At 41.3% G+C, this 225,157-nt stretch overlaps 2 protein-coding genes, 1 long non-coding RNA gene, 1 other non-coding gene and 1 pseudogene across 5 annotated transcripts; 2 read left to right on the forward strand and 3 right to left on the reverse strand.

Moving 5' to 3' along the window:
* Positions 1 to 15,744: 15,744 nt before the first annotated feature.
* LOC118974206 (uncharacterized) lies at positions 15,745 to 17,859 on the forward strand. The gene is made up of 3 exons (XR_005063804.1): positions 15,745 to 16,059; positions 16,800 to 16,942; positions 17,673 to 17,859. It is a non-coding gene; the product is annotated as an uncharacterized LOC118974206 (long non-coding RNA).
* A 6,288-nt stretch (positions 17,860 to 24,147) lies between these two features.
* DTL (denticleless E3 ubiquitin protein ligase adapter) lies at positions 24,148 to 100,613 on the reverse strand. Of its 2 annotated transcripts, XM_037027603.1 has the most exons (16): positions 100,440 to 100,613; positions 94,304 to 94,429; positions 93,271 to 93,369; positions 92,037 to 92,098; positions 91,831 to 91,951; positions 86,616 to 86,681; positions 85,300 to 85,412; positions 82,320 to 82,393; positions 80,842 to 80,945; positions 80,191 to 80,295; positions 74,265 to 74,377; positions 61,076 to 61,165; positions 58,583 to 58,715; positions 51,599 to 52,431; positions 49,373 to 49,483; positions 24,148 to 25,972 (listed from the first exon to the last, which is right to left on the reverse strand). In XM_037027603.1, exons 1-15 carry the CDS (start codon positions 100,489 to 100,491, stop codon positions 49,385 to 49,387), a joined length of 2,190 nt encoding a protein of 729 aa, XP_036883498.1. In that variant the 5' UTR covers positions 100,492 to 100,613; the 3' UTR covers positions 24,148 to 25,972; positions 49,373 to 49,384. The 2 variants fall into 2 exon arrangements, with proteins under 2 accessions (XP_036883498.1, XP_036883497.1); XM_037027602.1 differs by lacking the exon at positions 24,148 to 25,972 and having other exon boundaries at positions 47,608 to 49,483.
* On the reverse strand, positions 39,531 to 39,636 carry LOC118974297 (uncharacterized; annotated as a pseudogene).
* A 194-nt stretch (positions 100,614 to 100,807) lies between the features above and the next one.
* On the forward strand, positions 100,808 to 164,225 carry INTS7 (integrator complex subunit 7). The gene is made up of 20 exons (XM_037027587.1): positions 100,808 to 101,036; positions 111,658 to 111,787; positions 112,608 to 112,754; positions 114,965 to 115,102; positions 118,258 to 118,304; positions 120,533 to 120,732; positions 121,202 to 121,324; positions 134,573 to 134,690; positions 138,735 to 138,869; positions 140,634 to 140,731; positions 143,361 to 143,600; positions 145,157 to 145,294; positions 146,151 to 146,357; positions 148,935 to 149,129; positions 149,676 to 149,779; positions 151,282 to 151,350; positions 153,317 to 153,449; positions 158,148 to 158,246; positions 159,505 to 159,690; positions 162,778 to 164,225. Exons 1-20 carry the CDS (start codon positions 100,943 to 100,945, stop codon positions 163,066 to 163,068), a joined length of 2,892 nt encoding a protein of 963 aa, XP_036883482.1. The 5' UTR covers positions 100,808 to 100,942; the 3' UTR covers positions 163,069 to 164,225.
* A 7,057-nt stretch (positions 164,226 to 171,282) lies between these two features.
* LOC118974296 (small nucleolar RNA SNORA68) lies at positions 171,283 to 171,414 on the reverse strand. The gene has a single exon (XR_005063861.1). It is a non-coding gene; the product is annotated as a small nucleolar RNA SNORA68 (small nucleolar RNA).
* Positions 171,415 to 225,157: the final 53,743 nt, after the last annotated feature.

The following is a 225,157-nucleotide window of genomic DNA, read 5'->3' on the forward strand; positions in this document are numbered from 1 at the left end:
GAGCATTTTGGCCCAAATGCTGGATTTGAGTCAATGACCAGATGCACTCTTCTGTATGATGACTTAACTTTAAGGGCCCCTGCTACTGAATATCATGCCTCCCTCAGAGCCACCCTAGTCCATCAGACAACTGAAATCTACCCCGGAACAAGGTTCAGACTGTCTCTCACAGGCTGCACCGTTCAACTTCTACGTAAATCAATGGGTGTAAATGGATACGTGGAGAGAAGGGAGTGGCCTAACTGCTCTTACCAAAGGCATCTGAACACCATCTCCTGCTCAGACAACATACCTGGCTTTGTTAAAATACTTGGATTTTATTCTGCCGGCAAAGAGGATCAAATATAGTTTTTATGGAGTATATTAGTATACTAATAGCACTATGTCAATTAATGATTAATATTCATAATATACAAAAAGCTCTCAGAAACTGATTAGAAACCACAAACCCAGTAGAAATGGGTAAATGATATAACTATGCAATTCATAACAGAGAAAATCAAAATGTCCAACAAATATATTTAAAAGGTGCTAATGAAAAAAATAATACAACATGGCTTCTGGTCAAGATAGCAATGTAGACAGACATGGCTCTCCTTTCTGCCCAACGACATCAAAATTACAACTAAAATACAGAACAGCCATCACTCAGGAGCGTTAGAAATCAAACTGAATGGAGGTCTGACAACTACAGAATTAAAGAGACTCCATCCATCCAGACTGGTAGGGGGGACAAGGACATGGAAAGGGCTGGCCGCACACCCACGTGGATAAAAATCCGGGGGGGATATCTCAGAGTGAGGATTCCCAGACCCACACGAGGCCCCCCAGCCCAGGGTTCCAGTGCCAGGAAGATAAGTCCCCACAACTTCTGGCTGTGGAAACTAATGTGGATTGTGTTGGGGGAGGAGGCTGCTGGAGCTCTAAGCAGTTCCTCTTGGGGAATCCACACATGGACTCACCTATTCACACTTGCTCCCTCTGAGCTCCAGCACAGAGGTGGAAGTTTGAAGGGCACAAGTGGCATACTGGGAGAGGCTGAAGTGTGTGGTATCCAGAGGTGGAAGTTTGAAGGGCACAAGTGGCATACTGGGAGAGGCTGAAGTGTGTGGTATCAGGGCAAGCAGAGGCCATGGTCCCTTTGTTGAGTCCTCCCCAACCTGGATAACACTGTGTGACCCACCTTGGAGATCCATAGAGGCTCTACCCCATGCAACTTACAGGCCCACCAAAGCCGCTTTTCCATAAGAATCTTGGGTCTTGGCTTCTAAATCCTATCAAACAAGCAACAGCTGGCTTCACTGAGCCCTAGCAGCAGCCAGATTTACGTCAGAGCTTGGCTTCACCTGGAAATCTCCAATCCCAGCACAAGAAGCAGCCATCTCAGGTTGCTTTACAGATCAGGCAGGGTGCCTCAGGCAAAACACAGGTGGGGGCTGACCTTGGCCTGCACCACCCAGGAAACTCAAGGGCCAACACACCCAGTGGGCAGCTACAGACCATGTGGAGCACCACCACGCTGCCCCTGCACAGCTGATCCTCCACAGAGGGCAGAGGTTGGTGGTCAGTGGTCACAGCCAGTCCTTGCAGCCAATCCACAGCTAACTTACCTGGGTAAATCCCTCCCATTGATCTGCCAACAGCAACCAAAGACTCAACTACAAAAGGAAGGTGCACTCAGCCCACACAAAGGGCACACTTGAGTCCCCAGCTTGGGTGACAGGGGACGCTGTGCCACTGGACTCTACAGGACACCTACTACATTAGGTTACACTACCAAGATGCTGGAGTCAAAGCAGCTCTACCTAATACATAGAATCAAACACAGGGAGGCTGCCAAAATGAGTAGACAAAGAAACATAGCCAATGAAAGAACAGATCCAAACTCCAGAAAAAGAGCTAAATGAAATGGAGATAAGCAATGTTTCAGATGTGGAGTTCAAAACACGGTTTATAAACATGCTCAAGGAACTTAGTGAGGACCTCAGCAGCATAAGAAAGACCCAGTCAGAAACAAAGGATTCACTGATTGAAATAAAGTACAATTTACAGGGAAACAACAGTGGAGTGGATGAAGCCAAGAATCAAATCAATGATTTGGAACATAAGGAACCAAAAAACAACTACACAGAACAACAAGAAGAAAAAAGAATTTAAAAAATGAGGATAGTATAAACAGGCTCTGGGACATTTTAAGAGGTCCAACATTCACCTCATAAGGGTGTCAGAAGGAAAAGAGAAAGAACAAGAAATTGGAAATCTATCTGAAAAAACAGTGAAAGAAAACTCCCCTAATTTGGTGAAGGAAATAGACATGCAAGTCCAGGAAGAACAGAGAGTCCCAAACAAAATGGATACAAAGAGGCCCACTCCAAGACACATCATTATCAAAAGGCCAAAGGTTAAAGATAAAGAGAGTCTTGTCTGGTGTGGCTCAGTGGATTGAATGCTAGCCTGCAAACCAAAGTGTCACCGGTTTGATTCCCAGTCAGGGCACATACCTGGGTTGCAGTCCAGATCCCCAGTAAGGCACATGAGAGGTAACCACACACTGATGTTTCTTTCCCTTTCTCCCTCTCTCTCTAGAAATAAATAAAATCTTCTTAAAAAAAAGATAGACTCTTAAAAGCAAGAGAAAAGAAGTTACCAGAAGGTTGCCTGATGGTAGGGAGGAAGGGGAGAATGGGTGGTGAGGGGATTAAGAAGCACAAATAGGTAGTTACAGAACAGCCATGGGGATGCAAAGTACAGTAGAGGAAATGGAGCAACCAAAGAACTTGTATGCATGACCCATGGACATGAACAATGGTGGGATGATTGCCCGAAGGATAGGGGGCGCTGGGTGGAGGAGGGCGAGGGGGAAATTATATTTTTTGATTATGCTATTAAAGTTGTCCAACTTTAATAGCATAATCAAAAAATATAATTTAAAAAAGAAAAAATAATACATAATGGGGTATCACTTTACACCCTTCAGATTGGTAAAAAAATAAGATGAAAGATAGCACCTACTATTGGTGGAAATAAAGAGGAAAGAGATGCTTGTACATTACTAGCTAAAGTGTGCACATTTTGCAATCTGGCAAAGACTGTACAATTTTAATACATATGCCCTTCAACCCAGGAGTCCCACTACTAGGAATTTAGCCTGGAGATAAAGGCACCACACAAAAGCTGATTTAAGAGTCTGTGTTCTGGAGGCCAGACTTCCTGGGGCTGAATCTAGACTATGCCTCTGGCTTGAAAGGCAACTGTGGGTGAGTGAGTCCCTCACTGGGTCATGGTGAGCCTGGCACACACAAACACTCAGTAAAATGTCAGCTATTAAATGCCAGACTTAGATACATACCCATGGAAACCCAAAAATGAGCAGCGAAATGAAAAAGTTCCTACCTAAAAATATTCTGTAATAGACACATACTACTTTTATAATTAGAGAGGCATGCAGAATGATATTTAACACAAAAATAAGCTTTGCTGTTAAAGGAATGATGAAGAAAAGGCAAAGGGCTCATGAGGGAACAGACATTTGCCTGTTCACGGCCTTTAGGGAGAAAACCTGAAAGGGGTTAAGGGTGATAATGGAGGCACAGTGTTTTTGATGGGAGAAGGGAAGGCATCCGGAATGTAGCCGAGGAATTAGCCTTGGACGGGACATGTGCCCCTGTGTTTGGGGAGGAAAGAGGTTGTGGGTAGGTACAAATGCAATAATCTGATGGTGTGGAGACCGGAGGTAGGGGCACATGGTGATTCTCCCTCTAATTTACAGAAATCCCTCTCAGCGGGCAAGGCAGGTCAGGTTTGTTCATTCACTTACTCAGATAATAACTCATCCAGTTTCCAGATGGTGTGTCGGTTCCCCATGGCTTCTGGGTGCAGAAATTTGCCAAAGCTCCGTCTCTGTCGTTTCTCTTTGATACCTGTGCTATCTGATCATGAGTCATTTCAGGACAGGGGCTTGCCTTGAAGTCTGACTTCCTGATGATTTTTGATTGGGGGCCAGTATTATGTTCAGTCTGTGTGTGAGTATACATGTGCTTCCTTTACTTCTGTTATTAGGGATTTAATTTACTGGAGGGGAAGCACCTGTAATCCCTGTTTGGAAAAAATGTCTATTTAATGACAATTCTCCCGGATATGACCCACTTGACAATAAAAGTTCCAATGGGATCAGGCCTCACTATAGAGCAGTTCATGTGTGGATACAATCAGACATTTGGCTAGCTGCTTGGAAATAACTGGGTTCTCCCGAGAGCTTCATCCCCACCATACCTATCCTCTGACTGTGTGAAGATCTGCAGTGTTCCCAACCCCTCCATTTTTAAAAACAACTCAGCACACCCCTCGGCATATTTTTCTTCTAAACGCATCCCACCCAAAACGCATGGCATACCCTCTGGCGTTCTTAGCATCCGAGATCCCTGATTTTCCTGTCATATACTCTTGATAGATCATCAGCCTCGGATCAAGCCAGTCATCTCTTCTGCTTCTATGTCAAGGCTATTGAGCCCTTCATCAGGGTCGAAGATTTTGTTCCAACGTGGCCATCATGGGTGAGAGGGCTAAAGAACAAGGATTTAGCCCCGATGTCACTGGTGGGACTGCAGGACCATGGACTGGCCCCAGTGTAGCCAGGAGATTGGTTACATGTATACGTAACCATTGGTTATATGTATAGGGGGTAGATATATAATTGAGTAAATATGTAATGCAATGCAGATAATGAAAGCCACTTTTTCTCACTGTTAGCAAAGGGAGTTACAGATATAGGAAGGGGAAAGCTAAAATAAACACTGTGATGTTAGATTAGAATTAGAGGTATTGGTAAAAACTCATGGCTTTCAATACATAGACATGGAAATAGATACAGATGTGCAGGTGTGTATACATGTATACAAGGGTGGGCAAAGTAGGCTTACAGTTGTTTGTATGGAAAACAATACAAGAATGAACTATCTCCCCTACACACAACTGTAAACCTACTTTTGCCAACCCCTGTACACACACACACACACACACACACACACACACATATCCTCTGTGCACACACACACACACCTGCATATCCTGGCTCTGTCCACTGAGAGCACAGGGGTCTAGAAGCAACAAATGACGCCCCAGTAGCAAGGAGCACACTCATTACCCAGATTCTGGTTTATGAATATCACCTTCCACTGAAAGGAACCAGGGCTCCTTGGAGAAATGATGTCAGAGCAAGGGCAGGGAAGTGTAGAGATGAGCTTGGAGCCTGCTACCAAAACTAACAAAGTGCTCCAAAAGTGATGGANTCCCCTACACACAACTGTAAACCTACTTTTGCCAACCCCTGTACACACACACACACACACACACACACACATCCTCTGTGCACACACACACACACCTGCATATCCTGGCTCTGTCCACTGAGAGCACAGGGGTCTAGAAGCAACAAATGACGCCCCAGTAGCAAGGAGCACATTCATTACCCAGATTCTGGTTTATGAATATCACCTTCCATTGAAAGGAACCAGGGCTCCTTGAGAAATGATGTCAGAGCAAGGGCAGGGAAGTGTAGAGATGAGCTTGGAACCTGCTACCAAAACTAACAAAGTGCTCCAAAAGTGATGGAGACGTACCAAAAAAGGACATAGGAGATAACTTGAAGGGATTCCTACCGGCCAAATGTGGGACCATTTGAAGGTCAAAAGAATAATAGGAATAGCCCTGGCTGGGTGGCTCAGTGGGTTGGAGCATTGACTCCCACACCAAGAGGTTGCAGGTTTGATTCCCAGTCCAGATACATACATAGCTTTCAGGTTCAATCCCCAGTTGGGGCACAAACAAAGGTAGCTGATGAATGTTTCTCTCTCACACTGATACTTTTCTCTCTCTCTAAAAAGCAAAAAACATATCCTTGAGTGAGGGTTATTTTTAAAAAGTAGTAATAGATTATATAGAAGTCATTGAATAAACTCAAAATCCATGAGCCCATACAATTGATTTCAACTAAAAATTAACAATTTGGGGGGTTTATAACACTATGTAGAAATAATTAAATATGTCACAACAATAGCACAAAAGCCAGAAAGGGGGTAAATATATTCCTGTATGTCTCTTAACTGATACCTAAGTGATATAATCTTATAATATTATTTCAAGCTATGCCTGTGATGAATTATGGATTCATAGAATAATTTCTAGAGCAACCACTAAACTCATTTTTTAAAAAATAAATAGCTAAAATGCTAAGAGAGAAAAGAAAAGAAACACTAAACATTTTTTCTTCTTTATACAAAATAAAGCAGGAAAGGAGGTAAAAAGAAACAGAGAACAGAGGGAATCAACTGAGAATAAATAGCAAGACTTACATCCGCAGTATGAATAATTACACTAAATATAAATGGTTTAAACATTACGGTTAGAAGGCAGGCTAGATAAATGGGATGATCCAGGAAGACCTCACTGAGATGATGACAACTGAGCAAATCCTTGAAAGAGAGGGACAAAGACTTGCAGATAATGAGGGTTGGAGTGAGGGAGGAGCATGTGGAAGCCAGAACCTGTTTAGAGAAAACTGATTAGCAGACACTGCTCAGACGTGAGGCTGCCTGGATTCTCAATGACCGAAATATCCAAAAACAATCAGAATTCTGCAGGAATAGCCTGAAAACATGACTAGTTCAGATTCGCCACTATGCCTTTTCTGAGCTTATTTGCTCTGTATATTCCACCACAAGCCCCATTTGGATGGCCAGTAAAGCCTTCAAAGTTCACGGTGATAATGGTCACAGAGTCATGGAATTGGGGATTGGAAGACAACTTAGAAGTCATTCTGCTCCGTCACACCCATGGCAAGGCGGGTTGAAGTCACATCCAGTGGAAAGGATTTCACACCTCCCAGATCCAACTCTTAGCTGATGGAAGGCTACATCTATTAGAAAGTTCATTCTTCTGTGGGGCACAAACCTGCTTCGTCGCGGTCGAATTTTTCCGGCATCTATGCAACCCAGTGAATGAGACAGAGAGTGCAAGAGTTTCAACTTGACCATAAGCGTCTTGGCTTTCATCACCTTCACAGGGCCTGACAAATGGTTAGGTTTCAAAACTTAAACCCTTGGCCTTCACTAAACCTTCCTAATACCTTCTGTCAAGAGGCTTCCTGGATGTTTGAAGGGAAAGTAAACCAAATGGACGTTTGTTTCCCATCCGTGAAAGCAAAGTGCTTGCTGAGGCCAGCTGGTCTAATTTTGTCTGTGAGTGGTGGGGGGCTGCCAAGAATAAGCAGAGGTGTTTGTATGTGGGAGAGACCAGAGATGGGCTGGTGGAGATGGTCACTGATGCCGGAGAAGGAAGGCCCACGAACAGGGTTCGGAACCTGGGAGCCTTGTCCCGAGCATCCTAGCCCTACTGCCAAGCTCAGACGTTTCACTCTCCTTCTCACTTGCACCCTCAGGTCTGTGGGCTCAGGACTGAGGAGGGATCCCTTCCTCTCCTAACCGGAAGTAGATATCAAGCCTTTGGTTGGGCCACGTCTTGCAGTAGCCTTGTCTTACTGCATAATGCTCTGACTGCTAGTACCCTGCATCCAAAGCGTCCCCTCTCCTGCCCCTCACTAATGGGCCTGGGCACTACTTTAGCTGGATGTGAAAAAGGCTGAGGTGGGAGGACGTAAGCGTCTGAGGTAGCACAGAACATCAAAGGAGTCAAGTTCATCCAAGGATTTGGAGACTGACCCAGGGTCAAAGAAGGAGTGTAGTCCGGAGAAACACCATCTCCGTGGGCCCCGAAGTGCAGGATTTCAATCATGAATTTGGGACTAGGTAGCACTGGGGTTAAGTGGAAGCAGTTTGAGAACAAGCCAATGCAGGGTCCTGGGTTATTTTGACCATTTGCGCATTCTTTAAGGGCCCCTCTGTATTCAATGCATACACATGAATGAGTGTGAATTCAGGATGACTTTCTTTTGTAACAGAGATTTTTAAAAATAGAGGTTAAAATGCAGATTTCTGGACTCTGCTCTTAGAAAATCTACCTCAGTCAGTCTGAGGAAGGCCCAGAGAGGGGTCCTTTGCAAACTTCCCCAGACGACCCTCATGTCTTTGGGATGACTTGGTTACCCCCCTGTCCTGTCTCAGCAGTTCTCGGGCAGCTGTGGAGAGAGAGTGACTGAGCTTACGTTAAAGAGTGCTTGGCATGGTGCCTGGTACTCATGATCACTCAATAAAGTCAATGTTTACTCTTATTATCTCTGATTAAAATGGTGTGATGTGCCTGGATTGTATGACTCACTGGCCCGTGCAATCATATACCTTGAAGACAGTAGAATTAGGTCAGCCTCCTACCACCACTAATCCCTGGGCTCTCTCCTTCTCCAGGAAACTTCCTGTCTGGCCCTACCGGGTTCTCACTTCGTGCCAGTCTGACTTTCCTGAGTTTGCTTTCTGTTCTTTTGGCAAGATCCGGGGCAGGTGTAATCTTCTTTGTTTAGAAATGATCTTGACCAGTTAATTGAGCCTCCTGCGCAGAGTTTTGGTGGTTTGTTTGCATTCCTTTGTGGTTGTTTATGATTGTGGTACAACTTCTTGGAACGAAAATGTAGTTTCTTTGGAGACTGGGGCATTCTGTAGACACAGTGTGAAATTCCTGGGACTGGAAGGGTCCCCAGATGTAACCCAATATGCTCTCCCAGCTCTAGAACTACCCGGAGTGGACAGGATTCTCTGTTATAACTAGAACTAGGGTAAATGCAGGCTTCATTAATTTGTTCACTTATTCAGCTAATGTTTATGAGCACTTCTAACATGCTAGATACCATACTAATAGTGGGAACAAAAAGAGGGCCCACCATTCCAGCCCAGATCCTCTTTGTCCCCTCTCTAGGCCTTCGATCACAACAAAGGTGATTAGTTAGATTCAAGGTATCCGTGGTGTGTCCTTCCATGAAACTCATTAAAAGTAAAAGGCGGATCCATTTGCCCTGATAAGTAGAATGCCCGGCTGATGTATCCAAAATCAGGATACTTCTGAGAGTGGAAAGGGATTCCATGGATAAATAATTATACAGGATAAAAGGTATAAACTAGAAATGTCCCAGGCAAATGGGGACATATGACTATTCCAGCGATTTTTCAACCGGTATGCTGTGAGAGGCACACTGATGTGCCCCAAGAATTTTTAAAACATGCAATACCTGACTGTTTAGTTAGGGGCACTGACCTCTCTTTCCCTTAGACTGTCAAATAGAAAAGTGACAACAGCTAACACAACAATAGTCATCCAGTGTGAATGAATCAAAGTTATACCTATTTTTTGTTAGATTGGCAAAAATATATTTTTTGGTGTGCTGCAGAATTTTAGTAATTAGTTTATGTACGCCATGAGATGAAAAAGATTAAAAATTGCTAGACTAGCCCTGGCTGCTGCAGCTCAGTGGACTGAGTACTGGCCTGCAAAGCAAGGGGTCACTGGTTTGATTCCCAGTCAGGACACATGACTAGGTTGAGGGTCGGGGCACATGACTGGGTTGCGGGCCAGGTCCCCAGTGGGGGTTGATGTTTCTCTCCCTGTCTTTCTCTTTTCCCCCTCTAAAAATAAATAAATAAAATCTTTAAAAAAATTGCTAGATTATACTACTGATAAAAAATGGTCTTTAAGGAAGATTTTGAGGTGAAAAGCAAGATGCATAATTCCATTTTTGTGTGTTCCTTAAAGAAAATATACATCTTGTGGTTACATATGCATAAATTATTTTTATAAGACTATACAGGGAGCTGGTTAGTTATATCTGGGGAGGAGAACAACTTTACATTAGTAGTTATATTTGTTTCAAACTCCACAGTAAGAACTTAAATTACCTTTTATAATAGAAACACAGAGTTGACCAGTTACATGTGTTACTTTCATAATAAAAATGCAAATTTAAATAAAACCACAGGAAGCCAAAGACATTCTAATTAGGAGTTTGCTCCCAGTCTTCCTCTGGTTCTTTTTAAAAAAAAATATTTTATTTATTTATTTTTAGAGAGAGAGGAAGGGAAGGAGAAAGAGTGGGAGAGAAACATCAATGAGTGGTTGCCTCTCATGTGTCCCCCACCTGGGACCTGGCCTGCAACCCAGGCATGTGCCCTGACCGGGAACCAAACCGGCGACCCCTTGCTTCACAGGTCTGTGCTCAATTCACTGAGCTACACCAGCCAGGTCTTCCTCTGGTTCTTAGGCCAGCTCCTTCACCAGTCTCTTCCCTCTGAGTAACAGACTCCTGTTCTCACACACTGAGTCTGAATCTCAACAGTCGCTATAGGAGGTGACAGGAAAACAAAATACAGTAAATAAATAAACACATCAATATCACACAGGATAAAAATCCCTCTAGGTTTCCAACAGAGACAACTCTAAAAGTAGAGACTCAATTTTCCACAGAAGGGCCTCTTTAAAGCTGCAAACTCTCTACTCAGATTGGAGGGAACAGGTGCCCCTTTGCAGGAGATATTTTCCCACTATAGTCCAAAACCTACTGCAAGAGAGTAAATTGTTCCTTCCACTCCCTGTTCCTTCTGCACTGAAAAAGGAGCACATTTTAAAGCGTTCCTCCTCTAGATGGTAAGTTCCTTCCAAGAAGGGAAGGGTTGAATTTTAGCTCACTCGTCCACCCACTTCCTGAGAAAAGGTCACGTCCTCAGTCCTTATTGTGGAGAGCAAGGGGGAAAGACTGTTCTTTGGCTTGGTGGTTTGGTCAAACGGCCCTAGAGGGGTCAAATGTGTCTGATTGACTTCCGTGGGTTTTGTACCCCTGGAAATTCTTTCTCCCTCAGGGAAATTCTTTTCTCTCTCAGGGAAATTCTCTCTCCACCAGTTCAAAAGATTGAGAGGATGGAGGTAGTTCTTTAACCTGAACAACTTTTTCATAAAAAGAAACGCTCTGGAACTCTCATGTTCCCACCCTTCCCCTGCCTCTCAGGTGGCACTTCCGGAGCTCTCCTGGCCTTGAAGAGCCTTCCTTCGAGTGAGGGGGCAGGGGGTGGGGGCACTAGGAAGTGGCTAAACCAGGGCTTGACAAAGTCCGTTTGCCTCACAAGCCTGAGGGAATCCCGCTCCTTCTCCTTGTAGGAATCCCGCACCTCCTTCATGCAGGACTCTTCTCGGTTCTCAACACCCCTGCGCCTCTCTCCCTCCAGACTGTTCTCTGGTCACAGCCCACCCTTCCCGCCCCTATTCCCCTTCTTTTTAGGTGCGGGGGAGGAAAAAAGCATTCCTCTGCTCTTCAAGGTTCTCTTAGCTGGTCCAGTTAAATTGACATGAGACTGATTAACAAGAGAAAATAACCAAATTCGATTCCATACCTATGTGCATATGGGAACCCCACATATATGAGAGTCAGAGACCCTACATATAGGAAAGGTTGGAGGACAGAGTTCAAATGAGGAATGTATGGAATTCTGAGCTAAGGGTGGGGTAAGGTGCCTTGGGGCTTCAGAGGGGAAGAAAGTCATTGTTGGGAGATAAGAAAAGCAGATGTCCATAATTACTAGTTTGCCTTGCCACATAGATAGGTCGAAAAGTTATATCTGAACATCTCTGATTATGAGCAAGGCCCTTAATTTAAATCCCTTTACACAGTTAAAGGGGAGGAGAGGGTGCAACTAAGCCCACAGGGTCTCAGTTGCCTTAGCTTAAAAATAATTTACATTCCCTAGATGAGGGACATCTAGGGGTAACTCATTCTGAACCCCTACACAGGGTACCCTTCTAGTCCTGTCTATCTCATAAAGATTTTCCTGAGCACTGATGTTATGCTAAAAAGATACTAGATTTTAAAACTTCTTTAAAAATAATATGCAGCCCTAGCAGGGTGGATCAATTGGTTGGAGGGTCGTCCTGTACATCAAAAGTTCACAGGTTCCATTCCTGGTCAGGGTGCTTATGAAGGTTACCTATCAATGTTTCTCTCTTACATCAATGTCTCTCTCTCTCTATCAGGAATAAACATCCTCAGGTGAGGAATAAAATATAAATTAAAATAAAAAATAAAAACAATGTGCAAAAGACTTTATTTTCATTGATAATACAATCACTGACTTCATCTGTGGGGCACATTCAAGCTTCAGGCTTAGCCCAGTGGCAGCCTGTGGTGGACACGCTGGATTCTCCAGGCTTCTTCTCCAAACTATGACCTAGAACAGGGGTGGGTACTGCTGGCCTGGAGGGCCAAGGAGCTCTCCAGCTGAGGGTGCAGGCTAAGCCAGTCAGAACCAGCCTGATGGCAGGAGATCAGGAAGGGAGAAAGCAGGCTGCAGTTGGTACATTAAATAACAAGCTCTTTTGTCTCAAATACAAAGGATTCTCAAGATGGAAGCACAGGTAGATACACATTCCCTCTTTGCAAAACCAAAAGGAGGACAACAAATTAAAAAAAACCAAACAGAACTGCCAGAATATCAAACTGTATGGAAGTCTGACAACTAAGGAGTTAAAGAAGAAACATTCATTCAGACCAATAGGTGGGGTGGAGAAGGGCAGCTGGGGGGAGAGGATGCACAGCAAGGTGTCAGCTGGAGAACCAGGTGGGGGAGGCAGCAGCTGGTGGACTGGGTGTCCCACATTCACACGCAGATAAAGCGGGAGGAACAACTGGGGAGCAAGACAGACTGCATAACCCAAGGTTCCAGCACAGGGAAATAAAGCCTCAAAACTTCTGGCTGTAAAAACATGTGGGGGTTGTAGCAGTTGGAGAAACTCCCAGCTCCACAAGAGAGTTCGTTGGAGAGACCCACAGTGTCCTAGAATATACACAAAACCACCCACCCAGGAATCAGCACCAGAAGGGCCCAATTTGATTGTGGGAGGTGGAGGAAAGGACTGAAAGTAGGCCCAGAGCTGAGTAAATGGAATTGTTCCCTCTCTGACCCCTCCCCCACATATAGCACCACAGTCCAGCAACATGGGTTGCCCTACCTTGCTGAATACCTAAGGCTCCACCCCTTACTATGTAACAAGCTGCCGAGACAAAAAATATGGCTCAAATGAAAGAACAGAATCAAAGCTCCAAAAATAGAACTAAGCAATAAATAAAGAGATAGTCAACCTATCACATGCAGAGTTCAAAACACTAGTTATCAGGATGCTCACAGAAATGATTGATTATGGTCACAAAATAGAGGAAGAAGTGAAGGCTATGCAAAGTGAAATAAAGAAAAATATACAGGGAATCAACAGTGAACAAGAGGAAACTGGGACTCAAATTGATTTGGAGCAGAAGGAAAAAATAAATGTTCAACAAGAAAAGAATGAAGAAACAAGAATTCAAAAAAAAAATGAAGAGAGGCTTAGGAACCTCCAGGACAACTTTAAATGTTCCAATATCCAAATCATAGGGGTGCCAGAAGGACAAGAGGAAGAGCAAGAAATTGAAAACTTATTTGAAAAAATAATGAAAGAGAACTTCCCTAATCTGGCAAAGGAAATAGAATTCCAGGAAGTCCAGGAAGCTCAGAGGGTCCCAAAGAAATTGGACCCAAGGAAGCACACACCAAGGCACATCATAATTACATCACTCAAGATGAAAGATAAGGAGAGAATCTTAAAAGCAGCAGGAGGAAAAAGAGACAGTTACCTACAAAGGAGTTCCCATAAAACTTTTAGCTGGTTTCTCAAAAGAAACCTTGCAGGCAAGAAGGGGCTGGAAAGATGCATTCAAAGTCATGAAAGACAAGGACCTACATCCAAGATTGCTCTATCCAGCAAAGCTTTCATTTAGAATGGAAGGGAAGATAAAGTGCTTCTCAGATAAGGTCAAGTTAAAGGAGTTCATCATCGCCAAGCCCGTATTATATGAAATGTTAAGGGGAAATATCTAAGAAAAACAAGATGATCAAAAACATAAACAGTAAAATAACAAACTCACAGCTATCAACGACTGAACCTAAAAAAGACAAAACCAAAAACAAACTCAGCAACAAACTAGAACAGGAACAGAATCACAGAAATGGAGATCACAGGGAGGGTTATCAGTGGGGAGGGGGTGGGGAAGAGAGGAAATTGGGGAAAATGTACAGGGAATAAGAAGCATAAATGGTAAGTACAAAATAGACACGGGGAGGTTAAAAATAGTATGGGAAATGTATGTATGACCCATGGACATGAACTAAGGCAGGGAGGGATGCTGGTGGGAGGGGAGTGCGGGGCAGAGGGGAATAAAGGGGAGAACAAAAATGGGACAACTGTAATAGGGTAATCAATAAAATATATTTTTTAAAAACTACAAAGGATTCTAAGAGGAAATCAGTTCTTCCTGCTGGTTACTTGATGCCACCAAAACAACTTTTGGTCAGTCTCTCTGAGTAAGGCAGCATACAGTTGGTGTTGGGACAGAACCTGCATGTTCATTCAACCAGCTCCTCTGACCAGGGCATTCCGGCCTTCACTGTCTAGACCCATGGGCCCCCATTTCCAGTTATGTTAGTAGAAAGAGAATCTGAGCTTGAGCCAAACAATCATAAGATGTTAAGAGGTAGAAGTAACCAAGGGGAAATCCAACACGTTCTGATAAGGTACATGAGGCCAGAGAGATTTCAGAAGTGGCTCCCGAATGCCAATCCTGGTATGGCAATCTTCTGAAAAATGAAGAAAATCAGGACAAAGTAGTGAGTTTGAAAACTAAATTTATTTAAAAGATGTGCCCTTTATTATGATATTGTGGTCTTTCCTCATTTTTAATGTTAAAATTCCTTTTCTTTTATAAAAAATGATGCTGACAGCAGATGCCAGGTGATTTTTAATGCTCTTGAAAACAAAATGGCTGTACTTGAAATGCCTGCGTTTCCCGGAGAGACCCCAGGAAAGTTAGGTTACTCACCAGTGGCCCCATACATCAGGTCGGGGCAGGGCTGAATTTGAGTTTCTATCAGTCAGTGTCTTCTCTATGTCTTCTAAGTCATAGAGACATCTGTGTATGACTCGGGGTAAATGATTTTACATCCCAAGCTTCAGACTTTGCATTTGTAAAATGAAGGGTAATAGAATCTGTCTTGTGTCACAAAGTAACCATTCGCCTAAAATGAGATATAGTGGAAGAGAGAACTTTGAGAAGTGAAATTTTTACACTGAACAGGGTTTTCAGGCGACCCTTATATGTCAGTTATGTGATTCCTGAGGCTCCAGATTTGTGAATGCTTTTACGTCTGTATTAGCTTCCTAGCGCTGCAGGAACAAAGTACCGCAAACCAGTGGCTTAAAACAACAGAAGTTTATTCTTTCCCAGATCTGGAGGCTGGAAGTCTGAGATTGAGGTGTTGGGAGGGCCACGCGCCCTGCGAAGCCTCTAGGAGAGGATCTGTCCTTGCCTCTGCCAGCGGCTGGTAGTCCCAGCCGACCTTGGCTTCTGACAGCAGAACTCCTATCCCTGCTTCTGTCTTCCAGTTATCTCTGTCTCCTCACGTGGCCTTCTCTTTATAATGAACCCAGGGGCCCACCCTGCTCCAGTATTACACCATCTTAACATGATATCATCTCCAAAGACCCTATTTCCAGACAAAGTCACATTTGGAAGTACTGAGGATTAGACTTAAATGTATCTTGTTTGAGGGGAACACAATTCAACCCCTAACAAAGTCCATCTAGGTAAATGTGAAGTTGCATTTTAAGTAGCATCAGCTGCCCAAGGAAAGCAAATGCCACTCTTCCCACCCTTCCAAGAAGAAACGCTGAAGGAGAAACAAGGAAGTAGGGGGAGTGCTCTGGAGGAAAATTGAAGCAGCTGGTTAATCAACAAACGGATCCTTGACTCCGGAGGAAAGGAGCACACAGAGCAGGTGACCAAAGCTTGAGAGCACATTCCGGCTGCAGCCCACTCCTCGGAGAGCTCTTAGCTGAGGTGCGGCTCCCCCAGAGCAGGCTGCGTTGTCTGGGAAGGGTCAAGACACCAAGGCTTCCTCGGTCTCCGGGCTTGGGCCTGAAGCAGTAGTTTATTCACGGAGGGTCTGAGCTGGGTTCCACTCGGCCCAAAGCGGGCACACCAGTGGCAGGAGCACTGCTGTGCAGCCTGGCCTTTCGCAGCCCTGGGGCCAGTGGAATCAACACCAGGTGCTCCTCTTTCCTAGCTACAGGCCGCCACTGCTTTCCCAGAGGCCTCTTCTGTCTTTTATCCTGATTCAAGGTCAAAACTAATTTATTTTACATTAAATAAATTTAGTTTTCAAACTCACTACTTTGTCCTTCTTTCTCCTAAGGACTGGACCGAAGAAGGACACTGTCACAGCAGCAATTCCGCTCAGGTTTGGGAAGAATACATGAAGTTAATGGACTCTGAAACATGTTACTTAAGAAACACAGGGCTATAATATGACTTGTGCTGACCCTTGACATTTTTGCCTTTGTGGGCCCTTTCCTCCATAAAAATATAATTTAAATTGTATTTCATGTAATTGGTATGAAGATGAGTATAATCCAGGCCGGATTCATCAGTATATATCCATTACTGCCTAGGGCCTGATGTTATTGCTTATCAACAAAAATCCTTCTTTGCTTGGAGTCCCAGAAAACATTCTTCTGGTTTTTAACAAAGTTAAAATTGAAATATTTTTGTTGGTCCCTAAAATATCACTGGCCCCCAGTACTGTGCCTGCTGTGCCTGCGGAGAAGTCGGCTACGCTGTGTTTAGTCATGTGGGTGCGGGGTGTGTGTGTGTTAGAGCTCGGAGATTTAAAATGAACGCAGCCTGGTCATTCTCCTGGACTGATTCAGGGGAATGACCAAGCTGATCTTGGAGACCCATAGAAGCTGCAGAAATAAGGTTTAAGGTAACAACCCCTTTCCCTTTATAGTGCGATGCTCCCTTTCCTCCCATGGACCCAGACATATCTGCATGCAAAGTGCAGCCACCTCGTCAATGGCTTCCTGATGCCCAGCTTCAGTATCTGGGCAGCTTGCCCCACCTCGGGACAAAAATGAGGAGGAGCATATACAGGTAGGGTAGTGAGAGGGGAGAAGGCCAGAAGGAATTATCCGGACCACTGATCCAAACAGGGGCCCAGGGCCTGATATTATTGTCAACAAAAATCCTTTGCCAGTGGTCCCCCAAAACATTTTCCTGTGGCACCAGAACTACTCATGGTTTTGAGGACAAAATATTTCATCTAACCTAGCTAGCACTCACCTACCTTCTCCTCCAACAAGAAAAGTTGTGCCAATATTACTGAGTCTGGGGAAGTTGAGTCATTAGACTCACTTGGGGTTAGCAAACTTCTTCTGCCAAGAGCCATGCAGTACATGTTTTAGTCTGGCCAGTCTGTGTTGCAGCTTTTCAGGTCTGCTGTTACCGCACAAAAGCAGGATAATAGGAAAACAAATGGGCACAGCTGTGGTACAATGAAACGATATTCACAAAACAGACAGAGGGCGGGGTTTGGTCTACAAGCTGTTGTTTGCTGAACCCCAAACTAGCCTATCTTTCACTTGCTGACCACATCCTGTTTCTTCTCATGTGACATGCACTGTGTTAAGGACATTATTGGACCTTGTTTTCCTCTGTATCCTCCATGAGGGCCTAACATAGTGCTAAGCTGGGCATACTCTGTTTTCTCATGAACTTACCACTTGCATTTGGGGGGGTCTTGAAATCAGCGGGAGGAGGACTTTAATGAAATTCACTCAAATCCACCCATTTGTATTTGGTGCTCAGTCACCTTTCCTTTCAGGACTCTGCTTTCCTCTCGAGCGACCTTCAGCTCTTGCCAGCACGACCCATCCTACAGAGCTCGGCTGGCTGTTAACCATGGCTATGTCAACTACTCCCCAGTCAACAAATATTTACTGAGCACCTACCAATACACTTAGACAATGCTGGTAAATGTAAAACTTCCAAAAAATAAAGATGCAGTCTCTGAGTGTTTATAAACTGTGGTAAACACTTGAGCCCCTGCCCCCAAATTAAAATCTCTAACGACCATACCTCCCACTACTCTGACCCCTGTGAGGTCCTTTCCCATACTGACCCTGGGGTTGGTTGCGTGACTTCCTTAGCCACCGAGACATTAACAAACGTGAAACAAGTGGATAAGCGCTTGCACACTGGGGCTCTCATTCTTGAAATGCCCCGTTTTGGGACCCAGCTGCCATGCTGCGAGGATAACCTGCTGGAGAGGAGGTCCTGTGGAGATGCTCTGGTGAGCTGGGCACCGCATGGAGTGAGGGGCCAGCAGTTCTCATCTCCTCAGCTGAGCTATCAGACACATGAATGAAGCCCTCTCGGATCCTCCCATCACAGCTGAGCCTACGGATAACCACAGCTGCACGAGATGCCTCAAGCCAACCAGCTGAAGACCTACCCAATGGATTCTAGTCCATGGAGAGTTGTGAGTAAATAGGGTCATTTTAAGTCATTCAGGTCTGGAGTGGTTTGTAACGCAACAATAGATCATTGATAGACACATTAATTAGGAAGAGTGTGTGCGTGCACACACACACACACACACAAGAAATCACCCAAGACCATACTTGCAGGATCAAAGACCCTTACTAGCCATACAAAGCACAAAGATGATGGCGGGCCCGGCTGGGGCGATACCAACAAGGAAGTGCACTGGGCTTGAGGGACAGATAGGACTTGAGTATATACGGGGAAGAGTGACCTAAGGAAGGAAACAGCCAGAGCAGAGGCTCATCTCCATCTGGACTATATGCTTCTAAAATGAGATTCTGAAGGCGAAACGCTTCCCTGAGGACTGACTCTAGTAAGGGACTTCCAGGGAAGTGACGCGAGGAAACCCTTCGGCGTTCGGCTGCAGCGCCCTCTCACTTCCCAGAGCGTAAATGCATTTGCCAACCTGCTCCACTTCCTATAGAGCCGGCCCTGCTAAAAATAATGACCACTTTAGAAAACTAAGGCTAAATCCTGAGACCCTACTTAATAAGGGGTTCTCCCTTAGATGGAATGGCTGGGAATAGCTAGGTCTATACTTTCTATTTTATAAAATGGCCAAATTATTCTCTCTGGTCCATCTTGCTTACAAACAGGTCTGGTTTTGTTGTTTACCTGTGCACTGCCTGATCTCTGAAGCTAACTGTTTTTCTACCATCTGACTTTTTGGCTCCTTCATGGCAACAGCATCGACTGAGATCCGGAGCTGGACAATCACCACACGATCCTGTAGCTCGCTGTTCACTTCTCTGCGATTCCCACTACAGCACAAGGTCCTTGGGAGGCAGAGCCTTCCTCTGCTCTATGCTGTCTGCCCAGTGCTCACATATGGCCCGACACAGGTAAGTATTCAGTGAATGTGTATCAAGTTAATGAGAAATCCAGAAAAATGAACGCCACAAAATGAGGCAAATTAGTAAAAGGCGTACTAGGCAACTGTTCCAGCTTCTGTGCTAACCACTTTATGAATCTTTTGTTCTTTTTATGCTTAGCAAGTTTTATTTACGTTTAGAGAAGTTAATTACCCGCAGAGCTGGAATCCAATTAGGTCCTTCTGTTCCCAAGTTCATACTCACTCTCCAGCTCTCTTGGATAGTGAACACCTGGCCTCCGACAATGGGCCTCCTTTGAGAATCTTTGCTTGGACCTCAGGAAAGAACTTACCCCTGAGCCTCCTGGGAAGGATTGAGTGTCTAGAAGAGGCCCTTAGTCTTTGCAGACTTTTCCATGTACACTGAGGGAGAACTTGGCACCCAGCCCATGATGGGAATAAGGAGTCCCTCCCAGGCCACTCTTTTCTTCTTCAGGACCAAGTCACTATTCTCTGGAAGGTCTGACAGGCAGGAGAGGGAGCCAGACCTGCCTCGTCATAGGGTGGGGTATTGCCGTTTGACCTGATTTCTCCAAAGTTTTGTGATTAAGATGAAGAGTTAGAGGTGGGGCAGGAACTTGGCATTGAGGCTGAGGTACATGAGGGAAATGGGCTCTTGAAGGGCAGGGTGGGGCGGGGTGACTCAGGGGGGCAGGACCCAGTGTGGGGCAGCCTTGGCAGGCAGGGGCAGATCTGAGAAGACTAACTGCATACCAGTGCCTGAAACTTTGCAGGTACAATTTGGCAGCTGCAGTGTGGTCAAGTAACCTGTGGCTTTGTATCTGATAGCCTAGGCTCAGATCTTAGCATGGCTACTTACTGTCTCCACGACTCTGGCAAAATCATTTGATTTTTCAGGGCTTGTTTCCCTTTTACGGCGTGGAACTGCAGAGCTAGGCTGGCGTGGCAAAGGAGAGCATGCTGATCGGTTCCTCTCCGTCTCCCTGTCCTGCAGGCACTCGGTACCAGCTGATATTAGCCAGAGCCTTTCAGGTGAGCTGTGTCAGGCAGGAGGGGCCCATTATGGCTTTCAAGCTAGATTTATCATCTTGTATTTATTATACTCATTTTTCTTCAGATTTAAAGAGAATTAAAATGATTTTTTTTTTTTTGGTGGGCCTCTAAAAGTATCAAGGCCCTGGAGTTGTGCCCAACAAAACTGGCTCTGGGGTCAGGCCATGAGCTCTTCCCGCGGGCTCTGGTCTCTTCCTTCCGTCTGAACCTGAGTCCCGTTGCAGTCAAGATGGTTGTTTAGCAGTGAACTTACAACCCAAGAGGCATTTTCCCCCTAAGGTGTTTATCGGGTCAGTGAGGGTGTGCACTATTCATGATTATCGGTGTTTCCGTGGAGGTCTCAGTGCATCTGCATTTTAGGATGTTGCTGTGTGAGGCAGGTAGTGTGAAAGCTGAAACTACACACTTTATTGGTTCATCCAACAAATATTTGAGTACCATATGCCAAGTCCTGAGACAGGAATGGGACATAATAGTTAGATAACAAAAAAGACAGAGTCCCTGTCCCCTCAGGTAGCTTACCTTCTGGTGGAGGGAACTAGACAAGAAACCAAAAAATTAAGCCAGCTGGTAAGTGCTAAGCAAAGTGAGGTGGGAATGGAGTTTACTATTTCATATAACATGGTCCGGAAACATGTCTTTGAGAAGGTGAGATTGGAGCAGAGCCCCAAAGGAAGGGAGAGAGGGAACCATGTGGCTGTCTGGGGGAAGAGTATTTTAGGCAGGAGGGGAGCATCGTTGGGGTGCCTGAGGAACCACATGGAGGCCAAAGGCAGGAGCAGGAACCTGGAGAGGTAGAGTGGCAGGGGATGAGGTCAGATGGGTGGCACAGAGCTAGATCATGTAGGGCTTTGTTGTGAAGATTTTAACTTGTAGTGTGAGTGTGATGAGAAGCCACTAGAAGAATTTGTTAAGAGGAGTGACATGATCTAACTCAGCTCTAAGATCACTTGGCTGCTTGCATGGAATAGAAGGGAGGCAAGAAGCAGGGAGAGCCCAGTTAGGAAGCTAATGAGATGACAGTGTGTTCCAGGGGAGAGTTTATAGGGATTTGGACCACAGGGTTAGCAGCGGTGTTGCTGAGAAGCGGTCAAATTGTGGATATGGAGGTAGCGCCAACAAGATTACTGGTACATTAGATGCCCAGGTAAACAGAGAGAGAGGAGTTACAGAAAACGCCAGGTTTTGGACTAGACAACTGGAAGCATGGAACTGGCACTTACTGAATCGGGGAAAGGGAACAGGTTTAGTGAGGACTCCAGTAGGTTTTATTTTATTTTATTTTTTTGAGAGAGAGGGAAGAGGAAGGAGTGAGAGAAACATCCATTGGCTGCCTCCTGCATACACCTTAAAAGGGGTCCAAGCCTGCAACCCAGGCATGTGCCCTGACCAGCAATCAAACCACAGACCTTTTGCTTTGCGGGATGATCCCTGATCTACCGAGCCACACTGGTCAGGGCCAAGAGTTTGTTTTTGAACCAGTTAATTCTGAGACACTTCTTAGAGATGTTCCAAATCAGAGCACTGGCCAGGGCTTTGCAGCCGGGCATTGGCTACACTGACTGCCACCAGTGAAGGGTGCAGAAGTGAGCCAAGGGAGCCCCTCAGCCGATGGCATCGCCCAGAAGAGATACGGTTTTGAGGCATCAACAGGCAGTACTCCTGGAAGTTGAGGGAAAGTGTGTCTTAGACCGGAAGGGGAGACCTGGATGGCACATCATACTATCCACTAAGTACCACCTCTTGTGCCATTCAAATCCACTCCCTCTGGGAACAGCTTCTCCGGGATTCTGGTTGGTCTGTTTGCTTGAGAAACTTACAAAAGGTTAGTGGAATGAACGAGCCACCTCTACTTCTGTCCCCACTACTGAAGCTAGTCTTGAGGCCACAACCAATACTCATAACCTCCCTCCTATTTTACCCATCTCAGGGTCCCCTCATCCTTGGCTGGCACCTCCGCTGTTCCAAATGGCTTACCTGCTTGTATGACCCAGATCTTCTTCATCTCTAAGGGATCTGAGCAATGGGTCACCATGCCCTTCTCAGATCAAGATTGCTGCATTTCTTCATTTACTTTTAATTGGAAGGGGGAGTACCAGGAGATGCCCCAGTGGATCACACGAGCACCAATAGTCCTCTGCTGTCCCCACAGGGTAACACAAGCTGTCACATCATGATGATCAGGGTCAGTCACCTTGACCAGTGTGGTGATCCTTTCCTTGTCTGTCTCTTGGCATTAGGACCAGGCAGCAGCCACGGCTTTAAGCTTACTGAAAATCCTGCTCTACCTCATCCTGGTAGAAGCTTTCTCTCTTTGGGAGCCAGAGTTTCTAGGCCTACGAAGCCTAAAGTTGTACAAATTGAAAGCAAAACTCTCTCAAGGATACCACTGGAGTGATGGTGAGTGGGTCCACTTCTTTATTCCTGGACCTGTGTATTCTGCTTATTGGAGACACAGTACCACGTAATGGTTGCTGATTAGGAGGAGATCACATCCTAGAGAGTAATACTCAAACTTTGCAGGATATCAACTCCATGTTGGTGCTTCAACAGCATCTTTCAGCGGCCACTTCACCGCTCTATCATGTAGTAGATTCTGGGATTGAGACAGGACTAGGGGATACCACGGTCACGTGAACACTCCACACCTCCTTTGCTGAAAAGTGAGGCCCAGGGTCCAAGGCAAGGTCACACTCGACCCCATGTCAGTGGATCTAATGCTCTGTAAGCCTCTCAATCGTGGTGTTGGACAAGGCTCTGAGAGCAGGAAAGGTAAATCCAAATCTGGATTATCCAGCAGGAGTATGTTTTAAAATAAAATCTTTATTTAATAATTGTAAATGTATGTACAGTTGTAAGATTAAGAGAGATCTTATGTGCATTATATTTTTTAAATTTTCTTCACCTGAGAACATTTTTTCATTGTTTTTGGAGAGAGAAGATAAAAGAGAGGGAGAGAGGAAGGGAGAGAAACATCAATGGGTTGCCTCTAGCACGTGTCTGGACCAGAGATCATATGTGCCAGGACTGGGGATGGAACCTGCAACCTTTTGGTTACAGGACGACACTCCAAACAAGCCATACCAGCCAGGGGCCCAAGTACTCTTTTACACAGAGCAACAGTGCAATGTCAGTCAGGGTATGTACATGGGCACAATTCGGACCACCCCAATGTTACTTTGTAGTCATTTGTGTGAGTATCCACCACCAGTCAAGACAGCATCGTTCTCTCCCCATGGACCTGTGTTGGCTTTTTATGGCCACACTCGCCTCTCCCTGCCTTTCCCATTCCTAACCCACGACAACCATGGATCTGTTCTCCATTCTAGAAGTTTTCCATTTCAAGTATGTTTCATAAATGGAACCGTGCAGCACATAACCTTTGGAATTGGCTTTTTTCACTCAGTATAATTCCATGAAGATTCATCCAAGTTGTGGTCATCAATAGTTCATCCTTGTTATTGCTGAGTATTCCATGCTATGAACGTACCAGTTTGTTAAACTATTCAACAACAAAGTATATCAGCTTCCAGTTTTTTGGCGGTAGTGAATAAAGCTTCTATAAACATCTGGGCACAAGTTTCTGTGTGAACATAAGTCTTAATTTCTCTGGGACAAATGCCTGTGAGTACAACTGCTGGGTCATATGGTAATTTTATCTTCAGTTTTGTAAAAAAAACTGCCAAACTCTTTTCCAGTGCAGCTGTATCAATTTACATTCCCATCAGCAATGTGTGAGTAATCCAGTTTTCTACATCTTCCTCAGCATTGGATGTTCTCACTATCATTCATGGTAAGTATGTAGTGATATCTCATTATGGCTTTAGTGTGTATTTCTCTAAGGAGTAATGACATTAAACACCTTTCCATGTACTTATTTGCCACCTGTATATCTTCTTCAGTGAAATGTCTGCTTATATCTTTTACCCGTCTTCTAATTGGATTTTTTCCTATTGAGTATTAAGAGTTCTTTATATATTTTAGATACTAGTCCTTTGTCGGATATGTACCTTTCAAGCATTTTCTCCCAATTATAGTTTGCCTTTTTATCCTCTTCACAAGGTCTTCCACAGAATGAGTTTTTCACTTTGGTAAGATCCAATTTATCAATTTTTCCTTATACCGTTCATGCTTTTGATGTGAGTCAAAGAACTCTGCCTATCCCTAGATTCCAAACATTTTCTCTGGTTTTGATTCCTAAAAGTTGTACAGCTTTATATTTCACATGGAAGTCCATTCTCCATTTTGAATTAATAAAATGTTTTTTAATCCTAGTCAAGACAAACCATTTCCTCTTCCAAGGTTGAAGAGGCCCAGGGTAATCAACTCGCCACAAGGAGCCGGCTTGTGTTCTGAAGAGTGGTGGGTACTACACGGGGCTGAGCAGAGCGTCTGTCCCTGCCAGGCTGGTTGTCTGTGGCAGCAGTAGCTGGACTAGAACTCTGTGACTGGGAGTTTGTACTAAAGTGGCCAATGACAGAAGCTATCTGACATCAACTGGCTGACTCACTCTGTCTACTTGGGTGTTTAGTGGCAGCTGCTTTCTGGTGGTCATTGATGTGTGGTAGAAAAGATCTTCACACCCATTTCTGTAAGTCTAGTCGCGTGCCTCTCTCCTGGGCCTCCTGTCCCTTATCTTCTAATCTTTCTCCTTCCCAGACCCTTGGCCAATTCACCGCAACCTGTGAGTCCTTCTATATTCCTTACCTTAGGTTACTTCTCTTGGCTCACATGAGAACGATAGATGCATGAAAGCTCTGTCTACTGTGAAGATTTCGCCTTGCCTGTTTTTTCCAGCCACCCCTGGATGGGCTATAATGCAGCACCAGTCCATTTGTGGCTTTACCCACCCATGAACCACTCCTGGCTTTGTCCTCCTCTATTAGTTGATCATAAGGCCTCTGTGGCTACTACAACTGTGAGCTGAGAGAGAGGCAGTGTAGAGGACATGAGTGCCTGGAAGCTACAGAGCCTTTGCAACTTAGCCTCAAAGTCAACACACAGCACTACTGTATTTAGTTGGTAGAAGCAGTCACAAGCTTTCCTACATTAAAAGAAGAGAATGAGACTCTACCCCTGATGTGGGAATGGCAAGGTCACATTGCCGAAGAGTATGTGGGAGCTACTGAGTCATCTTTGGAAAATACAAGCTGCCACAAGGTTTCTCTAGTCTGGCTGGTGGAAACTTGAATGATTCCCAGCCCTGCATGAGCTCTAGGAATTTTTCAGCTTACAGCTCCCCAGTAACTTCTCCTTCCTCAGCAGTTGTTCTTTGGCTTGACCTTGTGAGATGTCACCCTATACACACAGACCAGCCAAAGACTGAACTCCTTATACGAAGCTCTTCCTCCATGTAGCTCCCTCCCTTTTGGCATTTACCTGGTGAATTCTAGCCAACTCAGCTTCCCCAAACTGTAATCTCTGTTTCTTCAACTCAGCAAGACCACTGGGCTCCGCCAGGGATTTTCCTAAACAATCTGTAAAACTGCAATGGTGCCATTCTGGGGGCTGAGCTATCTGAAAATCGCTTCTAAAACTGAGGACTCACCTCATTTGCTTCCCTTCCCTTAGGGATCACAGTCCTGTACTGCTTCTCGTCCAACGTCTGGAAATAGTTGTTTAATATCTTCGATCCAGTTTTTCCATTGTTTATGGTGAGATTAAGTCCTGTTTTTCATGGGTGGAAGCATAACCTGAATATATTTTGAAGATAAAGCCAACAGGATTTGGTTATGAGTTGGGGGTAGGTTGTGAGTAAAAAAGAGATGTTGAGGATGACTTCGAGTTTTTGTCCTGGAACTAGAAGGACGGCCCTATCTGTGGTTAGGTCAGAATTGGGGGCAGGGGTAGGAGAAAGATAAAATTGGGGGGTTAGTTTTAAAAATGTTAGACTTGAGATACCTGTTAGACCTCTGAGCAAGGATATCAACTTTTCAGTTAAATATACAAATCAGGTGTTCAAGCTGGAGGTCAGGCTAGAAATATACAATTGGGAATGGTTCCTGTACAGATGGTAATTGATGCCAGGAGTCTGAATGAGAACACTAAGGAAGCTTTCGATAGAAAAGAGAAGCCCAAGCACTGAGCCCCGGGGCACTCCAACAGTAAATATTCGGGGAGATGCAGAGGGACCCTTGAGCTCTTAGTGCCGACTCTCCCTTTCTCCCATCTCCACAATTCTTTCACTCCCATGGTTGTGCCCCATCCTGTCCGCTCAATCAGCCTGCTCCTGCCCCTTTTCTGGCACGGACTTCTGCTGACCTGTTTTGTCCTGTGGCCATCCCAGTCCAGCCCCGACAGATCAGTTCCAGGACTGCTCTCGGGCCTTGGAAACTGTTCTAGCCAATCCATGTCCGCAGAGTCCTGTGGAGTCATTTGAGATCCATCTGGCACCCTCAGGACTTCTGCCCAAGTACAGGGTGGGAATAAGGCCATGGCCCATGACTTTCAGAGCAAGCAGTGCCTGGGCCACAGCCCTCTGTCATCTGTGGTGGTACCTCCCATTCTGGGTACTCACTCTGAACAGGAAAATAGCAGATGTATCATTCTAGAACAAGCCAGTTTCTTTTCCCTAAGATTCAGTCCTACACAGTACTGCTGGGTGGGCAACCTTGGTAGTGTCTTCTATGATACTGACCTCAAAACACTAAGTGTATATTTCCCTAATATGCCCAATTTCCCCATAGCAATTTACTAGTGACTGGATAGTAGTAATTAATATTAGCATCATACATCTAGTCACATGTGAAAAAATTATATAAGGATGTTTAACATAGTACTATTTATAAAAGTAAAAATATTAGAAATAACATGACCAACAATAGGAGATTGAGTAAATAAGTTATGGTACATCCATAATATGCACTTATTAAAATAATTTTGCAGATATGTGAAGTTGTTTATAATACATTTTAGCAAGGCAGGACAATGGGCAGTGTTTAAAGCACTTTAGAATGAACAAACAGACTCAAAGAGAATTCTATATCTTAAATTCTAACAACTAATGGCTAGTTGGAGAAGGATGAGCCTGCAAAGGAGACTGAGGAAGAATGGTCAGAGATATAGAAGTTACACAGGAAGCATGCTGAGTCACAGAAAGGGGAGATTTTTTTTTTTTTTTTTAAGAAAGAGGAGCCCTGGCTGGTGTAGCTCAGTGGACTGAGCATGGGCTTGCAAACCAGAGGATCGTGGTTCGATTCCCGGTCAGGGCACATGCCTGGGTTTCAGGCCACTTCCCAGCAGGGGACACATGAGAGGCAACCATACACTGATATTTCTCTCCCTCTCTCTTTCCCTTCCCCTCTAAAGATAAATGAATAAAATCTTTAAAAAAAAAGAAAAGAAAGAGGAAATGGCCATTTAACCATCCAACATGCAAACGCTGAAGAGGCAAGATGAAAACTGGGGTATGACCATTGTGCTCACCATGGGTATTACTGATGACCACGGCAAGAGCTGTAGAGCAGTAACAGCGAGAGATGACTGGAATACGGTGAAGGATAAATGGGAGGTGAGAAACTTAGACTGTGTAGGCAAAGAGAGATAGAGGATGTATGTTCAGGGATTTTTTTTTGAGAGTGATATGAATTTATTTAAATAACTGTAAGATGGATGCAGTAGAGAGGGAAAGACTGGATATGTGAAAAGATTGGCTGAATTACAGATAAGGTTCATGAAAAGGCTGGGGCAGGACGGGATATAAAACACTAGTGATAGAATTGTTCTTGGTGAGTTACTAAGAAAGAAAACTCTTCATTTGTGACAGAAAGCAAGAAGAACAGATGACAAGTGGATAAAGAAGGTGTGGTACATACATACAATGGAATATTACTTGGCTGCAAAAAAGAACAAAATCTTAACCTTTGCCACAGTACGGATGGACCTGTAGGGTATTATTCTAAAGGAAATAAATCAGTCAGAGAAGACAAATACCATATAATTTCACTTATATGTGGAAGACAGCCACATGTGTGAAATCTAAAGAGCAAAACAAACAAAACTGATACAAACTCATAGATATGGAGAACAAACCATATGGTTGCCAGACGGAAGGAGAATGGGGGACTGGGTGAAAAAGGTGAAGGTACTAAGAAGTTCAAATTGGTAGTTATGAAATAGTCCTGGGAATGTACAGTACAGTATATGGAATATGGTTATAATATTGAAATAACTACATATGGTGCCAGGTGGGTATTGGGAATATTGAGGGGATCACTTTATAAAATATATTAATGTCTAACCACTATACTGTATACCTGGAACTAATATAATATTGACTGTAAACTGTAATTGAAAGATAAAACTTATTAAGGAGAAAAAAGGGTAAAGGTGTGAGTAAGTTTAAACATCTGGCAACATAAAGGAAGAACTCAAAGATGAGGGCTTGGGTGGACAGTGAGGGGTAGGTGGGGGCATGAGAGGCCTCAGGAGAGCAGGAAGGCTGGAAACGGGTGTGCATGGGTAGGGGTGTGTGCTCACCAGAGAAAGGTAAACTCTTCGACCACCCCTTGGTTCCACGTGGGGCTGGTGATCCTGAATTAGAGTGGGAGCAATGCGCCTGATGCTGAGACTTCCTTTAGTAACATGTGGTTGTTTGGGCGCAGGAAATATGCAGATAGATATGTTCATCTGGAGTTGGAGTTTAGCCACACAAGAGAGAAAAATTTTCCCCACTTGCAGGGCTGGGTGGGTGCGGATGAGCCAGCTGCCTGGCTCTTCTGTGAAAGCACAGCTAGAGGGAAATAGGAAGAGGGTGGTTCCTCTGTCCCCACTAAATGAGTTTCCCTCTAGTTCACCTTCCAAACTGCCTGTCCCTGGGAGAGCTGGCCCTCTGCTAGCCTGACAGATTCCCCATGGAGAGCTCAGCCCCCCATAGGCTATTTGCTGTTTCTGCAGGCTGGTCAGGAACAATCCCTTTCAGTCTTCAGCAAAGTCCTTTTATATGTTCTGCTTCTTGATCCACACTGTGCTTGTGAGTGCACAGGAGGGACAGGGCCTGAACATGGGGAGGAAGGTCACTTTGAATGTCTAGTGAGGACAAAACAGCCTTCTCTAATGCTCCAACTCACTCCACACTCCCAGGCCAAGACTGCTTAAAAGAAGCAATGGGGTTTCACTTTCCATAGGCTCTTGGCTTCTGTACAAAGCAAAAAAGAATGGAGACACATAGAGTGTTCAGCTTTGGGTTTTTTACCCAAGGAGGAGAAACAGAGCTGCCAAGTAATCATTTGTGCATGTGTGACATTCCTAACCGGGCCACTGGGCTAGAGTTGGCTTTGGAAAGGGAGGGGCTGCTGGAGGAGGATGGAAGGAGTGATGGAATCAGGTTCCAGCTCAGGCATAGGTCTCAGCCGTGGCTTCTACCAGAGAACAGGAGAGAGAGTGAACACAGGGGCGAGGAACTGACGGCTCTGCTGATGTGTGAACAATGTACCCCATCAAGCTGGCCTGGGGAACGAGCCACCCCTCACTCCCACCCTAATACGTACACTCCAACTAGAGAAAGGCCAACCCCCTTTTCCTGTGTGCATTCGCTCCCTCTGGGAAGAAAGAAACTAAACCTCTAACTTATAGCACATAACAAAATTAACTCAAAATGAATTAGAGACTTAACATGACATCTGAAACCATAAAACTCCTTGAAGGAAACATTGGGGTGGTAAGTTGGATTTGACACCAAAAGCAAAGGCAAAAATAAATAGATGGGACTATATGAACTAAAAAGCTTCTGCACAGCAAAGAAAATCATCAAAAAAAATAAAAATCAACCTATGGAATGGAAGAAAATACTTGCAAATCATACTATCTCATGAGGGATTAACATCCCAAATATTTATAAAGAACTCATGCAACTCAATAGTTAAAAAAACCCCAAGTAATTGAATTTAAAAATGGCAGAGAAACTGAACATTTCTCTAAAGAAGACATGACCAACAGGTACCTGAGAAGGTGCTCAACACCACTAATCATCAAGGAAATGCAAATCAAAACCATGATGATGTATCAGCCTATACCTGTTACTGGCAGAAATGCTAGCATCAAAAAGATAAGCGAGAACAAGTGTTGGTGAGGGTGCACAGAAAAGAGGCCCTTGTATACTGTTGGTAGGAATGTGAATTATACAGCCCCTATGGAAAACAATATGAGATTCCCTCCAAACTTAAAAATACAACTACCATATGATTCAGCAATCTCATTTATGGGCGTGTATCTAAAAGCAATGAAAACAGCTGCCCTGGCTGGTGTAGCTCAGTGGATTGAGCGTGGGCCTGCAAACCAAAGGATTGTGGTTCAATTCCCAGTCAGGGCACATGCCTGGGTTGCAGGCCAGTTCCCAGCAGGGGACTCATGAGAGGCAGCCATACATTGATATTTCTCCCCTTCTCTCCTTCCCTTCCCCTCTAAAACAAACAAACAAACAAATACAATTAAAAAAATAAAAATAAAAGCAATGAAAACAGGACGTCAAAGAGGTATCAGCATTCCCATGTTCACTGAAGCATTATTCACAAGAGCTAAGATGTGGAAACCACCAAAGTGTCCATCAGATGATGAATGGATAAAGAAGATGTGGTACGTATAGAATGGAATATTATTCAACCATGACAAAGAAGAAAATTCTGCCTTTTGCAACAACATGAATGAATCTTGGGGGCATTAAGCTAAGTGAAATAAGCTAGACAGGGGAAGACAAATACTGAATGGTATTACTTATATGTGGAATCTAAAACAAACCGGAAATAGGTCAAACTCATAGAAACAGAGTAGAAAAGTGGTTTCTAAGGACTAATAGGAAGAGATTGGCAAAAAGGTACCAAGTTTCAGCTGTATGATGAATAAGATCTGAGGATCTAATGTAAATTATGGTGATTATAGTTGATAATACTATATTGTGTAGTTGAAATCTGCGAAGAGAGAGGTTCTCACACACACACACACACACACACACACACACACAAGACAAATATGTGAGGTGATAGATGTATTAATTAACTAGATGGGGGAATCCTCACAAAATGTCTATGTATATCAAATCACCAAGATGTGCCATGCCCTGGGTGGTGTGGCTCAGTGAATTGAGCGCTAGCCTGCGAATCAAAAGGTTGCAGGTTTGATTCCTGGAAAGGCACTGGATTGCAGGCAAAGTGCCCAGCTGGACACATGTGAGGCAACCAACCACATACCAATGTTCCTCTCCCTCCATTTCTCCCTCCCTTCTGCTTCTCTCTCTTAAAAAGAAATAGAATCTTAAAAAAAATCACCATGACTTCCAGCCAATATGGAGGCGTAGGTGGAAACACTGTACCTCCTCGAACAACCAAGTTTATGAACAACATATCTTTAAAAACCAGAATGCAACCAAAACAGAGAGAAAATTAAACTGTACTAAAGTCTGACAACAACGAACCATTCATCCACACTGGTACGAGGGGTGGAGCCAGCAGGACGCGCAGGAAAAAGCAGTCACCAGACGCAGGTGCGCAGGCAGCCATTGGCAGATCCCAGGCGCAGAGTGGCAATGGGCAGACCCAGTGAGGGCGCAAGGCAGCTGGCTGACTGTGGTCACACATTCACACGCAGATAAACCAGGTGAAAAAACAAACAGTGAGACACACTGCACAATGCAGGGTGGGAAATAAAGCCTAAAAGCACCGATTGGAAAAACTTTCAGCAGTTGAAGTGCCGGGAGAGGCTCCCAGGCTCACAGAGAGTCTGTTGCAAAGATCCACAGGATCCTGGAGGGTGCACAGGCCCACACACCTGGGAACCAGCACCAGAAGGGCCCAATTTGCTGGTGGGAAGCAGCAGAGGGGACCAAAATCTGAGAGCAGAAGAAAACGCCATTGCCCCTCTCTGACCCCACCCCCACATACAGCATCATAACCCAGCTACATGGGTTGACCCACCCTGGTGAACGCCTAAGGCTCTGCACCTCATACGTAACAAGCACAAACAGACCAAAACATTACGGCTCAAGAAGAAGAACAGCTGAAGGCCCCAGAGCCAATACTTCTAAGCAACCATGAGATAGCCAACCTATCAGATGCACAGTTCAAAGCACTGGTGATCAGGATGCTCACAGAACTGGTTATTTTAGTCACAAATTAGAGGAACAAATGAAGGCTTCACTAAGTGAAACGAAGCAAAATGCACAGGGAAACAACAGAGATGGAAAGGAAACTGGGATTCAAATTAATGGAGTGGACCAGAAGGAAGAATGAAATGACCAAATAGAAAACAATGAAGAAACAAGAATTCAAAAAATGAGGAGAGGCTTAGGAACCTCCAGGACATCTTTAAACGTTCCATCATACGAATTATAGGGGTACCAGAGGGGAAAAGGAAGAGCAACAAGTGAAACACTTATCTGAACAAATAATAAAGAAGAACTTCCCCAATCTGGCAAAGGAAATAGACTTCCAGGAAGTCCAGGAAGCTCAGAGAGTCCCTAAGAAGGTGGACCCAAGGAAGAACACACCAAAGCACATCATAATTACACTTGCCAAGATGAAAATGAAGGAGAGAATCCTAGAAGCAGCAAGAGATAAGGGGACAGTCACCTACAAAGGAGTTCCCATCAAACTGTCAGCGGATTTCTCAAGAGAAACCTTACAGGCAAGAAGGGGCAGGAAAGAAGTATTCCAAGTCATGAAAGGCAAGGACATATATCCAAGATGACTGTATCCAGCAAAGTTGTCATTTAGAATGGAACGGTAGATAAAGTACTTCCTAGATGAGGTCAAGTTAAAGCAGTTCATCATCACCAAGCCCTAATAATGAAATGTTAAAGGGACTTATCTAAGAAAGAGAAGATAAAAAATATGAATAGTGAAAGGACAGCAAACTCACAGTTATTAATAACCACATCTAAAACAAAAGCCAACTAAGTGGACAGCTAGATCAGAAGTAGAACCATAGAAATGGAGATCACATGGAGGGTTAGCAACAGGGGAGTGGGAGGAGGAGGGGAGGGAGAAGGTACAGAGACTAAGTAGCATAGACGGTAGGTAGAAAATAGACAGGGGGAGGACAAGAAAAGTATGGGAAATGTAGAAGCTAAAGAACTTGTGACACATGAACATAAACTAAAGGGGGGGAATGGGGGGAGGGGATGTGCAGGGTGGAGGGGAATGAAGGGGGGAATGGGACAACTGTAATGGCATAATCAATAAAACATATTAAAAAATCACCATGATGTAAACTTTAAATACCTTACATTTTATCTTATTATACCTCAATAAAGTTAAAATTAAAGAAAAAGTATAAATTAAATTATAACATGCTCCTGAGAAGACATTCCTTTTTTTATCCACAAGAAAAAAGTTAAATTAGAAACCAATAACAAGTTATGACCTAAACAAATAAAAAAGATTAGTGAGATTATCCATGTAAGGTACTTAGCATAGTGCTCCATAATAATCCCTTTCCTACCCCAACCCCAAAGTTGTTCAGCTGAGGGGATGTGATTCCAGATTAGGGAGGGCTCAAGACAGCTGGCCAGAACAGATATGACCCTGGCTTCATGCAAGGTCACCCAATTGAAATTTAAGTCTGTGTGTACACAGGACCTGCGGTGGCAGGAGTACAAGGACAGACCATTGTCTGGGAAGAGACTGTTGTCTCGGGCAAAAGCTAATGCCTGCCTGTTCTCCCAAAAAAGGCTCTAGGTGCACATGAAGTCAAGTCAGGATGAGAGAAGGTCTGCATGTAAATGAAAGAATGTCAGGTGGGGATCGGCCCATGACCTTGGCGTATTGGGATGATGTTCTAACCAACTGGGCTACCCTACAGGGCCAAAACTGGCTCAATTTCACTTATTTGGCAAGAGCAAATAAGTGAAAAGAGCAAGAACAAAGAGCACCTGCCCTTTGTTGATTTCCATGGATTCGACTGCACAGTGACTTTTTTTTGACTTTGTTACCAAATTCAAGGGGAAGATGGCTTAATGTAAGCCTCCTAAACATGACCAAAATATTAAGCTTCCAAGCTAGAAAAAAAAAAAAGAAAGAATGTCAGGGAGTGAAGGAGGACGAGGAGGAGCAAGATGGTGGGGTACACAGGGCTGTTTGCTCCAGGTACATAAAAGAGCTAGTTCTGCCAGCATTTAGTATGGGATTATATCTCCCTTGTTGAGTTTAGTTGTTTAGGCCTCACATTAATCACGCTCTTAGTTTTTGTTCCAGAGTCACTGCCCACTAAGACAGTATGGAATTGATGTGGCCTAGATGTCACAGCACCTACAAACTGTCCCCCTCGACTCGATTCATGACATAACAAAACCTTGAAGCCATGGCCCATGGAGTCCTGAAGTGTGGACAGCATCAAATTTGCATCCGTGTATGGTGAGAAAAATAGTGTCATAAAAGGGGGTCCTAGCACCAAACTGTGCATGTGTGTTTGTTCTTGTTAATAGGTTAAGGAAGGTTTGAGTCTTATTGTAAACAGTTCTCAGTACAGTGTCTGGCACATAGTGGACATTAGACATGGTTTTTAAAAAAAGATTTTACTGTTTATGCCATTACAATTGTCCCAATTTTTCCCCTTTGCCTCCCTCCACCAATCCCTCCCATTCCCTCAGGGAATCCCCACATGGTTGTCCATGTCCATGCGTCATGCATATATGTTCTTTGGCCAACCTCTTCATCTTCCAACCAGTTCCCACCTTTCCCCTCCCCTCTTAGAGCGGTCAATCTGTTCCCTGTTTCTATGTCTCTGATTCTACTTTGCATATGTTTAGTTTGTTCATTAGACTCCACATATAAGTGAGATGACATGGTATTTGTCTTTCACCACCTGGCTTATATCATAATACTCTCCAGGTCCATCCATGCTGTCTGAAAGGTAAGAGTCCCTTCTTCTTCTTCTTCTTTTTTTACTGCTGCATAGTATTCCATTGTGTAAATGTACCACAGCCTTTTTACCCACTCATCTACTGATGGGCACTCACGGTGTTTCCAGATCTTGGCTACTGTAAATAATGCTGCTACGAACATAAGGGTGCATATATTCTTTTCAAATGATGTTCCAAAATTCTAGACACTGTTTTTGGTAACTTAATAAATGAATAGATGTATGATAGACACTAAGTAAATGTTGGCTGCCTATACTTTTTAAAAATGGGGAGACTAGAACCGTGTGCTTTCCTCTACATATAAAGTCATATTCCTGATACACCATTAAAAGACCATTCACTTGGTATTTGTGTGGTGTGACTTGGGCTCTAGTCCAGGCCCTGCCACTAATTGGCCATGTGACCCCAAGTATAAGGCTGGTTTTCTGTCTCCCTGATACCCCCTTTTAATCTATAAAAAGAGGAGGATGAATGGAATACATGCTAGCCTTCCTTCCAGGTCTGAACTTTTGAGATTATTCTCAGATAAAAGCCCCTATGAGCAAAGCCAATTCAACCACAGAAGGACCAAATCCAGGAGCCTTGTTCCATCAGCACTGCGCTGGAGCCAAACTGCCCTGCAGGAGCTTGAGTCAACATCCCCAAACACAGATCTGCGTAGCCCCCAATGTCTGTAATGGGCTTCATAAGGTCTACAAACTTGCATCCTCGTCCCACCCTCTTATAAGCAACATTTTGTGTGTATTTTGTGAATTTTTCTGAGGTATGTGTCCTAGATTTCAAAGATTCTAAGTAATGTTGATAACACCCAAATGGTTAAGAAATCCTTGAAGCTCTTTAGAGAGCAAGTGAGTAAGTCCTGGTTATGACCATGGAAATCTAACAGAATTCAGAACAAAGGTCTGAGCATCCCTGTGCAAGTTCTAACTACATTTGAGTCTGAGACCCTCGTGACAGAACAATGACAGAGAAAAACATCAGAGGCCCAACAGCAGGACAGTGATCTCTGAGCAGGATAGAATCCTACCCAGGTGGGGTTCCAACAGAGGTATGTGGAAGGAACGTTCCCCAGTGTCATGAAAATCTCCACCTGATGTAGTGATATTCAAGACTGCCACAAGGAGATGAGTGGCAGGGATGGAAAAGGGGGTAGCCCTTCATTTGATTCATAGCCAGGGTCACAGGTAAACAGGTGGAAGCTGGGCCAGCAGAAGGACACGGAGACTCCACGGGGCTTTCATGAACTGCTATGCTGTGGTGTTCTTATGACAATTCAGTGCAAACCACTCAACCCGGTTGGGTCCCAACTCCTTTATTTCATAGGGTATTTAAGGTAAGAAGAGAGAACTGGAATTCCTAAGAGATTATCCCAGGAAATTAACAGGTTTTATTTTTTACAAAAAGGGGGAGGTATATAAGAAGTTGAGGGATTCACCCAAAGTCCAGATTTCGACGGATCCAAGGATTATCAAACGTTTAAGGTCACCAGACCTATTGCTGAAGATCCACAAGTGTCCCTAGGACAGAGTCTTCAGACCTATCTGCTCAGCAGCAACTAACTCAAAGGCTTGTTCCAAAGGCTCTCAGCGCCAGGTAGGTCTAATTGCCGGTGCTCTGGGTGCATGGGGTCACAGGTTTGAGCTTATGTACATGCAACTGCTCCCATGTCAGACTGAACCCTAGCCCAGCCAGAGGTTACACGTGTGCATCGCTGGGGATCCGCAGTGGACTGGCTGGGAGAGTGCAGAGAGATGCCCACCTTCGGAAAGCAGCTTGAAGTACACCCCAGCTCAAACTGTACAATGCAGCGACACCTCAGGTTTGGAGCAGAATGCACCTATCCTGCATAGCAGGGTCATTCTGCAGTAATTTTAAAAGAGAGAGCGTTCACTCCGAAGAGGCTTTGAGGCAAAGGCACTAGCCTAGTGCATTGGCCAATTGGACCGACTGGTGATTCTTCCTCAGGAAATGAGTACTCAGAATTCCGTCTTCGGGGAAACTGCAGGGCTCTTTCTCATGGGGCCTGCCTCTGGGCGCCTCCACCAGAGCTTGCAGGACTAGTCAGCTAGGCTCCCGGTGAGAGTGAGTAGCTGAGTGTCAGGCTCACAGAACCAGAGGGCTGGGCCTTTGACGACAGCTCCCAAAATAAGGTGCCAAGCCCTACTTCTCACTTTCCCCTTGCACCCTGCAAGATGCTGGCACTGCCTTTGGAGCCATTACTCAGCAGCCTGAATGCACAGAAATAGGCTGAGCGCACCGACCCGGGAGGCCACTGCTCTTCTTCTGTCGGGCACGGTCCTGGGGTGGTGAGCCAGGGCAGGGCTGTGCGGGGACATGACCTGGCCTCCCACTCACACTTCCTGTCAGGCAGTAGCCTCATATACAGGACAGGCTTTTCCTCTGTTCCTAGGCCTTTGAAGATGTCTCCTGCCCCCTGGGCCATACAGCGCCAGCTAACCGGTGAACACACTTCTCTACCTTCACCTTTTCACCACATTCTTCTCACCTTATCCTAAATGAAAGCCTTGCCTGCCCTCTTATCCAGCCCTCTCCAGATAGGCAGCCTTTCCCCCTCCCCTGGCTCTCAGGAACAGGCTGGCATTCTCCAGGCCCGGCTCCTCCATCCCTCCTGGGCACAGTGTTTTACCTTATTGCCCCACCCCTCTTTTAGATTCACTGATCTCCAGCACACTCTTACCCTCCTCAGGTTAACACCTGCCTTCCAGCTTTCCTGGTCACTTAATCCCTACTGCCTGTTTTTGATTATTCTTGTTACCCTGGCCCCACCATCAGTTTGAAAAACGATACATGTCCCAAAATTCTGCCCAACCTGTTGCTCACTGTGAACAAAATTTTGGACAGGGCATCAGAACAGTGTGTGTCCTCTAAAATTCTTTAAACTCTGAACACAACTGACTTCTTCCTTACCTGCTCACCCTTCCCAGAATCTCTTCCTTCTTCCGTACGGAGCCTGGACCCCTTGGCCTCCAGTTTCCAGGTGCTCACGACCTTGTTCTTCCCTGGGTCCTTCCTTGCTGACTTCTCATCTTGGGTAAGCCCTAAGTCAGCTTTCTTTGCTTTTGCTCCTGGATTGCTGAGCTATGCTGTCAATTTATAAGCGTTCTCTGGTGTTTGAGCCATTCCACTAAGATCATGCATGTCTGATTTTCTCCATACTTGCTCTTCAAGGTAGGAATTCTGGCATCCCAGGACAATTATGAAAGTTAAAACTTAGTACATGCCTGGCACTTTACACATACTAACTCACTAAATCCTCCAATGACAATGAGGAAATTGGAGCTTAGAGAGATTAAGTAAATTGCATCAGGTCACAGAATTATTAGTAAGTGGCAGAGTCGAGATTAGGAAACCTGGGTGAGACATTGTATTATGTCTCATCATCAGATGATCTCACACTGTAGAAAGTTTGACTTTCATCAGAGATTCTGCTCATTTGTCAAATGCAACTGACAATATTTATTCTTCATCTTGCTTGACTTTATTCAATTTTACTCCCTCAGTTTCTGTCCTGGACTGTCCTTTCTAAAATGGCTTCTTCTCAGTCCCTTCTGCAAACTCTTCTTTCCCAAACCACCCCCGAAATGCTGGCTTTTCTCCATCCTAGTGCCTCTCAAAGTGTGATCTGAGCAGCAGTATCAGCCTGGCCTGGGAACTTGTTAGAAATGCAGATTTCCAAGCCCTGCCTCAGACCTGCTGAATCAAAAACTGGTGGGGAGAACCGCTGTGCTACCCCCTACCCCTGGCCCGTCTCTTCTAAAGTCCACTTTAATTTTTTTTCCTTTCACACTGAAAACTACTAAAGTTCTCCCCACTCCAGAGTGGTTGGTCTCCAGAGCTCCAATCCTATACATCAACTACTAACAGGGCATCTCCCCTGGCTACCCATTAAATGTCTGCCAGGAAAAGAATTTCCTCCCAGGCCCTATCATTTCTGTGACTCCCTTCCCCAAATGGTAACACCATCTACCCAGGTGCCAGTGCCAGGATCTTGGGATTCACTGACTCCTCCCACATTTACCCACCTAAAGAACCCCTCATTTGTCATCGGAATAAGTCTTAAATTGGCAATATCCTCTCATCTGTGCTGCCACAGCTTTGCTCCACGCCCTTACAGCTTGAATTATGGCAATTACCTTCTAACTGGGTCAAGTGCCTGAAGTCTGGTTTCTTTCCAGACTGCTTTTCTCTCCACACTGCTTCCAGAATCATCTTTCTACAACAAAAATCTAACTGTGCTTGTCCTCTGCTCAGTCACTCGTTCAGTGGTTGTCCAGTGCTTTTGAGATAAAGTTCAAACTCAGCATGGTGGTACTGCAGGCACCTTTATGCCCTGACCCCTGCTTGCCTCTACAGCCTCACCTCCTGTTGGTTTTTTTTTACACTGTACAACACCCCTCAGTGCTCACAGCCCACAGATAAGGAGGCTGGGCAATGGTTCGAGGCTGCAATTTACTCTGGCATGGGTACACTGTGAGAGCCTCCTGCTGTTCTTGACATGTTCTCTTTGCTCTAGCTGTAGAGGGGAGACTGGAGTCAGACAGACAGAGTTCCTCAGATGGGCCACTCTTTCTTACACCCTCAAACCAATGCTTGTACTATTTTGCCCTTCCTTTACTTACCCATCTGCACAATCTCTTCTAGGGCTCAGCCGAGTCAGCTTCTCTATGAAACCTCCCCCAGATGCCCAGGCTGTTCAGTGTGTTCCCGTGGCCCCCGCACCACATCTTCATCAGAGCCCTTAAGACACTGTGCCCTGTCCTCAGAGCAGCATGAGAACGGGCCAGTATGTTACCTCTGTTTAGTGAAATCCTGACACACAGTCGGTGTTCTGCAAATAGCTGCTTAACAAGAAAAAACTACTTTTCTCTTTTCTTGAAAGGGGTCTACATTTACTGCTTATTTCCTAACTAACCCTATTTCTTCATTCCCAGTCATATTTCACCCCTACCGTGCTACTGAAATAGCCCTTAAGAACAATGCTGAGCTAAGTGCTCAAGCAACTGGCCTCACTCAAAGTCTCATCTTCATCAACTTTGCAAGAGTGAATCACCTGCTTCTCAAAAATATTATCTTCCCTGGGCTCCTAAGCTGACACTTTCTGAATTCTCTTCACTTCCTGCTCTGCACTTTCACTGGTTCCCCTTCTTCTTCACGTTTCTTGCAACTGCTACGCCAGGTACCTGGCAAGCACAGTGGTGGGTGGTGGCAGTGGGATACCTGCAGTGATGTGCTGAGAAGCTGGCTCTCTGAAGGAAAAAAGGCCTCTAATTTGTAACTTTAGTCTGCTGTATGGTGTAGATACTCTCACCACAAATGATTTCAGGCTAACATTTTAACAACCAGCTCACAAAATTCCTGAACATTTAATAATAGGCTCTCATGAGAACGAGGCAGCTTCAGCACAGCACTGCGTGTGCATAAGTGCAAAAGACCAGTTTGACATCTAGCAGGGTACAATCTGGAGGGAATACAGAAATAATTCTAAGACCAATATGGTAAACATTACAAGGGGAAACTGAAAAAAAAAAAAAAAACAAGAAAAAAACACCTGGAATTATCTTCTGGAGGGTGGGGCACTTGTAGTCCAGGCTCGCCCTGCTATAGGTGAGTGTTCTAGGAACCCATCTGCATCAGTGTACCAGCTGGTGGTGTTGTTAGCGGCTGCATTTGCCCATTTCATGAAGGGTGATTTACAAGTGCACCTGCCCACACTGCACTGAGTGTTCAGCAGTTTTTGACCAAAAATGGCATGACCCTTCTATTCACCCAATCTCACCAAGCGAGTTGTTTTTGTTTCTCCAAATGAAAAAAGTCCTCAAAGGGATATGTTTTGAAAATGTTGAAGAGGAGAAACAAAAAACGGCAGAAGCACTAAAAGGCATCAAAATCAAAGAGCTCAAAAACTGTTTTGAGTAGTGGAAAAAATGTCTTCATCAAATGGAGAGTCCTTTGAAGGTAACTGAAGTTTAAACATGTAAGAATTAATACAGAATTTTTAACAAATAAACTTCGTTTGGGGGGAGGGCCTTCTTCATACTGTAGTGTTTAAACAAGACCCCAGGGATTGACTGGAAGAAGGCTTCATTAGGAAAAATTGGCGAGCACTTCCTATATAAAGGGAGGGGAGTTTGAACTGGACCTTAAAAGTGGACTTTTAAAGGAAGGCACAGGGGTAAGAACTACACCTTGAACAAAGACAGGATAGTACAGTATTTAGGGAAATGGCTTAAGAGATCAGCAGAACTGGGATGCAAAGAATGTGGGATATCAGATTGGATTCTACCCTTAACTAGTTTTGTGACCCTGGTTAAATTGGTTAACTTCCCCACACCAATTTCTTACTTCATATTTCTTTAAAATAAGACTTTAATGACTGACCTTGGGAAGAGAAGTAAATTACAAGAATAGGGAAGAAGGAGAAAGGAGACTATGTAGTGGAACTTTTAGGAGGCTAAATGCTATAGGGCCCTCCATTAGTCCTTCCTGCTACCTGCAAGCTTCTGGCTCAGTCCCAACCCCTTGTTTAAGCCATCACATGGTTAGCTGAAGTCTCAGGTCTGCTCTTTCAAAGTGAATATACTGAATCCTAACGGTTTATGCAAGGCAATTTAGTCCATCCTGCTTTAAGAACCAGAGGATTCCCCCTTTTTCTTAGAAAGTATCAAGAAGATCCCACAAACTCCCCTAAGAAACTTATTCCCTTTGAGTAAGTTATATGATCCAGTCTACCTAGGACCCCCTCATCCCTACTTCTGTGTATCTTCTCCAGAGAACAATCTAATCTTCATTTCTTTAAAGCACCGGCAATCATGAGACAAATACAGAAAAGTACATAAAACATGAATGCAAGACCTTATAGAGCAGGTGCCCATATCATCACAACCTGACAAGACAGAACTCCGCCACAATCTAGTCAGTTCTCCACGTGTTACTTCCCAAGCACCGTCCTCCAGAGAGAAGCACGGTCTTGATTTATTGTAACAATCATCTTTGCTTTGCCTCTCACTACCCTTGGGTGAGAGGCAAAGTGGAGTATCCCTTCATATTAGTTCAGCATTGTCTGGTTTTTGTTAACACTCGATATGAACAAAACCATACTGCATGTGTTCCTTTGTTTCTTGCTTCTTTTGCTCAACATTCGAACATTTCACAGTCACGTGTAGCTAGTTCATTCTTTTCCATTTCACGGTTTTAGAGTGCTCTGAATGTGCCTGTTTACCCAGCTACTGAGAATGCACACTTGAGTTGTGTCCAGCCCTGGGCTGGTATGAACAAGGCTGTGGAGATCCTTGCATTGTGTGCACAGTGCAGGTGAGCCGCCCCAAGGTGCCAGGTGGAACTGTTGGGTTGTATGGTGCATGTGTCTTCATCTTCATTCTCTCCTTTCTCCACTTTTTTTTCTAAAGAATTTTAGCTTCTGTGCCTTTGTCCCTGTTTTTCCAACTTGCGATTGTTTGGCAACTTTCTTGTATTCCTGTAACACGTTTCAGTACAGATTCTAGGTCTGTGTATCACCTTCCTTCTGTAGTTAAGAGTGTTCCTCTCCCAAGGAGTAACATTTTTTTGTTATTAGTCAAGTAGGTAACACACTTAGAACATTTTGAGAGTTCTTTCAAATGCATACAAAATGGAAAGCTTATATTTCATTAGTACAGGGCCAGGGACAGGCTTATTTCGGCCAGGCATTGCATTATGGGAATTACTATTGTGGACTTTTGAGTCAGACCAAATTCACAAGCTATTTGTTGGCTATGTGTCCTTAATTTCTCTTGTGCTTTAGTTTCCTTATTATCAAAATGTGAGTAAAAGTTATACCACTTACAAGATTATTGTGTGTATTACACGTACAATCTCTAAGTTTGATCAAAGGAGGTTTATAAACTTGGTCTTCAGGCAGGAAAGACAGGCATTCAAAAGCCTTCAGGCTGTGTAGTGAGGATGCATTCTGAGTCTGCACTGAGGGTTTGTAGTGAGCCTAACCACTGTTCACTCTTCTTTGTGGGGTGGCTAGCCAGGGTAGGCATGTGACGTGCTGCCTGTGGCCACAGAACACCAAAGTGAAAATTGCCCCATTTGGGAATCAAAACCACAGCCCTACCTTCATTCAACTGGCCAAAATGACACAAGAAAGGAGCAAGTGAATGGGATTAGAAGTGCTGTAAATAAGAAGGCAAGAGAACCCCACAGGCTAACTTACATTAACAAGCTGCCCTACATGGCATCCGGTCTTTGTACAATTTACTGTAAAGGAGAGTTGGCTGGAAGAGAAACCATTCCTAAACACCAGAGAACCGCATTCTAATTTCCCTTATCCTGCAGGCATTCTGTGTATAATTCTAGACTTTGTCGCTTACATTTCTTGGGCTTAGGAGGTAGTTTTCCAAAGCCAGATACTTAATTACATGTGTAACACTTCAGGGCCAACACCTCATTACCTAATTAGGGAGTTAAGAAGCTCCCTAATTATTATAACCACCTTCTTCCTACCCCCACCCTAAAATTATTAATGTTCACTTTGACTTGTTTTTGGACTCAGATCTTACTTCCATGTAAAGCTCTCTAAATCCAACAAGGCTTTTGAGGAAGCAACGTTTCCAACTTGACATAACTGTTGGGCTGAATGCTGACCCATTACAGAGGCCATGAATGATAGCTAGTGAATTTTATTTTTTCAGTTCCTGTACCACTATTATTTCAGTTATACTTAATGATTACTGAATGATGGGTTATGACAATATTTGCTAACTTCATGTCAATAGAGCAAGGCCAGATGGTTTACTTATAGTTTGTTTCAGTAACACGTATTACCCAGTAATGCATGACCAGAGGAAAGGGCTCATTATTTATATAATTACTTTTAGACTGTGGCTTTTAAAAGGCTGCTAATAATAAAAAATCAGCCCTTACCATATTCGTTTGTTATTTGTTATTCATATCAATTTGTGAATTGATAACTTCGGCACAAGCCCACGAAGGAGATCTGGCACGGGGGGACTGAGGTGTGGGTGCCCGCTCCTAATAAGAGAACGCCACATTCTGAAAGTTCCCGTAAACTGGACAGTGGCAGCGTAATTTGGTGCTCAGATGCCAAATGAAACCCCAGTGCTGGGGTTGTCTGCCAAAATGTCATACACTTTCATGGCTTATATTTTGGGACTGACGTGACAATGGCAACAAGTATTACTGGCATCAAAAAGGAGCCCAGGGAAGAATCTCTTTACGTGAGAATAAAGAATCGAGTGTTTATATAATACTCTTCAACCAAACGTTTGACTCTTATATCCTACAAAATCAGAGCTACTAATTAAGCACCTTTTGGACTTTATTTGTCTAGAGATTAGCCAGGGAACACGAAAGCCTAGCAAGTGACCAAGTATTGGCTCTAAAGGGCTGCCAGCTGCAGCTTCCTTCCTAAAGGTGAACACATCTTAGGGTAGCAGAGCTGGAGGCTGTAGTTAGGAAGTAGGAGGATGGGCTTTGTGAGAGCCAAAACTTTGGCTTGCTTAAGAGGCCAGGGTATAGCCCTGGCTGGTGTGGCTCTGTTGGGTGGAGTGCTACCCTGTGCACCAAAAGATTAGGGGTTTGATTACTGGTCAGGGCACTTAAAAAAAAAAAAAAGTCCAGGATACAGATTTGCAAATTATAGCCTCTCTAAACGGTGGCTGGGGCCATATATGAAATAACTTCTACAATTTTCATGTGTACCTGGTGGGAAAGAGTCACGAATTTCAAATACCCGAGGAACTGGAGATTTTCCCCCAAAGGCCTACTTCTCCTTTTGAAAAGTGCTAGGACTCAGAGGCCCAAGTAACATTGCTTTGAGGATCATAGCTTTAGCCGAAAGGGGACAGAAATGAGTTAGGAAAACTGGAAAGTTACTTAAAACCATTATGTCCATTTATCAAATAACCCCTGCCTTCCCTACCTTATGAGAATAATTCTGACAGTAACTGTTTATAAATGTTGGCTATTGTATACTGTCCAGGCACTGTCCTTGGAGTGATACATGTAATGATACCCAATCCCATGTTACAGACAAGAGAACCAGTTCACAGAGGTTAAGGAACTTGCTCAAGGCATATAGTAAGGGCCTGGATTCAAAGCTGGGCAGCTTGGCTTTACAGATAATATATATTTTAACTAACTATTATTTATAATGTTATAAAGAATATAACAAAAACATGCATGAGAAAAGATTTTACTTGGAAAGTTAAAGGTGCTCTAAGCAGCAGTTGAATGAAGTTCTGGAGGAAGAGCCTGATCTAGACAGCACATCTACATAATGGCTGTTCACAACTTCCCCCAAAAGACTTGAAAATCCAATCCTTGCCCATTTCTCTCCAAGTGCTGACTGTAGCCTGTCAAAGTGCCCTAGATAAAGTGAAGCCTTTGACAAGTGAAAAGGGAGGAACTCTGCAGGCCAGGTGCCTCACACAGGGCTTGGCACCCAGGTGATGAATACATGGTGTTGGTCAAATCGAACACCTTCTAATCAAAGGCATTCTGAAATGTGATACTCATATTTCACAAAATGGCTCAAATATAAATTATTTAGAATGTCAAAACAGGAAGGGGCATGAGGCAAGTTATGGAAATGAAAGAGAAATGAGGTATAAGTGAAATATTAAACCTGTAAAATTCAAATGAAAAACCTGGTTATCTGTCCTTGAAATCCTGGGCTTAGCAGGGAAATGGGAGGGATGAGCTTTTGAGATGGACAAGCCTATTCTTTAACAGTAAAATACCTCTCATTGTGTTGCACATATTTGCCACAGCATACTGTTCCGAACCAGCTGCTTAATGTACTTAGATGTTTTTTTAAAGGCTGACTTTACCTTACATTATTCTTTAACAACCCCTACACTTTTTAGCAGAAATAAAGTAAGATTTTCTACCACTTTAGAACACAAAATGGGTCCCTTACAACAAGTTGGGCATATTATTACTGGCATTAGATCTAATGAAACATTAGACTCACCTTATGTTCAACAAAGTGTTGTTTGGCTTGCCTGTAATTTCCAACCAATATGCAAGGACCTAATGAATAGTGCAGGTTTTTCCATAATTCCCCAGAATTTAAGGAGTAATGGGGTTAATCCATCATCTGGCATGATGCAAATCTAGCCAGGCAAAGAACCTTCTATGAAGACCCATGTGAGAAGCAGTGGGATATGACGAGCAAGAGCTCAGCTGGGCCTCCATGTAGCCCCTTTATAAAAATTTGAAGCAGTTTGAAACTGTCTGTGTTTAATTGCCATAAAGAGGACAATAACTCATTTTTTTAGGACAGTCATCCCTCCGTATTTGAGTGTCACTGGTTCCAGGACCTGCCCCCTCCCGCCCAGACACAGCTAAAACCTGTGGATGTTCAAGTCCCTTACATAAAATGTAGTAGTACTTGCATATAACCAATTTACCTTCTCCTGTATACTTTAAATCATCTCTAAATTACCTATAATAACTAATACAATGGAATGCTGTGGAATACTTGTTTTACTGTCTTATTTAGTGAATAATGATGAGAAAAAAGTCTGTGTGTGTTGAGTATAGATGCAACAATAGTCAGCTTAACTACACAGCACATGCCTACAACATAACACTCTTGACCAGAGACTGGGTGAACCAAGAGGTGAGAACCCATGGACACAGAGGGCCGGCTGTATGACACTCTCAGTCTCTTTTCACACATCTGTAAAATGTTGCCCATACTACCTACTTGTGGAACTGACTCTATAAGACTACTTGGTATCGACTTTAAGAGCACTGTGAAAAGATGTCCACACCATCTTGGGATTAGGAAAATAGAAAAAACAGACCTAAAAGCAGCAGTGCGTTTGCTATGATAGGCTCCCAAAAAGCAAATGCTGAACTGATCGATGTGTGACCTACAACGTGAGATCATGGCTATAAGCTAATGTCATCTCTCTCTCTCTCTCTCTCTCTTAGTGAAGTTTTAAGTTATTAGGGCTGAGGGTGGTGAGCTAAACCCATCCTCTGCCAGTCTGACAGGGTTAGCTACACATGGTTTTGATTATTATCAGTTAAATGTGCAGCCAAGATTAAAAGAAACATTTTAAAGGATTAATTAGTGAACCCTTGAAAAATTAAATTAAGGGCCTGTGTTGAAACAGCCAAAAGGAAACTAACACAGCATCGCAGCAACAGGGCTTGGAGTGCACTCAAATGGAAACGCTTGGGCTGGAAATACTCGTTTAGAAAAAGACCTACATCACTCCACCCTCCTTCATCAAGTAATCCAAGCCATCTGAAGTGCTCAGGGTCTAACCAAGAGAGATGTATTTTATTAAAGCCTCTTTCAGCTTGAACTAGATCATATCCTTGGGAATAAATAAGTGTTATTCAATGAACAGTAAAAGACATTCTTGATTACTACTACAGTTTTTTTGTGTAGATTGCTTCTAGGTTACGGCAAAAAGCTCAAAAAAGCACAGCAGATAAGGGAAAAGGCTTTATTATTGAGGATCAGCTCAGAGTCTGACACTGACACATAACAGGGATAATTATCTCATTACATTTGACCTTTGGCACCCATTTGAAGTACTAGTTTCCAAGAGAGACATGTTATACTCAGCAGATTCTCAGCAACTTTTGACAGCCACTTTTACCCCAATTTCACCCAGTAGAGGTGTCAGAAGATGTGCAGGAATACAAAGAACAAAATCATCTACTTTAGGGATCTTTTTCTTTTTCAAGGATTATTTTCCCTAGTGGCTTTCAAATCAAGAGAAAGATAGATAGCCAGGATTATCAGCCAGGATTCATCATAAATAACACCGTCCCCCAGTCTAACACTCTAAATTCAAAAAGCAAATATATGTAGAGTTCCTAAATATTCAGCTAACACTGGTGTGCTTTGTTTTGGAACAGTAATTTTATGGCTTTCTTTTATTTTTCTCCTTGGGTAAAACCAGGAGAACCCTGCTTAACTGACCTTGGCAGCTCTGGTTGTTACAAACTTAACTTATAAGAATCAAAGGAATTAAAGAGTTATCATTAAGAACAGATTCGAAAAGTATCACAAAAATATGAAGTCTACACAGTCCTCAAATTATATATAGATAAAATGCATCAAATTTCATGATTGCAAGGGCATTCCCTCCCAAGGACATAGCACATAGAAAGTATATGAAGCTATGAGGTTATTACAATGGGGGAAAATATAAGACAACAGTTCATCTCAAGATGATTGATATGTAACTGTTGATTAAGGGAAGGGATGTTCAAAATATTTTGCACATTATAACTTAGAGTTAGTCTATATATTCTATATTAAAAATGCATAAAAAATCCCAAGATTTTTTGACTCAGTGCTGTACTAGAAGGCAATTGCTTTTTATGTATATAAAGAGAATCCAAAAAAGCAAGTTAAAGCCAAGATTTATTTTCGAGGTTCTGGATTTTCAGCTCAGAACAATCTTCTTTTATAAAACATTAATAAGATATCAATAATTTTTCTTAAAATCTGATGACTGTTTTTTTAAAGTTAGAGCACCCAGAGAACTGAGGACTGAATTCAAACCCAAGTTTCAGTGTATGATTACTGAGTTTATAAACTTCTCCTCTTGTATATGGCAAAAATCACAACCTCTTATAGAGCGTGATGTTGAGCTGGTAACATAGCAGATTGCTTAGCAAGAATATGGGGAACTTAAATCTCACGTGGGAGATACATTTGGGGAAAAAAGACAAATAAGGGTTCTAGTGTTGTTCTACTTTTTCCAAAGAGTTGACTGTCTTTAAAATAAAAATGATTTTAACTAAAGGGATTATTATTGTTAAATCACACACTAAATCAACATAAATGTACTTATCTGAACATTACATTTTTACACATACTAAAAAAAAACCAAAAGAAGTAGAGTGAAAAGGTTATATATTTTAAATGCAAGTATATTTGCGGAGGCAGTACAGACCCAGGGGTCTTCAGCAGCGGGCCTTCACAGACAGACCTGCTCCGGCCAGCAGGCACTTTACACTGTGCACAGAAAGTCTCAGAGTAACAAGAGACAAGTTTTGTTTTTTGCCTCTCTATGCTGGTATATCATTATAGCAAAGAATATGAATAATTAAAAAAGTGAAGACTACTTATTGAAAATGTTTGAAAGGATTGTCTCTAAAAATAAAAAATGGTGGCTTTCTTATAGAGCCACTCTGTTGTATTTTTATATTGTTTTAATGGGCCAAAGTTCGGTTAACTTACTCAGATTAAGATCTATAATTCTGTTGACTGTTCAGGACTACAGTAGTCATCTTGAGACTTTCTGTGGAAGTATGTACAAATTTTCCTCATGGAGCTGGGAGTAATAGTGACCTAGAAGAAGAAAGTTTAGATTTCAGATATTTTCTAACATAAAAGTCCACCTGTTACCCTAGCAAGTTACAACTAACAGATATTTTATGTTAGGATGCCTAGACATTTGATTATTAGTCAGCCAGCTTCCAGTCTCAAATACTTTTATGACAATGTTACTTTTGGTTGATTTTTACCAAATAGAGTAAAAATAAGGCAGGGACTTTCACATGAACAGAAATATTTACCAGTTACACCTCCTAGTAGGAACCAAAGAGGTTACAAAAAACTACTATCCTCTCTGAAATGAGTAAATTACCCTCAGATTTAAAACGACAGGTATTCAAATGGCAGCTAACTACCCTCTTCTGAAGAAGTCTGCCTTATCACCGTGTACATCACTAAACTTAACAACACTTTAGCTTCAAAGACGGAAAAAATAAACCAGTGTTAAAAAAGAAGCGAGCCCAAAATGGAGTCACAGGTGCTAAGCCCCACCTCAGCAAACCAAGACAAGTAATATATAACCCATTTGCAGTGTCAGCCTCTCCCAGGAATGTGACCTTTAACCCGCCTGGAATTTCCTGATGAATACCAGCAAGGTAATCTGCTTGACAGACCCCCTGCCTTTCCCTAAAGAAAGGGGACCTTGTCTGAAATAATTCATTCTTTCAATTTTCCTTTCCCTTCCTCCTTTCTGTCCTTGAAAGCCTTTCACTTTGCTCTGGCCATGTATTTTAGTTGGTTAGAGCATTGTTCTGATATGTCAAGATTGAGGGTTCAATACCCAGCCAGGGCATACACAAGATTCAACCAATGAATGCATAAATAAGTGGAACAACGAATAGATGTTTCTGTCTCTCGAGTCAATAAAAACAATACAAAAAGCAGTTGATTCTGTATAGCCCTTCAGGACTCCTTTCTATTTGTTAGATAGGATGCTGTTTGATTCATGAATTGTTGAATTTTGTTGTTTTAACACTGCAAGTATCTTGAACCAGCATACTTTCTTTTAAAATGTTCTGTAGCAAGGTCTTAGCTAAAGTTTGTATTTGAAGTAATCTTAAATATTTCTAATTTACTACTAAAATTATGGGGTAGGCTTCATGATAGTAGGAGGGTGACAGAACTGGCCTAAGGTTATCTAGCTTCTACCTTTTAAAAGGGCAGATGTTGCTGGTCATGATCTCTGGATTGCATTTTAGTCATTCTACCACTTTCTCCGTAACACAGGCACGAGCTATGGACTACACAGAAATTTCCTTAAACGCCTCCCCTCAACTGACAAACTGATTAACAGAAATCTCATTCCCTTTGGCTGCTGCCCATGGCTCACCTAATGCTCTCGGCTACTTCTGCCTCCATCATTATAATGAGTCATTTGATTTTTAAGGTTTCTAAATCTATTTCTGTCAGCAGTTTCTGCTTTTTGAAATAATCTAACTTTAAATAGTATATCAACCGAAAAATAAGAGCCCTAAAAAGACAAGTAAAACTAAGCTGATGTTTAAAAAAGTATAGATACAGGTGAGTAGCTAAAACATTGGTGTGAGCAAGGAAACTATAAGAGCTAAGGGATAATCATTAAAATCTAGGAGTCTACACTTAAATTGCTGTGCAGGTTTAAGTTTTGCTTTACTTTAAATAATCATAAACTAATTACAAACTGGTAATCTATTTATGGATGTTGGCAATTTGTATGTAAAAAGGGAAGAAGTCTATAAAACGTGTTGCCAAGGGTTTGAGGCTGGGGAAAATAAGCAAAAGTGGGCAGGGAAGGAAATAATGTCAAACAGAGGGGAGGAAGGTAGTTCTGAACTGATATCCTGGAGGATAAGGAGGCTTTGATGAATCAGACAGCAGGGCTGAGGGGTATGGACCTTAACAGGAGTGACTTAATGGGAGTAAATAGGGTTGCCAGATAAAAATACAGCACACACCTGGTTACATTTGAATTTCAAACAAATAACTTTTTAGTATAAGAAGTTATGCAATATCTGTCCTGTATTTTTACATGCTAAGTCTGGCAACCCTAAAACAAACAGATTTACTTAAAAGCATCCGGACTTCTGAGAAGGGATCTGTACCTGCCCTGTTCAAGTTAGAAAATGCATCTTACCACCACCGTTGACTTACTGGGCCTGGAGAAGTCTTCCCGCTCTGTCTCCTGGAATTGGGCGCCTGAGACGATGGACTTCGTGGTGATGAATTCTCAGCCTTCCGTTTGGCTGCCATGGCCAATAACCAGTTTTTGTTCTCTGGGGAGCTATTCTCTTTGCCTACCAATTCAGATCCTTCTCCACACGATCCCAAAGGAAGAGATAGCGTTCCGCAGCCCTCTGAAGCATAAGGACTGGCAGGAGAAGGAGGCTCTGAGACACTCATACTGGCTCCTTCAATCTTGCTTGATTTGGTAGGACCTAGAGAGTCCTTACCAAGGTCTTCCTGGTTGCCAGTAAGGCAGCAGAGATCCAAATGAAGCTTTTCAACTGGGTCATCAAGCTCAGTAACACAGCTGCAACTCTTCACACACTTTTGTTTCACATTCTCCAGACAACTTGAGTCTAGCCTCCTCTTCACTCTATTTCTAGATTCTGAGCAAGACACTGCTTGGGATGATTTCAGGCTCACAGGAATGAGGGCTTTTCTTGGAGACGTGATCTTGGTCTCACAAGCAGGTGGAGTGATGGGTGGTGATGAAGAAGGTGTTTGGGTCATCCAGTTTCTAATGGACATCTTGAAAGATGAGGGTGGCTTGGGAGAGACAGAGGAGATGGAGCCCCTTCTGCTAACGGGAGACCGGGCCTTGGCAGGAGGGGTTTTAATGGAGAACGTGGGAGTATTTGAAGGAAGAGGGAGGTCTCCAGCACAGCTTGGAGCACAGGCTGCTGAGGAGGGGGAAGAACTAGATGGACTGATCTTCACTCTGGGGGCTTTGGCAGGAGTACTCTGGCCACTCGTCACTGTTCCTACAAAAGAAAAGAGGGTCACAAAAGTCAGAAGTGAAAGCCACAGAAAATCCTGCACTCTGCATCAAGGAAAACTATAGCTAACTTAATCACCCAGGGGTTGATTTCCCAGAGAATCGATCAGGTAAGTCATTTGATTCTTACCATATCCTCCTTCGCCTTTTCTTCCCCTCTCCTAACTGTCAGCCTCCCAGCTGTCCCACTGCAAAACTTACACTTGTAAAAATCTATAAAATTCAGGGGAGAAAAGATTGAAAGCATCTAGGTGAACCAATGTTAGTGGTTTTCCTATACTTGGGCATGTAATCTGTGTGACTTGAACACAACCCTTTAGCTCCTCTGCCTCAGTTTCCTTATTTGTAAAATATAGTTTTAATCTCCACAAGTATTCCATCAAATTCTTAATGTTATTAGGCCCCACGTGGTTTTCCACTGTAATTTACACATGGCTACTATTCTCCACGAGCCAAAGAACATTTCAGAAATGCAATGAAGCTTGCTCTCGGTAAAGCAAATTAAACAGTGAGTAGAACTTTTCTCTCTGTGTCCTGCCCCTTGTTTATATGCAATGGCAAGCCCTTCAGGCAAATTCTTATGAACTTTATGCTTCTTCCCCCTCAGGCCCCACCAGACAACACTGTATTTTCTTGCTTTCCTTCTGAAAGTTCTAGGTTTCTGAGTAGTGTTTCTGTCTTCAAATAACAAGGAAGACATCTATTTATTTCTTAGCCATAAAGTCTTTGAATTATAGCTCTGATATTTTAATTCAGTTTAATGATTACTTGCATTTACACACAACTGAATTTAGAATGGCCTGACATAAAAATACAATCTTTTAGTTAGAAGATTTACTAAGTTCAGTCATTTAGTTACCCTGCACATTTTACCCTGTGCTTTTCACTACTCAAGCAGCCTTGCCTTGAGGTAAGAGAAATTCTACCAATTGAATTAATTGCCTAAACTTTTCTCATAAACCATGTTTAGAAATGGCCAAAATGATACCGTTCCTTCAATAAAGATCAAGACTAGGAAACCCCATTTTGTTATAATGTACTATGGAAGGGGAGCTAGAGCCAGGGGCCTGTCCATGGAGCATCTGGCGATAAATCTGACATTCATGTTCCAGAGATTGACTATCATCATTATTTCAAACGGAAAGAAACTTTTCATTTGCTACACTCCTCAGTGCAAGTCAACAGTCTTGTGGGACTGCACAGCCCTCTAGTCATTCGTGCCATTAAAGTGGGCTGCTTAGGGCAGAAAGTCCTAAAAAGTATGAATCTTACAACATGCATTTGAAGGCAGGACTAGGGGAGGGGAGAAGAAGAAGCTGAGGAAAGCACAAAGCAGGTATGTCAGTCTCTGTTACTTCAGTGGCAGACACCTGAAGTGTTTACCAAAGGTCAGTAGGAAGTCTGATGTGGTGGAAAGTTGGGGCATTTCTTTTCCTTCAGGATGTTATAATGGAGAAATAGAGCACAGGGGTCAAAGAGCAGATTTTGTTAACTTTGAAGGTTAACAGAACTTTAAATTCTGGGTCAAATTTAAACCCTTTCTTTTTAAAAATTTTAACAGCAATTAGATTACAAAAGTAATACAAGTTCATGTTAAAAATTCAAGTACAGAGGGGAATAAAGCAAAGAGCAAAAAGTACTTTTCAACCCTCTTTTACTCATCTGTGCATTCCACAATTTGCTATGTGCTTATTACCACACACAAAGGTGTATGTATATACCTTAAAAAACACAAGGGGGGGGACCACAAGGGATCATTAAACACATGTTCTGCAATTTGCTTTTTTCTTTGAACAGTGTATCTTTTTATATCTTTTCATGAAAGTATGCTGAGATGCCTTATGCTTTTAACAGCTGATAGCATGTCACCATATTGACCCATAGATTCAAATATGACATGCCACACAGCGCTTCACCTACTTAAGTGCATCAATCCCTGTTAACCTGAAGCACTGCATGAGATCTGATGACACAGTACAGACTGCGTTACTGCTCTAAAGGTATCTGAAAAGTTAGTGCCTTCGAGAAATCACACAGAAAGCTTACAAATAATCACTCAATGTATAGCTTCTTTTTACATAAGGTTTGCCACCTGGCCTCACTCTCCCTTTCAATCTATGCTGCTTTAGGATCCTGTTACAGGAGACGACTCACTGCTTCCCGAACAAGCTGTGCATGTCACATCGCTGTCTTTATTCACATGGTTTTCATTTCAAGTCTGCCTCTTCTCTGCCAGGCAAAAATTTTCCTCATGTTTCCAGGCTCTGATGACAACTAACAAACCTTTTTCTCCTCTCTCATAGAGCTCTTCTCTCCATAGGAAAAGGGTTTGCAGGGCTGTTGTTTATACAGCTGGGAGTAATGTTTAGAATGGATTGTAGCTGTTTTTTTGTTTTTCTAAAAATTTGCCTCCTGGACTGAACTGCAAGCACCTGAAGGGCAGGTGATGATGAGTTAGTCATTTTTAGGTCTAGTGCCTAAAATGTACCTAGTCAGGAATTATTGAACCATGTTTGTTCAATTTTATTACCACCGAGAGGGATGAGGGTGAGGTTCCAGGCATCAACAAAAAAAACTTCTGTAAACATTCTGCTGACTTTCGAGACTGCAGCAAGCACTTAAGACAGAACAGGTTAGGTTTCCTTCTCTTCAAGATAAGGATTATCATCTTTGTCACTCAATAACGCCTAGACCAGCGGTTCTTGATACTGGCTGCACACATCAGACTTGGTTGGAGCTTTATAAAAATACAGGTAGTTGGCTTCAATCCCAGACCCAGCAAGCAATTTATGTGACACACAAACTTTTAAACAGCTCCACAAGTGATTCCAATACACAGCCAGGGTTAAAAACCACTGGCCTTGTCAGATCTCTGGCTGAAACGGTGAAAGAATAGTAAGCCACAGAGCAGGTACTGGCTGGGAAAAGTAGGGCAGAGGGAAAGGGGGCTGTGTCTTGGGATTTAAAGCCTTCCAGCCGATGTGCTAAAAGAGCCAGAAGCGAAGATATGCAGTCCAGGACAGTCAGGAGAGTTGGGGTGGCCATTAGAAGACGGGGAAAACAGAGGAACATAATTTTCAAAATGGCAGTGTGATTAGCAGCAGCCAATCTGTGGCTGGATGGTGGCTTTCAGGACTGAATGGTCGGCGTGCTAGCCTCTGGCACTCACGTCAGGTTGTCACTCCGGAGTGCTATTCAGAGTACCTCCAGCACCACTCAGAAATGGAGAAATCCAGGTGCAACCCCTGGTTTGGTCTTAATTTGAACCTAGCTTTGCCGTGTTGGGTTCTAAAGGAGGCAGTACTGTAGAGTGCTCCCAAACACACACTCCGGAATCAGACTGCAAGGGTTCAACTCTGGTTCTAATTCAACTTCACAGCTGTGTACTCTTATGGAAGTCCAACTTCCTTGAGCTTCAGTATGTTATTTGGGGAATTAACTGAGATTATCCAAGTAGGTCCTTAAAACAATTATGTAGTACTCAATAATGGCTTTAAGTTGTTGTTATTATTATGGTACAAATTTGGTCAATATATGGAACTTTTTTTGGGACTTGGATGCCAAAATTAAGAATAATTAATGACATATTAAAAATAAAGTTAAAAGCAACACACTTTTCATCAAAAATCTTAAAATTGTTATAGCTGTTGACACAGAAAACCCACCTCTAGAAATCTATTTTAATGGAGAGGAGTAACTTAAATTCATAAAACAATTTTCACAGAATATTGGAAGCAAATTGTCCAACTATACAAGAACAGCCAGGTAAATAATGCACCACTAACTCAGTGAACTATTTTACGTTTTGTAAAAAGATACCATAGAAGGTGCTTAGAATATCATGTTCAGTGAAAAAATCCCCAAGTAATTAAAATGTATATACAATCTAACTATGACTCTGTTAAGAATATAAAAGAGAAAATCTGAAAAAACACTCAAAATGTTAAAATTCTCCATGAGTAGAAATATTGATGGCTTTTCCCCTCATATGATTCTTCTCTTTTATGTTATGATTAGGGAAAGAAAAGTACATATAAAGACAAGGCAGCAGACAGACATCCACGTTCATGGATCAGAAGACTTAACATTGGTAACACAACAAAACACTACCAAAACTGGGCTGCAGATTCAATGTAATCCCTATCAAAATCCCAGAGAGATTTTTTGCAAAAATTGAAAAAACTGGTCATAAAATTTATATAGAAATAAGAGAGACCCAAAATAGTCAAAGCAATCTTAAAAATAAAAAAAAGAGAGAAAGAAAGATAATTGGAGACTCAGACTTTCCAATTTCAAAACTTACCACAAAGCTACAGTAATCAAAACAACGCGATACCAGCACAAGGACAGACACATACAACAGATCAATGGAACAGAATTGGGAGTCTGGAAATAACATTACATAAACCCTTACATTTACAGTCATTTGATTTTCACAAGGAAGCCAAAACAATTCAATAGGTTAAAGAACAGACTCTTGAAAAAATGATAGCGAGAAAAACCTGGATATCCAGAATGGAAAGGAATAATCTGGATCCTTGTCTCACATTGTACACAAAAATAAACACAAAATGGATACAGCCTTAAAATACAACAACTCTTAGCTAGAAGCAAAACATAGGAGTAAATCTATGTGAACTTGGGTTAGGCAATGGTTTCTTAGACACACCACCAAAACCACAAAAGACAAAATAAAAAAGAGATAAACTGTACCTCATGAAAAATAGAAAATTTTGTGTCAAAGGACAACAAGAAAATGAAAGACAACCTACAGAATAAGAAAATACATTTGCAGGTCACTATATGACAAGGGACTTATCTCTAGAATAGATAAAGAATGTTTACAACTTAACAATAAAAAGACAAATAACCCAGTTAAAATTATGGGCAAAGAATCTGCACAGGTATTTCTTGAAGGAAAATACACAAATGACCAATAAGCACATGAAAAGATGCTCATCATCATTAGCCATCAGGGAAAAATCCAAACCAAAACTACAATGAGATAGCACTTGACGTGCACAAGGATGGTTGAAATAAAAAAGACAAACAATAACAAATGTTAGTAAGGATAAGGAAATATTGGAACCCTCATTTTGGGTGTTAAACATACTCTAGATTTAGACTGTGTTGATGACTGCCCAGCTCTGAATATATTAAAGATCACTGAACTGTATACTTTAAATAGGTGTATCTATGGTACACGCATACAGGGTGGGGCAAAAGCATGTTTACAGTTGTTCATATGAAATAAAATACAATAATTAATAAATAATACAAAAATAAGCTCTGTGTTTTGTATACTTACAACTGTAGGCTACTTTTGTCCACCCTGTATTGCCAGGCCTGCTTCAGGGTCTTTGCATTTGCTCTTTTGTCTGCCAAAACATCCACGTGGGTCACTACTTTCTTTACCCAGACATCATCTTTTCATTGAGGCATCCCTGGGCACCTCGTTTATAAATTTTTTTAATAGCACACTTTGCCAAGCACCCCCCTTCCCCTTTTCCTAAGCACTCATGTTATCTGGCATAGTACATATTTGCTTTAATATATGTCTTTGTTTACTGTTTCTCATGCTAACATATAGCCTTCATTTACATCTTTCGAATTGATTCTTTTATTCACTGTTGAATCCCCAGCAACTTAGAGCAGTGCCTAGCACATAGTAGGCATTCAATAAATATTTTACAAACAAAACCACCAGTGTATTGAAGTATCTTGTATAGATGACAAACACAGTAGAATTCAGAAAATTTTTACTGAAAAGAAAAAATGCCAAGAAGATATTTTTCTTTAAAACTGTACCAACATAGTCCTGGCTGTTGTGGTTCAGCGGATTGAGCGCTGGCCTGTGAGCTGAAAGGTCACCGGTTTGATTCCCAGTCAGGACACATGCCTGAGTTGTGGGCCAGGTCTCTGGTTAGGGCGTGTGAGAGGCAGCCAACTGATGTTTCTCTCTCACATCGCTGTTTCCTTCCCTCTTTTTCTCCCTCCCTTCCTCCCTCTCCCTGAAAATAAGAAAATCTTAAAAAAATATATACCAACACAACATCAGATCTTAGCTTATCACTCTGTACAGCAGAACTAAACCATGAAAAACATAAAAAATGTAGAAGAATGTACGGGATCCTTACCTAGGTCAGCTCTTGCCTCTTTTTTCTTCTGAGAGGCCCAACCCACTACGGAGAGCCTATCTGTTGACTTCTCCTCCAAACCTCTATTCAAGCGCCAGATTTTCAGTGTATTGTCATCAGAGCAGGTAGCAATCTAATGAGAACCAGAAAGGGAGATAAGTTTTAATCAAAGATTTGTGACAAAGTAAAAAGAACATGTGTCTTAAGGGCTCATGACTGGAAAATTATTTTGCTTGATATAATAGGATATAGAAAACGGCATCTGAAAGATCATATATTTCTATCCCTTGTTTTTAGGAATCACTGCAAATTTCCAAAGAAGTGAATTCTCTAGTTTCTTTTTTATATATATCCTGCTGGTATCTCTTTTGTTACCAGTCATCTCTTATTAACCTAAAGCTCTACTATAAACCATGTTCATTTCATTTTACTCTCAATAAGTTGGGCAAGTCATTATCTTTATCATCTTCTATGTAACTATGAAATATTTAATTAAGAAACCCTTTTTGCTTTCTCTTTCTCTTAGATGATCAATCCGTGTATGCCATGGACATTCAATTTCTAAAACTTTCTTCCGAATTCTGCATGTTCTGGCTTATTGCTGAAGTAACGGGATCAGTTCCAAGATCAGACTCAGTCCATGACTCTAGGAGGCTGTGACAAGCAGAATGAAACCAATCCTGAGACTTTTTTCCCCCCAGATAGGTAAAGGAGCAATATGGTAAAACAAGTTCACTAAGCTGAAAGAAGTTAAAAATAACCTTTGCCCCTTTAAAAATATCTGACCATTCCTGATCTTGGTCCCAAGCCTTTTATGGCAGAGAAAGTCCAGCTTGAAAAGCTTGTGGCAAATGGCCACTGGTACCAGAGCTATTTCCCAGCATTTGTTTATATAATTTCTCTATTTCAGTCACTAAAGAGATAGAAAAAAAAAAAACCCCATACACACGTTCTTAAATCTTGGCCCCCAAGAGACTAGGAGCTTTTTCCTTTCCTTACTGGGAGGCCAAAAGAAGACACATACTTAACTGCTCAACAAAAAATGCCTGGAATCTATAGTTTTATAGAGTAAACTATAGTTACTCTATAGTCTGTAGTAACAGGAGTTATTATTTATAGAGCACCTGTGTGTCTGACAATTTGCATTCTTTATCTTATTTAATTCTCACAATATAAAAATCCTTGTACTTAAATAATATCATCTACAAAATAGGAATAAAATTACTTGTCCAAGGTCACCATAATTGGGTGGCATATCTAATAAATCCAAATTTTTCCAATTTCCAAGGCTAGATCTTTTCTTTAAACCATATTTTACCATCCTAAATCTAAGCTAGGGACAAAATTATTTCAAAGGACTTTTTAAAAAGGCGGTCATTAGATTCGTGCTGGAAAACAGCCCTGCCGCTTCTTTCTCTGCCGAGAGATAAGGGCAACATGTGATGGCTGCAGAGATGACATTATTAACTGGACAATTAAAGAAACCATCTTAGTAAGTTCTCTGATGACACAGAACTTCATGTTAAAAGGAGATATTTCACTGGAAATAACTTGAAATCTCAGAGGAAAAATGCCACTAGTATAATGTCAATGCAATTATTAGTAATTAAAGCAATGACTTAAAAAAAGAAAAAGTCTATGTGAAGCTGACCACAGAAATCATTACAGGGCTAGAAGGGATGCCAGAGTAGACGAGACCATGAGAAGTTTCTGGAAGATAACAGATGGGAACAATAGGCAACAAAACCTTGAAAGGTCAAAATGAGAGCGGGATGGCTCTCCAAATAATTGAGATTTTGCATAAATCCAGAATAACCCAAAGACCAGAGGCAGCGGGAGCTGGGAGAGAATAGAACTTGGGCTAATATTATGTGAAACCCCTACCTATACATGTAGGGGTTTATGTTTCTGGCCTTTCTACATGTCAGGTTATTTATTTGTCTTCACTACTGAAAACATTTTTTTTAAGTGACAGTATTTTCTTCTTTCCAGAGCATCTAAAACATTTTGGAACTACTTCTTGTGTAGTTTAGCCACAGATAAGCTAACATAGTAGGACTTCACACTATTTTCACATTTTTTAGGCATGTGAAAATCCAAGCAGGACTGTGAAGTACAGTCAAGATGTACTTCAATATACCACATTTATAATACGTAGAAAATTAAAAAGACAAGATCTTACCTTAGATTTTCTTTTACCTTAGAGTTTAAGATTGTGTTAATTAGATTAAAAACTTAATTCTATGTTTATGAAAAGAATGACTCTAGGAAACCAAGAAATCGATCCTTTACCTTATTGCATAATACAATTTCTCTATTGTTAGAGAAAAGTAGAATATGAATAATTAATGCTGATACAGATCTTGGAAGGCCTCTAGTTCTTTTAAATCTTTATTTAAGCACGAAAGTCTATATGGGTCTCAAACTAACCTTGAGAAAACCCACAAATCTATGATCTACTTTTTAAATCAACTATGGTATTTGTTTACAAACCTTTGTGAAATCTGACGGACACCAGCACACAGATGTGACCTCTTGAGAATGACCCAGGAGCACAGTTGGGGGAAGCCAGGGCGTAGACACCTTTGTGCAGCATCCAACAAACAAACAAACAAACAAACAAACAAACAAGTCAGCAGAGTTGTGTTAGTTCTCCCAGCTAAAGGCTTTGAATCTCTTCATATTCATGTCTTAGAGATCTTTAGGACTGTTACCAAAGGCCCCTGTGTATGCCTAGTTACATTAGAAAAAAAGTCCCAATGGGTAATAAAAATATTTTTGTCACCAATCTGAGAAAACAGGAAAGAGCCAAAGTAAGTAAATAATGAGCTTAGATTCTAGCTTAGGTCTTATTTCAAATCTGGGCCATCTAGCTATTTTGACTAAAATTCAAGATTGGCGTTGTCCCTCACCTTTTAGCTGGTAAACTTTATGGAAGGATGAGGCTCACCAGCTAGTAGTGCAGTTCAAGTAGAACCCTGTTTTACATCGCCTAGGCATTTCCAGATCTTCCCTAGCCAGCTCCCTTCAGGGACACAGCATGAAGGTACCTGAGACATGTTTATCCTCATTCTTGGGACAAGATGATAATGTTTCTTCCAAAAGAAGATTCACTGACTTTTACCAAAGTCCAAAGTTATATACCCCCTCATTTTAGAGGATATAAACTATATCTTATATGACACTTAATATCCTTTTTGGAAGAAAAATTCCTCTAAAATTTTGTTTCACTTAATTTGCTTAAAGAAGAGTTGAATTTTCAAATAAGTGTTGCCACATTTTAAGGTATAAAAAAGAAGGGTCACATGGTGAAGCACTACACACGTGACTAAAATCGTATTTCCCCCTCACTGGATGCCACTAATAATATGCATTTGACAGCTATCTGATTCAAGAGTCGCCAATCCCTTTCAGAGGCCCTGGGAATTAATCAGTACAATATGGAGTACAAACTCACATAACTATTATTAGCATGTGTTTGAAAAGGAGAAATTATTCTCTTCATTTTCCTGAGGCGCTGAATCATTGCTCATTTATATAAAGAAAGTGGAGGCGACTCCGGAAAGAATATTTGTATGACTAAGTAATCTTAATAGATTCCTCAGATTGTAGCTAAGAGATTTGACACAATGAATCATGAAGTTATCCAACTTATTACTACTCCTCTCTCTTGGGTTAAAATGGCACATATATAATGATTCAAAAAGCAAAAAGACAAAAATCAGAGTCTAATTTAATTTGCCTTGCTGCGTGAATTAAAGTTTAACAGATAGGAGGCTTTTTCTGAGTACTATCTAAAAGGATTTCACTTACTGCCTACTCCTACCACGTCACAGAGAACAATGACTTATTCTCCTTTGAGTTAGCATATTTTAAAAAAGACTTTCAAGATAATCTTTAACTATCTCAATAGCCACAGAAATTCTCCTTCCTCCTCCACTAACGGGCCCCAGACCATTAAATTTCTAATTACCAAAGACACAAGCAGGTCTGGTAGCAGCAAGTTAAAAGGAAAAGGAAATCCTCCCGTCCTCTTGGCCCTCCCTGGTAGAAAGAAGCACATGACTCTACTGCACTCGTTTACTCTGCTGTTGCCTCTAGATTTTCACGCCATGACACTGCCCCTGCCTCAGTTTCCAGTCTTTACAACACCTAGAAGAACCTAAACTTATACTCAAAGATCAAAATAAATTTTAAGACAACCAAATATCTACCAGTAGAATGTATGTACATCATTGCATTTATCTACAGGATCTAAGAGCAAAAAACAAAGGACAAGAACCTTTAAAAAACTTTTTACATAATTTGACAATAACACAGGAATAAAATGACAATAAAATTTATCATGTCTTGAATAATTAGCATGATCCAGGCACTTTACATAGCATGAAGGTTCCTCAAAAAGTTAAACATAGAATTAATTTCCATATGTCCCAGCAATTCTAGTCTTAGGTATATTTTCCCAGGAGAAGTGAAAACATGTTAAAAAAAACCCTGGTACATGAATGTTCATAGTAGTTTTATTAAAAAAACCAAAGACTGGAATAATTCCAATATCCACCAACTTATGAATGGATAAATAAAATGTGGACTACACATAACATACAATGGAATGTTCAGCCATAAAAAGGAATGAAGTACAGACACATGCAACAATAATAACCTTAAAAACATGGTAAGTGAAAGAACTCAGACATAAAAGATCACATATTAAAGATTCCATTTATATGAAATGTCCAGAATAGGCAAATCCATAGAAACAGAACACAGGTTAGTGGTTGCCAGGGGCCAAGGAACATGGAGAGTGAGTCTTAAAGGGTACAGAGTTTCTTTCTGGAGAAATAAAAATGTTTGGAAACAACATGGTGGTGATAGATACACGATATTGTGAATATACTTAAAATCACTGAAGTGTACAAATTAAAATGACTAAAGTGGTGAATTTCATGTTATGTGAATTCTACCTAAGTAAAAAAAGTGGAGGGAGGAGCATGTTGTAAAGCTGAAATGAGAACTAATGTCCAATAAATATTTATGAACGCAGGTTAGGACTACCCTAGTATGGAATAGTATACTTAACTTAATGACTGCTTCAAGGAAGATTAGTTTCCTTTAATGAAACTCAGGTGGCTTTTAAACCATTTTTATTCAGATACATTTTTACTTATGCTCATTACTACTATAAAAAACACTGCCATAATTACATGATTACATTTTTTAAAAAAGTCTCCCTCTACTTTTAAGAAGGAAGGAGACTATTAAGTCCAAGAGACATTTACATCTCTGCATTCTGGAAATGGTCAGAACACAGAAAATTGTCTTCTCTTATATATTCCACTTTGTATAAAGACTTTAATTCAAGGCACAAGAACGCTGAAGTTGAACTCCCAGAACTACAAAGGTACCTCCAGTAGTAACTGGCTCTAACCTACAGACCTCATAAAACATTTTGTATGTTTAAACATACTAAAGAGATCAGCACCTTTCCTCAAAAAATGTCCTTACTCGGTCCAGTGAGAAACCAAATCTAATCTTTATTTCTGCCATGAGACCATTTACACTTCCTGAAGTGTCAGGCTCAGTGTTTTGCCAGTCAGCGGTAGAATGACTATGCCAAATCAGTTTATTTATAACCACTTCAATACTATTCAGTGGCTCTATTAGAAGTGAACCAGGGAAGGGGGGAGTATGGGTGAGGGTGTCACAAGGGGTAGAAAATTAAAAAGAAAAAATTACAATATTAAATCTCTTTATTTTTAAGTCTTTGACATCAGAATCAGTCTATATTGTATCTCCTCTTTGCTGGGCAGTGGTGAGAATTAAAAAGTCATTCTCTTGTGTCTCAAGATCTAAAACTTCCTTCTTTCACTCTGTCTTCTTATACCCATGAACTTTTAAGTGTGGGGAAAATACCAAAACTTGAGAGAATTCTGACTTTTTGGAAATGTAGCAGAGTTATAACAACACAACTTAGCAGGCTGGATATTCAGCTTGTGTAAAAAAAAATTTAAAGGCCCAACCCCCTTGTGTTATCATGGAAAAGAGAAACTGAGCCACCTCACTAGGCTAATTCAATTTTAGGAGCAGTAAGCTTGCCAGGATCTCAAATATCAGAGTCTGCACGCCGAGTTATGTGTGGACAGGCAGGAGAACATCCTGTCTGAACCACGTCACTCAGCACTAACACGTGACCCAGCCTGGAATTCAGAAAGGGTCACCCATGTATGTGGCTGAGACAGCCACTAATTAGGTACCTGAAGATGGGTTACTAACAACTGCTGAGTATCTTTACTTCATATCCTTAGGGAGTATCCCCTCAACCCCCATTCCCTGAAACAACCAAAAAAAGACCTTTATACTAACAAACAAGGCTAGGGAGGAACTTTGTAAGAACTGGCAATAAAACTGTATGTATGTCTTAATGTATGTTATTAAGAAATTGACTTTAAATAATTTTTTAAAAGATCAGGGCATAAGTATTTTTGGACAATCCTTTATTATGCTTTTTGGTGTGTCTGATTTTTTTTTTAAGAAGAAAGAAACTTAAAAAGATATAAGACCAAATTTGAAACTCAAAATTTTAAATATAAGACAGAAAACATTAGTGCTAGTGACACATATTGCTAAAAGTTTAAAGCTCAAATCAGGAGAATTTTAGAGACAAGAAACTAGGTGAAAACTTATCACAAGATGGGAGTCTCAAATGTGTTTTATAAGCAATTTTTCATTTAAAAATACAAGTAAAAATATGTTGTAGAAAAAGAGGCAAGCCAAACACAAAAGCATCTTGGATAGAATAATATCTCCACCTTGTGACCATCTAGGATAGTGTTACTAAAAGCTATTAATAAGGTAGTGTTGCATTTTTGCAATTGTAGGTATACAGAGAAATGACTTTCTTACCACTTCCCTCAGGACCATATAAAATTAAGATGAAGAATTACGCTTTATATCCGAGAGGGTCTACCCTTGTCCTAAGACAACACAGTCTTCCTAGAAGTTGGCAGGACTAAAAATGATATAATTTCTCTTGCGAAGGGATTTGATAATATGGAACCTCTGACTCTAAAATCCAGAATGTAGACAGACCCAAGATGGCGGACAAGTAAGTGGAAACTATACTAACCTCCTCCCAGGACCAGTTTGGAATTACAACTAAATTGCAGAGAAATCATCCTGAATAAGCAACTGAACACTAGCTAGAGAGAAGCCTTATAACCTTGGACAGACAGAAGAAACCACTTCACCATAACGTGACTGACAAGGGAGTGAGAAGACGTTAGAGGCCTGGCTGGGCTCCCACGAGCTGCAGCTGAAGTTCCAGAGGGATAGTTCAGTGGCTAGGGGTTTCCTCCTGAGAAGTGTGGGATCTAAACCCCAAGCTGGGCTCCCCAGACTACAGCACCAGAGCTAGAAAGGAAGCTGGATAACATCCAGCTGTGAAAAGCAGCAGGGTATCTGTCTGCCAAGGAGAGACTCCTAGAGATGCAGAGCCTCTTAAAGAACCAACACACAAAATTTCCTTTGAAGCCACTTAACCTGGGCTCTGTCAGAGGGAGGGCAGACTGGATTAAAAACACTTGAGGAGTGTCTGGGATTGGTGGCTCTGGGGAGAGAACTGGAGGAACGGATGCTAGGATCCCTGTGCTGAGTCATTCCTTATACTGCAGAAGTCATAGCTGTCAGTCAGGGCACTCCTCTCCAAGCCGCATCAGCTTGAGGGGAGCAAGAGTTCCACCCGCAGGAATAATTCTGCCCTACCCTGTGGTACATAAGCCAGGATGCTGATTATAGCTTAAGGCCATATCACTGATTAGTTTAACAGCTAAGGCAGATTTCTAGAAGATCTATGAGACTTCAGCTGACCCTCCCCAGGGCCCACCGCTGTTAGGAGCGACCTGGCTCTTTATCTAGACACACAAACAGGACCAACAGAGGGAGCCACATGTAGTGGATCTGATAGCTTCAAACAGGTTGACCAGGGCCAGCCATAAGCAGCATCTGACAAAGACCTGCACCAGAGTCTTTGCAGATCTAACTAACACACAGAAACAAACACAAAGAGGCAGTCTAAATGGGAAGACAAATAGAACCCAAATGAAAGAACAAGAGAATTCTCAAGAAGTGCTAGATGAAACAGAGGAAAGCGATTTATCACAGAGTTTAGAGTAATGATTATAAAAACACTCAACAGCATGAAAAAAGACAAAAACTAGAAACCATAAAACAGGACCCATCAGAAATAAAGAGTGTAACATCTGAAATAAATAATATACTGGAAGGAATAAGTGGTAGGTTACATGAAGCAGAGAATTAAACCAATTGACTTGAAACTGAATGTAGAAAAAAGTGCCGAGGCATGGCAATAAAAAAATAATTTTTAAAAAATGAGGAGAGTGAACAAGGATTGAGAACCCATTTGAAGAAATAATGACCAAAAACTTCCCTAATCTGCTCAAGGAAAAAGACACATTAAGGCCAGGAAGCTCAGAGAATCTCAAACAAGGTGGACCCAAAGAGGTCTACACTAAGACAGATTATAATTACAATGACAAGGCTTAAAGAAAAGAAGAGAATCCTAAAAGCTCCTAAGAGAAAACCAAGTATTTACCTATAAGGGAGTACCAGTTAGACTGTCATCTGATTTCTCAACAGAAACATTTCAGGCCAGAAAGTAGTAGCATGAAATAATAAAGGTGATAAAAAGCAAGGACCTACAAACAAGGCTACTTCACCTAGCAAGGAGAAAATCGAAAGAGAAATAAGGAGCTTCCCAGACAAGACAAAGCTAAAGGAGCTTGTTAACACCAAACCAGTACTGAAACAAATACTAAAGGGCTTGCTTTTTAAGAAGAAAAAGAAATAGAGAAAGGGGAAAAAAAGAAACAGGAAAACAGTCTAACAATAAAATAGCACTCCATAAAGTACCTATCAATAATCACCTGGAATGTAAATGGCTTACATGCTCCAACCAAAGGACACAGGATAAGGACACTCCATCCAGCTGAATGGATAAGAAAACAAAACCCATATATATATATGATCCCTCCATCTCAGATTGAAAGATACACACAGACTAAAAGTAAACAGATAGAAAAAGATATTTCATGCAAATGGAAAGAAAAAAAGAGGAGAAAAAACAGACTTTAAAACTAAGGTTAAAGTAAGAGACAAAAAAGGATACTACATAATGATAAAGGGAACAATCCAACAAGAGAATATAACCCTAGTAAACATTTATGTACCCAATATAGGAGCACCTAAATATGTGAAGAAATCTTTTTTTAAAGTGTGTTTCATTATGCTATTACACCTGTCCCAATTTTTTCCCCTTTTGTTTGCTCCAGCCAGTTCCCCCTTCCCTCCAGCAATCTCCCAAACTTAGTTCATGTCCATGGGCCATACATATAAGTTCCTTGGTGTTTCCATTTCCTACGCTATTCTTAACTCCCCACTATCTATTTTGTACCTACCAATTATGCTTCTTAATCCCTGCACCATTTGGAGGGTTATCAGCTGGGAGGCGGAAGGGACAGAGTGAGGAAATGTGGACCAAATCTTGATGGACATAAAGGGAGAGATCGGCAGAAATACAATCATAGTCAAGGATTTTAACACACCACTGACTTCAAAAGATAGATCTTCTAGGCAGAATACCAACAGGGAGGCAGTGGCCTTAAACAACACACTAGACTAAATGGATCTTCAGAGCATTTCACCCCAAGCAGCAAAATATATTTACTTCTCAAGAGCACATGGAATGTTTTCCAGGAGAGACTACATGTTAGAACACAAAACAGGTCTCAATAAATTTAAGACTGAAATCCTACCAAGCATCTTCTTTGACCACAATGCTATCAAACTAGAAATCAATCACGAGAACACTGAAGAGCACATAAAGACATGGAACCTAATCTAAGTAACATGTTATTAAACAATGAATAGGTTAACAACGAGATCAAGGAAGAAATCGAAAGATACTTTGAAACAAATGAAAATAAGGACACAACAATCCAAAATCTGCAGGACACTAGGAAAGCAATCCCAAGAGGGAAATTCACAGCATAACAGGCCTACCTCAAAAAATAAGAAAAGCTCAAATAAACAATCTAACTTTACACTTAAAGGAACTTGAAAAAGAGCAACAAAGCCCAAAGTGAGTAGAAGGAAGAAAATAATAAAGATCAGAGCAGAAATAAATGATATAGTCTAAAAAATGATACTAAAGATTAATGATTCCAACACTTGTTTCTTTGAAAAGATAACACTGACAAACCTTTAACCAGACTCATCAAGAAAAAGAGAGGATCCAAATAAATATAATCAGAAATGAAAGAGGAGAATTAACAACTGAAACCAAAGAACTACAAAGGATTGGAAGAAGACATGAACAACTGTATGCCAACAAACTGGGCAACCTGAATGAAATGGATAAATTCCTAGAAACACACAATCTCCCAAAACTAAACCAAGAAGAATCAAAGAATCTGAATAAACAGACTATACCTAGTAAAACTGAAGCAGCAGTCAAAAAACTCCCAACAAACAAAAGCCCTGGACCAAATGGCTTCACAGGTGAATTTTACCAAACATTCTGAAAAGAACCAACACCTTTCCTTCTCAAACTATTTCATAAAATTCAAGAGAAGGAGAGGATCTCAAACTCATTTTACGAGGCCAGCATTATCCTAATGCCAAAACTTGATAAAGACACTGAAAAGAAAGAAAGTTATAGGCAAAAGAACCCCCCCATAAATTCCTCAACAAATATTAGCAAACTGAATACAGCAATGCATCTAAAATATCATGCCCCACGATCAAGTGGGATTTATTCTGGAAATGCAAGGTTGCTACAACACTCACAAATCAATAAATGTGATTTACCATATAAAGAAAATGAAGGAAAAAAAGGACATTATCAATAGATGCAGGAAAACCATTTTTTTAAAATTTTATTTATTTACTTATCTTTAGAGGGGAAGGAGAGAGGGAGAGAAACATCAATGTATGGTTGACTTTCATGCGTCCCCTGCTGGGAGTTGGCCTGCAGGGAACCCGCCTGCAACCCAGGCATGTGCCCTGACTGGGAATCAAACCGCGATCCTCTGGTTTGCAGGCCCGCGCTCAATCCACTGAGCTACACCAGCCAGGGCAGGAAAACCATTTGATTAAAGCCAACACCCATTTAGGATAACACCTCTGAGCAAGGTGGGATTCGAGGGAACATATCTAAACATAATAAAGGCCATATACGACAAACCCACTGCCAACATCATACTCAATGACTACAAGCAAAAACTACAAGCAATCTCCTTATAATGGGAAACAAGACAGGGATGTCTGCTTTTACTTCTTTTATTCAACATAGTACGGGAACTCCTAGCCACAGCAATCAGGAAAGAAGAACCAAAAGGCATCCAAATTAGAAAGAAAGAAGTAAAACTCATTATTTGCAGATGACACGATACTGTACATAGAGAACCCCAAGATTCCACAAAGAAACTACTAGAACTGATAAATGAATTCAGGAAAGTAGCAAGATACACAATTAATATCCAGAAATCATTTAAATTTTTATATACCAATAACATTTTTATATGCCAATAACAAACAAACAGAAAGGGAAATTATGAAAACAATCCTATTCACAATTGCTACAAAAAGAACAAAATACCTAGGAATAAACCTAACTAAGGATGTTAAAGAACTTGTACTTGGGAAATTATAAAACACTGAAGAAATAAAAGATACAAATAAGTGGAAGCACATACCGTGTTCATGGATAAGAAAGATTAACATCATTAAAATGTCCATATTACCCAAAGCAATCTATAGATTCGACACAGTCCTATCAAGACACCAATGATGTATTTCATGGAACTAGAATAAATATTTCAAAAATTTATCTAGAACCACAAAAGGTCACACACAGCAACAGCGATCCTGAGGAAGAACAAATTTTGAGAAATCACTCTACCTAATATCAAACAGTACTATAAGGCCATAGTAATCAAAATAGCATGGTACTGGCATCAAAACAGACACACAGCTTGATGGGAGAGAAAAGAGAGCCTAGAAATAAACCCACACCTTTATAGTCAATTAATATTTGACAGAGGAAGCAAGAACATACAGTAGGCTATAGATAGTTTATTCAATAAATGATGTTGAAAACTGGACAGATAAGGACATATGAATGGCCAGTAGACTTGTGAAAAGATGCTAAACGCCACTAATCACAAGAGAAGTGCAAATTAAACCACAATGAGTTATCACCGCATACCTGTCAGAAGGGCTACCATCAATAAAGCAACTAACAGGAGTTCCAACCAAGATGTAGGCAGAGGTAGATGTAATTTGCTTCCTCGTACAACCAAAAGAAGGAACACAACCAATTCAAAAACGAAGACTACCTGAAATGCCAGAAAAATCAAACTGTATGGAAGTCCAACAACCAAGGAGTTAAAGAAGAAACAGTCATCCAGACTGGTAGGAGGGGCGGAGACAGGAAGCTGGGGTAGAGAGGGTACAGCTGGCTGATGGGGTAGGTGAGGTGGCAGCTGGACATTTGCGTGTAGACTACCTGGAAAGAACAACTGGGGAGCAACACAAACCACTGCAACCCAGGGCTCCAGCTCAGGAAACTAAAGCCTCAAAACCTCTTGTGGTAAAAACCTGTGGGGGTTGCAGCAGCGGAAGAAATTCCCAGTCTCATAGAAGAGTTCGTTGGAGATGCCCATGGGATCCTAGAGCATACACAAGTCCACCCACCTGGAATTCAGCACCTGAAAAGGCACAATACACTTGTGGGAAGTGACAGAAAGTGGGGCAAGAGCTGAGCAAGTAAGCAAGCGGCATCATCCCCTCACTGACCCCTTCCCCATAGACAGTGCCCCAATGCAGCAAAATGGGTTGCCCCACCCTGGTCAATACCTGGCTCTGCCCCTTGCAACATAACAGATACACCAAGACAAAGAAATAGTATCCAAATGAAAGACCAGATCAAAACTCCAGAAAAAGAACGAAATGATGAGACAGACAACCTATCAGATGCAGAGTTGAAAACACTAGTAATCAGGATGCTCACAGAAATAATTGAGTTTGGTCACAAAATGAAGGAAGAAATGAAGGCTATACAAAGTGAAATAAAAGAAAATATATGGAGAACCAGCAGTAAAGGAAAGAAAACCTGGACTCAAATTAACAATTTGGAACAAAAGGAAGAACTAAACACCCAACCAAAACAGAATGAAGAAACAATGATTCAAAAAAATGACGACAGGCTTAGGAACCCCTGGGAAAACTTTAAGTGCTCTCACATCTGAATCATAGGGGTGCCAGAAAGAAAAGAGGAAGAGCAAGAAATTGGAAACTTGTTTGGACAAATAATGAAGGAATGGTCCCCAATCTGGGAAAGGAAACAGACTTCCAAGAAGTCCAGGAAGGTCAGAGAGTCCTAAAGAAGTTAGACCCCACGGAAGCACATACCAAGACACATCATAATTACATTAACCAAGATCAAAGATAAGAAGAGAATCTTAAAAACAGCAAGAGAAAAGGAGACAGTTACCTCCAAAGAAGTTCCCATATGACTTTCAGCTGATTTCTCAAAAGAAACCTTTCAAGCAAGAAGGGCTTGGAAAGTATTTGAAGTCATGAAAGGCAAGGACCTATATCCAAGATGACTTTATCCAGCAAAGCTGTCATTTAGAACGGAATGGTAGATAAAGTACTTCCTAGATGAACAATAAAATGACAATAAACTCACAATTATCAACTGAACCTAAAAAACAAATAAATCAATATAACATACTTAAAAAATATAATAATAAAATAATCAATACAATATACTTAAAAAATAAACCAACAAACAAGTGCTGGTGAGGATGTGGAGAAAGGAGAACCCTATGCACTGTTGGTAGGAATGCAGACTGAAACAGCCACTGTGGAAAGCAGTATGGAGATACCTCAAAAAATTAAAAATGGATATGCTTTCCACTAGTGAAAACCTAGCTCTCTACTAGTAGAACCTAGCTATTTCACCTCTCGGAATATACCCCAAGAAACCCAAAATACAAATTCAAAAGAACATAGCCACCCCTATGTTCACTGCAGCATTATTTACAATTGCCAAGATATGGAAACAGCCTGTGTGTATCCATCAGTAGATAAGCGGATAAAACGAGGGGATATTTACATAATGAAATACTACTTGGCCATAAAAAAGAAAAATTTACCCTTGCAACTGCATGGATGGACCTGGAGAACGTTATGTTAAACAAAATAAACCAGTCAAAGAAAGACAAATACCATGTGATTCCACTCATATGTGGAATCTGATGAACAAACAACTAATAAGCAAAATAGAAACAGACTCATAATAGAGAGCAGGAAGACAGCTGGAGGGAAGGGGAGGTTAGGGAGTGGAGTGACTGAACAAAAAGGAAAAAGGACTCTTGGACATGGACAACAATGTGATGATTGCTATGGTGTGGGAGGGTATAAGGGGACTAAGTGGGAATTAAAAAATAAAATAAAATCAATAACAAACAAAAGAAAACAAAAAATCCAGAATGTGTGAACTCTGATCATTCAATTCACCAATGTTAAGGATATTTATTAAATTACAGCCCTGGCTGGTGTAGATCAGTGGATTGAGCGCAGGCCTGCGAACCTAACAACCATGGTGGTTCAATATCCAGTCAGGGCACATGCCTGGGTTGCAGACTAGTTCCCAGCAGAGGATGCACGAGAGGCAACCATACATTGATATTTCTCTCCCTCTTTCCTTCTGTTTCCCTCTAAAGATAAATAAAATCTTAAAGAAAAAAAATTACAGTGCAACCTAGAAGATAACTAATTTCTATTCCTAGGTAAACAATATTTTGATGTTTTTCTTTCTTGAACCCCCAGACATTTCTATAATTAATTATTCCCAAGATAGCCACTTTTCAGGAGTCGTTTTTTATGGTACTTGTACGTAACATTTCCATTTTCTCCAGTGAATTTCAAATGGACAGCTGTAAGTTTCTTAGCTTCCAGCAGTCATTTTAGAATCACTTATTTAAAAAGTATATAAAAATTTATATAGCAGAAATGAGAAATCTGTAAAATAAAGATATTAAATAATGCTATTAAATATATACAAAACTGATAAACCAGGCATATCTGTTTTAGTAGGCCAAAGATTGAACCACTTCTAAGATAGGAGAGTAAAGAACACATTATACAGATATTTTTCAGTGTTTTGTGCAAGGTTCTATGGCTAATTTGGGTATAGACTGAATCCTAGAGATTAAAGTACTACATGTATATGTATTTTGAACAAGAATTTGAAAACACAGGGCAGAAAGGCATTACAGCATGTTTTTCCAGGAAGCAGGACAAAGTAATTAAAGTTCTTTCCAGTCTTCTGAATTCTCAATTTCCTGATAAACTGTAAAACTACTGGAAGATATGGATTGTCAATTTCTGAGAAGCTCTGGCCATAAAAGTGTGATATATTTTGTGACAACAGAGTGAGGTTTTGGCTACATTAAAAGACAAGAAGCAACTTTTATTGAACATCTGATGTAGAAAAAGTTAATAGTCTATGTTTATACTAAACTTACCTCATTTTGGAAAAAAAAATATTTGTAAGGATATTTTAGTCTCATGTTTGTAGGGGAAGTTGGAAACTTACCTTCCAGATATAGGCAGCTTCATCACTTGAGCCACTGACCAAAAACTGGTCATCTGGACTAAGACTGGATTTAATATAAAAGGTCGAGTTCTGATGTCCATTGAAGATAGCCACTACCAGAGGAGGAGAAAAAAACAGTGTATTGACTATTGAGGCTGATGGTCAAGCTACATTCACCAAATATAAAGGAACTGGACATTGCCAGGAAATAAAGCAAATTCTGTAAAGAAGGTATATTATATTAGATCCAATCTCATGATCTAAACCCAAATACTTGGTATATGGCTGACTACAGAAAAGAAAATAGTAAGACACTCTGACTCCAAATAGAGTAGATCTTCAAACATGTGTTGCGTGAACAGGTAGAAACCAGTAACAAGAGTGAGATTTATGGATAGCTTGTCTGGGATGAGGGAGTCTTCTAAACTCAGCACTTAAAACAGGGTGAATAGCAGAAGGAGGTAGAGGGGTAAACTATGCGTTCATATCTAAAATGCTCCAACTAGGTCAGGTTTAGCCTCTAGGTTTAGACTTCTCACTATACATGGTTAAAAGGGCAAGGTATCCCATCTAGCACAATGTGCTTGATAGGCTGTTCTATCTTAAGGAGACCAAAATTTGAAGACTCCAGCACCAGAACATTACTAGAAAGCAAAAGAAAAAAATGTTATTGGAGAACTTAAGTGGAGAACTTAAGAATACATTTATAGGCAGGAAAAAAAATGCCATTCCAATCTTCTAACAGAGGGGAAAGAATTATTAAGGGTCTAAATAGCTGTCCATTAGTTGCTCACAGAAATCCCTTCCTTTTGCTAGAATAAAACTGGAAAAAACTTTCTATTTATAGCTTTTCAAGAAAAATCCTACATATCAAATACTCTCCACATTAAACACTTCCATTATGAAGTTAAGCAGGATATGAATCAGTTCAGATACACGTAGTATAGACTCAACTACTATGTTTGGGTCTGTTAGGAAACTGTTTTTATGCTTTACTGAAAGACTGTATTATAAACAAACATATTTCTAGAAATTATGGAATGTATTCATAGTTTGCCAATCAAAAAAATACTGGTATAACTAACAGTCCACACTTGCTTACTTCTTAGTTTTCACTAGAAATTAAAGTTTCTAAGTGTTAAAAATTAAAATCAATATATTCAGTCAAAACTACTAAAATAATAAGGGAAACATTCTAGTATGCAAGGAAAATTCGTGTTTTCAGTTAAAAAGAAACTGTAAGAAACAGACATGTATTTTGTAAAGAAAAAAATGAAGTAATTTTATCCTAAAGAGCAGTTAAAAAAGAGGGAGAAAGAATAGGACAAAATCTGAATGTAAAAAAGGAAGTTATAAAAGGTTTGTGAAAAAGGAACCTTAAGAAGAGTTGTATGCATGGTCACGCTGGCTAACACTGAGATGAATTATTTAATCAAGTAGATGAGTTTTAATATCAAAAGTAACCTGATACAAAATTAGAACTTGGTTTTCTCTCTGTTAAAAGAACAAAGTTCACCTGCCTTTCACATTCTCCCAGCTGGGACCTGGCCCCCAACCCCGGCATGTGCCCTGATGGGGAATCAAACTAGCAACCCTTCAGTTCCCAGGCCAGCACTCAATCCACTGAGCCACAGCAGCCAGGGCAAAAGTTTTATTGCACTTTTGGTCTGCTCTTGATGAAGCGATTCTGAATAGTTTTTCTTTACCTTTGAGTAATCTACCTAAAAAGCAGGAATTTTATGTTTTATCCAAGTAAATGCCTATGTTATTTTAACAGGTCTTTGACTAAAGGGCTAAGTTTTACTCACTAGTATCTAACTTTCTGAATTTGCCTGTAAAATCTTTAATTGTCGTCATGCTTAAATGAATTAACTAAGCATCATTTCAGTGACCTATGATCCTATTTGAGCATTTTAAAACATTTGACAGCTTTGACAAACTTCCTACAATCAAATTCTAAATGTAGTCTTTTTGACCTCAACTAATTTTTCAGAGGGTACTTGAAACATTTAAAAGAATTTGTTCTTTTATAAAAAAGGAGATATCAAACTAATTAGGCTTATCTGTCATGTTATATTACATGGGAAACATTGTCAAATAAGTGATGATAAGCCTTCTTAGGTTGTATTACACAGGTGAGTGTCACTAACTTTCAGATTATACTATTGAACTGGGTGAGAATTTGTAGAACTCTAATGAAAAAAAACTGATGGCTTCATAAAACTGCTAATAAAAAAATGAAGATCAACTGAGCCACCTGGCTCAGTTGGTTGGAGCATTGTCCTGTACACCAAAAGGTTGTGGGTTTAATCCCTTGGTCGGGGTGCATAGGGGAGGCAACAAATGGATGTTTCTCTTCACATGAGTATTTCTCTCTCAAACTTATGTCTATGGGTGAGGATTAAAAAAAATAATAGTTACATGGGATTAAATGAACTAATGAAATGATTATAATTTTTATGACTTTTAGTTTGAAATATTATTGGTTCTTTAATCTTTGTTTTCCATATATAAGGACATTTTCCCCTCCTGAGCTACCAATGACTCAAAGCAATTCGGTAAATTGTACCTTTCTAAGCAGAATTAAAACATTTATTTTTTTTTCCTTACCTGATCCCTACAGAATTTGGAAACTCTTAGTATGTATTTTTTCCATGCAACACAATCATTTATATAAGTTCACTAAGAATCTGTCCTCTCTGTAACAGGATACAGTTGGAAACACTGGTTATATTAGCAGGGATTGAATGGAATGTCATGTTTGACAGAAACACACATAGACTCAGATATGATCGGACAGCTTTAAGGAACTAAGATTGAGTTTATGGAAGCCAATAAAGCCCTGTTGGGGGAAAACATCAGCCTGATACCTTGATTACAGGGTTCGGCAGCCTTATCATGTTACTTCCTGGCAGGCACAGGAAACTCAGGATATTTTAGGGAGCTCAATAAGAGAGGAATGAACCCAAATCTAAATGTATTACAAGTGAAGTCCAAGAGCAAGCCTTTGGCTTGGCTTAGCTTTGAGAGGCTGTTGAAAGTTGAGCCTGGAGATTCCTTATGAAAAGTCACATAAAGCACATTTAAAAGAGCCTATATGATCAGTTGCTATTCTTGGAGCATTAATGTAACTACTCCGACCAAGTTTATTGAAATCAGACTCATTTTGCAAATAAATTAGTCATAATTTGGTTATCTTTTGATTAAAATGAATGATTTCACAGAAAAAACAAATTTTTATTTTATTTATTTTTTTTAAATGAAGTTTTTTTTAAGATTTTATTTCTTTATCCTTAGAAGGGAGGGGAAGGAGAGAGGGAGAGAAATATCAATGTATGGTTGCCTCTCGTCTGTTCCCTGCTGGGAACTGGCCTGCAACCCAGGCATGTGCCCTGACTGGGAATTGAACCGCGATCGCATCGTGTGGTTCACAGGCCCGCGCTCAATCCACTGAGGTACACCAGCCAGGGCCAATTTGTTTTAATAGAAACAATGAGGCACACTCATGGATATAAGATTCTAGTTCTACTGTCTACTGTTTTTGAGATTTTGTTTTCTACCTGTAAACTGGACTGGATCCTGAATTCTAGTTTCCTTAAATATTTGGCTAACAACTCAACAAACTAACATTTCCAATTTTTCTCCCACTTTTGACTTGGAATCACTGGGAACTAGAGCTGCACTTTTCCCAAAGCCCTGCAAACTGAAGCTGAACTTGATAAACACTTGAGAGGTCACCGCGGTAGTCCAATTTTAGACAACCTTTATGCCTGCTGTTGTGCAAGCCACTCAGAAAGTTTCACTGAACACCTGATGACATCATCAAAGACATTTCAAACTGCAAAAGATGTTTCAACCGTGACACCTAGCCATCTTCTTGACTGACTACTCTCCAGGCTCAGAAACTGGTGTACAGTTTGCTCCAACCATTAACCTTTATTTCTCTTTTGTTTCCAAAGAAATGTCTCTTTATATTAAATGCCTGACTTCTTGCTTACACAATATAGACCTGCTTTGGGAGACCACACACCTCTCTGCCTCCTGGAATGAATTTAACTGGATTGACCTATTATTGCCAGGACTAAGGGATTGATTCAATGCAATGGAACAATCTACCAATTCAGCTTCTGGATTGGAACTTCTTAGAGAAGTTTCAAAGGCAGGATTGACTGTAGGGGAGCAAAATGTCTCACCCCAAATGTGTCTCTTTGGCATAAGTTGATTATTTTTAAGAAACACAAGACTCGGGAAGTTTTTCTTGTTACCTCCCCCTTAACTGCCTTAAAGAATTTAGATAAAGGGTCTGTTCCCATAACAGAAATATCACCAGAGTTAGCTATAAAGAATATGGACTAGGTGTGGCGGGGGAACATTAGAGATCAGTGCCTGCCAAATCCCACTTCTTCTGTAAGGCCTAGCAAACATATGTCTACCGAACATTTGCCTTTCCATCTCTAAGTGAATTAATTGCCCTCTGCCCCTCTGAAGTCCCTCCCAAACCACTACCCCCTTCTCCTTAGCTCAGGATGGCATAAGCTCAACTGCCCAATTTGTCCTTGCCACCTCCTTCCCCCAATATTCTTGTGGAACCCCTATATATAAAAATTAAGTTGAATTTTCTCCTGTTAATCTTCGACATGTCAATTTAATTCTTGGACCAGCCAGAAGAACCTAGAAGGGTAGAGGGAATTTTCTTCCTCCCTGTAAGAAACATCCCCACAAAATAAACAGGTTCCTTTATTCTTAATACAGTTCCAAAACTGTAACTGTTCATCTTTCTCAACTGTAAACTATGAATTGGAAACTACAGATCATATTTCCCACTAAACCTAAAAGTATTTATCACCCTCTGCTGGTACAAGAAAGGCTTACACTACTAAAGTTTCAAATCAAGCACAAAATCCTTCTAAAACCTATTTTGGGCTCAAGTTTATTTTTCTTTGTTTAAGCTCTTAAAATGCTTCATTAAAGTGTTTCACTGCCCTCCTTATGAACATCACTTAGTATAATAAAATACTATGAATTAGAAATATGGGAGCTAAAGTACTGAGCCCAGGACCTTTTTGAAGTTTTGAAAAAGACAGCGGTTACCAGATGTGTCACACATACACATGTCTGTCTGTTACTCAATTTTAAAGAAACATTAAATCTATCTATCTACCCATCTATCTATGAGAACCAATTAGGTTATAAAACCTTTTTCCTTTTCCAAATACCTGATTCTTGTTTAGATAACACCAGACCTATCTCAGGGCACTGAAAATGCCCACTGTGATAGTGCCACAGACACAAAGTCCTAATCATGGCCTGGGGGCAGCCTTTGAAAACTTTTGTAAGAGCCCTGTGGAGTTCTGTACTATTTTGAGGTATTTTTCAGCACATCTTACTTTAGTGGGAAATGGGTAGATCTGGGGATTGGTTATAGAATTCAAAGTCTATAGGAATAACCAGGTTACTAACATGTAGCTTAAGTAATGAATAATGTTCTTGAAACTATGTAACCCAAATAACCCTCTGAGACTATGCTTGAGAAACTTTGCTTTCTTTTAAAAAATGACATTTATCAGCTTCATATATCAGATTCTACTTTAATATTTTTGAAGGCAAAAAAGGGTGAGGGTGGGGAAAACATAAAAGGTAAAACAATCTCCAACACTGAGAAAGCTGAGGTAGGTAAGGATTATTTGGGGGGCTTAAAACATCAGATGCCTAATTTCATAAACATCCTGCAAAAAGAACAAAAGCTGAGCAGAACAGCTTTCTGTCTTACAAAAATTACATAATTCATCAGAACTAATCAAAGACCCTAAAATCTTCATATGTCTTAATAAATTTGGCTTAGAAAAGAACCAACATTAAATTATCTTTAACAGAAAAGTCTGTTCTAGGTTCTGAGTAAGAATATGAACTATGCCTACAATCTCACCTGGAGAAGTCTTTAATCCAGTCATATTGAACATATACACGTTGTCATCTGTGCAGTTGGCAAATAAAGTAGAGCCAGTAGAATCCAAAACTAGACTTGAGTATCCTGGGAAAAGGAAACTTTAGTTAGCACGTCCTGAAGACAGTAAGTAGAAATGGGGTAAAAATGCTGAGGCCAAAAGATCATTCCACAAGAAGAACCACCAAAATTCTTCTCCAAAGTATCTACAAACCAAAAACATTCCTGTTTTTATTTTTTGAACTTCAAAAAGATACAACCACATAGTCGAGTTTCTCTAGTCTATGTTGCTGAAAACTAGCTTGATATTTATTTTTATTTTATTATTATATTTTTAATCCTCACCTAAGGATATGTTTTTCTTCCATTGATTTTAGAGAAAGGGAGGCAAAGGGGGATTCAGAGAAGAAGAAACAAGGATTGGTTGCCTCCCATTTGCTCCGTCAACTGGGGTGGGAACCCGCAACTCCGATATGTTCCCTGCCCAGGAATCAAACCCGCAACCTCCTGGTGCATGGGATGGTGCTCCAACCACCAGAGGCACCCAGCCAGGGCTATTTTTGCATTTTAATAAAAACTTACATTCCCCCCAAATCCTACAAAAAAAGTCCTGTAGTCTACGAAAAGACTTACCTAGTTTCCGAGTGCTGCTACCTGGGTACAGGAAAGACTTGGAGGCTATGGGTTCTTGTCGATAAGCGGTATAATTTTTACGTAAGTCCCACACTTTAATTACCCTAAAAACCAAGGTAAAGAAATAGTTGTTTTGTAGCCCTTTTCCAACCTGACCAGTTTCAACTATATTGAACGTGAAATGACTTTTAATCTAGTTCCTCTGGCACATGAATTAGGTACAGTGAGGGTATCTCATTGGGAAACAGACTGAACTGCTTCATACTGTTGTCTCCAATGTCAGGCTTACAACTCCGGCAGAACGGAAACAGATGTGATATGACCCAGTGATGGGTTACCTTGAGTTTACTTCAAGGGAACGGAAAAGGAAAATGAAGGTTGGGTGCTGATAGTCATTGTTTCATTGTTTGCAGAAAAAAAAAACATTTCCTATGCTTTTAATACTCTGTATGTAACCTTTGACAGCATAAGTAACAAGCTGTGCCCATATGGTTATATTTCTATATGTAACTCCTTAAGTAATCTAAGCATTATTTTCTGTAACATAATTTTTTTTTCATTTCATCTATTCGGGGTAATTGTCCTAATCCTCTACATCTAGTTTGTAGGCAACTTGAAAACACAAGTTTGGTGTAATGGGGCAGTATCCCTGGGAACAAACAGAGCAAGCCCTCATAGCCATTTATACACACAACTGGTAACCTTTAGATAATGCTTCATTTGTGCCTCAGAATTTGGTCCACAGAAGTTTTAGTGTCCAGAACACACAGTGGAAGTCCTACTAAGTCATCATCTTTTTAAACTATGTTTTTTTTCAAGAGAAGGATGTCTTCAGAGATATAATAAGCAAATAAGGGGACAAAGAAGGGTGCTTAAAAAAAGAAAGAGTCCCTATATTTAAATAATGTATATTCTAACAAAGCAACCAATCAAGAAGTACTACAAACCTATCTGGAAGCCAAAAATTCAGACCAATTATGGATGGTACATATGTGAATTGAAAGTCATTAGGCCTTACTATCAATCTAGTTAAAGTACTCTTAGAAGTGCCAATTACATGCCCTGAATCAGATTCTTTCTTTCAGGTTATTACTAAACCTGAGAAGATAAAATCCACAAAAAGATAAAATCCAAGACAGTAGAAATTTTACATCTTAAAATAAGAATCACTGACTAAATTATACTGCATATTATAGGATAAGCAAATTATCCACCCAGCTTCTCTATAATAGGAGTAGCCAACACTGCTTGTATGTGCTAGACAATGTGCTAAGTATGACACATGTATTATCTCAATTATTTGAGCAAGAGTCCTAACTAGATCTTTCCCAGTGTCACCTTCAGGTCTTCTTCTCAGCGGGATATTCCCATGTTGAAAGTTAAAAGCACACACATTCAATTACAATGAGACTAGGCGACTTCCCCTCAGCAGTTCATGAAAGAAACCTTATCAAAAGAACTGAGAATTAAAGACTCACCCATCCACAGCTCCTGCTGAGACCAATGTATTCTCATCTTGAAAGAGGACCACGGTAACACTCTGCTGGAAATCCTAATAACACAAGGAGGAAAAAGAAAATGAATAAAGCCTGTTTTGGATATAGTAATTTTCACCACCAGGACTCCAAGATGTTAAATTTTTTTTTTCTCTCCCACACTCTTGAGTTAGACTAAATCTTTCCTCTCCAACAATACTCATTAGTGCTGAGTAAGAAATAATTTTAGCTAGAAAATAACCTAAACATCATTAAGTTATAGTATACAGTGTTAACACTTTGACATACTAAAAAAATCCAATATTGATTTAACTTGTTTAAACCTACTGGTTCTAAGAATCAGACATACTAATAAACTGTTTATCCTTAGGAAACTCATTTAACTTTCCTGTCCCTTATTTCATCTATAAAATGTCACCATCTTTTTAGATGGTGTCTAGACAGAACTTTAAAGCCTGTCTAAAGAATTACCAAGGCAAGGTGATTACAGGGGACTTAGGGACAAGATGGCAGCACAGTTAAACACAGCTCACTTCCTTGCACAACTCCATCAAAATTACAACTAAATTGTAGAACAACCATGACTCACAACAGTCAGAAATCAAGTTGAATGGAAGTCTGACAACTATGGAATTAAAGAAACCACACCTATCCAGACTGGTAGAAGGAGTGGAGATGTGGAATGGGCTGGTCTCACACCCATGTGTGGTGGATAAAAATCTGGGTGGCTTATTCCAGGAGCGAGGACTCCCAGCCCCATACCAGGCCTCTGAGCTCAGGATACCAGTGCCAGGAAGATAAGACCCCATAACTTCTGGCTGCAAAAACCAGTGGGGACTCAGTAGGTGGAAGAAAATTCTAGAGTCCCAAGCAGTAACTCTTCAAGAACCCACACATGGACTCACCTACTAAGATTCACTCCCTCTGAACTCCAGCACGGGGTAGCACCTGGACAGGCACCAGTGGCATACAGGGAAGAACTGAAGTGTCTGGCTTCAAGGTGGGAGCTGGGGGCAGCTTTCTCCAAGAAAGAAAGGCAGGCAGAGGCCACTGTCCCTTTTCTGAACCTTCTCCCCACAGAGCTGCCAGGTGGGTGCTATATCTGAGACTCCATCAACCTGGCTAACACTGTTTGCCCCACCAGCCTAGACTCACAATTTGGTTTCTCCTAGGACTCTCCAAGCCCAACACAAGTGGCAGCCATCTCAGATTGCTTTATAGGCCAGGTAGGGTGGCCCCAAGCAAAACACAGGTTGGTATTGACCTTGGCCTGTACCACCCCAAACTGCAGAGCCTGTGCACGCAGTGGACAGCTAAAGACCATGCCAGAGCACCACTACCCTGCTTCTCCAAAACTGATCCTCCACAGAGGGCAGAGGTTGGTGGTAGTGGTCACAGCCAGTCCTTGCAGCTGACTGGCCTGGGTAAATACCTCCCATTGACCTGCCAATAGCAATCAAGGCTCAACTACAAGAGGAGGGTATACTCAACTTACACAAAGGAGTACACAGCTTGAGTGATAGGAGGGGCTGTGCCACTGGGCCCTATAGGGCACCTATTAGATTAGGCCATGCTATAGAGACAGGGAGTCAAATCAGCTCTACCTGACACATAGACACAAACACAGGGAGGCTGCCAAATTGAGGAGACAAAGAAACATGCCCAAATGAAGGGGGAGAATGAATTGGGACAACTGTAATAGCGCAATCAATAAAATATAATTTAAAAAAAAGATGATTACATGCTATAAAAATTTAAAGGTATTCAAGAAAGATTTTACCTCCTAAATGCTGTCAACAAGTTTTTCAGGCCCAGAATCTGATTAAGCGTCTGAAATGTCACTCATTTAACTTCATCTAAGATGAGGTCTTTGTCTTCTTCAAAGACCTCATGCTAACCCTGTCAGTTCCCATTCGTGCCCTTGTACTGTTTATGGTGTGCAATTTTAAGTCCTAATGTTTTAGCAATCACACTTCCCCCAAATATTAAGTTCAATCCTACAGACCAGGAGAATTAGAAAAATAAACACATTAAAGTAAGAGCAAGGGTGACTTATTTTTAAAGAAAAAGTTTTCTGAGCACTGTTTGAACTTTGACTCTCAAGTACTAGAGAGGTACTATATGAAAACAACAGGGATTCTTTCCCAATAGAAACTGCATTATAGTATTGGGTTGGCCAAAAATTCTGTTTAGTTTTTTCAATAAAATAAAAGACACATTTTTTACTTTCAGCAATAACTTCACTGATTTGGGTATTTTGAGTATGTTGGCTATCTCCTACTATTGGCTTCTAGTGGGTAGACGTCAGGGATGCTGCTAAACATCTTCCAACACATGATAGCCTTACAGCGAAGAATTATTTGGCCACAATGTCAGTAGTACCAAAAAACTTCATGAATCACTTTTGACACGTTTGAGCAATCATGACACCTTCTCCATACAATGTACAAATCTTTTTTTGCGTTTCAGTTGCATTTTTGCCTTTCCTGAAATCATAAAGCATAATATGCCAAAAAATGTTGTGTATTTTCTTCCATCTTCAATATTAAAAGGGCTACACAAAAATTCACCATTTTGATAAGTTTTTTTAAATGCATGCTGATATGACAGCTGCAACAGTACAATCTTACAAAATTGTTTTGAATTAAGTTACAGACATCTAAGCACTACTAAATGAACTTTCTGGCCAACCCAGTATTCACACTTCTTCAAACTATTCCCCTCTTGTAGTGAATCACACTACACCATAGGCAAGTGCATGCACGGAGACCGCTAGGGATGAGGTTCAGGAAGCTGAATTTTTAGCATGTTCCCCAGCCTCCTCTGTTGCACACAAGATTTTCAAAACCACTACTGTAGGTATTGAATTAAAGTTAAGCAACAAATTCACTGATATTACAGGAAATGAAGATTCTATCCCGCTGTTGATATCCCACACATGTATACAGTTATAAAACCTTACCACGGAAGGAGCAAGTCCTTTTGAATTCTGTTTCTTCTTAGGTTTTGAAGGGGTTTGCTTGTCTAAGGTATTGTGAGCACCACTGATTTGATTCACTTGCCTATAAAATCCATCTGCAAGATATTCCGAGGGAATTTAGTTTTCAGAACTTTATTCCTATGCTAAGTGTAACATTTATATATAGAATATCTCTTTATTAGATTAGCGAAATTAAAAGCCAACAGTGTTACAACACTGCATCTTTTGTGGTGAGATTATAATGCATAAAAAAGAAATAAACACACAGATGTTTATAGCAGCTTTATTCATAATGGCCCAGACTTGGAAATAACTGCGATGTCCTTTAGTAGGTGAATGTATGGATAAACTTTGATACATCTAGATAATGACATTATTATTCAGTGAGACAAAGAAGTGTGCTACCTAGCCATAAAAAAGTTAGGGAGGAACCTTAAATGCATATTATTAAGAAAATCCAATCTGAAGTCTGCTTACTATAATTATATGACTTCCTGGGAAAGGCAAAACTATGTAGACAATAAAAAGACCAGTGGTTGCCAAGGATGAGGAGGAGGGCAGGATGAACAGGTGGAGCACAGAGTACTTTTAAAGCAGCGAAACTATCCCCTGCAATACTATACTAGTAGATACATATTATTACCAACAGAAATTTCATATCATTGAAACCAACAGAATATACAATACTAAGAGTGAAACCTAATGTAAAGTACAGATAGACCATGGGTGATAGTGATGTATCAATACAGGTTCATTAGCTGTAACAAAAGTCCAACTTTGGTGTGAGATGTTATTGGTGGGAGAGGCTTGTGAGGATGGGGTACACCAGTACAGACAGAACGTTCTTATACTTTCTGCTCTATTTTGCTGTGCATCTAAAACTGCTCTTTAAAAAAGTCTTTAAAAATATTTTTTTTAAATAAGGAAATAAACAAAGACATGATCACTAGTTTCTGTTTAATGGCATCATTGGGCAAGGTAAGCATAATTATATTTAATCTAATCCAATCCTTCAGAGCCAAAAAATTGTATTTTAAAAGATCATTAATTAATAATTTTAATCCCATGAATCACTTAGGTAAACAGCATTACAGTTCAGAAGACAAAATGAGGTAAATACAGAGGGTAATACTTGCAACAATCACTAAAATCATGAGAATTAGAACAGAAGCAGAAATGAAGGATCGTGAACAAGTGCCCCCTGGTGGTTATCACATGAAATCCATAAACACTTCATTCAAAATAGTCAAGTATGGGGACAGACCACATTTATCAAAATTAAAATGGAACTAGACTACCTTTTTTGTTGCACCTGGTGTCCCAGACCATAATGTTGCCATCTCTTCCACCTGTACAGAAGACAGCTGTGGAGAAAGATAATCGAAAAGTTAACAAAACCTGTTGATGACATATACATTTCAATTTAAGTTTTCTAGAATATCTGCTACATGCTATGTTCTGTAACTGGCACTGGAATAACTCAAAACACTTATGTTAAAAAAACTTTATAAAATAATCACATAAATTGTCTTAAAACCACATAAAACACTATATAAACACACACACAATAAGAATAATGCTAAACAGTAAAGCCAAAAATATGGAGTGTGACTTCTGGCCAAGATGGAGGTGTAGGTAGACAAACTGTGCCTCCTTGAACAACCAAAATAAGGACAACAACCATTTAGAAACAAAATAACAACCAGAACCGAGAGAAAATTGAACTGTATGGAAGTCCGACAACCAAGGAGTTAAAATAAACACATTCATCCAGACTGGTAGGTGGGGCGGAGTCGGGTAGCCCAGCGGAGAGGGATCACAGCACAGGAAGCAGTGACACCGGGCCTGCAAGACGGCACCAGGCAGACCCTGGGCACCCAGGCAGCAGTTGACAGACCCCGCGCATCAGGTGGCTACAGGCAGACCCTGCAAGGCAGCTATTGAGAGGCAGGGCACTGTGCGCAAGGTGGCTGGCTGACTGGGCAGCAGTCCCACATTTGCGCACGGATAAATGGGGAGCAAGACAGAGTGTGCAACCCAGAGTCCTGCACTGGGAAATAAAGCCTCAAAACACTGATTGAAAATATCTGTGGGGTTGAGGCACAGAGAGAGACTCCCAGGCTCACAGGAGAGTTCATTGGAGAGATCCACAGGATCCTAGAACACACACAAGCCCATCCACATGGGAATCAGCACGAGAAAGGCCCAGTTTGCTTGGGGGAAGGAATGGAAGGGACTGAGGTGCAACAGAGATCCAAGCAAAGCGCCACTGTTCCCTCTCGGACCCTGCCCCCACATACAGCATCACAACCCAGTAAGTTGGGTTGCCGTGCCCTGGTGAACACCTAAGGCTCCGCCCCTCATACGTAACAGGTGCAAAGAGACCAAAACATTATGGCTCAAGAAGAACAGCTCAAAGCCCCAGAGCCAATACTTCTAAGCAACCAAGAGATAGCCAACCTATCAGATGCACAGTTCAAAACACTGGTGATCAGGGTGCTCACAGAACTGGTTGATTTTAGTAACAAATTAGATGAAAAAAATGAAGGCTACACTAAGTGAAATGAAGCAAAATGCACAGGGAACCAATAGTAATGGAAATAAAACTGGGACTAAAATCAATGGAGTGGACCAGAAGGAAGAAAAAAATGACCAAACAGGAAAATATGAAGAAACAAGAATTTAAAAAAACGAAGAAAGGCTTAGGAACCTCCAGGACATCTTTAAACATTCCAACATCCAAATTATAGGGGTACCAGAAGGGGAAAAGGAAGAGCCACAAGTGGAAAACTTATTTGAGCAAATAATAAAGAACTTCCCCAATCTGGCAAAGGAAATAGACTTCCAGGAAGTCCAGGAAGCTCAGAGAATCCCAAAGAAGGTGGACCCAAGGAAGAACACACCAAAGCACATCATAATTACATTAGCCAAGATTAAAGTGAAGGAGAGAATCCTAGAAGCAGCAAGAGATAAGGGGACAGTCACCTACAAAGGAGTTCCCATCAGACTGTCAGCTGATTTCTCAAAAGAGACCTTACAGGCAAAAAGGGGCTGGAAAGAAGTATTCCAAGTCATGAAATCCAAAGACCTACATCCAAGATTGCTCTATACAGCAAAGCTTTCATTTAGAATGGAAGGGCAGATAAAGTGCTTCCCAGATAAGGTCAAGTTCAAGGAGTTCATCATCACCAAGCCCTTATTTTATGAAATGTTAAAGGAACTTATCTAAGAAAAAGAAGGTAAAAAACATGTATAGTAAAATGACAGCTAACTCACAATTAACCACACCTAAAATAAAAACAAACTAAGGAAGCAACTAGAACAGGAACATAACCACAGAAATGGAGATCACATGGAGGGTTAGCAACAGGGGAGTGGGAGGAGGAGAGAGGGGGAAAAGGTACAGAGAATAAGTAGCACAGATGGCAGGCAGAAAATAGATGGGGGGGGCAAGAATAGTATGGGAAATGTAAAAGCTAAAGAACTTAAGACAGATGGACATGAACTAAAGGGGGGGATGTGGGTAGGAGAGGGTATGCAGGGTGGAGGGGAATGAAGGGGGGAATGGGACAACTGTAATAGCATAATCAATAAAATACATTAAAAAATATGGAGTGCCTACTAAGTGCTATGTACTATCCTAAGTGCTTTATATAAATTATCTCAGGCCTTGTTATCAACCATTAGGTGGGTATTATTATCCTTATTTTACAGCTGAGTAAACTAAGGTACAGAAAAGGTAAGTAAACTATAAAGGTATTCTTCACACTATGAATCCAGAGCCCATACTCCAAACCTCCAAGCAGTAGTGTCTCAGTATAAAAATATAGACCAGATCCATACAAAATCTGTGAAAGAGATTACATCTGAGGATGAAAGACAATGGGATTGGAAAAGAAACACAGAATTTCAATTTATCTGCAATGTTCTATTCTTTAAAGTTAAACAAGAAAAACAAAACAAACAAAAAAACCCCAACAACTCTGCTTCCTGTATGGAAAAGTGGACACTTACTAAACCAATCCACATGCACTAGGTTTTAAACTCTGGAAAGAAATATAAAAAGTGATCTGAGGGCTCTATAGAGACTGAACAAAAATACGCACTTTTTGGAAGAGAGTCAACAACTAAGCAAGTGACTTGTTTGTGGTAAGTTACTGTTTATGGTTTTATCTTGAGAAAAGCAAGCCACAGTTGCAAGCAGCTAAAATGCTAACAGGAACACTGGTCATCTTACATGTCAGAAAAATTAGGAAAACAAGAGGTGGGGCACCAAGTGCTGCCAGAGTGACTGGAAACCCTAGAGAAAGCCAGAGAAAGGGAAGCCCCAATTCTGTGTTTAAACTCAGTGCATGTCTCTGGCTGACCCCTGAACCATCTTTGAAGGGGAAAACTAAAGCAGCTTTCAACTAAGATTTACATTACTGAACAAAACTGAGATTGAACTCACTGCCCTCTTGCAGATTTGACAGTCTGCAATTTGAGTCTAACTCAGTTAATTGCTTGTTAAAAAATAAAAACATCAACTCTTTCTAAGCAATATAACAGAATCCAGAGTGCAACATACTATTCACAGTACCCAGGATATAATCTAAATTACTTGACATATAAAGTCACGAAAATGAGTCCTTCTCAAGGGAAAAGAAATCAGCAGAGGTCAATCTTGAAACAACTCAGATGTTGTTTTATTGGATAAAATTGTAAAGCAAATAGAATTATGTTAAGTGAAGTAAAGAAATTGGCATTCACAATCAATGAAACATGAGAAATCTCGACAGAGACAAAATGCACACACACCGCCCCCAAAAAAAGAAAAAGAAATTTTAGAACAAAAACACAATTTCTGAAATGACAAAATTCACTGGATAGGCTTAAGAGTAGAATGAACAGAAGAGAGGAAAAGTCAGTGAACTTTAAGATAGAGCAATAGAAATCATTCAATTTGAAGAAAATAAGATTGAGTATTACACCAAGTGAAAGAAGCCAGTTATAAAAAACCACATATGTACAGTTTCATTTACAGGAATACAGAATACGCAAATTATGGAGACAGAAAGTAGTTTAGATTGTACAGGACTAGGAGGCAGGTGGAAGGTACTGCGCTAAAGGGTTCTGACTTCTTTCTGGGCAGATGAATGTGTTCTAAACTTAGACTGTGGTGATGATTGTACAACTCTGAAAATAAATAAACACTGAAATGTACACTTCAAATGGGTGAATTTTATGGCATGTTAATTATATCTAAAATTTAAGACTATTGAAGAAATAAACAAATAAACAAAGCCTCTCTCACATCGATGTTTCTCTCTCTAAAATCATAAAAACAAATCCTTCAGTGAGGATTTAAAATAAATAACTAGATAACAATAAAATAATCCATGCCATCTTTCCTCTTGAAGGTTCTAGTCTCAACAACAAATACAATACATTAAAATTGACCCCTCCCTTTTTTAGTTCAAACAGCCCAAAAACTCAGTTCCTAAGTATTCAACTGAATAAGCGAAAAAAAATATTCCTTTTAAAAATAGAGTATCTTTTTTTTTTTTTAAAGATTTTATTTATTTATCTTTAGAGGGGAAGGGAAGGAGAGAGGGAGAGAAACATCAATGTATGGTTGCCTTTTGAGGGTCCCCTGCTGGGAGTTGGCCTGCAGGGAACTGGCCTGCAACCCAGGCATGTGCCCTGACTGGGAATCGAACCGCGATCGTCTGAGTCGCAGGCCCGCGCTCAATCCACTGAGCTACACCAGCCAGGGCTAGAGTATCTTTTTAATACTCTAATAAAGGAGGTCTCTATTATTTGGGCATTAAAGTTGGATTAATTCAACCACTTTGAAAGTTTGTTTGTCTATTTATAAAAAAATTAAGTGAGAAATAAATGAAAAAAAAAACACCTTAAAATAGTCAGAAATGAAGAACTCATTCTGACACCCCTGCAAAATTTTCTCTAGCTGCTATAGTAGTGTTCTGTATTATCTTAAGTCTTCATTCTGCATTATAATAGTAAAATAAACATAGAAGGATCAATTTTGAGTTGAAAACATCCAAGGAATAGGGCCATTTAGAGCAACTATATAGTAAATCGTTAGGTAGAGAATTACTATCAGATTTCCCACCCCAGCCTCAAATTCTACTTAAATTTTACAAGTAGGGTTAGAGTAACTATTTCACAAGTACAGTTAATCAGTGTCCAGTACAGGGTTTAGATTTCAAAGGATACTCAGAGTTGAACACAGGTATTGTGGCTATTAATAAATCTTCACATTATCAGTAAGATCATATAAAAAAAAACCTGATGATGCTTGACTTTCAGGGAGAAGCTGGAGATAATGTCCATAATAAGACTAAAAATCCAACTTAATTTCATTTAGGTTTTCAGTCATACTAGAATCTCAATCATCTATGTAGGTAAAGTAGCAATTTCCATAGTGGGAAAGGCGGAAACAACTGTAGTATCTTAGGACCCCATTGTAAAAGGGGTTAAGGGGATAAAAGAGAACAGGCACAATCCTACCTTTCTCAAACTTAGAAAAGGCAACTGACTTGAGGCTGCATTGATGACCTTTGCATGTTCCAAGCAGCTCACCAGCTTTTACATCCCAAAATTTGGCTGATTGATCACCTGCTGCTGTAACCTATAAAAAAACATGTTATTGTAATTTAATAAAGCAACCCTTTACCCGCATCTACTCAAATTCTAACAATATAGAAGTTACTTACAAGTTTAAGTTCACCTGGGACCCAAGCCAGGTCAAAGACAGCGTTCCAGTGAGCCATCCATTCTGAACAAAGAAAATGGTGAATGTGAATGTCTAGACTATGTTCTGTGGTAGTCGTACCAATAGCAGTTTAAATGCCTTGAAAACTGTATTGAAAAGATCAGTGGTCAGCACCCTATGGGCCATTGGCCAAAGAGTATTACAATGGAGAAGGAAGATTTAAAAAACTAACATTTGATATCGAATTCCCTTCTGTGAGGTGACTAGTAATACATTCTCTAAAATGGAATCTTTCTGAAACATTTTCCATCTTAAAAATCTTCATCCTGCTTTAGACTCTCTTTCTGGAGAGAATCTAAAGCACCTCAGCTGGACATTCAAGGTGCTGCACCTTTGTCCCTTACTGCTGTCATTTTGTCCTTTATCTCTCACTGTCAAACCAAACTGGATTACTCCCTATTTCCTTATTATATCCTATTCTTTCTTATCTCTAAGTTTTTAAAAATTATTTTATTGCTGTTCAATTATATTATCTGCATTTTCCCCCCACTGGCCCCCCAACCCCCCTCCCTCCCTTATTTCCACCCTCCCCCTTGGTTTTGTCTATGTAGTAGGACAAAACTTTGTCCTTTATAGTAATTCCTGAAAACCCTTCCCTCATTATCCCCCTTTGCTAATGCTGTCCCCTCCATCTGGAGAGTCCCATACCATCTCCACTGATCTAAATACCACAGTCCAACTCAAATGCCCTACCCTGTATGAAAATTTCCCTCCCCTTCTCTAGTACATGAGTGCTTTCTCTTGTCTCCTATAGCATTTTCTTTGTATGTTTCTATCATTTACAGTCTTGGTTTTAATTTAGTTATTTCAACGGTTGACTTGTAAGTTCCAAATTGTCAGCTTCTTAAGATCAGGAAAACTCTGTTTTAAATGTGAAAGATGCTTGGTCAATATAAACATTTTAAAGCAATGCTTTCTCCCAACCACATTAAGTGTAAAAGATTTAACCCTTTTAAAGAAGAACTGTTTCTAATACTAAAATGCATTTTTCTTAATTTTCAGTAAATCACTGCCATAGTTAAAATTTATTAGGAGAAACAGCCGGATCCTTAAACAGACTTAATCAGAAATAAATATAACTGGGAATGTAGTCAAATGATAATTAACTCAATGCCTTACAAATTAAAAATGTTGAAACAAACTTTAGACTTACCTTTAACACACTTCAGACTTACCTTTAACACACTTCTTTCTATAGATTTGTGATTCTGTGTTATACAATCTAACAAACCCTTCTTCATTGGCAACTGCTAGTATATGTTTCATGTTGGGAGCTAGGTAAGAAGAACAGAATATATATAAAGAGTAACAAACATTTTAAAGCTGATTATAAAGACATTTATCTATCTATCTATCTATATAGCCTATACATAATATAGATTAATTAAAAGCTACTAGGTAAACATAAAGAATCTATTTGAAAAGAGGGAAAACGATTCTACCCACATAGCATCTGATATGGTAGAGAGGTAATTTAAAGTAAAAATTGCTTAAAATTTGCCACACTGTCTAATTTAGTAAACGACTCAAAACCATGAACATTACCCTCAGATATCTCAGCCTCTTGTTTAGAGAAGTTGTGAATGAAGAGTGGAACTTAAAACACGAGTGGTGCTGGCCAATGGCAAAAGAAGTCATGTGATATAGGCCACCAGCAGGCTGAGTCCATTTAAAATTCCCTTTCACAACCTTTGACTTTTCCTGTTTTAGAATATTAACAGCAGTAACAAGTATTTATATCACTGTTCATTTGTTTCCCAATGCATTACAGAAAAGACAGATTCACTCAGATCAAAAGTGGTATCTACTGGGCGAAACAGTTTTCATGATGGCCGAACCTTTGTCACTTTTCCCATCTTAGTTTTTTTTTAAAGTGCTATAATGGTTCTATGCTTTAGAGGAAATACATAATTATGCATAAAGATTAAGAAAGGTCTATTTCATAAATCAGGATGAACAGTTCTTAGAAAAACTCTACCACCCCTCTTACTTTTTGTGTGTGTAAAATTGATCATTTTGACCAAGCCTTGCTAGATAGTATTTTTTTTAATTTTATTTTAATTGTTGTTCAAGTACAGTTTTCTGTCTTTTACTCCCCCCCCCCCCAGTTTTTGTCCATGTGACCTTTATACTTATTCCTGTAAACCCTTCCCCTTTTCCCCTGAAATTCCCTCCCCTCTCTGGTCACTTAGACAGTAATTTTCTTACCAGTAGAGAAGGTGCATCCAAAAGGGGGAACTGGGACTCCTGTTTCTCCATAAGAAGTGTGCTCATCACTAGAGCTGCACTGATAACCAGTTAGAAGGGACTGCAGAGGATATTGTGAAGACCACCCTAAAATAAGATACAATTCCTTACAGAATTCTAATATATCATCACATTTTAGTACTGTTTGCAGAAGCACATATTTGTTTTAAAAGGCTTTATACACTTAATATAGATCTACTCACTATCTATGATCCTCTAGAATACAGTTTATGGTATTTTCCTAAGGAAGAATAAAAGGATGCTCCCAAATTCTGGTGAAGTATATAACCTTGGGCTTACCATCTAAATGGAGACTCACTAGTACATTGAAGACTGCAAAAAACAAGTGGGCTTGGCACATAAATCTTAGCTCTTCCCCCACCCTCTGGTCATGACCACAACCATTAAAACTGCCATTCTCTTCAATTAAAATTTTGTTTTTAGAGTTTCTAATGCAACCTTATTATAAACTCTTAAGTTACCAGCAATGTCATATAAAATCCAATAGTCATAAAGTTAAAGGAAACAACTTATGTCAATGTGCCTACTAGAGCCATTAACATAATCACAAATTGATAGCCCTGGCTAATAGTAGGGCCAGAAAGTCTTTAGAGGAAGTGAAATCAAACCTAAGTCTTGCAAGATGAGTGATTCATTGAATACACAAGAAGGGGGAAGAAATTCAGGGTAGCAGGAAAGTTTATTCTGCTTGGGTCAGAAACTTAATGTGCACTATGGTCTAAAAAGTTAACCATCTTCAAAGATTAATCATTTTTATATAAGGGTTGAAACATTTTAAATATATAAAAAGAACACTGATTTAATAAACTTATTGAGAACCAAATGTTTATTTAGTATAGGAGGAAACAATTAAGTTAAAACATATTGAGGCCTGTCTAAATAATGAACAAACTCTCATATTTTAGGGTACTTTCAATGCTCACTTTTCATCAAACAAGCAAACAAACAGACACAAAGCTAGAGAAGACAGCCTGACACAACCTCAGATGTTCAGAGACAACCTGAAGGAGTTAGTAGAGAACACAAAGAAATTCAATCCAGATTTAGTAACTATTCTTGAGGGTATTACCTCAGGTTCAGATGTCATTGTAAGTCAGCCATTTAAAGACCACCAAAAGGAGACTACAATAATTAGTTACATTGTAGAGTTAAAATATCCCTTCACAGAATTTAAAACAAAGCCCTGCCCTGGCTGATGCGGCTGGGTGGGCTTAGTGCCCACCTGCAAACCAAAGGGTTTTGGGTAAGATTCCCAGTCAGGACACATGCCCGGGGTTGTGGGCCAGGCCCCAGGTTGGGGGCGTGTGAGAGGCAGCCAATTGATGTTTCTCTTGCACGGTGATGTTTCTCTCCCTCTCTTGCTCTCTCCCTTCCCCTCTTTAAAAATAAATAAATAAATAAACCATTTAAAAATTTTTAAAAAATAAAACAAAGCTTCTGTTCTCAAGTTACATAAAGGTACACTTGTGGTTTGGAACTTAAAAAAAATCTAATGACTACAACACACAAATTCAACAAAACTGAATTATGAACATTTTGGTGAAATTAAAGATGATATGTATGTTATAGAGACCTAATTCTTTGCAATTAAACAGTGTCCCTCTCACCTCTGCCTCGTCACCTACAGCCTAATATCCAAGCACTAACAAATGGCCTAACGTGACTTAGTTACTAGTTAGTTCCCTCCATTTCTGCACTCCCCACAACACACACTTCTTGGGCCAGCCCCTTAAACTACCTTTGGATTCTTATTGTGCTTTGCTCTTTCCAACATGAACTTGTAATGTTTCCCCCTACAACACTCATTTGAAAAACCTATTATATACTCCATGTACCACAAATTACATGCAGATTTTTCAAGGAGTGTCTGAGGACACGAGTTTTCAGAGAATCAATTTTGTGATATTCAAATTCCATGTATATGCATTCCTAACACTGATCCGTCTGATGAGGTTAAGGCTTTTTTCTCCTCTCCCTTCATCACTGCCTTCCTTCCACTTTCAAAAGAAAGACGTTTCCATGGCCCAGGCTTACACTTTGCACTGACCTAAGGTACCAACACTTCTGTGACTCCAAATAAAAGACAACTGAATATTTCCTTTAATAAGGCACACAAACACCCATATCCATTGCTTGAAAAGATATACTTCCAATAAAAATTTTACTTTTTGCTTAGTAATTTATTGAAATTAATAATCCATATTGTTTTGACTAACCACATACTAATAACTGCAATAATTCAATCCAGAAGAACTTTTAACACAGTCTTATAATTACAGGTAATACCAATTAAAATTTTCTTACACAGAGGACTACAATAGGGTTATTAATCAACTTTTCAAGTTTACAATCAAATTACTATTAGGGTAAATTTTGGGGGCAAAATACAGCAGAAATAAATTCAAGGGCTAAAAATAACTATGCAGAATATGTAACAGTTGAATAATTAGTTCATATTTTTAAAAAATGATTGAGATGGTTATCAAATCACTACAAAATGCATTTTAAAAGAATAATGCAGTGTTTTTATTTTAAAATGTCAATATTCACAAAACAGCCAGAAAGGAAATCTTTATATTTGTTTAAACTTATGATAAAAAATTTAGATCCCAATTTAAAAATACACAGAAGAGTAATCAGATTTCCATTTTAGAAAGATCATTGGCAGCAATGTGGAGAATACCTGGAGAGGGGGAAACTAAGAGGCCATTTGGGAGACTGGCTACAGTCCAGACCAGAAGACATTAGGGCCCAATCTGAGGAAATGTGATGGTAAGCAAAGGAGAGATCATAAGATACGGTGAAGATGCAAAATCAGTAGGGAAAGAGAAGACAGGGTTAAGAGATTTTAAGAAAACTTTCTGAGTGCATATTGAGGAAAATTCCCCATTTTCCACCTTCTTACACCACACACAAGATAAACTCAAAATGGATTAAAATTAAAGGCTTTAATGTTAGACCTGAAACCATAAAAATCCTAGAAGATTTTGAAGTCAAATCTTGAACATTGCTTGTAGCAGTGTTTTATCTGATACATGTTCTCAGGCAAGGGAAACAAAAGAAAAGTAAACAAATGGGACCATATCAAACTAAAAAGTTCTTGCATAGCAAAGGAGACCATCAACAAAACAAAAAGACAACCCACAGAATGGGAGACCGTATTTGCTGATACATCTGATAAAAGGTTAATATCCAAAATTTATTAAGAACTTAACAAAACTCAAAACCAAAAAGTCAAACCAAACCAATTAAAAAATGGGCAAAGGACCTGAACAGACACTTCTCCAAAGAGGACATACAGATGGCCAATAGACATAGGAAAAGATGCTCAATGTCAGTGTCAGAATGGCCATCATCAATAAGTCAACAAACAAGTGCTGGTGAGCATGTGGAGAAAGGGGAACCTTTGCGCACTATTGGTCGGAATGCAGACTGGTGTGGCCACTGTGGAAAGCAGTATGGAGATACCTCAAAAAATTAAAAATGGATCTGCCTTTTGATCCAGCAATTTCACTTCCAGGAATTTATCCAAAGGAACCCAAAACACTAATTTGAAAGAATATAAGCACCCCTATGTTCACTGCAGCATTATTTATAATCACCAAGATATGGAAGTGGCCCAAGTGTCCATCAGTAGATTAGTGGATAAAAAAACCATGGGACATTTACACAGTGGAATTCTACTCCACTATTAAAAAAAAAAAAAAGAAAAGAAAATTTTAGCCTTTGTGACAGCATGGATGGACCTGGAGAACATCATGCTGAGTGAAATAAGCCAGTCAGAGAAAGACAGATACCATGATTTCACTCATGTGGAATCTAATGAAAACACAGAACTACCAGGCAAAACAGACAGACTCATAGATAGAAAGCAGGCTGACAGCTATGGGAGGTAGGGTTAGAGGGTGGAGGGACCAAATAAAAAGGAAAAAGGACTCATGGATATAGACAACACTGTGGTGATTGCAGGGGGCGGAGTAAGAGGGTAAAAGAAGAAACTTTAAGAAAACTTTCTGGATGTGTATCTTGAGGAAAATGGGGAAATTTTGATTAACTCTCAGGTTTCCAGCTGGGAAGACTGAGTTAAAAATAATGGAACCATAGCCAAAAATAGGTAATAGAGCAGGTGTGTGGGGGAAGTGAGTTCGGGGTTTTGGTATTGAAGTTTGAGATGCCTGTGGGACTGACCATCTAGGTAAAGACACTCATACAGGACTGAATGTAAAAGCTAGAGAAGGGAGGTTGCAGGTGGTAGTGGAAGAAGCCCTTATCATCAATGGGAGTAGATGGAAAAAGAAAAGGCATCTAGGATGGAACACCAACGTGCAAGGGGAAAGAAGATGGCCCTGTAATGTTCAGTGCACAATACATAAGAATGAATAAATTTCAGAGCCTAACATGTAACAATGAATGAGAATTTATGAATGAGAGAGGGAAAGATTGGAAGGACAGATTGGAGACTTAGAAGAAAATGTATGACAAAATCAAGGCTTGTCCCAAGTCCCCCAGATAATATTTTATCCCCCCAGAGCGGTATTTTATAAAAACTCAGGCATTTTAGCTCCAAAGACACAGCTCTTAACCACTGTGTTGTATTGCCACTCGTGACACAGAGGGTAGAGAGGTGGCTCAAGGTCCCCAGGGAGACAGAAAGAGAAGACATTTAAAGTACGATTTAAAGGGCTATCGAAGAGGAAAAAGAACCATGGGACATCCACACAATGAAATTCTACTCCACTGTAAAACAAAATTAGAAAATTTTACCCTTTGTGCATGGATGGAGGAGTGCTGGTATAAAGTTTTAGATTGGAGGCAGGAAATTGAGGGATTACTTAGTTTCCTGGAAATCCTTTTCCTAGACCAATGATTTTCAACTTTTTCATCTAATTGGCACATACAAACCAATTCACTAAAATTCTGCAGCACACCCCAAAAATATATTTTTTGCTGATCTGACAAAAAATGATATAATTTTTGATTCACTCACACCAGGCGGCTATTGTTGTGTTGGCCGTTGTCATTTCCTTATTTGACAATCTAAGGGAGAAGAGGTCAGACTCAACTAAATAGTCAGGTATTCCATGTTTCAAAAATTCTTGTGGCACACTGGTGGAAAATCACTGTCCTAGACTTATGTCTTAAATATAAAAAGTTCCCTTCTCAGCTTTCCTTTTTGTTTTCCACGTGGTTTTAAGGAGAAGGAAGACCTATCCATCTTTAAATGAATAAAATTTCATTCTATCCAAGCTTAGACTGGGTAGTAACTCCCTTATCAGAAAGTTTCAGGTTAATGACACCCAAACGGAACCTCAAAAGTCTTATTGCCAATATTTTAACTTAAGGAACCTCAAGAACTGTAGACAAGTTGGATTTTTACACACTAATATAGAAACATTCCCAAGTTACATCGTTAAAGTGAAAAACAAAACATCATGATACCATTTCTCTAAATAACAATACCACCTCTGGCCTCTAAAACCATTTGGAAAATATACTTCAATCTATTTAACAGTCATCATCTCGGGGGGTGGGGTAATGGACACTTTTCACTCTATAATTTCAAATTTTCATGCATATGAAGTAATCAAGGAGAAAAAAAATCTTCCTGACCATGCCAGAAGCAGATGTTCTGTCTTCTCTGCTTGACCGAGTTCCTTAACAGCGGGTCGCATTCACCGGTGTCAAATAAACAGAGTTCACTAAGATTCTACAACAAGTTAATTAATAGGAATCTCTTCGATCTCACATAGCTGTCGAGAGAATCGCACTCGCCCACAAACGCACGCGTTTTGCAGTTCAAGTCTAATACATACATACGCCGTAAAGGAGGCCATTTAAATCCATTCCCTTCCTTCCGCCAGCCTACATTACAACTTTAGAAATCCAGACTACGATTAAAAGTGTCCCGAGGGCATAAAAGTGCAGCTTTCTTCATTCGTCTTTGCTAACACGAATCCACTCCGGCCGTAAGAGAACTCGGGGGCTGGGAAACAACTGGAGTCGGCCTAGGTCCGAGGTGTGGTTTAGGGGAGGCGAATCCCGCCAGCAACAAGCAGCGGTTAAGGCCGTTACTCACCATTTCTCGGGACGCCAAACTGGGGCTGTCGGAGAACCGAATTGAAGAGCATCTGGGCCGGGGAAATGGTTCAAGTGAGGAAAAATGTCGTAGATGTGTTACCAGGTTCAGCAGAAGTCGTGGCTTGCGTCCTTGTGAAGAGGACTAGTTATAGCCTCCAACTCCCGCCACTGTAAGCCCCGGCCACCAAACTCCCCGCCAAACTGACGTCACGCCCTCTGATTGGCTCCCACCGCAGCGTCCGGCGTCGTCGAGTCACTTCCCCCTCCAATCCCCGCCTCCTTTTCTCCCAGCCGCGGGAACCTAGGAGTCGAAAAGCTCACTGAGCGCCTGCGCGGGGGGCCGCGGAGGCGCTGGCGAACCGCTGGTTGATCAGGGCGCATGCGTAATACTGTTTGACAGAACGCGGAGGAAAAATCCGCGAGGTGGTGGAAGAAGATGGCGGTGTTGGAACAGAGTTTGCAATCTTTCTAAATAGGCTAGATGAGTAGCTTATTCGGGCCATGGCGTCAAATTCAACTAAATCTTTCCTGGCAGATGCCGGCTATGGCGAACAGGAGCTGGATGCTAACTCTGCCCTTATGGAATTAGACAAAGGTATTGGAAAGAGCGGGCTGAGCTGCTGTAGGGGGAAGTGGCGCCACCAGGCGGAGGTAGCCTCGGGAAGGCGGGGAAGGCGCACGCGCATAGCTTCTCCGGGCGGGCGCGTGTGCGTTTGGCGAATCTGGGAAATTGCCGCGTTGCTGGATTGGCCTTGGGCTAGTCGAACAAGTTGAGCGCTCTAGTGATGGTCCCGCTGTATTGGGAGCACAGTTCCCCCAATCATCCGAGCAGTTTTAAAAAATGCTTAATTGAAATTGTGAAGTTATTTTTTTCAGGACGTTCAGTTGAGATCACGTTTTCACCAAGAGAGAAATAATCTTGCACTGACTTTATAGCGATTTATTTGAGATCTGTAACTCTTTTTTGCAAGGTACTGGACAGATCAAATACAGCCGAGACCAAACGAAAACCATCCCCTGCTCATTTTCTGCAGACAGTTGCATGAGTTCTATTTCCTTACGGGGGCTATGAATGGACAGTTGGTGTAGTAGAAGGAGCTTTGGGGTTAGATTGACTTGAATTCCCACTTCACACATTTTATATTCTTGGACAAGTCACCTAACCGGTTTTTTTGTGTGCAGAGTGGGTACAGTACTATTGAGCTGGCAAGATTGTTGTAAATGTGAGTATGGAAGACAAGGCCAGATATTTGTCAACACAGAACTCAGGTATTAAAATGAAACCTTTGTTTCCGTGTACTACAAAGATTTTTATTGAAAGGGGAAATCATCATGATCATCATCACTGTGATTATGCTAGTTGGACCATCGTTTATTTTCATTCAGACTTCTGTATACTCATCGCTGTAGTTTCCCTTACTAATCAGTCCTTTTCTTTTTTAACTTATTTATCCAGCTTAAGATTTCATGATTCTTCAATTTATTAAGTTCATTTACATCTTTACCAGTACTTTAAATTCTCACCCAAGGTTTTATTCTAGTCATATGTGCCCAAAGACAGCCAAAACTTGCTACAGAAAGCCATAAACAGGGTGGGTGGCTATTATCAGAAGTAGTATCAAACCCCTATTTGCCTTTAAAACAGACCTACGATGCTACAGTAGGTCTGTAGCTTCGTAGGTCAAAAATTCTCCCACCTTCACTGACATTTCCAAACTTTAAGTCTTTCAGAAAAGAAGCCAGGATTTCCTGAATTTTTTGTGAAATCTCATTTTTAATATTGACATTGAATTCAAAATTTTTAAAACATGTCTATCAGATAAAATTATTCTGAGGACTAGATTCAGCAGCCTACTCTTTCCCTAACCCCTAGTATAATCAATATATGCAGGACCAGTCAAATAAGTCACAAGTGACAGAGGATAGCTTGAGGATCTAAGTGCCTACCTTCTCAACGCAGCTAAACAAGTGTGGACCCTGCCTCAAAGCTTTGGTAGGTTTGGAGTCCTAGCGTAGGTATTTTTGAAAAGGTTCACAGTGTTTCTGATGCAGAACCGGAGCTGAAAACCACTGTTCTACGAAAACATTCTGCACGTTTTAGGTGCTGAATAAATTTAGAAAAATGTGTTTTACTGCTGCCAAGTGAATTTTGAATGAATATACAATTTACAAACAACCAATTTTAGTTCTCCCTAGTCTACCTGCATGTTGCAGCTGAATTAAGCACTGTTTAACACCAGGCACTGAAAAGGAAGAGAGCTCTGTTTGGTGGGAGAATAAGAAGTAAAATGTAGAAAAAGCATCCCATTCCTCCGCTTCAATCTCTGACTTTATAGTGGCAGTCTGGTCATTGGACTTACAATCAGGTCATTCTTCCTCAGGTTGCTTGTAGCTAATAATATAAATAAAGCAAATAACCCCTTAGACCAAGATCTGATTGTGCTGTGTACCTCTTTTCAGGTGCTTGGTTTATCATGGAGTTGAAACTGGCCTAGAGCAAGTAAGATGGGTGCAATCCTGCTCCAGGCCAAGATTATTGCTAAATAATAGGCCTTAATGCATTTCTCTCTTCCTTTGCACCCTGCTTTCTGTCCCTTGGAGCCAGCCTAACTTGTCATTTCCTTTCTCCTAAGGCTCTTACTTCAGAAATAAGCAAGAAATTTACTGTTTAGCTTATTTACTTTGATGGTCCGGTTAGAGGAATGTGGGCTTACTTTATCTTCAAGAAAGAAGATTTGGAAATGCTAGAGAGGTCAAAACATTTCTCTGTCTGTATTCAAAATTACCTTTGGTACATTTTAAATTAGCCTGTTTAAACAAACCAATGTGGCCTGTGGTTGTTTTTCAAGGAGAAGTAACAGAGCGTATTCTGTTGGGAGACTCCCTCTACGTGGAGGGACTGCTTCCTCCTTTACCTCTTTTATTCCATTCAAGGTTAACTTATTACAAACAAAACTTTACTGTCGTTAGCCTCTAACTCAACTACAGGCAGTGAGGAGAGGAGGAAAAAAAGCCAATTACTGCAGATGTTCCCACCCCCTTCCCTAGCACGTATACATGAGCACACACCTGTTCCTTCTCTTCCCCTCAGCTCATCCTCAGACATGCCTTTCGCTTCCCCGCTTCCCTGTGTCCTTCACTGCCCTAGCTGTGTGTCCCCTCATTTTCATGTCAGGTCTTTAGAAAAGCCTGTAAGGCTGCATGAGCCACTGTCAGTCACTTAGTATAACCCCGTTGACATTATGTTTGGCCGGAAGAAGACTCTAGAGCTTCAGTGACAGTTCTTTTGTACATACAGAACAAAAGAAGGACCTTTTTTGTGTGTGGGGAAGGAGCAGGCAAAGAAGACTTATGTTCTAAATATCTTAATTAGGAATATGAATTAATTTTGAATTGATTTTTATAGAAACTTCTATCATAAGCAGTTATTAGATTCTAGAGTGCTATGAAAGCTGAGAGTGATATTTTTTTTCTGTGAGGAAATATGTTCCAAGTCAAGTGCTAATGTGAATGCATTTACAGAATGTAATCCATTAGTGAATTATTGAAATTGCCTATGCACATTTACTTTCTGGTTATCTTTTCTGATGAAACATAGTGACAACTAGTAAAAAGCTTTCAGATAAACATTTTTTAAGAGTTTATTTATTTATTTGAGGGGAAGGGGAAGGGAGGAAGAAAGAGAGGGAGAAAAACATCCATTAGTTGCCTCTCACACGGCCTACTGGGGACCTGACCCACAACCCAGGCACATACCCTGACTGGGAATCGAACCAGCGACCTTTTGGTTTATAGACCAGTGCTCAAACCATTGAGCCATACCAACCAGGGCAAGACAAACATTTTGTTTGTCATTATTTAATGATGAGCAAAAGGTCACTGAACAGTGATATTGTAAGGCACTTGTTCTTACGTCGATAAGGTCAGCATTTTGTGAATGGTAAAATACTTGTAAAGAAATATTTGAACCTGATGCTGTTAATTCCACATCAAGATACTCATTCTTAATGACTTTTTTTGCCTTGACTGTGGCTCAGTGGGTTGCGTGTTGTCCCACAAAGCGAAAGGTTTCCAGTTTGATTCCAGTCAGGACACATGCCTGGGTTGCAGGCTAGGTCCCCAGTTGGGAGTCCACGAGGAGAAACCAGTGATGTTTCTCTCGCACGTCAGTGTTTCTCTCCCTCTCTTTCTTCCTCCCTCTGCTCTCTCTGAAAATAAATAAATAAAATCTTTAAAAAATAATAATTTTTTAAAGGATGGAACATTAACTCTTGTTGTTTTTTCTTTTAACTTTTATTAAATTTGTTGGGGTGATATTGTTTAATAAAATTATAGGTTTCAGGTGTACAATTCTATATTACCTAATTTGTATATATTTTAAATTGTATTTATTGAATTTTAGAGAAAGAGGAAGGGGGAGAGAGAAAGAAAGAGAAATATCAATTTGTTTCACTTAGGCATTTGTTGATTGATTCTTACATGTTCTCTGACTGGGGATTGAACCTGCAAACTTGGTGTACTGGGACTATGCTGTTACCAACTGAACTATCCTGTCAGGACCCACCTTCATATTGCATTGTGTGTTCAACACCCAAAGTCAAGTTTCCCACTGTTACAATTTATCCCACTTTTACCCTTTTCTACCACCTCCCACTCCCCTCTGATAATCACTGTACTCTTGTCTCTGCCCATGAGTGGGTTTTTTTGGCTTAATTCCTTCACCTTAACTCCCATCCCCTCTCACAACTGTCAGTGTGTTCTCTGTATCTATGAGTCTCTTTCTATTTTGTTAGTTCATTTTGTTTATTAGATTCTACATTTAAGTGGCATCATGGAGTATTTATCTTTCTCTGATTGGGTTATTTCACTTAGCATAATGCTCTCCAGATCCATTCATCCTGTTGCAAAGATAAGATTTGATCTTCTGTGGTTCCGTATAAATTTTTGGAATATATGTTTTAGTTCTGAGAAATATGTCATTGGTATCTTGAACAGAATTGCATTGGATTTATAGATTGCTGCAGGTAGTGTGAACATTTAATTCTTCCTATCCATGAATATAGTATATGCTTCTATGTGTTCGTATCTTTTTTCAGTTTCTTTATTCAGTGTATTATAATTTTTCCAAGTACAAGTTTTTTACATCCTTGGTTAAATTTATTCCTAGGTATTTTATTATTTTTTTGATGCAATTGTAAATGGGATTGTTTTCTTAGTTTCACTTTTTGATAGTTCATTATTGGTATATAGAAATGCAACTGGTTTCTGGATATTCTCACTATGTACAGTATTGTGTCATCTGCAAATAATGACAGTTTTACTTTTTTCTTTACATTTTGGATGTCTTTTATTTCTTCTTGTCTGATTGCTGTGGCTAGGACTTCTAGTACCTTGTTGAATTAGAGTGGTGAAAGTGGACAGCCCTGTCTTTTCCTGATCTTAAGGGAAATACTTTTAGTTTTTCCCTGTTGAATATGATGTTGATGTAGGCTTGTCATATAGGGTCTTTATTATGTAGATAGAGGTAGGTTCCCTCTGTTCTAAAGTTTTATCCTAAATGGGTGCTTAATTTTATCAAATGCTTTTTCTGCATCTATTGATATGGTCATGTGATTTTAACCTTCATTTTGTTTATGTGGTGTATCGCATTTATTGATTTGTGGGTATTATACCGAACATTGCATTCCCGGAAAAAAATCCCACTTGATCATTTAGCCTACCCTGTGTCTTTTTGTTGGGGCATTTAAGCCATTTACATTTAAAGTGATTATTGATAGATACATCTTAATGTCATTTTATTTTTATAACTATTTCTGGGGTTTTTTCTTCTTAAAGTAGACCCTTTAACACTTCTTGTATACTGATTTGGTGGTAATGAACTCCGTTAGCTTGGTCTTTTCTGGGTAGCTCTTTATTTCCCCCTTAAATTTTAAATGATAGCCGTGTTGAGTAAAGTAGTCTAGGTCATAGGTCCTTGCTTTTTGTCACTTTTAATATTTCATGGCAGTCCCTTCTGGCCTGAAATGCTTCCACTGAAAAATCAGCTGACAGTCTTATAGGAGCTCCCTGGTAGGTAACTAACTGTCCAGAGCCACACAAGTCAGTCTGTCTCAGATTCTGCCTAGCCCCCTTGAGGAGCCTATGCTCAGCAAGGTGGCGCCACTGAGATCCTACAGGGAGTGTTTTGTGGGTCTCCTGTGAGAGGGAGGCACCAGTCAGGTTTATGGGAAAGCAGGGGGAATGGCCCTCACCCCAAAGCCACACAACTCATCACTGACACCCCCTGAGACTGCTCGGATCTCTACACTCTAGCCCAGACAGCTGACTCCTCAGCAGGTTGCAAACTCCACAGGGTGGGGTGACAGAGAGTCTAGAGGGTGGGGCTGTTGTGCATGCTCAGGCTAATGCTGGGAGGAGGGGAGTACTCTGCCAGGGAAAGAGGGTGTCTGTGGTGTGGGAGAGGTATTCAGCACAGGGATCCTGTCGGCCATCCTCCCTGTCCTCTCCCCAGAGCCACAGACCCCAGTCTCTCCCTGAGTCTAGTTTGCTTCACTGTCCACTGGAATCCAGGGTGAGTGGTTGTGAGGGAGATTTTGTGTATTGGCCCTTTAAGAGGCACCTGTGTCTCTAGCAGGCTCCTGTCTCTCCCTGGTGAACAGAATCCCCTCTGATTTGCACAGCCGGGTGTTATTATAGGCACTTCTTCCTGGCTCTTGTTCTCTGGGCTGGGGAGCCCTGTGTGGGGTTGAGACCCCTTGCTTCTCAGGGGGAGCTTTTGTAGCTGAGATACCCACCCAGAATCTCAGCCACTGCCTGTGGGAACAGCACCAGCCTTTTTCTCCTACCTGTCTTGATGTGGCTTCTCTAAGTCCTTGGTTATAAGACTTCTATTCAGCTAGTCTTCAGTTGGTAATTCAGGTTGATTATTATATAATTTTTAAAATATTTTATTTATTTATTTTTAGAGAGAGGGTACGGGAAGGAGAAAGAGTGGGAGAGAAACATCAATGTGTGGTTGCCTCTCATGTGTCCCCTACTGGGGACCAGGCCTGCAACCCAGACATGTGCCCTGACTGGGAATCGAACCAGCAATCCTTTGCTTCACAGGCCCGTGTTTAATCCACTGAGCTACACCAGCCAGGGCTGATTGTTCTATGTTTTAGTTGTAATTCTGGTTTAGTCCTGGGAGGAGGTCAGTGGTCCTGACACCTACTCTCCTATCACCTTGGATCCCCCTTTTTGATTTTTAAAAAATTAGATTTATTGAGGCATAATTTGTAAATAACAGTATTTACCCAGTATGTGCAATCATGAAGCCACTACCACAGTCAAGACGTGGAATACTCCCATCGCTCCAAAACCCTGCCCTGTGCTCCTGTACAGTCAGTCCCTTCTCTCTTGCTTCTGGGAACCACTGGTCTGTTTTCTGACCCTATAGTTTTGCCTTTTTCACAATGTCACATGAAATAGGATCATACAGTATATAGTCTTTTGGGTTTCACTTCTTTCATTTATCAGAGTGATGTTATTGCATGAATTGGTGATTCATTACATTTTATTGCTTAGTAGCAGTCCATTATATTGGATATACCACATTTTGTTTATTCATTTACCAGTTGAAGGACCTTTGGGTTGTTTCCATTAGGGGGTTATCGTGAATAAAGCGGCTGTGAGCATTTGTATATATATCTTTGTGTGTGTTTTCATTTCACTTGGATAAGTATTAGAAGTAGGATTACTGAGTGTATAGAATGTGTTTGCCTTGATAAGAAACAACTTTACTGTTTTCCAAAGACGTGTATAGTTTTGCATTTCTTCCAGCAGTGTATCAGGCTTAGTTGCTCCATATTCTCATTAGCATTTGATATTGTTGGTCTTTTAAAATGTTTTGTTATTCTAGTAGTCATGTAGTGGTATCTTACTGTGTTTTTTAATTTGCATGTTCTTGATGACTAGCAATGTTGATATCTGTTCATATGCCTTTCATGTTTCCTCTTTAATGAAATTTCTTTTGAAATCTAGCCCGTTTAAAATACTGGGTTGCTTACTGAGTTATTATCATAAAGGATTAAGTCCTTTATGATACACAATACTTGTTTTGGAAATATTTTCTTCCTGTATGTGATTTGTCTTTGGGGACGCTTGACATTATCTTTTGAAAAGTTTTTAATTTTTTAAAGTATGTTTTATTGATTATGCTATTACAATTGTCCCATTTTTTCCTCCCCCTTATTGTCCTCTGCCCTGCACCCAGTGTCCCACCAGTATTCCCCCACATTAGTTCATGTCCGTGGGTCATACATATAAGTTTTTTGGCTTCTCTATTTCCTGTATATTATTACCCTTCCCCTGTCTATTTTGTACCTACCATTTATGTTTCATATTCCCTGTACCTTTTGCCTCGTTCTCCCCACTCCATCTTCCTACTGATAACCCTCCATGTGATCTCCATTTCTGTGATTCTGTTTTTGTTCTATTGTTTGCTTTTAGTTTGTTTTTATTTTTGTTTTAGGTTTGGTTGCTGATAGTTTTGAGTTGTAATTTTACTCTTCATATTTTTGATCATCTTCTTTTTCTTAGATAAGTCCCTTTAACATTTCATATAATAAGGGCTTATTGGTGATGAACTCCTTTAACTTGACCTTATCTGGGAAGCACTTTCTCTGCCCTTCCATTCTACATGACAGCTTTGCTGGATAGAGAGAGTCATGTTGAATGTAGGTCCTTGCCTTTCATGACTTGGAATACTTCTTTCCAACCCTTCTTGCCTGCAAGGTTTGTTTTGAGAAATCATCTGACAGTCTTATGGGAACTCCTTTATAGGTAACTTCTTTTCTCTTGCTGCTTTTGAGATTCTCTCCTTATCGTTCATCTTCATATAATTATGCTGTGTCTTGGTGTGTGCTTCCTTGGATCCAACTTCTTTGGGACTCTTTGAGCTTCCTGAACTTCTTGGCAGTCTATTTCCTTTGCCAGATTAGGGAAATTCTCCTTCATTATTTTTTCAAATAAGTTTTCAATCTCTTGCTCTTGTTCTTCTCCTTCTGGCCTATGATTTGGATGTTGGAACATTTAAAGTTGTCTTGGAGGTTCCTAATTAAGCCTCTTTTCATTTTTTTGAATTTGTATTTCATTCTTTTCTGGGTGAATGTTTTTTTTAAAATATTTATTTATTTATTTATCTTTAGAGGGGGAGGGAAGGAGAGAAATATCAATGCATGGTTGCCTCTCATGTGTCCCCTGCTGGGAACTGGCCTGCAACCCAGGCATGTGCCCTGACTGGGAATTGGACCATGATCGTGTGGTTCGCAGGCCCGCGCTCGATCCACTGAGCTACACCAGCCAGGGCTGAGTGTTTATTTCTTCTGCTCCAAATCATTGATTTGAGTCCTGATTTCCTTTCTTTCACTTCCATATAGTTCGACTTTCTGGCAGTTGTGGTTTTTTGTTGTTGTCCTTCTTTTGGTTGTGTGAGGAAGCAAAGTGTATCTACCTGCACCTGCATCTTGGCCAGAATTTGAAAAGTTTTTAATTTTTATGGCATCTAGTTTATCACTTTTTTATTTTATGGTTTGTGCTTTCTGTGTTTTCTCTAAGAATTCTTTGCCAAGCCCATAAAGATTTATCCTGTATTTTCTTCTATGCTGTTTATAATTATAGCTCTTACATTTCAGTTATTGTTCTTTCTGGGTTGATTTTTGTATTTGGTGTTAGGTTAAAGATTAAGAGTGTTTTGCTTTTGGATATCTAGTTGTTCCAGAACCATTTGTTAAAAAGATTATCTTTTGCTTATTTATGGAATCATCTTGGCACTTTTGTTAGATCATTGGTTTGGGACCTTTCTTTTTCCCTAACGTAAGCCTTTGCTAACTGATGATCGTTAGCACCAATTCAGTACCAGCAGAATCTCCAATCTGGAGTATGGTGAGGAAGGAAACTTCATTCATTGCACACAGCTCAGTAGTGATACAGCACAGCTATGGAACAGCTCAATTATGAGACAGCATGACTGTCAGGCAGCCCTAGGGTGACTTGGAACGGTGGCCCTCTGGTTTCACTATATTGGGGATGGGATAATTTGCATTTTTAGTCTTGGATGGAAAGGCATGGTGCACTCCCCAAGCCAGAGAGGAGTCGACTTGTATATTGAGAGGGACCCAGCCCTGGTCCCTGATTGGTATGTTCTCATGCACATTCGGACTCCAAATCCTGACAGTTTGATTGGTCTAAAAAGCATTGTCCTGATGGGTTGGAGTGGGGCTGCTCTGATTGGTTGGTGAAGATGCCAGTGGGGATCTAGTCACACAGCTTCATACGGACAGGGGATGTCTCAGTCCTGTTGGTTAAAATATCATTTCAGGAGTTAACCTTAAAAGGAGTTAAAAGGTTAACTCCTTTTAAGTGTTAGCTCAGACAGCAAGAACACAATGTAGACAGGCAGTTGAGTGCAGGTTTCTCCCTGAAGTGCAGCCTGAGTGCAGTATGAGAGGCCTTTGTTTAGCAACGGTTGCTAGAGTGTTTCTAAATTTGAGCCCAGTTGGCCACCCAAGACCTTCTTGGTAGGTATCTTCTTTCTTGGAGTCAACACATTGAATGTTCCTTGAAGCACTACTTTATCTGCATCCCACAGATTGGGATACTTTTAATTTAGTTCAGGATAATTTCCTAATTTTCCTTCTGATTACCTCTTTCATTCATGGGTTATTTAGAAATGTGTTATATATTTTCACATTTTTTTCTCTTATTGAGTCCTGCTTTAATCAATCAGAGATCACACATGGTATGATTGTAGCCCTTTTAAATTTCTAAAAAAGATTTGAGGAAGAGTGGGAGAAAAAGAGGGAGAGAAACATCAATCAGTTGCCTCTCGCACACACCCCAACCTGGGGCAGTACCCACAAGCTAGGCATATACCCTGACCGGGAGTCAAACCTGTGACCTTTCAGTTGTAGGACAATGCTCCAACCAACTGAGCCACACCAGCCAGGGCCTTTCCCATTGTCCTTTATCTAAAAGTGACAATATACCAAATTATTATTTTATATGCCATTTATATTTTTAAAAAGGTAATGAATTACAGTTGCACTTTACCCTATTGTTAAGAATTATTTTACTGCATATATAATGTTACTGGATAATACTGTGTTAGTATTTCTTGGTTTTGCCTTATTATAGTCACAAACCCATAAGCTATTCTGTTTTTATGTTTTTCATAGGTCTAAGGTCTGGCAAACTTGGTGAACAATGTGAAGCAGTTGTTCGCTTTCCCAGGCTCTTTCAAAAGTATCCATTCCCTATTCTCATCAATTCTGCATTCCTGAAGTTAGCTGATGTTTTCAGAGTTGGGTAAGTCTGTTTGAATCCATGGTATCCCAAAGTACGTTGTTTGTATCTTTGTTTTGTTTTGTGGCCTTTATTCTCTTTGACTCGTAGGACTTCTGCGTGTTGGTTACCATGTTAGTGGACACACAGGGTAGTGTGTAATACTTTTTGGTGGAAGACTTAATGCCATTTTAAGCAAAATTGAAGGGTGTAAACTAGAGAGTACTTATTTCTTTGGGTAACAGGATAAATCAAATTAAGACAACCTTAATATGTTATTATGTATTTTCAAAATACCTGTGGCTTTGTACTGATTATTTGGAGAAGTTGTTGGTTTTATAGCTTATTTTATAACAGATTACACGTTACTGCGAAGTGCCTGGAACATGTAAGCACTGCATAAAATACCCATTTCTCTTTTTTTTCCCCCCAGCAATCCTGGCTCATTTCTTTCTACCATTCTCCAAGCGCTCATGTGGTTACACACACACCAGCTCAGACCTGAAGGAGAAAAGATGTTGTAGAATTAGCTCGAGAGAGGAGGAAGACAGTCTGACCTCCCGGCCTTGGTTAGAATGTGATGAGGTTCAGTTCTGCCCCAGGGCTGCTTGTGTTGCCGCCGCTTTGGTGTCTTGCAGCAGGACTGCAGTCTTGCCGACCGCTTGTGCTTGGTACCCACCTGAAACGCTATAGACAGGGACGCTTAGTGACGAGACAAATGAGATTGAAAACATCTGCCAGGGCTACAAATGGAATATTAGTAATGTCATTTGGATTCCTAACTAAATATTACTTTCCTAAAATGGTCTCATTTATTTTATCTGTTTGTTTTTTTTTTTTGTAGAAACAATTTCCTGAGGCTCTGTGTTCTTAAAGTTACTCAACAAAGTGAGAAGCATTTGGAGAAGATTCTAAATGTGGATGAATTCGTGAAGAGAATTTTTTCTGTGATTCATAGTAATGATCCTGTAGCGAGAGCCATCACACTCCGGTATATTGCGTTGCTATTATGATTCACCACAAGATGTTTGAGTTATAATTACGTAACCAATATATTTACCTTTTCATTTTGAATATTCAGAATTTATTTTTTTCATCTAGGACTCAATGAATGCAAAAATGTCATAACTGTTCTAACCTATAAATGCTCCTTAGTTATCCCCTATGATATTGTTTTGGTTGTACGTTGTTGCCTGACTTGCTTTTGGAACATTGTGTAGGTAGCTCTTTAGATCCTAAGAGCTAGGATCTAAGTGTAGCTTAGCTTTAGCTTATTTTGACCTTCCTGATCTTGTTCTTACTGTTTTGTGTCAGTTTCCTGTATTCATCTGTAGTTACCCACTCATTTTTGTATACAATAATTTATATTTGAACTCCTTGGAGAATGCCAGATGTAACCACTATAGTTTCTTCAGTCTTTTCTTTCTTGGCATTTAAAATTTTTAAATTTTGTTAGAATTTAAAAAAAATTGTAAGCTTTATATGCAGCTTGAACCATGTTCTCTTTTTAGCTGTGCTGTCTGTGGAATCATGTATAATTTTGGGATTGTTTTTTTCAAAATTTATATCCCTAAATTATAGGAGTCGTTTCTTTTTTTATGTTTATGAATTTTATAATTTTTAATGCTTTTTGGTACTTTATAAGCTTTTTCAATTAATGTATATTCATTATATAATTAGATAAAACAAACTAGAGAAATGTATTAGTACATATATGCTGCCTCAAATAAAGTCCACATAAACATGAGGAGAGTCGTAAATAGCCATGTTGTATGCTGGTGCACGTGTTTTTTTTACCCTCCCCCCGAGGACATTTTTCCCACCGCTCTTATTTTTGTAGGGCTCGCTTCAGACTTGCTCTCTCCAGGCAGCACTCCTTCTGACCCCGAAGTGCAGGGGTCACTTCTCCCCAGAGTGTCCGTATTTGTATGTCGGGAACGGTTCTTCCCTCTTGTTCAGAATTAAGTACTTTTGTGGTTCGTATTTTAAAGATGTGTTATTTTTCATCCATTACTTTAGACTTAGAGATTAAAACAACAAGTGGAAGAAGAAGATGGGAAATACTCATTGCATTGGAAATGTAGTGCTACAAATTATTTCTAATATTACCAGAAATATTTCAGAAAGTAGTGTCATATGGGATTATGCTTTTGTTTTGGCTTTTTTATATTACATAGTAACAATCTGTTCACCAAGATATGTTAATATTAGCCTGGTCTAATCTTGTATAAAATACTAGCTTAATAGCCATTTGTTATTTACATATTTTGAAAAATAATCTAAGTTGTATATTTTATAAAATAATTTAATTTCAGAACTCTCTTTTCTAATTGAAATTAAATTACATATTTAGTCCATTTTAATATCTTATTTATAAGAGCTGTATTATTTGTGTCCAATCAATTATATCTCCACACAATAATTAGGAGGTGATATGTCACATTGGAGGGTAACTCAGGACATTGAGTTTGAGGAAGGTTGTCATTGTAGGAACTCTGTTTTTGTTTATTGAAATATTTTTATAGCCTTCTAAAATCCCTGTCTTTCTGCTGGGAAGATTTTTCAAGCTTACCTTTTCTATAGTTTATGTTACAAATAATAGAATTTTTCTTTTCTGAATTTATGATTTTATTATAAAACAGACTGTGGTTTTTTGTTTTTTTTTCTAATTCTTCCTTCCTCAACCTTGCAGATTCTGATATAAGTGCCAGGGAGCATCCTTTGCATGAGTTTTTTTGATTTGAGGATGGATTTGAAAATCATGGTACCAGTATTTACTGATGTTGGGAAGTCTTACTCTTTTTACTTTGTGGATGTGCTTAATACCAAAAAGTTAGACTGTTAATGCTCTGTTAAATTGGACTTCTTTATGCAGCACTAGGAAATTGATATTTTAATGCTTTAATAATTTAAAAGTTTCTTTTCTGGGTTGTGTTTGATACCTAGGATGTACTTCAAGATGATTTTTTAAAACTTTGCTTGTATTAGATAAAATCTATGTTAATTTTTCTGACGTTGAAGTATGGAATAGTGGTTAGAAGTTCAGTCACTGCTTGATTCCTAAAGTTGATGCTTTATTAACCTGAGATTATGGATTATCTACAAACCTTAGTTTTAGTAATCTGGCTTTGCCTTGCTTCTTCCTTTCCTGACCTCGACTTTGTTGTATTTTCATGCTCCTTGCTTTCTCTGTTTCTGTAGGATGTTGGGGAGTCTAGCGTCAATAATTCCTGAGAGGAAAAACGCTCATCATAGTATTCGTCAGAGTCTGGATTCACATGATAATGTGGAAGTCGAAGCTGCTGTTTTTGCTGCTGCAAACTTTTCTGCACAGTCAAAGTAAGCTTAGGCCATTCAAGCATTTGGCTCTTTAAGAAGAGCTTTTGAGAGAATAACTCAGCAATATGTAAAAATACTAAACAATACAGAAAAATGTAAATGGCAAGGTGTGTTTTCCAAGAGTATTTACGTCATGTTGGGGAAGCAAAACTTAAATACACACAACAGCATAGTTGAGTACAAAAGTTGGCATTAAGTATAAATGAAATCAGTTTCCAGAGGGACAGATTCAGTGCAGATTAGAGTAGCTGGGGAAGGCGTTATTGGATAGCAGAAGCTGTGTTTGCTGAAGAGCCTTCCCCAAACACACACAGCCCTGATACAGAACCTCCGCTTTCTTACCGTCTTCTCAGGTTAAGTTGTTTGGCAGCAGAGCCGTATGCAGTTTGACAAAGACAGTAGTAGCTTGAGTTGAAACCAATCTTAACCTGTTTGGGAAGTCATGTTCTTACAGAGCCGTGGATAGTAAAACATTGTCCCTGGGTGGTAAGATCAGAGCTAATCTTTTTTTTTTTTTTATAAATTTCTCCATATCCTGTCATGAGCAAGTTTTAAATTTATTTTTTAGAATAAAAAATAGCATTTCCATTAAGACCCTCTGATAAATTTGAGAAATTGAAATAATCAGTTTTCTTTCTTCACCTTTTATTTATGTGCGTATTCTTCTCTTCGGCTGCTTTTATCAGACCTTAGAAGTCCAGGATTACTCACTGGAAAAGGAGAGTAAAGAATAGAAAGCATATAATTTTTAACTTACTACTCAGAATCAGTAGGTGTGGCAGTAATTGAGGAGGTGAAATATCTGAGTTAAATACAGTTTCTATTTGTGCTTTTGAGAATTGGAAATTTTTTATTATTGAGAGTATCATTGATATTGAGAGAACGTTTAAAAATTGCTTTTATTGACAAGGAGGTATTATTATCTAGTGAGTAATTACCATTCGATTAGCACTGTCAGATCAAATATGTACAGTGACTCCAAAAGTAGTTTTCTAAATGTAATTACTAAATGATAAGTTTAAAATTTAGTGATTAAATTTACTAGAATCATATTTGGTTCAGTTTTTCTCTTGTGTTATCAGAAGCTAATTTTAATCAGTGGAATTTTTTATCTGTCTTGGGAAATGATTAAGAGTAAGTAACATAGAAACAGCAAGATTCTTCACTTAAAGAATTAATGATCAATAAACATTTAAATTAACATTTATGTAGAAGCAGTTTTTGATATACCAGTCTTCAGTATATGCTTGTAATTTGTAATATTAAAAAATACCAAAATTAGTACAGTGGACAGCCTGAAGGGCTCATCTAACTGTATTAGAGTGTGAATTAACAAAAACCTCTTTCCCAGAGGAAGATGGATGACCTGGCCTGAGATCAGGTATCTCAACTAATACCGATGGGTTTTTAGTATCTCAGTTTACCAATTTTTGGATCTTCAACAAATGAGAATAACTGGCCATCAGGCCTTGAGAATTTAATTCTGTTCTTTCCCTGTCTACTTCCATAACCACATTGAACTTGTTCTAAAAAAGGTTAAGAGTTTATATTTTTAAAGAACTAGTTCCTGAGTCACAAAACCTGAATTGAAATCCAAGCCCAAGTGCCTTCAGAAGGGGTCCGAGGAGCACTTTGAGGGTAACTAGAGGAGAGATGCCCTCTAGTGGCGACTGTGGTGAACTGGGTTGAGAAAAGGAGTCAATCTCTTTTTCAAGCCAACTCATTCCTTAAGTATAAGAAAAAGTAATTTACATATGAATTTTATTTTAGAATACAATATTTTAAATTCTAAAACAAAAGCAATAAAATTTTTAAAAATTTTATCTAAACAGTTCAAAATTTTACTGCAAAGCGCAACAAAGTTTACTTATTAATTTCTGCATAGGGATAAGGAAAAACTTCAGGATTTCAGAATTATGATGCATTGAATGATAATGAGGTTACTGAGATTATAATGGATGTAGTCAGAGAGAGTAAGAGCACAATAGAATAATTGAGAGCAAACTGAGTTAGTCTCAGGAAACACATTTATACACCAAGCTACCACTGAAAATTCTAACAAACAAAAGAATACACAATCATGCATTCCATTAGTTGTCAATAGATAGCTGTCTTCATATAGCACGCAGCCTCTAGAAAACTCCACTGTTCACTTGTGAGAGAATTGATTTGAAAATGACGAATCATACCATAGTAGCAGGAAATATTTTATTTAGACATCCATTGAAATGTCTAAAGCTTCTACTGAGGGGAAGTAGCTTATGTCTTTTTTTTTAGTATTTTTTAAAGACTTTATGTATATGTTTTCAGAGAGAAGGGAAGGGAGGGAGAAAGAGAGGGAGAGAAACATTGAGGTGAGAGAAACACACCAGTTCGTTGCCTCTTGTATGTACCCTGACCTGGGACTGAACCCACAACCCCGGCCTGTGCCCTGAGCAGAAATTGAAACAGTGACCTTTTGCTTTGCAGGATGATACCCAACCAACTTAGCCACATCAGTGAGGGCAGTAGGTTATGTCCTACATATCATTTATTATGGATAAATAAGCCAGGTTTGAACCTATTATCTCTTATTATATTTCTCTATATATTATATTTTATCCCATATATTAATGTTATTAATACTTTTGCAACATTCTGTGATATTTCTATTGCCATTGAATCAAAAGCAGTACCTTGGAAAATGCACATGTATGTTACAAATACATGACTAATTAAAATAGTTCAGCTTCTATAGTAAGAGTCTATCTGTGTTTCCTACTGTACTTTGTTTCTTATGTGATCAGCTAGTGTGTTAAAAGCTTTTCTTAATTAAAAGTATATTCTAAAACATAATAGATTGAGACAGTAGCCTTGAATCTCTCAGGCAGTGTGACTCAGTGACACAAATCGCAGCAACACCCATAAATCAGAGCATCTCTCCTTGAATACCAAGTGAGGACAGCGTTGGCATAAACCCATATGCTGCTTGGAGTTTTGGTTTCATTTGCATTTCTTACCTCACCCCCAGCACCCTGCCTTTGGAGCCTTAGTTACACTTTGGAATGTGTATTGGCATTTCTCCAGTGCTAATTGTATTGTGTTTCTTTAAGTCCTTAGAAAATCTTAATTTAATTATTTGGTTTTAAAGTTTTTGCTGTTCTCTCTTTCCAAAGGGATTTTGCTGTAGGAATCTGTAACAAAATTAGTGAGATGATTCAAGGTATGTATGCTTTATTTAGTATTATGAAGTGACTTGATGGGATTTGTATTATTAATAATAGCTGCTAACCTTAAGTACTTACTATGTGCTAGTCACTATTTACTCATTTATTCATTCAACTAATACTTTATGAATGAATGCTCTAAGTTTTCTAATGCCATCTTCCATGCTTAGCTTCCTGTGTGTTAGCCCCATTTAAAAGGGAGCTCAGGAGCTACGGCGCTGCACCGTTCTAGGGGACACCACATCCTTTGTATTTTCGTATTTTTGTAAATGACATCCTTTTGAATTGTGCAGCTTGTCAGACTTGTATAGGCAATGCTATTATGTTTATTTTACAGAGAAGGAAATAAAATGACTAAATTGAAGACCAAGATACAGTGGTTGAATTTTATCCTGTTTCCCTTTATCCCTGTGTCTTTTTTTCTACCATCCTAAAAAGGCTTTCCTACAGAAAGGGCTGTCTCTAGAAGGAAGCATCACGCATCGTGGAGCAGGGTTTTATTGAATCCTGCTCTTTCAGACGTGATCTCAGCAAAGAAACAGATGGCATACTTGAATTAAGATAATCCAAGGAGTATGTGATGAAGGAACCATTTACAAACATACGGGCAGGGTAAACTATAGGTGAGAGTGCAGTCCTGCGCCTCTTTAGGATGCAGGGGAGGGAGTGGTTAGCGGAAAGCTGGAGTCGTGTCAAGAGGGTCACTTTGAAAGACTGACCGTCGGTGAATGTGATATGACCCTACATGGAGGGAACCAGGGAATAAATACTCTGACTTCATTCTTCTCCCTCCCATCTCCTGGGGTTCTGTGCTTTGGCCAAACCCAAGTAGAGGCCAAATAGCAAGGGAGTTTGTTGATGTAAGCCGAAGTTGAAATGCTATCATATGTTCACACTAAGAGTCATTTTGCAGTGGGAAAACCAGTGATTTGCAGAGTATAAATTAGCTTTTGGCATATATATACTATATTACAAATGACAATTTTTGATCTTTATCACTGCAAAACCCTGCTGCATAAGAAAAGGGGTTTGTTTGTTTGTTTAGTGCTAATTTTGGTAGGAAAAGATGCATTGCTGTTAATTCTCATGGAGTTCCAGCTGTGCATGCAGTAAAGAATAGCACCGCTATGCAAAATTCACAGAAATTCAAAACCATTCCATGCATAGTCTTTTCACATCTTGATTTTGACATAATGTTGAAGGAAACCACTGAAATTGTAAATATCAAATTTTAGCCATTGAGTATGTGTGTGTCTCGAGGTCTGTCCAGAAGATATCCAGCTATGTACTGTGAAAAATCAAGACATTTATTGAAAAAGATACAAGACACAAGAAACATTGTACTTACAATAGTGATGCCTCAGTCCCTTTCAAAGTAGGTCCCTTGGGACGTCACACACTTTTAATCACCATTAACTTTCTGCCGTATTTTCCTGAATCTCATCAATGGTCTGAAATCTCTTCTCTTTCAAAGGTGATTTTAGTTTTGGGAAAAGCCAGAAGTTGCTAGGCATCAAATCTGGGTTGTAGTGGGCTGAGTCCCCTGGGTGATTGATTAGGTGTTTTGCCAAAAAACTGCATGGGACATGATGCCAGAGAGGACGCAATGTTGTGACGAAGCCAGTCACCAGTTGCCTAAAGCTGCAGGCTTCGGAATCATCCAAATAGTTTCTGCAGAGGAATGTTCAAGCCTAATGCAAAACTTGATGCAGATTTGTTATTCTACTCAGTCATTTTGAATGTGACAGCCGCACAGTACACATGCTCACTCAACCTTGTCTACTGCCCCCACTGACTAGTACAGTAAAGTCATCATTGTTCATGCATGCACATTCTAGTCCACTCTCTTCGCCTGCTAGGTTACAATGATGTCACACAAATCATTCTTGTTATTTTAACAATGGCTGCACTTTTTCAGACAGATCTCGTAGATAAACGTATTTGTACCTTTTTAGTATGCTATGAGAAGAAATAGGCAACAAAATGAGTTTGCTTTTCACTGTGCCTTTTAAAGGCATGTTCTCCTATCGGATGTGGTTGTATAGTCACTGAACAATTCATGGTAAGATAAATACTTTTGGAAAAAACTACTGCACTGATTAAACATCGTATTAGGATACGATTTGTTTTTAAATGGTTATTGTGCCAGTTGAGTCAGAACTTGTACGTGCGAGTTGTTACCAGGAGGATGACCCCAAATCCTGAGAACGCTTTGTGTGCCCAGGCTTAGCCACACCTGTGGACCTGAAGCTGAAGTTGATCCCCATCCTGCAGCACATGCACCACGACGCCATCCTGGCCTCCAGCGCTCGTCAGCTTTTGCAGCAGCTGGTCACGTCCTACCCTTCCACCAAAATGGTGATCGTTTCTCTGCACACCTTCACTCTGCTTGCAGCCTCATCTTTGGTGGATACACCCAAGCAGGTAGTTTTGATTTTTTTTAAACGACCTTTTCTTCGCTAATCTTGCATATTAAGTGTATGATAAAAGATAAATAACTCATTAACTCATACATGTTGATAATACTAAGATATCCTTTCCCTAATAAAGATCTGTTAATTTCCTTGTTTTTTCCTTCTCTGTATTCGCAACACTGATTTTTGGGACTCCTTGAGGAAATGAGGTAGAGATGGGTACATAGCAGAGCATGGAGCATAAAGAAAGGATTGAGTCTTGAAGGCCAGGCCCTGTGTTGGAACCTTATGAATTAAAGGACGGTATCATTTCATACACAAAGAGAGCGAGGCCTAAACATGGCAGCCCTGATAAATGACAGGGCTGCACTTTGAAATGAGTCCTGTCTCAAGTCTGTAAATTTCACTAAGCAACATTGCTCCCCTGATGGTAATTTCAGTGACAGTATTGTTAACTGTGTGGCTTATTTCCTTTGTAGATTCAGCTTCTCTTGCAGTATTTGAAAAATGACCCCAGGAAAGCAGTAAAGAGGCTTGCTATTCAAGATCTGAAATTACTCGCAAATAAAACACCACATACTTGGAGTAGGGAAAACATCCAGGTACATAGAATTTTTAAAATTAATAATTTATATAGAAAAAATATAGCATTGTAATAAATTGTTTTGCTTCAATTTTTTATGTCATCTTTGTCATCATCTAAGTGTTCAAATATGAAAAATTCTGAGAACACTGTTGAATTTACAGAAGTTGTACGTGGCAAAGTAAATGCGTGAGACTTCTATCATTTAAAGTTTGTTTGTTTTAGTGAATTAGACTTGCCTCTCAATTTCTTGTTAATTTTCACATAAGCAGCTCTATCAGGCTAATTGAGAAGGCCAGTTAAATTGTTTATTTTATTCCTGTCTCCTTCAGTCAATTTAGGGAGAATAATTTTGGTGCTGCTATGACTTATTAGGGAGAGGATGCAAGATGGGTAACTTGGCAAAGTGTATTTCTCCTTTTGACAGAGAGCAAAAAACATTCCTAAGTTTTCTTCTGTAAATATACAAGAGCAGATCTCATTCTCCAGACTTTTACTATGGTATCTTTTTATAGCATTCCTGAGGTTAAATTATTATTTTGTTGGGCTTTTTCCCCCCAAAATGTAACCCTATTTGTTTCCATATTGCTGATAACAGATGCACCATTTTCTTAAAAATTCTATTTAAAGTGAAGTCGAAGATTTTTAGAATTAGCCCTTCATTTTCATGGATTTTATCTCTTGGTATCATTACACTATGGTATAACAACCTTTGAATTTCAGATTATTAAAACTAAGGTGCTGTGTTTGTTTCTCTGATTGCAATTTTTCCAAATATATTTCAATATATTATAGATGGATAGCCACAAATATTCTAAAAAAATAAGGGCAGTTGTTAGTTTTTGCATTTAGTAGATGAGCAAATTAGAGTTCTGAGAGACTTAGTATGCTTAAGAGAGTTTCTTAAGAGGCCTTCATTAAGAATTGAATTAAAAGCACTTATCTGGTGCTTTTTCTACTAAACAATACTGTCTTTCCAAGAAGAGAATGTGTCCAGTCACTTTTGTCACCCTGAGGAACTTGTGCATTGAACCAAACCAGGGACGGTCATGGTATTATTCCTTTTCATTGTTTCCCTTATTGTTAGAGCACACATTCAGGAAAATATGCTAAATGTATATTGAATAGTTCAAGAATTGTGCCTGAAAACCCATGTAGCCACGCTCCAGCTGGAAACAGAACACTGCAAGATCAAAACCCTCCTTCCCTCCCACCCTCCTTGATCAGAACATTAACACCTACCCAAAAGAAACCACTGTTTTGACTTTTCTGATAATCATTTCTTTGCTCTTTATAACTTTACCATCTGTGTGTGCTTCCCTAAAATATTGCTGAGTTTTTGTTTCTTTTGCTCAACACTGTACTGGCAACATTCATCTATATGGTTGCATGATTTTTCCTTTTAATTGCCAACATGTAGAATGATCAGACTTTTTACATTTTTACCAATTTAGAAGCTGTAGTTTTAATTTCTAATTCCTTGATTACTAAAGAATTTAGACATCTTTTTCAGTGTTTATTGACCATTTGAATTTTCTCCTTTTGTGACATAGCCGTTCACATTTCTTGTCTATTCTTCTGTTGATTTGTAGTTATTCAGAATATATTACGGATACTTGTACTTATCCGTATTTTTCAGACCATAAGATGCACCTAGGTTTTAGAAGAGGAAAACAGGAAAAATAATTTGAAGCAAAACATGCGGTAAAATATTTAATAACATAAATAACAATATTTCACCAGTATAAATGTAAACAGAACTGAACAGCGCATTAACAGCCATTATTCCTCCCAAATGGGACAGGGTGCATCTTATAGTCCGAAAAATATGCTTGTTGGTCCTTGGCAATTCTATATAAATTTCAGCAGCAGCTGGTCAGGTTCCACCTTTTTAAAAAAGTTGATAATTTGATTGGGATTGCAGTGAACAGAAAAAAACAATTTATAAGAAATCTATGTCTTTACAATGTTAAGTTTTCTAATGCATGAACATGTTATATCTTCATGATTATTTAGGTCTCTTAAATGTGTTTTTTGCCTGACTTGGTTTTGTCTGATATTAATATAGCTACATTAGCGTTCTCCTGGGTGTATTCACATGGTAGATTGTTTGCTGTTTTTTCACTGCCAGCCTTTATGCATCATTATGTTTCTGATACATCTTATAAAGAGCATTTAACTGGATTATCTTTAATCCAGCCTGGAAGTCTTTGTCCTTTTAAAATGGAGTGTTTGGTTCATTTACATTTACTATGATTTATTATATATTAAGGTTTAAATCTTATCCTATTTTTTGTATTCTTTATGTCTCGCTGTTCTTTCCTCCTCTTTTTATTGGCTACCTTTAATGTCTACCATTTATTTTTCTGTGAATAGTTTGGAAGTTTACAGACTTTTTAATTCTTTTAGTTATAAAAATGACAACATGCATATTTTTTATGAAAATCTAGAGTTAATTCTGTTACAGAGACCTTAGAACATATTTTAACTGCTTTTACATCCCTTTGAACTTTTATATATTGTTGTCATGTGTCTTTTTTTTTTAATGTATTTATCTTTAGAGAGGAAGGGAAGGAGAGAAGGAAAGAAAGAAACATCAATGTATGGTTGCCTCTTGTGAGTCCCCTGCTGGGAACTGGCCTGCAACCCAGGCATGTGCCCTGACTGGGAATCGAACCGTGATCATGTGGTTTGCAGGCCCGTGCTCAATCCACTGAGCTACACCAGCCAGGGCTATATATTGTTGTCATGTGTCTTAATTCTATCTTTTCTTGTCAAACAATTTGTTATTGTTTTATAAATTCGTTGTTTTTAGGACCTTCCAACTGCCTTTGCTCTTCTTGCATCTCAGGCTCTGGGATACTTTTTCTTCTGCTTTTGGACAGTCCTTTAGAGAGGGTCTACATTCCTCAGTACTTGCTTGTCTGAAAATGTCTTCATTTTACCCTCAGTCATAAAAGATACTTTCACCAGCGATAGAATTCCCGGAGCATTGGGGATACCACTTTCCTCTCTAGTGGTTTCCATTGTTACTGCTGAGAAGCAGCAGAATTCTTTTACTGGAATTTTTTTCCTCTTGCCCTTAAAATTTTCTGTGTAATTTGGTTTTCTTCAGTTTCACTATGAAATGTCTGGTTGTGAATTTCTTCTATTTAAACTATGCAGATGATTGACTTTCTTGAATTATAAATTTGGTGTCTTTCAGCAGTCCTGGGAAATTATCAGGCATAATCCCTTCAGATATTGCCAAGTCTCTCTTACTTTTCTCTCTGCATCTCCAGTTAAATGTGTTAGCCCAGTTAGCCCTTCTCCATTAATCCTCTATGTTCCTTATCTTTATATATTTCATGTCCTTATCTTTTTATGCTGTATTCTGGGTTTACTAATTATGTCTCCAGCTTATCTAAAACCTTTTCAGATTTTGTCTCTGCTATCGATTACTATTGGTTCTGTGTTGTACCCCTTTTCCTTGTATACTTGGTAGTTTTTACCTCGAGCTACCCATTTTCCTTGGAAAAGTATGTGTGGGAATTCTTTAAGGCCCAGAATGAAAGTGTGTTCCCCTAGAGGAGATTTGCATTTGCTTCTGTTCCATAGAGAGGTCATGTAGTGATACAAGCTGTGGGGGAAAACAAAGTCAGGGAAGAGGATTAGTGAGTGTGGAAGATGGAGTTTGAAATGGGGCAGCCAGTAAAGCCCTCAGCAAGGGGTTGACAGTTGAGGAAGGACCTGAAGGAGGAAGCATTGACTTCATGTGCTGCTGAGTGGAGACTGTGCCAGCAGAGGGAGCAGCGTGAATGTGCGGTGAGTGTGTCTGCAAAAAAAGAGGGAGATGAGTAGATGCTATTGGATAGAAGGTTGGATGGGAGAGCAAGCAGATCATATAGGGCCCTCGAGGCCTTTGTAAGGATTTCAGCTTTTACTGTGCATGGCGTGGGCTGCCACTGGAAAATTGAAGCAGAGGACATTGTCCTTTTTTATTAATTGCAGTGTGTCTGACATGTAACATTGTGTCAATTAAGGTACACATGTTAATTTGATACTCTTATACATTGTAATATGATTGTTATTATAGCAATAATTAGCACCTCTGTCATATTATGTGATTATTTCTTTTTGGTGGTTGAATAATTGCGTTCTAGTCTGTTAGCAAGTTTGAATGTTTTTGTCTGTATGCACAGTGCTACCCGTTAGATCTGCAGGACTGACTATTTGTTGCAAGTGGTTAAACCCTTGAACGTTACCTGTCCTATCCCTCCAGTTACCCCCCTCCCCAAGTCAGACAGAGAAAAACAAATACCATATTATGGTATTTACAGAAGCTGAATAGTGATGAAATATTTCAGTGATGAAATATGTTTTCATCACTTATAGAAGCTGAAAAGGCCAAGTTCTTCAAAGCAGAGAGTGAAATGGTTACCAGGGAATGGGCGGGGGGCAGAGGCTGTTATCCGACTTGAGTTGTAAAAGACTCTGGCCTTGCTGTGTTGAGACTGCATTGTAGGGGCACAAGGGCAGGAGCAGAGCATTTAGGAGACAATTATGAATAAGCCAGTTAGAAAATAGTGCAGTCACCTTAACCATGGATGTTGTGGGTTGTCAGCGAGAAGTGGTAATGTTCTGGGTCCAGCACAGGTAACACCCCTTCTTTATTACAATATCATAAACAGGTAATTCTGTAACATAACAATATCTCACCGAAGCACACCATTTGACATTTTAGGTGAAATGTTCAAATTGCTGTCCATTCGTGTGAGACGGTGATGTGCCCTACCAACCACACTCAAGCAAGCCTTACTTCTGCTGAACTCTATTTTAAGGGCAAAGCTGACTGGTTCACAGGCAGATATATGTAGAGGAGGAAAAAAGGATGACTCTGAGGTTTGGGGCTTCAAAAAATTTACTTAGAATGGGTGAAACGCTGGGAAGCTTATTTCTCTAGCAGAAGATCAGGAAGGAGTTCAGATCTAAGCACAGAGTTTACAGTGTCACACATCCAAGTGGTTGAGCCACGGACGTATGAGTCTGGAGGTCAGTGAACAGATCTGCCTTAGTTATAGAAGATCTAGACGTTGGAAGAGTCATCAGTTTATCGGAAGTGTTGTCAGAAAGCCAACAGGGAAAATGGATTCATTTGAAATACAGGGTGGGGCAAAAGTAGGTTTATAGTTGTGAGTGTGCAAAACACAGAGTTTATTCTTGTATTATTATTTATTGATTGTTGTATTTTCCATACAAACAACTGTAAACCTACTTTTGCCCCACCCTGTATGGTGTTAGAGGGAGACTTCTGCAGATACCCTGGACCTCCAGAAAGATAAGCAGATGGGTCCTAAAGCAAATGAAGCCTGCAACATAGCCAGAGACAAAAATGACAAAACTGAAGCTGTTCTACTTTGGGCACGTCATGAGAAAGCAGGGTTCTTGCAAAAGATGCTGGGGAAAATAGAAGGCAGCAGGAAAAGGGGAAGACCACATATGGAAACATGATCATAAGGTGTGGGTGAGAATGGAGGATGCAAAGCCAGAGATTTGAAGAAAAATAGAAATGCAAATAAACTAGGGTATTAGAGGATTGCCAGAGAGTGGAGGGAAGCAGTGCGTGGGGTGGGCAAAAGTAGGTCTCCTGTGCCGTTGGAACACTCTTTTGAGTCAATAAAGTGATGGTAGTAATCATAACCTGCGCGTGTCTGTTTTCCATACAAAAACCTCCTTTAGTCCACCCGTGTGTAGTGTCTGGCATAGACATAAAAGTGCTTGTATAAGAGTAGCTCTGAGAAACAGTATTAAAGGTAGGATTGTTTTGTAGTTTTCCTTTTTGTATACTTTGACAAATTGTGGGGTTGGCATTATGCTGCCTTAAAATGAATTGAGATCTTTCTAAATTCAGGAGTGGTTAAGAGCTATGACATAAGAAACTTTCTACCTCTTGAGGGTATAGCTTTGAAAAAGTACCATAAATTCATCTGAAGGTTGAACTTTTTCCAGGGGTAACATTCTGAGGGCCTTTCCAATTACATATTTATTGCCCTATCAAAAGTTGATTGATTATTAATTAAACATTGTTTACTTTTCATTTAAAATATATACTTTTAAGTGTTTATTTTTCCCATGAAGAATTTTTTCCCACTGTGCCTAAAATCTGAGCCTATCGATTTTCACTAATTGGATGTGATCAAGTAATTGTTTTTTCAAAACCTAGTTATATTTTTGAAAGCCATGAAATAGAGCAGAGGCAAACATTTCTAATGATTTACTTTACGAGATAATAGTTTGTTGATCTCAAATTTGAATTTTACTCTCAATTACCAAGAATAATTCTTCTTCTTCTAAGGCTTCCTCCTCTCTCTTTACTTTCTTCTTTCCTTCTTCTCAGTGGGTCTTATGCTGCTGATTGATTTTGGGAATCTTGGTATTTCAAACGCAAATTGTGTCTGTTTCATTGTTACTTTTACTAGTGTGTTCGTAGGTAATATAATTCTACGTGGCATCAAGTGGAACAGGTTTAAAGGAAATGCTTTCATTCTGAATATTTTAGAAACCCAACAGAAGGAAGGGCCCAAGTACAGGGTACTATGACTAAAGTCATCAAAACCAGTTAATTTTTAGGAACACAAATATTTATCATATATTTATATTTTCTTTGGATAAATATCCATTTTAGTTGGTGTTAATCTGTATTATAGTTTACACTATTCTTACAGTGTTATCTGGAAAGAAGATTTGATTTATGCAACTTTTCTGTTACCAAGTTCTAGATATTCTCAAAGACATCATTTTATTTTTGGCATTACCTCTCCCGCCAGGTGAGAGTCATACTTTACCTGGTATCAGGAGGGATGGCGAGTTAAGCCTGAGAACTCTTTTAATAATCTTTTTCTCTATAGTTAGTACGATGGAAACAGAAAGTTTAGAGGTGTTATATCTCAGCCACTGAGTACTTTGAAGCATAGCATTTTCTTTACTTTAAAGATTATAAACTTTTTGCCAGTCTTTTCTGGAACACATCCCTGGTGGTCAGTTCTGTTCTAGAGTAGAGAAACCCCTGTTTAGGAACTGACCCAGAAAATGGTAATTCAGGACACGCTTCGTTTGAGCAGTGAGTTAAACCAGCATAAAGAAATTCAGGCTTAATAGTCAGTGAGGAAGACAGTGCTGCCTGAGAGAGGGGGCTTTGTTTGAAGAGTTCGATTTTCCTTTTTGCTGATAGGAAAAATAGTCCTGGTAAGAACAATTTTGTAATAGGTAATATCCTTGAAACAGGAACTTGAACCAGATTTTGTTATTGAAATATGATTGTTGTACCATCTCTGGGGAACTTTGTGATGTGCTCTGTTAAGCTTGCTAATTTGAATTAATGGACCTTTAAATGAGCACATATTTACTGAGAGCATTTTAGGTACTCAATACTGTGATAGGTGACAGATTAGAAGATAACTATAAATAATTTTATCATAAATTTTCTAAACATTTTGTTCAGTTTTTCAGATGGTAAAATTCTTGCTTCTTTAGGATTATTAATATCATTATCATATATAAAATGTATTACTTCCTTCTTGGTTATACCAAAAGGTTAAATGTCTGTTATACACAGAACACTCTACAAAACATAATTTTGAATATTTATAAACACAGGTCATAGTCCTTAACCTCTGGGGCTCTTTGGTTGGGAATATTATTCCTAAGCATAAATTAATTAACAGTACAGGCAGGACTGTTTAGGCAGTAAAAAGTAGTTAAATGGAAATAGCCTAAGTATTTAAATAAATAAAAACTAACAATTACCTAATCATAGTCACTTTTGAAAAAATGCTTTTTTTTTTAACTTCAAAAACAGCATCTGTGTCTGCTTTTGGTTCCTTGTCCCCTGCTTTCTCTAATACACTTGCTTTTGATCTGTTTCCCTATCACTTTGCTTAGGCACTTAAAAGGCACTTAACGCTAGATCCAAAGGCCCTTTCCACTTGTGTCATCTGTCCTCTCTAACACAGTTGACACTGTTAAGGTGTTTCTTTTGGTTTCGTTGGCACTTACCTGTCCTCGCTCTTCCTTCCTTCTCCAAACTGTACCTTCTCCGTGCTGTTCACTGCCCCTGTCCTCAGAGTTTAGTCTTTGACCCTAGGTGCTTTCTCCCATTTCCTTTCTACCATTCTGGTAGCCTCCCTTAACAGAAGTGTGTGCATTCTTCTACAGTCTAGTTCTTGTACTGAGTTTCTGAACTGATCTCCATAGCAGAACTGGTCTGAACTGATCTGAACTAGCATAGCAGCTAGTAGGGATTGCAGAGTGTGTTGACTCTTAAGCTGTTTAGTCTTACAGATAACAGATATGGTCCCCACTTATATTTTAAATTTTAATTCATTTCTTTTAATGCCTGTGCATTCACATGTCAAAATTCAAAAGCCACAAAGGGATATAGAGTAAAATATTTCCCATTAAACTGTTCTACTATCCACTAATCTCCTTTGCCCAGTGGCAACCAATGTCTGATTTCTTGTATACATTCCCAGAGATGTTTCATATGAAAACAATTCTATGAAAAGCTTTACCTCCATTTTACAAAGAAGTTGAGACTCAGAGGTTTCAGTAATGGCTCAGATCGCAGAGATGGTGGGCAGCAGAGACAAAATTCAAGTGTGAGTCTATCAGTGAAAAAATCAACATCTCCAATTCCGGATGCCGAGTGGATATTTCTTCTTAGATTTCCCAGTCTTCCTATTTTCTGTCCTCCTCCTGAAATTAGCTTATCCCCATAAATATTTAATCTTTGTAAATGGACTCAACGTTCTCTGGTCAACAGGTTTGGAATTTTATAAAAATCATGGAATCTGTCTTGTTCATTCCATTGTATACAGGTTGGGGCAAAAGTAGGTTTACAGTTGTAAGTTTACAAAACAGAGTTTATTCTTGTACTGTTCCTTATTATTGCATTATTTTCCATACCAACAACTGTGAACCTCTTCTTGTCCCACCCTGTATAATCTCTTTCCAAATGTGTCTCATAGTCCTTCTCTGTTTTCCATTCCTACCACCAGGCTCTAGTTCAGGCCACCATTACCACTTGCCTGAATTATTGCCATAAACTATAGGTTGATCCTTAACTCTCAGCTCCTTTTGTTAACTTCTTCTGTTTAGCATTGCCAGAATATTCTTCCCTAGCACTTCAGATGACATTATTCTTCTCCAGTGGCTTCCTGTTTCTTTTCTCATCGGGTTTAAATCTCTGCCTAACTTTCAAGACCCTCTGTAATGTAGCCTGATCTTCCCTATTCAGGTTCTGTCTTATTCTTCATCCCTTTTGGATGTACCTTGTCCTAGGCCATCCGTGAACACTTGATGTTCTTCATTGTCAACAGCCTAATTGCCACAGTTCTTATTTGTATCACCTAGACTGCCTTTCCTTCCATTACCAGGAAACTACTGTATCTTTCAGATTCATTTCCATTTCTTCCATGATAAAATTTTACTGCTTCTTCTATTATTGTTATTACCTAGGTTTTTCTTTTAACTGGAAAACTATATATGCACATGATGAAGAATTCACAGGGTTTAGAGGTACACAATGAGTGAAATACAAGTCTGCGTTCCATCCCTTCCCAGATCCTTCCTGAAATTTTCATCCATTTGCAAGCATGTATATTTCTCTTTTATTTTCTGTACAAATGAAAATATACAGTGTGCATGTTCCTGAACCTTTTATCACTGAACTGTACATCTTAGGGTAGGACTGTCAAACCCATTTTCACCAGGAGCCACATCAGCCTCACAATTGGCTTCAAAGGGCCAAATGTAATTTCAACTCCTTAGCAGTTAAGGAGCAGTCACATTTATACAGTCCTAAAATTATTTCGGCCCTTTGAAGGCAATCTCGAGGCTGATGTGGCCCCCAGTAAAAATGAGTTTGACACCCCTGGCCTAGGGGAACTTCTCATATAAGTAGGTAGTTCTACTGCATTGTATTATCAACTATGTGGTGCTCCCTTTATATTCCCAGTTCCCCACTGTGAGGACATTAGACTAGTTTCCAATACTTCTCCTGTTATTGTTTACTTTGCTATATTGACTAGTCTGTAAAAAAATCACCTTTATGAACATATATTTCTAAAACAAGAATTTGGGACCTTCTTACATCATACACAAGAATAAACTCAAATGGATTAAAGAATGAACTTTTAGACTCAAAGCCATAAAAATTGTAGAAGAAAACACAGACAGTAAAGTCTCGGATATTTCTTGTAGCAATATTTTCTCTGATTTATCTTTTCCTGCAAGGGAAACAGAAGAAAAAAAATAAACAAATGGGACTACATCAAACTAAAAAGGTTTTGCATAGCAAAGGAAACTGTCAACAAAATGAATGGGAGAACATATTTGCCAATGATACATCTGATAAGGGGTTAACATCCAAAATTTATGAAGAACTTATAAAACTCAACACCAAGAAACAAACAGTCCGATTAAAAGTCCGATTAACGGTCCTGGTAAAAAGTAACAGTCCTGGTAACAGTCCTTCTGACTGGAAGGTCACCGGTTTGATCGCCAGTCAGGGCACTTGCCTGGGTTGCAGGCCAGGTTCCTAGTTTGGGGTGGGCGGGGGTTGGGGGGTGCATGTGAGAGGCAGCCGATCAATGTTTCTCTCACATATCCATGTTTCTTTCCCTCTCTTTCTCCCTCCCTTCCCCTCTCTCTAAAAATGGGCAAAGGACCCGAATAGACACTTCTCCAAACAGGACATAGAGATGGCTAATAGACATATGAAAAGATGTGCAATGTCACTAAGCATCAGAGAAATGCAAATTGAAACCACAATGAGATATCACCTCACACCTGTCAGAATGGCTGTCATTAATAAATCAACAAACAATAAGTGTGGGTAAGGATGTGGAGACAGGGGAACAGTTTTGCACTGTTGGTGGGAATGCAGACTGGTGCAGCCACTGTGGAAAGTAGTATGGAGTTTCCTCAACAAATTGGAAAGGAAACTGCCTTATGACTCAGCAATTTCTCTTCTGGGAATTTATCTAAAGAAACCTGAAACAATAATTCGAAATATATGCACCCCTATGTTCACTGCGGCGTTATTAAGTAGCCCAAGTGTCCATCAGTAGATGAGTGGATGAAACAACTATGGGACATTTACACAGTGGAATAGTACTTGGCTGTAAAAAAAAGACAAAACAAAAATGGAAATCTTACCCTTGGTGACAGCATGGATGGACTTGGAGAACATTGTGCTGAGTGAAATAAGCCAGTCAGAGAAAGACAAGTACCATATACTTTCACTCCTGTGTGGAGTCTAATGAACTAACAAGCAAAATAGAGACAGACTCATAGAGAACAGGTTGACAGCTGGGGTGGGGGTTGGAGGGATTGAACAAAAAGAAAAAAACTCATGGACACAGACAACAGTGTGCTGATTGCCAGAAGGGGGTTGGGGGTGTGTAAAAAAAGAACTTGGTGGTCTAATGACATACACATTGAGAATTTTGAGATTTAATGCCAGTTACCCACCATGAGGTTTATACCATCTTACCCTTCTATCAACAGGGTGTGACCATGCCTGTTTTCTGTACTGTATTCAGTGCTGTGCATTATTGAACTTTAATCTTGGCCATTCTGACTGGTGAAAAGCAACTCTTAATTTAAAATTTTCAAATTATGAGTGAGGTTTAACATCTTGTTTAAAAGCCATTTGTATAATATCTGTGATTTTTATAGTTTTTTTCTTTTTTTTAATTTCCCATAAAAAAGAAACAAAGGTCTAGTTTTGTTTGACAAGCAAGATAACTGGCCAATTCTCCTGGAACTGTTTATTGAATAAACAGTCCCTTTGATCTGAAAAGCCATCATCATAACATTAAATTCTAGTGTGTGTTCGAATGTTTCTGGGACCAGTTCTCTTTCATTGATTTCTGCATTCGTGAATAGGAAAAAGACTTTTGTGATTTCTGTGGATTTATTTTACATTTTACTATTCAGTAGGGCTTGTTCTTTAGGCCTCTCCTTATACTTTGTCAGAATCTTTTGGGATTTTTTTTTGTATAACCTTTACAAGCAGATTATCTAACCTCTCCTTTCCCTCAAATTTTGTCAATGTTTTCATTTGGGTAAAATTTGTAACCTTTCTGGAATTTTATTTTTAATGTTTCCCCTAGTCTTTGCTCATTTTCTGAGTCTTTATGGAGAACTGGACTTAGTTCAGTTTAACAGGGCAGTTATTGGACCATTTCTATTACATGCAGTCTTGTCAGATTCGTGAGAGTACACGTACAGAATGAGGCAGCCCTGTGTTAGGAGTGTGTATTTAGAGCTCACTGCATTGAGAGAACCCTTGCATCTTGTTTTGGTAATATAATACTTCAGACCACCTTAGTGAGGGGTAAATGACCTGAAATGGGAGAGGATAGATAGGTCATTCAATGTAAACTAGATGGAATATCACACTCTACTATTTTTTTAAATATATTTATATGGCCCTGACTGGTATAGCTCACTGGGTTGGGCATCCATCCGCAAACTGGAAGGTCACTGGTTTGATCGCCAGTCAGGGCACTTGCCTGGGTTGCAGGCCAGGTTCCTTGTTTGGGGTGGGCGGGGGTGGGGGGGGTGCATGTGAGAGGCAGCCAATCAACGTTTCTCTCACATATCCATGTTTCTTTCCCTCTCTTTCTCCCTCCCTTCCCCTCTCTCTAAATATATATATATATATATATATATATATATATATATATATATAATATAAAATCTATGTATATGAGCTATTATTCATATCTATTAGGTAAGCAAAATATGGTGGAAGTTCTGCTTGTGAGGACTAAATAGTATACATGATGACTTTTTAAAAAGTCTTTATTTTTTAGAATAGGTGCACATTTACAGAAAAATGGAGAAGATAATACAGAGGATTCATACATACCCCATACCCAGTTCCTCCTGTTATTGATATTTTACATTAATATGGTACATTCATTACAGTTGACTGATAGTGATACGTCATTACTATTAACCAAGGTTCATACTTTGCTCAGATTTCTTTAGTTTTAGCCTAATATCTTATTTCTCCCCGCCACTCCATCTAGGATATTACATTATATTTAGCTAATGTGTCTCTTTAGGCCTCTCTTGATTGTGGCAGTTTGGTTTTGTATCATGGAAAAAAGACATTAATACATATATATATTTTAAAAGCTAGAGATGTAAAATGAGTAGACACTTTAAAAATATATTGATGCTTTAGGTTTTATGTTCTTCTCTTTCTGCATTTCAGGTACTCTGTGAATGTGCCCTCCAGACTCCTTATGACAGCTTAAAATTGGGCATGCTGTCTGTCCTTTCCACTCTCTCAGGGACCATCGCTGTCAAACACTATTTCAGCATAGCTTCGGGTAAGCAGGGGGAGGAGATGGTACGTGGATGTCGTGCTAATCCCTTAGTTTATGTTGATTTTCAGGTTGCTTCCTCTGTACAGCTTTAGAGTCTGTTATATGCTAATGATTTATTTCAAAATTGCTTCTTGACTAATGCCTATGGTAATACAATCTTGAATCCTTGATCTAAACTGAAGGATGTTATTTTTCTATATTTGTTCTTTTTCTAATTGTATGTGGGTGCAACAATATTTTTGAGGGTGCTTAAAATAGCTGGTTTACTTTTATATGTCTGTAACTTAAAGTGCCCTTTAAATTTGAATACATTTCAAAGGCCAAGTGATGGTGAATTTTAAAAGCAAATGTCATGCTACCTTTTAGGTACACATCACTCTGGAAAATGGTTAAAATAAAGCTTTATCCCAGTTCAGTAATGCTTTACTGGTTGCCTAGTTCGAGATGAAGTAACTTCACAATGCTTTTGTTAATGCCCAGTGAAGAGCTTACTTATTAACCTAATAGACTTCAAATTAAATTTTTTTGTTTTATTTTAATGCAAGTTTTATGGAATCTTCATTGTTTTTTTGTAGTCAATTAATTTGATTTGGATTAATTAAAGAACTATAATGCACATTAATTCTTTTTATGGTTTCATAGCTTGTGAACTTACTGGGTAAAGGGAATTCCCTGACCTGTAGGTCCGGAGAGGAGGCTGAAAAGACCTTATATTCTATTACCAAGCCTCCCCGCCACCTGGGGTGCACATGTGGCCGGAATTTACTTAAATCATTTCCATACCAGGGACTGAATTGCAAGCTAGGAACAAGGAGGAGTGATGTGGGAGGACCCTGTTCTGTTGATGAAACAATGACCACAGCAGCCTCCAGTTTCCGGTACACTGTAGCAGTGGTTGTTGGCTATGTCTTGTACCTTTGCCAGCGGTGTAAGCTGTGACATCAAGATGTTAGTAACAAAAAACAAACACAAAAACAAAGGATGTCAGTAACAGTGGCATTAATATCCTCACCAGACTAATTCCATGCATGCTTTGGGCTGTGATCTTGGGTTCTGGCCTTGCCTTTTTTCCAAACTGATTTTCCAGCCTTTTCAGTAATTCTGTGAGGTACTCTGTATTGGTTATCTATTGCTACATAACAGATCACCTCAAAACTTAGTGGCTTAAAACCATGACCATTTTATTTGCTCTGATTCTGCAAATCAGTAATTTTCACTGGCCTTAGCTGGGCAGTTCTGCTGGTCTCATTTTGGCTCACTCACAAGACTGCAGTCCTCTGGAGCCTTGATCAGACTGAGTGGTCCACAGTGGCGCCATTCGGCAGAGGTTGAACAGCTTTCAGCCGAGGCACCTTGGTTCTCCTCAAGGTGACTCTCAGCAGGCTAGCTTGGCTTGCTTATAGCATGTTCTCAGAGTCCCAGCAGCAGCCAGAAGAAGGCAAACCATGAACACACACACAAGCACTTTTATAGCCTTTTGCTTGCACGTGGTTTTTGATGTCTTATTGGCCAAAGCAAGTCATATGACCAAGCCCAGCTAGGTGGGGAAATAAATACCCCTTGATGTGAGGAATTAGAAAATTACCTTGCAATGAGGCAAGCCTACGAGGGATGGGAGAGATTGTCAGAGTTTCCCAACAATTTACCACATACTCAGTGTGCTTTCAATAAATTCTTTTTCTGCACAAATCAGCCAGTTGCAGTTTTTTAGCTTGCAGTTAATAAATATTCTTGACTGACATCACACTTTGAAAGAGTTGCAGAGTATTAATTGTTAATTTGTAGGTTATATATGGAATTAAACAAAAGGCTTAATAACCAGACTAGGTAATGTTCACATGAAACGAAAGTAAAGGATTTTTCCAAAGTTAGATTATTTCCATAGATAACAGTAAATGTTTATTTTCATTGATTAGTTTTTTTCTCTATAGCCAGGATAGTTTATAAAAGAAATTTAGTGTTTAAATTTCCACTAGCTAGCAAATGGCTTGTAAGCATGTAAGGTGTTCAGTATCACATATATCTAAGAAAAATGCAAATCAGAACAATGTTGGAACACTTTACCCGTTGTTGAGATTGGTGCAGTCAGAAGTCTGATAACACGCTGTGTGGACAAGGACACAGGTGAGCAGTACTCATTCATTGCTAGTGGGGGTGTATAAGTGATTAAACCTCTGCAGAGGCGATTGGAAATACTCATGAAAATTATACCTGTATACCTAGAAATTTCACTTTTAGGAATTTATCCTACTAATGTGTTCACATATTTGGTAAATGACATGTGCAGGGTTATTCGTAGCATCATTGTATGAAATATCAAGGCATTATCCATCAGTAGTGGATGCAGTAGCATAAAAAGGCCTGTCAACGGGGAACTCATTAAAGAAACTGGAATACATAACTGCAGTACCAATCAGTGCAATTTATTTAAAAGAATATATGGCGTGGGATACTCTATGATATAATGTTTAAAGGGAAATAACACAAGATGCAAAACTGTACAAAAGAAAAAAGAAAGGAGCATGTATGTTTGCAAATTTATAGACTCTTTGGAATGATACACAAGAAACCAGTAGCTTTAGATGGTTGAGGGGGACATTTCATTCACTCACTCTTTACCTTCTATTTTTTGAACTATGTGAATTTATCTTAGAAAATCATTTCTAAATAAATAAAATTAAAAAATAATTTCATCCCTAAAATAGTTAACATAAAGGCTCAAAAATAAATATTTTAAAAACAGGATGTTGTCCAGTATCCTAACTATGTATGAATTTTTGAATTGTATTGGCTTTTGTAATGGGAAAATTGGAAAGAAATACTCCAGAAAGTTGACAGGAAGATCATGCTGGGTTTGTGGGATTTAGGATGATTTTTGTTTTTTCTTTGGATTTTCTTTGTTTTTTCTCTCCAAGTGTTGTATGAGTCTTGACAGGGAAGGAGGGGAGGTTGAAAGTTTATAAATGAGCCTGCCTTTTCCCTATCACATGGGCAAGAAAAAGAATGGAGGAAGTTTCCATCGTTTTTTTAAAAATGAGCTCATAGTTTCATATTTCCAATATTTGGCTTATTTTGAAAATACTGAGGCTTTACCTAAACGAGTACTTTTGAGAAGTCAGTGAGGTTACCATATGTCCCACACTGCCCAAGAGAGTCTTGGTTCATGCCTGTTATAATTAGTAGTATGTGTCCCCTTTGGCCTCAGAAAATATGGTCACCCTTGGTCTGAGAGACAAGTTTGAAGTTGATAGGACGGAAAAATCAGGAGGGGAAAGAAGACAATAAAGAGAGACTCTGCTAAGAGTTAACTGAGCTTTAATCTCCTGTTTCTTTTTGAAGCTCATTTTATAACTGAGGGCTTCTCTACTCTAAAGCAAAGCACTCACAACATAAACCTTAAGTTACAGAATTTCAATTGGGAGTTTAAAAAGTTGCTGCAATCTGTAGCGTAGAACTTGGGTGCAGAGCACAAGGGTATGACTTTGGTGGCAAGATAGTTAAAATCTTTGAGCTTTGATTTCTTCTGTAAAAGTAAGACATTGAACCAGATGATCCCCAAATCCACTCCATCTCTAAAATCATGAATTTTTTATGTAAACCTATGGAAGGATAACTAAATGCAGCAATTGAGATGGGAAAAGCAAACCTAAATTACTTCTCCTTTTATTCCTTTCCTGAAAGTAAGGCGTTGTCTGACAAGAAGCCTGTAATGGCATCCCATTAGAACTCCCAAAATACAGTCTGTAGTTGTGGTGTCTGCACTGTTCCTTAGTCAGTTTTTAAAATATTTATATGGTAATGTCTTACATTGACTTTAGATTCTAATCATAACGCAATTATTGGCACATATCTGTTCTAAGTACCTTGACAGGAGAAAGAGAAATGGTGATACTATATTGATGAGGAACCATGTAGAGGTAGAAAATTTTGTTCAAGTTTGTTATTGGAGGTTTTCTCTTGAAAGTGAGAAAACGAATCGGTCAGCTGAAAAGCTTTTGAACTGTATAAATGAATTATAACCTGCACTGCTTTTCTCTGCTTGTTTAGGAAACGTGGGTTCTTCACCCAGATCCTCTGATTTAGTCAGATTAGCCCAAGAATGCTGTTACCACAATAACAGGGGCATCGCGGCTCATGGAGTCAGAGTCCTGACTAACATAACCGTCTCCTGTCAAGAAAAAGGTAAGCTCGACCGGGACTGATACTGTGTGTAAACTTTCGGATTGGAGTTTGGGAAGATTTCTGTGTGTTTGGTTTTTAATCCCTTACTATTTTTAGCCACTGTGCTTTGATCTACTAGTTGCCTCCTTCGTTGTTCTTAAAGCACGTTTTCTCCTTTGAAAAATTGTTTAAAATACAAGGACCTTGGGGTTGGGATTGTGGGATTGAAAGGTTTTATGGGACAGTGCTCATTTCTTCTCACTGTTTATCTCTGCGTATATCGTGCTGTGGGTAGGAGCCGCTTCTGGCCACCCTTGGTAAGAGGCCATGCGTTCACTTGTCCAAAAGCCTGGAAAATTTAGGAAAAGAAAATCTCAACTTATCAGGGGTTTAACTAACAACTAATTTCATCCAAGGGCAAGAGAATTAATAGAACAATATGATTTAAATTTTTATAGAATTTATCTCTGGGTATCTAGAGCATTAAACTGATTCGTGCAATTAAGAAGGATGTGCACAGAAAATAATGCATGTATTTTATTGAATTCCTGACATCTTTTGTCAGAAGGCTTGGAGAAAGAAGTTCAGGCTGGTGTTCAAAAACAGGAAATACATTTTCGTTGTTCCAGCTGTTCCACTGTTTATTTTGATCTTTATTAAGGATCATAAGCTTAGTTGTCCTTCATCCCTCCTAGCCTTCAGCACTGCTTGTTCCTGGTACTTATTTTGTTATTAACACTCTGACCTTCACTACCAGCCTTTACACTGTTTTCCGAGCCCCTATACTAACTCAGAAGACATTTCTCTAAGTTGTATATTGATTCTGATTTAAATACCTAAACCTCTTTTATTGTTGGCATCGTAATGAGTGTTTTCTATTAAGTGACATAGAAAACTGCTATATGTTTTCAAAGCTGACATATGTTAACCTAAATACAGTTAGCTAGTATATGTAGAACTTTCTAGAACCTCTAGAGAAATTTTAGCCCTCAGGTAGTGAAAATTGCTGAAAAACTGCTATTTCATGAGACATCTAAGGGATTTGTCCTTCATGGTTTGACGTAACAGCATTAATATGATGTGTGGGGGCCTCGTTACTTCTTAAAAGTGGCTCAGCTTTCATTAGAATCTGAAAATTATAACATTCTAGGAGAAAATGTGCCTGCATAATTTATGTCTGATTAGAAAGATTAGCACAGCCCTGACTGGTGTGGCTCAGTGGACTGAGTGCCAGCCTATGAACCAAAAGGTTGCCAGTTTGCTTCTCAGTAGGGGCACATGCCTGGGTTGTGGGCCAGGTCCCCAGTTGGGGGCATGTGAGAGGCAACCAGTCTCGTGGGTACAGTGTATCTCCCACATTGATGTTTCTCTCCCTCCTTTCTCCTTCCCTTCCCCTCTCTCTCAGAATAAATAAAATCTTTAGAAAATAAAAGAAAAAGAAAGATGAACACACCCTATGTGGTTTGCTATTCCTAGTATTTTCCTCAGGTTATCAGCTGACTATTTCTGTTACGCTTTACTTAAATCTTTGTGGCTTTAGCTCTTAATTTAATGTGTATATTTTTATAATCTTTAATAAGTAATAGATATACAGAAGTCTAAAGATAGCTTTTGCGTTTCAGAAATGAGGTCAGACATACTTTTTCAGGAAGGTTAGCTTTGTTCATTGAGATGTTTCCTGTATCTTAAACTCTGTAATGTTTTCTCTTGTGTGTGTGTGTATCCGTGTGTGTGTATTTAATTTTCTCTGCTAAACCACTATAAAATTTAGTGTTTTTCCTCTAGACCTTTTGGCACTGGAGCAAGATGCTGTTTTTGGCCTGGAATCCCTTCTGATACTTTGTAGTCAAGATGATAGTCCCGGTGCTCAAGCCACGTTCAAGGTGAAAGCATCACTTTTTTTAATACCATGCCTGTTTTCATTGCCTAAGTCAGGAATTGAGGGTTTCCCTGTAAAGGGTCAGATAGTAAATATTTTACCTTCTGCAGACAATACACTCTCAGTTCTACCTTTGTAGGACAAAGACTTGGGCATTATGTAAAAAGGGGGTATATGTGTTCTTTATTTACAAAAAAAAAACCAGACTGGGATTTGGCCCAAGGGCAACAGTTCAGTAACTCTTATTTTAAAGGAACACTTTCCTTGGTCTTCACTTTCAGTGCTGGCATTTTGACCAGTGGGGCTCCAACAGATAGACACAGTCAAACTCTAAGCTTTGTCCTATTTAACCATCAGTGGACAGTATTTATTAGGTTGTAGTAGATACTTGTAATAGTCCTAAAAAATGTAAAACAAAATTAAATGAGCAGAGCTCCTGCACACTTCGAAGTTTGTGGCCTGAGGTAACACTGATAAGGTCACACACACACACAAATGATAAAATAACCGCAGCCAAACTCTGTATGTGTATGTTTGTATTAATTTCCAGAGCATAGAAGCTCTAGTTTTTAAGCAAAGTGAGGAATTATAAAAATCTTTACTTAATTATAGAAATTATCTTAGAGATATTTAAAAATTTTTAAATGTGAAATGTGAAATGAAACTACTCTTTTTGAAGTAAAACGTGAAATACAATTTGACAGTACAAAATTAATAATACGAGAAGGAGGGTTAATAGAAGTGGAAGGTTGTTAGGTAGGCATTGGAGTGTGGTTGAGGGAACACAGCATGTTCAGTGGCAGGATGAGGTGGTCGTGGTGACGAACAACAGAGACATTGGTACCGTTAAGTAAAAGCTGATCATCAAGAGGCGGTAAAAGAAGTAGGCAACCTGTGTTTGGCAAGTGATTCATCCCAAAGCCCTTTGGAACCAAAATATGTCAAAGAAATTTTTTTAAAGAAAACCAAAGGATTTGTCCTCCAGTTGTAGACGTCAGTAAAACACAAGCATCACCACAGTCGTATACACGTAGATGGTCAAGAAAGTTCTCGTATTAAAGGAGCTCCCCGTCTAGACAGCCCTGACCGTAAGGTAAGGGACTGTGATGCCAAGTTAGATGCAGTAAGTTTCTAAAGTACGAACAAAAGTGCACTTCTAATAAGAGGACAGAGTTGGGAGTGATTAAGTCCAACTACTGGTGTTAGGGAAGGCTTGAACAAGTAGCTATCACGTGAGTTGAGCTTTGGAAGATGGGGTAGAATTTCAGTGTTTGAAGAAAGATTATTTGAACCAGAGGGAGCACTATTATAAAAAGCTTGAAAGCAAAAATGTACCTGTTCTGTTGGAAGAATGGTGACTAGCCCATGTGGTTGGATGAGAAACAGGAGATTGGAAAAGTAGTTTGCAGCTCAATCATGGAAGATATCAAAATGTTAGTGAACATTAATATGATTCTATAAGTAGTGAGGAGATACTAAAATTGTAAAGAAAGGGACGTGCTCTACCCTTTGTTGTGATTTTGTTGTTATTTAAATGTGTGTGTTATGTGCCAGACTTTGTTAAAGGCTTGCGTAATTATTTTTTGATCTTTACACTAAGATTGCTTAATCTTAGTGAAATTTGCCCTGCTCTCATGAGGAAATTAAGACTCAAAGATAAAGTCGCTTGTTCAAAGACATCTAGCTAATAAAGGGCAAGCTAACCTTCATCTCTGGGTCTTTCAGACTCTATAGCTCATTTTTCCTGCCTAACACCACACTGAGAACTACATGGTTTTAGTGTGAGGGATGGATTCAGAAGATTGGAATTAGGGAGGGATTTCTGTTGAGGCAGAAAGAATGAAAAGGAGCTAAAGAAGCTGGTGTTAGAGACTTGACCAAAGTGGAAATTACGAGAGTTAGCTGTCATTGGCTATGTAACAACGACAGACAATGGACTTCTAGTTTTGACGACTGGGTTATTAGTGATGTCATTAACTGGCCTGAACAGGAGCTCCAAAGCCAATTGGCTTTTGGTTTTACTTGAGAAATAAGAGGAAACTAGAAGCCCCTTCCCCACTTCATTGTGCATAAGAGTCACCTAGGGTGCCTTTCTTACACGGAAACTGTCAGTGACACACACACACACACACACACACACACACACAGTTAGTGCATGAAGTTTGGGATGGGCAGGACCCAGGACTCTCTGTTTTTGTTAGCATAGGGAGGTGACGGCATAGGTAAGGTTTTTGTTAGCATAGGGAGGTGACGGCATAGGTGAGTTTACAAACCACATTTTAGAAGCAGTTCTTGGAAGTAGTAAATGTAATGGTGACATTTGTTTGGCATGTATTTTGCCTCTTCAGCATCATTCCTTATGATGGTCATCTCATTTTTCACTTTTTAATAGTACTGGATTGCAGCGACTATAATGTGTGGTCCTGACTTGTTACTTGGTTTTAAACACGGCACACTTTGTATATTTTAATATGAGATCCGTTATGTCTTGTGTTTCTTAGGAAGAAAAATGTTATGCCTACAAAAAAACCTTTTCCTAGGTTTTCTCCAATAACTGATACAAAGTGCTTTTCTTTAAAGCTTTCCTTAATACCCTCAAAGTATAACTGGTCTGTTTTCTTTTCAATGTGCAGATTGCTCTGAATTGTATGGTGAAGTTGGCCAAGGGCAGACCCCATCTCAGCCAGTCTGTGGTTGAGACCCTGTTGACTCAGTTGCACAGTGCCCAGGACGCCGCCCGGATCCTGATGTGCCACTGCCTGGCTGCCATTGCCATGCAGCTGCCAGTGCTGGGCGATGGCATGCTGGGCGACCTCGTGGAGCTCTACAAGGTCATCGGGCGATCAGCCACAGACAAGCAACAGGAACTTCTGGTAAACCTGCTGTGGATGAATGGGATCTGGTCTAGTGAGAATTACTTTAAGAAGTTAACATGACTGTTGGACTTTACTTAAAAGCAAAACAAACAACAGATTAAAGTAATTATCAAAGACCAAGGGAATGCTGAAATCAAAGGAGAATTGGAACCATGAGCTTTGTACTATTACCACTTTGAGTAAGCCCCATTTAGTTTGGATCTAAAACTTGTTTTTTCCTAAGTTCTGTCAATCACCTTAGTGTAGCCAAAGCCCTCAGTATGTTGTTTTTGTTCTATTACAAAGAACAAGATGAAAATGGATGTTTTCTTTTTTAGACAAAGCAAATAAATAATGAAGTAAACTCTGCTTTGTACTTCTGACGATAGTAAGTTAAAGACCTAATGATAACAGCGACCTCAAATCGGCACAGATTCCTCTTTTCCAATCCAGGACCTCTTTCGCTGTGTAGCGCCCAGTGTCGGTTTCAGTATAGTCTGGGGGTTGGGAAAGGTGCATGCTTTTAAAGAAACAAGCCACAGAAGTGATATGATAATGTTTAGTTGAAAGTTCTACCAGGCTGAGAGTAGGCTACGTTCTAAGTTGGCATGAATTAGGTGTAAGCCTCAGGTTGGGCCCTGCATATTCTGGTCATCTGAATTTAGGGATTGGGAAGAGCTTAATGAAGTTACTTGCTCAAGCCTATTTTATATTTAATGCTCCAGGGCATAGTCTGTAAAAGATTACCCCATTCATCATTTGCTGTGAGGAAAGGGGTACCCTAAGGACCAAGTGGCATTGGTCATGGGAATGATGGCATACAATGGCCAGAATACATGTGAACCTTTGTATATATCAACTTCGGAACACTGTGAAATAGTCAGCCAAGTTTTTTTTAATTAAAGCAGCATTTTCAACTAATGAATGCTCTTTAGCCCTTTTTTGTTAGTACTACTTTAAGGCAGTTTTAAATTATGAGACATAAATTTTTTAATGTAAAGGATAATAACAGTGAAAACCCTTCATCTGTCACCTAGCTTAAGAAAAAATATTGCCAATACAGTTGAAATGTACCTACCTGTGCTCCTCCCTTCTCCTAGAGATAATCACTGTCCTGAATTTGGTATTTATCATTCCCATGCATGTTGTTATACATTTACTACCTTAGTGTGTATATGAAGTAATATGCACTATTATTTTGCATATTTTAACTATATAAACGCTATCGGACTGCATGCAATCTTTTGCACTTTGCTTATTTTTTTCTGTTTTGTTTAAATGTCTATTGAAAAGTATATCTCTACTTCCCTCATTTCACTGCTGTGTAGTATTTCATTGTGTGATTTTATCATTTACCCATGTTTATCAGAATTATTTGCTGTTATTCCATTATTCAGTTGTCTGAGTAATGGAATAAATTGATAACTTCAAAATGAAAAATTATTGTCATGGGGGAGGAAATTTCTTTTTGGGTGGATTGTCTCAAGTGTTTCTCCCTTTTGAGGTCAAGTTATCTGTGCCATTGATAGAACTGCATGATTTTTTAAATTGTCTCATGTCTTGCTCAATGTTAGGTGAGTTTGGCCACTGTGATTTTTGTCGCCAGTCAGAAAGCACTGTCTGCTGAAGTAAAGGCTGTCATTAAGCAGCAGCTCGAAAGTGTCTCCAACGGATGGACCGTGTACCGAATTGCCAGGCAGGCCTCCAGAATGGTATGTGGGGTCCTTCTGCGTGAACCGTGTTGGTGAAAATGGTGGGTTACACCCCTTAGATTGTGGGATTGTTACTCCTGGTCAAAACTGGAAACTAAAGATGGAAGTACGTCTCAGTCGTGGATTGAAAGATGATGAAAGGAAGGACCTCATTATATTCCTAACAAGGTTTTGTGGAAGATCATTTGCCCAGGGACCGGAGGTTGGGGGATGTTTTGGGGATGATTGAAAAGCGTTACATTCAAGCCCACCCTCTGCTGTGCGGCCGGTTTCTAAGAGGCCCAGACTGGTGGGGGTCCAGAGTTTGGGGGTCCCTATTGTAGGGGAGTGAAACAATGGGGGTCCCATTGTTTCTCAAATGGGAGGAGGACCACTGCTGACTGGCCAGTTCTGTATTACACCCACCTGTCCCAAGCTTCCAAGCATCACAGGGCACTGAGCATCCCTGGTCCCCAGGCATTAAATGGCCACATGTCCCCCAGAGGCAGGCACAGTATTCTTCTTGATAGTCACTTAATGGAACTTACTGGAGTTTCCCCCTACCTCACTCAATAGCTTGTACCACATGACATACAGTAAGTATTTATACTTTCTGTATTTTGAACTAAAATTCTAGACTCAGGTTGTAGTTAAGTCCATTTATTTTCTATTTGGAAGTGTTTTTGTAAAGAATTGCAGACATTAGGTCATATAAAAGCAGCTAAGTATAACATATACTGAGAAAATTACTTAGACTGAGTCTCAAAGAATTACATAATATGAGAAATGATTCTTATAGTTTGTGTGAGATTTAGGTTTGTCTTTTAGTTGCTGATTCAAGTGTAAAAACTTCATTACGTGCCATGATTTTTTTTAGGGTAACCATGACATGGCCAGAGAGCTCTATCAGAGTTTGCTGACTCAGGTTGCCTCAGAACATTTCTACTTCTGGCTAAATAGTTTGAAGGAGTTTTCACATGCGGAACAGTGTTTCACTGGGTTGCAAGAAGAGAATTATAGTTCAGCACTTTCTTGCATTGCTGAGTCTTTAAAATTCTACCACAAAGGGATTGCGTCCTTAACAGTAAGTCCTCTGAATTCTCCTTTGGTGAAGATGACTTGTGTGAGAATGGTCTCCCATCTCTTTTATTATTCTGTTTGAACCACCTTGAAACATCTGCTGATACACATATATATAGTAGTATTAGAGTAATAAATAGGACATGGAAGTAGATTCTTAACCCCTCCCCTGCCTCTTAACATGTTGTTTTTATCGAATACCAGGAACCACATATGAAGAGGATTGCTGAATGTATGCAGAAGGGATAAATGGAAATAGGATCCTCACTTGCCAGAATCCTATTAGTAAGACCCCAACCTGGGTCACTACCACCATCCACATGAATCCTCAGCCATCCCATACCTCGCAGCTACTCACTAAGAAACCAGAGCTGCTTGCTTTGCGGATAAAGAAGAAATTATCAAGGATGCTGGTGTCCCCCCTCTGTATCTTCCTATGCCAAACTAATAGTTAGCCAGCCATAGTTTTCATTTTCTCTGCCAAGAAAGTGAAGGGGTTGCAGAGAAAGCAGCACTTAACATTTCTTGTTTTCTTGAAATCAGTTATATTCCTAAGAATGAACCTGTTCCCTAAAATGAGCATTTCCTGTATTAATGCAAAGACTTTTTTCCCCCTTAAGAGTAAAAAGTTTATATAATCAACATAAACAGTAAAAAAATATTGTTACACAACTTTTAAAGTTGTATATATTTCGATGAGGCCGTAACACTTTTTGCTAACTGTTTATGTACGTTTATCACATAATCTAAAATGTTTTTAATAGTGGCCCATCCTAAGAAAAATGCTTCAAAGTAGAACAAAGAATAGACCAATCTCACAGAAGAGACAGAATATTCAGGCTACTGTGGTTACAGATCTCTTGAAGTATGATTTTTCTGGTTAGGATTGATGCTATCTTAAAACAGAAGCTCCTCTCATTTTAAAAAGTAGCATTGACAACTGTAGTTATTTTCCTCTTGGTTATTCTAGGGAAAGATTTTTGTTGCCTATATCAGGCTAATAAATGCCTCAGAAAATCAAAAGTTACAATTATTGGTTCAAATCAGTAGAATTATTTCATTTTCTGGTTTTATATGGAGCAGAAAATTATTAATGATTAAGTACAGTAAATGCTAAAGACTGTGAAACAGGCCCACAAAACTCTGAGGCAGGTAGAATTAATATTATGAAAAACCCTATTGACTGTTTCATAGTCTCGTAAGATTTGTATGGTGTGTGTATTTAATGAGGTTTTGGTAGTAATTAAGGACTGAAGTCTGACGTAGAAGACAAACAGAAGGTCCTTGTCTTAGTCTCTACTTTGCCTTAATACATTGTGACCTAAGACACGTTTTGGGACCTCAAATCGTCTCCTTTTGGAATGGAGTTCTTTTATTCAGATGACTGTAAGCACTTGCTGCTTGTGGATTAAAAACAAATAAATAAATCAGGAAATGATTCTCCATTTGTGAATAGTCTAGAGGGGAAGGCAGCACAGGCCTTAGAATCATTTGGCACTTCCCACATCTCTGATTGTACTATCTATATACCATGAGAGATTTTTTTTTAAGGCTTTATCTGTGATCTGTTCATTTGGCAAGTGTGGATCGGACAGTAGCGCTCTGCCTTTTAACCGAGAGCATATGAGCATGGGCTGCCCTTTGTCCTCCCTGACACAGGAGTGGTCTAACCTGAGGTTGTTCGGCGATGAGGCTTAATTACTATGCTTTTACCTGCTTCAACCAAGCTAAACATGAGAAGTGCAAAATTCTGTGCTTATGGGGACCCTGTAGCAATGTTGGGTGTCTAACTTTGAAACACAGTGACTAATGATGGACTTACCTTGCTTTTTAGGAATAAAAAATTTTAAAACTGTTTGTATTCATGTTCTCTGCTAGGTGACAAATTGCCACAGATTTAGTAACTTAAAGCAGCACCCATTTAGCATTTCAGCTTCCATGAGTCAGAAGTCCAGATACGGCCTCTCTAGGTCCCGTGTTGATGTTGTCACAAAGTTACAATGAAGGTGTCAGCCAGGGCCAGTCTTAATGCGGCTCACGGAGGCTTAGGGCCCTTAAATCTATGTAGTTATTGGTAGAATTTATTTCCGCGCAGCCGTAGAACTTGGGGAAGCTTTAAGGCCAACAGGAGAATTGCTCACCTTCAAGACCCTCTTTTAACGGGCTGACCAGATTAGGAGAAATCCACCCAAATAATCTCCCTTTTGATAAATGTAAATTTAGCTCATTAAGGACCTAAATTGCATTCTCAAAATCATTACCTTTGCCATACTTCATTGGTTGGAAGCAAGTTACAGGTTCCGCCCACACAAAGTGGGGAGATTACACGAGGTGTCAATACCAGAGGGGAGTGAATCAGGAACCATTTTAGCATTCTGCTTGCAAGGGTGGATTTTTTATTTACTTTTTATTATGTATTGAATAGATATATATTCACATATTTTTATGTAGGGTATCCGAAAAATAAAACAAATACCAGTTTAGGAAATGAGATATTATCATTGCCTTTAAAACTTGTCTTTGTACTGCACCATCTTGCTGCTATGTTTATTTTATCTTAAGTGTATCCTTTTTCCCCCAGGCTGCCAGTACACCATTGAATCCTTTAAGTTTTCAGTGTGAATTTGTGAAACTCAGGATTGACCTTCTACAAGCCTTCTCTCAGCTGATCTGTACCTGTAATAGTCTAAAGACGAGCCCCCCACCCGCGATTGCCACCACAATCGCCATGACCTTGGGGAATGACCTCCAGAGGTGTGGTCGCATCTCTAATCAGGCATGTCTCAACTTTATTTTCAGTGCAGTTTTCATTGACACTGTAGAGGTTTTTGAAGTTATTTGTGACATAAAAAATCCTGTAATTTATAAATCAGTGGTTTGACTCAGACATTAAACCTTAAATGCTTATTAGCTCATCTGTTTTGCTGAAAATAGGCTGATGTCTTATTAGAATGACAAAGAGATTGATGGTGTCTCACTGAATGCTACTTTTTTATATAAAGGGCATACATTTTAAAGAAACCTTGCAGTTTGCAGTTTCTTTAAATAACTACATTATTTTAGTGTAGCTTAGGCTAAAAATGCAGCTTTTTGTTTGTTTCTATATATCAGATATAAATTACCATAATTTTGTGCACATTTGTGGTTTTATGTGCTCTCTGTTAATTTTATTTAACAAGGGTTATAAAAATGAATGAAATGAACATGAAAAATTTAAATACTTTTAAGATCTTTTTTATGGTTTGACTGTTTAGGTTTTTGTGTTTATACAATAATGATAGCATGTTTATATATTATAATTAATATTTTCCCTTCTTTATAGATGAAGCAGTCCATGGAAGAATTTCGAAGCCTTGCTTCCCGATATGGGGAGCTTTATCAGGCATCTTTTGATGCTGATTCAGCAACTTTAAGGAATGTAGAGCTGTATCCTAAACTTGTTCCAATATGTCTTCTTCTTTTGAAGTATTTTTTAATGTAAATACCTCAGCTGTACTTGAGTAAAATGTATATATGTCAAATAAGCCTATACATTTATTATAATTAATAATTTTCCCTTTGAAGTCGAGTACGAGCAGTGTAATTTTACTTTTTAACTTGAACTAGGCTTTTTCAAAAAGTGGTGACTCAGTGGTGGTCTCTTTCTACCTCTAGGAAGAGCATTCAAAACCCAGACCCTACTGGCTGCATCCTTTGTGCGCCCTTGAGCTACAGCAGACACCCCGCACCACTTTCCCACGGGGACCTGCTCTGTGCTTTGTCTCGCCTTCCTGTCTTCATAGCTGATAACCCCAGTTCCCACCACCCTTATTAATGACCTATGAAATCGTTTTAGTCATCACATTTGCTCCCTCAGTGCTCTTTAAAGTCTCCATATTTTCTTGTTAGCAGCCTCAAATCCTTTTTGAGAAGGAGGAGATAAATTTTATTTTTACATTGTAGGATTTATAAATCAGTAGTTCTTGGCATTTTGGTTTACTGATTAGAAACCTAATGAATGCTGTGGATCCTCTTCTCTAAAAAATGAATGTACCCATATTTTGCCATGTATAATGTGCTCCTATGTATAATGTATACCCATAGTTTTAGCCCAGATGTCAGGAAAGAAATCTTTTGTTTTAATTTCTAATTTATTTTTTTAGGTATTTGGTTTTTTGTATTATAAAGAAATTTTAGCATTTATTTTTGAATATACAGATGTAGTTATTACTTTCTAGAGTTACACTTCTAATGCATAAGTGTAAATAAAAGAATTAAAAACATTTTATATAGATATAGAATTAGTACTACCCATGTATAATGTGCCTCCTTATTTTTCCCTCAAAAATTTGGGCAAAAAAAAGCATATTATACACGGTAAAATATGGTCATGCACATGCCCCTCAATGTCTGCATGTGGGGTCAGGCCTGTTCACAGATCCCTCGAGTGCCAGTGTGGGATCTGTTCTGCACACCACTGTTGTCAGCCTTTATCAATGAAGCCCCTGTGTCTACAGCAGATTCAAACCAGTTTCTGCGGCCCTGGCAGGTGTGGCTCAGTGGATTGAGTGCCTGGGTTTCGGGCTGGGTCCCCAGTGAGGGGCACAAGAGAGGCGATGTTTCTTTCTCTTTCTCCCTCCCTTCCCCTCTAAAAATAAATAAGTAAAATCTTTAAAAACAAAAGTTTCTGTGAATCATAGAGCCTGCTGCTTGGTTTCCCCTTCTTCCATCAGGCAGCCTCTGAAGTACCCTTCCTGATACAGAATTTCGGAATCACTGTTTCAGACACCATGTAGCTCTTAAAGGGAAAAAATAGAGCCCCAGACTGTTCTAATTGATAATACATGCTTCACCAAAAATATCCTCACCTTGACTTCTTTCGTATTCAGGCAATATAAAGTCTGTAGTGGATTTCTTTATGTCCAGGCATAACCTTAACACTAATCCAGACAGCAGCAGAGCTGTTTACTGATATCTCATGCAATAGAAGCTCTGATTTTGGATCCAGAATCCGCAAGGTATTTCTAATAATAGTTTACATTAAAGAGCACTTTCAAATATGTTTTCTTACCTCATTATCACAACAGTGTTTTGGAAGAGGTATTATAGGGAAAGAAAAAAAATACCAGGGGAAAAACTTCTCCAGCATTTGTCTAAAGTCACGTAGTTAGTAACAAAACCTGAAGTTTCTGACTATATTGTTTACTTACTTCCAACTCCTAGTTTCTCAACATTGACTTGGAAAAATAACTGGGAAGAATATTCATTGAATTTGAACATTTTCTTCTCATATATTATAACTAAACTTTGGTATGAAAAATTGAGTTAATATAATTAAACTTGAACTTTTTCCTTTGGCTTCCCAAACAAGAAGATATTCCTATTTTTGCTTTATTAAAATTCTCCCCTCCCCCATTAACTAGTTAACTATTCAAATATTTTTACAAAAGAATAACACATTGGTTTTTCCCATTGTAATATACTGTCTTGGAATATGCATTTTCAGCTGATTTCAGATCTAGTAAGGCCTATGATTCCATGATCTGCTTTCTCAAAGGATGTAATCAACAATGTGTTTTAAATTTCTCTGCCTTAAAACATAGACTCACTATTCCTTTTCAGGGCGATACCAAGTTCCTTTTCTTCTGCTTTAAAGTACTACTTAATCCCAGACTAGCCTGCTTGGCAGTTTTTTCCCCCCACTTATCTGATTCATTTTAATATTTTCATGACGTGCTGATTTTTACTTATTTGTCTATTTATCCTTCTCAACATCTGTTTATTTTACCTAGTCTGCATTGTTCGACTTGCTGGGGTTTTTTAAACAAGCTTCTCCTTTTTAAATTTGAAGATGTTCTTAAACCTCTGTATTTTTCAGAGTGTTTGCCAATTAATTGACACTTCAGGCCACGCCATTTCTCATTGTACCATGCTCATTTAGCTATTTAGAAATCAGGTGTCATTGTACTGTTGGTTGACATAATAGAAATTAGCATTTTTCTTGATTAATTTTTTATCAGAGAGATAGGCACATTGTCAGCAGGGATGGGGTAAAGGGAGTTATTTAGCCAGCTTGCACTGTGGCTCTCTCTTACCCTCTCCCCTTCCTACCACTTTCCTTCACTCTTTTCCACCCCCTTGTATCCCGCAAATACATTCCCCTAACCTTTTGCCCTTTGTAGAAATGAAAAATTGGAAAAAAAGATTATACTTTGAGGGAGAGGTCTTTGAGTTTTATTTGCAATAGTGCATAACTACAGGGAGTAGATTCCTTCTAAAACTTCTTGATAGTATATATTTGTGCCTTCTGAGTAAAGAAGGACACACTGCTAAAAAGAACTTCAAGAGAGTGACATACGACATTGATATTTCACTGTAGTTTTTATAGAAATCTGTGTCTCTCTCTTCATAGCTTAGAAGGTGTTTTTTGGGAGAACACACCTTGTTTTATTCAACTTTGTATCTCTAGCAGCTAACATAGTACCTGAGCTGGTATTTCAGTAAATGTGGGATAGGTTGGGCAAGATGTTTATAATCATGAATGTTAGTTATTATATGCCTTATACCAGCACTCAGGATTATCAGGAAAAATATTTTGAGATGCTTGTTCATTACATTTTTTTATTTAGCTTCTTATTCAATCTGTCATGATTCCTTTGCACTTAATCTTTATTTCTACTGCCTAAAAAATAAGTGTATGACCCAGCGATGAGTTTTAGTACTTTTATACTGTCTGAAAACCAGAGCGGTAAAGACATGTATGTGATTTGAAGTCAAATTTGAGTTTGAATTCCAGCTTGTCACCTACTGGTTATATGAGACTGAAGGCAAATTACTTAACCTCTCCAAGGCTCAGTTTCCTCATCTGTAAAACAGAATTAACAGTGTGTACTCCATTATTTTAAAAATTAAGTGTGGAAAGTGCCTGATGCATTTAGACCTAACGTAGTTTAGTTGATTAATTGATGCTAATTTTAACTTCAGTTTTCAGGAATATGGCTCTACTGGAACAGCCCATGCTGACAGTGAATATGAAAGAAGAATGATGTCTGTATATAACCATGTCCTGGAGGAGGTGGAATCACTCAATCGGAAATATACCCCAGTTTCTTACATGGCAAGTTGCATTTGTTTTATTGAGTTCTTATGTGCCACTGCGTTTTTACTCATCTCTGGCACTTACTGTGGGACTTCAACGAGTCATTCTGTCTCTGCCTCTTTCCTCTGTGCCGTTTTGTGACAGGTTAATACCGTGTGCACCTCGCAGCACTGTTATGCGGATGAAATGAGAAGATGAATCTGAAAGCACTTAGCACATCTGTAGCTGCTACATAGTCACATTAAGATGTCAAATCTGCTCTACCAAAATGCAGATAAAACTTCTTTTTTAACAAGTTAACTGAAGTTGTCATTGTTCTCAACCCTGGCTATACATTAGAATCACTTTAGAAGCTATTTAAAAGTACGTTAGTATGCAGGCCCCACCCCAGACCAGTGAACTCTGAATCTGTGTAGTTAAGGCCCAGGCACTAGTGTTTTTAACAGCTCAGCTCCCAGGCGATTCTGTCTGCCACCACCAGGCTTGAGGAGAACCACAGGCCATTTGATACCGAAAGAACCGGGCTTGTTATCTGACTGGCAATAAATCAGTTCTTCGAGGTGATGCCAATGACACCGTTTAGTGTACTTGCCCCCTTTCACCTGCTGAATCTGCCGCCTCTGCACCGTAGAGTACTCGTTCTTTATTCAGTCTTGTCGCCTGACTTCCCAGTTACAGGACTGATGGGCATACTCTCACCCAGGTTTTCTCCTCTATGTCTGGCCAGTCTCCAGTGTCCTAGCTCAGGTTCCTGGAACAGAATACTATAGATTTGGTGACTTCAGCAGCAGACATTTCTTTCTCACAGTTTTGGAAGCTTGGACGTCCAGGATCACTTTTTTAATGAGCTAACTGGTGCCAGCCAGTTCAGTTCCTGGTGAGTGCCTTTTTGCTGGCTTGCAGGCTGCCTCACTGTGTCCTCACGTGTTGTGCAGAGCGCTGGACTCTCTCTTTTTATAAGGCTACTAATTCCATCATGGGGGTCCCATCCTCATGACGCATCAAAACCTAGTCACCTTCCAGAGGCTGCATCTCCAAATACCAACATACTGGAAGTAAGGGTTTCACCATATGAATTTGGAGAAGGCGTGCACATTCAATCCATAACACAGTCTTTGAACTTTACTACTTGGAGAGTTTCTTGTGCCCAGCTCACACATTAGATTCTGTATTCCCCATAGCTTTCTCCTGGTTCCTGCTCTTCTCATTCTGGACTCTCACCATTTATCAGGTATTTTAGAAGAAATTGGCGGGATGTGTTGTTGAAGAGTTAGATTAGATTTTAAGGACAGATACTTTCCTTGACATAGAGCTTCCCAGGTAAGGTCATCAGTACATATTTGCTGAATTGATTGACATGGGTCTGACACTCAGCTTGGTTGCTAAGGGAGATTGGAAAGATTATCTTCGAAGTAAACATACACATCTGTGTGAGATAATGATTGATTAAATTATTTTCATATTTTCTCTAAGCTGCACCCTAAAAAATTAAGTAGATGCCAAACAGTAACTTGAGTTTGAGAAATAAACATTCAGCCAAAATAAAATGAAGAAACAATCATTTAAAAAAATGATGAAAGGTTTAGGAACCTCCAGGACAACTTTAAATATTCCAACATCTGAATCATAGGGGTGCCAGAAGAAGAGAAAGAAATTGAAAGAAATTCAATTTCTTTTTGCAAGAAATTGAAAACTTAACTTGAAAACATAATGAAGGGGAACTTCCCTAATCTGGCAAAGGAAACACACTTATAGGAAGCTCAGAGTCCCAAGGAAGTTGGACCCAAGGAAGCACACACCAAGGCACATCATAATTACATTACCCAAGATTAAAGAGAAGGAGAGAATCCTAAAAGCAGCAAGAGAATAGGACAATTACCTACCAAGGAGTGCTTTTACTTACATAAGACCACCAGCTGATGTCTCAAAAGAAACCTTATAAGCAAGAAGGGGCTGGAAAGAAGTATTCAAAGTCTTTCTGAAAGGCAAGGACCTACATCCAAGATTGCTCTATCCTGCAAAGCTGTCATTTAGAATGGAAGGGCAGATAAAGTGCTTCCCTGATAAGGGCAAGTTAAAAGAGTTCATCATCAACAAGCCCTTATTATATGAAATATGAAAGGCACTTATCTAAGAAAAAGATAATAAAAAATATGAACAGTGAAATGAAAAACAACTATCAACAATCAAACCTACTAAAACAAAAGCGAACTAAGCAAACAACTAGAACAGGGACAGAGTCACAGAAATGGAGATCACATGGAGGGTTATCAGTGGGGAGAGGAGGGGGATAATGGGGAAAAGGTACATGGAACAAGAAGCATAAATGGGAGGTACAAAATACACAGGGGGAAGTTAAGAATAGTGTGAGAAATGGAGAAGCCAAAGAACTTGTATGTACAACCCACTGACATGAACTGGTGGGAGGGGGGTACCAGGCAGGGAGGAATAAAGGGGAGAAAAATGGGACAACTGTAATAACATAATCAATGAAATATATTTTAAAAGAAAGAAAAAATAGACTAAAAAGCATTGGATTTGACAATGAAGAGTGTGTTGGTGATACGCTCCTCTTCCTGCTGGTTTAGGAACATGACGTGTGATTTCACTTCTCCAGACTCTTACTTTAGTAGCTAATGGCTGTTTTCATACCTGGGGGTGGTGTGGCCTGGGGGCTGGTGGCCTTAGAGGTTGTCCTGCTTTCCCAGGGGGCACCTGCAAATAATGTGCATTCATTCTTTTCTAAGGGAGAATGGTGTCTTTTTGCCCAGGAACAGCCTCAGGTTACTTGGAGTCCTCTAAGTTTGTCCTTTACTGATGTTTTCTTTCCTTAAACACTACTGTGCCATCAAGGGTTCCCTGCAAATGCTTCCCACATTCCTTGTTGCAAGAAAATGAATAGTGTCGATTTAGCAGTTGAACTTGAAAAACACCAGACCCAATGCCTTTAAATGTGTGTTGTCATTCTCTCAAGCAATAGACCTGGCATTTGTATTACTACTAGTAGTATGACGGGTATGAAATATTCAATAGCCTGAAACCAGTGAGGAGTGGGTTCTTCTGTCTTTCGGCCTTATTGCCCAACTTTTAAAAAATGTTTACAGTGTAGGCAACTAGGTGACAGTCTAGTTGGCAAACACAAGGCCCACGGGCCGATCCAGCCCTCCCCCTTGTTTTATCCGACTGGCACCTTGTTTCTACCCAGTGGCACTGCCGATCTCTCGATTAACTGTTAAGGAGTAGTTACATTTATACAGTCCTAAAATGACATTCCGCCCTTTGAAGGCAACTGTGAGACTGATGGGGCCCCCGGTAAAAAGGAGTTTGACCCCCTGGACTTGAGAGCAGGAGCTTGAAGGACAGCTTACTGTGTAGGGGAGTGGTTTTCAGCCTGTGGTGCTCTGAGGGACAGTGCCACCAAGAGGGGCATAGGCCGAGGAGGGTGGTAAACCAGCAGGAATGCCTCCGGGTGCCCCAGAGTTTAAGTGTTGTGGTAGGGCTGTAGTTTTTTTTGCTGTCATTTGCAAGTCATTGGTGAAGTGAAACAAAAATCACTGAACTAAGTAAGCATCAGGCAGCCCAGGTTCTCATTCCAGCCTGTTCCATTACCTGCCTAGGTAACCTGTGCCCTCATCAAAAAGAGGGTGATTTTTTAGAACAGCTTTGATGGCCCAGGCCAGTTGGTTAGAGCATCGTCCCGTTACTGAAAGGTTGCACGTTCAGTTCCCAGTCAGGGCACATACTTAGGTCACGGGTTCAATCCCTGGTCTGGGCGCACACAGGAGGCAACCAGCTGATGTTTCTCTCTCACATCCACGTTTCTTTCTCTCCCTTCCCCTATCTTTAAAAGCAGTGAAAAAATGTCCTCAGGTGAAGATAAAGTATGTATATGTACATAGACACACACATATATAAAATAAAATACCTTTGATGTTTTCATAGGTGCACAATTACCTCCATACCCATTAAGTTGTATAAATTCAATATATACAGCTTTTGTATGTCATTGTACATCAATAGAGTGGTTTTAAATTAAATAAATAAGTAATCTTTGACCTTTAACTCTGGCTGTATGATCCTTTTCAGTAAGACGCAAAGGATTTGCTTGAGTGTTACTATTACAGTTCAGTAAATAAATGCTGGGGTTTTCAAAACTCAGTTCAGTTGGTGAGATAGATACTGGAAATAAGGTATTTGTTAAAGTTTCAGAATTCTGCAGAGTTGGACTATATAGTCGCCCTTAGTCTGAATTCTAGTAAGATTTCACCATTGCCCACGCTCTGGGACCTCATGGCCATAGCGTCAGCGAGCCGCCCTGTGGGAATGAGTGACGAAGCAAGGCGACTCAGAGCCGAAGTTCCACACGGGATTTGGTGTCCGCTCTCAGGTGTCTTTGCCATACTTTACCAAACTGATAGTTACTCTCTATTTTAGGGTCATATGAGCAATGTGGATGTTCTTCCTTTTGTCACTTACTTTTTATTGAATGTACTACTTCAAAATAAAGCAAAAATCTATCATTGTACTCCACAACATGAATGATTTGGCAAATATTCCCAATTTCTGGGTATTATGACTATTTCCTGAGTGGTGGTATTATTGTTGATTTTGTAGTAGTCTATGTGAGCTTTTGTGGAAACTTCTTCCTGAATGTACTATTTGTTGATGAAATTCGGAAATTTCTTTTTATTTGATTCAGTTTCTTTTTCTCCCCAGCATACAGCATGCCTCTGCAATGCCATCATTGCTTTGCTGAAAGTTCCTCTTTCATTTCAGAGATACTTTTTCCAGAAACTACAGTCTACCAGCATCAAGGTAATAAAGGAAGAATGCTAAGGTTAATATAGATCAAAAACCCAGTTATCTTAGTGCTTGTGGCTCTACTTCCGCCTCCGACCTTTCGTTTTGATAAAACCCTCTGTAATTGTAAGCCTTTCCTCCCTTTACTGATCCGTCTGATGGAGGGATTGGAGTGCCTGTCAGTACCAAATGCAGTGAGACTGGTGTGTGGGCCCCTGCAGCTCCTTGCCTTGGCTCCCTGCTCCAAGAATGTGTTCTTCAAATGAAACAAGTCCAGTGAAAACATGGCCAGTCCTACCTCCAAACCACTTTTGTCTTTGAATAACAAGTTTTGAGGAGCTGGCCAATGAATAGAATTAGTATTTTTAAACATTTAAGCTACCTAAAATTTGGAAGTTATTTTTGATTCAAGGAATTGAATTGTGGGGAAAGGGGGAAATTGTCACTTCTGAGAGATTTCCTGGGTTACCCCTGTCAAAAAAACATCCACAATACATTGTGGCATCCATCCAAATGCTTTTGATTGCAGATAACAAAGCAAGCCACTTCAAATGACCTGAATAGTAAGGCAAATTGATTATCTAAATAAGAAGTCCTAAGGTAGCAGGTCTCCAGAGTTGATTAATTCAGCGGTTTAACAGCATTATCAAAAAGACCCAATTTTTTCCATCTTTTTATGTAGCAAGATTTGAGCTTTCTGTAGATGAAGTTGATTTTTAATGTGTGTGTGTGTGTTTTTTTTTTAAGAAAAACCACTCTAAGTAAAAAGATTTAAAGTGTCATTTGGGTCACTTGTGGAAATTGACTTTTATCTTATGGAAACTTGGTTATAGATGTAATCCTAGAATTTTAAGTTCATTTGCATTTGAATTTAGTCAATTGCCTAAGACCAAAGAAACAGCTGCTGGACATGAAAATTTGCATAGTTTATTTCCCTACTACAGTTGGTTCATTGTCCAAGAAATACCTTTCCACAGAAACTGGGAGAGCAGTGGCTTTGCTATTCTCTAACCTTCTGTGGCACTCAAATAGAACTGGGGGTGGGCCCAGTTTATTTTATTAAAAAAAAATAAGACAGTGGGTATTTAAAAGGAGGCACTAGCAACAAGGAGCCCTTGACCCTCAAGACATGTCTGTCTGGTTGTCCCAGTGCAGTTGTGTGTGTGTGTGTGTGTGTGTGACATTTTGACCCATACCAGTGACTAGCACAGACATGTGTTGGAAGGAAGCTCGTTCTTGGTGGTTAGGGTTCGTTTTGATGTCATTGTTCCAGCTCGCTCTGTCGCCGTCCCCACGGAACCCCGCAGAGCCCATTGCTGTCCAGAACAACCAGCAGCTGGCGCTGAAGGTGGAGGGCGTGGTTCAGCACGGATCGAAACCAGGACTCTTTCGCAAAATTCAGTCCGTCTGTCTGAATGTTTCCTCCACGCTACAGAGTAAATCTGGACAAGACTACAAGGTAATTAAAGGGGCAGAATTATGCGATTAATCAACTCGTTGATGGAAGTTTTCTCGTGTTTTTCATGGTTAAGCGGATTGCAGCTCCCCCTCCCCAGGGATCAGGTGGACATGAGTTAAAAGCACGTATTGAGGTTTGAGGGGCCGTGATGACACTTGTCTTCCCTTCCTGAACCATTTGATAGACCGAACATCCAGGCAGACAGGGATCAAGCGATGAGTGTTATCATTATTAGAGCCCAGGTGCCTGGTGGTGGGACTTCTGGCCTTGTCCCTCAGTGGAATCTTCACACTTGGCCTCAGCCCATGCACACAGAGCCTGCTCTGGTGACGCTGGTGGCAGGGAGGACACTTAGCGCCCCACACCCAGTTCCCACCCTGAAACCTAACAGTCGGTGGGATCCGCACCCCCTCTGGAGACCAGCACTGTGCATCTAATGAAAGGTCCTTTCACACTGAGGGAAACATCACGAGTGGGAAGTAAGTGTCTCTCTAGTCTCTGTGCCCCCAAAAGAACACACTATTTATTTTTCTCTATTTTAAGTAAATTTTAGCATTTTAAAAAAAAAGAAAAAGGTACAGCATTGACATACAGTGGTCAGTTAAGGTAAAATCTTTCCTTATGGCTGTAACCCTAGGGGTTCGCTGCTTTGAGAATCATAAGATATGTTCCCCAAAGTCACGCTTGCTTTGTCGGCCAAAGCTACGATTCCGAGTGTGTGCCCGTGAAATACCAGTCTTCCAACACAGAATGTTTCTTCCTTTAGACGTCTCTCTCTGCTCTGCGACGGTGTATTCGCAGTGCCTGGAGCAGGTATCAAGTACACAGTTGCGTGAGCAGAGTTGTTCTGGAGCTCACAGTGCTCGTGTCCAGGTTTATTGGGGGCACACTTGAACTAGGGTTCACGGCAAGGAAAAGGGTGTCAGTAAAGATGAGAAGAGAGCATTTCATTCTCTCGTGGTTTTAGGCTAAAAAAGCCAAGGGAGGTCACTTTCTGTACTTTGGTAACTCACTCTGGCACTCTGCACTCAATCTGATAAGGCTCAGTCTTCGTTCTCTTTGACTTTTATGACCCAACGCATGGTGCCTGATGTAGCCACTCACTAGAAACTTGGTGACAAAAAAAGTCATTTACTGTATTCAGAGTGCAACAGCTATGTTTGGGTGCTTTCTCGTCTCAAAAAATCATAGTGAGAATTTACATAGTTAACTGTCTGCAGCTCTCTCCTCACTTCGAGTTTGAAAGAACAATAACTATGATTCTCTCTGTTCCTTATATATAATGATTTCTGCTATGAAGAAAAAACACATTCTCACTGAGAAGTACTAGCCTTCTGCTGGTCGACTTACCTCTTGAGAGGCCCTGACTAAAGTCAGGAAGCTGATGTGACAAGCAGCGTTGCCCATGGTGGCTTTGTAATGTCACTTGCAGTGAGTTTGCAACCTGAAATGCAGCCATCTATTTAGAGTCATGAAATCCTTTGGTTCCTTTAAGGAAGTTCTTGTTTGATTGACATATTCTTCAGGAAGATAAAAACCCTACAAATGTTGAATGTGCAGACAAAAACAAAAAAGACCTATAAATAACTCCCAAGATCTTGAATTGGTTGGTGACTTTGTTTCATTAATGTTACGGCTAATGACTGTGGAAAACTGATGTGATAACTGCTTATCGAGACAAAGCTTGAGGGGCACATTTATATCATTAACTGTCCAACAGAAGCACACATAGACGTACAGCAGTGCTGTCAAATACTCATTAAGCTCACCTTTAGATGCACTCTCAGGAAAAGTGTCTCCCCGACACACCCCACCTTGGGTAGAGGTAGGCTCGTGCCTTGTCTTTGAAGGACAGCAGCAGGAGTGCCTGTCTAGCTGAAGGAGTGAGTGAGCCCATAAATCTGGGTTTTACAATGTATTGTCCTGCCCTCCTGAACAAAACACTGAGTAAGTGAGCAGCATACAAGTTCTGAAGTTCATTTAATTCTAAAGTTAATACTAAAGGAGGGAAGAATCATTGTATTACTTAAATACAAAAGGAGACTAGCTAGGTGGAAAAAAACCCCAACATATATACTGTTATGTTCTTTTCAGTCTTTTATATTTTAACCTCCCTGAAGCAGGTGGTCTTCCTGTTTTTTCAGAATGTCTTCTCATAGACTAAAGAGGTGGGAATTAGGGATCTGGTAACAGATATAAGGGAGGAAAAATTTCTCTTTTATCCACTGAGGGCCTCCAGCTGGGCCTAAGGTTAACCTGACATCAAGGCAGATTAACAGGAAAACAGCATACAAATGTTAACTACAGTTTTACATATGGATGGGAATCTTCACAAGGGAATAAAGACCCGAAGAAGTTACCAGAGCAGAAAGCTTATATACGTTTGGACACAGAAATGATAAGTTCATGACGAAATGACAAGACAAAGGATTTGGGCTTGGGGCATTAAATTGTGAGAAGGTGGCTAGGACATCTGTCAGGGCAGTGGGCTCGGCCAGTGGAAGATAAGGGTTATTTTAGTAGGTTTGTTTGTGCAGATCTGTTAGGGCATCAGTGCCCAGTCTCTGAGGACGCTCTTCTCTTCCTGGTACAGGGAGGCTGCCTTCCTCGTGGGAAATTTCATGGCCTGTTTTAGGTCCAAGGGGGCAGGTCCGAGAGCCCTTCTTGCACCTGTTGTTTCTCAAGTACCTTTAGCTCAGAGTAATCAGGGTGCCAGAGCAGCGTGTTTTGGCGGTGGCGTGTCCGAAACTCCCTCACCAGGGAGCGAGGCCAGCCTAGGAAGGGGCCGACAGAGGCTCTCGGGGCTCCTTCTGCAAGGACGGCGCGGAGTCAGGTCGCTCCGTAACTAGGAGCGTCGGCCCTGCAGTTCGCCTGCCCGGGTTCAGAGGCCGGCCAGCTCCGCCACTGATTACTGTGTGACTCTGGAGAAATGACTTAACCTCTGCCTCAGTTTTCTTATCTATAAAGCAAGGATGGTAATTGTACCTACCTGTTTGTTGTTTGCATGGATTAGTAAGCACTTAGGCAGGGCCTAGCTGGCCAATAAATGTCAGCTATTCTTATTATTTACCAATTCTTCTATTCCAGATACCCATTGACAATATGACCAATGAGATGGAGCAGAGGGTCGAGCCTCATAACGATTACTTTAGTACTCAGTTTCTGTTGAACTTTGCTATCCTGGGAACACACAACATTACAGTGGAATCTTCCGTGAAAGACGCCAATGGCATCGTATGGAAGACCGGTCCCAGAACCACCATATTTGTCAAATCCCTGGAAGACCCTTATTCCCAGCAAATTCGCCTGCAACAACAGCAAGCCCAGCAGCCATTACAGCAGCAGCAGCAGCAGCGAAACGCCTACACGCGGTTTTAACCATAGGACGAGTGCGTGACGGACTTCACAGGGACTGGTTAAATTGGCAAAAAGACTTTGCTTTTTCTCATGGGTGAAGATATGAACATTATAATGTGGAGTCCATTTACCCACTATTTCTATAATGTAATATTCCGAAACAATGCGGGGGGGTTTTTTGTTAAAAATTTCATTTGAGAAAAATCGGGTGTATAACCAAAAAGATTTCTTTCCTTTTCCTTTCACCCGGTTCTTTATTTCATATTTAACATTTTCATTCTCATATTATTATTTTACTATCGCCAAACCTTTTCCTTTTAAGCCACATGTTGGGATCATTGAATTAGTCAAGTTGACTGCTTCTTAGCAAAACATACCACTTGCAGCCTGACACAGACCTCTGACTCCGAGCTAAGCCTTGGGAGGCTCTGATAGTACGTGCAGCGGTGGAAACTGAGGCCTCCCATCGATGGACGTGAAAGCATCTCCCGAACCATCCGCCTTTCCGGGTTATGAGAGCGGGCAGCACGGCCCCCGCAGACTTGGAACATGCCGCTGTGTTATTGCAGCTTCTCACCTGTCTGTTCTGTGCTACAGCAAACCTGAGTTATTGTTTTGGTGTTGAATTGACCCGAGGACAGCTTACAATTACATAGGAAGATTGGACATTCATAATTTGTTTTTTCTAATAATATGCATGACTGTGTGAACTTTTTACATTTATTTCTAAGAGTGAAAGAAATTGTTCACATTTAATTTCTTAATGTTTTGAGGTAGGAGGGCAGATCTTTGGATTAGTTTGTTCTCAGCAAGTTCTGTGATGCTAGACCTGACTGACTAGAAGGAGCATCTCTTTGTAGCACAACCTCACTTAGGTGGAATGCTCAGGGAATAGAAATTTCTGGTTAGCCAGAAATCCCCTTTTTTCTATTTCAGTACTGGCTGAAAACCATGATAAAATTACATACTTTCTTGTCTTAACACAGTATACTAGATATACCTTCACTGTTCTTTCTTGACTGGGGATCATTCAGCTCTTTGGGATGATGGTCTCCAAGCGTCGGGGATCGCAGCACTGAGATACCATGGTGTGGGCACTAGGGCTCAAAGCAGCACCTCAGGTGAAGCAGGCACATTCCTTGGAAGTTTCTTTTAAAAATAAATCTCTCCATTTCTTTGCTTGTGTTTGCCTTTCTCCTTAAAATTGAAAATAACTCAACTGAGGGATGGAGTTTAACAGAAATAATGGGGTTTTGCTTTTATTTCCTTGTCACACACAGCCTTTGTGGGGGTGGGAAGCGATGGACAGCTCGGGTCCCTGTTTTATGAGATGCCCGAAAGACTAAATGGCTAATGGCTTCATGAGCCATTGTCACCGTACAACACATGTCACTGCTAACAGCCAGAACATAGTCACAAAACGTAAATCGACTGTGGCCGCTGTAGATGACACCGTGTAGATGTGGCCCCGTTGTCCCCACTGCACGATACGCATGGCCATGACTATCTGGGAGTGTAAACTTTAGGAAGAATGGCCAGCAGTGTGGAGGAGAAGTGCAGGGCCCCTCCCTCGCTCTTTTACCAGTAGAGCTGAATCAGAAGAGGTTCCGCTCTGAGCCCTGATGAATGCGCTTTGTGCCCTGGGGCGCGTCACTTCCTCTCTGCAGGCTTTGGTTTCTTTGTAGAGTGACTGAATTAGACTGGATCACCAGACTCCAGTCCAGAGTTTTTTATAAGATGCCCGAAAGACTAAAGGCAAAAAAAATTTTTTAATGGGGGGAGTATCTTTCCCCCCACCATTAAATGGCTATTTTCCAAAGGAAATCCTACAATGTTGATTTCAGATTTCTGGTACTGTTGCAAGGCAGAATTCTCTAGAAAAGAAGCAGATCTTGGGAAGATAAGGTTTTGATAGTTCTAGTTATAGACACTTTGATTTGATACACTGCAGGGCCCCTGGCACAAACCTGGAAAGGAATTGTGAAAATAAAAACATCCGAATAGTTCAGAGTCTGAAAATAACTTTGTAAAAAAAGGGGGGGGGGCTATTTTATTTCAGTACATCTGTTAGATCCAGGATTGAGACTCAAGACATTAGTAATATCTACTGCATTCTTTGGCATCAACTTAAACAGTTACTACTCAGTGCAGGGAAACTGTTTATAATTTCAACACTAATAAAAGAAGAGAAAAATAAATAACTCAAGGAATTGTGCAGAAAAGAAAAATACACATACTAATTATGATGTGAGTATGTTCCCTGAATTTAGAAACATGGATAGTAAAGAGCATGGGCTCATTTATTCTAGGAAGACAGGACTTGTCCTTCTCAGTGTTTAGTAACTTTGCAGTGGAACCTGGTGGTTAAGAGCACAAGCTCAGAAGCCATTTTGGCACAGTTCAAACCCTAACTTGACTCTGACCTCAGACAAGCTGATTAATCTCTCTGTGCTTCATTTTCCTTATAACTGGAATGTGGAACCACAGTAGTGCTTTGTGGGATAGGTATGAGGATTAAGTGAGTTACTATAGAATTAATATGTGTAAAGCACTTAGAACGTACCTAGCACATAGTAAGTAGATATATGTGTTTGCTATCATTATTGTGATTTTCACTGGTGTGATCTTTCACAGTGTTAGATGAGTTTTTAATCTCAGCATTTATTCATTCAAAATAAAAGTTACCTTTTTCTGCTACCAAACACATTTAAACTATCTTCCCTCGTATTCAATTTGGGGACATAGAGTAATAACAAAGTAATTTAATGATGACTTTAAGTGGGAATTCTGCCTACACTGCTGTAAATCCTATTCAATTAAAATATTTAAAGACAGGCATACTAAGAAAATTATGAAAATACTTCTAAAGCTACTGATTGCCTTTAAGGGTGATAGCAATATTACAATAAAGTATTAAGAAACTGAAGTAGTACTGTATGCCAGTTAAAACAGATAGGACCTTTCTAGCTCAGACCAACCAAGGTGTCAGGTGACTTGCAACTGGTGCCTCTAAGTCACTTTTTACATTAGGATCCGGTTCAAAGAAGAACCAACCAACCAAACAAACAAAATCTTCACATTAGGGTCTCAGAGATGTCAGTTTAAGTTCTATTTATAACATCACTTGCCATGGATGTTTGCATAGTATCTTTCCATGCCAGTATGTGCCAGCAGTGTTGAGAATAGGGTACCAACACCCGGCACGTAGAGTATATGCAGCACTGACCAATGGAACTTTCTGTGGTGATGGGAATGTTCTATGTCTGTGCTGTCCTGGCCAGCAACAGTCACGCACAGCTATTGAGTATCTAAAATACAGCTAGTGTGACTGAATCTCTTATATCCTTTGAATTCAGTTAAATTCAAATAGTCTCGTATATCTACTTCCTATAGGACTAGACAGTGCAAGAAAGAAGTGAAGAAATAAGACCCCCTATTACCTGGGGTCTTGAATAACCCTTAAGTAAGTTTCTGGACAAGGGGTCTACCTTGGGATTTTGTGACATACCAACGGTTTCACATGGAAGATTGTGTAGATAACAAGGTATTTGGGGTTTGTGTGTGTGTGTGTGTGTGTGTGAACATCTGGTGAAACAATCCCGTGTTGCTCAGCCAAACACACCCAGCCCTGTTCTTTCTGTAATGTGCCCTTGGATTTAGCCTTTATCAGTCACCAACATTAAAAGTGTGATGGGTTGTAGTGAGAAGTCAAAAAGTCTGGAGAATTGGCTTAGGTTTCCTACCAATAGCATTCCATTTCTTGCCCAAGAGCACAAAGACCTTTTAACATCATGGGCTGTGTATTTAATGGCTTAGCAGGAGCCTCGTCCATTATCCTGTGGTATGTAGTCTGAAGTACTGTGGTATGTAGTCTGAAGTACTCATTCTATGAGCAATTTAATTTTTAATTGTAATTGGGATTCAGACGGAGGGAGTTGTGTTATTTTCCTTCAATGACACACCAAGACCTAGAGCCATTGATTCCCACGTTCCAATGAAAAATGCAGAATGCTGTGACTTTTTTCAAACCTACTATGGCTACAAAACACTTTTCAGTCTGTACTTTTTCCTTGTTCTCCGCTTACTTGGTAATCTCTCCCAGAGCCAATCTCACCTGCACAGCCAAGGGTGTTGGGCAGTGGCCCTCTTCGCTTATTATTTAGGTTTGGTTGACGATTGAAAGTTGGTGAACTGAGTTTGGGGACTGTCTTCCTTACAGATCACGTCTATTGGTGTAGCTTTGGTTTAGTGACACCTAGCTGGAAAACTGAGACTAAAAAATACCTTTACTATGGTTTCCAGATATTTTTTTAGTGAAATTATGGAGGTGATACAATATTAAATGAATTAGAACAATCAGGAAAATGAGCTTCTACCCAGTATCCGTAAAAGTCAGGATGAGTTCAAGAAAAAGACTGTATGCAGAGAAGAAATATTCTGTAGTTCACCTTTTGGCTTTCCTGGGAGATTTTATTTGTGGATTTTGGTGAAGCTTATTCGTGGCTATGAATCAAAAATTCTGAAAATAGAGGACTAGGACAGAAAAATAGGACTGAATTAGACTGAGGAATCATGAGAAGATACTAATGTCTGGTCTGTGTCCCAACACCATGGAAGGGGAATGTGGGCTGTGTTGCCCTTAGAGCTCATCCCACCGTTGGAAAGAGTGAGGCTAATGGTGCGCCTTGTCTGTGTGTGCCCTCTCACCTTGAGGAGATGAGCAAAGAGATGGCGAATTGTTCATGTTCGGATCCCCCTCCGAACATGAGGGGGATTGTTTTCCCTTCCCCACCCCCACCCACCAGCAAAGGCAGACAGCATGGGATCAGGAGAGTCAGCTCCGAAGTTCTCCCCACATGCCAGGACATGTAGGTGTAAAACCTATAGAAATGCAAGTAGGGGGCAGGGCCTTTTCTGGGGTACACCATCACCATGCCGGGGCCTGTGCTGGTGGTGGAAGTGCACATGGAAACTGACAGGCAGGGCCCTCAGTGAACAGAAAAAGACCTATTTTCATTTTTTTATTAAAGAGTTTATTCTCTAGAGTGGAGGGGAAAAAGAAAAAGAGAGAGAAAAAACATCAGTGTGTGCGAGAAACTTGCATGGGTTGCCTTTACTCACAACCCAGGCATGTGCCCTTACTGGGAATCGAACCAGCAACCTTTTGGTTGGCAAGCCAGTGCTTGGTCACACTGAGCCACACCAGCCATGGCAAGACCTCCATTTTCAGAGTATGTGAAGTGGGCTCTATAAAACCTGTAGACAGAGCACCAAAGATGCCCTTCCTGAGACCCTGGTAGTATCTCCCCTTGAATGTAGCGGTCAGGAGGGGCTCCTAGGTAATTAGAAGACTGGCTATCCTGTGGCATCTCCTTTTGCAGCACTGGAAATGCAGGAGTTCCTCCTGCTCAGAAACCCTCTCCTTGACAAAATCAGAGATGATTGAGTACCTACTACTTGGAAGCCAGAGAGGAACAGAAGAGCATGCGGAAAAAAGGTACACCCCTAAAGTGTAGGGTCAATATTTAGCCTCGAGGAGGTAGGAGCTTACACTCAAAAAGAAGTAAACATTGCCTCGCGTTGCAGAAGCTACTGCTGCTTCTGGCCGGGCTGTTGGATGACGTGAACCCCTCAATGTCACATGTCGAGTTATCAGGGCATTAGAGAGAAGTGACTGTAATCACAGAATCACTTAAACGACATCAGATCTATCCCACTTAGTGTTACAGTGTCCCCAGGGATGTTCAGAAAGCATACTAGCTGTGGCTAGAATTGTCTCAGAGTGAGCGCATCTGGAACCTCCTTTGAGGACCCTTGACATTGGAGAGGGCCAGCGAGTCTGTCCTAAGCACTCCTGCCCCCTCCCCCCACCCCCACGTGGCTGACCCAGAGTAGCTGATGGGAAGCATTTTTCCTTCACCCTGAGCACTGAAGGTACCTCCGCTGAGATCACAGGGCATTATAGCTCAGTCAGCAACATTTGTCTGAGCAGGAATTTGTGAACTCAAGCAGATTTCCCAGATCTATGCCCACGGCCTGGCCAACAAGGACACAAACAATTCTCAAAACAGGTGACCTTTTATTCAATAAATGTTTCTCAGATATGCACAGAGTAGTGGGAGACGGGCATACAGAGATGGACAAGCTCCTTGGGTTCACGGCTGTGCGGCTCCTTGTGTTTGCACAGACCGCGGGAGGGAAGGCTTTGATCATGCTGGGTGGGCCGGAGCTTCCTCGGTGGTTGATCATCTCCCCTTGGGAATGGAGGAGGGAGTGAGTTTGCATGGGTCCGTCCAGGTCAGAGTCCCCGCCACTCCTGTGTGGCCCTTCAGGAAAGCGCTCAGCCTGGGCGGCTGCCCCTGAAGGAATCTAACCATCTTTGCAGTTCGAGAAGTTTTTTCTGATTCCCAGCCTAAGCCCTTCACAGCAGTCCTAACTAACCTCCGGCTTCAGTTCTCTGTGTTTGAACAGCACACTCCCCAGAGGCACACTCCCCAGACTCAGCGGCAGGGAAATAGTATAATCAGAAGGCGTTCTCCCCCAACCCCAGCTACCCACCTCGTCCCCCGCCAAACCCTGGCAGAAACACACTCGCCCTGACTCCTCCAACCAGACCTGACTCTTCGTAAGGGTCCCTTTGTGACCAGCATGCATCCAGTCCTGTGTGCGAGGCACTGCCTGACCCTTGGGTTGGCCTAAATGTGGACAGCGGAGCTCAGGTTACACTGTCCTGGTGATGGGAACAGGCAGCTCCTTCCAGCACTCCACGCACCACATCATCCCCCCGGGCTGTGGAGTCTTGGTTTCCTCTCATAACATTTTTGTGAGTTTTGGCTTCTTCATCTGTGAAATGGGGCTGATACTGGCCCTGTTGTGGAAATGAAATGTAATAGCATGTGCCCCAAAGCCTGCCCCATGGCAGGGGCCCACCAAATGTCGGCCCGCCAAATTGCCCCCTGCCTCTGGTGGAGTGGCGCACGGGGTGCGCCCAGAGAAGAGCAGGGAAAGAAACTTAAGCCTCATGAAGCAGTTCCGTAGCAGATTATCTCTGCCTTAAAGGGAAGTGATGTTCCAGGTCATTTTAGAACCTTAAGGGGACTAAAATTTCTGGACTCAAGAGGGGTTTATTCTTTTCTTTTGGGAGGGGGGCATTTATATCCACCCAGCCTTCCTGTCAGCACGAGCCCTGGGGCGAGACGATAAAAAAGGAAGTGTGACCCACTCAATGAGCCAACCCAGGTGTCTCTGTCATTCTTTCTGAGTTATTTAGTAACTGCAGAATAAATGGGCTTGTGTCCAAAGTTAGTTCTTGCCATCAACTATTGGGCACAAGCCCCATAATTCAATGGGCACTTTCTACCTGACTGATGAGAACTATTTCCCTCCTGAAAGGTTTTGGAGAGTTAGCCATCTCCCCCAAAGAGAACATGAGACAAAATTGCAGGAAGAAATGTAGGCTGGGCTTCAGGAAGGACTTCATGAACTGTGCAAATAATTAAATACTAGAGGAAGGTGGCATTTGGACTGCGTGAGCTGTTCTGTCCCAACGCACGATGCCTTCGCCGACAGCCTCTCAGGAGGCAGAGAGGTGGACTGTGCACTCCCATCAGCGGGACTTTATGTGGGGCAGATGCCCCCGCCGAGGGCTCTGCCCAGGCGGGGAGGTGCAGTCCCACCGCCCACCAGATAGCACATGCCCTCCAGACAGAGGGCTCCTCAGCGCTGCTGCAGATATAAATAGCCCCCTCGTGACTCTTTCTGTTCTTAAGAGTAAATGCCTCTGGCCACTGCCCAGAATGGGATGGAGGGACAGGGAGACGTGGGAGGGAGGACTCTAGAAGGGAGGGGCTCCGCCCTGGCTTGACACGGAGGGGAGAGGGCGAGTGAGGAGTTACGTTTTCTCTCACCTCCCAAGTGTGTGTCTGTGTGTTTATATGAGGTATGTGTCTGGGCAGGGAGAGGAGCTGTCCTACTTTTGAGGAAGGGGGCTGTTCATCCCGGTTTCTTCCCTTCTGTTCCCGTCATCCTAGTTCACAGCCTCATTGTATCTTTGTCACTTTCACTTCCTGTTTTCCTTGCTTGCTAGTCCCTGTCTCCGAGTAATCCGTAGTTCCTACTGCCTCTGGATTCACTCACCTTGTCCAGTGGGAACCCTATTCTCCTTGCGTTCCTAATACATCCTGAATTCTTCAATCTTTCATTTTTTTCCTCCCACCCCCTTTTCTTTCCTCCAAGGGGTGTAGAACCTCTTGATTCACTTTGAGGGGCAAAGGCACAGCCTCCAAAGGCGAAGGGATCTGCTTGCTGTTGGCACGTTTGTTCGAACTGCTGCTAGCTCAAACGGTAATCCTCGGGTTTAAGTGCCTGGTTCAGTGTCTCTTTTAAGATCCCCCACAATGCAACTCCACCCTAGCACTGAGCCCTGGTTCACATCCCTGCGTGGGGCAGCCCTGACTGATTTGCCCGCTGACCCTCTGTTCGCCTTAGAGACGCAGGGTAAAGCAAGCTGTCCACAAGTTCTGAGCTCCCAGCAGTGGAAAGACGGGAGCCCAGCCCACGGCCGTGGCAGAGACCCAGGGGTGATGGACAGTCCAGCTCAGATTCTGATCTGAGGTCGGAGGCTAGAGGGAGTGGACTAGTGCCTAGAGCTCATAAGAAAGTAAAAATAAACTGTTCATCTGTCTTCTTCCTTAGCATCACCTCCAGTCTCCTGCAGCGGTGGCCTTGTCCTGGTCAGAATTTAGAATATGTTGTTGCTTTGAGTGATTTGGGTTTCACTCACCTGCCAGGCTCTTCCCGCTCCATCCTTCCTCCCTCCTTCCCTTTTTCCCTCTCTGCCTTTTTTTAACACGGACTGATGGTACCTGTTATCGGTAAGGTCCTGCAGCAGGTAGAGTCCCTGCTCTCAGGAGCCTTTGGTCAGTGACTGTCCGTATGTAAGGGTGATCAGTGTTTGTCTCCAGTGCCAAGAGCACGCAGAGGTACCAAAATTGCAGAGGCAAGTCCATGTTATTATTCTCACGGACTGAGGAGGTTTGTAAAGTGCTACCTGAACACCCAGCAGGAAGTAGCGTGGGCGGCGAAAGATACCAAGGAAAAGAAAGGCGAGGAGAGGAAGCCAGAGGTGGCCACTCCAGTCCAGCCTGACTCCAGGGCCAGCTGCAAGCCCGACTCATTCAGCTCACATCCGGTGCCTTCGCTCCTATGGGGTCATCTGTTAGACTGCTGGCCAGCTCACGCTTCCCCTCACATCCCCATCCCCCACCTGCTTTCAGCAACAGCTTCTACTCCACAAGTTTCAGACAGCAGGGCCTCCCTCTGGGCGGTGGGACCGGTGACAGGTAAGCTTGGGAGTCAGCCAGGACCGTGTTTACTGCTCTGTGGACAGCATAAGAAAACAGCCTGGCTAACTTCCCTGAGCTGCCTCTGCGTCCTTACTGTGCAGTGAGATGTTCAGCTCTGTGCCTTTCTCCAGGGCATTCCCCAATACATGGCCTTTTCCCTAATTGGAGGTAACCACAGCACCCTGAGAAGTGGAGGGTTAAAGCAATAGTGCAAAGACAAAACAACAAACAAAACAAAACAAAAAAACCCAAGCTCAATCTTTTCAATATCCTAGATACTTAGGATAAAAAGGGACAGAGTTTTGGCTATAAAAATAGAACAGAGAAAGAACAGTGGGATAACCATGGTCACTTTAGACATGTTGGCATTTTCATTTTTCCCTGAATCCAGGCATTTCACACCTCCTTTGTATGCACTTCACCTTCAGCATGCAATGCTCTCCTCCCCGTAGCTCTGCATAGGAGGCTTAGCCCATCTGTAAAGATGTGCCCAGGTTAGAGTCCTCCCCACCAAGAAGCTTTCCTGAGAGCCCCTAGAACTGGGTGCAGCCTTAACCTTCTGGTCTGCTCTCTATTAAAGCACTCAGCTTCTTAAAACTCCTTGCTTCCATATGTGTCTCCTCTTTCATCTAGGATGTGAACAGCCACAAGGGGCATTGGGAGTTCATCTTCGTGCACAGTAGGCAGTCAATCAAGTTTAATAACTTAGTGCAGAATTCCGTTTCAAGTGACCTAGCCTTACACCATCCTAGAAGCATAGTCACTGAGCACTGGTTATAAACTTAGAGCTATGGCTCAATTTATGCTGGGCATTTCTTTCTTTCTTTTCTTTTAGATTTTATTTATTTATTTTTAGAGGGAGGGGAAAGGAGGGAGAAAGAGAGGGAGAGAAACATCAATGTGTGATTGCTTCTTGCGCGCCCCCTACCGGGAACTTGGCCTGTCCCCTGCAATGCAGGCATGTGCCCTGACTGGGAATTGAACCAGCGGTGACCCTTTGCTTCACAGTCCAGGACTCAATCCACTGAGCCACACCAGCCAGGACCAATGCTGGGAATTTCAGGTTTTCGGTCCTCAACCTGATAGCTCAGCTGCTTGGATAACTCTAAGCAGTACTGCCAGGGGCCCAGCACTCCCTGCCGCGTGCTGGGGCAGCCTGACAACACGGCAGACACCACTGTAGGGTCCACTCCCAGACAGTGGTGCAGCCAGACCCTGCAACCTCTTGGGAGGAGTCAGACCTGGGCCTGGCTCCTTGGTGACCAAGGTGAAGCTTTGTCATTTGCAGCCTAGAGAGGCTGCGGTTTTCTACATCTGTCATGTGGTCGTGGGTCCTAATTAGAAAGCTGTTAGAGATTCCTGAAAGGACTGTTATTGTACAGCTGCACAAAGGGCATTATGTCACAGCGGTGTAAGAGCACAGCAAACAATGTGAGCTAGGAATAATAAGGGCACTTATTCCCAGAAGCACATTGATTTAAACCACAAAAGCTCCTTGGAACAGGGCTCGAGAATTGTAAAAGCCTAAGCAATCAACAGCCCCTGTGGGAGGGGAGCCCATGCCAGGCCACTGTTGCAGGGCTCGTTTCTGCCTTGTTGGCAGGCCAGTCTTGTCCCTCAGGTATTCTCCCTTTGGTGCAATTTCCCTGCTGTAACGACTCCCGCCTGTTTGCTGGGTTCTGGGGTGAAGACACCATTACTTCTACCCCCTTGCGTAAGAAGCAAAGGATTGGCCTTAGCACAGCTCAGTTCACTTTTTATTCTCCGTATGATGAAGACAGGTCTCCGAACAGTAGAAACTTCATCACCACTTTCACTTCTAAAATCTGCAGAGCAGGAATAGCATCTGAGTCCCACCGTGACCTGGCCATTACTACCTCTGCTCAGCAACTTTGGAAAGCCACCAGGTGCAATGTATCTATGAAATGTAAAGCCACCTTACCAAGCAGGTCATCCTGGAGTGGAAAAATATGTTCGAGCCTGGCCCTGACAGCAGAAAGGGCAGGATCTGCAAAGAAAAAGAATGTGGCTCTGATTGCACAAACATTTCAAACTTCCAAATGATAAAAAGCACCACACACCGAACTGTAAGGACTACACGATGAAAAGAACATCATGCAAAGAATTATGTTCATGGAAATAAGTCAGAGCAAGGCGAACGCTGTGTGACCTCACTCACTCGAATATGTGGAATATAAGGAAAACAGCAAACAAGCAAGCAAAATATAACCGAAGACACTGAAATAGAGAACAGGCTGACAGTGACCAGAGGGGAGAGGGGAGGGAATTTCAGGGGAAATAAGGGAGGGATTTAGAGGAACCTATATAAAGGATACATGGACAACAACTGAGAAGGGTGGAAATGGGAGGGGGGGAGGATGGGGGATGGGATGGGATGGGAGTAAGAGACAGAAAACTGTACTTGAAAAATAATTAAATAAAAAAATTTAAAAAAAAAAAGGAAAACAGCAGATACAGAGCATAAACCGGGGGTTGCCAGAAGTGGGTGAAATTGGCGAAGAGGGTCAAAAGGTACCCACTTCTGCTTATATTGGGTTGACCAAAAAGTCCAGTTAGTTTTTTCTATAAAATAAAAGACACATTTTTCATTTTCACCAGTGACTTTAATGATTTGGATATTTTGAGTATGGCACCTGCCTCCCATGTGGTATAAATGTTGATTGTTCTCAGTTAATGTCTCGATTTGATCGCTATGTACTTCAGCTGGTCTACCCGACTGTGTGAATCTCCAGCATAAAGCTTCACAAACCACTTCTGACACATTCGATCACTCACAGCATCTTTGCCATACATTGCACAAATCTTTTCTTGCATTTCAGTTGCATTTTTATCTCTCTTGAAATAATAAAGCATAAAAGGTTCAACGTGTTGCATATTTTCTTCCATCTTCAAAATGAAAATGACTACCCCAAAATTCACCAGTTTTGGTGTGTTTTTTACTGCACACTGATATGACAGCTGTCGTAATTCCATCTAACAAAATTGTTTCAAATGAAGTGAAAGACAACTGAGTGCTACTAGAGCCATCTTATGGGAAAAAGAAAAACTTTTTGGCCAACCCAATAAAAGAAATAAGCCCTGGTGATTTGATGTACAGTATAGTGACTATAGTTAACAGTACTATATTGTATATTTGAATGTTGCAAACAGAGTGTATCTTAAAAGTTCTCGTTGCAAGAAAAAAAGTGTTTGTACCTATGTGCAGTGATGGGCGTTAACTTGACTTTGTGCTAATCATTTAGCAACATACACAAATATCTAATTGTGTTGTATACCCAGAAGTAATGTTCTATGTCAATTATATCTCCATTTGTAAATTGAGTAGATGCATTTGTAACAAGTACTATCCTTAATATATAAAGGTTTTTAAGAGACCTTAAGAAAACTACCAGCAACACAACAGAAAAATGGGTTGAGGATACAGAAAACCCATAAGAGAAAAACTAGGAATGGCGAATGAACAGCTTTTTAAAATATGATAATGAAATCAATATAAGGAAAGAAATGCAAATTTAAACAATGAGATTTAAATTGTTTTACCTATTAGAATAGCAAAGATCTTTATTTTTAGTGGTGAGTGCTGATTTCACATTTGGAGTCACCTAATAAAGCTAACAGTAACTATAGTCCATGACACTGAAATTCCTTTCCTAATTTCTCATAAAGAAACGTTTGCATTGGGGCTTAAGAAGACACATTTGGGAATGTTTATAACATCCCCGTTTGTAATAGCAAATATTGGAAGGAACCCAAATATCCATCAATAGACAAATAAATATGTAAAGTATAATATAGGCATGAAATAGAACACTATACATCATTAACAAATGATTATAGCTACATGCAGCAACATGGATTAACATAGAGCTGAGTGTATAAAATTAGACACTGACTCCATTCATATAATCTTTATGACATTTTAACGATGTTCGAAGTCAGACTGTTGGCTCCCTCTGGAGGGACACAGTACCTGGGAGGGGCCGCAGAGGGCAGCCAGAGTACTAACAATGTTCTGCGTCTTGATCCCGGGGTGTGTTCCCACTGAGAAAATTCACCATGCTGAACACTTACGATAAATGTGCGTTTTTGTATATATGATATAATTGAGCGATACATTTGTTTTAAAAGCGAGTTATAAAAGAGAACACACATAAAGTACGCTTTTATTTATATAAAAAAGCATGCAGAACTAAGTCGTGTGTGTTAAGGGATACGAGCATATGTGGTAAAAGTAAAGAAAAGCAAGGGACTCAATTCTGGCAGCTGGATTCTTCCGCAGAGGAGGGCCGGGATGGGATTGGACAGTGGGGCTTCTGCGTAATTGTGACGTTCTAGCTCCTAAGCCAGGTGGTGGAGTCCCAGGTATTTTATTAGTCTTTAGGTCCTTCATATGTTTGAAATATTATTTTCATATTTAATATTTAACAGAAACAAATTTTTTAAACACTGCTGACTGATCCCCCCAGTCAAAAATTCACATCTGACTTTTGACTCTCCAGAAACTCAACTACAGCTGTCTCTAGGGAAGCACAGGGGATTGGTTCAAGGACCCATTGTGGATTTCCAATGGAGGGTCAAAAACACTGTTGGTCTATCCACAGTTGGTCGAACCCACAGACGCAAAACCCAGGGGAAGAAATTCATGTGTAAGTGGGCCCATGTAGTGCAAACCCACATTGTTCAAGAGTCAACTGTGTTTTTATGTGTAGGAGCATAAGTAAGAGTCTGGGGTGTCAGTCAAAATATTAATAAGGTGACTCTTTTTTTAAAAGATTGTATTTCTTTTTTATTTTAATTGTTGTTCAAGCACAGTATTTATTTTTAAAGAGAGGGGAAGGGAGGGAGAAAGAGATAGGGAGAAACATCAGTGTGTGGTTACCTCTTGCCTGCCCCCTGCTGGGAACCTGGGCTACAACCCAGGCACGTGCCCTGACTGGGAACCCATCCAGCGACCCTTTGGTTTGCAGGCCCGCACTCAATCCACTGAGCCACACCAGCCGGGGCTAAGGTGACTCTTTCTAAATTGTAATTACTTAAAATAATCAAAAGGTTTGTTTCCATTTTTTTAATGGTCCTGCAGTAGGAAAAAAATAATTCACCTCAGCTTCTAACTTTCCAAATTATGTTACAGGCATAGAAAAAGAAATTAAGGATATATTTCCTTATCACTGAAATCTTGACACGAGTGGAAGCCCAGAAAAGTGCAAGGTCATTTACATTGTAAACAGTATTTGCTATAGCAAATACGGGTTTACCAGAAAAAATGTAAGCTCTCGGGGTCCATTTCCTTCCCTACTCTATCCAACTACTTTCTGAGATTATTCTGGCAGGAAAGGTGCTTCAATATCCAGGATCTTCAGCTGCAAACACATTCACATCTCTGTCAACATTCCACAGCTGTTTACCAGGGTGAGATCCCTGATGGGGCGGGTAGGGGGCGCTCTGGCTGAGGCACACCTGCTGGGGCGCAGGGCTGTTTTGCACACCCTGAACATTCTGAGCCTCTGGGACTGCAGGTCTTGACTTTGTGCCTTCCTCCACCCCCATCAAGACCATTATTATCCAGTCCTTAAGGATGTGTTTAGATAGCCAGTGCAGTAAACTTACAAACCCTTCAGATAAGAGGCTACTGGCTGATAAACGGTCACCCAGGGACTCGGTGAGTGTTTCCTCGGGGTCAAGCCATCGTCCCGTCCCCCATGCTCACTCACCACCTCCTGTTCAGGTTTCTAGCCACAGCTCCTTCTCAGCCCTCCCGGAGCCTCTCCGCTCTGTGTCCAGCACACTGGTTCTGCAGCCTGGCACATCAGCCAGGGCACTGGAAAGAGCCTGCTGGAGGCTGTGTGTCCGCAACTGGCAGGCCCCACGATTACCCTCCAAACACCTCCCTCACTGCACCTAAAACATAACCCACTGTTTCCACTGTGGGGCCCCAGAAAGGGCACAGACCTGGGGCTGGGGACACGAGGCTGTGTGGAAGGCTGAGGGTAGAGAAAGGGCGCGTGCTAAATGCCCAGTCTCGGTAGCTAGTTGCTTTATTCTTCTTTGAAATAAATGATTCTTCCTCTTGCATGGTCCAAGTTCTTTCCATTCTTACCTGGTTATACTCTGCTGTTTGTCTCACATCAAACTGGGTAACAGGGTCCTTTTTAAAATTTAGGATTTCTAATGCTATGTGAAGAAAACTCAGCTCTTAGAGTCCCAACAGAGGCTGAGTCACCATCCTCAGCCTCTGCCTGCAATGATGGGCCAGTGGAAGACAGCCTCAGAGCCCCAGCTGAGGGAGGGATCAAGCAACGCCTGACAAGCTGGATAGAGATAAGCAAAGGCCAGCTATCCGAATTAGGATAACCCTTCAGGTTGCTTCTAGGCCTGAGATACCACAAGGTTTTTTGTTGTTGTTGTTGTTTTTTAAGATTTTATTTATTTATTTTTAGAGGGGAAGGGAAAGAGAGAAGGAGAGGAATATCAATCTATGGTTGCCTCTCACGAGTCCCCTGCTGGGACCTGGCCTGCAACCCAGGCATGTGCCCTGACTGGGCATCGAACCGCGATCGTGTGGTTCGCAGGCCTGCGCTCAATCCACTGAGCTACACCAGCCAGGGCAGATACCACAAGTTTTTAATCTTTCTCTGTTTACGTCATTAATCCAGATAGACTAGCCAAAGCCAAGAGAGGCTGGCTGGCTCCACCAAGGTCTCATTGAGCAATGACTGGCTGGGATTAATGGCTCTGGCCTTTGAGCTATTATCACTGAGCTGGAAGAGACCTTGAGCCCATCTCGGAAATTTCAAAACATACATGCAGCGTTCACTGGGCCAATGGCATACCACATATGTTCATTTTTAAATATTCCTTGGTAATTTCCAACTCAAAGAATTTGCAATTTTGTCTTAGTTTGAGATTTAATTCATCTTAAAAATATTTCTTTGCTGTCTACTGTAGAAAAAACTCAGTGCCCATTAAGTTCTTTCAGGGGACATTTATTCTTTTATCTAATGACTTTCCTATTTGGAAATCAGGAGTGGGAGGCTGTGGGCAGGACATCCCAGCATTTGACAGTCTGAGTTAAACATCTAGGCTACCTGCTAGACACAGTCTTGTGATGACAATGAAAAGGAGGAGATAGTGTGGGAGTGAATCAGGCAGGCTTGGAGAGGACTAGCTTGAGACAGGACAGCCAATAGCGCAATGGTAAGGTGAGCAGGAACAGGCTCAGATCTTCCCATGAACACATGGAGAATATAGCAATAAATGAAGGCGACGTAGTGAGCAGAGAGGAGGAAACTCTCGAGATAGGGCTGGGTGTGAGCATGAAGCACAGAAAGGAAGCAGGAAGCTGCTTTGGCAGGGTCCACCCAATCCCATGTGTATTAGTCAGAGCTCCAGAGTATAGAGGCATACCATTGTGAGTGTCATGGAAGAAAGAACTTACTATAAGAAGTAGATATTGCACAACTGGGGGAGGAATAAAGATCTGAATGTCTGAAAGGAGGTGTTGAAGGTCCAGAGAACCGTCGCTAACCAACCCTGGTGCAGGTGAACAAAGTGGAGCTTGCAGAAAGCGAGGCAGGTCTGGCTGCTGGTGTGGGGCTCATTCATACAGCATCTTCAGAAGGATGCTGGTTCTCGTAGATACGGCCTATGTGAGTGTGTAGCAAAACGTCTGATAGCGGGCGTGGAGTAACCGTTGATCAACAGGCCAACAGTAGGGGGTAGGGAAGAGAAGAACACACAAGGGCCAGCCTATGTCTTTGTGCGCCCGCCCCCCTGCCCCCCGCCCCAGCTCCAGCCAATAGTGGCCATCAGAGCAGGATGGCCACTGCTTCACTGCTGCCTGCCCCATCGGATGCAACTTCAGTTTGGGTCAGCCCTAGCCAGAGTCACACAGTGAAGGGGGTGCTGGGAAGTATAGTTCCCAGTATAACCAGGTGACTAAACAATCCAACTCTCTGATCGAGTAAACATGAGGACACACTCAGTTCTTATACACATAGAGCCCCAAATTCTTGACGTTTCAAAAAAATAGATGGTAGCCCTGGCTGGGTGGCTCAGTTGATTGGAGCATGGTCCTGTATACCAAAAGGTTACGAGTTTGATCCCCAGTTGGGGCATGTACAGAAAGCAGCTGATTGATGTTTCTCTGTGTGTGTGTGCATGCCTGTGTGTGTCTCCTCCTCCCTCCTCTCTTTCAAAAATCAATAAACACGTCCTTAAGTAAGGGTTTAAAAAAATATATATGGCAAAGAGGAAGGCTTATCGAGACTCTGGGTTTTAAGTAACAGAAATCCTAAAACAAACTGATGTAAGTAAAAAAAAAAACTTTTGCAAAAGAGCCCAGAGAGTCCAAAGACTAGCTGCTGGATCATGCCAGGACAGTCGGATGGAGCCTGACACCGTAAAAACTTACTCTTTCCTTGCTTGCTTCTCCCTTTCTCAGAGTCTCATCTCTGGACGACGGCCTCGTCCTCCCAGCGTTCTCACGTGACAGCTCTGATGTCACAGTTCCATAGCAACTCGACCAGAAAGAATACATAGTTTTAACCCATCGGCTTTATTTAAAAAAATTTCTGTGTTTTTTTTTTAAATTGATCCTTGGATGAATCCTCATACCAATTGCTAAGGTGACAGTAGTAGGATGTCATTATGGTTAAACGAGGGTCACATGTGCACCCCTGTGGCCCCAGAGGTACAGGTCAGTGTTCTTAGATCAGCAGCCCAGAGCCATATGGAGAAAGAAAGGAGCAGTTCCTCCAAGGAAGGAAGTTCTGTTCCCAAAAGAGGGAAAAGAGATGCTAGGCAGACACAAGTAACAGCTGTCCACCTTGGCGTCTCAGGAACTGGATGGAAGATTCCTCAAGTTCATTCTTCTCAGTCTTCTACATTTTCTGTAATGCTCTGGCCGCTGAGCACGTTGCAGCTGACACTCAACTGGTATTCCAAAGAGAACTGTTACATGGACAGAAATATTGTGGAAAGGGAGATGATCAGGCAAGAATCGTCTTAGAGACATAGATTAAGCAACTTGCTCAAGGCCACTTAATTATTTTAAAAGGGGGAACTAGGATGCTAACAGGATGTCCCCAGGGAACACATGAACAGTTTGGTTTATAGATCACCCCGTGGAGAGTTGGGCATGGGCTCTGAATCCATTTTCCAGGGCCTGAGCAGCTCATTTTTCTGAACCTGAAAGAACAGAGCAATGACTCAGAGGCCACAGTCACACCTCAGGACTCGTCAGCTTCAGCATTCTTCAAAGCCTGTACTCAACACATTTTGACGAGGAAAAAAAATGTTTCAGCACTTGGCGTTTGCTTGGGATACATTGATTTCGTCCCTTGTCATGAGTTCCAGAACAAATTAATGTTGAGTACCAAGGTACCACTGTACTTAGAATCCAACTTCGGCCTGTAGGGAGGTGGAGATGGTTTGTTGTGTGTGTGTGTTCTGCGAGGTAAGAGAAATGTCACTGAAGTAGTAATGTAGATCTTTTCTAGGGGAAGGAAAGCGACCTGAGATTAGGGTTTGGGGTGCCCTGGAAAAGGTAGGCAGTTTTATTGTCCTTTAGGTTTGACCCTTGGTTATCCACTCTAAACAGAGTTGAAGACTTCCTTTTAGTTAACAGTGTAATTTACTTCTCTCTGTATTTGTCTGATCAGTGGTTTCCACTGTGCGCCTGTGGAAATTAGCTGTGGTGCTTTTTAAAAAGTTCCCAGATACAAAGTCCAACCCCCAAGCCCTCCCTCTCCCCCACCTCTTGTCTCCCCCTCACCCTCAATTGTTGGGGAGGGCTCTGCCTGGTTTCAGGAATTGTAACTACCCCCAATGGCTAAGGATGAGTGAGCGACCTACGGAATTCGAGCCACAGGAGACAAAAGTAGCAAACGCTGCCTCAGCTTCCTCCCCCTGCCCCCAAAAGCATGGGCGATGTTGATGATGGGTGAGACTCCTCACAGCGGGGGGGCAACCTAAGCTAGACTTGATCACTTGGGAGGCCATCATGGAAGGATTCAGGGGGCTACAACAAAGAGGGAGTGACGGACCCTCGCCACCCCACCCCCAGCTATTCTGACATAGCCTGAGTCCCAATGTCCTCTGGGAGAAGCACCTCCTGGCTCTAATCCACTTAAGCCTGAACACCTGATGGGGAGGGGTGCAGCTCCTTGCCTTGCTAGAGCAGTATATGGGGGAAATCTGGCATAAGAAAGAATTCCAAAAAATCCTGTGAAACCTGCTCTGCTAGGAGTGTTTTCATTCATATGATAAGGGCCTGAGCAGGAAATGAGTATGTCTCCCAAAGTTTCTGCAACCCCCTTTCCTGACAGACACTGGCTCAGACTAAGCCCTCAGATTTCTTTGAAATGTCATCTACTGTTTGATCCTTGCCGCCCCGTATTCCTGTGCATTAGAACCCAATAAAAGCCCCTGGAGGAAGGGGCTCTGGGCCTTTTTCTTCTGAGAAACTGGCCACCTCTCCTCCCCAAGCAGATCATGTCTTGGTAGTGTTTACTTTCATCCATGGCGGACAGGGGCACTTGAGGGCAAAGTCGCCCCCGCACCCAATGTCAGCCTTCATGGATGATTCCAGTGCACAGAGAAGATGGAAAATAACTCCTCATGCAGCGCGGTGCTTTCCATCGTTCTGAGAGATTTTGTGTGCTTTATATCGCCTGATGCCCCACAACTGTGGGAGGAAAGCCAGGCTGGAGGACTAAGGAAATGACAGTTAAGTGATGTTTTGAAGGTCAAAAACTTGTAAGTGGTGTAACTGTGTGGACTGGCACCTGGTTCTTTGTTTCTCATCCATCGGAAAGGGCACCTCGGGCTTGGTCTTGCTCACTGTGGGGGAGTGACAGGTAAAAGAGGCCTGACTGATAAGAATGGGGCCCCTTCTATACGTCATGGATCAAAGTAATACTCTCGAGTGGTACCTGGAAATAAACACCGGTCTAGGCAGAGCCCACACTGCAATATCCCACCCGTCTTCTCTCTTTGCCTCTAATGGAGGTGCCTGCTTCCCCTGCCCCAGTGACTACTGCCGTGTGACCTTAGGCGCACTGCTTGACTTCACTGTCTCTTGGTTTGAAATCTGTGCCATGAGAGTGTTGGGCTTGGCTTCCTTTTATTCTTTGCTAGGTTATTGTATCTGTTCAATGGAGAGCACTTGGCCATGATGCAATTGCAAAGAGAGAGCTGAAAAGAGCCCTCTGTTTTCTTCATGTCTGTCAATGCCTTGTGCTTGTCCATCGGGCAAAGCCTTTTCTGTTGCAATCTGGTATTTTAAAACGCTTAAAAAGTGATGCTCCCTGGAGAGGGTGCGTCATGACTGAGACTCGTTCAAGTAAAACATGAAAATGATTGACAGGAAGGGATGAGGAAGTGTACAGAACAGAAAGCAGGGAGACCGTGCTGAAAAGTGCCCTCAGGGACTGGCATTGATAAAAGAGAGGCATGCCAGCAGCCAGTGTGGTTGGTTTGTTCCAGTTCCAGCTGAGGTGGGTAGGTCCTGGATAGGTTACTGGGTGAAACTTCGCACTCTGATCCCTTCTGCCCTAGCCCTTCTGGAAGGCTTTAAGAACCTTTCCTCCAGCTTTTTTACTGCCCTGAGCCACATAAGCATGAAATAGGCACCAGAGTCCTAAGTGAATGAAACGTTTACGTTGGCCCTTGCCAAGCCCGGCTACAAGAGCTGGAAGGAAGAACCCGGAAGCTAAGAAGCACATACAAAGAGAGACAGAAATCCCTAAGAATAGCGTCAAGGAGGTTAAAGCCCCTACAAAGAGGAGCTTTGCCAACCATGACAAGGGCCTTTCAAGAAGGCCCATTGGGTCACGTTCAGAGCAAGAAAAATGGGCTAGTCCCACAGCCTAGTCCATGTTAATAAATGACAAAGAGACAGAGGACACATTCAGCTCCCAATTGCTTGCTCTCTTTTCACTACTGAAGACATGGGCGAGTCTCCGAATCCCCAGGTTGAGCTCAGGACCTGGCACGTAGTAGGAGTACAATAAAAGTTTCGTCAGTGAGTGCAGAATGACTGGGAGGAGCATGAAGAGGAGAATGCCTTTCAAGCTGAACAGAGAACCCAGGATGGTAGAAAAGGTTCTGCAAGTAGAGTCTGTGCTGTTGATTCAATCCACATCGGGAGCAAAAGCTGGTTGTTGCGATGAGTTCCTGAGGAAAGAGACTGAGATGAAAAGTGTGTGCAGGAAGTTTGCTGAGCGTGCCCTTGGCGTCCACACCTGTGGTCAAGTGAAGGGTGTAGAAGTGGGCAGAGGGGGGCACTGAACTGTGACACACGTGCAACAAAGGCGTGTAGCCAGTCCCAGGGATGGTCCTTCAGAGCTGGCTCACTTTGAGATGACTGGGTCTTCATCCACCGGCCACTGGATACAGGCTGTGTTCGTGGAGGGGAAGTGACCTTGCACTACCTGTGATCTGCCAACACTCCGATCAGTTGAGGGAATGAGTGACTCAGTCTTGAACCAGGGATGTGTGGCCATCCCGCAGCATCCACTACAATAATTAATCCAAGCTGGGAAGAGGCATCAGTTGTGGTCCTTCGGAATTGGGAACATTTCATGGGAGTGACGCAGAAGCAGGTTTGAGATTCTTCATACAAAGAATGCCCTAAACTGTAAAAAGCTAAAGCTGGAGTGAGCTTCCTGGGAAGGCAACGGGCTCCCCGTTCAAGTGGAAACCAGCTGCCCATGTTTCGGGGCAGGAACCCAGAGTGGGAGGTGCCTGGTCTAGAAAGTCCCTGCCAAACCCCAGGTGGTATGACTGTCGGCTGATGTTAGAGTGGAAATCAGACACAAGGCCTTTTATTTAGGAAGGTTTACCCTTATCCTGGTTAAAGGCAGTGGCCCAAAGTAAATGAGTTCTTGAGATTCTTTTTATGACTCTGTAAGGAGATACTGCCTTTGCTGTGGACGCAAGATGAATGGACAAATATTATCAAGTGAACACTAGGTGGATGGCGGGCCCTGGGTATCACGATGTGGTCAGGTTGAAAGTTAAATAAAGAAGGAAGACACATAGTTGCTATATAAAATTAACACTCCTAAATACAGTCACGAGGGGTCGCAAGGGCCCAAAGAGCAAATAATTGATCTGTAATAGCGAAGAAAGCCTGGGGGCAGATGGGGGTGGGAGTTTTAAGTTATAACTAAGAGCTGAGAGATGAGGTGAAGGAAGAGACGCTTTGTCCCACGTCTTTATGGTGGAGGCTGCATGCCAGTCTCCTGGGTTGGGCTTTCTTAAAAACAGGTCATATTCAGCCCTGGCTGGCATAGCTCAGTGGATTGAGCGCGAGCCTGCGAACCACACGATCCCGGTTCGATTCCGGGTCAGGGCACATGCCTGGGTTGCAGGCCAGTTCCCAGAGCAGGGGACTCACGAGAGGCAACCATACATTGACACTTCTCTCCTTCCCTTCCCCTCTAAAGATAAATAAATAAAATCTTTTAAAAAAATAGGTCATATTGTGTCTCTATTGAATAATGGAATAATGATGATCACTTCCATTCTCTAAGGACCTGCTCTGTACAGTAGTTGTGTTAGATATATTAACTCACTGAATCTGTTCAATAACCAGGTAAAGGAGTGACTTGTCTCCACAGGTGAGGAACCAGTGATAAGAAAAACTATGGTTGACCTCCTTTGAGATGCCTGCCTGATTCACAGGAACCAGTGGGAGCTCCCAGCCGCCATCTGTTCAGCTTGAACCCTGCCCTCAGGGTTCAAGGGTTCAACCCTGCCCTACTCTCCTGCCCTCAGCAGGCTCAGAGCCTCCCGGGCGTCTGGAACTGTGTCCAGAGAGCGTTCAGGCTTCCCAAGGGCTGGGGGCTGCAAGAGGGAAACAAGGACCCCGTGGGGAGTTGCACGCCTCCAGGCTGAGACCCGGATGGGGAGAGAGAGATGGGGAAAGCCGGTTTAGAGATAAGTAGAGACAGGGAGAGCTCACTACGTGGTTCCTGGTAGGAAGCCATCCAACTCCCTGGTCTGGCCCTTCTGGCACCTGAGTGCCTTCCTGGACTCCAGCTGAGAGACAGCCCCAGGTCTTGGCATTAAAGTGACCCTTTCCACCTATTCTGGTTTAAGTGTCTATTACTTAAAACCGGTAAGTTCTTACTAATAAACGTATGTTTGTCCATCTGTTGAGTAAAGAGCTGGGCTTCCAACTCAGGTTTGTCTACCTCCAGAGTCGGTCCACAGGACCTCCTGGCTCCTTTCTGCCTGCTCCCGGGTGGCGATTTTAGAACGATATTTCCTAGAGGAAGGTTTGGTGGGGCAGCTTGCTCTTTTTTTCCCCGTCAAGGTGCTCCTGTGCTGATTGGGCATCACCCATCTGATGACCGGCTGCCCTGACAAGGGCAGGGGACAGCCCAGCAAGAGCGCAGCTGGTTCATACAGTTCGGTGGTGCCCCATCATTGCCTTCTCCCTGCATCACGCACCTTTCCTGTAAAGGGCTGCTTTCCAGGTTTGAAAGGCACGCCCTGGAAACAGTTGCTTTAAGTTATACAGCACCTCAGACCCTACACCTGCCCTTTACACAGTGCTGCTCCTTCACTCATCAGACCTGTCACCTCCGCCCTTGACAGCCTCCTCTTGACCTCTGCCCGCAGAGTCCTCACCTGGTTGGAATCGCCCTGAACCTTGTCCCAGTCTACGATAGCTCTGATGACTTCTTTGTGCTTTCGTTTGCTTAGCTGCCTGTCTCCCACTTCTGGCTGTGATGCAAGCCCCTGTATCCTGTTTGTTTTTGTGTCTCGAGTCCCTATTGCAGTGAATGGCACTTAGTCAGAGTGAAGGATTGAATGAGTAAATGAATAATTAAACACACTCATTTCTTTCCCAGATTCATTTCATTCACCCGTCTCTCCACTCTGATGTATTGACTATGCTATGTTTTATTTTAGTGCTAATGTTTCTTTTAGGATAATTTTGTCTTCCTTCTTTTGTTGCTTATCCACCTGGAGGATGATAAAACAAAGGCCTTTCTCCCACTCTCCTTTTCCTACCCAACATAAGTCTTTACAAACAATTGGTGCTGATTCCTGGGTGGGGAGGAAGGGTGGTTATCTTTTTCACCGGGAATTTCTCAAAATGGCATTCTTTACTGTCCCATCCTTTTCCCCCCCTTCCCGTGGCTGGCGGCCTCCTGACAGTGGCCAGAAAGCTACACAGGGCTTTAGATTCCACACCAGTGACCCTTGGCTTAGGCAACCCAGACAGGAATTTACCCAGATATTCAGAAATAGAGGCATCTATTGAATGGATCTGATTGAACTTTGGGAAATCTATCACATCACACTCCTGAACTTTCCAACCTGCCCGAACTGAACACACCAGAACCTGAGTAACCGCTGGGAGACAGCCACGGTGCCCGCCAGCCAACAGCAGGTGTGCACGGTGCAAGGGGTGAACTCCCCACCTAACCCCGGCACCCTGCCTGGCCACGCACATCTCACCTTTGCCCCCACCTGCTGCGGCTGTGGCAGGCTGTGTTTCCTTTCCACCCCAGGGCAGAGAGAGTGGTTCGACAGATGGACTTGGGCTAGACAGTCCGTGAGGCTGAAGAGGACAATGGTCAGAAGAGGCTTGCTGGCCCGGAGAGGCCTTGATGAGTTCGTTAAGAAGTGGCTCTCAGGGGGTTCAGGTAGCCTTGGCCGCCTGACGTTGTTCAGGTTACCACTCTCCACTGGCCAACCTGGGACGCTCCCTTGGGGTTGCTCTTCGAGTCTGTGGGCTGTCTGGGCAGCCACAGCCCCCTCCGCTCTCCTGGATCATTATCACTTTCTTTTAGGTGAGCAAGGGCAGTCCCTGGAGAGGTGTACCTATATTAAAAGTGAGGGGAGCCCTGACCAGCGTGGCACGCTGGGTCGGGTGTCATCCAACAAAGCAAAGGGTCGCCTGTTCGATTCCCAGTTAGGGCATATGCCTGGGTTGTGGGCCCGCTCCCCAGTTGGAGGCGTGTGAGAGGCGACCCATCAATGTTTCTCTCCCTCTCTTCCTCCCTCCCCCCTCTCTAAAAATTAAAAAAAAATTAATCTAAAAAAAAAGTGAGGGGGAAGTGGTTCATTAGCCACTTGGATTTTCCTTTCTATGCCCATTCAAAAGTTTTGGATAGTGTAATATATCTTTTTCATATTAATTTTTTGGAATTCTTTTATGTAACAATAATTTACATACTGTTGCAAATAATTTCTCCCACTTTCTGGGCTTATGTTTTCACTCATAATTGGTCTTTTGATGAAGAGAATACTGAAATTTAATGTGGTTAAGCTTAATTTTTTTCATTCCTCAGTCTGTAACTCCCTGTCTACAGTTGGCATTCAAAACCTCTGACAGGTGATCCAGGTAACTGGCCAAGCACAGTGTAGTGCAGTGTGGTTGAGTGATCCTCCCGTGCAAGACCGTTTCCTGCGTCCTGGGCAGCTTATTGGACCTTTAGGATCAGTGTGTTCTTATTTGCTGTCCCTGAGATAGATGAGTACCATTTAAAACAAATGATGGTCCTGGCTGGTGTAGCTCAGTGGATTGAGTGCAGGCCCGCGGACCATACGATCGCGGTTTGATTCCCAGTCAGGGCACATGCCTGGGTTGCAGGCCAGTTCCCAGCAGGGGACTCATGAGAGGCAACCATACATTGATATTTCTCTCCTTCTNGGACCTTTAGGATCAGTGTGTTCTTATTTGCTGTCCCTGAGATAGATGAGTACCATTTAAAACAAATGATGGTCCTGGCTGGTGTAGCTCAGTGGATTGAGTGCGGGCCTGTGGACCATACCATCGCGGTTTGATTCCGAGTCAGGGCACATGCCTGGGTTGCAGGCCAGTTCCCAGCAGGGGACTCATGAGAGGCAACCATACATTGATATTTCTCTCCTTCTCTCCTTCCCTTCCTCTCTAAAGATAAATAAATAAAATCTTTAAAAAAATAAAGAATAAAACAAATGATGGAGGCAAGAGGAAATTAGACAAAGGATGAGATATTTATTCAAGTCAGGAAATACTCACTGACAGTAAGCTCTTAATAATCCACATCAAGAGATAAAGGAAACAAACAGAAAACTTCTCGGAAATGTTCTCATTCTATAGTATGGGACTTTGCACCTCAAATATTCTGCGATGAAATGTTTAATAATAATCCATCCTAACATGTGTTTTGTGGACAGGTTTTTATTGATTAGATGATGGTGATTCCAAAGTTATCACCAGGAAGTAACAAACTTCATGAAAGTATGTTGGCATGATAAGTACAACTGCAATCCCGAATGCAGCCGTCCAACGTCTAGAGAAAGGACGGTCAGTGAGTTCACACCTGCAAGTTCTCATTGAGAAATTTTCCAGAAAGAGAGGGACCAGAGAGACAAGAACATTCCTGTTGCAACAGGAAGTTCTGTTTCAGTCTCAGGAAGTAATCTGCTCCCACTGGAAGCTCAAGTGAGGAGGAAGCTGGTGGGGACTGGTGAGGGGGAAATTGCTCCAGAGAGCCAGAGGGGAGCGGACTAGAATCATGGGCTCATCCAACCCAGTAGGCATTTATTGAGTACCTGCCGTGTGACTGCTACCATGGATACAAAGTTGAAGATAGAGTCGCTGTATCAGTTAGGACTCTTCGTGTTACAAGTTACGAAGAACTAGGCTCCTTTTTAATAAGCAATCTTTTTGGCTCATGTAACTAGAATTTCAGAGGTAAGTCAGGCTTCAGGGTTGGATTGATTTAGTGGCTTGTGAGTCATCTCCCTTCTGTGCATGGTTTCATCTTCACATTGTCTTCCCAGACTGTGGCCAATGGCATTTCTCGACACTAGGATTTACAAAAGAGAGGAAAGCTTTTGTGGACGTTCACTTTTAAAAGCAGAGGCACTTCTTTCCCAGAAGCACCTAGCAAAGTTCATCTCATTTTTCATTGGTCCACCTGGGTCACGAGCTCCTTTCAAAACCAATCTCTATGTTGAAAAAAATGTCATGCACTTACTGGTTCAGAAACTCAGGCCTTATGCCAGTTTGCTTGGCAAGCAGCATGGGAATACCACTGGGTAATAAAATCCCACCTCTTTGGCTGTGGCATGGGGTCATCTCTCCCAAAGCTAATAGGCCAGAGAGTAAGCATCTGACTGAAAATTAGGATACTGTCAGGGAGTGGCAGATAGCATACTTGTGCTGCCTTCCTGTACAGTCTCAGTCTGCAAGGAGCTTACAGTTGAGGGGGGAAACAGGGTTGTAATCTACTCATAATGAAAAGTGACATGGGCGATACAAAGCACTACGGGAGCCTGGCAGAGGGGGCTGTTCATAGCACCTGAGGGACCAAGGAGCTGGGTCATGACAGACGCACTCGTGAAAGATACTGAAGTAGGAGTACATTAGGCTGAAGCTGTTGGATCCAGAGCACAGGAGGGGAAGTGCAGTTTAGATGAAGGAGGCAGGAAATTAGCTACATTTATAGGAACGTTGAAACATCCAAGTGAAAATACCTAGAGAAAATTTGGGACCGGACAAGGATGGAAAGGTTGTGTTGGAAGCCATCCATATAAGAGAAATAATGATAATAAAGCCTACCTTTTGTTTAACATATATACACTCATACTTACATATCATATTTATTATGTACTATATATATATTGTTTATAAATATGTAAATATATACATACGTGTATAATATATTTATATGCTATTTATATATAAACAGCATATATATTATATATACTAGTGAGGTATCCAGAAGGTATCCAGCTATGTAATATGAGTAACAGAGACATATATTGAAGAAGATAGAAGATACAAGAAACATTGTAATGGTTCCCTTCAAAATAGGCGCATTGGGACCTCACATAGTCCTCCCAATCGCCATCAGCTACTCCGTCATATTTTCCTGAATCTCACTGATGGTCTGAAATGTGTTCCCTTTCAAAGGTGATTTTAGTTTTGGGAAAAGCCAGACCTCACAGGGCACCAAATCAGGGCTATAGGGAGGCTGAGTCACCCGGGTGATTTGCTGTTTCACCAAAAAACTCTGCACGAGACGTGGGGCATGTGGACATGTTGTTGCGATGAAGCTGCCAATCACCAGTTGCCCATAGCTGTGGCCTTCTAAATAATCCAAATAGTTTCCATGGAAGAATGTTCAAACCTAACACAAAATTTGGTGCAAATTCGTTGCTCTGCTGGCTCGGTCATTTTGAATGCCATAGATACACAGTACCTATGCTCACCCAAGGTGTCTGCCACCCCCACTGACTAGTACAGTAAAGTCATTGTTGTTCACGCATGCGCATTCCAGTCCACTCTCCTTGGCTGCCAGGTTACACTGATGTTGCACAAGCTGTTCTCATTATACTGAGAACAGTGGGCTGGACTTTTTCTAGACAGACTGTATGTATATATACATATATACAAATACTATATATAATATATAGTATTTATGAATATATTATATATAAATAGTATATATACTATGTATAGTGTATCTATACATAGTCTATATATTATATATAATATGAATATTATATATAAATAGTATATGTAGAATTATCTTAATATGTAATTCAAAATAGGGGTTTGAACCCAGCTCTATCAAATTCCAGAGCCTGAGTTCTCTGTATTTTTTTTTTAGAGAGAGGGGAAGGGAGGGAGAAAGAGAGGGAGAGAAACATCAATGTGTGGTTGCCTCTCGTGTGCACCCTACCAAGGATCTGGCCTGCAAACCATGTGTCCTGACTGGGAATCGAACTGGCAACCCTTTGGTTCACAGGCCGGCACTCAGTCCACTGAGCCACACCAGCCAGGGCCCAGAGTCTGGTTCTTAACAATACACTCTGAAGCTTCCTGGGGAAGTGGAAGGATACATTAACAGCATCTGCTCTCTTCATCTTGTCAACAACCCTGTGAAGTATTATCATCTGCATTTTTTCAGATAAGGAAACCAAGGCACAGAGAAGGTAAGTGACTTGTCCAAGGTCACATAGTGAGAGAATAGTTAAGTCAGGCTTTAGATTCAGATCCCCCGATTCCACATCCCATTCTCTCCCCTGTACATCACAACTGCGCAGAAGGAGGCCCTTAAATTCCCATCACTGACTTTCTCCTATGCCCAACCTCCTGCACCAGTTAGCCCCCAGCAATGGCCAAGACCTCAGGAAACCACACACTACCCCTTCCCTCTGCACCTCCAGTCATTTTGGAACATGTTGTCAATGGGGGAGGGGGGCGGAATCAAGGACTCAGAATAAATCCTTGTGCAGATGTTGACCTCTCCCAATCCTGGGGGCAGTGGTGCCTCCTAGCACTGAATCCACTGCCAAGGCCACACTCTCTGCGGGCTCAGGAGCCCTGGTCTGTCAGCAGCCCTCCTCCACAGATGTCTTCTCTGCCACCGACCGGAACAGCGGCTGTACAAGCTGACACCATGCACGGTGATCTTAATAAACAATGAGAAAAGAAAACCCTCGTGGAGCAGGTTACTGGAATGAAACCTAGTATGACCCCCACCCCCAGGCCTGCATTAAATCACTCTCTGCTTCATGCTTGAACACCTCAGCTCTGGAGTGTAGCGCTCCCTGTGCAGAACCTCTGGCAAGGGGAGGAACAGTGCCTCAGTTCTCTGATACTGTGGAAACAGCAGAGAAGACAAAAATCTGGGGGTCGGGGGGCAGAAAAAATACCCCTGCCTGTCAGTCTATTGGCACCTCTCTGAACCCTGCCACTGATTGTAGTGAGGGTTGCGGTGCCCCAGCTCCTGGTGCCTCTTACAGAAAGAACAGGCCTCATTAGTGGTCCCTCATTGCTCACTTTCCTTTCTACTATGGCTTCTTATTTCCCTGTGAACCTTCCTTCTGTTCCAGAACAAAAGCACATTTTCCTCTTGTGCTCCTGAGAGGAGTCAAGCAGGACAGGGTCCTTTCTGCAGCCCCCTCTGTCTGCAGTTCCTGGGCAGTCACGCTAGGAGAGGTGGGGCAAGGGTATTTAGAGGAGGCACCGAGAATAGAGGGACCGGGCGCTGCCAAATGGAAGAAATGGGTGGCTCGGTTTAATGTCTGCTTTGGGAGCAGACACTGTCGTCTCACCTGTGGCTGAAATGAACATTTGCTATTGTGTCTTCTCAAGTTCGGCTGCCCCCTGCCTCAAATTCTTATTTTTGGTAGCAGCATTTACAAATACCCTTTCCTGCCCGCCCCCCCCCCAGGAGATTCTGGTGGGACCACCAATCACAGAACCATACTCCCCTCCTGAGGGTGAGCGTCCCACCCAGGTCTGACCAATCAGAGACTTCCTTGTATGTACTGATGTGAGAAACAGAGGTCCTCCTACCCTGTGGGTTACTAAGCAGAAATTAAATAAAACTATTTACCATCACTGCCACCACTTCTAGGGAGGAAGTTCATTTACAATAGGAGAAAATGAAGGTAATCACAGAAAGAAACCAAGTTGATGTGTGTGCATGTGTGTGTATATATTATAGATAGAGAGAAGTTGAGATAGATATCTCCGTATCTCTATGTATCTATCTACCCATCTACCAACCAACCTCTCCATCCATTTACCTATTTATTTATTTATGTAAAAAATATTTTATTTATTTATCTTTAGAGGGGAAGGAAAGGAGAGAAGGAGAGAAATATCAGTGTATGGTTGCCTCTCATGAGTCCCCTGCTGGGAACTGGCCTGCAACCCAGGCATGTGGCCTGACTGGGAATCGAACCTCGATCGTGTGGTTCGCAGGCCTGCGCTCAATCCATTTAGCTACACCAGCCAGGGCCCCATTCATCTATTTATGAGAGAGTGAAAGAGAGGAGAAAAATGGCTGAAACTATTTTAGCTTCCAGATTAAGTCATAATATAAACCACTAGTACTTCTGTGTACCAATATACTTTTTGGGGGGTATAAGCTTGAGTTCTGTTTTCAATACCTGGAATGAAGAGAGTTCTAGGAGACTCCATTCATAGTCAGAGCAATATTATGAGGAAGCCAGGGCCCAGAGAATTAACTTGTCCAAAAGGCATTTACACAGTCAATCATTGGTGAACAAGATTCGCTCCAGTTCTCTCTGATGCCTCAGCTCCGCTGCTCAGCCAAGCTGTCTCCTGAGGGTGGGTAAAGCCTGCTCCTGCCCCCAAGAAACAAAGTCTGCGAAGAAATCAGACCTTTATAAGCCAGGATAAAGTAAGACAACAACAGAGATGCAAATAAAATTCTGTAGGATCCACGAGGAGGGAGTATTGGAGACTAGAGTTGTGCCCCAAGTTAGCTGAGACCCAGCTTTGGGGGATTCCTGAACACTGGGATGCCCAAAGAAACCCTGAAGTGACCCGTCTCCCAGAGTCACCCTGGGCTTTCCCGGGCACTGGCTATTTACTGATGGGCAAACCAGCAGTGATCACAACCCTGAACAGAAATTGTTTGCTGGGAGCTGTTTGCGGAGTTTGGCATTGTTTGTGACTCTGCCACTCATGTTTACAGTTGCCCTGAAATCTTTGCTCTGACGAGCCCCGCCCCACTCCCAGTCCTGAGGACCTGGTGCTGCCTGCTCCGTCAGACTCCATTACTTCCTGCTGCAACCACAGTGAGCCTGCAGCTGAGTGGGGGTGGAAAAGGTAAGTGTGGAGAATTCTTTTCTGGGCAGCTACCAAGGGAAGTGACTTTGCACGTGCCGTTTACAAGCTATATGCAAAACGGGCAGTATATTCCTAGAGTCGAAAGCATTGATTTTCAAACTTTTCTTTTTCCTTCTTGAGCCCACTTTAAGCTGGGTTAAAGAGCCCACAGCCAGTCACCTCCACCCATTCTTGTGTACCAATGGAATGATAACTTGAGGGTACCATTAAGGGGCCATTGTAAAGTATATTGGGGGGGATTAAGTGTGCATGTGCTTTAGCAATTAGGGCATAAATGATGCATATTGAAATTGTAATGCATAATTGTCTTTAGGTATAATTACTGGAAAATTAAAGGCCCAAAACTGCAGTTGGAGCAAATATGCAACACCAGTCACTTTAGGGTTAACCAAACAAATCACAACTAACTTGTTCATGATGAAGGTAAATTAACAGTACCTTATAATCAAAAACAAGGATGGCAGCCGTAGAAGACCTTGCCCCACACGTAGCCACACCGATGGTAGACGAATGACAGAGTTTCCGTCCAGAGAATGTCAGTGTGGGGGTGAGGCTCCAACAGAACTTTCTCTGGAAGCTGGGCTTCCTGATGGAACATTCAACTCGAATCCTTAATAAAATTCTGGTAGAGCATTGATTTTGGTTTATGAATTCCAAATTAGATTAACCTTTAATAATTCACTCACTGAGCTGTTAGTCAGTCTCAGATGAACGTAAAAATGGGAGTGTATGGATTTGTAAACAGTTTGCCCAGTTTGAAGGGAAGACTTGCTTTCTTGGGTCGGTTCCAGGCCTGTCAGGTGGGCCTTCGGTAGCTTTTGAGAATCACTGGTTGGAAGGCTCTGGAACACAGCTGGATTGTTATTTGCAGGGGTTTTAGAAGGATGGAGCGAGAGATGAGATCTGAGAGCCAGGGACATTTGGTCCAGCCCTCCTGCAGTGGGAGTCTGCCTGGACCTCAGGAGTAAGTGGAACATTCCAGCCTGACACTCCCAGTAAGGTTAGCTTTGAGGTCTGTGCGACTTGGAAACTTTTCACACTTGCTAATTTTAAAAAGTAGTGAAGATGGATGTTGTTGACCCACAGAAGAATTATGATATTTTATTTGTGGCTAGACAATTGAATGAGGGAAAGGCTAAGAAGCAGTCTGCCAAGAACCCTAGCAGCACTGGTCTCCAAAAGGTACAATGCCTTGTATTTCTACTTCAGAAAATAACAGGTCACAATTGTGTAACACTTTTAACTTTTCAAACACACCTCCATATGTTATTTGAATCTGGAAGGGTAGGTGTGATTGCTGAGCTGACCAGAGGCAGTTTGCAGCTCTCTGACCTCTTTTTCCTCCTTTCCTGCCTCAGCAGTCTCTTTTGTTCTCCTGGGGTTCGTGGCTCTCCTAATTTCTCCTTTCTCTCTTGTTCTTTCTATTCACTTTCTCCGTTATTGCTTTAATAGTTGGCCCAGGCCTTGATTGTTCTTAAAATGAAACTATGGGACTTTTCAGGGTTACTCAAAGGTGGGCTGATCCTGAGATCAAAGTCTAATTCAATTTAGATCTTTTGGGTCTTTTTTTAAAAAATAAATCCTCACTCAAGGATACGCCTATTGATTTTAGAGAGAGGAAAAAGGAGAGGCATTAATGTGAGAGAGAAATATCTATCCGTTGCCTCCCCTATGTACCCCAACCAGTTGCTCCTCCTATGCATACCTGCAACGTAGGCAAGTGCCCTGACTGGGAATAGAACCTGCAACCTTTCAGTTTAATGGATGGCATTCTAATCAACTGAGCCATGCTGGCCAAGGCTAGATCTTTTAGGTCCTTTTGGCGGGGGGGGGGGGGGAAGTATTTGACTTTTCAGTGAGTCAGGTAGAAGCCTTCATGTCAATCTCCTTCACTCCTGGAAAAACTGTCCTTGGTAAGTGGGTTTATGAATTGTGAGTGACTCATGCATAGCACAGGCTCTCTCATGTTTCTGGCCTCACTGAGTCAGCCAGCACCAGTTCACCTGGGTCTTGGGTGTCTGAAGTTCAGTGTGAACTGGGAGAGTGTTATGGGTTGAACTGTGGCCTTCTTCCTCCCCACCCTCACAGTTCCTATGTGGAAGTCCTCACCCCCAGGACCTCAGAACGTGACCTTATTTGGAGATGGGGTCTTTAAAGAGGTAATCAAGTTAAAATGAAGTCAGTAGGAGGAGTTCTAGTCAAATATGACTAGTGTCATAAAAAGGGGAAATTAGAATACAGAGACAGACAAATAGAGAAAAGACATGTGAAGAGACAGACACTGGGGAAGATGGCCACCCAGAAGCCCAGGAGAGAGTTTTGGAAAAGATGCTTCCCTCACCAGCCCTCAGAGGAGCCAACCAGCCCACTCGACAGCTTGATCTGGGACTTCTGGAGTACAGGACAATGCTCCAAGCAACTGAGGAACCCTGCCAGGGCTGTCTACGCAATTTTGGACCAGATCCTGTGCTAAATCTTGGAGACACAAAAATAAACACCAGCCCAACAAAGTCCAACAAAGAACCTTGACCTCCTGGAGCTGTGTCCGAGCAGACCTCATTTTACTGTGCTTTGCTTTATTGCACTTTGCAGGTGTTGTTGTTGTTGGTTTTTTTGTTTTTGTTTTTACAAACTGAAGGTAAGAACCTCACCACCAGTAAAAAGGCTTGGAGTATGGTTAGCATTTTTAGCAATAAAGTATTTTTAATTAAGATATGTATATTTTTCAGACACAATGCTACTACATACTTAATAGACTTTAGTATAGCATAAATATAACTTTTATATGCACTGGAAGACCAAAAACTTCACGTGACTCATTTTATTCTGGTGATCTGGACCGGAAGAACCGAAATATCTCTGAGGTATTCCCGTAATCTCTCATCCAATTCAAATGGGTGTCTTCTGGCATCCTCCTGGGGGGCCAGGAAGGACAGCTGTGACACAGGGGACCACAAGGCTGATCAAGCAGAGCAGAAAGCCGTCGGGAGTAAAATGCCAACCCACTGGGGGACCTGGGAGCAGAGCCTCGCAACCTCTTGCTGGAACATTGGCTGGGACCCACCCTTTAGAACAGAAGTACAGTCCCAGTTGGTCTAAAGGCACTGCCACTGAAAAATCACTTAGCCACAGTAACCATTGAGCCACACAAGGAAAGATTTTAGTTAAGCAGATCTTTCTAGAATGCCTGCAGAGTCATTGGGATGGGTTGTTGACTTTCTTCTTCAACATGGACATTTTACCAGGTTCCTGAGACTAAACAGATTTATATGCTGCCTCTGACTCCTGCGAGACCTCCTCACCGGGTGCAGAAAGACTAGCTGAGCATGGGCTACACTTCCCCCACTTTAAAAACATGTTCTCCGGGTTTTGAAAAGTGAATTTCCCCAGGAAATACTTCTTCACATCAGTAACTCCCCAGACTATATGTATGGTACTCTCAGTAAATTCTGTAAGTAGTTTGCATGTTTGAGACAAGATGATACTCAGTGTTTACTTTGAACATAAAGGGACAAGGAGAAGAGATAGTCTTTGTTCAAGGCATCGTCTGTTACCCATCCATCAGAAATCTGTTGAGGGTTTACTCTATTCAGTGCTGTGCTGAGCCCCAGGGTGATGGAGCAGGACAAGAGGGGAAGGTACATACGACATACAAAGAATGTGACAGCTAGTCCTCAGGAAGCTTCCAGTCTCGTTGGGTGTTGTAGGTCAGGTTCCCTGGGTCTGAGATAGAGATTTGGGAGCAAGAAGTTTACCGGGAGTGTTCCCAAGAACAACACCTGTATGGGACTGGGCAGAGGTGGGGGTCGAACTGTAAAGCAGCAGAGGCCTCAGCTGATCCCACAAGGAGCTCTGAAGCTGAGATGGGCCTTCAGAAATGTCCCGAATTGAAGCAAGGGAGATGTGCCTTATTGCTCTCCATCCAATGCCATTGGATGCAGGCTTCTCCCTTAGAAGGCAAAGTACACTTGGACAAAACAGCTCCCTTCTGTGGACAGAAATTCATGGGAGGGACTCAGCTATGAGCTTGCAGCAGCAACATACCCAAAAGTTGGGGAAGTTGCGCCTTGTCCCTGCAGGTGTGAGTGGCATCCACCACGAGGGAGTATTACATGACAATACAAAGCACAGATGACACTATGGTGCTGCAACAAAGGTGCAGATGTAGCAGAAGGAGCATTCAGGAGGGGGAGAGATCACATGTGGTAGGGAAAAGGGAACACTTCCCGAGGAAGCTGGGGTCCCTGGAGAAGAGCAAAGGGTAGAGGGGTGGAGAAGGGAGCAGTAAGAATCTGCAGTCACCTGCTTGCCCAGGTCTTTCAGAGTCAGCAGTCTTGATGACCAATCACATCTACCCGAAATACTTCTTGGTCTCCTCTGGCTCAGGAAGCCCCTGATTGTGCTGGTAGAGAGCTGCCCACCTGGATCTTTCAGGCGTGTTCACTGACTGCTCCACTCGTGGACCAGCTCACCCAGCTGAGCAACGCCTGTTTGGTCCAGGAGCAAACCCATCCAAGGCGACCCCAGCATTCTGAGTCTGGGTGATGCTTTGCTACGATAGCGCCTCTCATCTTGAAAACTTTTTGTTCCTATTAAGCCTGGTTGTTCACTCGTTTTTTGGAGTGTGGGTGTCAAGGCTGGTGAACTTAGAGCCACGTTTCTGCGATCAGGTGGATGAGCAAGTGAGGCTCCACTCTCTGGCAAGGCCAAGAGTATTTTCATCAGTTTGGGGATTTATCTTTCTGCTTGAGATGCCTCCAGGCTAAGGGAAACATTTTTTTCATGGATTTACCCCTCCCCCCACAAAAAGCAGTAGGTCTCCTTTCCCATTTTATAATTTTGCTCAGCCACACGCCTTGAAATTCTCTGTCTTCAGGCAAAGCAAAAAACTGCTGTTCGGAAGCTGAATAATGGTTTCCCTCCCAGTGCTTTGCATAAATTTGTATGCTCCAACCCACAACGTTCAATGCCACGGTCCCAAAGCATTGCTTCAAGCAGGCAAATTAAACACACAAAGCAAAGCACTTTAGCCCTGTTGCAGATAGGGCCTCATTTTCCTGCCGGTCAAATACAAAGGTGAGTCTCATGCGATCATCTCTATTTGCTAGGTCCTCCCATGCCAAGAACCACTGAATCATACTTCAACTCCCGGCTAATGACCCACTTCATTATTGGAGACTGCCTCTGCTGTGGAAGCAAAGCTATCCTCTTGGAGAAAGAATGTATTTAGAGGGCAGTTCCCTGGAGGACATTGTGGGGTAACTGCCCAAAGGACTCACAGATGTGGAGCCTCCTAGGAAGCCCGCATGCAGCAAACGATCAAGAATGGGACAACTGTAATGGCATAATCAATAAAATATATTTTTAAAAAAGAATAATGTCCAACATGCTACATCCTCCAAGCCTGCTCTGTTCCCTTCTACCTCTGGGGTAGGATAAGCTTCGGGCCTGGTGCTGGCTTCCTCCGGGGAAGTCCTTCCTATCAGCTCCTGCTTCTGATCCTGCATTGGCCACAAGCCCAAGGGAGATGCTGCCAAGTCCGTAAAGGAATGAGCATAGTGCTGCTGCCTGAGCCCTCTGTCCCCTCTCCTGTGCTTCATCTACTGTTGTCCCCTCTTAGCTGCAATTTTACTTTCTGCAATTTCAGTACCTCGGGATCAACTATGGTCTGAAAATGCGAAGTGGAAAATTCCAGAAATAAACAATTCGTAAGTTTTAAATTGGGTGCCGCTCTGCGTAGTGTGATGAAATCCCACGCTGTCCCACCCTGTCCCTCCTGTGATGTGGGCCATCCCATCGCCACACGGCTTGTGCCACCTACCACCCACTAGTCACTTAGGAGCCCTCTCGGGTATCAGACGGACCCATCACAGTACTTGTGTTCCACTAACCCGTATCTTGCTTAGTAATGCCTCATTTACATAACTTCTGCTACAATGTATTATAATTGTTCTGCTTTATTATCAGTTATTGTTGTTCATCTCTTACTGTGCCTAACTTATAAATAAAGCTTTGTCATAGGTAGTACGTATAGAAAACAACTAGGATAAATAGGGTTCAGTTCAATCCACTGAGAGTCTCGGAACATACGCCCCGCAGATGGGGGGACTGCTGTATTAGCTGAATCGCTTTCCATCCTAGAGTGGACAGCAGACTCAAACCCGTTTCTCAGAGTCCTTATGAGTTGGCCCTCCAGGGCCACTGTTAAAACTGTAATAACTGTGCTCTCCAGGGTCAACCAGCCAGGCCTGTATCCAGCAGGAACACAGGGAGCTGGACCTGCAGCTAATCAGTAGCTCTCAGATTTGCCTTCATTGGTTGGTTCCAGTCACCCGCTGATGGAATAAACTCTGCTGGTGTCTTTAGGTGTCTAAGGAGGGGGTAGAGGCCATCAAACATCCAGGCTGGGTGCTCAGGGCTAGACCTCCTTTTCCGTCTCTTGCTTTCTCTCCTCTCCCTTACCATGGCCAGGTTCAGGTTCTAGTGGTCTCTAACCAGACAACTGAAGTGCCTCCGGGCTCTGCTTGGTACAGTTCAAACCACACAGTGTTTCAGGCTTGCTCATGGGCTGTGCCCCTCAACAATTTTCAGTGGCTCTGGAAGGTGTCTTCCAAGTGAAGGATGCATTCTACTCCACTCGCCAGCTATCCAGCCACATTCCCCACCGCTGACTTCCTAGGTAATGCTCCGGGAACTGCAGGGGAGGAGAAACGGGGAGGAGGGTCAAGGCTACTAAACAGCTCTCTTGATCCTATGGGTGGAAAATGGGACTAGGTGGATTTTCCAGCTCCTCACGACATCGTCAAGGTTGCCCATGGAAACATCAGGGCAACCACTAAAACAGTGAAATTAGGAGTTTCCCAGACTCACGAAATCAAAAGAATTGACCCTTGAAGTCACCCCTACAATTTGGGTTGGCCAGGACTACTGGACGATGAACGGCGCTCCTGATGGCGCAGCGGGTGTACACCAAGGATCCCGTAGACTGGTTCCGTGTACCTCCACTCTTGGCACACTTAATAGAGAGTGTCCGTTTTATCAATATTATTACTGCTGTCATTCCAGTAACCATGATTCCTGGCAAGTACTGTGCTTTCTTTCTAAGGGCAGATGCCTTTTCATTCAAAATTCTCCTGGTGTAGAGTTAGGGTCAGGTTTCTGGGGAGACTGATTACAGCGTAAGTGACAGCATGAGGGACGAGGGTGGAAGAGGGAGTTTTTCAGTCCGACTCCCCTGGATAACTGTAGCCATCATCCTACCCCACCTGTGTGCCAGTCACCCACATGTACGGCTGCACGTGCTCTAATCTTTGTATTATAAACCATCAGGGCAGAGCCATCAAACAAACTATCCCATGAGCCAAGGGCATCTCCGTCCTGCCTCCAGGGGTTCTTCCGGTCACAGGTGTGTGAACCACTCCGCTAACATAGGAAACTGACTTGGACCAGTGATTTCATCCGCTTCCCCACTCTTTTATTAGCATTTCTATTGGGACATGAGCCCACCTGCCTCTCCCTTTCCTTCCTTCTCATTGGTAATCCTGCAAATGGGTAATACAGTGGTCCAAAGAAGGCAATGGTAAGAGAGAAAGCCACACATTTAGGTAATTTTGGAATTAGAACTTCAAACAATCTCTTGAGTAATGAGGACAAGTTGCATAACATTGGAAATATGTCTTCTTTTCCCGAAATAACCAAAGTCTTTCATGCCATATTCTTTAATTCTAGGAACTCATATTTCCTATGGGAAGTTGCTGTCTTATTCTTTCGGGTTTTTAGATTTGTTATTTGCAAAGAATAACATTCAGGTTTTAGAATTATGTTAATGCTCTAACACTGTCTTTAAAAACATATTTTATATTTAGACTGGAGAAGGGAGAGAGAAAGACGGGGGAGAAACATCCATGCGTGGTTGCCTCTCACTTGCCCCTGCTGGGGACCTGGCCCACAACCCAGGCGGATGCCCTGATTGGGAATGCAACCAGCAACTCTTTGGTTCGCAGGCCAGTACTCAATCCACTGAGCCACACCAGCCAGGGCAAACAGTGCCTTTTTAAGCTTCACCTTTTAATCTCTCCAATAGATTTCACTGCGCTCCCCTACAAACAAGCTGCCCCATCCTCTGCGCACTAAAAAAAAAGGGTAACAAAGGAGATGGAGCATGAGTTGTGTCTCTCAGATCTTTTGAATTGCTATTTTCCCAACGATGTTGGGATCTGACTCCAAGCCTGTCAGAGCCAGGCCCTTCTGGCCTCAACATGCATACTTTGTCCTCTCTCGCCCAGTGCTCACTCTCACAGGACGGGAGTGGGGGGAGGGGGATGGGGAGGGAAGGAGGAGGAGAAGCAGAAGGAAGAGAAACAGATATGCTAAAGGTGGTTTGCTTTTTAGGGAATTCAATATCAGCTTTCTATACTTTTGAATGTAACTCTCCATCAAGGTATTGTTAATAATTAATAAGGCAATACCCTATAAATATCTGTATTAGCTACTTCACAATATTGTTGTAAGACTACTATTAATATTTAATATGGTCATGTTCCCTTATTTAAGGTTTTTAAGACATTATTTAGATCTACCTCACAGGATTATAGTGAGAAATATAGATAAGTATATAAAGTGCCTGACACATCGGGCAATGATCGTTATGAAATAGTAAATATTACTGATACTGTGAATTTGGTAGAAATGCATTCTCTAATGCTGGAGGCAGACAGACCTGAGTTTGTAGACTGTGAACAAGTTATATAAAGTCACAAAGCCTCAGTTTCTTCATTTATACACAGTAGGAGATAGGTCTTATTTCCTAGTGTTGTTATAAGGATTAAATATGCTGATGCTATGATATTTAGCATTATGCTTGTCATGCAGAGAGTGCTGAATGGACATCGTTATATATCAATGTTATTATGAGGCCTTTACTATTCTGTTTTTGTTTAGTGTGTGCTTCATGTCATCACACGTTTCCTTCTTAGTGACTCCACATGCCTTCCCCTCCCCCACCCCCGCCCCCCCGCTTTGGAATAGCTATGCTTTTGAAACTCCAAAACCAGTTTGGAAGAATTCCACTGGATTCCTTTCTTCTGACCCTCAATGAGTCTATTTTTGTTACGTTTCCCCTGTAAGTTCTCTAGGTCCTTTCTCTTTGCCATTATGATTTTAATGTAGAGCACCCTTGATGCGCAATCATCATTCAAACCCAGTACCTCTTGTAACTTGGCAACTCTTTTTGCTCAGTAGCAGTCATACCCTTGATTAAAACCATGACACTTGACTCAAGGGGGAAGTTGTTTTCTATTATCTTGCATGTCCTTGCACGTGGGGGCGACTTTTCCCGAAAGTTCCCCCGTCCACCACGGATGAAAGTAAACAAGACATGATCTGCTTGGGGAGGAGAGGTGGCTGATCCCTCAAAGGGGAAGGGCTGTGAGCAGTGGCCAGTTTCTCTGCGGGAAAAAGGCCTCGAGCCCCTTCCTCCAGGGGCTTTTATTGGGTTGTAATACACAGGGATACAGAGCGGCAAGGATCAAACCGTAGATGACATTTCAAAGAAATCTGAGGGCTTAGTCTGAGTCAGAGTCTGTCAGGAAGGGAGTTTTGCAGAAACTTTTAGGGTTTTCTGCTTGGACCCTTAACATAGGAATGAAAGCACTCTTAGCAGAGCAGATTTCACAGGTTTTTCAGGAATTCTCTGTGATGCCAGATTTTTCCCCAGACACTCTCTGGCAAGGCAAGGAGCTGCACCCCTCCCCATCAGGTATTCAGGCTTAAGTGTGTTAGAGCCAGGAAGTACTTCTCCCAGAGGACATGAGGACCCAGGCTATGTCACATAACCGGGGGGCAAGAATCCATTGCTTGCTCTTTGTTGCAGCCCCCCCCGCCCCAGCCCTTCCATGATGGCCTCCCAAGTGATCACGTCTGGCTTAGGTTGCCCCTCTTCTGAGGGGACTTACCCCGTCAACAACATAGACCATGCTTTGGGGGCAGGGAGAGGAAACTGAGGCAGCATTTGCTACCAGAGACAAGCCTCATCTCCTGTGGCTCACATTCCGGAGGTTGCTCATTCATCCTTAGCCATGGGGGGGTAGAGTTACAATTCCTGAAACCAGGCAGAGCGGTCCCCAACACTTGAGCCCTCCATAATCATGAGTGAGAACCCCACAGGGAGAATCGCTGCTCCCAAAATCAGAGAGGCAAACAGGTGAACACAGACACTCATACTTGCCAGAGCAGAAACTCCTGGGTAGAAACCTTTAGAGGACCCAGTACTGGGGTAAGAAAACCTGAACTGTCATTGATGAATTGTTGGAGGTTCAGTATAGACAAGTTTGAGAGATCCAGGGGGACAGAGTCATAAGGGGCTCCCACACTTTTGAGAATTGTACCTCTAGGAAATCTACCAGGTTATCACCGTGACTATCAGGGAAAAATGTCCTCCTGTTTCTGGCAGGGTGAGGAGAAAAGAAACCATTTTGAAATATCCCATGGCATTCTGGTCTTAATGAGCCCATGGACTTTAAAAGGATAAGAAAGAAATACTAGTAACAACTTTATGGCCACAAGTATGATAACCTAGATAAAGACAGCCTGTCAACACACACACACACAAAAGACAATCTGAATAGGCCTATAACCATTAAAGAAATGAAATCAATCATTAACCTTCTAAAGCAGAAAGCACTAGGCCCAGAGGAATTCACTGGGGAATTTTACCAAACATTTACATAAGAAATCATACCAGCTCTGTAGGAACTGTCACTCACTGCTGGTGAGAATGTAGAATGACACAGCCGCTTTAGAAGACAGTTTGGTGGTTTCTTACAAGACAAAGCACACTCCTACCATACAATGGAGCAGTCAGACTCCTTGGTACTTACTCAACAGAGCTGAGAACTTATGTCCACACAAAAGCCTGCACACAGATGTTTATAGCAACTTTATTCATAATTGCCCAAACCTGGAAGCAACCAAGTTGTCCTTCAGTAAGTGAACCAATAAACTTGTACATCTTGACAATGGAATGTATTCAGCACTAAAAAGACATAAGCTATCAAGTCATTCAAATACATGGAGAAAATGTAAATGGAATCACTAAGTGACAGAAGGCAATCTGCAAAGGGTACATACTCTCTGATTCCAACTATATGACATTTTGGAAGAGGCAGAACTATGGAAACAGTACAAAGATCAGTGGTTTGCCAGGGCTGGGAAGAGGGAGGAATAAAAAGGCAGAGCACAGAGGACGCTCAGGGCAGCGAAACCATTCTGTGCAATGCCACAGGGGTGGATGCACGTCACTAGACGTTTGTCAAAACGCACAGAGCGCACAGCCCCGAGAGCAAACCCCAGCGCCAGCTACGGACACGGAGTGATAATGCCCTGCCAGTTACATTCATCAGTGCGAACAACCGTGCCCTCTGATGCGGGATGTTGCTAGTGCTCGCGGTTGTGCGGGAGTGGGGGGAGGGGTTACATGGGAACGCTGAACTTTCTGTTCCGTTTTGGTGTGAACCTAAACCTGCTCTGAAAAATAAAGTTGGTTGAACAAGTGATAAAAATGACACGTACATGCAAGAATACAGAGAACACTAGTCAGTCTTTAATACCATTCACTTTGACATTTGTCTCTTTTTCCCACACTTGGTTGAAATAAGTAGTGTCTAATTTTGAGACCCCTTCTGAGATCTCAAGGTTCAGTCCAAAAGGTCTTCCTAACACCAAACGCCAACTCTGGGCAACCTTTACCCTCTTTGGCTTTTGTGGCTTTATTTATAATGTTCATCTCAAAAGTTAAAGATATTTCTCAATCAGTCCTAGCTTCCCTACAAACCCATTATAAACCTAAATATTTTTCATTTTAAGAATACATGATAAGTGAGTTGTGGAAATTTACATCACTTGGTATATTTACACTATGCAATCATTAAAGTAAATGTACTAGAAATATGTATATAGACATTGATATGAGACAAACATTCGCTAGAAATGCTAGGTCTTGAAAACCCGCTGAGTAACGATTCCAGGTTGCACAATATCACACATAGCATACTATTTTTGCATTTATTTGTATTTATTTATATTCTAACGACATTATTTCTGCAAAGTATAAAAGCACAATAATATTTAATAGTACACGATCAGAAAGGAAGAAGGAGGAGGATGGGTGGGGTAGAGGGCAGAACACCGGGACTTCCACATTATCTTCAAAGTTTTCAAAAGAATCTCTTAGGAAACTTCTGTTTTTCTTCTGAAGGGCCATGAGAGGGGCAAATGTTTCTTAAGTTTCCTGGTCATTTTGTAAGACGATACTCGCCTGTATCCTCATGTCTCTCTTTCATACCTAATTGGGGCATTCTGAAATTTGTGAACTTCATTTTGTTCCCTCTCTCTTTACCATTGCAACTTTATAGGCAGTACCCACGAAGAGTCTATTCAGAGGTAATTAGGACTAGGGTTACACTGCAGTTCTGCCACTTATTAGTGGTTTGGTGTCAAGTCAGTTATTTAATTCTGTTTTTCTTGTCCGTAAAATGGTGTCAGCAAAAATATTCCTCTCTGGTTGTTATGAGGTGATATATGTAATAATGGCAGACACAGAGCTGATATCACTAAATGCTAGTTTCTATAAAATAAATAATCTTCTCTCTTAGTCTCGGGACTATCTGTGTTTTGAATAAGTGAGTGAATGGATGCCAGAAGACTTATACAGTCAACAATGGAGTAGCCATAATGATAGCAGGCTAGAAATGTTACCTGGAAATGTAAGTAATTAGGTAAAGCGCTAGTTAACAGTTCGTGAACATGTGGGTTTTAGGTGATGAGTACTTTACAGCACACCCTTGAAGAGGAGGTTGATGCATTACTGTAAGATGTGTGATGCAAGAAACTGATCAAGTCGTCACTCCTAGCCTGATCATACGTGGGTGGGCCTAGTTATGTCACATGACATATCATGTAGATTGCCTGTATTAACAACACAATGGAAGTCAGGGTCCAGCATTACTAAGAATAAAATGGAGGGTGAAGGCAGAGAGTTTTAAAAGTTAAACAGAAAGCCCTGGCCCCATGGCTCAGTTGATTGGAGTGTCATCCAAAAGGTGGTGGATTCTGTCCCCAGTGGGGCACATGCCTAGATTCAGGGTTCTAGGAGCAAGGGTCAGGGTCAGCCCATCAATGTGCCTCTCTCACATCGATGTTTCTCTCTCTCTCTCGAATCAATATACATATCCTTCGTGAGAATTAAAAAATAATAATAAAATAAAGTTCAGAAGGTGTGTCGTGGTTTTGAATGTAAGAGCAGCTGTGGTTAATAGGTGATCTTCTGAAGTAGCTGGGCGATAGACAGATAAGCCCCTTAACAAACCGGCATTCAGAAAACTCAGAAAAATAAGTCTTGTTTCCCTTTTTGACTGCTTGAGGTGGTGGGGCCCCCTGGAACAGAAAGTGCCTAGTAAAATACTTTTCAAAGTAGTCAGGTATTTCTCAAAATACGGTCTAGCTCACCGATAAGAAGCAAATGGGTATCATGTGTCTCCAGAGGGCACATTCAGGAAAGGACACGTCGGTTATGCAGGATTCTAGCCAAAAATGCATAACCCAAATCTAATCACTAGAAGACATTAGCTAAGCTTACCATATGGGATATTCTATAAAATAGTTTATTTGTAGTCTTTAAAAAAATGTCAGTGTCATGAAAAAATAAGAATAGGCTGGGACACTGTTCCAGATTAAAAGAGACAAAAGGGGTATCATATTAAATGTAGCACGTGGTCCCTGGCTTGGGTCTTGGGGGGAAGGGGGGCAAGGCTGCTGTAAAAGGCATTAATGAGGCAATGAACAAAATTGGAATGTGGATTATGTATTCGATAAAAGCATCTTAGCAATGTTAAGTTTTCTGCATTTGGTAAGTGAAGAGTGGTTATGTAGAGAGAATATACTTATTCTTAGGAAATACGTACTGAACTTTTAAGGAACACAGAGGCATGACATGCAACTTGTTGTCAAATACTTTAGAAAAAAATTATAAATAAAGACAAATAGAGTTAGAAAAAAAGCAGATGCAGCAAAGTGTTAAAAACTGAATCTTGATAAAGCATACACGGGGGTACTGTTTCTGCAACTTTTCTGAAATTTGAAATCATATCAAAATAAAAGTTAATTTTAAAAACTGCCCATGTATTCCACACCTGAATCAGAATTCTCGAGTGAGTACAAGCTAAAGATGTGGATTCATAGCACTGCCAACCAGAAATCCTGGGGGCAGAGCCTGGGAATGTTCACTCAGAAAACTACTCTTGGTGATTGTTATGCCTACTGAAGTTTGAAAACCACTGGGGTGAACTTCAGATAACTTTTCTAGTTTAAGCAACTAGATGCCTCGGAGAAGAATGCTCATTCTTCTCCAAATAGCTATTCCTAATAGCTGAAATGTGTCATGTGCTTATCATCTGGTAAAGACTCTGTGTGCTGTATTCAATTCTCACAGTAATTTCTGTGAGTTACTATAGACACTTTTTACAGATGAGGATGGGGCAAGGTCACATACAATTAAGAGAAGGAGCCAGGTTTTGAATCCAAGGACAGTCTGACTCTAGGGCCACAGAGTCAGACTATACTATTGAGCCCAGCCCACCATACTATTGAGCCCAGCCGGGGAAGCACATGTTAGGTATACAGGCTTTGATGATCATAAAACAGACAAGTTGTTTGTCTCTTCTAAAGTCAGTCCCTGAATGCATAGTAAAGAAGGAAGCAGTGGTGCAGCTAAAACAGTGAGCTTCATGAATATTATGATAAGGCATTGAATTCCCCCTGCCCATCCTCCATCCTGGTGACAAAGCCTTGGCTGTGACTAAGATAAGACCACAGCCTATTTGTTCTTTCTCAGTCACTACTGTTATTTTCCCATCCTTATTTTTTCTTAATCCTCACCTGAGGATATATGTATTGATTTTAGAAAGAGAGAAGGGGAGAGAGAGAAACCTCGATGTGAGAGAGAAACATCAATTGGTTGCCTTCCAAAGGCGCCCCAACCAGGGATCGAACCCACCACCTAGGTATCTGCCATGACTGGGGATCAAACCCACAACATTTTTCATGGATGGCAGGACACTCCAACCAACAGAGCCACCCAGCCAGGACTTCTGATTCATCTTGTAGGTCCTCTTCAATATGCAGGTACCAGGTTGGATGAGGTCTGGATAAATGTTCACCAAAAATAGATCATTGCTTCCTTATTTACCTTACTTACCTAACCTTCAATGAGGTAGCATTTCAAAGTAGTTTTATACTAGGAAAAGAATTATCCATGATGAAACCAAGCGAATGACTTGATGTAAGAGGTAGGCACTTCCCAAGGAAACAACTCAGCTGGTCCTGCCTCCTCTGGCCCTGCCACCCCTCTGCTGAGCAAACAACCATCCCACAGGCAGACGCCTGAAGAATAGTTCACTGGACCCTCAACAATAACCTTATGAAGAGAGTTGGGCAGGCACGAGTCTACTGCTAATACAGACAGAGCTGAACTGGAAACCAGCCTTTCAACTCCAGAAGCCGAGGAGGTCCTCCCACGAAACCACGCTGTCTTGTGAGGAAAGAGGTCCCTAATTTTGGAATCATGCTCCCTTGTGTTTTTATGTAGATTGATAAGTGCAACCCTGGAGGGAAAAAGCCAAACTATTTTTTCAGCTGCATCTAGTTGAAATGTAATGTATAAATAATTGATAATGATTTTTATCATTGAGAGAGTTATCTTTTCTAACTGGAAAAACGAAAAGCTTTCAGCAAAACACATCGCTGCTGTGAAGGGATTGAAGAAGCACCGCCAGCTCAGCCCACTGCTGTGCAGTTGGTACAGTCCTTCAGAACCTTCAGGTGGCAGGTGACATGGGCTTAAATATTGAAAAGCCTAAGCAATCCACTTAAACTATTACATTTAATAAATGAGTTCAGTGAGGTCACAGGATATAAGATTAATATACAAAAATCATTTTCTATGTACTTCCGATGAAAAATCTGAAAATACAATTAGGAATGGAATGTTCTATTTATAATAACATCAAGAGGAATAAATTAGGTAAAAGAATGGCAAATCTATACTCTGAAAACTACAAAATACTGTTGAGAGAAATTAAAGACGATTTAACACTTAATACTGTTAAGGTGGCGCTACTGCCCAGGGTCCCACGAACGCAATGCAATCCTTATCAAAATCCCAGCTGGCTTCTGTGCAGAAATCAAGATGCTGACCCTAAAATTCACATGAAACTTCAAGGGACCTAGACTAGGCAAAACCATCTTGAAATAGAAGAGTAAAGATGAAGGATTCACACTTCCTAATTTCAAAACTTACTGTAAAGCTACAGTAATCAAGGCAGCATGGGACTAGTATAAGTACAGACATATGGATCAATAGATAGAATTGAGAATCCAGAAATACACCCGCACACTTATGTCAATTGACTTCGAAGAACACCCGGTGGAGAAAACATAGTCAGGGACAACTGGGTAACCAACCACATGCAAAAGAATGAAGTTGGACCCTACCTTTCACCACACACAAACATTAACTCTAAATGCAGGAGCTGAAACTTAAACTCTTAGAAGAAAACATAGGTGTAAACCTTTGAGGTCTTGGGTTAAGCAATAGTTTCTTAGAAACGACACCAAAAGCAGAAGCAACAACAAGAAAATAGATAAACTGACCATCAAAATTTGAAATTTTTATCCTTTACCAAGTGAAGAGAAAAGCCACAGAACGAGAGAAAATATTTGCAAATCATATATCTGGTAAGGCACTTGTATTTAGAATATATAAAGTCCTCTTACAACTCAACAATAAAAAGGCAAATAACCCAATTTTAAAAGATGAAGGCATCTGAATAGGCATTATTCCAGAGAAAATAAGCAAGTGGCCAAGAGCATATGAAAAGATACTCAATCTCATTAACCATCAGGAAAACGCAAATCAAATCCACAGTGAGACACTTCACGCTCATTAAGGTGGGTGGCTATAATCAAAAAAGAGGAAAAATAGCAAGTGTCAGAGAGAATTTGAAGAAACTGGAACCTTTATACATGTATTGCTGGTGGGAAAATTCATTGGCGCAGCCATTTTGGAAGACAGCCTGGCAATTTCTTCACATGTTTAACATTGAGTCACCATACGACCCAGCGATTCCACGCCTCAGTTTATACCGAGAGAATTGAAAACCCCTGTCCGCATAAATCTTGTGCATCAATGTTCACAGCAAGCAGCTTTATTCATAGTGACCCCAAAGCAGAAACAGCCCAAACATCCATCAACTAATATTAAGATATACTAGTGGTTAATTTCAAAGAAAATAATTATGTACTTTATAGATGCAAAAACACTAATAAAGAAGTTCCTGCAGGTTTCCTAGAGACTTTAGATTAAATGTAAATTGAGGAAAACAAAGCAGAACGGTGCTTAGGTGTAAGTTTTGATTCTCTAACACCAATCTTGTTTCATGGTTATTTGCTTGGCTCGCAGTCCAAACTGAACCACTTATTTCTAAAGGCACCAATTAGTTTTATGATGCATAAAGTGTGACAGTTACAAAGTTATATATATACTGTCGCTGTTCCTACAAAGAAAGTGGGACATCTTGCAAAGGATGTTGAAATTATCATAAAACCCATGACAGTCATAAGTAAATAATCATTTCTGTAGTTACCTTAATTTAGAAATATGAGTTAGTAAATAAGACAGAAGCAAACGATTACTTGAAAATACTGTCAGAAGCACAGTTTCATACCAATGAAACCTAGACAGGCAGCTCATGGTACTACCGGAACACTTTCTAGTCGGAGGAAAAACATCTTAGAGCACATCCCAGTGAAAGGGTCCCTGGCTCCATTTCCAAGTGTGTTTGAGGTTCTGTGTGATGGTCAGGCTGTGATGAAGACTTTTCCTTGCGGAGCACAGTGACCTGAGCTGATTTAAACAGCCCTTGCCTAAAGGAGGCAAGTTAAGGAGCCACAATTTTTTTCTTTACAGCCTTTGATCCTTGAAACTATGGCCTAGTTTACACTTCAGCTAAGATAATGTCCTCTTGGGTCTACCTTATTGTTTCAGGGCTTAGAAGAATATAATGAAAGTTTTCCCTATGTGGAATTTGGAGTACAGATTTCACTTTTACACTTGAGTTAATCCATGTGGTCTTGGAAATAGCATTCCTAACCTCTCACCATGTCCTGCCAATCTGGACCTCCTAGAGTTCTCTCAAGTCCACCCTGTTCTCAACTCCACTGTCACAACCCTAGCCCAGGCTCCCGTCTTCTCTTGCCTGCATTCTCCACCGATCTAACTGGCCTGGTCAATTCCCATCCTGTTTCCCTACAGGAGGCAGAGGGTGATCTTTAAGGGAAATCGGATCATGTAAAACTACCAGGGTGGGGAATCCCTCGACTCACCCAGAACCGTCTGTCTCATCTTAGCACTGACAGCCCCATGCCCTCAGTCCCAGGAAGAATGGGACAGCTGTTTGCCCTAGGATTCTGCTCAAAAGCTGCTGTCACTAAAGCTAAGATGAGCTGGTCACTGTAAGACCACACCAGCTCTATTTCTGATTCACTCCAATCATCTTTGGAATAAACTCTTTATAATGGTCTACAAGGTCTTAAAGGACCCATCTCTAGCCGAGTTCTCCAGCTCCTCTCATGAGAGGCTCCCCCTTGGGCACACCACTCCAGGTAAACTGGCTTTATCTTAATTACGAGACCTCATTATCTTCCTTTCCACCTCAGGGCCTTTGCCTTTCATTTCCCTACAGGAAATGTACCTTCTGCCTCATTTCACTTAGTTAACTTGGGCTCATCTTTCATATTTTAGCTTGATCCTACCTCACTATGTTAGTTCCTCTGACGCAAGCTCTCAGAATGTTCTGTTCCTTCCCTTCATAGCATTTAGCACAATCTGCCGTATTAGGAGTGGTTTCATCTCTGATTCCCGTACCAGGCCGTAAACTCTATGATTGTAAGAAGCGTGTGTGTTTTGTGTATCACTGTGGCTTGAACTCCTAGAATATGCCTGGGATATAAAGGATCTCTACAAATACTGGTTTTAGTCCCACTGCTAATGCCATGAGCTAGACTTGGGATTTTTGAAGCATTTCCTTGCTTCTAACATATTCACCTTCCAAACCATAATGTGCCCTATTGCCATGCTAATCTTCTAGATACAGATACCCTCTGATTTTCCACAGCCATCGCTGTGTTCCATATTGCTCTGTTGATATGCCCCTGTATATAATTACAGTGCATTTACTAAGGATGTATAATGTACCAGCTCTATGCTAAATACTTTATATTCTTAATCGAATAGTGAGAAGAGAAAGGCTTAAAGAGATTATGTAAGTAATCTATTGGGGTCTTAGAGTTTATATGTGATGTCACCAACTTGGTGCCTGAGACAAACCCTTGCATTTTTTACTTTCAGTTATGTTTTATTAGTTAGAACTAGGCTTGGCTGGATATGACAGAAAAGTCCAAAGTACAGTGGTAGTGGCTTAGGCAAGACATAAAATTGCGTCTTTCTCATGCTAAAGAGAACAGGGGAAAGCAGTTTGGAGTTAGGATGGTCTGATCACCAGGGACACAGACTCCTCTTGTTTGCTCATCCAAGCTTGTAACTTCCACCTTCTGGTCCAAAATGGCTACTTGAGCTCCAGCTATCCTCATCCCTACCTACTTAACAGGGAGGCGGAAGATGTAATGAAGACTGTGCCCTTGTCCTTTAAAGATAGTTTAGAGAACTCACAGCTCATACTTCTGTTCATATCTCATTGTCCAGAATACAGTCATATGATCATACCTCCCTGCAGAGGAGGCTGGGAAATCTCTTCTATGTTTTGGTCATCTATGAGACCAACTTTTTAAAAAATCCTCTTACAAGAAAAAAGAGGGAATGGATATTGGGGCAAATAATCAACATCTTCCAAATACATGTGATAGCAAGTTCTACTTCTGACTTTCTAGTTATCTATAATTTAGTTCCATCTTACATAACCTTGGTTTTCCACCCTTTGCTCACCTTAAACCTTTCCCACGATAGAGCTGTTCAGCCATTCGCTTCTGTCTCCCAGTACGATTGAACTCATTTTAAATCATACATCCCTTGCTCTCTCCTTGGGAAGGCCCCCTGTCGGCTTACAGAGGGCCTACCCACACTTCCAGAACAAGCTCTCCCCTTCCTCCTGACTCTCCTAGTCAGTATACTTCCCCCTTCTTTGAACTCCAGTGGCAAACGTCAAATGCCCACACAGCACAGAGGCATTTTAATAGCCTCTAAAAGTCTCCCATATGTTAGCTTTCTTTCCCTGAAATAGAATGGGAGAAGCAAAATTCTGGGCACATAACAAACACCCAGTGAATAAATACCTGTTGATCAATATGCAAAAGAGTTTTGTTTATATGCTCCAACATTTATCTAGACCTCTGGTTTATGCAGCATTTTGTCAATGCAAGTTAGTTTGCACAATGGGACTTTCATCATCCTTCTTCCATGATAATACATCCATCTCATGCATATTTATCAAGTACATATTAAAAGCTCCCATGGAAGAAGGGCTAGGTTATCCCTTAATAGCTCTCACTTGGTTTCAAGTTTTGAGTTGATGTGATGCTGTTTGTTGTACTGTACTGTACTATTTATCAAATCTTATTTGCACTCAAATCACCTGGGGATTCTTTTTTTAATAATGTATTTTATTGATTATGCCGTTACAGTTGTCCCCTTCCCCCGCTTCATTCCCCTCCACCCTGCACCCCCTCTCACCCAGATTCCCCCCATTTAGTTCATGTCCATGTGTCATAAGTTCTTTAGCTTCTACATTTCCCATACTACTCTTGCCCTCCCCCTGTCTGTTTTCTCCCCACCATCTATGCTGCTTATTCTCTAGATGTCCTGGAGGTTTCTAAGCCTCTCCTCATTTTTTTGAATTCTTGTTTCTTCCTTCTTTTCTATTTGGTGGTTTCTTTCTTCCTTCTGGTCCACTCCATTGATTTGAGTCCCAGTTTTCTTTCCATCCCTATTGGTTCCCTGTGCATTTTCCTTAATTTCACTTAGTGTAGACTTCATTTTTTCATCTAATTTGTGACCAAAATCAACCAGTTCTGTGAGCATCCTGATCACCAGTATTTTGAACTGTGCATCTGATAGGTTAGCTATCTCTTGGTCGCTTAGAAGTATTGGCTCTGGAGCCTTGAGCTGTTCTTCTTGAGCCATAATTTTTTGATCAGGTCACACCTGTTACATATGAGGGGTGAAGCCTTAGGTGTTCACCAGGGCGGGTCAACCCAAGTAGCTGGGCTGTGATGCTGTATGTGGGGGCAGGGTCTGAGAGGGAACAATGGTGCTTATTCTGCTCTCTCTTGGATTTCAGTCCCCTCTGCTGCTTCCCACAAGCAAATTGGGCCTTTCTGATGCTGGTTCCTAGGTGGGTGGGCTTGTGTACATTCTAGGACCCTGTGGGTCTCTCCACCGAATTCTCCTTTGAGGCTGGGAGACTCTCCTGGCACCTTTTCAATCAGTGCTTTTAGGCTTTATTTCCCATCACTGGAGCCCTGGGTTGCACGGTCCGTCTTGCTGCCCATTTTGCCTAGTTTATCTGTGTGCCGTTGTGTGTTCAAAGAAGGTCAGGTCCACACTGCCTGCGCTCCTGGCAGCCACCGCCTTTTCCTGCTGTGATACCCCCCTGATGACGGCTGACTCTGCCCCTCTTATTGGTCTGGCTGAATGCTTGTTGGACTTCTGTACAGTTCAATTTTCTTTCTGTTCTGGCTCTGCTTTTGTGTCTAAATCTTTGTTGTCCTTAATTTTGTTTGTGCGAGGAGGCACGGTGTTTCCACGTACGCCTCCATCTTGGCAGAAAGTCTGGGGCTTCTTATTAAAATGCAGATACTGCATTTTAGGAGGTATGGAATGGATCCTAGGAATCTGTACTTCTAACCCATCACGGGTGACGTGGTGTTGGCGGACCACACATGAAACAGCAAGGCTGTAGAGATCTTCACAGCATCTGCCTCAGGTCACCTGAAGGTACTTTTTAACAGTGAAGATGCCTGGTCCCCATCACAGACCCACTGAATCAGGATCTCCATGAATATGGGGCCCAGGAATATGCATTTTAAAAAGCTCTCCAGGAGAATCTTACATTCAGTAAAGTCTGAAGTTAAAAAGAACCCAAGATAATTATTATAATTAGGCATGTTAAGAAAAAATGAAATAGAGAAACTGCGAAATTTTTGGAAGAATGTCATTCAAGTCAATGTAACAGGGAGTTCCTGAAACTTTACCAAACTTTAGTATAAGAACTTAAACTATATTTATATATTACTCACCCAAGGACATGCTAATTGATTTTAGAGAGAGGAAAAAGGAGAGGGGAAAGAGAGAGAGAAACATAGATTAGTTGCCACTTTTTTGCATCCCAGTTGGGGACTGAACCTGTAACCTAGGTTTGTGCCCTGATGGGAATCGAGCCCACAACGTTTTAGTTTGCATGATGTCACTCCAACCAACGAAGCTACACTGCCGAGGGCAGAACTTAAACTATATAATTAGTATAATTTGCACAACTCTAAACTTTAAAAACCCAATACTATAAGAGGCTGCATGTTAGCATTACCCTTTTGCCCATAGTTTTGTTCAATTCACAGTACTTAAAAGAGAAGTTTGTGTCTAGAAGATTACACAGTAGGAAACCAAGAGGTGAGGTTTTCTTTTCTTTATTGAAAGTTCCCAATTTACAATCAAGTTATAATTTTAAGAGAATGTTTGTTTGAATTTCCTCATAGAAATAATATTCCGGGAGAGAAAAGGTAGAGAGGTGGGCCTACCAGCCTTTGGAATGACAACGACTGGGGTCCTCACTCCAGGGCCTGCCTGTGGCCGTGTTGGGGAGGAGGAGCTGGTCCAGGATCCACCACCCAGCCCTGCTCTGGGGATTTTCAACAGTGTGGTTGCCAAAGCGGAGTCCAAATAATGATGATCTCCACTTCAGTTTATGCTTTGAAGCCAAAGTTTAACAGAAACAAAGAATTTGAAAGTGTATTTTATAAAACGTTTCTTGAAGACATTTTAAGAGAAAACCACTTGTAAAGAAATTCTGTCTTTACTCTTCTTACTTTTTTCAACCAATAAGTACCTGCCTACCTCAGGGGGTTACTGTTAGCATCCAACAAGGTGTGTGTGTCGGGGGGAGGGGGCAGAGAGAGAGTGCTTATGCTGACTACCAGGTATAGGAGAAATGCAAGGTGGCAAGATTTTCATTACAACAGAGTCTTAGGCACCAGGCTCAGTCCCCAATATGACAAATGAACCTCAAAGACAGTTGAAATAAGAGCAGAGTGAAAATTTCTACTCAAACCTCTTATGTGTTAAGCTGATGAGAGCCGTGAAAAGAGCCACACTGCACTGCAGACAGCTTGGATAAGTGGGAGAAATTTAACTCAGGTAAGGATAAGTAATATGATTTAGAGGAGACGTTAAACATACTGTCTGCCCTGAATGACTTCTTAACTCTGATGTGGCACGTGATGAGGCAGGTGTAGCAGAGAAAAGGTACGGTAGGCAGAGGAGCTGGACGTCGGTAACCCAGCCAAGGGACTGCAGGGGGACCCACATGGGGTCACTAACCATTTGCCAGGATGAGGAGTTTCCTGGGATATGGAACTCTGAGTGCTAAAACCATGGAAGGCTTGGGTCAACCAGGAGGAATTGGTCGCCCTAGGGCCACACCAGCTCTATTTCTGACACAACCTGTGATGAAGAAGCCACGTCACTTCACACCTTATTGTCTTTGTCCGTACGTGGAATTACCCTGTGTTCCATTCTTACGGGGGAATTCTTCTCCCTTAGCAAACATCACTAAATCCACACCCCGACGCCAGAGCAAAGATCCTCCGGTGGTTTTTCTTTTTTAATTTGTGGGAAAAGCCAAAAATATAGGACCCGTATGAGATAAAAGGTTCCACAGTAAGTCAGGAGCTTGTTGTCAATGGCAGGGCTCACAGGTGTGAAAGAAAGCTGGAGTTATGAAATTCAGTGGGGCTTCCAGGGGATGGAGGTGAGGGCAGGGGAAAGGGAGAAGCAGCTAATTCAAAGCAGCTCCTCCGGGTACCATTTCCAGAAAGAAGTTGGTGCTGGGAAATTCTATGGTCAGAGTCCAAGGAAATTCGCAAGCTGGAATTCAGACAACTGAGGGCAGGGGTTTTGTCCAGAAACGAGGGGGGAACCTAGGAATGTAAAAGACCTAGCTTTTCCAAGGGGCTATATAGAGAGGCTGAAGAAAGTAGATTTGGCTTTAAACTGGCGGATGAGCTTGGAAGGATGGGAAAATGGAAAGGACCAAGCTACTGAAGGACCAGTAGGCAAATACGTTGAGATGGAGGAGCTGGAACTTGTTTGCATTCTGAGTGGCGTACCATGGAACCGTGCACCTGGGACTACTCAAATCTGTAGTTTACATGCTGAGATCTCCTTGAAACGCACCGTTCTTATTGGGCAGTTCATTGTGGCTGTTCACTGCGACACATGCAGTGGAAGACAGACACATTGTGGCTGTTCACATGCGACACTGCACTGCGATGCATGCAGAAGGAATCTGTGAAAGAATGAAGTCTGGCCTTAATTTGAGAGTGCAGTGTTTTCTATAAATGCAGTAATCACTCAGAGAAGGGACTCGGGGTCCTGTAGGAATAGACAGGCTTCCCCCAACTGTTGAGAGACAGTCAACAGAGAAAGAAGGATGGCATTCTAGGTGAGGGAAACAGCCAACACGAAGCTATGAAATGTGCTCATTTAAAAAGAAGTAGGGAAGGCCAACTGGGAAACCAGTGAGAATTGAAGCAGAATTCAATTCTCAGAGTATATGGCTCATTGATTGAAAAACTAGAATGACAAGTGAGGAATCCGGTGTCGAAGGCCACGACTGAGTGAATTAAATCAAACAGAGACATTCAGGCCTGACTAGTTGGGGCATGGAAAACCAATGTCAAAACTTGAACAGAAAAATGAAGTGTCCAAAATGGTACTTTAAGAAAAATACTGTACAATAACCACATTATCTAGGATGGATTGGGAGTTAGGGGATAGCCTGAGAAGGGAGGAAGGAAAATATTTTAATAACAAAAGGTGTTATAGTTTTTTTGTGCACTTAGGGATTCCATTGAGGTCCTTCTAACCACTGAATACTACTGAAAGAATCATTTTTAAAAGATTGAAATACATTTTAAAATAAACCATTAGCAATAGTATTTCTTCTGGGTATGGACTGGATGACGATAATGTCACCATTCCAGGTACCCTATGGTCAACTTAAAAAAAATGGAAAGAAATCATTTAGTCTGAATGAGTTAAACATTGAATTTAACATTTGTTTCCTACCCCAAATAAGGCCCTGGAAGTGTCTAGCTTAGGGCCTTATTTGTAGTAGGAAACAAACATGAACAGACAGGTGATGCGGAACCCCTGGTCTTGGCAGACAACCTGAAATACAAAGCTTCCAGGCTGGTTCCAATGTAGTAAGCCCTGTGACAGAAGGAAGCATAGGTATGGAGGAAGACCAGTGAATTCTAAAGTGGGCATAGGAGTGGGGATCCTTTGATCTTACCTGGATGAGGGACAGATATGATCAAATAGACACAGTGAAGGGAAAAGCATAACAAAAAAAGCGTGAGCTTGTATGTGTGAAATAGCACCGTGCATTCTGTCAAGAAGGTAAGTACCTTAGCGTGATTAGTAAAATAGCTGAGGGGGGAGGCGCCTGGGGCCCGGCAGGGGCCAGGAAGGAGTCATAAGAGGTAAGAATGGAAAAGAGCAGCATCTTCTGAAATTTCTGTAACTTTCACAGTGGAGAAGAGCTTTTGTACCCGTCTCTCCTGGAGAGGTACGGTGTGTGGTCCGTAACCTGGGCTCTGGAGCCTCAGAACTGGGAATCAGGTCCCCCACCTGCCACTTGTAGCTGAGTAACCTAAGGCAGATTGTTTAATCTCCCCATCTGTGAACTATGGGGGACAGCACGGTCTTTGTCAGGTCTTTGTGACAGCTGAATGAGTTAATGCACGCAAAGCACTGAGAGAGGGTCTAGAAGTTGAAAGTCAGCTGTTAGTATTAACATAACCAGCAATGCTGTGATTAGTTCCGTTCTTACGTTAGGACAATGCAATCTTAAGTGTGCATTTTTCTTATCCATAGGTGTGCCACACGGCTTTGTAGGTTCTGCCAGTGGAGAAACTTGCTGAAAGAGCCTTCTGTAAAATCTTACAAGAATGCTCGTGCACCGTGGCACCTGAGAACCTACCACTAGGAGGTTCTTTATAAAATGGTCATACTTTAGCGAGCGGGAACACGGTGTCTTCTGCCATAAGCATCTCCGCATGAATTCATTTACCACAGTGGGTAGGAAGGACAGGGCTGAGCTAAGGAAATGCAGTGTTGGACAGGTGGCAGAGAAGGTTCTAGCTTAAAGTCCTGTCTCTTGGGAGAGTGGGAGTCTTCCCTTTAGGAACTAGGGATCATTTTGGTATTAAGAAGGGAAAAGGGAAAGTAGTCGAAGAGGAGAGCAGCCCAGAGAAGAGAGAACTGTTTAGTTACTATAGCTTAGGGCCGTCCACATTCACGAAGAGTTGCTGAAATGACTTAAATAAAACTGCACTTTACCCATAATGGTTTGACCCAGGTTGTCTAAAAACTGTTAAGGTTGTAAGCCCCAATACATTTATATAAAATGGTGATTGATACTAACATAGAAGAAAACATATTTTTATATATTTATATGTATGTTTTCCTTTCTGTTGGAAGTTCAAGCTGACGGCAGGCGGAAAGGGGGACTCTCTCGGGTGCTCAATTCTGGGCTGCAACTGTTTCTAGCGAGGTGGGCGCCGGTGCCGAGTCGTTGTGCACCTACAAGACTGCTGACGGGGTTTCCCCTGGAGAGCTTTACTGCAGAAGCCAGCACAGGCAGGTGAAATGTTTTTATAATTGCCATGAGGAAAAAGAGAGGGCCCCGGGGGGGGGGGGGTTTCTGCCCAAGGGAGCCCCTTCCCTGGTTATAACCTAATTTGTGTGTATGTGGACCAGGTGGGTGGAATGAAACCTTCTAAGGTATTGTGGTTAGATTGTTTTAAAATGTCTGGGGACTCCAGGAAACGTGAGGAGTCCTATTTCTTTTTTTACGAAGGACCATCCTCTTGTGGTTCCAATGTGAAAATATCTGCCCTATTGAAACTGAAAGTGTAACGCCTGTGGGTATAGGGTGGGGCCTATTTTCCTTTTCCCCTATTGGGGTATATATATGAAGGCTCTGAATTTCTTGACCTAATTCCTGTCGGGCTTTTGATAAACAAGGCTCTAAGGTAGCAAGATAGAGAACTAGAAGCTCGTTAGTCATTGAAGAAAGTCCTTGCTTTCGGAATCTGTCTCCCCTGAAGAACGGGCTTTCCCCATCTTCCTGTCACCGTCATTCAGAGCCTTCATGCATCTGCCTGCCTGCCGTCTCTGTGGGAATGAGCCACAGAACAATCTCAGGAGGCTGCTTACGTGGGTTGAGGGCAAAAAAAAAAAAGTATAGGCAGGAGGAAAGTATTATATATAAGGTGAAAGAATACAAAATGTTTATATAAAATGAAACCTGGCTCTGGCTGGGCAGCTCAGTTGGTTGGTTGGAGCACGGTCCTGTACACCAGAAGGCTGAGGGTTCCATCTCTAGTCAGGGCACATGCCCAAGTTTCAAATTCGATCCCTGGTTGGAGCACATACAGGAGGCAACAGATCAATGTTTCTCTCTCACATCGATGTTTCTCTTTCTCCCTTCCTCCCTCTCCAAAATATGTAAACATATCCTTGGGTGAGAGATAAATAAATAAAGTGAACTCTGAAATAGAAGAAATATTGTTCCCGGAGACGTCAGCCCAAGTGTAGTTTCTTACCCATTGCATGTACTGAATTATCTTGAAACTGAATGAGCTCCAGTGGTCAAGCAAATTGAAAAGATAAGCCCCCTCATTCACCCTGGGGAAAGAAAAGGCACATCCACACTCGGAACAGTGTATTGCTCTGTTTGCTTAGCTTCAAGAAAAGTCTAATGAGATGGGAACCAGTCAAGAGAACAGCTGAAATAATCAATATTAGGGCCCCTGTGTCCCTTCCATCAGAACCTACTTCAATAGCAAATTCCGTAGTATAAACAATAGAAGGATGATGTCATGGATGAATTTCATCCTCCTAACATTCCTATATTGAAGTCCTGACCCTCAGTAGCTCATAATGTGACTCTGTTTGGAAATAGGACCTTTAAAAAGGTAATTAAGTAATATGGGCTCATTAGGGTAGGCGCTAATCCAACGTGAGTGGTGGTCTTGTAAGAAGAGTTTAGAACACAAAGAGACAGACACCAGACACATGCACACACAGAGACGGCCATGTGAACAGCCAGGGAGAAGATGACCATCTACAAGCCAAGGAGAGAGACCTCAGTAGAGACCACCCTGCCGAGACCTTGATCTTGGGCTTCTAGCCTTCAGAACTGTGAGAAAACCAATTTGTGTTAAGTTACCCAGTCCATGGTATTTTGTTATGGCAGCCCCAGAAAACCAATACAGATAAGAACAGATATGAACAAAAGATTAAAAATTATGAAGGGTCTAGAAAAGGATGTGATTATCTCAGGATGCCTTACAGTCAGCATTTCTTAAAGCGCGGTCTGCATATCGCCTTCATCAGAAACACCTCTGATGTTTTTTAAAAGCAGGTTCCCAGACCCCTCTGGACCTAGAGTATTAAAATTTTCTGGCCCAAGGATATATCTTTTCAATAAACACCCCAAGTGACGTTTTTTGCACACTACAGTGTGAGAGCCACTATGCAAGGTCCTGCCCAACCTCTGGCTCTTTTCCGGGCCTAGCTGGCTGGTACTCGTCGAATCTTAGCAAGTGCTGGTGTATCTGGGGTTCCGGCAGATGCTCTGTGGTCCAGGAACCAGGTATACATCCCATTGCAGGTTGTATCTCTCCAGGTGTCAGTCAGTGTTTACCAGCCTGTGAGGAATGCTGAATGGGATGGACCAAAAGGAATCTTAGGGGAATTTACTCTTGATTCTTGGGAGAAATATATGCCTTACCTATCTTACTTAAACTATAATGACACACTCTGAACAGAAATCTATAGTATATATATCGTTTCTCTCATTAGATTTATTTAAAGATGCTATTACCTAGGCACCTAAATTCTCAGATGTCAGATGGAATACAGGGAATAGAAAGAAAATATCTGCCCTGGCTGGTATAGCTCAGTGGATTGAGCACAGGCCTGTGAACCAAAAGGTTACCAGTTCAATTCCCAATCCAGGCACATGCCTGGGTTGTGGGACAGATCCCCAGTTGGGGGCACGCAAGGGTCAACCACACATTGGTGTTTCCCTCCCTCTCTTCCTCCTTCTTTTCCCCTCTCTCTAAAAAAAAATAATAATGAAAAAAAGAGCATATCTAACTTTTGCTATACATCAGTTGAACTTATATGGAAAGTTCTCTGAGGCCCTGGTGCCATTTTTAAGCCCTGTATAGTTAAAATACAATATTAGAAAAATTAGAGAAATAACACATATAGATAAAAACAAATAATAATACATGGAAAGGAATTATTCCAGCCAGGCGCTGTGCTTTCATGGATTTCTTCATTATCAAAAAGAATGGAAGCAGAAAGTATTCTTTCATATAGCATAAGGTGAATTTTCTTTCCCTAATCTGTGAACCAAAGAGAAACTGGAGCTACAAAGAGAGAAAGAGAGAGAGAGAGAGAGAAATAGTTCAAAGCAAACACAGTGACAAACATTTTCACAGTAGGCAGAATAGGTGACATTCTGATTTAAAGATGTCAGTTCATTAGAAATATGTAAAGACTGTCCCCACCTCCATTTACAAATGTGATTAAAGGCTGTAACAAGCTTTTATAAGCTTATTTTTATTTTTAATTTTAATTTTTTGATTTTAGACAGAGAGGGCTGAGGAGAGAGAAACATGGATTTGTTGTTCTACGTATTTATGCACTCATAGGCTGATTCTTGTATGTGCCCTGACCCAGCTTTGTCTTACGGGGGCTATG

This window comes from Sturnira hondurensis, unplaced genomic scaffold (assembly GCF_014824575.4).
Source record: "Sturnira hondurensis isolate 20B ecotype Veracruz unplaced genomic scaffold, ASM1482457v3 Scaffold0019216, whole genome shotgun sequence".
Lineage (NCBI taxonomy): Eukaryota > Metazoa > Chordata > Mammalia > Chiroptera > Phyllostomidae > Sturnira > Sturnira hondurensis.

What these genes read in the sequence shown, in the direction of transcription:
- DTL (XM_037027603.1), bottom strand. Translation starts at nt 100,491, where the DNA reads ATGCTCTTCAATTCGGTTCTCCGACAGCCCCAGTTTGGCGTCCCGAGA. An exon ending in GTTTGGCGTCCCGAGAAATG is followed by an intron (nt 94,430 to 100,439) that starts GTGAGTAACGGC and finishes ATCTTATTTTAG; the next exon opens with GGTGGTCTTCACAATATCCT. An exon ending in TAGCAGCACTCGGAAACTAG is followed by an intron (nt 80,296 to 80,841) that starts GTAAGTCTTTTC and finishes TCCTTTTCCCAG; the next exon opens with GATACTCAAGTCTAGTTTTG.
- INTS7 (XM_037027587.1), top strand. Translation starts at nt 100,943, where the DNA reads ATGGCGTCAAATTCAACTAAATCTTTCCTGGCAGATGCCGGCTATGGC. An exon ending in AACTTTTCTGCACAGTCAAA is followed by an intron (nt 115,103 to 118,257) that starts GTAAGCTTAGGC and finishes CTCTTTCCAAAG; the next exon opens with GGATTTTGCTGTAGGAATCT. An exon ending in GTGGTCGCATCTCTAATCAG is followed by an intron (nt 149,130 to 149,675) that starts GCATGTCTCAAC and finishes CCTTCTTTATAG; the next exon opens with ATGAAGCAGTCCATGGAAGA.